Genomic DNA, 233597 nt, shown 5'->3' with positions numbered 1-233597 from the left:
GATGTCCACTGTTCATCTCGCATTGTGTCACGTCCCTGACCAAGCAGATGAGCAGATACTCCCATTGTACTACAGCCAAAAGTGTCATTGAAGTCCCGTTAGCACTGGTATGGCACCAGGTGTGGGCTGCATGTGTGTTCTACAATATTTGTTCCTGTGATTAGAACTTCTCTTCTAATCATGGCAAGCTTTAGCTGTAAAATTATACGAAGACGGCATCTATGGTAGGTCTAAGTCTGCAGAGACACATTGGACTGCTGCTGAAGCTCAGCAGAGCGGGAGATTTAAGCAAGTAGAACTGTTTCAGAACTAATTTGGAAACAGGTGCTACTCAACCACAGCAGGAGACTGATCTGCTGTTGTATGCACAATAGTATTTTTATTGCTGTGAATAATCTAATAAAAAATGTACCTTATGCAGCCTTTTCCTGGAAGTAAGCATATTTAAGAGTGGAATAGCTTGTAGGCTTTGTGTAACTTGAAGAATGCATACACAAAGAATGCTTGTAGTTTCGATTTTCCACTTGAATTTAAATGTCAGTAATCATTAGTTTAAAGATGTTATGAATGTGAAAATACAAAAGATTGTATTAAGCTTAATGTATACAAAATGTAAGTGTGAGCTGGGGTGCTTGCCCACACTAAGAGCCATTTAATAAAAATAATGTTGAAATGGAAGATAACGCATATAAGTTGAAAGCAACTAGTTGCATGCCATTTTGCACTTCTTGTCTGATAATCATGTCTTATCTGTCACGTCATTGTGTATGAATTATACATTCCTGCGAAAAGGGGTCGTGTTATGTCTGTAAACTACCAATGCACAACTGTGGCACTGTATAGCTGATAATATGTATTAGGCTTTTTTAAATGTTGACTTGAGTAATTAAGAGTGAATACAAGCCGTTATTTTCAGAACAACTTGCAGTGTCTGAACAGCCTAAGTTTCTTTGAGCTTTGAAAGCAACAGAATAAAAGGTAGCAGAATCTCTCATTAATTTTATTAACTATATTCTCTACTAAATACACAAAAAAGGCAGTTGACATAATCTGGAGATTAAACGCTAACTAAATACTTAAGCTGGCCTGACAGCTGGAGTAAATGTGTTGCCCTGTAGTATGTTGGTAGCCCTAGGTTATAAAATATCTGTATCTTACAATGGTTTTGGCATAAAATTTTGACTAGTCATTTAAAATAACATTAAATAATGTTGGAATAGCTTAATAGTCCCAGAAGTCTTGTAACACTCATGGTTTTTTTCATTAATTTGAGATCCAGATTTAGGGTCTCAGCCTTGTATAGAAAGAACATTAAACAGAGTCCTATAGTTTCCTATCTTGTTGGAGTGAGCTTTAATTTAGCAAAGGTAATACAGAGATCTGTTACAAAGATGTCGGAGGAGCTGCCTTGCTATTCCCCATACACCATGCAAGCAAAACAGTAACTTAAAGCCCAAGATAATGTATACCTACATTTGTAAAGTATGCATTTGCAATGTAATTAATCTATCACTTTTTCTTAAGTAAATAATACATCTTCCAAAACTGTGTGGAAAGATCTAGTATATCTGGTTGTCCACAGCTTGGGAAGAGGTAATTGTTCAGAAAATGGACTGCAACACACAATCAAAACAGAGTGTAAATTTATGGTAAGATTAAAGAAGACTGTAAGGGATAGCACAATCAGTGAGTTTAAACTGTTTTACTTAATCTGTTGGCAATTACTGGTTCATTGAAAATACTGAGGTGCCCTCACAGGTGACAGGAGAAACGCGCTGGTAGCAGCGTGCAGAGCGCTGGCAGGCGGCTGTTGCAGGGGAGAGAGGGCAGTTTGGAGAGATGTAATGCGAGCGGATAGCACTACAGCCTCCACAGACCAACAGCAGCTCTTTGATATAAAAAGCTGCATTTGTAACGTTTCTTCCTGATTCTGAAAGTATGAATGGCTAAAGGTATCAGGAGCGGAGCATGATCCCCTGTCTTGGCTCCCCAGAAGCCTGCAAGCCTTGGGCAAACAGCAAAGCTCTCTTCTTGGGCAGCAGCTGCACCACACCACATCTCCTTACTCAACAGGTCTTCCCTTGGACTCAATTTAATATTAAGTGTTACTGCCTTTTCCTTGTCAGAAAGGAAGTTTAATTATATTTCCTCTTAGTGTGCTAATCCGTGCTATTTCCAGCCAGTTACCTGTGCCTCCAGGTAATGGCTATGCATATGTATTTGAAATTACCTGTCACATCTGGTCCCTCATCCTCGTGGGTGTTTTATGGTGATGCAAGACAGGACCTGAAGGTTGGTTTTCTTTTCTTTTTTTTTTCTTTTTTTTTTTTGGTGGGGGCATGGTGGTGGTGTCCCTTGTTGAGTCTGGCACTTACCAAAATTTTTTTTGACCTGGAAAAGTCAAGTAGAAGAGGCTTAACTGATAGTAAATATCAAACTCTTTAGTGCCATTTATACACTAATAAATTTAAGAGTAGTATTGTAGGCTTAATTTGCAGAGGAATGTAGTCATGCATGGTCAGTAATTACTCCCTACTGTTTGACCAGGTTGGGGTAAGGGAAGACCGGGAAAGGAAGAATTGGGTTGGGGAATTTTTTTTTTTTGTTTGGTTTGGGGTTTTTTTGTGGGTGTTTTGGTGTTTGTTTGTTTTTCTTAGGTTTTCTCTTCTGTTTCAAAATTAAAAGAAAATTTGCTATGCAAGAAAAGAGATCACATTTCATAGCTTAATTTGTAGAAAGTGTCAAATTTTTAAATGGGTACCTTTTAATTTTTATAACGTAAAATTTAATTTTCATTGCTTGGAAAACGGCATATACTATAGAATAAAAATGTCAGCTTAAAAGAATCGCGATGAAACGGGAAGCTTTTGTGGTATCTTTCCTTCACGCCGTAATTAAAATTCTCCTTGGTGCTATACGGTACAACATTTGCCGTTATTCCGTGTAACAATGTGAACGGTTGCGCATCTTGTCTGTTATGCATGGAAATTATTTTCTTCGTTCCGCTGAGGAAAATCCTGTTTGTACCATTCTAGGGGTTAAAAACTTGAAGAGAACTGAGAAAATAAATCACTTTTTAAATCGCAGCAATGGTCCAGATGTCTGTTTTTATAAGCCTTCGCCTCGCCGCCGCCGCCATTTGCCACCGCCCTCACCCACAAGGGGCGCCGGCAGTCCCGTCCCCCCCCCGCCGTCCCGCGCCGCCGGGACGGCGGGGGGGACGGGGACGGGGCTACCGGAGCGAGGGACCGGTGCTGCTGAGCTGGGCCGCCGTGAGGCGGTGAGAGGAGCCGGCGGTGGGCGGGCGCCGGGGCGGTTGGGGATGATGAGGGGGGGGCCTAGGTGAGGTGATAGAAAATGGCGGGCGGGGAGCGTGCGCCCCGCTGGGGTCGGGGGTCGCTGCCTGCCCCGCAGCCGCGGGAGGTGGGGGGCGGTGGTACGCGGGGCAAGATGGCGGCGCTGGAGGCCGGCGGCTTGTGGCTGGGTCTTGGCGGGTGGTGGGGAGCAGCAGGCTCCGTTTTATCTCACAGCCGCCTTTTATTTTTTTTAGGGGGTGGGCGGGTGTCCGTGAATTAACAGGGGGTTAATTTTCACCAGCGAGGAGAGCCGCGGGTTTGCTGCGCATTGAATGTGTGACTGATGTGATGCCTGGTACTCTGAGGAAAAAAATTACATGTATTGGGTCATGGGCGTCATGAGTGAGATTATCTCAATTCATCGGCACCGCAGACTGCCATCACTGCCCCCTTCCCACCCAGCACTGAAACAACAGGCACCGCAAGGAAACTCATGAAAACAGCAGTAATTTAGCCTTCAGAGCAAGTTTCAAAGAGGGTGGCATGCAGGGGGCTGTGGAAAAGAGTGAGTGAACGGTCACGTTACGGACAGATCGATTCACAAAAGAGGGCGGAAATCAGGTTGCACAGGCCGCTGTGATTCTGGTATTTCCTAGCATTTGACGTAATGGGGGGTTTGGCAGTGAAGTGCTGGAAGCCCAGGCTTGGGGGTGTAATTACCAGGTCTTCAAACAAAAAGGGAAACTGAAAGGGGCGGGGCAGCTTTCATTACATGTTGCCTTAGTGACACGGACATATGTTGCCTTAGTGACACGGACATGTGTTGCCCCATGTGGGAGAGCCATGGGATCCGTCATGTACTGGATGTACCAGTGGTGAGGACGTGTGTATCTGTCCGATAAGCCCACATCATTGGCATTTCCAGGCGCCAGAGAGCAGTGGCACACTCTCTGCTCCAGCCTCTGATGGTGACAGACCTCCATGTCTTTCTCCTGACCATCCCTCCCCTTCCCTTGTCTCTGGATACACATCCTTCTCCCCTGGTCAGTCTCAGTCCTCATCCCTCACCCATTTGTCACCTGCATTTTTCACCCAATCTGTGAACCACAGCCCCCTGAGCCCTTCTGCAGCTCCCAGGCTCTGTGTCACAGATTAATGCCCACAGTTTCTTACCCATTTTTTTTAATGACTGCTCAGTCCCCAGCCTCCTTGTCCTTCATTCACTACACCTGTTGCTGAATCCACATTTTATCTGTTGCCTTTGGGTAGGATAGGCTAAGCAGGGAAGTCATTGAGCATCCTGGAGGACAGGCTTTCTGCTTTCAGGTCCTGCTATACAACTGCAGGTAGTGATAAGGTGCTAAGACCCATTTCTTCTCTCAACGTGGCTTTTTTACACAAAAAAAAAAGCTCTTGGGAGATTCCAGCTCAGTTTCATCAAATCCCAACTGAGTAGCTTCAACCTTCAAATTTTCAAGGTGTTTGGCAAGATTCCTCATATGAGTTACAAAAGCCACCACCTCAAACACCAATCTGAAGTCCTCCCTACCACCTAATTTTCAATTCCCTGCTTCAGACTTTGAGACTGTCAGAGATCTGCCACAATTTCCCATTAAGTGACTAAACTATCACAGAAGGAATCTTCCATAGTTACTCACTGCAGGCCACATGGCATGGTGTGTAAAGTTTGATAAGGTTCTTCACAATTGGAAACACATCTTATTAAAGGAAATACTAGGTGACCTGGTGGTGGTAGCAGCCTTCCTGTGTCAGGTGGGAGTTGAGGAGGAGGAAACATTTCCTTGCAGAGCTCTGTAACGTAAGGCTGACTTATCCTTGAACAGAAAGGATCCTGCACATTAGCTTTCCAAAAGTTTGTACTAATAGGCTGTACTAATAGACTCTCTAGTCTGGGGGAACTCTGTGTACATGTAGGTATGTGCAGGCACATGAGTGCTGGGGAAAGAAGAGTAATATGAGCCTTCATTACAGAGCAAAAGAAGAGAAATTGGTAACTCTAATTAACTGCATGTTTTGTACAGTGAATGAAGAACAGAATTACATAGCAATTACTGAATTGTCTGCCCCTTTCTTTGTTCTTTGCCATGCAGTGGGAGCTTCCTTTTCCCCTGAGTCAGGCTTACTGCTGGGTGTGAGCATCCCTGGGCTGCACCTGGCTGTGGTGGCTCACTAATACATCTGCTTGGAAGAGATACCTGGTTTGCACATTGAAAGGATAAACTGTTTATCCCGTTTTCTGTAATTCTGTCCCAGAGAGCAAAAGCTCATCTGACTGGTTTAACTTAAGGGTAAATACAAGGCAATGTGGTTGAAGGAGATAGAAAATGGAGAAGGAACTCTGAATCAGCTGATTTGTATTTAAAAGCTTTATTCTGCTGGCTCTCTCTTTCTAAAAATATTTTTTTTCTGGTTTGGAGAAATAAGATACAAATGATACCCTGGCAAGAAGTGCATAAAATCTGTCAGATTAATAAATTGTACTCTTCAGAGCTGTAAGCTTGGAAAGAACATTGCAGAGATAATGCGTGTTCTTGGCTTGAGAGAAGTCCTGTGCATTAGAAATATACCCCTCTGAAGATTGATCTGAACTTCTGAGCTTTCAATTGAATAATTGCTCTGTGAGATTTGAAATATTTTGAATTATTTAATTTCCCATTCACTGAAATTGAATAACATTGCAGTTGGTGATTTAAAATGTTGTTGAATTAATTATGACATTTTGTTAAATTCCCTTTTGTCTTTCCTGTGTCAGTTTTTTATTTCAAAGACCTCAGCTAATGCAGAAAGCATATTACCCCAATACAGAGGAGAAATGAGTCAGAGATTTGTCAGCTTGAATGGCCTCAGACCTACTTATGCCTGCTAACCACTGTGATGCAAGTCTGAAGTGATGTTACTTGCATATTAAAGAGCAAGACTCAGAAAGCTAAAGCTTCCTTGCTAAGCTCTGTTCTTCTGACCCTCCCTGCTGCAGACTTGCCCTACTCCTGCCCGACTCAGACATGCCCCAAGCAGAATGGGTGCTGCCAGCCCCTACCCCTTCCAGCAGCACCCACCACGTGAGCTCAAGCGCAGTATTTTTGGTCAAAGCTGCTTTAAATATTGATGCCTCAGACCACAGGCAGTATAAACGCCTATGATCTGCCTTGTCTCCAAACTGCAATCCAAACATGCTACCCACATTAAAAGAAGAAAGGCCTGCAGCCATGACTTAGAGAATATTTGATGGGAAAGGAAATTACACCCTTCCTGATGATAGGCCTGTCAAAGCCTTTTAGGATGCAGCACGTTGGTCTGTAACGTTTCAAATTTCAGCTGAAGGTAACTTTCTCCCTTGTCTATATATCCTATAGCTTATTTCTGTGTCATCCCTCCAACTTTATTTTTCTCTGGCATAACTTATAGCACGCTATTTATGGGACTAGAATAACTATCAGCTTGGAGAAGGGACACAGTTCCTCCTGTGTACAGTGTAGGTTAGAAGGTTCCCGTTCCAAAATGCATAGCAGTATACTTGTACGTGAAAGAAGAAAAGATTTGTTTCTTCCTCCAGTTTCTTGCCATCCCCTATCCTTGTAATGAATAGTCTAAGTTTAATTTCAGGATTGTATAGTCTCTTTCTGTTTTAGGTATGCCATGTTGTATACTAGCATCATCAATACACTAAACATGTTCTTTTTTACTTGGACTTCCTACGCCTAATGTTCTAGTTGATGATTATTTTTAGATTATGAGAGTTACTGCTGTTGTATAAATCCCTCTGAGACACTGGTTTTCATTTAAAAGGGCAAGTGCATTTGTTTTGTTGCTGCACTCTTGTCGGCACTTTACTGCATTGGAGCAAAATTTATTTCAGACAAATGTTTCTTGCATATTTTTATATATCCTTTTATATGCTGTTCATTAACTTGAAACATCTTTAAATGAGACAGCAAATCAACAAGCTAAACAGTAATTATCATCTCCCACAAATGACCTGTCCTTGATAGAATAAGGTATATGTACAATTTATTCACCAGTGTTTGGTGGCAACCACTTCAGGATAAAACAGAATTCTGGGTTTATGAGGTACAATCCAAAGATAAGATGTTATCTAGACAGCACTTCAAAAGCATGATATGAAAGTTTTAAACAAAAAGAAAAGTGAATTTATATTTTGGGCTTAGAAAAAAATGTGAAGGCTGGAACTGAGAACAATTACAAACCTCTACTGCAAAAAAAAGTGCATGCTCATCACCTTGATACTTGCAGGCAGATTCAAAAAAATCTCAGCTCAACAGCAGGTGCCCACAAGAGGGAAAAAAAGCAATCTTCCCCTAGGATTCAGTCCTCAGACTAACCACCACCTGCTGTTTTTTGAGAGAGGAGTTATCCCTGGAACACTGCATTTGCATTGTGTCTGCTAACGTCAAGGCTTAGCACAGGACAAAAACATCATGAATTTAGCAGAAGTATCAATTCAGATAAGTACAGGCTCAGCTGTTGCTAAATTGGCAATTATATCTAGATAGTCTCTGCTCCCCCACCATCATCATTGTCATCATCATTGTTGGCGCTGGAAGTTTTGTCCCAGTTCAGTGAGTATTCTGTTTTGTAAGCTCTCATTTGTCTTCTGTTTGACAGCTTACTGTGATTTTGTTTAGCTGTACTGATGAACTGCTGTCAATGGAAAAAGCTCCAACCACCAGAGGCATATGAGAAGGATTAGCCAAAATCTACAATTCCTACACAGTTGGAAAATGGGGAGATTAACTGTAAAAGGCCTGAACCAGAATATGAGATCAAATCATCTTCTCAAATGCTGCATGTGTTCAGGATTGCATATCCATACCCAACTATCTTTATCTCTGACCTTTAAAAGTAACTTTTCAGCACAACTGTAACTACTCTGGCAGGAGCAGCAGAAGCAGGAAAAAGAAAACAAAGCGCTGGCAAGTCCTAGCATTTTACCTGCTGGGAGCCTAGATCTGCTTTCAGATAATGCAGAATTTTAGAATTCCAGCATCTGCTCTAGGCTTACACTGCAACCACAGCTGTGATAGAGAGGGATGATCTTGTTCTAGACATGATATGAAATCTGTATCTCTTTTCTGCCAAGCAGTCAGTATGGTTCCAGAATCCTGCCACAATGCTCTCATTTGTATCTTCTGTTATTTTGCAGACTTATAGGCTAACCTGGCCCCTGTAAAGCTGTTTCATTGTGGTCTGTCTGCATGTTGGTGTCAGAGCCTTATAATGCACCACTAAAGATATAGGATTTTTAAGTAAAAATATTGTACCTACTAAGGAAAAAACACATGAAGCTTGTTCAATAGAATAGATTAGTTTCAACCCCATCCTTATGTGAAGCAAGTAACAGCTAACTCAGCTATCTGCGTTTAGGCAGTGCTTTCACCGTACAGTGATGGCAGAGGGCACCCTGTGCCCTTTATGCCTTTGACTGTACAACATGAATCATGGGCCTTTCCTATGTCCTAGGAGAACTGGACTTGGCTTCCCTCCCAGACAAAGAGGGAGGTACTATTCTGCCAGCCTGGCACCAGTACAAAGTAATGACCTTCAGGTGAGCCAAAAGCTCTATAGGTGCCTGGTGCCCCAAGAACAGACCCCTGGTGCAGGTATGCAATAAGCTGGCACCATCTCAGGTCTGCAGATCCCTTTCTTGTATGTGTCATTAAATAAGAGTAAGGTAAAGAGGGTTTCAGCCCAGCTCTGAGCTTTCTCCCAGCAGTCCTTATACCTATCCTGCTGCTTGAGCTGGGAGTAGGTTAACCCTGCTCCTTGCATGAGCTGTTAGCAACAAGTGGCGGTCAGGCCCCAGGACAGGGGCGTCTGCTGTGGACAGCAGGTGCTTCCTATGGAGGCAACTGAGCCTGAAGGCAGAAGCATCAGGGTCTCACCCAAAAGAATCCCATTAGCATCCAGAAGTCATGTGGAAAGCAGGAATGGGCAAGGTGCAGTACAATTTGAAGTATATCAGGTGGCATACCCATGGCTCATTCCATCCTAGTTGCTCTATATGCATTTGCTCATCCAGCAAAGACTATACCTGAGCCAACTGACATTTAATCTGCAAGAACATCCAGCTGTGACAAATTTGTCAAATATGCTTGAGAAACCCCACTCCTCCATTGGGACTGATAGTTTGTGTTGTCAAGTGGTCTCTTTGTTTCTACAGATGGAAAAGGAAATTTGTTTTTAGGACTTCTGGGACTGAAAAATCAGATTGTGCAGATAAAAGTGACCCTACAGTCACTGCCTGTAGCATCTCTCACACTTCAGTCACTAGCTCAAGACATAGCACCGAGCTTACCTGTTAATAGTACTAGAATTTAATTTCATTATACACTATCCCCATCCTTCTGCTTCCTTACTTATTGGACAGGGAATATTAAGTAAGTCTTGTTACTGTATTTCGATGGTGATACTGTTCAGTTCCTCCGGAAGTCAATTAGTAAAGAGAGAGACTTGACTTTCAAAAAAGGGTTGTTGTTACAGAAAAAAAGATATTTTGAGGCTATCTAATTATGTCTCAAAAATGCAGTAATAAGGAAAGAATCTGTTTTGGGAATACAGGAAATGTTAGGATGCAAAAATACACCATTCACTTTTGGAGTCTGCTTGCCATGTGCCATATAATTGTGGTGCATATTTGATTTATCCTAATTACATTTTAGTATATTTATTTGCTTTCTGACTGGAGCAGAACTGCCACATTCTGAATTCAGCCTGCTTATGCCTTTTGTGCCTTTCCTGTGGTATGCAGTATCAGAAACCTTGTTCTTTTAAAAACAGAATAGAACCAAAACAAAACTAAAACCCACCATCCAAGCTGCACATCATGGCTGATGTATAAATACTCAGTTTCTCTTGGTCCTGTTCATATGTATGCAAACATGTTTTAACACTGGCTCAGTAGCTGCCATTCATAAGAACATATTTTAGGTGCAAGAAAAGGATTACATAGCTTCCCAGATGATGATTATGCAGCTGCCAAAAGGGATGAATTCAAATCTTATGCACTGCTTTTAAAAAAACACTGTTAATTTGCTCCTGAGGAATATCCAGATGCAACTAATTACCCTGTAATGAGACTCCTAAAGCTGACCCGTCTAACAGGCTTTTGAAGGTGTCCAGCTTATTATACAGAATGATTTGGTTTGACTTTCTTTAAACTCTTCCTATGTGGATGTCATAAATGGTTGTATTCCTCAATGATGGAACACTCTAAGAGAGGTTTATGGGATGAATTAATGTGGTAACAAGGACAAATAGGGTAACTATGGAAGACGTGTTCTGCTTGTCAATTGCAGATTTGCAAATAGTTACTTATATAGCACCTGAATGCCACCTGCAATAAATAAGGACTTTGGCCACCATTCTGACAGTAAGAAGCTAGTAAAGTTAGTTAATACATGCATCTCACACAGTCTACAGTATTGTTTCCCATTCTAAAAACCTCCTGTAATTACAATATCTTCAATTACAGTTTTCCAGGCAGGGATTTTTCCCCTATCTCAGTACTTGGTTAAAAAGACTGAAGCACAGAGAGCTCAGTGCTACAAGCCACAGGGCATTGACCTTTGTAGATGTATTTGAGATTCATGCTTGATCAAGAAAGGCCTCACGATGCTCAGATTTTTGAGGAGACAAGATGATCCCTGACATCTGGGACAAATTCCATGGTGTGTTGCTGGAATCGTCTCTAAAATCTCTCCACTGATTCCACTAGTAAAGCTGTTTTATGTTTTTCTTGGTCCTAATCTGTAGATTACAACAAAATATTTCTGTGGGCTGCTAATGACTCTATTCTGAAGTGTTATATAAAGGGATTCCAACACATAGTGTATGTGATTTAGCTCAGCAAGAACTGAAATGCTTTGAGCGAGAGCTGCTGAGAGGAATGTGATGGACTGTCTATGATCACCCACTCTGATTCTATCCAAAATAGCTTAAGACCTGAAGGCTCAGGAAATACACATACATTTTCTGTTATTTGGCACGTAAGTAGCTACATGTAAATGTTATGAATGTATTTAAAAAAATAAAATAAACCTATGTAATGAGTCTCACCACCTATTAACCAGAAGAGCTTTCACTTGAGCCTCTTTAGAAAGGAAAATAAACCAACTCTGTTCATAAAGAATCTAAAGCTGAACAAAGTAATGCAAACACCCATACTTTGGAAATAATTTGTAAATTTACTGCTTAGGTTAGCTTGCATTTTCATTCATCTTTGAAATAAGATGGGAAAAAAAGCCTAGTTACCAGTAAGGTGGTACACAACTTAAATTCATAGCACAATTCTGTGTCTGTGACAGGAGACAGAGCTTGGTAATGTGGAAAGGTCAGTTGCATTGCATGGTATTTAATTTATGCTAAGTGGAAACCACTTTCATTTTTATAGTACCTTGAAATTTAACAACACTGTGGGGTAGAGAACCCTGCAGTTAAAAGATACGGTTGCTTTTTCAAAAGAAACCACTGACAGAACAAAAACCCATTGCTTTGCATTTAAAAGGTACCAAAGAATTTAAGAAAAAACTGAAACCTTTGTTTAATGAAGTTCAGAGTGAATTATCCTTACAGGTTAGCAACAATTTTCTATGCTTCTCTCAGCAGTCAAAAGAATTGCTATTGTGTTGGTTATGAGAAATCCCACTAGCCATTTGTAGCTCAGTACTGGAGGAATTTGGTTAAAGTCTCAGATTAAGTATGTCAAAATGGCATTTTTTTCTACCCCTGAAATGATCTTCAAGTAGGTTTTTATTCCTTCCATCATTCCTTAATCATGTAACTTTTGTTCTGTAAAGCTTCTACAATGCTTCTCATGCAGAAGGAGTTATTACAAGGTTATGTATATTTAACCAACATCTGTCTTGGATTTAAAAAAAAAAACCAAAAAAACCCAAACCTCTGAAGCTGGAGTGCAAATATATTGGAGAAGTAGGACTTTCCTCCTGCACTGTGGTCTTGCTGCTTGAAACAGAGTAATACTGTAAACTATCATTAGTAACAAACTGAGAATTACCCTGGGATCTCCAACTAGAACTATGCAAGGGAGGTACAGTGGTATTTTCTTCTGTAACATTAGTCAAACACTTCTGAACCAGCTCCCATTTTGCTGCAGAAAAACCAAAACCCACTCTTGAGTTTCATCAAAATAAAAACATTTTTGATTCTGTGCTATCTTATGTATTCTATCTTCTGTGCATGAGAAGTACCTGGAAGATTGGCAGGTACTCTTCTAGAGGTAGTGAGTAGGGGTATTGGCATCTCATAATGATTCATGGCAGAGAAATGACAGTTACTCACACAACAGACCTTAGACATACAGTAAATATTCAGATCAGTGTGTTCTTTTCTCAGCTCCTGTTAGCTGCAGCTAAGTGTTACTGAGTTGTAGTAAGAGTGGAAGAGCAATTGAAAAATACAAAACCACCCAAAACATCAAACTGTGAATGCTGTGTCACAGTGATCTGAAACTAGAAATAAGTTGCATAATTTTTTTTTTTTTTTTTTTAAATAAGCATCGTACTTCCTATGGAGGCCCACTGCTTAGGCAACTGCTTTTCCATGGCTTAGTCATCCAACATTAAATGAGGTACCTGCAAGGTATGTTTTGACAGGTGCTGCTGAGCTGTTTAGTTGAGGCAGTTTCAAGTCATATCTGCTATTTGTTTTTAGTGGTTCTGGAATGGAATTTTTCTACTGAACTACTACAACTAGAAATAACTGCTTTATCCTCACAATATTCAGAGGTGCAAAGGCAATTAAATATTCAAAGCATGTGAATAACTAACTGGCAAGAATGGACAAAGAGGCCACAGATCTTCAAGACTTCTTCAGGTACAGGGGCGGTGTCTAATGGAGGTAGTTCATCCCTGTTTACAGGATAGATTTCTTTTTTCACTTGCAGTAACATTCTCTTCGCACGTCTTGTGGTCTTGTGACTGTTGCCTTTCTGCAAAGTGAGCTATATTACTCAAGCTCTTGAATAAGGCCTACCCTGGACTTCTATAAATTAGTAAAGCAGAAAGAAGCTGAATGGTTGAAATGCTGGGGGAAATTTGGCACAAATACTTCTAGTTTTACAGCTCATTCCAATAGAGCAACCCGCTAAACAGCAATGAAGAATGAAGTCTTGGCCTCAGTGCCTACAAGAATTGAACCAACTCAATTGGTTGGTTAAGGAACACTGGATTTCCTCCGATTATGCTGGAATTTATTGAAACAGATTAAAGTGAGACTCTTTCCCCAAATCAGAGCAAGTGTGAGAAGATATGCCTTTTCAGTCAGCAGGGTTAGAAGATGGTAGTTAGGTACTGAGAGGCTGTGAGGATAAGGAGGATTATGTACTGCCAGATTCAGTGGTATATTCCGAGTACATATGAGAAGAGTACTTATTTACCTCATTAAGTGAAATATCAAAGACTATTTGTGGTTTCTTAAAGCATCTGAAGCTGCCCCCTCCCCAAAAAAATCCAGGCAGAAGCAGTAAGAATAAATTGTCAGTAAGTCATGGTAATTGGAGAGTCAAAGGTCTCAGTTTAGGGAAATGGAGCTAAAAGTAAGCAACATGGCGACAGCCGAGTTCCTTAAATGTTAAAGTGAAAAGAAATTAAGCTATTTAGATTAGTGAAGAAGAAAGTCGATAATTAACACTGCATAGCCTTCATGTGTTTAGGTCATCTGCCTGCATCAAATGCTGTTTAGTTGACAAAACTCTATTTAGAGTTGATCCTGACAGTATGTACTAGTCTGATGGATTAAACTGTTGCCTCAGTCCTAGCAAGAACCATTTTCCAATACATTGTCATTTACACGTACTTACATGTAGCCAAGAAAACTTTCGGTACAATTTTTTTCGTTTGTACACACAAACAAATATACTGGAATTAATTTAAACTTCTGAAAATTCAGGACAAAGGCTAGTTTCGGCAAACAGTTCTCCCAGGCTAATGTGCTAGTTAACTGTCAGCCTCCTTGAAGTTTCTTTCAATCTAACAAGTGCCATCCCAATCAATTAGTCCCATGTCTCCATTTTTTGAGAAAAAAATACAAAAATGAAGGTGATGAGTACCACTTACATGCCAAAACAGAATCAGTTCGATTTTAATAGCCCTTCAGACCCAAAATTTATTCTCAAACTGCACAAAAACTAACGAATACTTAAATACTTTTTGGATTTGGATAGTTCTGTTTCACACTATGTAGAACAGAGCAGTGACTTCGCAAGGGTGCCAAGGAAAGGGCCTGTTAGTGAGAGGACAACTGCTGAGACTATTATTCAGAATTTCTTTGCCCTTACCTATGCTATTTTCCAGACTATTTTCCAGAATTTCCTAGCTTTTACCTATGATCCTATCTCTTGCTTTCTTCTATCAACCCCCACCCCAGGATACTTAAAAAAAAAACAAACAAAACAAAACAAATAACCTCTCAAAACAAACAACAAAAGCACAAACCTAAACCAACAACTAAAATTCATATCAACACAAGTTTCAGCAGCAGCTGCCTACTAGAAAAGAATTTAAAAACCTGACTTATTAGTGAAACTAACATTTGTACTTTAAAATGGGAAGCAGGAAATGTTAGCACAGCATTTCTTATGAGAACGGATAACATGACTGTAGTCAGTGATGCATTAAACAAATTTGATCCTAGTTCTTCAAAAAAGAAAACCTGAATAGGAAGTGGCGTGGACACAGAACATTAAATATAGGGTTCCAAAAGCAAGATTACTGGTGCAACAGTAAATGGATCCATGACCTTTGTAGTTCTGCTTCCCTCCATCAGTAAAAACCACTAAGCAAACAAAGAAACATACTGGTCTGTGGTTAAAAACTTTTCTAAAAAGCAGCTAATATAAAGCTACTCAAAACAACCCTCAAACACCTACTCCATAAACTTGTACAAGTTTCACAGTATGTATTTAAAAAAGGGGAATCCTCACAGTTGCCATGATAAACATTATGCAGCTGGAATTCTAGTAAAAATAGTGTCATCAATTGAAATAGATAATTCTGACTGAAGTCACAATACCCAACCATATCTTTCCCTACAAGCACAGAACTACTGTAAATGCTGGAGTGGCCTTAAATAGCTACTTGGTTGGATCCTTCTCTGATAACCAAGGGAGACAGCTAACCTTTGAGAAACAACTCCAGATGAGGAGGGAATTAATAAACTTCAAAGCAGGCAACTCAAGCAAATTGTTACAAAGAAAAGCTTTTGCAGGGGAAAAAGAATGAAGGGAAGAACCACCATTCAAACAAAAAAGTAGTGAAAAGTATAGTAGGGCTCCATCTAAATCTAAGACTTTAAGACAGGAGGGGAGAAGCATCTCCTATGTATTTACATAATCAGAGCTTCTATAATTTGTGGCTTTATGTTGATGTAATGGAAGGCTAAGAGAAACAGAGTTACAGATAAGAAAGTACACTGAGATACGCTAGATAACATTTCATATTTCTTATTCTGTAAGTAACAGGATATAAATTAGCTGTTAACAAAAAAAAAATACTTCCTACAGCCAGTATTATCTGTCTCAATGAAGAAGGATAAGTGTATTCCCCAAATAAATGCTGCACGTCAGCACAACCCAGAGACATGTAGTAACTCCTAACCCCCATTGTATATTACCAGAAGTTGTTTGTGTTGCAACAGTTGTTTTGCTTTAAATGTTTGAGATATGCATTCCTCTACATCATTTATTGATCACTAGAGAGGGAAAAAATATAAGAAATGTAAATGTAAGTTTAAAGTCTTAGAGTAATTATTCTTTCACCCCAAGGTATTTCTTTAGGCTACCAACTTAAAATTGATTATATAAATCCTTAGATATGCATTAAAACAAAATACATTCTTCATTCAGAAGTTTTGCTATAGGCTTTTGTTCAACTGACAGAGTACACTAGGGAGTGTAAAAAATATTTATTCAACCTAATTCAACGTAACTATAATTTTCAATACTTAAAAACAAGATTTACAACAGAGTAATGACCTTCTGCCACTCAGGTGAAATAATTTTATAATCCATACAGTATTTTTATAATTGTATTTTTACAATAGCTTTAACTTCCAGAGGAGACCATGAGCTTTCCCATGGAACAAGTTTCAAACCCACTAATTTGCATCATTCAATTCTTCATGAAATCTTAAAAAACAGTAATAAATTGGTTGGAAATATATACAGTGAAGACCACTGAAAAGCTGTTCTCTCGAAATGAGGAATTCTGTAAGAAATACGTATTATATTGTTTCAAGACTATCTTACAGAAAGCAGCAACTGTCAGAGGTTGCTGCTCTAAATAGTTTTATATAAAAGTCAGCCCACTATGACAAATATAATCAGCACTTACAAGATTATAGCAATTCTTCAATTACAGCAAGAACCTCAAAAGTATTTGATATTGATTGAATGTATAATTTTCAATACCTGTATATTTTTTTGAATACTAGTTGGCCATTATATACACTTTCGTACACTTCTAAAATATTACATCTCAGTAATTAAGATAAACATACTATAGAAAAGGTACCATATTTTGAATTTCTCTAACATACATTATTGCAGTCAAATATGAAGTCCCTTCTGCATTTACATAATTTCTGGTGAAAAAAAAATACTTACTTATGAATACTTTCACTAAAAGATTTTTTAAGTCTTTCTCCATGCATTTGACATACTAATATGAATAAGGAAAAAAAAACCCAAACAACTTTGAGAAAAACAAATACATTGTTGTTAAGAAAAATCTTCAAGTACTAAATCTAGGTTACGTCTGGTATGAATATTAAATGGCCATATTATGCTTGTCAAAATTTAACTTCACAAAACAGTTAATTTCTGTTGAAATTAAGTTTATAAATGCATCAACTAACTGAAGTGTCAATGTCTCCCTCAGCTGGCTAATTTGAACATACTGTAACAGTAACGCTTACTGTATAAACAAACTTAGTTTATTACACATTTAAGATTTATCCTTTTGTCCTTTACAGAATGGAGCCAAGTTGTCTCAAGAGCGTCTAGCCTGCTGGTTTATACCATGCTCAGATTAGGTATCCAAAGTGTGGTGTCGCCTCCTTCCAGCCAATCCTTCCACTAGAATCCTTCCTGCCACTAGAGCTGCTGGTATGGGCAGAAGAGAGCCTAGACCTGGTACAGAGCTGAGTTATGCACCGAGGTCTGGAAGTTTAGAAGGATGCCCTAATCTTCAGTTTAAATACAGCTTTAGTGTCCAATGTTCCTTCCTCACACTTCTACTGCTCTTTGTACTTGTATGGATATTTACATAATCAAAAGGAACATGAAAACTAAACAAGTGCTCTAATACTTAACTATAAGCAACTGAAATTTACTTCCCACCATGTAATTAATTTACATGGAGAAAAAAAATGCTGTCCAGCGCCACGTACAAAACAGTGAGAGCCATGAGAAAATAACACTCAGCACTGCAGAAGATACAACAGGACAGTAAAAATTCCAGTCACCTGGAAGCCATGCTAATTTCAGCACCTAGTACTTAGGTGGTTAAAGCTGACATGAGTCCTGTAGAGTGATCTATCTTCTGCTTTCTCTGACCAGTCATTTGAGTGGTTTACACTCCCTGTTTGATACCAGCAAAAACTAAGGAAATCTTTATTGACTGATGCCACACAATTACTCCTTCTTCGCAATGACTCACATTTCCTTTCTAAAGAAAAAATTCCCTTCAGTGTATGAAATGCTGAACTGGATGATAGTGTGGGTATGAAAACACATACAGAAAAGGCATTTGGATATAGTCTACATTAAGTACACAATTTAAAATGTTCTTGTTCTGTAGTTGATGCTTTTTTTTCCCATTCATCATATTGGCCCAAAGGAAATAATTCAGAAGCCTGCTGTCCAACAGGAATACCCAAAAATAATGAAAGCCAAGTCACATTCTTAGGTTCAGTGGTTGCTGAAAGGATTTACCCTGCCACAAGACAGTGTTTTATTATATTTAAAGAAAAAAAAATAGGAGCAGCAACTTATCACAATTCTCCACTACTGTGCAATAATGATGGAACCAGTACAACATGGAAACCTGTTAGGTGAGACTGTATGACATCTGGAGATCACAGCTTTACGCTCCTTCTTGCTCAGGATAATTTAAAATTTTGCGGTGAGCTTGACGCAAATACTGCTGCTGTTTGAAGTAAACCTTAAAAGCTCCTTTTATAGCAACAAAAGCAATTCCACCCTGAAATAAAAAGATATTTTGAAAAACTGCACAGTTCAGCATCATATAATTGCAAATGTTATTTTTAAAAATTGCTGGTCAAAGAAGATGTATTTTCCGATCATATAGCCTTTTCTTTTGAAGTTTAACTAATTAGGACAATTCCCAATGAGTAGCTCAAAGTTTTCTGTCACAATGCAGTATTACAGAGGTTAATGTTACTTAAAGGGATTACATACTGGATCTATTAAACTTCTGAAAGCTTTTATTTGCTTGGAAGTCTGACAAATATTCTAAAAAAACCAACAAACAATCTTATTTAAAGAACAAAGTAAAACGCAGATATGTATCTGCTTTCCTCCCTTTTCTGAATATTATACTATCCATGGCACAAGGAATAATACTAATTACCATTCTGTCACACTGAAAAAGGCCACTTGCCAAAAGCAAGTGTGGAGTGACATGAAATCTGTTTTTTTGTAAAATAAACTTTTTTTTTCAGAAAGTTTTACAATAAGAAGAGACACTAAGAAGCCTTTAATCTGCATGAATGGTTCTAGTATCACTGTTTCTTCCACATGGAAGAGAGGGGTGCATAAATATGTTGGAATTGAAAACAGGGGCTGAAGTGACAGTCAGATGACCAGGGATACCACCTCATCAAACTCAGCATGCTTTCCCTTGAAAGGCCACAAGCCAGAGAGATTATCGACAAAGGAAGAGATTTTCTCCTCTCCTTGTCCTTCACCCTCCCTTCAACTTCTATGGAGAGTTATTTTTCTCTCCTTATTAAAATAAGCAACAAAGGGATTCTCTCAAAGAATTAGTAAACAGAGGCTAATATGAAAGGGTTGATAATATAAACCCCACTCTTCCCTTGCAGAGATTGTTCTTAGAAGAGGCTGGTTCCTCATCTTCATTATCACCCTTAATTACTGCTAACATCTGCCTAGTACATGACCAGATACAAGTTTCAGCCTTGTCTAGAATTGAGATTAGTTTCAGTCATAAGGACAAACTCTCACACACATGATCCTTGTCTGCTGCCAAGATAGGCAACCTTTAAAAAACAAAACACCCCTTCCCTTAATGCCACTCAAGTTCTAGATCAATTTATGTTCCTTTTTACTCCCCCCTCCCCCCCCCCCAACACTTCATATTCCCATATTATAATCATTTATAAAACACTACTGAATCTTACCAAGATTGTCCTTTGTAAATTTGAGTTAACACTGCTGAACATCAGCTTGCCAACTATCGTGGCTATAGTAGGGAAAACTAGAGCTCCACACAGAATACGTGTGGCAGAGACATGATCTGCCAAAGGGTTGGCCTCTGCTGGAATACGAGGAACAGGACATCCAATGCCTAAAGGGACGAGAGTGGGGGAAGAAAAGATTACACAGCCACTACCTCAAATAGAACATAGAAAGCACATTAGTGCCCATCCCAACTCCATTAGAAATCTATAGCCCAATTACTTTGAGAACTATCCCTCTTCTCAGATTCTTACTTTCAAATAAGACCCATGATTTTTAGTAGTTTGTTTTGTTACTAAGGTCTTAATTGAAACCATGCTCCTCCTCCTCTTGCCCCACCTTTCTCACTAGGTGCGATATAAAGACAACCTAAATAGGCTGAACATAAGATAGAGGGAAGGTATTATCCTTTACTTAAGAATGGCAAAAACTACTTGCCTATCCCCATTTCCTAAAGGCACAAATTCAAGGTTCGTATCCTTTTAAATTTGAACACGTTACCTGGAAATATGCTGTTCAAAATTTGTAGCTTATTAGAGTATTTGCGCCACAGCCTGAGCACATAGTCCTCCCAACGAATCATCTTGCCCAATATTAGCATGACTGGGATAGTGGGAAGTCCAATCAAAAGAAATAAAGGATCAGCTCTCTCCATGACGTCAAGACCTTCTTTGTGACCCACAACCTGGTAAATACGTATATAGTTGATAAACATAAAGACCACACCTGAACAAAGAATATAACTTATAAAAAACTGAGTTTGTTTGGGGCTGCCCACACATTTTAAGTTAAAGAAAAAAAAGAGAATAATACTGTTTTATCTAACATACTCAGTTTTCCCTTTGCATCCTTGGTTGCTTATCAAGAATAATGCAGATGAGCTACCAGCCCTAGTTTGCAAGCCATTAATCTTGCAGAGAGCTGTAACAGAATTCCTTACCATCTCAAGAAAAGTTTCATGTGTTTCTGTGTAAGAAAGCTTAAACATCTGAAACATCAAAATAGCATGCTTTCCAAAATGCATAGAAGGATTTACAATTTTAGAATGATTAATTCTACAATCAGAAATTGATTAGATACTACTCTAAAGGATAAATTGATAGCAAGTATCTCAGGATGTTTTAATCAAAAATTTCTGTTATTTAGAAATACCTTATGGAACAGAGATCACAGTATAAAGAAGTAGTGCTTTTCTAGACAATGAAGGAAGAGGTACATTATTTTCAACTGTAGTGGAAATAGCATATCTTCACTTGTACCTTATTTTTAAATGTGGTTAGTGCTACACTTTTAAGGGACAGTCATTACTGATGTGTCTAAACCTTTCTACTGGCTCATAAAAAATAATCAGACTTTGCAGTTTATAAAATGTAGGCATTAAAACTGTAGCAGAAGAGTGCCTTATGTTTCCCTAAAAAGTACATACTTTTTATTTTAAATAAGTAACTCTAGGGCTCTAGTAGGGCTGAGAACAAGAAAAAGAAATTGAAGTGGTAGATATCCTCAAGAGTTGTCTCAATTTAGGAATTACTAAATGCTAACAAAGTCCTTGAAGCGCTTCTAGAAAGAACAGGCTCTTTCATTACTTTTTCTGTAAGAAATCCAGGAAGACTAAAACCACTAAAATAATAATTATTACATTTGTCAGGCATTGGATTTCCCGATGTGTTTTCATTTACTTCTTGTTTTCCCCACAAATGTAAAAAGCTATCAAGTCTTCACTTGCACAGAACTTAGAATTAGGTGGTAAGAACACGCAGCAATAGCAAAATAGCTCCCTGGGGCACAGGTTAGGGACATCACAAAGACTCCCGAGCCTGGTGCAGCCTGGGACTACTACCCACTGCTCCTGTTCCATGTGGGGGGCAATGAATGTGCAGATTGGACTGCGAGGGTGATTAAGAGAGACATCAGGGCCTTGGGACAGTCACTAAAGGGATCTGGAGCACAGGTTATTTTTTCATCCCTACTTCCTGTTGTGAGCAATGACATTGAAAGGAACGGAAGAGCTCAGTCTGTTAATACGTGGCTCCGTGGCTGGTGTCATCGCCACAATTTTGGGTTTTTCAACAATGGAATGGCCTATGCAGCACCAGGCCTGCTGGCAGCAGATGGGGGCTGGCTCACTCAAAGAGGGAGAAGGGTTTTCACCCAAAATTTAGCAGGGCTCATTAACAGGGCTTTAAACTAGATTTGATGGGGGAAGGGGGTATTATCGGGTTTGCCCCTGACCAGCCAAGGGATGTTGTACCAAGGATAGAGGAATGGGGTGCTGGTGAGGGCCTGCAGCCATTAGCTCCAAAATGTGCTGGCTATGCTGCAGCATGCTCAAAGTCTTACGTAGATGAGCCAGGAGCTCCTGGACCAACAGGAGCCAATGGGGAGGCACCATTAATACACGGCACAGGAATGCCACCTGGAGAACAACACAAAGTAATTACAGCTGTTCCAGCCAAGTCAGCCTCAACAAAGACATGGCTGAAGTGCCTGTATGCAAATGCACATAGCATGGGGAACAAACAGGAGGAGCTAGAGATGTGTGCACACCTTCAAGGCTACAATCTCATTGGCACTGTAGAAACTTGGTGGGATGACTCCTACGACTGGAGTGTTAGCATGGAAGGCTACAGGCTCTTCAGGAGAGACAGGCAAGGGAAACGAGGAGGCGGTGTTGCCTTATATGTCAAGGAGCAGCTGGAATGCATGGAGCTCAGCCTAGGGATGGATAAAGAGCCAACTGAGAGCCTATGGGTCAGGATTAAAGGGAAATCGGGAGCAGGGGACATTACAGTGGGGGTCTGCTACAGGCCACCCGACCAAGACGACCGAGTGGATGAAGCCCTCTATAGACAGATAGGGGCAGCATCACATTCACAGACCTTGGTTCTCATGGGTGACTTCAACCACCTTGACATCTGTTGGAAGGGTAACACAGCCAGGCACAGGCAATCCAGGAGGTTCTTGGATTGCATTGAGGACAACTTCCTTCTCCAAGTGGTTGAGGAGCCAACGAGGAGAGGAGCTATGCTGGACCTTGTTCTTACCAACAAGGAAGGGCTGGTAGACAGTGTCAAACTCAAGGGCAGCCTCGGCTGTAGCGACCATGAAATGGTTGAGTTTGAGATCCTCAAGGCAGCGAGGAAGGTGTGCAGCAGACTGACCACCCTTGACTTAAGGAGAGCTGACTTTGGCCTCTTGAGGAATCTGCTTGGTATGGTGCCATGGGATGAAGCGCTGGAGGGAAGAGCGGTCCAAGAAAGTTAGTTAATATTCAAGGACCACATCCTCCAAGCTCAGGAGTGATGCATCCCTACAAAGAGGAAGGCAGGCAGAAGAGCCAGGAGGCCTGCATGGATGAACAAGGAGCTCCTGGATGTGACCAAAAGGAAAAAGGCGGCCTATAGGGAGTGGAAACAGGGGCGGGTAGCCTGGGAGGAATACAGAGGAATTGTTCGAGCAGCCAGGGATCAGGATAAAGCCCAGGTAGAACTAAATCTGGCTGGGGACATTAAGACAAACAAAAACTCCTCCTTTAAGTATGTCAGTGAGAAAAGACAGACTAGGGAAAACGTGGGCCCTCTCCGGAAGGAAACACAAGAACTGGTTACCCGGGACAGAGACAGCTGAGGTGCTCAATGACTTTTTTGCCTCAGTCTTCACTGTCAAGGACTGCAGCCACACTACCAATGACGTAGAATGCAAAGACAAGGATTGGGAAAATGGAGAACCACCCACTGTAGGTGAAGATCAAGTGCAAGACCAACTGAGGAATCTGAAGGTGCACAAGTCCATGGGACCTGATGAGATACATCTGCAGGTTCTGAGGGAACTGGCAGATGAGGTCGCTAAGCCACTGCCCATCATATTTGAGAAGTCGTGGAGGTCTGGCGAGGTTCCTGCCGATTGGAAAAGGGGAAACATAAGCCCTATTTTCAAAAAGGGAAACAAGGAAGACCCAGGGAACTACAGGCCAGTCAGTCTCACCTCTGTGCCCGGCAAGATCATGGAGCAGATCCTCCTGGAAACTCTGCTGAGGCACGTAGAAAACAAGGAGGTGATTCGCGACAGCCAGCATGGCTTCACCAAGGGCAAGTCATGCCTGACAAATTTGGTGGCCTTCTACGAAGGGGTTGCAGTGGCAGTGGAGAAGGGAAGACCAACTGATGTCATCTACTTGGACTTTTGCAGAGCGTTTGACACTGTCCCACACGATATCCTGGTCTCTAAATTGAAGAGACACGGATTTGACAAATGGACCACTTGGTGGATAAAGAACTGGCTGGACGGTCGCACTCAAAGAGTGGCTCGATGTCCAAGTGGAGAGCAGTGATGAGTGGCGTTCCTCAGGGGTGGGTACTGGGACCTGTACTGTTCAACATCTTTGTCGATGACATGGACAGTGGGGTCGAGCGCGCCCTTAGCAAATTTGCCGATGATACCAAGCTGTTTGGCGAGGCAGACACGCTGGAGGGGAGGGATGCCATCCAGAGGGACCTGGACAGGCTGGAGAGGTGGGCCCAAGCCAACCTCATGCAGTTCGACAAGGCCAAGTGCAAGGTCCTACATCTGGGTTGGGGCAATCCCAAGCACAAATACAGGCTCAGCAGGGAATGGCTGGAGAGCAGCCCTGAGGAGAAGGACCTGGGGGTGTTGATTGATGAGAAGCTCAACATGAGCCAGCAATGTGCAATCGCAGCCCAGAAGGCCAACCGTATCCTGGGCTGCATCAAAAGAAGCATGGCCAGCAGGTCAAAGGAGGTGATTCTGCCCCTCTACTCCACTGTCGTGAGACCCCACCTGGAGTACTGCATCCAGCTCTGGAGTCCCCAACATAAGAAGGACATGGACCTGCTGGAGCCTGTACAGAGAAGAGCCATGAGGACCATCCGAGGGCTAGAGCACCTCTCCTATGAGGAGAGGCTAAAAGAGTTGGGGCTGTTCAGCCTGGAGAAGAGAAGGCTCTGGGGAGATCTTATTGCGGCCTTCCAGTACCTAAAGGGGGCCTACAGGAGAGCTGGGGAAGGGCTTTTTACTAGGGCATGTAGCGACAGGACAAGGGGGAATGGCTTTAAACTGGAAGAGGGCAGGTTCCGATTAAACATTAGGAAGAAGTTTTTCACTTTAAGGGTGATAAGGCACTGGAACAGGTTGCCCAGAGAAGTTGTTGAGGCCCCATCCCTGGAGGTGTTCAAGGCCAGGCTGGACGTGGCCTTGGGCAACCTGGTCTAGTGGGAGGTGTCCCTGCCTATGGCAGGGGGGTTGGAACTCCATGATCTTCAAAGTCCTTTCCAACCTAAACCATTCTATGATTCTATGAAGTTAGAAAAAACAAACAAAACCCAGTACTTCTGGAATAGGTAGGACACAGAGAAGAAGCTAGAGTAATGTACCGCAGTACCTTCAAACTGCACTTTTTAGCCTTGCTTTGAAAACCATTCCATTTTATTCTTCAAGAACAGGAAGTTATGTTATATACCACAGCCTCTAAAAATAGGCATAACCAATATCATTGCTGCCAAAAAATTATCCCTTCAGAAAATATTCAGCATTTGTCTTCCAGCTTCTTCACTATCTTCCCCCCAAATTATAAGGTCTGATGCTATCTTTTTTTCTCCTTATAGTCCTTGTCAATCAAACAAGCCTCAGTGTCTTGTCTCTTCTGCTTTAGATTACTATTTCTCTCTGTTCTCAGTAACCCCATACAATTTGTTACTGACCTACCTACCACTGGAGTCACAATACCAATTCTGTATTTATTTTTTCTCCATATGAAGCTTAACCTTTAAAAATAGCTTTTGTGTTTCTCTCTGGCCCTTCAACTGAAGGAAAGCATTCTGAAATGCATCAGGAAACAAGTTGTATTAAACCTAGCATATTTGGGGTCACAAAAGGGATGGCACAGTTTCCTTCCACTTCTAGTTTAATCTCCTTCATTCTTCATTATAAGCAAAATTAAATTATTCTTTTACCCAGCGTGCCATCCATATGATCAAAACACATTAAGTCAGAGGAAAATAGCTAATTCTTCATACCTGGGATTTGACCAGCTGTCTAAACTAATGTTTAGACAGATCCTCATCTCAAAAGCAAAACAACTACTGTAAGGAACATTTATCTTTCCATTTAGTTATGTAGTTCTAGAGAAGCTAAAAAGGTCATGTAAGTTCCTACAGAAAAAGCCTCAGTGTAGCAGTGAGCAAGGAGATAAGGACTGATACATTTCACAAAGTCTAGTTGTAGTATTACAGATGCTTGCAATGTTCATGTAAGGGCCACAGCAAGAACAAAATATCAGACGAGGAAATTCCTAAGCGTACCACTGTGTAATATACAGCCTCATCCACTGGAATGGAGGAGGTATTCAAAGTCATTATACATCACTTAGGCTGCCACTTGACCCTGGCCACTCTGGTACCAGGGAGACGGCATCAACTCATTTGGGCTCCACTTCAAGTGGTTCTCATATACCTTTCTGCTATGAGATCATGTACCAACAGAACCAAAATAGCACACACTCTTGAGACTTGTAGAACTGCAACGCAGTACTGTACAATTAAAGAAAAAGTAATGTCATATGACTTACATGGATAAGGACTACATTGTGTTTTTGCAGTTAGAACTGTGTAGAGGAATACTTATTAGAATACAGATATGTTAATTCTATCTACAACTGAATTAGCATCAGAAATACTTTTATGCTTTCAGGCAACACACAGGTTATGGGTTTGATATAGGAATCAACTAAAATGGTAAAAAAAGTTCTTCTAGCTGTACAATCTTTGAAAACTCTTGTCTAGTTGAACTAGGAGAGCTGTGAACAAGTCTTTCCATAGTTAATAGTCTATCACCTGTCAACATTATTTTTATATTTAAATAGCAAGTTCTCAAGAATGGAAGTAGGAAAAAAGTTTTTTTTTCCCTTTCAACTAACCATACAGTCTGAAGTAATAAAAGAACATACTATTAACTTCTAGTGCTTTGCATTTGCTGTTTATAAATGAACTGCACCATTTGGAGCATGCATTTTCCTTTCTACAATAAAGAAGTGGTAGGACTGAAAAATTCACCATGTCTCAACCCTTTGAATGTCACCAGCAAAATTCTTCTACAGGTAGAAAAGATTGGTCTTATGTCTTTTCTGAAGAATTAGACTACCCATTATTAGGAGTTAGGTGGTAACAGCACCTCTTCTGTAAGACTAGAAGTGGGTTCACTAGCCTGCTATACAAAGGGCAGCCAGCTGCAGTAGTAGTGAATTTTGTTAGTTGCAGACTGAATCATATTTGAACAGGCTTTATACAGTATGATCAGTTAACAGTGAAAAGCTTTCCATCCACCCATCCTGAATTCACTTGTTAACTACACCGGAAGAGCTGAAAGCAGCTAAAGCATGTTTTAAGCCAGTAAAGAAGAGTCTTAATTGACTTTTTCTTTAGAAGACCTGCTTTTGAAGCTGGTAAGAAGAGGGAATGCATATGTACCTGCATCACTGTCACGGCTCCATACGTAACAGCTGTCCAGTATATGGAGCCCACCATTATTCCAGCTGCAGCAAATGGACATGCCTTAGAGATCAGTCGATCTGCAAGATCCAAAACGTAAACAACTGGACCTATGATAAAGGAAAAGTAAGGTTTCAAGATATATACATACACAAGCATACTGAAGAAAGCTCTCAGCATCTATCATGGATAAGAAAGAATGAACTTGGTAAAATGCAAGTCTGACATCCCACACATGCTGTTTAAATGAGAACTTATAATTAAAAAGCTACTAAGCTAAACTTGTAACTTATTTCTACCTACTGTTTCATTCACCACGACATCTTTCCAGGAGATTAATAAAAGTGGTTAGAGTACTGACTAATTTACCCACTAAAGTTGACTAGCTTCCTTTGTCTGTGTTGAATCAGAATCGTTCTGTTGTAGAAGCCATTTTAGCCTTAATTGCTTTTTTGTTAAGATACTTTAGTTTTCAAAAGGAAGAAATACTAATTAGTTGTAATGTACTTCATATGCTTATCTTTGACAGCTTCACCTGAGAATTCTGTCACTAAACTATCCCCCTCAACAGTAAAAAGGAGTACAGTCAATATGAAAGATTCCTTCCGCTAGCAGAGACTGCATTCAATATTTTTAGAGGATCACGTCTCAAATGTCAGAGGAAAAACCCCTCCTATTCAGGTTATTTAGTGCCTTTAACAATGCATTAATAGAGTTTCATTGTTCTGTCTGTGGACAACCATGCTTTCCAGACTTACACAGAGCAAGACAATACCCTGACCAGTGCATAAGGGCATGCTTGCATCTTTTCTTTGAGAAACTGCAAGAGCACCAGCAACGCAAAAGCCAGAAGCTGAAGTCTGAAATGTACACATGGAAGTGAAAAATGTCATCACCATGATCAGATTCCATATTACTTTTGTGTTTGTCAACAAATTCTACATACAGACTGTCTTCCTCCAGCTCATACATAGGAATAGTTCTTGTTAGCTCCCTCCTACTTTTTCCTACTAAAAATTAGCGAAAATAAAGTTATTCTAAAAATCAGCCTATAGGCATTCCTCAAGTAATTAATCCTCCATGCCTCTCATCATGGTTTACCCACTTTGGTCTGTAATTCTTTTACTACTTCCTTTTTTTTTTTTTTTTTTCTCCTTTTTTTTTTTATTTGGGGGGGTAGTAGGGGGTGGTGGTGTAGGGAAGGAGTGATCTCTTGAGCAATGGTGTTAAATGACTTCCTGAAGCCCTGATATACTAGATGTACAGGCCTTCTACTAGATGAATTGCCAGGCTAGTTGGCATGCTCTGTTTTGTACACCGATCCTGAGTTGTATGCCATTTTCCTCCTGATCTCAAATTAATCAAAACTTGTTCTGACCTTGCACAGAATTAAGAAGATTAGGTGCCAAGGATTTTTTTTTTTTACCTTTCTAAAGGTAAATGTATTATATTTGGCATTCTCCAAATATACCAGTTCAATTCTTGGCTTGAATACTCCTAGTACATAACAATTTTATATTCTTATTTTTTTTAGGGTGGTGATAACTTAGCACCCTGTTCCCCAAAAGAATGTCTCTGAACTATCATATTTACACCAAATGAATTAAAAGCTGTGCATTTAAACATACAATCAAGATTTGAAATTCACATAAAAAGACCCTTGCAGAAAATTTATTTCCGTCAGCCTCACTGAGAAAACTGTGACTCCTGTTTCATGACTTAGTTGATTCTTCTCTTATAAGAAAACAGCTCTAGTGTGAATGCTTTCAAAACAACCAGTTCTACTCAGCTCAAGTCAGCCAATGACAACAAGCAACAGGAACATCTACTTGAACTCATTCATTGTCATGTTTTATCAGCATTGGTATTCTTGCAAAGCACTTCCAAATGCATTTGTTTTGTGGGGTGGTGGGTTTTTTTGCAACTTTTTTGCCATACACAAGTATGTGTGTAAATACCATACTGAAGAGCTGCAATTTAAATACATTTAGCTTATATGCAGTCTCAACAGAAGTCATTGTAAATACTGCCAAGTTATGTATCAGACTAGCGGGCAGTCCTAAGCAACTGGGACAGAATATTGCTTAATGTACCCTCTATTCTAGCTCTGTTGGAGCTTCAAGTTCTTAACCTATTACTAAGGTACTTCAAATTGGTTACCTTTGCGTGTGTCTTCTAGTACAGCGTGCATTCTTTGTTTTAGTAATAAGCTGTAGTTTTAAGGGCAGGAAGCATCTTCCTATATGGCTTGTAAGACAGTAAACACCTCAAACACCCTGCTTCAAATATACCAACTGATGTAAATTAGTTCGTAAGTAGTTGACATATTGTAATTATAGAGTTAATTTATTCTCAAGTATCCTGTTATTGATTAGGTACCAAAATTAAAGGGTTTCTGAAGAAGGAACGCTCTACTCAAAATACTAAGAACTGGAACAAGCAGTTGAACTGTATTAACAGTTATGTTTAACTTTCCAGGACAGACTTAAGAAAGTGCTGAGATGTCTATCAATGTGCTGAAAGTAGCAACAAGGTCATAACTGCAAGTATTAAAATGCACAGTAATTTACACATCTTGACTGTTTCCCACAGGCACTGAGAAAGTTGTTTAATTGTACCATTTTGAAAACTTACATTTATTTGAAGAAGGTGAAGACAAGATACTAAATATGATGGGTTTTTTGAGTAAGTCCTAAAGGACGACACAAAACACTGAAGCTTGCCTTATACATCTTGGCAAGGTGATACAGCAACAGCAGAAATCTAACACTAAAGTACTTACAAATTACACCTACTGATACTAATCATTAAAAGAAGCAAGGTACAGAATTAGGTATAAATCTTGAGAAAAGACTAGAAGAACATTGTTTCAATAATATATTTTTAATTAGCTCTTTAGGAAAGAATTAGGGAGGAGGACAAATGTGACTGCTTCTTTTAAGTATTAAGGACGAAACAAGAAATTAAGTGTCACCAAAATAGAAATTAAGGAAATACAAAAGAAAAATATTTTTCATTTTGTAAAAAAATGTTATGCTTTCACAGAGCTTTTTCTGCCAAACTCTTTTCTATTTGTTAAACTGAAATAATTATCTAAAAGATACTTTGGTTACTTTCAAAGTGGCAATAATATTTTCCTATTTAATAAAAGAAGTTCTCGAAGACAGGAAAACAGCTAATAAGAACATAGTTACTACCAATCTCTAAAACTGATATGAACTATCAAATTTGAAATGGAATTATAATTTTAAGAAGATATGGTACTAGGGGGGTTGTTTTGAATTTGTAAATACCTAAAAAAGACACTCACTATTTACTTATAAAGATATTTGTTGATGTCTCATCAAGTTGCTATTACTTCAAAACTATAATCCTAAATAAAAGAAGTTGTATTAGGGACTGCCCTTTCACAGAAATTTGTTTTTAGGAAAAAGTTTCCAGCAGTACATTAGAGAAGTCTTAATATAAGTAAGTTTCTGGGCTATCCCTGCTCAAGTAATTTTAGTTTCTTGAATGGTATGACTAGTAATGTCTTCAGAAGATACCTGCTGCAGCAGACATGGGGCTACTGGCAAGACCGTTTGAGAACATCTTACTGTCTTAACGCTGCCTGCTGTGACCTTGACTGACTTATAGTTGAGTTGTAATGCAGCAGTTTTGGGTTACTAGAAAGAGCTACCAAAGGGCAAGTCTCGCTTGTTTAAGGCACTTAAAACTCATGATTGATGGACCCAAATTCATTTCCCTGCTCTATTATAGATGTCTTGTGAACTCCTACACAAGTCTGAATTTTTATGCCCTTCTCACTTTAAAAGTGGAAAAAGATAGTATTGTGAGGGAAAATACATCAGAATTGCAAGCCTCCATCAAGTTTTGTGGTACGTTCTAAGTGTCCAGATATAAAACCGTGTTTCTCCCCAAAGCCAATGCTAAATGTTATCATTTGATGCCTTCTTTAGGATGAGATTAAGATTCCTCTCTACCTTATCCTTATAGCAAAGCTGAATTGTGGTTGATACATTAATAACTTGGTAGTGAGTTTCATGCCGGTTTATGTTTTCTTGAATATCAACAATACACTAGTCCATATTTTCTTTCCCATTACTCTGTGTTCTATCACAGAAGTAAATGTCATCATCCATGTAAAATTCCCTTCACTCCTTAATTTTGTCAGCCCTTATACTAACAGAAAAGAGGTCCTGTCCCAAAACACTGACAGTGCAAGTTATTTTCAGCTGTTTCATTACAGAAATAAGACACCTAAAAAACCCCAACTTTAAAAATCCTCTAAATGCCTATACTCATGCTGTTTTTGAACAAGCAGTTTTTCTTCTAAATAAAATTTAGGTTTCCATGGCAACATTTAGTTTTCTTGCCCTACTTATATACCCCATAGAACGTGGGAAAACAAGGGCTGGAGTAACAGCAACCGCTGCCAATTTAAACATATACAACCTATTGTGCAGTGTCCTACTCGGCTCCTCAAGTAGACTCTGGAAGACCATCTCCGACTTTTTTTTTCACCTTGACAAACAGAGCTAGAGCTAAAGCAGCGCCCAGCCACCACAGATATGCTGCCGCTTGAATACAGGGCAATATAGACTCAGGAATACCTCCCAAACAAAGTAAAAATATGTTTTTCAGGTAACGCAACAAGTTGCTCAGTAAGGCTCTCTGAATTTCCTTTGATAACAGTTTCTCTGCAAGATGAGAAAAAAAAAAAAAAAAAAAAGGGATGTGTTTCTGTGGTATTATGTGACAATTGCTGAAAGAAGTTGCCCTCTGCTCAACAATAAAAGAAAAAAAAAAAAATCACATTAACCATAAATTAATTATAGGTCAATCACTTTTAAGGCTTATCAATACAGTTAAGTGGAACACATCCAAGATTTTCAGAAGGTATTTAACTAAACCACCAAATGGGACATGAGCAGAATATAAAGTTATTTCTCTCTGTCTGGAAAAGGGAATAGACAAGTTTTCAACAGAACTGATTATCTGAACACAAAAAAGGAAAAAAAAGTAGAACAATATAAAGGAACACACCATTATATTATTATAACATACATATACATATAATTATGACATTATTAAGTCATACATATCTTACCTAGCTTTGGAAATACTATTAAATATTCTGCATTGCACTGAGGACAAGCAACTCTAGCAGTACTGTTTCCTCTCTGCTTTTCATCCACCCAGCGCTGTAGACAAGTCTGATGAACCCATTTCGTAGACCCCCTGCACCTGCAAGGTCTCACCCACTCTGCCGTCCGATCATCCTCATCAGTAGCAAAACAAACCCAGCAGCTTCTGTAATTACAGGAAGGAAAAAAGAAGATTTTTATTTTTTTGTACTTTTACGTGCTTAAAATAAACTTTCACATGAAAAAGAATGTAGTTTAAGAAAATGTGCACCTAGAGGAGATGATGCTTGTTGCTTCATTTTTACTCACCAAAATATAAGTATTTTGTACCACAGTATTGTTCTGGTATTAACATAATATTACAGAGAGCTAAACAACTGCTTTTAATACACTTCAAATTACTAATTTAACTTTTACATAATTATGAATTAAAAAGCATCTAGATGGTAATTCAACCTCTGAATAATTCAACATATGAAAAATCCATGTTTTTTTAGATGTATCTCCTCTTACAGCAGACATTTATTAAGTTTTTAAAATTAAAAATAGAAGATCAATACAGTAGTCTGTTACTTGGGAGACTAACTCCACTTAAATGACAAAACAACACAAATGATACATTGTATCACAAAACAAACTGTAAATAATTCTATTCAATTCATTCCCTCTCTTTGAAAAGCAAAAGTACTTCATTCAGATAAATCTGTTTTGTATTATATAAATTAAGTTAAAAAGTACTTTAGGAATACTACTATACCACTAGAGGAGAAAATTTCTGCACTGAAAAACTACTGGATGTATGATTCAAACTTATTAATTCTATAAGGACAAACCACAAGACTGACAGTCTATGTGACCTGAAGAGAGCTCACATCCCAGCAATTCCCAGATATCTGACCTGATGATTAGGCCAGACCCTTGAACACCTTTCAGCTTGCAAAAGGAAGTAAAATATACATCTAAACTAGGAAAATATCAGATATCTTGACCCAATAATTTAGTTTTTACTGTGAAATAATTTGCTAATTCCAATACTGAAGATACTGAAGTTTAGATAATAAACCAGAACCTAACAAAATAAGGACCTTACTACAGAAATTAAAAAAAAAAAAAAATAATCGAACCAGATTAAGTATTTTACACAAGGTGTTGCAGTCATAGTTAAACCTTTATAAAAGCGTATGGCAACAGCATCCCTATAATTTAACTCTCTAGATACATTCTAATTAGACATTATGCACTAACTGAAGTTTTGCAGCATTATTTTCATGCTGAAGTTTTGTTCTCTTAACAATTTGAGTAACATCATTAAGATAAAACAGTAAAAGGCTTTTTATGTGTAACCACTAACAGACGGTAATTGAGATAGTAAGCTGAGAAATGCTCTGGCACTAAACAAAATAATGTAAAGATTCAAGAATCATGATTGTAGTTTCTGTGGGGATGTTACAGCAGTTCATGGTGCTTTTTCTCTCCCTCCCCTAGCATTTATTGTCAGTAATAAAACTTCTTCCTAGCCTTTTAAACTCTTCAATCAAATCTTTTTCCTTTTTTCAGCTTCTCAACTACTCCTCACCTCTATTCTCTCTCCCCCTCATATTTTTTGTTTGTCTGCCCCTTCTGCATCCCATCTCTAACCTTGGTTAGCATCTGGGAAGAGAAATTACAGTTTAAAAGTCCCTTCCAACTCCAGTCATTTTGCCAGATTGTCTTATTCTTTCTTATGGAAATCAGTGCTAAATAGTTGTCAGAAGAGTTACATATACATCCTGAAGGTCCTTCCCCTGCACCCCTTCCAAAAAAAAAAAAAAAAAAAGCAAAGAAACACTTGTAACTAACTAAAGCTCGTTAGACAAAAATTAGAAGGGAATTATATCCACAGCAAGGGCCAATCCCGCTGGAGCCACTTTCAAAGCAACAAAAATACAGTAATTCCGTTTAAAGATCACTATTTTCTCCCTAGCATGCCACTTGTAAACAGGTTGGGGGGTGGTGGCATGTTTTTGTTTCGTTTTTAACTCCTCTATAAGGAAAAAGATAGGAGGAAAATTTACAATGGGAAACTTGAATTTTGTCAGTCTCAAACTTGAAGTAATCAAAAATATTGTTATCTAACAGCTTCCTTTTATGAACTCACTATTTTGGATAGCATTCAATTTGTAAACCAAAAATGTTTCTCTACAGAAGGATAACCATCTTCTGTTTACAGGAATAACTGTGCCTATAAAATGTTTGCAAGAGATTATTTTAAAGCACAGAATCTTTTTCTGATTTATAGTGGTGGAAGTATACTGAAATTAAGTTGCGAGCATGTAAGAGCAGAACATAGCAACTTACTACTGGCATACTTCTGAAAAGGAACACAATCTGAGATGCAGATTCCAGGGAAGACAGCAGCAAAAGCAATTTAATATTGAATAACAGATAAAACAAACATAACTCATGTCCATGTGTCCAGATGTAAGTACCGAACATATTACAGTAGGTACAGATGTAAATTTTTAACATTGGTGCTCTAAAACTAGAGCTACATCAATTCTGATTCAAGAAGACTGTTCATTTGGAAGACTGACATCTGACTGACATCTTGAATCAGAACTGCAATTTCTTCCATTCATCCTAATGGGAAGGTAAGAAGCAAAGCCAGACTGCTTTTTCTGTCCTTCCCCACAAGATCTGTTTAAATCAGAATCGTCATGTTATGCGCTCCTGTAATACCATCCCTCATTTCACCTTCATGCTCCCGATATGCACCTACAGCAGTCCTAAATGAAAGGACACATTAACCTTCCTAAGCAGGAGCAAAGACGGCCAAGCCACAAGTTAGTAGGAATCTAGATGAAAATGCTGAGACGACCACAAAGATTTGAAAGTATTATGAAGCATGGCAGACATTTTGATTCATTGCACTTGATATCAAGGAGTTCTTAATGCAACTTTTTGCAATGTTTATTAATTTTCTATTTACACCAAGAACCCCTAAGTTTACTATAAGAACAAACAATACAACTCTACTGGTAATTGTTCCTCTGACATTTTTTTTTGCTGCATTAAAGATAAACACTCACTAATTCATTCCACATCCTATTTAGGTCTAAAACTGCTCTAAATTTGTAACTTAGATTTTTATTTTTAAATTAAAGGCTTCACAATAGATCAAGGTAGGTCTGTGTGTGCCAGTAAGGTCAGATGCCACCACACCACAGAAGTCTATAAAGTTTATTCAAATAATGACAGATTTAAGCCTGAACATAATCTTGTTACACTGTGATTTTAGCTAGCAAATTTGGCCATGAATACTCTGTAGATTAAATTCTCTTCAAGTTTTCTGTTAAGGTTAGTAAGTCAAGAAAAATATGCATATTTTCTTTAATTGCTTCATTCAATTTCTTGCCAGGCAATCATATCTGAAAACCTGGAAGACCCGTGAAAAGAATAACAAAATCCTTTACAGACTTAAACCTTTAGCAAGTCATGAATAATGAACAGTAAATTCCTTGTATTCTGTCATCAGCTTTATCTCTTTCCATTGACAGCAGCTGTAGCAGAAAGGGCTAAATAAAACCATTTCAAAACAAGTGTCTTGGCTCTTGCCAGATTTTCCATTTTCTTGTACTGAATAAAATATGACCTTGATTCTTACCACTGAATCAGGTTGCTACTCGGATAACCTGAAATAGAAAAGGCTGACAAGGTGGAACAAAGCATTGTTTCCGATAGAAACTCAAACCTTTTTCCTTGATGACTTTCTACAGAGCCAAATCAATAACACTAATGTATTTTTCCACACTTCCTTGGCTTAAAAAAAAATAATCAAAACAAAACATACACAAAAACCATGCCAATATCATTATTTCAGTTTTGAATATAGGGTTACAAACGCCTTTTAGATTCAGCTCCCCAGCATGTAAAGCTCTCCGGTCTCAAAACTTCTATTCTCTGAGAATATCTCATTTCTTGCATCTGCTTTTTTTTCTCTACCAAAGACAAACTCTTTTCAGGACATTGTGTATGATAAGAGCAAAGCGGATGGAGAGGAAGTTGTATTAAAGACTAGAGATCCTACACTCCAAATGCTGTATGACTAGTCTAGAAAGCCAAGGCCTGCCTAAGAACAGGTTTCTCCAAACAATGAGTTTCTAATTGGTAAGGATGCCACTGTCTCCTGTACGTGGCTGAAGTTACAGCTCCAACACACCAGTAAGATCCTCTGGCACCAACAGACATACCTAGAAGAAGACTGCTTTCTATTTTATTGAGTTATACTCTAAAGGTTACTTTTTTCCCAAACCAGTCTCAGATGGGACAGAGGACAGAATCTAATTCATGTTATTTAAAAATTAAATCTGCCTCAGTCTGTGGGAGCTGAATTAGTGGTGGTTTTGGCAGTGTTAAGGTTAATGGTTGGACTCAGTGATCTTAAAGGTCCCTTCCAACCTACACGATTCTATGATTTTATAATACAGCTTTGTTTTCAAGCAGGCAGGTGGAAATGCATAAGCATTTCAAGTGCATAAGCAATACAAAAAAGTAATTTAAAAGCAATATGTTAATTACATACACACTATAAAAAGTTTGCAGAAATCTTTAATGCCCCATAAGCCCAACAGATATCCTTGTGTCCCCAACACTTAATGGAAGATCACTTGTGAGCCTGGGACAGCACAGCTGCTTTATAGGCTGGTTTCAAATATTCAGTACTGCAAGACAGAATGTAAAAAGTCTTGGAATTTTTTTCCCCAATGCTCAGTGGCACACATGTATAAACAGCAAGCAAAACCAGAAAACTTTGGAGAAAAAGTTCTTGCAAGACTTTTAGCAGACCTAACCCTTACCATGGGAAATGCAAATTTCAACATACATGACATGCTCTAGAGCCATGAGCTTAAAAGCATTTTTCCTCTCATTACACATCCTCATAAAACATAAAAAAAAAAAATAAAAAAAAATCTCTTTAAGAAAACTTTTCTGCATTTCTCCCACATCCTGAAGCACACCGCTTCCCCTTAAAGGGGCAGGAATTTGATGGTATCTTGCTATCAGAGTAAAGCATCCTTGTTCTGCTAAGCAGTGACTGAGTGGCTTATCACAATTGAATTTCATACCCAAAAAGAAAGAGGCAAAAAGGCTGAAACATAGTTGATAGCAATGATAGCACAGAGAGCCAACGCAGTGAGGGGTGAAAACATATCTTGGAGAAAATGACTGAAAGCACTCCAATAACTGGCCATAAAAATGCACTGTTCCAAAGGATGACCCACAAATCTGCTGTTTGAAAAAGGCAATTTTTCATGAGCTTCTAAAACAAATTTTTATGCATAGTCTATACTGACAGGTAAAATATCTTTGATAAAGAATTGTGATAGACTTCAACTAAACCTGCCAACTACACTCTAAATACTATACGATCATAGTGGGAAGACTAGGATGTTGGAAAAATCAAGGGAGTTACCTAGCAGCACACATAACTGGCTGCTTTGGAGCTGCCTAGAATTTTAGTAGGGGAACATAGCAAACTATTCTCTCAAAAAGCAACAGAAACAATGCATTGCAAATGCTACTGCTAAACACTTCCTTTACCTAAGTTTGAAAGAACCAGCAGGAATAAAATTCTTGTACTAGAGGGCACAACCTGGTCACAAAAGAACACAAACCTAGTCTACCTATGTATCCCTGATAAAGGCTACAAAGAGGGGATTACCACTTAACCCAAGGAATGCTAACTTACATCATCCTTCATGGAAGAGATTAAGTGCTGGAGAGAACTCATCATGAAGACCTCAAGAGCAGAATACACACAGACCTGTCTACCACAATAGTGGAAGCCAGTTAGCAGAGGAAGACTGCAACAGGATTATAGATGGAGCACCGTTCTTTCCCCAATATTTTCCTGGCCATCACACACACCAGAAAATACTTTATCTTCAACCCAAGCTCTGTCTATCAAACTAAAATCCTTACACTATCCTAAGGGGAAAAACCCCCACACAAACAGAGTGAGGAACAGAGATACCAGTGCAAAAATAGTAGTCTTAGAAGCTCCATCATGACTTCTGTGGATCCTTTTTAAGGCAGCATGTGGCACAGCAGCCATATGCCAGCCTGGATCATTCAACTAGAAAACATGCTGTCACCTCGAAACAAAGTCTAAAATCTTGAAAGGAAGTTCCTGAAAGTCATCTGACCTAATACCCTATTCTGCTCTGCCTAGTCATCAAGGATAGGGTGTAATGCTGAGTAAATGAGAAGCTGATGATAATCTAGAAACGATAATAACTAACCTTTACTACAGAAGTAGTGCTTTGAAAACAGCAGGGAAAGGTTAAATAGAGAGTATCAAGCTAATGTTGGTGTGAACATATGGCCACACAAGGTAGGAGGCCATATAGGTTTTAACTTCCTCTAATCACAGCATAGCGTTGTTTAAATTAGATTTTAATAAACTTTTATTAAAAGCCCATGGATGTCTAAAAACCAATAAGCAAACACATAAAAACAAAACATAGAATAATTAACTAGAAAGTGCACAAGAAAGATCTAGTGATTACCAGAAGTTCAACTTAAACTTATTTTTATATTCTCAATTATAGCTCCAGTTAAGGAGAAATATTTTACACTTGAGTTAACCACACTATATAAAAGCAGAGATATGAGTAAAGGACAGTTCACAGAATCCTGCTGGCAACTTTCTAGCTTGTGGATAAAATTAAACCTTTCACTGCCAGCCACCGCCTATTGTGCTTGAATCGTGCCTTACAAGGTTTTTATGGCCTTTGCCTCTACCCAGCTTAGAATAAGAAATCTCCCACAGATTTAGTTATTTCATTAGGTTTTAGTCTCTAGTTTGTCAACCGGTTATTCAGGCATATCCCTTTTGAAAAGATTTCAAAATTCAGTTCTCTTAAAGGCTTTCTTTAATATTACCATACTCTCACTTTTTCAAAAGGAAAATTTGGTAAGTTTCCAAGGCTCAGCGGCCTTGCTGTGAGGCTCTAAATGTACAACAAACTTTGCTGTTACATTTGTTTTATTTCTTAAGGGAGGGAGGAAAAACAGGGCCCTCCTACAACTGTGCAAAGGATAAATCAGGTAAAATTATTACTCATACAATAAGCACCTTGTTAATAAAAATTACACATTTTTCTAATTAAACTGTTATTATTATACATTAGCAACATGGCATACAACTCTAACAATTTAAGCTACTGAGTGCCTGCTAGGAGGCAGTAACACTAATTCTTACCCTCATGTGTAGGAAGAAAAATAAAAGTGACTAAAACCATGTGGGGAAAAAAAAAAAAAAACAACAAACCACAAACCCACAAAAACACAACACCAAAACAAAGAATCCCATACACACACACAAAACTATTTACTTCCAAAGCTGAAATACACCTTGAACAACATGATTTGAAAAGAAATGCTGAACCCTCAGTCAAGTATGTACATACATAGGAAACACTGAAGAATACTAATAGCATTAAGGTAATGCCTTAGACATTTCATGGATTTTTTTTATAATGCAGATAGTATACCATATAGGGAAAACATTTTCTTAAGCACTGTTTGCAAAAGCTGTCAATAATCACAAGCATAGAAAATAACAGAGATATGAAGCAATTAGCAAATTATGTTTTAGAGGCTAAAGTTACTTCATTGAATGTTCCTTTAAACATCTTAATTATGTATTAATTGCCTGTTATAGTCACAAAATTGTACAGCAGTATGTCTGAAAGCTCCTCCTGATGAGGAAAATGAAAACCAGAAGAAATTCCTTTAAGTCTCAGCTTCTCTAAATGTCTAAGTGCAGAGCAGCATAATGTCAAGGTATAACTGAAGTAGTAAGAGGCTCAATGCTCGAATTCATATACTAATATTCATCCTGGCTGAAGAAAGAAAAGGTGTTAGCATGTTCAACACACTGCGAGAACTCTGGATAGCAAGAAGATCACATGCAGCCTTCTCTAACAGATAACATGACCTACTAGGAAGGTAGGACACCCAACTACTGACAAGCCGAACTGATTTATGTACAAATAAGATTATTTCAAGGAGGATGGATTATTTTTTGAGGCTAAAAAAAAAAAGTTGCCTTAGTTCTAGCAACACCAACAGATTTAGCAAAGGAAGACAGCTTCAGACCTCAAAGTACTCTTAAAAGCCATTCTTCTTGCAATTCATCTGCAATCTACTGTATTAAAGTCTTACAGCAGTCCTCACTCCCTAGGGATATGACACATTTCACCATGTGCTAAACTTTGGGGTTTGACTGTCTCCATGGTTTCCAATACATCAGAATTACTTGCCAGATAATGAAAGTGTAACAAGTAACCATATATCTGTCTAACTTCAATCATTTGAGGCCTCCTGGAAAAAAAGTATCTTCAACTGTGCCCTTAATCACAGTAATCATGAACGGAATTCTACTGTTTGAGAAGAAAAAAAGCACTTGCATAATTGTTTTCAGTAGCTCAGTCAATACCCTCTCTACAGTTAGACAATGACACTTAAACAAATGCATAGAAAAATTTGTGGGGGAAAAAAAACCCAACAGAACACAAACCTTTAATGGAGCAGTACGCAAAATTACTCACTTGGCTCTTCAACTCATTAATGCTAAATTATCAAAGTTAAATAGAGGATAGGGGAAAATTTGTGTGAAAAAATATCAATGCAGGCAGCAGAAATTTGATCTGAAGCTCTAGAACACAAGACGTTGTTTCTTAGTCAAGAGAGACTCAGAGTATGCTATGATGCTCTAAGATACTGCTATATTAATTACATATACAAAAGATTGCCACAGTCAATGTTCCCAGAAAACAACTTCCTAACATTTTGGAAGAATTAAAAATATTAGCATTGAGGCTAACCTTAATATCAAACCAATTCTGCTTACAGCATACTGCTTGCTTGAAAACACTGCCTATGGACCAAGCACTGCACAACTGCTTCTTTGCTTTGTCAGAATTCTGTAATTAGCTGTGCCATTCAATGAGCAAAACTATATCCATTTTTAGCTCTATTAGCTGAGACATAAGTTAAAGCAAGTGTTTGGTTGACTCAGAGGAATTTAACTTTAACCTTTATTCCTTCAAGTTCTGAGACAAGGGACAAGCATTAGTCCTTCGTAACTCCTGGAAGATTTACTTTTCCATAACAGAAAGTTAACATTTACTTATTAGCTTCCTTAATCAGGCACTAACCATATCTATGTTTTCAAAGGTTGGTATCAAGATGTTTTCCATCTGCTGTTTTAAACTGGAATGTTAAATACAATTCCCAGTCTCAAGAAGAAGATAAAAATATGTAGTTTCTATTCAACTAGCATTAAACAATGTTACTTTGCACTGGGGGAAAGGGGAAGAGAGTTGCATCAGAAAAATACCAATACTGGTATTTGTGGTACGCGCACAGAGTAGATGACAGATGTTACAAATCAGGAGCGACATACACACAGAATAGACCAACTCTGACATGTCTAAAACTGGAACCGTCTTGACATTCAGCTGTTGCTGTGACAAGCAAAAGATAAAGGACAAGAAATGCAAAGTTACATTCCATTCACAGTCTGCATATGTGAGCTCAATCTCTTGCAGCATTTTTCCAGTATCACACAAGTAACGCAAAAATACAAATTAATCTTTAGGCACAATATCTTTAGTTACAAAAGTAAACACATTAACATACACTTAATCTGTTACAAACCAAACTTATGGCTACTCACTTTACATTCCATTCTTAGGCAAGGTAACTGTGAAATAAAAGCACAATTTTTGTATGTGTGCCTACATAGTTTCATGGTTAAATCAACCATACAGGGTAAGCAATTTTTCTGTTATGTTCTTCCACAGAAAAGAGAAGAAAAATAGGAAGTCCTAAAGCTGTGAAAATTGGCAGGAAGCCTCCAAAGCAAGCAAATTGCTTTGAACTCAAGAATTTATATAACACACATTATTACTAAAGTTATTCTCAGTTTATAACTTCTATTTTTATTACAGAATTTACAGTATAAGAGAGCAAACCAAAAAGCTCTACTGAAGTCAGTCATCTTATATCTTGCTAGTATACATAATAAAAACTGAACAATTTGAGACCTAAAAATTACAAACAAGTTTTAAACACCAAGAAGAGATATTCTCGGGACATTAAAGAAAAACAAAACCAGCCACTCAAATGGGGCAGGCATTGAAAGTTTGTAAATGTCTCTGAATAAATGTGAACAAAACTCCAAGGTGTCTGACAATACCATGAAGCAACTCTCCTCGGCACTCTGTAGAATTGACTGCATGACTCACCGGCAGAACAGTCACAAGCACTCAGCACATGGCCTTCTGTAATTATATCCTTCACAGAGGGCTAAATTATGTTGGCACATTTTAGTCCAATATAAAATATCCACTTCTAAACAAAAGTATTCAGATTTCAAGAGGAGGCATTTATAACCGGAGAACAAATGAGGAGAGATCAGAAAGCTACATAAAAGAACATTACAGCTTTAAAATAGATGGTCTAATCTTTTTTCTAGAAAGGCTGTGAAGAAATTACTACTATATTAAAATGGCTTTAAAAAATAAATAAATCACTGAATGCCAGCCTCTCTTGTCCATAATGACTCTATTGTGTGTTAACACTTTATTTTAATACACATACCTTGAAGAGAAGTATGACCAAAGGGAGAAACAGGCATAGATACATAAACTGAGAACACCAAGTAATTAATAATGCTCATCAGCAATCAATCACCTAATAGCCTAGAAACACTAACTACACTTATCCAAAAAGTTTGTTTTTTCCAAACATAAGCATATACCAAGACTCCATGGTTGGCCCTTAAATCAATAGGCATTTACTTATTATAGGGAAGCTGTTATTAAATTGCAGACCAATTTAATTTTAATTTTATTGAATCTGTTAAGATTAATTAAATTAACTAATCTTAGTTAAGATTTAAAATTATAAACAAATAAACAGCTAGTCCCAGATTTAATACAACTTCAGTACAAACTTTATTTTTAAATCAGCATTTAAAAGTGGAGATTTTGATTGGAATTTTTCTTATCCTATATTAGTGTTAGGCAGGAAGGCTATAATCCTTCCCCCAGAATCATTGCCACAAAAATTCTGAGCCTAAACACTTTCATTGAATGGTAGAAAGCTATCAACTAAAAGCACCCATATTAGCATTTAAAATAACAGGACAGCAAAAAAACCCAACATCTTAGAGAAGAGGTAAAAAAACAAGACTCCAGTCCAACTAGACAAGAAGTTATCTTAACTTCTAGGTACAGATTTCAGAGCAGATGCTAAAAAAGGCTAAGTGCAGATTTGCCAGAAGCCATTAGCAGACTGTACCTCTAGTATTGGCACCTCCAGCACAGTATGCTCATGTCATGCAGTGCAAATAGAGCCCTAATATTGCGTGATCTGCCTGTTTAAATTGTGGTTGCATCTAGACCTGATATCATAGAATTATTTGGGATGGAAGGGACCACAGTAGATCTCTAGTCAGACCTTCTGCCCAAGGCAGAAGCAACACTGTATTCAGAACAGACTGTCAGCACTTTCTCCAGCTGGGTCTTGAAAAGCCCCATGGACAGAGATCCACAGATGCCCTGGGTAACCTCTTCCAAAGCTCAGCTGCATTGCTCCCCATCCCCATATGCTGAAACCTTCTCTGTTCAAATTTATAGTCATTGTTTTGCATCATCCTGCCAAGAACCTCCAAAAAGAGCCAAACTGTCCTCTTAACCACCTCCTCAGTAGGTATTAGGTTATTAGGTCTCCCCAAGCCATCTCTTCTTCAGGCTAAGCAGGCCCAGTTCCCTGTAGCTTTTTCTAGTAAGTCATGTGCTCCTGTCCCTTGACTATCTTGTGTAACCTTAATAACAGTTTCATTTAGAAACATTAACCAGAAGCAGTTTGCTTAAAAGAACTTAGCCACTTCCAATCGAGTCTTTTCACTCTTCTGCACTGAAGATGGATTTGCTAGTGGCGGTACAAGTACCAGTAAAAATGAACAAGTCATGCACTCTTTTGATAAAGATAGGTATTACGTTCTATAACAAGCTAGTACCCAAATCATTCTCTTGCTAAGAGGAGGAAAATAAGATGCATCAAAAAGCTGCAGTATAGCAGGACCATAAGCAGGTTAAGATGTCAGAAGCACCAAGCAAATAAGCCCTAAACAGCTGGAGTATTCATTACCACTTCAAGTATTACTTAAAAAGACATTTCAAAATTAATATCTGAACCTTTTAATTGGTCTTTCTCTGTAGTTATACATATATATACATATTTATTAAATACATTTGCATTAATTGTCAAAAGTTTTAACCCCAGTGAGCACTGTAAGACACCATGCCAAAGGAAACAAGCACAGTTAAGTACTGTTATAGAGGTCTGAGCACTTTTATGTGGAAGATATCAATAAACAGGTTTTTGTGTCGTTTTTTTAGATGAAGCAGATATTATGTATGAAAATATTATTTGAACGCCTTGATAATACATGGAATACAGAGACTTTCAGTACCAAAAATGATAACTAGTCTCTCAGGAGTTTCCCCACACTTAAATAGGAGGAATAATTGCCTTCTGTCTGCAAGTAGAAGTTAACAGTTAAGCAGCAATTAAAACATGTATGTTTGTTCCTAAGCATATCAAAGCAGACATCAAAGATCGAAATATAATGCACATGACAGTCAAAAGGTTAACATAGTTTATAAATTACATGCTGACACTTTTATACTACAGATGGGCAAAAGGCATTCTACAGGTCTGAATTAAGTTTTCCCTAATCATCTTTACTGATAAGACACAGGAAAAACTCAATCTATGCAGAACCTTCAGCATAAATAGAACTGGAATAGCAAGGGATGTACCTGGGATGAAGCAATAATGAAAAAGTAAAGCTATTAGAAAGTTATTACTGTTTCAAACTTTCATTCTTCAAACCCAGTCTAAGATAATACAGGAAGGAAAAAGCAAAATTATGTTTAACATCAGCTTCCAATCCGTTGGGGTAAAGACAGGGAAGAACACCTTGCTTCCTTTCTGGTAGGAGATTACTCCAGCACAGCCCATTCTTTGTTCTTATACTCTTTTTTCCAAGCATGCATAACCTACTCTAACGTGCTTTGGTTAATTCAGTGCCTGTACTTCCAAAGAGGGAAGAAAGATTCATATCAACACAAACACCACACATGCTAACTGGAATGAAAGAAGCAACTGAAAATGATGTACAAAAACATTGCCTATGTTTTTTTTTCTTAAAAAAGAAAATTACAGTGGAATCAGATGACCGTTCAGAAAATTGAAATAGAAGAACCATGAATTTGCTATTTTACAACTTTTGAACCTCAACTGCTAGCCTTTTTCTGACAAATCAGTGCTCAGGCAAAGAGAAAATTTAGTTGCAAACAGCATTTCTCTCTTGATAGTATAAGTAATTTCTTAAGCCAACTACAATTCTGCATTTTATCTTTTAATTGCTTGTAAAGTCTACCTGCAATTTCAACTCTATTGTCTCCTTTAAATAAGGAATGGCAAAAGTAGAAGACAAAACAGTCCTATGATGTTGCGCTAGTTTCTATCAAGGAGGCCTACATATCAATCACAGTTGAACCAACTACTATCCATTCAGAAAATAAAGCATGCCAATTTAAAAGTTAAACCATGCTAAAATTACCACTATACTAATTCTTCAACACGTACGTGCACAAGCCTTCAACCCATTATTCATCACGTTTTGACTAACATATCTGAATACTGAAAAAACAGAAGGCAAAAGTGACCATGTTCCAGCCAGCTGGCAAATATATGGGAAGGAGGGAGCAGGAGTTGTCTTTAATTTACATAGTATAAGGAGTACCACAAATCACTACCACAGAATACGCTTTAAAAGAAAATCTACAAAAATAAAACCCAGCTTTCTGAACTCTTGGTATAACCAATTGCAAGAGCAATCCACACATAATGCAACTGAAGTCAAGAGAATAAAGCTTAAAAATATGAGTACATTTCAGCATTACGGCTTGCAATAAGGTAGATATAGGGAATGACATAGCTAGGAAAAAGCTGGTGTGTGGCTAAGCATTTGATTGTTCTGTTTTGCTTTTTTTTTTTAAGACAACAGATTGACCAGATTATCTTCAGAAACAAATAAATCAGAAACAATTTGATGATACATTTATCATAAAAGATCATAAAAGTAACATTTTTAAAAAAAAATTTCACCACATTGAAGGGTTTTTTTTATCAAGTAAATATTTACAGTCTAGGTTTTCTATCAACATGGGCTTGCCACTGACTTTATTATGGCAAGTACATGCTTAATACATATTTTTCAATTCTTGTCTCTTCAGAAACTGACTGCTCGACCAACACAGTAAAAAGACTGCATAGTAAGATAAATAGATATTAGTTTTATTTTCTCATATTTATTCTAACAGCAACTCTGGTAAGACCCAGTCAAGTGTTCTGTAGGAAAGTTAAGTAGTACAGGATCATAGCCACCTGATGTCCTGGGAATAACATGCAAGCTATTACAGAAAGCTATAAAATAGCAAACTGACAAGATGTAGCTATAGACATAACTTAGAAACAAACTGAATTTACACATTAGTTCTGCTTAAATACATAACTATAAAAAAATAGGAGAGGTAAAGTCAAATTGCATTTGACAAGCAAATGACACAGGAAAATTACTAAGTATTTAAAGGATTCAGTTTTAATCAAATACAGCACCAAAATCTGCCAGAAAGTTCAATATATTATCTTCAAAGTTACTCAGAAGAATGAAATGTTTGAAAAATGCATTAAGAAGCCAGAATACCTGTTACAACAGATGCTACACAGGGCAGCTAGAAGAAATAATTAAAAGTGTTCAATTGGAAGAACATAATATTTCTAGGTATTTCCTTAAAAAAATGCTTTTACATTAAAAATACATATAGCATATCAAATGACCTCTGCCTGTTAAAATTTAACAAATGTATTAGGATTGACTTTCAAGTAAAGTTTGCCCTGTGCACTCACTAGAGTAATAGCTATAATTTTGAGGACATTTTCATGTAATCTAGCAATTTTATTTAAATAAATCTTGAAAAAACATTTTTACATTGATTAAGAGCATATAAAAAAACACTGCCACATAATTTCATTTTTTTAATGGAAATTCCTACCATTCTGAAATTTATGCATTAAACCAACATGAATAACAGTATTGAAAACAATAAAGCCTCACAGTTGAGACAGAGCACTAACCACTGCCTTCAAGTGCACACATTAGTCCAGGAACATGGCCCTTTACTATAGATTGCAAAGAATTCTGCGTACACAGAAGGATGGTATTTTAAGACTATTATCTAGGCCTGTTATTTAAACATGAGCTAGAAAAAAAAAGTGATATACAGGGATGGAAATTCCAATTTTGAGGCCAGAAAGGATCATGATAATCATTCAGATTAGTTTCCTAAATGCTGCAGACGAGGAAACTCCAGAATGTAGTGTTACTTCATGGTCACAACTACTTCTCACGCTTCTTGTATCTCTGCTGTAGCCAATCCTTCAGGCAGTATAAAATCCTTAGCTAGAAATTTCAAGTAACAAACTCCTTACACCTTAACAGCTATTTATCTTCTTTGTTACAAATGTGTGGTTTGCTTCCAGACTGAAGTTATGCAGGGACAATAAAGGAGGATGGAGCATGAAATACATAAAAGAAAGATGAATCCCAGGCAATAACAATGAGATACTATCAAGACTCTCCTTACACTGGAGAAATCCAAATTGCTTTATTAAGGAAAAAAAAAAAGACCTGTAAGTCATACACACATATAATCTAAGAGTCAAGAGAAGCAGCCAACCATTATCTCTCACAAATACATAATAAAGAACTTGCTTTAAGAGCTCTGACCCTTGTATACAAACCAGTGCATACACTCAGATCTGCAGTAATACCTTACTCCTGATACAATAGTACATCACAACTCTCAGTGTGACCACCTAGGTATTGGAAACAAAAGAAAACCCTATTTATTCCCTCCTAATGACTTAACTATTAGAATCAAATTAAAGTTGGATTCACTGAAAAGCTATTTTCTGCATCCTTCACTAAGAGATCTGAATATGATTTAAAAGTGTGCGCTTTGTGTTAAGTTATAATCCATTAACAGTTACTCTTAAGCTTCTGCATATGTACTTTTTCTTTTTACCCAGGAAAACAACTGTCTGTCACTAGCAATAAAGATAACAGGATAGTAAAGGCATTCCAACCCCTTAGTATCCCTACAGACGATTCACCCATGGGTTACATCCCCTAATGTGAAATATTGAAGGTTTATCTTGATCATCACTACATACAACATGGAAAAAGTTATGGATGACCTTCAGAAATAAGAGATGAATGAAAAGCGGTTTCTTCCAATGTAACTCCGCGCCGTAAATCCAATATGTAACCAAAAAAATTTACACTGACTGCATTTTGAGGTCTCGGTTATTCCAAAATCCTTATATTGGTATCGTACTACACTCTGAATTAAATTCATATCCTAAATACTTGGCTCCTTCTTACAAATCCATTCACCACTCACACTACTTTTCCTAAAGTTTCCTATACTGACCCCAATAAATTCTTAGATGCAAGCTGCAGTCTTTCTTCATATATCCTTTTATGCTACCTAGGCACTTAATTTTTTTTCCCCTCACTGTTCTTATTGAGGAAGTCAGGGACACTTCCAATTGTTTTAGATTATATCAACCCTGCTACTCCAAGTTTATTGGAAAAAGTCTTCGAAAGGGGACAGAGATACAAATTACAATTTCACAAAGCTGAAAGGATACAAGAATATTAAACGTACATCAAACCCCACATATCCATTACACATAACAATTGAAGAACAGTAAACTGGTTTGGCCACTAGTTAATTCAAAAAACGGAAATTGGTTAACCATTTAATTTAACAGTTGTTCACAACACAGATTATAAACACCACCTTACAGCCATTTCCCAAAAGGGTGAACTGTGACTTCATGGTATGATATAACAGCCATAGACAGTAGGGAACCCACTAAGAATATCATGGTTTCCTAGAACTCAAAACCATAAAATATTATATATTATTGGACTATAAACTCCAGGGTGAAGATGAGATTTTTTTAGTTTCACAGAAGTTTCACAGATTCTGCAACACTTTTCATGATCTTCTCCTCTTCTCCCTCCACCCCCTGCACAATAGTTTTATCATCCCCCTCCCAATTCTTTTTGTCTTCCTTAACTCTTTCCTTTTATTGTCTACATTCACAGGAAGTTATATCAAACTGAACACTTTCCTGATAGTAATTTTAAAAATCTACCTCCTTCCTGTTAGTTCCTGGAAATGCACTTATGGTTCCTGACTGCTAGCCTCCTTGACAGGCATTGTTCTAATTTACAGCCTAAATCATCCCATTGTCATCTCTCACTTCTTCAGTTTTTCTAAAACACAGACAACCAACTTTCCCTCCCTCCCTCCCTCCCTCCCTAGCTCGCTTTTATCCTCTTTCTACATCAAGCTGAAACTTCTCATCCTCACCTTCCAGCCTGAACAAGTTCTGCCCCTGCCTCACATAATTTATATCTCCATCACTTGCCTGATAGCAGCCTGTATTTCGCTAAATCCTCTTTCCTTAGAGGTGACCTGGAAAGGAGAAAAACACCTTTTTTTTTTCCTGCCTTATGATGAGAGCTTGACAGGTTCATCAATAGAAGCCTGATTCCTTTTGGGTCCCCACCTTCTGAGATACCAGGCTATCTCAATTCCTGCAATTACAGGCTATCAATGTGTTTTTGTTTATAGGCACAGGTCTTAAGGGCTTCCTGGATGACTCAAAATTATACATAAGGAATCTTAAACCCTCAGCGGAACAGGGTGAAAGTGCTACATATTCAAATAAAAGTCTTTCCTCACCTACGTTTAAGTCAAAGTACTTTTTAGGTTGTACTTCTTAACAGCACTCCAAAAAGCAATTGCAGGCTTTCTTCAAAGATCATAAACCCAGCAACAAAACACACAAGGCCACATAAAGCCTTGGTTGTCTTTTGGTGCCTTATTTTACATACAAGTCAACGCTTTCCATACCTACAGCTTCTCCTAGACCCCCAGAAAGCGGACAGCCTTCTGCAGACCCCCACCGCTCTCCCCAGAGCCCGCGTCAGCCCAGACACACCTCCTCCTGCCCAAACGCTGCCGAAGCGACTCTTCCGCACACCGCCGCACAGACTACACACAGACCGCTTCCTCGGCTTCGCCCGAACTACCAACGTTTCCAGAAGCCAAAAAGTGAAACCGAACCCGCGCCACCGGCCAGGCCCTGCCCCGCCCCTACCAACAGGCCTGAGGGGGGACCCCGCGCCGCAGCGGCCCACCGCAACTCGCCCCGCGGCCCGAAACACACCAGAAGCAGCGCGGACCACTCCCCACCCCCCACCCGCCGCGGGCAGCCCGGGAGACGCGGAATTGCTCACACGCCCACCTCGGGGGTTCCCCCCCGCTGTGCCCCAGCACTGGGCCCATCCCGTACCTGTCCATGGTCTGCGGCAGGGCCAAGCCCGTCTGCTCGGACATGGCTCCCGGGAGGAGGAGCGGGCCTAGCCGAAGGCCCGGAGCCTGACAAAGGTGGCCCCAGCGCCGACGAAGCGGCGCGTCAGGCGTGCGGTAGCAGCGAAGGCAGGAAAGGGAGCGGAAAGGCAACGAGGCAGCCGGGACGGCCCCTCCTTCAACAGGCGGGGACGAGGTGGACGGCCGCTCGCTGAGGCCAGACGGAGCCGCAGGCAGAAGCTGCGCGGCCCGGGTCGCCGCGCTGCAGGGGTGAGACGCGGCGGCGACAACGACGCCTCTGTGAGGTCACTGCTGAGCACGGCCGCGGCGCCCGTCACCACCGCCCAGTGGCCGCAGCGCGCCTGCGCCAGGGAACAGGCGGCGGCCCCGCGGCACACTGGGAAACGTAGTCCTGCCGCCGCCGGGAGTTTAAAGGTCCGGCGGGGCGCGCCCCTTTCCCTCTCCCCTCCCTGCAGGGCCGCTCCCTCCCTACGCTTCTCCTCGCTACCGTCGCGTAGTCACTGCCCGGCACCGCGCGGGGGCAGGTAGGGGAGCGCGGTGGCGTAGGGGGCGGGCGGGTAAGGTCAGCCGCGGGCCCAGTCCCGCGCCCTCCGCAGCGGCTGCTGCCTCGCCCGCTGCCCGCCGCCGCCCGGGTTCCCCTGAGGGCCTGGAAGGGTGGGGGTGGGGGAGCGGGACGGGCCGTCGCAACACCGCCCTCCACCTCGCGGAGCGGCCGTTGCCCTGCGCGGCGCGTGAGGAAGCGGCGCAGCCCCACTCCCGCTGCCGGCCGTCCCCCCCCTCAGGGAGGGAAGGAGGGAGGAGCCCCCTCCTGCGCGCCCCCGCCATCCCCTCGCCTGCCGAACAGGTGCAGGCGGCTCCCGCCCCCTGCTCGGCCGGCCGACTCCCCCCCGGGACCTGCCCTTGGGGCGGAGGGGACCTTGCCAGGTGCCTGCCCCGGCTCGGCTGACGGGGAGGGCGGCGGCTGGCACGGCGGAAGGGAAATTAATCCGTCTCTGTGGGCTTGTTGGCAATGACAAGGACAAGCATCCGGCGCCCTTGTAAGTGGCCCTTCGTGCTCGATGGAGGCCTGGTGGCCGCTAGCTTCTGTGCGCAAAGTGGGGTGAGGCGTGGGACAGCCGGTGGTAAGAGCAAGGGTCTCGTTGCAGTTTGTAGGCACGCTTCCTGAAGGGAAAAAATCCTTCTAAAGTGCTTTTAAGCTCTGTTGTGTGTTCTGAAGTCAGTACAGAGCATCGCAGTCTGTGAAACTGGAAATTCAGAGGCTGAAAAGCCTTTATTGAACAGAGGTGGATATACCTGGAGAGAGGTTGCCTTCCTGTTTCTCTCTACCATGGGTGTCTGTCTCCTGCTCATACTTCTCAGTCCAAGTGTATGTGTATTTGCATGCATACAATGGTTCTGCTTAGCGTCATGTTCCCTAAGCAAAGGGTGAGATCCTACTTTTCAGAGGCAGTTGTGACATTCCAGATTCTTGTGAAGGTTGGTTAGTAAAGATCAACTTTGAATTTTCCTTTTCAGGTTATGTATAAATATATACCTGAGTGTATTTTTAATAAACAACTTTTGTAATAAGTTTTGTTACATGTAACTAGTCCCTGGTACCTTGTGTAAATTACAACTTTGTTATAAACTGCAGTTGCTGCACAAGGTACTAATTTATGGGGCCAACTCCACAACTATACAGCTGCTTCTACCTCGGCCTGTTCTTGGTTGAGACAAGTAGCGTTTGCATGGTGGATATACATGACTATAGAGATCAGGTAGAATAGGAAGGAGACTTTACTGAATATACTAGATTATTTGACCATGCTTCCTTAGCTAGGGAAAAATCAGTCTGCTTTTTAGAGTCTTTGTTGAGAGAAAAGTGTTGTAAAAATATCCGGACTTGGACTTGTAAGCTGTGTTATGTGTATAGACTAGGGAAGGTGTTGTTTATTTTCTAATTGCTACAAATATCATAAACAGGAATGATAAAGTAGTTACAGTGATGTAAATGTTCTTTACAGGAAGTATGTATAGAAGCAAGTAGGAAGAAAGCATCATGCTGACATCCTGTCCCAGAAAATTTATTTTGTACTTATTCTTGGGAGAGTAAAATTCAGTTTTTCTTGCACTGCTGAGAAGTCTTGCACGTACAGTGGCCTGAAGAAACCATATGGACATGACTTCCTGGAAGAGAACCTAATACACACTGTCCCAATTACAGCTGTTCATGTAATGTAAGAGCAATATTAGATATCAGAGTTTCTGTTTCCTAATCTTGTTCTGGAATAAGTGCATTGTCTATTGACCAGAGGACTGATCAGCTAGACTAGCCAAATGCTTAGGTTTTATATATTTACTCCCAAACATTACAAATGGAAATAGGGAAGTTTTATTATTCTATTTATTAAATGGAAATAGGGAGGTTTTATTCCAAGATTACGTGATTTGTGCAATTTCTGTATTTCACTTTGGAATGGAAAGGATGTGCTAGTTGCTTGCCATTTAGGATAAAGCTATGAAGTCATGACGAGTAATAATGGCTGTGAACAATACTTACCAGAAGAAATGTAACCAGAACCCAGGATGACTTGGCTACCATTTGAGGCTGAAGAACAGTCTGTGACATAGGTGGCTGCTTTGCTCTCCCACTGGCACAGGGAGGGATGACAGAACTGGACAAAACTTGAATATCAGGTCAAGTAGTGAACACTTGGTAGGTTTGGACCCCCCCTATATATAATATAAAAATATAATAGGATGCATTAAAACGTGATAGGACAAGGGGAATTTTAAACTGAAAGAGGGTAGATTTAAAATGGACATAAGGAAGAAATGTTTTACGATGAGGGCAGTGAAACCCTGGAACAGGTTGCCCAGAGAGGTGGTAGATGGCCTATCCCTGGAAACATTCAAGGTCAGGTTGGACAGGGCTCTGAGCAACCTGATCTATTTGAAGATGTCCCTGCTTATTGCAAGAGGGTTGGACTAGATGACCTTTTAAGGTCCCTTCCAACCCAAACTATTCTATGATTCTATAATGGCAGACCTGTTAACATCCCATAAATAGGTTAAAGATCCTGAAATTTAAAAACTGATGTGTCCCTTTTTATTTCTCAAGAGTTTGTTGGACAGCTTGGGGTATGTGTTCTCCATTTGTCTGCTTTTCTCAGAATTAAAGTGTGATCCTAAAATACATATATAATGAACTCTTTCTAAATTTGAGAAAAAACTCCTCATTCCCTGACAGAGCAGGAGTTGTCATTCCATCCTCATCTCTTCCCCTTAACAAGACCGGATATGCAGCTGCTCTATTCAAATGCTTGCTTTATTCTCCCCAACAATCTCCTCCTTCAATTCACTCTCCCTCATCCCCTTTTCCACTTCATTTTCTTTCCACTTTTTATTCTTTATGCTTCCTTCACTGCATTGGCAATTTCCACTATAAATCTCAGGTTGTCTCTTGCAGTTTTTTCATTTTTTAAACTATTGCTTCCCATAGCCTCCCTTAGTAGATTCTTTGTTCCTTCGTCCTGTCTCCATGACGTTCATTGCACTGTCTCACTCTGTCCGCTCTTACCTTCACCTAGTAGTAGCTGCATTTCAGCCCAGAGAGAACACTCCTGGGAATAGACTCTCTTTCACCAGTGCAAAGTGAGAGAAAATGATTGCTGCTAATTGAGATTCACTGACACTAACTGGAGATGGCAGCCATTTTGAATTAAATAAAACTGCTCATTTCCAGGCAAGTACAGAACTTAATGAAAATCACCAAAACCAATCTAGGCTATTTAGGACTTAAAATTGAACCCTAAATTTGGCTGTCAGATTTAAGTCAAAAGATCAACTTTGAAAATATTAAGTTGTTTGATAACAAATTTATACAGATTTAAGCTTAATAGAGAAGTTGACAAAAAATTACTGTAATTACTGTGAGAATAATATGGAGGTATATTAAATATTTATCTGACCATTTCAGCAAAGCCTGAAAAAGAGGCCAAATAATGAAGGAGCGGTACCTTAATACAGTTCTTTTGATCTGACAACATTAAGACTGTTGGAATTATTCACTATTTTCAACAAAGCTAAGTAACCTGGCAAGATGAAAGTATTCTATTTTGGCAAAACTGCATTTTAACTGCTATGATAGTAATATGTAAAATTAAATTACAAGATCAGTTAGGCATTTTTTATCTACTTGATTCCATCTTTAAAAAGACAAGGAGCCCTCGATTAAGCTAAAATGAAACAAATCTAAACTGAGAAAAATGCTTCTACAATAAAACTCATTTTTTTTCAGTAACATAGTATTTCATTTTAACCTTCAAGCAAGTTGGAGTGTTCACTTTCTGAAAAAAAGACTAGTATGGTTTATTAGTCATAGTAGGCTTAGATTGCTTCATAATGAATTTCATAAAAATATACTCAATACAATGTTAATTGATTTAGGTAGGGTTATTTGGGCCTTTCTTACATTTGTTTCTTTGGAACTGGCCCAGGTCAAGTAATTCAGATACCAGATTGAAGTAAGGTGTTGTGTTCTGATACAGCTGTTGTTATTATCCTTGAACTTCCAGTTATGAAAGAGTTGGCTGGTAGAAACAAAATATTCTTCTTCTAGTGGCTAGTTGATCAAAAACTGTCTTTATGTCTTGATTCTCTTTGGTTCTGGAGTGCTTCTCCATTTGTGAATATTGTAATGAGCACTCTCCTTGTCTTAATAATTGATCTACAAAGTGAAGGTGTCTCCTGGGAAGAACTGACAGCAAGGGTGCGGTCCCTTCCACATGAATCCTCAAACATCTGAAAAGCAATAACACAGAAGTAAACAGGGACATAAAGGAGGGGTGTAGAATGCCCAGAGCCAGCCTTGTGCTAGCTGGGGTATTTCAACAAATGAGGTATTTTCAGCTGCTGTAAGAAAGCAGTTTTCCTGCTCTTAATGATTCAGAGTAGCACAAACAGGTTAGAGCAAGTGTTGAGAAACTCTTAATTACAGCATTGATTTAAGGCAGGCAGACCATGCAGTCCAACATAAACAGACTGTAGAAAGCAGGACCTAAGTATTTTAACAACCCATTTTCAACTGCCCTAATTTATCTTTCTCAGCTTTAGTCATCTTTCACCCATAAAGCTATGCATATTTCATCTTTTGAAAAATCGGCCTGTAATTTTATTAAACACTGATATTTTCACACTTCTGATTTCAACTATGTAATTTCCATACAAGCATTAGTATTTCGTCCTGAATAATTAGTAGTGTGAATAATTACCCAGAATAATTAATGGACCAGTACAAGACAGAACACAAGTGCTGGTAAAAGAAATTTTGAAAACTTTACCTGACCTACATTAATCATCAAAACACAAATATTTTATGAGAGGAACTCCTGTCAGGCTGTATATTGATGTGGACATTGGAGATATGTGGATAGTGGGTAGTGGAAGGGAGGTGGCTGAAATGTGGAACCACAGTGTGCAGAGTAGATGGAATATTAAATAGTAAAATTTGCACCTTCCTTTTTTTTTTTTTTTCTGATTAGCTTTTTTTCAGTGTGGTAACTAACTCAGTTATGAAAAAGTGGTAACTTGGAAATTGGAAACTATTCAAACAGTACAACTTTTTGCCTATATGCTGATTTTGATTTGTTTTAAATTTTCATATTCAACCTATTTGTGTTTGAGTTTCAGTATGTTTTTAGAAATTATATTATGACAAGTGATTATTTCATATTTTCTTCACCTGAGCAACATGATACAGCCTCTTTTGTAACAGCTGTATATCTTACAGCAGGTATTAGCTTGTAATTAATTTCTTATATTAGAAGTCTGGAGGTTGGAAGTAAGTTTGGAAGTATTAGAACAATTTCTTTGTCTAGTGATTGTTGTTCTTAATGGGTAGCTATTTGATCTGGGTTTATAAATTAAACTGTTAAAAGCTCTTACTTAATTATTCACTTTCAGTCAATCTGACAGATATTTATTTTCTCAGAGCTGGTGATTCAGATTGTAGAAACTTTCCCTGGAAAGAGGCAGTGTGCAAGTATTTTTTTTCCTTTTGAGCCCTGTTCCTTTCAGGGTAGGCAGCAGTAAAATGCCACCTATAGATAAGACTTCAAACCCCATGATTCTTTGGGAGAGCATGCGCTGAAAGCTCCCAGTTGTCAAAGTGCTCTTGCCAGAGTGGTCGACTATTTGTCATATACCAAACCTGAAAGAAGAAAATAAATATACTGTCATTTTGTTGATCTTTAAATACAGAAAATCCAAAGGTAACTGTTCCTTAAAAATTTCTGTGTTGACTGCGTGGGTTACTGCATGCAAATGAAGCTGGTATTGCTATGGGGATATAGATTTCCTGTACTGGGTTGTAAATTTGTACAAATACTTACACCAGCAAATGATCAAGAGGTACTGCATATTAGTCCAACATTAGACATTGGCTGGCCTGTCTTTCAAAGTCATTTATTATCCAGTGTTTTTCCATTCAGACTGGCTTCATTCATTAAAGGTAGGTCTTGACCTTGACAAGAGGGTTGAATTGTGCAGTGATTTTTACCTTTAAGAAGCAATATGAAAATGAATGTGGATTACAGTCCTTAGGATAAAGTTCAAAAACAACTAGTGAAGTCAAGGTACATATTTGAAGCAACTGCTATGCTAGCCACTAAAGATAACCTGGTGACTAACTGATTTAAGTATATTTTATTGATGACAGATTTTTAACATTTCAGCTGCTATGTTTTTCTCTCTAAATATATTTTTGTACTGATAGCTCAGAACCAGGGGAGGGGTAAATATAATCTTTTTCCCTCTCTAATGTGGAATCATCAGTAATTTTATGTAGCCTTAGGAGTAATAGTGATTTTGATAGAAATGAAGCTAATGGAAAGCTACACAGAGCTTGGTATATTATCGCTTACTGCAGTATTGCTTTAAACTGCCTTGCAAGGTTTTCTGCAGCCCCAGCAGCAGCAGAGCTGCCTGTTATGGATGCGATAGTTTACTCCATTCTTCTTAGGCACTTGCCTTAATATTGTCTCACTGCGTAGTCTGTTCATGAACCCTTGCTGTTCTGTTTATATATTGAACAGGTAAATTATATAGAGCATTAGCAGTAACTTAATCAATAGCAGTAACCTGTCCTGACATTCATTTTAGCTAAAAAGTGTGTGTATGGCTCAGAAGAGATTTAAAAGAAAGGAACAAAAAATATTGAAAATACACATGGGCCATCTGAAAACTCTTGATGTCAGAAAGGAGAGGGTCGTTGATTTCACTCTTTGCTACCTTTCTTTAACTGTTAATTGATTTGGCTTTACTTTGTTACGTTAAAACAACAGTCCTAAAAAATGCAATCTTAGGAATGTACATGTCATATTATTAACTCAATAGAAATGCAATTAAGTATTCAGTGATGACCATCTTTGACATAGTTACTCAATTAAAGTGAGTGATTCTTGGCTCATTTAAAATACTTTTGAGATTTAGAATGATCTCCTCAATTGACTAAAAGTCTGCAAAATGTGGAAGTTCCTGTTCTAGTTTCTTACAATTGCTGTTTGTTGATGTCTGTATATGCATTAGTGCTATTGTGTTTGAAAATAATAATGAAATCACACGATCTGTCCTATTTCATATGAAGCACCATTACTTCCAGATATAAGACTCAACCATTCTACATACATTTACTTTTTCAAGTTTAAACTTATGTATTGATTTAGCAAATATTTTGCATCATTAGTCTTTGTCTTGTGCATATAAAGATGGCTTTTAAAATGTGGCGTGTCTAGATTGTAGATGTTTCAATTTGCCCCATTTTTATTTTTCCTTGTGAAAGCATCCGGAACATCATAGTCTAATAATACCTCCCAGATCTGCTCATTTTGACCTTATTTTTTTTTCCAGTGAACAAATTACCGATGATTTCATATCCAGAGAAATGTAGCGAGCAGAAATACCTTTAAGGGAAGGGCTGCTTTGATGTGAAATAGCGTTTTACACGCAAAGATCGTAAGGTCACAGAAGGCAAATCTTAACACCCATCGGTGGCTTTGTAGATGGAGTGTCTCCACGTCCCCCCCGCTCCCCGGCCCTCCCCCGAGCATTGCGATCGCTTCCCATGCCCGCAGCCAGCGCCGAGCCGGGCGGCAGAAAAAGGGCCAGAAAACGCCGGTGCAGCGGAGAACTGCTCCCGTTTCCCTGCGAGATTTCGTGTGCGCTTTCTCTCGGGTACACTGAAATAATTGAAAGCTTGATTGTTAATTAAGGAAAATCAGTACCCGGCTCCTTTAAAGGTCCCCTAATAGAAAAGGGGGTGGAGAAGAGCGAAGACTGGTGTCTTTTTAACCTTGCTGAAGGACGCAGCAGTATTTATTGACGTATGCAAATAACCAGGGGGAGGAGGTGGAGGAGGAGGAGGGTGCTTGGAAAAACAGGAACCAGAATCAGTTTCTCATTGCAGGGTGAGAGCTCTGAGTTCCGGTGTAAGAGAAAAGAGACGTGGCGAAATTGCTGTATATCTCTGCCCTATAAGCACATCTCTCATTTAGACTGAAGGGAAACAAGGCATCAAAAAGGGTGAAGCATCTTAAAAAATATTTTCAAGGCAATCTATCTCGATCAAAGCTTACATATTCCTAAATGGGGGAGGGGGAAGATTACGGGTTTGCCTTGCAGCTTGCTGTAGCGTAGCACTAGCAATAGGACGAGATTTTTGGCCGGCAAATGATTAAAACAGCCTGGTTTGTGGTACGAATGACAATGTTAATAATCTGTCTTTGTGGTTTTTTCCCCTACTGTTTCAGCTGCGCAAACCATGCAGGATGATTTACTGATGGACAAAAGCAAAGCCCAGCCCCAGCAGCAGCGGCAGCAGCAGCAGCAAGATCCAAACTCAGCAGAAGCCCCCTCTACGCCCATCTCGTCGGAGACACCCAAACCAGAAGACAACAGTTCAGTGACTAGTATCGGCACATCGGCTCCTTCCCAAAATAGCAAGGAGAAGATGCAGATGGAGTCTCCCATTTTGCCTGGCTTGAGCTTTCACCAGCCTCAACAAGAACCTGCAGCCGGCACCTCCTTGTCTCCTTCCTTTGGCAGCACCTGGTCTACAGGGACCACAAACACAGTGGATGATAGCTTTTTCCAAGGGATTACTCCAGTCAATGGGACAATGCTTTTCCAGAATTTTCCACACCATGTCAACCCTGTATTTGGTGGCACTTTCTCACCTCAGATTGGCCTAGCTCAGACTCAACACCACCAACATCAACAGCAGCAGCAGCAGCAAGCGCAGCAGCAGCAGCAGCGGAGGTCACCTGTAAGCCCTAATCAGGCACCTTTCGCCCAGAGAAATGCTGCTTACAGTCATCAGCCCATCATGACCAGCAAACCGTCTTCCTCCTCTGCCTCCTCTTCTTCTTCCTCCAGCTGGAATAACCATCAAAACGCGGCTTGGAGTACGCCTTCCAACCCTTGGGGTGGTCTGCAGGCTGGTAGGGACCCTCGAAGGGCAGTTGGAGTGGGGGTTGGCGTGGGAGTGGGGGTCGGCGTACCCTCCCCCCTCAATCCCATTTCACCCCTTAAGAAACCGTTCTCCAGCAATGTCATTGCCCCTCCGAAGTTCCCACGGGCTGCACCCTTAACCCCCAAATCCTGGATGGAAGACAACGCGTTCAGGACGGACAATGGCAACAATCTGTTGCCTTTTCAGGTAAATGACTACATGCACCTTCTACATGGTGACAGCTATCACAAAGTTTTATTTTTTGAAGGGGTGTATTTCATGTTACTGTTTTATCTGAGGCGTCTCCATAAGTCCTATTTGCATTGAATAGTCACCTTACGTGAAAGAGTGGGGTTGATCCTAGGGAATGCATACACAAAGATTCCAAATTCTGGCTTAAGGTTTATGGTCTTATTTTTCTTGTAACTTACTTTTAAATGAGACAGGGCTTTTTGGTTGTTTTTGTTGTTGTTGTTGGTGGTGGGTTTTTAGCATCTGAAAGGTAGTAGCCTTCTTTCATGAAAAACAGGTTTGGCAGACTACATTCTGTTGGTGCTGTGTGTGTGATAATTTTTTTTTCGTATTCTTCCATACGTGAGAAACAGAAGACGTTAAAATTGCTGGCTTCAGTTTTCTAATTGGCATGTTAATTTTAACCAAAGATGCTTCTTGACCCGAAATCCAGTTAATTATTTTATCACCATTGAAATAACTAATTGTCCTTATGTTGTGGTGGGATTTAACGGGGAGTCTGTTCGCATAAAGTATACATTTCAAAAGCTGTATACATCTAATACGTACACCCTGCTGTTATATTCACAGTGGACGTTTTGAATACATCTAGAAGCAGCGTGGGTGTGTATGGAAAGAGTGGCGTATCTGTCTTTTCCAGTAAGGAAATGCCTAATACAATTGACATGATTTAGAAATGGCAGGGAGGTATTGTATAAAATAAATCATTTTATGCTGTTCAGAATATTTGCAGAAAAAAGAGACAATAGGACACGACCTTCAGAGCCATATTGCAATGGAGTCTATTTACTAGCTACATAGCTCTGAAATATTTAAAGCTGCAGTGCCCTTCACTGTTTTTTTTTATCTATGACGACAAAGCAGATCAATTGCAGCTGAAACTGGGACACATAGAAGATTTGCAATTTTAATGCAGAATGAAACCTGTCATGGTGTGAAATCCATTTTAAGTTGAAAAAAGCAGAGCGTACACTTGCGGCTATATCTATACAAGGTGAAGTGAATCTCAATTTTTTTCTAGGTGAGCTTTTTTTGTCTTGGACAAACTGAAATTTTCTGTTTTGAAATGCCATGAAATCATTCATATATGCTTTCTCTTTAGGTAGTGGCTTTCTTAATAAAGTCTCAAACATTTTTAACTTATCAGTATGTTAAGAATAGCATCTAGATTGACACTTAGTATTAGAAACAAAGTAAAAAAAAAAAAAATCAAACAATCCCCCATCCCCGACTTTAAGAGATTGTTGAAGTAAAATATATACATTCCTGTGCACTTTCCAGTCCCATTCAAAGAGGGCACCTTATAGTCAGCCCTGAAATTTCATTTTGCTGCTTCATTCTGTTTAAAGGGAGAGTTGCTAATTTTTTATTGGCTACCCTCAATGAAGGCGGAGTGGCTTCTGGTGAACTGCTGGTCAATGTCTTTGTAGTACTGAACTCTGGAGAAGGATTATTCTTTAGACACAATATGCCTGGTGAATATTGCACAAGCACAGCAACACAAAAGCTAGTGAATATAGCTCCCAGTCATTTTTTAGGAGTGGGAAATGTGTTTCAATTTACAGTTATTTTATTTAAATTGTCTACATGTAAGACATTACAAATTCTGGTAAATTTGAATTAGTAGGGAAAACAACAGTAAATGGTCCTATTTCTGTGGTTTAGTTGGTAGGATACATCTTTAATGAATACACAACTTTATTTTCACAAATTAAACTAGCAGGTATTTTAGTCATCACTAGAAGGAACAGTAGATAAATATTTTAAAATAAAAGTTCCTTTTATTTTAAAATTAGGTTTTGGAAAGCTAAGATATTAGCCAATATGTAAATTTGGAGCCTTGTTGTTTTTTCTCTGTGAATTTAATCTGGTATTTTCCTGTTCAACTGAAAGCAAATACTTAGACTGCTCTCAGCACCAGCTGGAATAACAGTCTGATTTCAGAGACTCGGAAAACTTGTTTTTTTTTTTTTTTTCCTATTAGGCTCTTTTTAATACAAGCTGCTGAATTTTGCATACAAGATTGTAATCTGGGTTAATGTTGATTGCTATACTTAAAAAATTTGCAAAGAACTCTTGAAACCATACTATCGATAGGAGGCAAGTGTTTAGTTACATTGATAAAAATGAAATTCAAATTCATATGAGAGTTTAATATTTGCTACTTGGGTTCTGGTTGCTTTTTTCTTCTTCTTTTTCTCCTTCTCCTCCCCCTACCCTCCCCACCCCCCTCCCAAATTGGGCAATATGTTGACACGGTTGACACAATAAGTTCTGCTTGTCAGCACTATCAAGTAATTCTGGCAGGTTTATCCATGTACATCTGCCACCCTTCATAACTGAGCGTTTTTGATCTGCTGCAGAAATGCCTTTCAGTAAACTTGCTAGCAGCATGTTAATGTACATTAGCAAGTTATTTGTGCTAACCTAACCTATTCTTTTCTCTTATGTTGAGATGATAAGACTTTTTAAAATTTGTGGTTTACGTTTAAATAATTCCTTAATAAGATATGAAGCTCAAGATGTTCTAAGTAAAAAAAATAAATGTGTTCACTGGTTGAATTAACATTAGTGATACCCATTTTTTAATTCAGGTCTTTGCAGTGATCAAAAATTTTAAGCAGAAAACTTATATAATCAAGGTTTGTGTTCTGAATCTGTAGTATTTGAAGACAGCTGATACTGAGCTACTGATACATCTGGTTCTAGGAAAAAATGTTGAATTTGAAAGTGTTTCTCTTAAGAACATGTATATAAAGCAATATGCTAGATGTCTTCACCCTCAAATTTGAGTAATACATTAGCACACCTTGTACGTCAAAACCAATTGACATCTGTCCCAAGGATTGTGCTGCAGAACATATCAGAACATTTAAAATATCAATTGGTAGGAATTCTGTTGGTGTCTGCCTTGTGATTGGTGTCGAAAGGCAACTAAAAATGCTTTGGAGGAGACTGTTTCCATATACTTACTGAGGAAAATTGATGGCATTCTGTAAAAAAAAAAAATTGAAGATCCAAAGCTGATGGTTGAAAGGGAAAAGAAGCAGTCAGTCTGGAATGAAATGTAATGTAGAAAATAAGAGTTGAAGATAAGATCACAGGAATAAATGCGTAACAACAGAAGATAGGAAATACAGGAATGTGGCAGGTTTGTTCTTTTGAATATTCTTTGGCTGCTGAGTGGTTCAGGCAAAGGTCCTCTGTTATGATTGTCATATGACAAGCAATAGCGTTGTGCCATTGTGCTAGGTGATCCTCATTTCTGGCATTTGAGGCTGACATTAACTGTCCCTGGGACCTGGGCAACGGTTCAGTTCCTTTTTACAGCAGAGTCGTGGGGCTTGAAGAGAGCTATTGTCATCTCGTGCTTCTGAGCTCCTCCCACAATTCTCTTTTCCTCCACTTATCTCAGGTAAACAGTGTATTTCTTCTGGCCATAGGAAGATATTGGGACACAGCTTGTGGGGTTAGGAGGATTGGTACTGCCTGAAATAGATCCTTGGAAGTATGGATAAGACATTCTCTTTAGAGTGGAAAGATAGGGAATTAAATGATTGGACACCAGTATGCTAATTAAGGCAGTCTACCCTGTGGATTTTTAATAATAACACTAAAACAGTACTTCAAGTTCTGCGGCTTTCTGAGTGATGTTCTTTAGAAATGATAAAAAAATGCACAATTGCAAGTTTTAGACTTAAAAAATGCATAGCAATTTGGTGCTTTGAAGATTCTGGCATATATCAAGTCATGCTCGTCAGCTTTACTGATAAATACTTCTCTAGCGGAGATAAATAAAGTGGTATTTATTGTGGATAAAGGTAGGTTTTACATGCTACCTTTTGCAGGGAGGTTGAGAAAGGTTTTGGGGGCCAGGTGTTTTGGTGTTTGTTTTTTTCCTCATTGATTTCAACAGGAATTAGACTGAACCCAGATAAAATTATAGACTAAATTTAGAAGTTATATATAACTTCCATATTTCATACTTCAACAAAATGCAAATCCAAACGTGCAGTAAACTTGTGTATAAATATAAGTATATATGCATAAATATATGTTAGTATGAATGGATATATGTTTATACTTTCAGATATAGATACACTAATTAGTAATACATTAGCACGCAAAATTAGCTTGTCATGTGTTGTACTAAACACACTGTAGTTGTTTGTTGAGTGAAATGAAGGACAAGGGAATGGCCACTGCATAATATTTATAATTCCAGTGTGAGTTTTGGTTGATGATTGATAGACCGCTCCTTAAGAAGCAGCTTTCTTTAAACATTTGAAGTTCTTCAGGCCAGTGATGTTAGCCCATACTTAGCCTTCTCCATGCCAATACAGATTGATACTCAAAATAAATTATGTGAATACACACACATATAGATATGCACACATATGCAGTAAAGTAATGCAGAGCAGTTTTTGTCTTCAAGTCCTAGGACAAAGCATATTAAATACACTATTAAGTTAAATTTTATTATGTCTGTGCTAACTTCTTCACAGGCAATGAGTTTGCTGTAGCTTATTTGTCATAGTTCTGTTTCTTAACACAACAATCTGAAATGCATATTAGGATATCTCATCTGTGTGTGTATGTATATTAAAAATGATGACTGAATTAAAATGAGTTCAAGTATTGGAACATTTGTGAGTGTAACATACAGTTTTATATTTATGAGTAAAGGAGTTTTACTGACTAATACACTCCGGTGATTGTCATTTTAAAGTCTTTGTTAAAATCAAGATTTTTTTTTTTTTTTTCCAAGCAGAAGTAGTTGTATGCAATAAGTCTACTTGAAGACTGATTTTTAAAGCACTGTATTTCTTCATTCTAAATTTTATATTCTGGGCTCTGGCTTCTTGACAGTTTAATAGGTAACCATTCTTAGTGTTACTGGTCTATTGAAAACTATTTGTAAACATGTAGGAAAAAGAAAACCATCTAATCTTAATGTTTTTTACCTGATGACACACAAGTACTGACTGGCATCCTGCAGCTTTATGAACAAGAAAAAAGAAAGAGGAAAAAAAAGAAAAGGACCTAGTTGTTGTGGAAGTAACTTAGTCTACTTTTATTTTTATTTATTTTTTCCCTCCTCCTTGCATACATGCTTCTGTTGTTACTATTAATTAGCACAATAAGTAGCCTCATTCTGAATCTTAAAACGTGAGAACACAGGTCACGGTATCTTAGTAGTCTTCCAGTGTAACAGATATAAGCAATACATGATGTTTTAGCCTTAGTAGTTGTGAAGTATTTTACTATTTTTGTTAGATTTTAAATGAGTTCTAAATTCCTGCATTTTCAAATTAATTAAAATACAATAAAAGTACAGAAGAAAAAGCACGCCTATTTTGTATTTAAAGTACGATGATTTGATCGCTAATTACTTATTGGTTGTTGTCTTGATTTTAAGTAACCAATTGAATCATAGATAAGCCTTCAAAGTCAGTGAAGGTAGAGCAAAAGTGTGAGTTCAGTATGCAGCTGATATTCTGAGCAACTCCATTTATAGGCAGGACTTCCTTAGAAATATTAAAGGTAGAACATGAAGAACAATGAATCAATAATTTTGTTTTAAAGATTTGATAAACGAATTATCAGACTTTCCTTTGGGAGGTAAGGTAGAAGGGAAGGTAAAGGGCATGGTTATTTATTTTGCTATTTCCCTTCTTGGATCATCCCCACTTTTCATTTTTTTTTGCCTAGAGGCTGCTCTTGTGAATTGAATGTAAGAGGAAGAGGGACCTGGAAAAGTAATGTTTTCCTGTTCCAGGTGATTTTTCAAGAAGAAAATAAGAGTTCGCCAAGTGGATGATGAACATTTTCATTTCTTAGCAGTTGGTGAAATAGCTCTCCTTTCATTAAGGTTACTCATGAGTGATTCTTGGCTGAAGCGTACTGAAAGGAAGCTAAAAGATAGCACTGCTTAGTTTCAGGTTATATGGTGATCTTAAACTGTATATATCTGAATTTTGCTTGGACTGAGTAGACTACTATGCTTTCAAAAACTTTTAAATTAGGCTGAAGAGAAAAACATCATACCAGAACTGTCCAGTGATGACCTTTCAGAGAAGCTGTAAGGCTCTCTGGCCTTTATTTGTTTTTCTTTTTCAAACTGATCACTTGAGATAGTGTTACAAGTTTGAAAATACTATTCATAAACAAAAGATGCTTGTCCTAGAAATTTAATCAAAACGTTATTCCAAATTGTGGCATAAACTCCCACAGGAAATAGAGGCCTTTACAAACTTCACTTTTTCCCCCCCCCAAATAAGCATGCTGCTTTGTTTTTGCTTTTGCTTTTATCATAGTAACATGTAATAAGTTATTTAAGGAAAAGGTTAGCATAACGGCAGTTAGCAGACTTTAGATAGAAAAAATAATCTCTTTTCTCTTTCTTTTTCCTATTTTCCCCCACTCTGTCTTCTCAGCTCCCAGAAATCAATATTGAAAGCTTTTGATCTGTAATTGTCGGTTGCAATTAGCTGCTAAAAATGGAGCACAATATTCTTTAGGCATGAAAGAGGATTGTTTACTTGCATTCCATGTCTTAAAAAAAAAATCAGGTTTTTATTGTCAGAACATATCAAAAGCTAGGTAAAGAAATTCTGTATAATCTTCAAATGGGAGAAACAGTAGAAGTAGGTGGAAGTTACTGCCTTTCAGGGGTAATGAGACTTGTGCCCTTCTAGCCTATTGCAAGCCCAGTTAAGTCCTTAGTTTTGCAAGATGCTGCCTGAAGTAGTTCTTACCATTTCTTATCTTAACCTACTTGTTTGGTATGGTGGGGTAGAAATAAAATTTCAGAAAGGTCAGGAAACAGAGTTTTCTGATTTCTGTTTGCTCAGCAAAGGTCAGCTAAATTTCCCTTTGGACTCTTCCTGGTGCTGTGTGTGCTAATAACTTTCCTCATATAGGGAAACTTCCTAAATGTCCTCATGTGTTGAGATTTGTTTTTTTCCTTCTAGACAGCAACAAGAGTAAGTGGAACACGTAGCATGAGAGAAATAAACTATGCATACAGGCTGCCCAGAGAGGTTGTGGAGTCTTCCACACTGGAGACATTCAAAACGTACCTGGATGCTGTCCTGTGCAACCTACTCTATGTGACCCTGCTCTGGCAGGGGGGGTGGACTAGATGATCTCCAGAGGTTCCTTCCAACCCTGACCATTCTGTGATACTTCAAAGCTCTAGGCAAATTTTCCATTCCCAGTAATATCAGCATTTTGTGTACAAATACATGCAAAGTACATCTATATATCTGCGTATGTATAAGCAGTTAATTTTCTCCAGAAAACAGTTGTAATTAATTTTCAGTAACACCTGCTTTAGAACTACACTGACAAAATATGTTTTGGTGTTATTGAGATAATTTGCCTCTTTTTCATACTTAAGCGAAATCTATTTTTTCAGCGACTATGCAAGCTGAAATGTAATAGTTTTCCACTCTCATTTTCTAACAAGTGTGTCAGAGCAATGTTTAGACTTCTCAGTTTTTAGGCTGTTGTGACATTTTATACATTCTGTAACTACACTTAGGATACCATTACCGTGTTTTGTTTCATTATTTATTCTTTTTTTTTTTCCTGTTTCATTGAGTAGAAATTTACAAGAAGTGCAAAAGCATTACTTTTAAGCAATTATTAGAATATTGTACATACTGATTATAAGCAGGTGTCTCAAAGTAGTTAGATTAATATACTCTTTTTGTATCTATAAATAGATCTTCATTTGTGTAATCTTTTTATTCTTACTCGTAAATTTTAGAATTTTAAAAAGGCGAGTTGTGAAATGCCACAGAAACTTTGTTTGCGCGTCTTCAAACTTGGTTAACATTTTCATTTTCATAAGCTTCAATTACATGATTCTGTCTTTTCCTGTAAGTTCCCAGTAGCATTTGTAAAACACAGCTTTTTGATGCCTTCCTTTTCTTCATTGTTTAATCACGGAATCACAGAATGGTCAGGGTTGGAAGGGACCTCTGGAGATCATCTAGTCCAACCCCCCTGCCAGAGCAGGGTCACATAGAGCAAGTCGCACAGGACAGCGTTCAGGCCAGTTTTGAATGTCTCCAGAGTGGGAGAATGGCTCTGTATCTTTGTTACATGTTTTTCAAACTCATCCCAGAGATAAAATTGTCAATTTTTCTAAGATCTTATAGAAAAGAAGTACTGTGCTGATCAGGACAGCTACTGATCTACTTTGTCACACCAGTGTTAGGAGAAGGGGTGGTGTGTTCTCCATTCTACAGATGTAAGTAAGAGACACAGAGCCTCGAGAAATCATTTTCTTCTCAATGTTCAATCTGAGAAGACTAAAAAGTTGAGGTTTTTTGCTTAAATATTTAGTGCATTTGGCTTTTTGAAAGCTGAACATCCATTCACTGTCTCAAAGTTTGCTTCTTGTGTGAATCTCAAATTAGGCACTAAAAAGTGAAGGAAACAAATTGTCACCTGTGAAAAGTTTTAGTTTAAGTTACATAGCAATTATTCAGGAATTAAGAACTTTTCATCAGTGAAGAGAAAAGAAGCAAAATATTTAATTTCCTTAATTGTGAGACCCACTTTTCCTTCAGCTGTCTATGTCATTCTCTCTACATCTTCCAGATTCTGCAAGAAACAACACAGAACTTCTGTAAACAAACAACCTCTTAATTATTCATAAACATCACTGGTGAGCACTGGATGAGATAGGTTTTTATCAGAAAAATGGTTTTGAAACTTCGACAGCTGTAGTTTATTCATGCAAAATGGTAGAATTTAAATTGCACAGGCAGTCTTACTCCTGTACCTCCTAACTTTTTGTGTGTGTGTATGGCTTTGCAAAATTTGTAACAATTGCAGTTTTCTTTTAAATTTCCTAGGAGCTTAAGTAAAATACTTAAGCAAACCCACAGATTCTGTTACGTGTTAGGATGATGAGCTTCACATGATTCATCAGCCAAGTTGGAGTCTCTTGATCAACTCTACAGATTGTTCTTGGTTTAACAAAGTTAATGAAAATAAAGTATACAGAGCACATACTGTCAATGGGTTTCAGTTTTGGGTGAAGTGTGATTTTGTGGACATGGCCACTTTTTTTGTTTCATCCAGTCTTGAACTGTTCAACTCCACTCCTTTCAAACTTCCCTTCTACTTTCTGTTCCTGCTTTTTGATCCCCTTTTTTACGGAGGCTTCCCATTTGAGTTGGCCTTCCCTATTTGGCTTGGTTACAGGGGACGGCCCAATAAACCCCTGTAGAATTGTGTTCAATTACTTTGTGGGAATTACTCCTGTGCAAACTTTATAGCATGAGGGGTTTTATGTAGTTTTAAACATTCAGGGAGAAAAGAGTTTTCAGAATATTAGAAGTTCTACATTTTAGAAATTTAGAAATTTTAACCAAGTAACTTAGTCTGAACATACTGAACTGATCTTCTTTCCCCATCCCCACACCCTGCTTCCAGAATGTGTGACTTGGGATGGATTTTCACACAGATTGACAGAAGAAACACTTCTGACATAAAATGAGAAAAGCATTATGTCTTTAACATGGACATTTTTTATATAGCTAATTTTCTTTTATGTCATAATTGTAAGTGGATGTTCCAGTGAAATTCATCTTTCCTACATGGAAGAATTATTGTGAGAGGTGCTCATTTTAAAACAATTCACCGTAAAAAAGTTACATTGGGCAACAGTGTGAGCAACTTAAAGCTGACCTTTTAATGAGAAATGTCAGGCAACTTTAGAAAGTGATGCTATCTACAATGTATTATCTTTCTGAATTAATCTCTTCTATGTGTAAGAATGGCTCTTCAAAACAAAGAAAATCACCCACTGAAGCTTCCTTGGTTTTGTTCGCAGAGTGGCAAAGGCTTTTTTTTTTGCAAGTAAGATTTATTTCCTAAAGGAAGTCTTTGGTATTATGGCTTCTTATGAAAATTGCTAAAAATGAAATGTTTTCTTTTAAAACACTTGAATGGTAAAATATTCTTTTGGATTAAATAAAAATTCATAATTCCTCCTTGGAAGTTGCTGCTTCATTCTGCTTGAAGCAATAGAAATGTTTTAGGCTTTTACTGCTGTTGCTTGTTAGTTATAAGCAAGGGAAAAAAAAATAAAAGGAAGAAGTTGCCTTATTGTCTTGAATGATTAAGCAGTTCCTACCTGATAAGAATTAAAAAGGCCAGCCCAGTGATTTTGACTTGATTTTGAAGAATAAAGTTTAAATTGTCACTATGCTACCAGTACTACTGCATTATCGCTACTGTCTAGTTTCTTTACAATATATGTGTAAATAAACTAAATTTAGGAACAGGAACTAGAACCACCAAACTAATTATATTTTTCTTCATTTTTTAAAATATTTTTTCTTACCCTGAAAGCATTTAGACTGTTAAACTAAAAAAGGGCACAGAATGGGTGGATTGTTTTGGAACTTGTGCCAAGTACTGTTGGACCATCTTCTCAGCTCAGCTATGTTGAGTGTTATCCTTTATACATACATTTTTACTTTCACCTGGCATGGTGCTCTTTCATGGAATTTTACTTTTTTTTTATGCCATATTTGTACAATTGCTTTTTCTGATTATATTTAAAATAGTATTTTTTAAAAAGTATGTATGTTTAGTTTGGCTTACAAACTTGCTCTCTTAAATTAGAATATCTAAAAACAGTGCAGTGCAAAATACTCCGTTAAATGTTAGATCATCTGTTTTCCAACCCTGCCTTCTCCTGACATGACCATGATCATCCAGTCATTCTTTTTCTCTTTTCTATTTTCTATTTCTCTCTTTCAAATTTTTCTATTTCTTGCCTGTTAACCTAAATAAAGATTTAAAAAATCAATCTTTCCAGACCATCCAATTAAGTATTGAAAAGACAGTGTTAAGTTGAACAAATTTGACTGGAAAATTTAACCCTTATTTAAGAAAGTACTTGTGCTTTAGTTCAAGTAATGTGTTTTTTCTCATGTTCAGTAATTAAAAATCTCATATGCAGGTATGACAAGCTCTTCTTGAATTGCTCTGAGCAGTTTTTGTTTGTATATTACTGGTAGTACATTGATACAGGTCCAAGAGAGCTTGTATCTGCTTAATTTATTAGGCAGACACCTAGAATGTAAAAGACAAATTTAAACTTCTTTGTAAAGTTTATCACGTGTTGAGCAGCCAGAAATAAGGTAGAGAATTAGCAGCATATTATAGACAACCATGAAATTTTATATGAACTTACAGCAGTCAACATATCATACTTAAATTATGAGAAACCTTAAATCTAATGTATTAAACTCTGATGTTTCCTGTGGTCTCACAAGGAGTCTGTTTTCCAGACTACTACTCGGAGCTTTTTCAGGCAGATCCTTTAATGGATTATTTTACTTTGTGAAGGAGGTTTGTTAAAAGCATTCATGAGTTAACATGTAGGTAGCTAGCGTTACTACCGTTTACTACATGACCTTTACAGTAACTGTACATTTGTAAAGGGTTAATAAATGATTAATGTATTCACTGATTGTTAGGGTCCAGCATATTAACAGATGGCTTGTAACCAAATCTAATACCATCTCTTGATGTGCGTAGTAACCTTTAAGATGCATAATAACCAAGTCTGTCAAATGTTTATAACATACTTCATGGTTTTGAATTTTCTTTAAACTGCGTATAAAGATACCTTTTACATTTCAATCGATTACTGTAACACTCTAACCTAATACTTCGTCTTGTTAAATAATTATTACTCATGCATTTTTTTCTAGGATCATATTGTTTCTTCCTGCATCATTTAAAAAAACAAACAAACAAACAAACAAACTGAAAACACTGAGACCTCTCACAGTAACAGAAAGGGTTTTTCTTAAAACTCACAAAGCCTTAAGTAGCAGCTAACTGTGCAGTAGGAAGACTAAGGCGGAACAAGAAGGTGGAGGAAACAAAAGTCAGGAATAAGAAAAAGTAGGATTTTTATAATGCAAAATAAAAGTGAAGTTGTGGTATTGTGATCTTGGATTACCATATATGAAAATATACCTATTCACTTTCTGTAGATGAGAATTTCTGTAAAAAATCTTGCTAAGTTTAGGCTGGGGTTGACATTTCAGTGGTAAGGGTCCTCAGATTGGTGGCTCCTGCTACATTTGGCTGCTAACAAATGAAGCTGTACCTGCGTACTCCAAAGTAATAAAATCAGCCATAATTGTCAGCAGAGTTTACAAGTAATGTTTTGATGTAAGCTTCTGCTGACAGTCTTACCTCCCTTGTCTAAACAGGAACATGCTCTTCTGACATGGTTTCATAAAGTAGAAAGAGTAGATTACTTCTATAACAATTTTTTCTTGTTAGGCAAGGGAGAAGTAACTGACATCGTGTGCGCCATTTAAAACTGCTTGAAAATGGATCATAGTAAATTTTACGGCTTGTTTGGAAGGCTTCACTTTCTAGAGAAACTGGAAACTTTTCTTGCTATTTCGCTTACATAGTATCCTTGTTTGAATATAAACTTGAACGGGTAACTGTTTCAAAATATGGCTCAGTCCTTGGCACCATTGGGCGTGTACAGGAAGGAGAACAATTTAAAAGAACAAATACAATGAAAATAGCTTTTTTAATGAATACAAATGTGGACAGATGCAAAAAACAACCCTACTAGAAGTATCATTTTTCATACAGCCTGCAATTTTGTTTACCTTTTCACACTTAACATTTATACTCGTGGTTTATAATTGTCCAGCAATTAACTAATAAACTCTTGTCTTTCTCTTTTCTGTGTCCTCCTCTCTGGTTGATGAGGTCCCAGTTTATAGTGAAAATTGAGTCCTTGAGGTCGTAACCTTGTAGTTAGTGCTATTAAATATCATCCTGCTGCAGTTATTCAAATGAATTAAATTATTCCTGTATGATGAGCTGATCTCTGTACTAGTGATCTTATAAATATTATTAGCATGTTCCTACTTCAATAACCAACATTATTGATAAAATTGGTCTCAAGATTTGTCTTTGATAATCTCCATTAGTAACTTTTCTTTAGCAGATTTCTCTATTTGGCACTGTCACTTCTTACCGTTTTTGTAGTTTTCTTTCTTATCTCAGATGCACCAATTACCATTTTTTCCCACTTATGTAGTTACTTTGTTTGTAGTATCATATATGAAATACTGTCTTGAAGTCCTTGTTAGATCAGCCATATCCTATTCTTTCAAGAACCGGAAATCATACTTTCCAGGATATTGCATCATTAGCGTACATTATCTCTGCATTTTAGTTCTTAAAGAGAAGTTCTTAAAGAGAAGACATCCTTGAATTTCAGTCATAAAAACTACAAACAGTGTTTGTCATCTATAGTTCAGTATCCTGCTTCAGTTATTGCAGTTCTCTCATTTTTATTTTGCTGTTCAGATACACACGGTACTGAATTTCTTACTTGGAGTAGCTGTAGTTGTTCTGCTAACTGTGCGTTACTGACTGATCACAGTGTTCATGTGCACCTGATGTCTATTATTGAATTGGATAGATGATATTGCTTTGTCTGTTACTGTTTACCCTTGTTTACCTGATTTTCCCCTCTGTATGTGACAACCAATTATGGAGGCAACATTACTTGCTCCTGACTTCTTCTGATATGTTTTTGTTTAATTCTTTTATCATTCTTGCTAAACCTTTTTGGACATTTGTTGTCCAAGGTATTCATACTGAACTTGTTACTCTTTCCCTGAATGTACTTAAGTGGCTGAACATCCTGGTTCTTTTAGCAACATTTCTTAAGGTGCCTGTCAATCTTTATTACCTTGTACAAAAAAGGAAAATTCTGTTACAAATCAGTTAGGCTTTTATCTCAAGACATTTTCCCTGTCTGGAGCAATCCTTACTATATTTGCCCTGTGCTAAATCAGTTTAGCTCTTATAGTGTAAATGGAAAGCATTTTTCTTGCTCCTACGAGTATCCTTTCCAAGTTCTGTAAGGAGTTAACATAAAGGTTTCCTTTTGGTTAATTGCCTATTCATAAATACACTTGTATATCTTGTATGTGATTTCTGAATTATTTTAATCAAATCCAAATGTGCAGCAGTAATTTGAATGCGTGACCCCTAACAATGCAAAAATGCTTATGGTTTCTTCTCTTCTAAGAGGAAGAAATACCTATTCTGGTTATTTTTCAGGGTTTTAATATAAGTATTCAGGCACCTTGTACATGAGACAGTTGTTCCTTTCCTTATATCCTGTTTGCTTATAAGCCCCTTAGGTAATAAAAGATGCAAGTATGCATAGTTTGATTCAGTTACTGTTTTAATATATTTATTATATGAAATAATATATTTAATATCTTAATTTTGAATTAGCTGTTAAACTGAAATTTTTCATACACGGGATGATTCAGTACTTGCAACTGGAAAAAAAATCCTGCTTTGTTTACAAAATATGATCTGAAATGGAATTGCTTGCATATAATTGATTTGAAGTGTTGCTTCTAATTGAAACATAATTTGGGGCTGTGTTTTTTTTTTTTCCTCCCCCTCTGCCCTTCCTCTAAGTGGAGCTTGATGCTATGAGTGGTCTTTGGATTGATACTCTTTGCTGTTTCCTACCTGTTCCGTTGCATATATGCAGCCTTCGGTAACTTTGAAGCTGAACAAATAGTTAATAGCAAATGTTCTCAAATTATAATTTCTGACATAATGACACTTTTCCAAAAGTACTACCTGGTATCCCAGTGGCTATACAGGAGTCCTCAACTCTTGTTTAGAAGTAGATGCACAGCCTGGGAGAGCCTGTAGTCCTCTTTCCCTTATAAGAAGGTGGCTGTGACAGCTTGGGATTCTATGATAGATTATGTCCTCGCTAAAGTCTCAGGATGGAGAACATTTGCTGCCTAACTATTCTCAATCCCTATTAGGAAGAAGGTGGCAGAATGGCTTTTTGTGTATACCTCTTTAAAGAAGGTTTTAAATTATTGTGTCACTATTTGTCATGTGTACTAATCATGGTGTAATAATGTAAAATTTGGATTTGGACAATTTACATGAGTATTTTAGTAATTAAAAGTATATGGCAGCTAATAGGTTAAATATTTTCTTTAAATCCTACTGCATGCCAAGTGACATCACGCTGAAAAGGTGACCTTCTTGTCTTCTCTGGGAACTGTTTCTCATTGAGAGTGTTTGGGGTCTGGTTTAGGCCTGCAGGTAAATAATGGTAAATGACCCCAGTTCCCCCCCTGCCTCTTACTGAACACTATTCCCACTATACCTAACATTTTCTTGGCTTCCTTTTAGAAGTAAAGGGCTATATTGGCATTGAAATGGTAAAATTACTGTCCTCTCTAAGGGTAGTTGAAGTAGGTGAAGATCTTGTCCTACATGAACAGATGAAATGTTTTACCCCTTTTTTTGTTGAACTATCTATCTGGAGTTCTGGCACCTACAAGGCTTTTTGCTCAGGAGACACTATTTCCTGAACACAACAGAAATGGAACAGAAGCCTGACTTGAAATATGCCAGATATTATTTTAGTCACATTGTTCTTAAAAGCACAATGGGTTTGGGTGAGACACAATATTTTGTTTGCCATAAGGTTTAAACATTTCAGTGACATTTTTTTTTTTAGCCTTACCAATATATCCCACATCACTGATGATCTGTAACCATACACAAAACCACTGTTTCTATTTCAGAGAAATCTTTGAGATTCCTTTACTGTGGTGGCCACAGTAAATGCAGGTGCTGGGCAGTGGTGCTCGGACATCTGTTTGACAGTTATTAGCTGTATACTTTTCTCTCTCCCATTTTGTCTTATTATCTTATAATATCATGAGACAGACTGCTCTTATTGTAAATCTTTGAGACAATAGCTTCCTTATACAATATGTCTCTACTGTCTTTTACATTATGTGGTCCAGACTGTGTGATCATTCAGATCCTTTCAGCTGTAGCATCCCCAACATTCTCTTCTCTTCTGTTTGCAGTCTTTGCATCTTTGTAGTGCTTTCATCTTGTGAGTTGAGGTTTGCACCTAACTTGTGCTGATTTAGCTGGCAAGGTGTTCTTAGGTCAATGTTAGTTCTTCCTTGCTATGGGACACAGGCATCATTCTACTGAACAGAGTGGTAGAAGCCCAAAGGTAACTTAGCAGAGTTGAACTATTGCACACCAGGCCAATGAACCAGTTAAATTATGTCATTTTAATACCTCAAGGGTATAATGAATGGCCTTATAAATTCTACTGCTGACATCTTTTTTTTTTCCACTTGCTTGTTTTTGTGAATTGATGATCATCTTGGGTGTAACTACTTTAATCCCATATTTTACAAGTGTTAGAACCATTTGTTACTGGAATCAGTAACTATAATAGAAAGTGAATACATCAGCTTTTTGAGATGCATTCAGCAGCAGGACTGATGAGCAGATTTTTATCTAAAGCATCACGTTGAACAAAATATGACTACATGTAAATCCTGCCAGTGAGTGCTCAGTCAGTTGTAGTGTCTGCAGATCATTTCCTACAGTAGTGTAATTGGTGTAAGAATAATAGCTGTTTTGTAGATTCTTTTGATTTTTTGTTGTTGTGGGGTTTTTGTTTGTTTGGGTTTTTTAAACACATTGTCTAATTGTTTTCATGGCAAAAGGAAGATGTTTGAAATATTAAGCGTGTTATATTTCTGTTTGCTGTTCATAAACAGTGTTCCCTATTGGAGCATTAGGTTAGGTGATTTAAGTGTTTGACTAGGTGCTTTACTACCTTTGAATCTGAGGTGGAGAAATAACACTAGTGATCATGTAAGTAGTATGTCTGTAGTAGTCTGTATTGGAAGAATAGCTAGGGATGCTTCAAAGAACTCAGTAAGTAAGCTATTGCTTAGTAAGGCTCTGATGAAAGAAATGAACAATATGATATAGAACAAGGAGGAAAAAAAAAATAGTTTGTATCCAGTAGGGCTATATGGTGGTTTGTTCCCTGCAACTCCAAAACATGATTGCCTAAACCAGGGAAACAGTTAATATATTCCCCTGCCCTGTGGCTATGACCTCTATTGAGGAAAAGGCAGGATAAATTCTGTTACTTTCTTCCCAGCAGTTTGCAAGCAAATTGTGAATATTCAGTAACTTGTCAGGGTATACTGGTTAAGTGATTATGATGCCAAGGCTTGTGGCTATAAACCCTGAACATTTTTATATATATTTTGAGCATGTATTAAGTGTGTACAAAAAGGCAATCTCATCTTAACTGCAAAGTAAAATGACCTTTAAGCTGAATAAGATAATGTATATTAGTTTTTGTAATTCTATATAATGCCTGTTGTATCTATTCCTATTTCTGTGCTTTGTAGTTCATTTGGAAATAAAAATTGCAAACATTTTACAGAAAGATTTTGGTTTTCCTGTAACATTTTAGAACTCGGAATTTATAAGGGGGTAAGGTTTGAATACAACATTTACCTTTGAAAAAAATTGCTTGAATAGGTCAAGTTTTCAAGGCTTTTGGATTCAATCTGAGTTCTTGCATGTTAGCTATAAAAGTTTATATAACACAGATAAGATCATTAAATATCGTTAACTAGAGTTCTGAAATGTTATTTTTTAAATTGTATGGAAATGTTTCCTTAAGCTGTATACAGTTAGATATTGTTTTATATTTGTATTAAACTTCCTTATTTTTCTTAGAAGCTTTTTGAACAAGCTCAAAAAAAAAAAATAATCACCTTTTGCCCAGTGAACTTCTGAACATCTATGAAAGTAAAATGTGCTATAGTTGGTAGTGAGAAAAGACAAATGTATAAAAAGTCAACGTGTTTCATCTCTGGGCATACCAAGAGCAATAATAAAATAAGAAAACATTCCCCTTTTTGTTCCAGTAAAGGAACATAATAAATCCAGCTTAGTTTAATACTATCCAAAATTAACTGGAAAGATCAAAAAAGAAAGTGGAATTAAAATAAAATTCCATTAAGACTTAGTACTAGTAGCTCTGCTGTAATGTTCTTTATCATAGGCATAGACAATTCTACCATATTTTTCCCTCCTACCTACATTTTATGCCTTCTTATTTGTTTTGTTCTACTTTATATTTTTATGAAATCCAATATAAGGAAAAAATTACTGAAATTTCTGGTTATTCTAGTTCTGCATGCGTGTTGTCAGTCATGTTATTGGCAGCATTCCAGCATCAAGCTGCAAAGGAAGTAACACTTGCTATTTACAGATTTTTGATTCTTTTGCAAAGTTGTTATTTTACTTTACCATGTGACCGAATTCCTCAGATTTCCTATCTTTTGAAAGTTTGTTTGGTTATTTTTTGTTGTTTTTTTTTTAAACTTTACTGAGAATGCAAGTGGGATAGCATCGCAGCTGAAGCGGCTAGGAGCTAAAGGCTGCTCAGTGCATATTTAAAGCTTGCTGTATGTGATCATTCATCTGCACCATCATGGCAGATTGAGCATGTCCAAAGCCAAACTTCCGGAATACTTTTTTTGCAGTTGCTGTTTTTGCTGCATTGGATTGGGATACTGGAGCAAGACAAACTTGTTTTCCTTGTGTTCTTAGTAATAACCCCTGCTGCAGGTGCTAGAACAGAGTAAGCGAGCCCAGTTTAAAACAGTGCTGGCATTTTACCCTGTATTTATTCAAAGGTGTGCTTCCATTGACTTCAGCTTTAGTTGGCAATGCTTAGCAATCCTGTGCAGCCAATCCAGGCTTATGTCAGGCACAGAAGAATGAAACACAGCAGTGACCGCAGTGAAGAAGTTTGCATCGATAGGAAAGTTGTTTAAGCCATAAGAATTTTAGCCGTTCCCCAGGATCTCATCTCTTCCTTCTGATCGAAATACTACGTGTAATGTCCCAGAATCTAGTAAGTAAGAAATATTGAGACTTCTGTGAGGCTAACTGGAGTTTTGGTGTTCTTCTGGAAACAGTTAATAGTTTTGTGAGTGGAGGCCATCTTGTTGCTTGGCAGAGTTGGGCTGCGTTGTGCCACATACTGGTGCAGGAAGCTTGAAAATCTAAGGTAGCATGAAAATTAAGAACGCTGAAATAAATTACTGAAACTAAGATACTGTTCAGAATATAGGAAGCTTGGAAGCTTAATAGGAAGTCAGTTAGCAGATGGACTGAAATACATAGGCACAGGGAAATGTATCTTTGGAAGGGCCTAGGCAGATGAGGTGCATCTCTCAGCTCAATGTGTATTTTATGCTACAGATGCAGATCACAGAATCCCCTAGATTGGAAAAGACCTCTAAGATCATCTAGTCCAATCATTAAGCTAACACTGACAAGCCCACCACTAAACCATGTCCCTAAGCACTATATCTACACAACCCTTAAATACCTCCAGGGATGGGGACTTCACCACTGTCCTGGGTAACGTGTTCCCATGCCTGATGACCCTTTCAGTAAAGAAATTCTTCCTAATATCCAATCTAAACTTCCCTTGGTGCAACTTGAAGCCATTTCCTCTTGTTCTATCACCTGTTACTTGACAGAACAGGTTGACTCCCACCTCTCTGCAACCTCCTTTCAGATAGTTGTAGAGGGTAAGTAAGATGGTTAAGGATTTTGCGTATGGATGGTAGCTATAGGCTTGGGCAACGTGTTAGATTCCTGGCATGCCTTCTCAGGGTAAAACTTTTCACTTTTTGACTGAAGTTTAATCAATTAATGGACAAGTTTCTCTGCTGTATAATCCTGTGCAGTTACAGAAGAAAAAGACACAGCTTCAGTTTCTGGAGCAAGGTGCATGTTCTCCATGTCTCTGCCATGGGATATGTTGGTCATTTCCTTTTTTCAATTCATTAGTTCCAATTACTTTGGGCCACCTGTTCAAGCCGAAAGAAGTAGTGAGGAAGCCAGACTGGGCATCATGTTTGCCAAAAAATGCTCAATAGATGAAATAAATGTGTGAAGAAAATAATGCTAGCCCACTTATAGAAAATTAGCATGTTGGAGAAGAGAGGTTGATCTTCAGTGTAGAGTAGGCAGACTGTGGGAACACAACATTTTTGACAGTAAGAAGATCTGTATTTCAGAGCTTTCTGTAGTGGGGAAGCCAGACTGTATTAAGGTCGACTTAACACCTATTATGGCCCCAGCTCTAAATCTGGTCTTGACTTTGTCATCCATAATGTAGTCATATATTCTTTTCTCATTCTTTATGTTTCCCTCTTACCAGTAAAGACATGGTTTGTGTTTCTATTGGGAGGGAACTGAAGTAGTGCTAGGTATGCCTTGCCCTTACATGCCCATGCTCTGAGTCTGAAGGGGGCAGGACAAAGCACACCACATTAAATGGTATGACAAAGGGAAAAAGTTATTGTGATTTCAAATGATACATACACGTCAATTACATACTTCAGGCACTGCTAAGTAATCTTTGTTTCATAATTAAGATAACCCTTAAGAATGTCTTTTCCACTCCTGGAATTTGCTGACACACTGATTACACCTCAGCCATCTCCTGGAATAAGCAACACAGGCATCTGTCCTAGAGATAGACAGACCTCTTCAAAGCACTGTTTTAATTCATTCTTGGAACTGGTTCATTATGCATATTGGATGGAGACTGGAGACCTCTGAAAAATTATTATGATTGTGTAATTAAAGACTAGTATAATACATATGCACAAAAGTGTAAAATGCAGGTAAAATGCAAATTATTGTATTTTCTCATTTTATTTTAGTGTCTTGACTCTGCAGTTATTTTTTGGCAAAGTTACTGTTTGTTTGGGTTTTTTTAAATTGACAGATTATAGACACTGTATTTTGTGACATTTTTAATCAGTCTTACAAGTAAGATATTTAAAGGTAGAACGTTGATATCCAACTTCAACTGGAGGTCTACTTCACTTTGTGATCCTTCAAAAATCTGATCCTCCGTATGCATTTGTAATTTTTCCCAATGCTAAACATATACAGCTTGAGGAAGTCTAAGTCAGGGATGAATGTGTAGATAACAACCAACGGCTGGGATTTAAAGATCTGGGATGCGTATCTTCTCTAAGAGTTGTTATTACTAAGCTCTTTTTTTCTCTCTTTCAAGACTAGAGTATTGTAAGAACTGATATATGCTGCCATGTACACTAGAACCTAACAAGGAAGGAGCTGCTGTTTGTACACAGCAAAAGTACAATCCAACATGGGCAGGCTAGACTCAATCTTTTGCTAACCTAATGATTGCTATGCAGCCAAAGGCAGTGCCTTGTAGCTGGAGATTTCTCTTTTATCCATAATGTACTTTATCTAAGTAGGTCTTAGGATCTTTGTCTTCTCTAGAAGATCCCGGCAGATTTTCCAGACTTGCAGGATTTTCAAACTGCTTTTCCAAGTTTTTTATTCTGCTTTATCATTCTGTACTTTATATTTTTATTTCCATTCATGGTCCTAGTCCCAGAACTTCCTTGCAAAGTTCTCGTGTGCTGCTAAGGACCTTTATGAATTGTTTCTGTTGTTGGGATTGTTTGGCAGTAGATTGGTTGCCTGAGGAAAGAATGCAAAAGGCAAATCCGGGAGATGGAACAGTATCAGTTCACAAAACCTGGAGAACCTGTTCATACTGAGAAATAAGTAAACATCATCCTGTGTGTGTGCAGAAGCACCACTATTTTTGGAAGAAATTGCTGAATTTAGGAAACAATCTTCAAATCTGCTGAGTACAAATGAGTTACTACTGAAATGGAAGCTACTAAGAAAAATGGTAGTAGCCCTTTTACTTAGGAGCTAGAATGTTAGCTGTGGCTTGTTTGTTTTATCACCCACACTAAAAAATCTGTAGTCAGCATGTGTTATACTTATGCACATGCCACAACATACTCATAAAAATCTGTTGTGTCTAAATTTCCTTTACTTGATTTAGCTTGCTCAAGTACTACAGTGTGAAGAGTGTTATAATTGCTTAGGTAAAGGGGTTTGATGAGATTGATCTTCCTCTGTACAATGTAGGTCTAATTTCATCTTGAAAATATATTGCAGGTTTCTATGCCCCTTAAAAGGTTAGAAAGATCCTGCATTCGAGCAAACCTGCCCTGTATAGCCTTGCCTTTGATGCTATGATTTTTTTTCTCCCCTTTTTTTCACATGCATCCATGAGCACAGCTCTAAACCAGGAAGTTTTAGAACAAAGTAGGACCTCCCTACTTAAAATATAACATATTTGTGTTAATAAAGGACCATTAAATTCAATTTGTAGGCTGTGTCCTTTTCTGAACTCACTCCTTCGGGCCTCTAAGACTGTAATCTTAGGAATGTTTAAAGCTGGAATAAACTATCATTGTGGCAAAAGCAGCAGTCCTGCCCTTTTGCTCTCCAGCTGGTGTTGGTTTTGCCAGCTCAGCTCTGCTACAGCTGTATAGTAAACCAGATCAGGAGACTGATCTCACTGAAAAATACTTCCCCAGCCCTATTTAGGATATAAGCTGTATGTTTGCTTTCATATTGTCTCTTCAAAAGGATGACCCAGTTCAGTGCTGTAACGCCTGACCTCCTTACATATTCATGTTACATATAAAATGTTTTTTAAAGAAACAAATAGAAAAAGATGACTAAAATTCTTGCTTTGAAGCAATAATATAGAACCTGTTTAATCAAGTTACTAATATATCACAAGAATGGATTTTTTTTTTATTTTTTACATCCAAGTTACACTTTTTCTTTTCAATCTAGCCTTGCATTTCTTTTAAGAAAGTCAATATGAAATAAAACAAACTCTTCTCTCCTACTACATGCTACCAAGCAGTGGTTTGTTTTAACCAAAATAAAGTTTCCTGTTAGGGAAAAAATTATCTCAGGGTTTTGGGTTTTTGGTGTTTTTATTTTTGCTTGGTTGGTTTGTGTTTTTTTTTCCCCCAAGATCTATTTTAGATTTCCTGGGTATAAATTTTATTTTATAGTCCACATGTATTCATCCACTTGGACAGGTGAAAAAGTACTCTTTTAAATACAGTATACAAAAGCTGGCATTTTAAGCAGCTGTAGAAGACATAAAAGCCATCAACAATGAAAACTGAAAATCAGTGAGCTCATTTGAACTTTAGTGTTTAGTATAGCTTCTGACAGAAATCAAGTATTACTTGTTGGACATCATGTTTGCCAAAAAATGCTCAATAGATGAAATAAATGCGTGAAGAAAATAATGCTAGCCCACTTATAGAAAATTAGCATGTTGGAGAAGAGAAGTTGATCTTCAGTGTAGAGTAGGCAGACTGTGGGAACATGACATTTTTGACAGTAAGAAGATCTGTATTTCAGAGCTTTCTGTAACACCAAACTTTTTATAGAATATGTATTTGTTTGAATTCCAGAACAGTAATATTAAATGAGAGCTTAATTATACCAGTGAATGCATTCTCTCCTTTAGTCTTATTTAAAGACAACCTAAGAAAAAGAGGGTTCAAGAGAAATAATACTTATTAAGATAAAACTTGTGTTACATTTTCTGTGGATACTGCTGCTTCTTGTCTGAGGATTTTAAATTTTATTCTTTCAAGCAAGAGGATTATCTTGTAGTAACCAGCATGTGGAAGACAGTGTTCCAGGAATTTTGGAGGCATATTACAATGAAGGTTTCAGTTTGCACAGTAGAATGTTATACCACTCTTTAACTGTAGCATAATACATTATACAAAGAAAACCTGCTATCTTTTACATACTTATGCTTTATCTTTTTTTAATGATACTGATGAGATAAAGAAAACTAATGTTTTTTAGAAACTGTCTGACTACAACAAGGGGACCATTCTGTTATGCTGTCCCATTGCATACAGTACTCTAGATACATGGGCATGGGTAGATTGTTCTCTCCATAAGAATATTCCTGAACTTTGAAACTGTTTATTTTAATAGGCCTGCCAAAGGTTGTTTGTGGGTTGTTTTTTTTTTCTTTTCTTTTCTTTTTCCCTTTTACTTAAAAAACAGAAGCTGAACTACAGTAAATTGAAAATTAGAGATTCAAACAATACAAAGCAACATTTGCTCAGGTTTTTTGAGTGCCCTAGTCTGAAAGTGTTGCATATCCTATCTTGCTTTTTGTTTTGTCTTGCATCTATTGTATGGTCCTTAAACCTGTGAGATTCATGTTAGGTGTTTGAAGAATTACTTGGTACTTTCTGGAACAAATATGCCTGCTGGCATCTCGAGCATTGCCTGCTTCTGCTCTAAAGTTAAGGTAGTACTGTGACAGGAGGCAGATGATGAAGCTGAAAATCTCTGAATTCTGAAACAATTTCACTTCTTCAGGGTGAATATTAATATTGCTTTATTTCTAAGTTCTTATTTAAATGATAATTTTAGATTTAACTATTGTTTGTATATATGTTTTTAGGAGTATTAAAAAACCTCTCTGCATAGCTATACCAGTGAAAGCAACAGTAGCAAAATGAAGGGTATCATTTTAACAACTGTAGGCTTATATTGATTTTTTTTTTGTAGTATAAAAAGCTACATCAAGAAGAAATGTAGAATTGGATGCTGGAGTTATTTTATAAAATAAGAAATGAGCCTGTGTTAGAAAATTATTTTTTCTATAACAGTCTGTCTTTCCTTTTTTTTTTTTTTTTTTTTCCTTCTAGGACCGGAATAGGCCCTATGACACTTTTAACTTGCACTCTTTGGAAAATTCCTTAATGGATATGATAAGGACTGATCATGAGCCTCTGAAAGGTAAACACTACCCTCCCAGTGGCCCACCAATGAGTTTCGCTGATATAATGTGGAGGAATCATTTTACAGGTTAGGAATATTCATATGTCCATGCTTGCTTGGTGTTTAAACAAAAATCAGCTTTTCAGTATTGCTATAATCTTTTTGCTAATGAATGAGTTGTCAGTTATGTAACTTTGGTTTTCCCATCTTAAGATAAGCATCTCTACTGTAGAAAGATAAGGTAAAATGTGTATAGATTTATTATAAGTGCACAATCATAATATTATATAACTGGCATTTCCAAAACTTGGTTTTGAGTATCAGCAGATTGCACAGTTGGGTCTCCTGCTGCAGTCACTCAAATGTGCACTCAAAATATGTAGTGCAACTACATGATTATGTTCAGCATCTTATTCAAAGTTAATACTATTCTTATTTTTGGATCATCAGCTAGTGTACAGGGTTCTAAAACAACCACTGTATCAAGCTTAGTCTCTACAGTTACTTCAGGTTTCTTAAAAACAAAAAAAGTATCTTAATTTGGATTTCAAATTGGTAGGAGGAGTCAAAAGCTATTAGATGTTGTTAAGTGCTGGGGAAGTTTTGATTATTTATGATACTAAACTGTGTTTGTTCTACCAGGTGTAGCATTGGAGATGAAACTATTTCTAATACTTAGCTGATAGTGAAATAGTGGCACTGAATAGTGAAAGGTTGTGGCAGCGTTTCAATGAATAAATATTCCTGATAGATGTGCACACTCCTCTGTCTTAATCTTTCATTGGTTAAGTTTAAAAATAGGTACGTATTCTTGCTCACATACATTCTTGCTGACTTTGAAGACTGAAGCTAACAGTAAGCCATATACAAAGGAAGTATTGAGCTAGAAATTATTCCCAGACTCTAAGAAGTCAGGACACTGGAACTGATAGAGAAGAAATTTAGTTGTGTATGGCACTTCCTATGCTAATGCTTATATACATACTTTTCTGATGTCATGACTCCCTCGCTTGCTCCCCTTCCCATTTATAATTACCTATGGAATTTTTTTTTTCTTCGTCTAAGGTCTTGTGCCTTTTTCATCATCTTTCTGAGTACAGAGGTTTTTACAACCACACCAAACTCCGTTCTGTACTCTCAGCTCTTTTAACCTGTCCTTTGCACTATTATCTTGAAATTTGCTGTGCTGTAGCTTTCATGTGTCTTTAAATGTTATTCAGCTGACTAAAATGGCAAGAAATACTGTCTCATATCTCTTCTGATCATAGTCCTCCACAATAAGTGTTAACCTGAAATTTACAAAAATCAAGCTCAACAAAATTGAGACTTCTGCTGGATATACATTTCATACGGCTGGTATTTAAAATAAAAAATCTAGATTGTTAGTAAGTAGATTTAAGTATTATTGCATCTTATTAAATGTATTATAATCTAGCTAAAACTCCATATTTTAAAAATCAGTATGTATGTTTAAATATACAAGTTGAGACTAATTTTTTAAAGACTGAATTTTGATATGAACCTGAGCATGGAAAAAATGAGAAAGTTGGATTAAAAATTGTAGTACTCTAGAAAAAGACTTTAACATCATATAAGTGCAATTTTGCGTAAAGTTTTATTATTGTCTCTTTATAACCATTTGAAAATGTATTTTGGTCAGAATATTAGCACATAAAATAATAATGGGTACAAATCTTTAATTCTTTTTCTGTTGTTGGGTCATTCTATTGAGAATAGTTACCAATACTCAGCTGAGCTAGTCTATGTAAGTGTTGCAAGTGACATATTCTGCAACTGCACCTGAGTGTCATAACACGTGTTTTGCATGAGGTAGAAATGAAATTCTTGGTTTCATTAAGCATATTCATGTTTTTCAAGAAAAGTATCCCTTCCAAAACAAACTTAATATTCTCATCTATACTAGGTTATCAATTCATGTAGGAGAATGACTCGTTTAAATGTACATTTGAAAGCAGTAGGAACTCTTTCCTTCTGCTCAAAAAGTAAAATCAAAGAGTTGGGTATTAATTGTAAAATTTGAGTTCAGCTTTTCCATTTGCCAGTGAGACTTAGCTTTACTTTTTCTCTAACAAACATTTCTGTCACTTACTGGATGTGCTTGTTCTAAGGATCTCATTTTCTCACTCACTGCTGTTTGTCTGTTTTGGCCTTCCTGCGTCGTTACTTAGCTCTCTTCCAGCTTCCAATCCAGTACCTGTTGGAGAAGTCTTGTTTACTATTAGTTATCTCTGTTTCTGCCCAGCTGTTTTTTTCCCCAGTGATACAGTTAATTCCCTGTCTTGCTTTCTTTTCCTCCTCCCTCTAACTGCAGGGCTTACTTTGCTAACCTCCAGCCTTGGCTTGACCTAGCGTGCACTTTCCTCTACTCCTGTTTTCACACTATGCAGCATGACTGGCAGTATTCATAGGAGTGGCTGTTTCAGGACATGTTCATTCTCCCTTCCAAGAAGTGTAGTCTTCATCTGTGTTAAACAGATCTATGTTACTATTTTAACTGAATCCTTTTCATAAAAAACTATTTTTCTGCGAACATTGATCCACTCCTCAAATCACTTTCCTATTGCATTTTCGTTGTTGCGTTTTCCATGCAAATTGGTCTTGACTCTTCTCCTGTACCTCCAACTTTCTGCTTTTCCTCTACCAAAGATGCAGAAGGTTTTCAACTGCAGTCCTTCTCTGCACCTCAGATTTCACTTAATCTTGTCTTCTAAACACGGTTGCTTTTTTTCTTCTTTATTCCACTCTTCTCTGGCTCTCCCCCTTAAAGTAGCAGCACTTTTTATTCTGTAATCATCTTGAGAAAGTAAGTGATTGACTCTGCTTGCTTTTGCTTGTTTCTTTAATTATTGTTACATTTCTGTTTATTTTCACCTTGAAGCTTTTTGAATACACCGGTTATGTACTTCAGCTTGATTTTTCAGTTCCTTATAGACATTCCTACGTGAATGCCTCTTGTGCAAAATTTCAAGTGCTCTTTCAGGAATATTATTAGCTTAACCAAATCCCAGAGCTACTTCTCTTCATTTTACCTTCTTTATCTTTCATAGTAAACTGGGTGTATTTTTTTCCCTTTAAACCTTCGCTTCCTCTGGCATCTGTGATTGTCCTCTGTTAGGTTTTGTGCAGCTTTTTCTTGTGTAGACAGAAAGTAAAACAACCACACAAATCCTGGTTTAAAAAACAGACAAACAAAGAAAATAAATGAGATGGCTTTCAAATGATTTAAAATTGTTCACCTTTTGGTAAATGAGCCTTTTTTTCTCAAACAATTTTAGCTAACAGCGCTTACATGTCAGTTGGCCTTATAGTTACCATCCGAATTTTTAAATGGAAGGGGTGAAAAGCCTCTGATTTTGAAAACACAGAAAGATTTAATTCTGGAAAAGCTATACATGTCTTGGAGCCTCCAATGCGTGTTACAAAGCTGGTGCAGCTCTTTCAGGATCATTTCAGCATGCTGCTGGCAACAAAGTCTTCAGCAAACGCTTATTTTTAGAAGCACTGTCTTTGTATGTATTAATTAGTAAAATATTGCAGGTGGTTTGTCTAAAGTTTGAAACTTTGCTTGGAACATAGCCTCACTTGCCATATGTCCCCCCTTGCATCCCAGCAGATACTTGAAACAAAAAATGATTGTCTTGGATGTAGAACAAGGGCTCTAGGTTAGAATATGGATGGGAGGGTTAACCATAAAAGATTTTCATGGGAAGACCAAATTGAAATGGTTCTGGGATATTTTCTTCTCATTTTCGGATGTAAGTTCCTCATGCTCTGTATTGTTCAGTGGAGGTAGTGGAGAAGCTCAGGGGTGAGAAAGAGTGAGTCTGTCCTCTTGTTTTGTAGTAGCTGAAGCTTCATATCTTCTCTGAATATGAGATATGATCAGACTTTGTCCTGCAGACCAGGGAAACTGAGTTTATTTCAAGGTCATCAAAGCAGGTCACTTTTTCTAAAGCATGATTCACTTGACCTTGAAAGGGCATGTGATTAAGTGACTTTTGGGGGGAAGTGTTGCTTTCAAGTGTGGAACAAGAGAAAGGCTGAAGGATTGTTAGTGCAGCAGGAACTAACTGATCCTCAGTCTTGCAATATTGAATTACTTATGTTAAGCGTGTGCTAACTCAGTCTGATTGGCAGGCTGGCTTGGTGCTCTCCAGCTAGGAGAGCTAGGGTCACTTAACTCTTTTTGGGTGTTTCTTGCTGTAAGAGAGATTTGATACCTAGCTCTGAGGTTCCTGGACTTAGATAAATTACCAGCTTATCCATCTGTGTTGCATTTTATCTTGAGCCCAGTCTTCGGAGAAGGTTCAGTGTCAGCTCTTACTCTGTTTCTGTCTAAAACTGATTTCTTTTTCTCAGCTTTTCCTACCAGATAGGCGTACCCTGCTATAGGCTCCTGTCTTTCTCTCCTCATAGGCTGGGAACTGTGTAGCTTCACAAATTGTTTGCCATCTTTATGCTTTGAGATCTAGAAAATGTAAATTCATTAAAAAGGAAGTCTTATTTTCTTTTATCTCAAGACAGTTAGGCAGACTTCCTTACCTGCTTTCTCTGCCATCAAAACCAGCTTCAACGTTTTTCTTCTGTTTCAGTTGATACTCATAAATCCTTTTCTCCTCTCAAAAAAGAGGAAAATAAAGAGGAAAAAAAATACCGTAAAGGAATTGTTAAGTTGCTTCTAGTTAAAGATGAGTTACTGTATATGGCCAAGGGTATATGGTTGTTCCCTGTGTCAGTCATAACCAGGCATATATCACAGAAGTGTGCAATATTTTCTAAGATGTTTTTCCTGAGCTGTCTTATTTATTCTCTGAGTTGCCAATAAATTATATTATACAGTACAAAAAATAGGGAGAGAGTTTTGCTTTTACGAGGAAGGGATATATTTGCAGTATTTTATAACCTGTTGGTATTTATGTACTGCTTCTACCTAATGCTGTAGGGCAAAACTGAATTATCAGAATAGCTATGGGTAGATGCCACTTATTACTGACTAAAACATTTCTTTCCAACATCAAAGTGTCTCCTGTCTATGGTGTAATATGTCGCTGTTGCAATGTTTATCTGGGTGAAACTATTGCATTACAACACAAACAGAGGCATTCTGATCTATAAAAAAATATTTTGATGAGTAGTAACTAGCAGCTGCTTTTGTTCTATTTTTAAATAAATAAAATATTTCAGCTGTGTTAGATCATATGCTATGCACATGTGCTACTAACAGGTCATGATACAATCAAAATATAAAATTGAGGAGAGAAATCATGTCCCTTTAAAATATTTATTTTAAATTTCCTGTTACTGTAGATAACTAATATTTGGGGTTTATTCTAAATCAGAATGGAAACAAACTGTAATGTGCAAATCCTTAACTAACTTGATCTTCAGTTAACTTCAATACATGCCACTAGATTTTGTTCAGTTCTAATTGTTCATAAGTTTTTTGTAAGCAAAGCAGTAAGTTTGCCACATGACCTGAGAAAAGTGAAGGTGAATGGATCATATTTGTGTTTGCAGTCAGCAGCTGAACACAAAGGTCATGCAAATAGAACAAATGTTGTCATCCCAGTCCTAGAAATGGTGTCACCCAGTTAGAGCTTTTTGCAACACTTTTTGTTAGAAAAAAGTGCACTGTAACAGCATTTCTCAAAATCTGGATGCTCATCAGACACCTTTCTGCAAATGCACATGAAAACCAGCATGAGCAGACAGATGTGTTTGCACATTTGTGTGTAAAATTAGGCCACTCAAGCTAATCCTTTTAAAGGAAACATACTCTGTTTCCTTTCCATTTGAAACTCTACTTATTTAAGAAAATACTTTTTAATATTTTTTTTTTCATTACAGAATATGACCATTAAATGGTTCATATTTCTTAAAATAAGTGCTTTCTTCAATGATCCTGTAGTGTGATTATACTTCCCAATTTGCTGCTGGCATCCAATGCGTCCTTGTCTTTGATCTGCTGAATCTGTTTTGGGCAGTATTGGTGGGGTGTTTTTTGTTTGCTTTGTTTAGTTTAAGGAGAGGTCATACAGATATCAGTTTTTCCTTCTCTTTATTTCCATTTTTTCATTCTACTATTGAAGACTGGCTTTACAGAGACCTAAAGCTCTTTTTCTTTTTGTCTTTTTTCTTCCTCGCTTCTCTACCCGTTTGAGGGTTTTTATATTTAGCATAGATTGCTAATGAAAAAGTCTGCTTTCATGTTGATTTACTTTATTCCTCCCCAACTCTCCAATAAGAATACCAATAAATATAAGAATAATTGCTCTTTTGAGTACAGTTCAAGAACTACATGTAGGCTATATGTGTACATATACTTGTCTGCCCCTTGCAAGTAAAGGCAAATTTCATTTTATGTTCATCAGGTCTTGCTTTTTGAGTACTAATGTTTTATTCAAGCTAAAAATGTTTGCACTACTTCCAATATATGCAAGACCTTTGTGTTTTATTGGAGCAATGTAATTTACTTATGAAGACGCAATGTACTTACAAAGAGTGCATTTTGTTGTAATATGTATATCACGGAATCACGGAGTTTTCAGAGTTGGAAGGGACCTCTAGAGATCATCTAGTCCAACTCCCCTGCTAAAGCAGGATTGCCCAGAGCACATTACTCAGGACTGCATCCAGGCGGGTCTTGAAAATCTCCAGAGAAGGGGACTCCACAACCTCCCTGGGCAGCCTGTTCCAGCGTTCTGTCACCCTCACCGTAAAGAAGTGTTTCCGTGTATTTGAACGGAACTTCCTGTGTTCTAACTTGTGCCCATTACCCCTCGTCCTGTCACTTAGAACCATTGAAAAGAGCCTGGCTCCAGCCTCCTTCAACCCACCCTTTAGATACTTGTACGCCATAATAAGGTCTCCCCTCAGCCTTCTCTTCTCCAGGCTAAAGAGTCCCAGCTCTCTCAGCCTTTCCTCATAAGGGAGATGCTCCAAGCCCTTAATCATCTTAGTTGCTCTTCGCTGGACTCGCTCCAGCAGTTCCCTGTCCCTCTTGAACTGGGGAGCCCAAAACTGGACACAGTATTCCAGTTGTGGCCTCACCAGTGCAGAGTAGAGGGGGAGAATGACCTCCCTCGACCTACTGGCCACACTCTTCCCTATTCAGCCCAGGATTCCATTGGCCTTTTTGGCAACAAGGGCACATTGCTGGGCCATGGATAATTTACTGTCTACCACGATCCCCAGATCCTTCTCCTCAGAGCTACTTCCCAGCAGGTCCGCCCCTAACCTGTACTGGTGCCTAGCATTCTTCCTCCCCAGGTGCAAGACCTTGCACTTGGTTTTGTTGAACCTCGTTAGGTTCTTCTTTGCCCAGCTCTCCAGCCTGTCCAGGTCACGCTGGATGGCAGCACGGCCCTCTGGGGTGTCAGCCACCCCACCCAGTTTGGTATCATCAGCAAACTTGCTGAGGATACACTCTGTCCCCTCATCCAGGCCATTAATGAATATATTAAACAAAATTGGACCAAGTATTGACCCCTGGGGGACACCACTGGTTACAGGCCTCCAACTAGACTCTGTGCCGCTGATCACAACCCTCTGAGTTCTGTCCCGCAGCCAACTCTCAATCCACCTCACTGTCACCTCATATGCTGTTACGTTTTCTAGGTTGCTTTCTGTACTGATGGCATATATTTGTTTAGTCAGTGATAGGAAGAAGTTAGTATCAGCAAGCTTTATTACTGATATTCATAGCTGATAATTATACACTTCTGCATATACTGTATTTGCACAGTAAAAATATATACATGTAAACATAGTAATAGTTCTTCATATTTCCCTTCTGGCAAACAACAGTATTTTTGTTCTTCTGAGTATGTTAATGCGTAAAAGATACGCAAGTCCCAGGTAGGTGTTTAAATTATGGGTGTTAACAAATGGCAAATAGACTTAAAAAAAGGAGGGGGCGGAGGAGAAAGAAAAAAGAAAAAAACCCAACAAACTTCTTCAGGGATTCACATTTCATTTTTATAATTCTTTATGGAGACCTTTACTTACACAGTTCTTGCCTTTGAAATTGTTGAGTTAGTGTAGCATCAGTTTCAGGTGTCTGTATTTTTGGGGGAAGAGGAGAGAGAACAGTCTGAGGTCTAATCAGGTAATGATAATTAAAATTATTATACATACATACACATGCTTCGTGCTTTTTGGCCATTTGTGAATAATGGAGCAAAGACTCATGGGTGAGCTGAGGTATGGGGGCTTGTGTGAATGTTAGGTTGTGCTGTAAACTAGACCCGTGAATACATATGGGTCAAAATAATCTTGTTTCATATGTTTGAGGGAATCCTAGTCTTGCCTTGATTTTTGCACTTCTCTGTGTCTAAACTTTGCTCTCCCACTTTCTACCTGTCCATCCAAATAACTATTGCTGTTTTGTAATGCCTATTGTTGGCACCACCTTTGAAATAATTTGATAGAAGAGATAAGAATGATAAAGGAGGTATTATTACTAAGGAAGTATAGCAGACCTAGTCCTGTTGCCACTGCGGTCTCTAGTCATAACTTGTAATTGATATCAACAATGATCTTAATAACTACGTGAAAGGAAGTTCTCATTCCCAGTAAGTTCAGGACAGGTCAAAAGAAGGCCAGCCTTGCTATTTTCTTGCAAATCTTATGCCAAATACCAATTGCTGAATTAGTACAAGTGGCCAATATTGGTGAAAGCCATGAGGTATAACAGTGCAAGAAGTTTTACTCAACGTATAACAAATGAACATTGTCTCTTGGAATGTTAATTGTAACATGAAAATGATGAGAATAGGTAACTATAATCTTAAAAACCCATCACTGAATGAGTGTTCATGTCCAGGGGCTGATTAGGCTTTCACAAGTTCAAAAAGCCATAGAGTGCTTAGGAAGAGAAATTGAATAAAAAGAAAATTAATTCAGAAAAAAATAGTAGTTATAGATCTGGAACTGGTTAGTCACTGGTGTTTGTTTCAGACATGGGGAGATAATGGTAACACCAGCACATATATACGAAGATGAAATCAAAGATCAGTTTTACACTTAGTTGTAAACAGGTTGTCCTCATAAGCTTGAATATCTGCTAAAAATTGTGGATTTTCAAGTTGAGATTAAGGGGACCGGCAAGCCCGGTATTAGACACTGTCAAAAAACTGCAATAGTGATAAAACTGTGCCTGATATCCAGGTTTTTAATTTCTGGAACAACATTCTTTCTCAAAACTGTTCATGTAACTTCAAATTATCTAGACAATTAAAAAAAAAAATCAGATTATCTATTTGTGAAAGGTTTAATAAAGAGATTAATATGTGGCAAGGGTATACTTCCTAAAGTTATTGGAAAGATTTCAGAGCTGTTTCAAAATCATAACTCTCTTCTACAAATAATTAAATTCCATTTAGCATCTTCTTATTTCCAATAAAATACATAAGAGAAGATGCACGTAATTGAGATATGGTCTAAGGAGGAATTGGGCTTTCTGCCATGACAAGCATGATATTGGACATGCAGCAAGAGCACTTTGGCAGTCCAGCCAGAAAAGTCTCTCTAAATGCTGTTAGGAGAGAGAATTTAAGGAATTTAATGACATATGATATGCAAAAGAGCAGCCTGGGCTATACGAGAATCATTAAGTCCTCGTTTATGCTCTGAAATGTTTAAAAAGGAAAAAGTATATAACTGGATTTTTTTTTTTTTAATAGGTATTGAAAAGACTTCTGTAAAAGAGTGATTATTGTTGCAGCCTAACTGCAGTAATATGTGTGTGTTATAAAAGCACATAATTGAAAATATACTCAGTAGATAGTTATGAAACCAAGACAGACAAACTGAAAATGGCAGATGTACACAGTGAATACAAGTACTGGGGACACTGTTACTGGAAGGGTTCCTATTTATGACTCCAGTGAACTGCTGGAGTCCATAACTTCTGTACTCTAACTTCTCTGTGTTTCCGCTTATTGTGCTTAAGATTCTTGAAAAGTAGAAATTTTATCCAGTGATTTCAGTTTAAAACTATAATTAGAATTTATTTATTATTTATTTATTAGAATTATTATTAGTATTTAACCCAAATATGTCCTTGAAAGTACATATTCTTAATTGTATTTCACAGTTTTACATTGCACCTTTAAATGAATAAATTTTTAATTTCGTTTTTGTGCTCTCTTCTTGTTCCTTAGATAATTATGCAGTTTTGTAATCTGCATATGGCCCCTTTTTTCAATTGAATAATTTGCTCCAAACAGCAAGATATTAAAATGTTGTAGCTAATATGAAAAGCTATGTAATTATTGGTAACTAATTGGCTGGTGATTGTTGCATTACTAGTCTGTTTTGAATGCTTTTAATACAGGTGTGTTTTGAAAGTATTCCATTAATTGGTTTCTATAGAATTGCATTAGGGGACCTCTGAAGATGCACAGAATTATCCCATACTGTTGCTTAGCTCAGTGTGAGAACATGTCCTTCTGCTTGTGTTGCTCTGTATTTTCTGCTCCTCTTAAAAGCTAGCTGACAAGAACAGTTTAAAAATAGCAGGCCAAGGGCAGGTGACAAAATGTCACGCAAGCAGCACCTGGTCCAGTGACAGCCTGGAGGGAGGAAAAAAACAAACCCAGATGTCACAGATACGGTTCTATTTCTGAAGCTGGTCAAACAGCAGAATTTCAGCTTCAGCAAAGGAAGAGAAGGGCCCATCTGAGCCTTGTACATTCAAATTTTATTCTAGTTTTCATAGCAATTCCCTTTTTTTTTTTCTATTACAAGTATTAGTTTACACGTGTAGATTATTATATACACCTTTTTCTCTTTGCAAGTAATACCTGTAACCTCATGCTCATTAATATGCACTTAAGGAAAAGGGAATTAATGTAAATCTGGCAAGATTTCTGAAATATTATAGCACAAGCTTATACTACCTGAAATAATAGCAGCCTTAATGTTTCTGCAGTGTGAGATTAACGTGAAAGTAGGTATAGGAGAATTATGTCTGTAATTAGGAAATCTGAAGTAGTTAATGAAGATCTCTTTAAGAAGCTTTGCTCAAGGAGTTGGAAAGTAAAAATGGAAATTTTATTTACCTTCCTTCTGCCCCCACTTCTTTCTGGAGGTGCTGTTTGCTTCATAATATTATTGTGGTAGCACTTTTTTCTAGAAGAATGGGAAAATTATGATGTGAAGAAAATATATATAGTTTCTTATATTGCTTGTGACTTAGTTTCAGAAGTGTACTGAAACTTCATATTGCATCTGTTCAGAAAGAATATTAATTACAGCACAGCAGTCTCGGTGAGTGGAAATAGAAGGCTTTAACTTAATGATAGAAACTAAAAGCGTTGGAGAAGATAGGCTTTGGTTCTGCTTTGCAAAGCTTAATTGTTAAAACTTGGTTTAGCAGAAGTACACGAATTTAACAGTTGTATTGGTTCTTCAGTATAGTGAATGGGTTTTGAGCTCCCAGATTTGAGTGCCAATGTAGCAAAGAAGAGTGAACTGCCTCCTTAGCTCCCAAACTTAACCACAGATCTAGAGCTATGGAGAGCGTAAGCATTACTTACATTACTTCATTGAAATAAATTTTTATGTGGCTGTAATGATCCTTTTATATCTCTTTCCAAACAAAGACTAATATCAGTTACAGCTTTCAGATTGTTTCAGGGGGTGGAGTGGTTAATTAAGAAAGTCCTGTTACAAGGTTTCTTCAGGGTAAGTTTTTAATACTTAAGCTGAGTTAAATAGTACCTAAAACTAATCTGAACAGTAGTACAGTTGGCTCATTTCTTGATTTGAAGGTAAAAGTAGAGTTCAGTGGACTGTCTCCTTTGAAACAAAGTAACTGTATGTGAATTTTTTCCTGCTTCTATTCCTGAAGTCATCAGAGATCTTCTTAAGCCAATCTTTCAATTGTTAAATGTCACCTGAGGAAATTGGTACTATTTTGCATTTCTAGCTTCCTGGAAACTGGCACCAGCAGAGTTGATTTGAATTTCACAGTCAAGCTTTGGTATATGATGGTCCCATATTATGGGTCAAGAATAAATATTTTTTCAAAGTACATATGAATGTTCTCCATGAGAACAACTCTGCCTTCAACCCAGTATCTTATCTCAAATATTAAGTGATAGCAAATTCTTAGGGAAGAATATAAAAACAGGGTAAGCACTCTGTCTCCAATGATCTGTTAACTCAAGAGCTTCTGGTCTCACAGGTAGTATGGAAAATAGTGATTTATTTTTACCAATTAAGTGGAGTTTTTGTAATGCTGTACTTGTTATTTGAACCCTACTATAAATGTCATAACTGCAACAAGGTTGAACTTTGAGGCCTTATTTTGGAAGGGTAAACGTAATACTTTCCTAGTGCAAAGCAAAGGGATATATTAAAAAATAATTATTTCATTGTTTATTTTGTGATTTTCAATATTTTAAGTACATAACACTAAAGGTAGTACAGTGTTAAATATCTTAAATGTGTATTCTTGGGAAGTTGTCTTCAGTAGATGGAAGATTCAGCTAGCCTGACTGTTCATCCCCTTTAGCAATTTTTCATATTAATGAATTCAGTTTTGAAATAAAACCATTAAAAATAGCTTTTATTTACATTGCAGGTCGTATGGGAATAAACTTCCATCATCCAGGAACAGACAATATTATGGCTCTTAATAGTAAGTAGTTAATATCTCATGACTAATATCATGTTGAATATTATTTCTTACATTTACTGTGTTACATAGCTGTACAGTCAGACATTAATATGTGTAATAACATTTGCATAGAAGTTTATGTACTATCTTAAAATAATTTTCAAAAATCAACTATCTCTGATTTTATTGGTAGATTTGGTGATTCTTAATATTAGCTTTATAATAGCTTTATGTTTTCCGCTGGAAGCTTCATAATGCCTGCCATAGCATATATTATAAAACAATATCTGTTGTTCTCTCTTTTGTGGGGGTGTGTGTTAAATCTAACTTTAATTTCTGATATCTCTCCAGACGTATTTCTTGTGTTGGGATGAGTTGTTACAAGTTTTGCGTACAATTACATTGACTGATGGAGTTTACTTTGTTGGTTTCCCTAGAACATTATGTAGACAGGACTGTAGAGAATGTTCAGACATCTAAATGATGAGGAAAAAGTGGGGCTGAACTTCACTGAAAGATTATTGCTTTTGTTTGTGTTGGAAAATAAAAATAAATAGAAAAATCCCGTCATGAACACATGCATTAAAAAAACCTGCCAAAATGCACCTGGGAAGCTCTAGAGACAGCCTCGCATCACATAGTGTGTGTGTGGGGGGGTGTCAGGCACCACCAGCATAATGTAGAACTGAACTATGCAAATCAAAGCATAGTTTGTGTCCATTTAATCCTAAAGAACACTACCTATTTTGAAGTGTTTGGTTTTGCTTACAGTGTTGTATTAGAGGTGTTAAGGTTAATTTCCTAATGTCTCTAAAATTTTTTGCCTTTGCACTGTTTATATAAGTTAGACTCTATAGTTGAAAACTGCAGGGTTTTGTGTAGTACCAAGCAGAATTAAAAAATAATTTATAAATGTGAAGAACTGAAAATTTGTAATAGACAAGATGCAAGGCTTTTAACATTTGGCTTTAAATACCAGCTTTTGGAACCTGTAAGACTTTGCTTGTGCTTCTTTTCTTAGTTTTACACTGTTAATGGTGAGGTGATGCTTAGCAGAGTTTCTGTTGTCGTAGTTAGCATATATGCCCCATTTTCTTATGGGCACATGAAATAATGGGAAATAAAATGATTAACTGGGAGAAATGCTCCATTTAATTCAGGATTTTATTAAGAGAGGAAGCTGTTCGTGTGTGTGTGTGTAAATAGGTTGTACACAGTAGATTCTGCTGCTGTTTGTGAATTCTGGTCTCAGAATGTATTTGTTGTTCGAACATGGGCATTTCAATAAGCTGATTGCAATAGTAATATAATTGTAAAGATGGGAGATTATGTTTGAATTTTGAGTTATTTAAAAAAAAAAAAGACAGTTCCTATGGAATATAGGGACCTAAGCAAAATATGTTTATGCATTTCCAGTATTTTAAATATTATGGGTTTATTGAAATACTGTTTACAGACTTACATAAATCTGGAATCATAAATATGCAATTTATGCAAAATAGTAAGGAATGTTCTTTTGAATGAAAATCGGTGCAAATCAAAAGTCTCGATAACTTTCCATATATTTTTTTCCCTCTCCGGCATCTTCTCCCTCCCATTCTTTGCTAGGCAAGGTCACACCATTTTTGGCCATTACTAAGAGCCCAGAAGCCAGAACTATTGTACTGTGAATCCTGTTGGGTTTTGCTCTGAAATCTTTGAATAGTTGAGAATAAAAGCAAATATTTGCATACAAAAGCTTAAAAATTACTTTCTGTGATTTAAATCCTCTTTTGTATGCAGCTAAAACTGAGAAATTTAGAACTATGCAATTCCCATGTGATCCATTACCTTTCCCATGGGGAAATATACTAAGGAAAGTTAGTCCAAGAACTACTCTTTCCTGTACTGGAATGGTTGTGGTTTGGGTTTAAAAAAAGAAAAGACGTAAAATAAAATAAAAATTCCCAAAAGAGATATCATCCCAGTAATTTTTGTGAACAATTTGGAGAACTTCTGTAACTTCTTCTGTAACTTCTTCTTCTTAAGGAGAGATTCTTTCAGTACATCAATAGAAAAAGGAAGACTAGGGAAAGGCCCACTGGTGAATGAGACAGGTGCCCTAGTGGTGGAAGACACAGAGAAGGCAGAGTTACTGAATGCCTTCTTTTCTTCGGTCTTCACTGCTAAAGCTGTCCCTCATGAATCCCATACTCTGAAGGCAAAGGGGAAGGTCTGGAGAGAGGAAGATTTTCCCTCAGTTGAGGAGGACCGTGTCAGAGACCACTTGGCCAAGCTGGACATTCTTAAGTCCATGGGCCCTGATGGCATGCACCCGCGAGTGCTGAGAGAGCTGGTGGATGTTATTACTAGACCACTCTCCATCGCCTTTGAACGGTCATGGAGAACAGGAGAGGTGCCTGAGGACTGGAGGAAGGCTGACATCACTCCGATCTTCAAAAAAGGCAAGAACGAGGGCCCAGGGAACTACAGACCGGTTAGTCTCACCTTTGTCCCAGGGAAGGTAATGGAGCGACTCATTCTGGATGTCATCTCCAAACACGTTGAGGAACAGGAAGTTATTGGAAGTGGTCAACATGGATTTACCTAGGGTAAATCGTGCTTGACCAATCTGATAGCTCTCTATGATGTTATAACTGGTTGGCTGGATGAGGGGAGAGTCGTAGATGTCATCTACGTTGACTTTAACAAGGCTTTTGACACTGTTAATATGTTGATACTTTTAAATGCATAATTTTTATGGATCTCTTCTTGCCATGAATGGCATTTTGCTTGTGTACATACACAAACTGTTGCACATGTGTATAAGCACATTTGTAATGTAGAGGTGCTTGAAGTTCTCTATGAGAATTAGGCTTTTATTGAGGAATGCAGTATTCAGATTCAAAGAAATGAGCATAATCCTGAAGACCATTTAAACAAAAGGAAGATGAAAGTACTCAAATTTGAAGCATTGTGCAAAGGGGAAAAAACTAATAGCTTTTGTCTATACTCTATAGCTCTAATTGAAATTTCTCTAATTGAAATACATTTTTAATCAAGTAGTGACATGTTTGTTAAATTTTTAATAGTCATTCATACTAAGCTAAACAGAACAATTTTTATAAACTTTCATTTACAGCACCTTGTTAAATACAATTGATACTGTAATTTCTAGGGGAAATGTGGCATAAATTGAATTACTGATTATTTATGTAAATTCATGTATGAACTTGAAGAGAAACCATCTATTGATACTTTTAGTAGATGTTTGCAATACTAATTAAAAGTTATGTTTACAATACTAATCAAAACCTGAAAAAAAGTTAAATTGCTTCACCAAAATTAACTCAAAGGTGTCCTCTATCCCCTTCTTTTCACTCCCATTCTGCAGCCATTGCTTCTGTTTGGGTGACACTGGACGTTCCCTTGAGTTAATAAGTGCTCCTTTTTAATTAGCTGTATAAATAGGACTAAATGATTAGCATGAATACACAGTCACCTACATGCGAGGTAGTGAGCTATCTTTAATGTTTGTGAGCTCCAGAAAGCTAACAATAAACTTTAGTGGGAGAGGAGCTGGGGAATAAACAAGGGTATGCAACCGTTCTAATGAACCACTGAATTGTGCTGCTGGAATCCCAAATGAACTTCTGTAAAAAGAGTTTAGACTGAAGGTAGACCAGCAAATGAGAAAAATCCCTTTGTGAAATGCTGGAATTTTGTTTTTCCTAAAGCTCCTCTGTACAGTGACTTTTCACTGCTGTTGGGCTTCAAATGTTCCATCTGCTTCCAATGTTCATTCTTGTCTCATATGAAAATGTGTCAACTGTGAGGTCTGGTACTGTTTGCTCTCCATCTGACTGTCTTGTCGTCTTTTCATTAGTGCAATTTGGTTCTGCTTGTTCTGAATAAAATAATTTGAAAAATACATTAAGGCAAGGGTTTGAGGCACCTTTTTAGATGTTTGTGTAGAGATATAGGTTTGTTTCATTAATATAGATAATAATTATATGTGGAAGTCATCATGCCATGACAGAAAATGTAATGGCAACAAAACAATTTCATTTTTTATTTTTTATGCTTCTATGGGTTTTAAAATTGCCATGTCTCTTCAAGAGCTATTATACTTGGCTCTTCCTATATTCTGATGTATTGTTTCCAAACACATATAGTATTTAGATCTAACCAAGTTGCTGAAATAGCATTTTATAGTTAAATCTTTTGCCAATGCTATTGGTATACCTTGAAATCACCAGCTCCAAATAGAATGTTTATTGAATTATTTTTGTCTTGCAAAATCTTGGCTTGGCAGTTTAATAGCTAATAAAAGCTTGGGTTTTGTAGTGATGATATTCTGGGAAAATGTGCGGCTAAATTTTGAGAGGCATCAATCTCTTCTAATAATTTGGTACCTGCCTATAGCAATTTGCTGAGCTCTTTAGCCCAACTGCCGAGTCGGGTTACTAATATGTTACTATCTAATTAACATATAAGGAAAAATTATAAAGGAATAAAGGAGAGCTAATAAGGTTTGCAAAACTAGACCCCGTTTAAATATGAAGAGATCAGAGTTTATTTAACCAGAGGGGAAAAAAAGTATGATGTGAAATGTGACATAGCAAAGGCAGCAGGGTTCGTAAGAGTCCCAGAGTGTGTGAACTGTCACTTGATACATAACCTTGTTAAGTTTTTCAGAACAATCTGTACAAACAGTATTGATGCTGCCTTGGGCGCTGTGAAGCAGGCTAGCTGATATCTTAAAGTCCCTTCTATACCTGTTTAATTAAAAAAAAAAAAAAAAGGCAGGGGGAAGGCAGGGGAGCAATAAAGCGTGCTTTTTCTTCTTTCTTCCCTTCAAGTTTTTATATTAGCATCTGCACTTTGAGATCTGATTTTGCTGTTACTGAAGGCAGTCTCTTTTATCAGTGACTGCTGAAGTCTTTTTCTAGCAGAGGAAAATTTCTTAAATTTTCTTCCTTTTAATCCAACTTTGTAGCTCTTTACTACCTTCTTGTTTGGTTGTTGGTTTTTTTTTTCCCCGCACCACTTTTCCTGCCTCATAACCTCACCAATGTGCTTTCGTTTCATCTATGTGATCCTCTCTATTGTGGGTGAGTGCCATCTGTTTCTGCAGAATTTTAAGAACAAGATTTGCCAGGCTATTCCACAAGCATCATATATGATGTTAGAAGAGATGAGATTGCAGTCCAGAATTAGGTTTGGTAGATTGGAAGCAATATGAAGGAAGTTCCTATAAGCCTAGCTGTTAGAAATGTGACTTTTGTCATTAATCTATTTTTTTAAAACTAAAACAAAGAAATGAAAATAGATAAGCCTTCCCTCCTGCACAGATGCTTGGCTGTTCAATATGACTAAGGAAGGAAGACCTAAGCTATTTTAACCATAATTTCGAGACTCAAATGCAGTTCACGTGTTTGATCAAGTGTTTGAGGTCCAATGTGTGAGCCATAGCTGCATACGGCTTGCACGGAGATTGTATTTTACTTATGAATGGGATTCAGTTGTACATGTATGTCAGCATATGTTATCAGGGAGATTGTTGTAACGCTTGCATTGCCAGCACTGGAAAAAAGCGAACCAGAAGGGACTACTGAGGCTAATGTCACCAAATTATTGCAGCGCCCATCTGCACATCCAGCCCATCTGTCAGTGGAAATTGAGAACCACCTTTTGAACCACTCTTAGATGAGCAGTAATGCATCCCAATCCCAAAACCCAAATTATTTGGATTATATGTTTTCTTTTAAAGACCTCTTTAAAAAGACTGGAGGATTGAAGTCTTGTTCTTTGTGAACAGCTTTTCTAGCCATAGAAAAGGGGGAAAAAGAGCATTATTAAACAAGCTGTTCTGTTGTATTGCTCATCATGAAAAATAACCCCTCAAATCTCAAATGCTGAAACATGCTGAAGTACAAATAATTGCAAATGCTAACCCTGAAAAAATGTAACAAGTGTTCTGCAAGTAACAGATTAATATATAGAAAGCTTTCTTTGGAAGCAAATAGATTTCTGTGCACATAAAGCTCAGTACAAACATACTATGGCAAGGAACCCAGAAGTTAATATAGTGAACCAAGTTTAATTCTTTATTCTCCCAAATGTAATTCTTCTTTTCCCCCATACTTTTATGCACATGATTTACTGAGTTTTATCATGTCATGTTCATTTATCAGCTTGCTTCTTATCTAGATAAAATCTATCAATTGTTATTCAAGAAATAGCATACGAATAGTAAATTCATGCTGGTTCAAGCATCGGCCTCATCTTTGTATGCAAAGTGTTCTAAACAACCTTGACTCCTATTTTAGTTAGCAAAGATGTTGAATGTATTCTAAAGTACATTTATGTGCATATAATTTTCTTACATGGATTGCTACAAATTGGTACTCAAACTGCTTCCACTTTAGCTACCGCCTTTCATATACCTCCAATTGTACGAAAATCCCCCTTTTAGCTAAAATGTTCCTTACCTAGCTCTTACTCAGTGTTTTTTATTTTTTTTTCGTTTTGACAGTTTATTAGATAACCTTGACCGTTCAGACAGAGTAGCATGGACTGACAGAGTGATCAAAGGCAAAACTTTTCATTTGTCTTGCTGGAATTGCAACTATGATTTCTCCACATAGGTAATTTGAGATAGGTTGGTGAATGGTAGATACTTTTAAAATCACAAAAAAGTAAATAAACTTTTTCTATGTTCATTTCAGTCAATTCATTTACTATAACATACAAAGTCAAGAATGTTTCCCAAAGGAACTTTGAAAATGTGGCCCAAAGTTTAAAAGAAGTCTAGTACTTTCCAAAGATACAATATTCATATGTCTCATCTCAGAATTTTATTATGACCCAAAGGAAGTCTTCAACTGAGTTGATAGAAATTCTGACTATGTTGCATGCACTTCTTTCATCTACATTTCTTATTATATGCACACAAATGCTTGATCTCAGTCTATGTATTTTAATAACATAAAAATAGAGTTCCTAGATTATTCTGTTCATTTGCTTTTTGATACTTTAGCAAAACAAGTTCTCCAGTGAGTTCAAGATGCGTGCTACAGGGATATTGTTATAGCAAAGATACAATGCATAATTATACTTGATTCTATCACCTCCTCTCCTTCATTAATTAATTTTCACTGGCATTGTAATTCATTTGTAAACTTCCAGATCTCTAAGAACTTCAGAGACCCACTATTCAAAAGAAAGCTTGACATATTTTCCTTTCTGATCTTAGAAAATTACGGGACAACTCATAGTGTCCTAAAGCAAGTATTGTTCTGAACTGCTGACTGCTTCAAGATTACAAATTAGTTTTCCAAGTTAGAAATAAGATTCTGGTACTTATAAATCAAGGAGGTTCCTAGTCTTGTCAAATAAACTTTCTGTTACACCTTCTAGCTCTAAAATTTTGAATCTGAAAATTTTGCCTTTTTTTTTCATAGAGATAATGCTATTTTAAGTCAATTTATTAAGTATCTTTAAGATTTCCTTGAAATGTGTATCTTTGATATTGTAGACACATTATTGCATGAACAATATAAGTGAAGAAAGAATGTTTTAAAAAAACCATCAAAATACTTTCTAGTACATCTTCCGTAAAATGTGATAATACAAATAAATGGTGTTGATTCTGTATTTGAAATTACCTGATCAGATTCACTTTTAGCTATGATATGGAAAGAGTGTAGATCTCGTTCGTTGGAGTTAATATTTTATGGATTCACAAACCTATTAGTTCCTTGAAATGCTAACTATTTGATCCATATGCAATGTGCAGATCCAATCCCATATTATAATAAAGCAATGAAAAAAAAAAAATCAGAAAAGAAGTCTCACAGAGATCACATGTCAGTAACTTGTAAGTCACTATCTTATTTGGCATGTAAGATCACACGGCTTAGATATTTTAGTTCATCTAAAGTAAAGAAAAAATTTTAAGAGGTGCGCCTGACCAGTGAAGATTATTTTCATGGTCCAGCATAATTTAATAACATTACAATAAATGCATTTTCAGTTTCATAATTTTACAGAGTTCTTCCAGTAAGGAGTATTGTGCAGTTTTCAGGCTCTAGCACAAATTAATCCTGTCTATACCTCTGCTGACATCTGTGAAGAGGGTCTTTCACAGATTGTCATTTTTATGTTGCTGTTAGAATCTGATTTAAAAGACAAATCAACAAATTAATTTTGCAAAAATTACCTCCTATACGGACATACTGGAAGTACATCAGCTTGTCTATAGACTTAAGTTATCAGATTTTTAATAAGGTTTATTAATTTGAAAAGATTCTCCAGAAAGTTCTGTCTTGCAAGTTATTAATTAAGACGTAATGAAGCTGCTGAAAGCTTTTGATCTGCTTGATGTGGGTGAACCATACTCAAGTTTCTATACTGAACATTTTCTTGATGGTAGTGATAGTAACGTGTTGAATAAATATCAGCATGTAATTGATTGGCTTCATTAAAAAATATGTTTTAAGAAGATGATTGTGTTTCAGTCAAGCTTGTTAATTGTTCTACCAACTTTCTCCCTTGTGTAGCTAGCTGTCTTCCCAGGGGAACTTTTCCCCACAGTTTCTGATCCATAAAAATTGAACCCTTAACTAGAGATTAAGCTGTTAGAGTGGATACTCCTTGTTTCACGTGACTAACATCTGTTGTCTCTAGGAGATGAAGGAAGGTGGTTTTTGTTTTTGCAAGTGTTTCCTAACTTCAAAGGTTTGGTTCACAGGGGTATTGAACTATAAGTTATTATTACGCCTTCTTATGTATTGTGTCAACATTTCATTGAATCGTGTCAGAAGATACACATTTCTAGGTCGAGGTTTTGTGTAGTCATCATTGATACCTGTATTTCCAAAATGCCACTGATTTTTATTTTCTGTTGTCTTGTAACTGAAGTGTACTGTGAACAGTGCATACTACAAGCCTTGTATGAGTATAGCCAGCCCAATTACAGGTGTGATTTCAGACCAGAGTAGTAAACCAGTACAAGCCCTAAAACATGCATAGGTTTTTATGGAAAGGCATTCTCATGGCCTTCCTATGAAACAATCCTATTCCGTAGGAATAAATTAAACCAGTGACAGCACATAACTCTGGGTTTTTAAACTTTTACTCTTTGCAAGCCTTGGGTAAAGCTGATGAGGCTGATAATGAACATCAGTTTCACTGTTCTTTTTCAATTTTCGCTATCCCCTTTGGAAGCTTAATTTTTTTTTTTTCCAGTTAGCTATGCTTTTTACTTATTTTGTGTTATCAAAATAGCTAACTACTAGAATACAATTTTCTTTGGATCTTATAATTGTTCTTTTTTATAGTCTGTCTCTACTGTGACTATAACTGAGTTACCAAGAGATTAAAGAAGATGAAATGCTTCAGTTTGGGGAGGAGAAGACTGAAGGTGAATGAGATGGAGGCTTAGAAAGATCACAGGGGAATGCAGCACTGCTGTTCAGCATGTTCCACAGAGCTAGAACTAACCGGGCAATTGGTGAACCTTCTGGTAGATCCATTTAAGACCTGCAAAAGGAAGTGCTTCTGTAGTTTACTTTTGGAACTTGCTGCCACAGGAACTTGTGGAAGCAGATAGCATCAGCAGGTTCAAAAAACCATTAGACAAATTCTTAACAAAAGACCTTTAAGCAGGTATTAGAAGTAGGTGAGAGTGTGCCTCCTAACATGTTACATCCAGTGACTATGAAAGCTAAGGTAATACAAGAGAAACATACCACTGACAGTGGCCAGTCTAACATGACCTTTCTGGTGTCACTACTGAAGACTGACTACTTGTCTGGATGGTTCATTGGTCTCACCCAGCATGGCATTGCATATGAGCTGTCACAGGTATTCTAGCTGAGCTAGATGGTTCATGTCTACGTTTTAAAACATAATAAGAATAAGTTTATAAGAATATGTTTTAGTCAAAGTCCTTTTTTTTTCCTGTAGGTTTTCACTTGGTTTCATCTCTTTCAAATAAATTGCAGACCACCTGTCTTACTAATAATAATTCTCAGAAATTGTTTGTGCAATTCTGGTATTTATTTACACGGTTTGCTTTCATCACACAAATTACACAATGTCCCTTTTTGTGTTGGAACCTTCCAACACAAACAACAGGGCAAACCCAAACTTATTCCCAGCCTAAGTAGTGAGCTGAAGAATGAAGTTGGTTTACTTGTTGATACACAATAAGCAACGTTCTGTTGCTTGATTGTGTTCTTGGTTTTCAGGATGTATATGAACTGAGCAAGAGTAACTTTAAACAGCAGAGTAACTTCCCTCATCCACATAACTTTTTTTTTTTTTTTTTCTTGCCAACTTTGTCACACTGGATGTTCTGGCCCCCTGCGTCTCCAGGACCATAGGCAAGGGTTGTTAGGTCACCCCTTCCTTCTGAATCTTTGAAGGCTGTCTTCTGTGGATGTGTGCTTCTGTGTGTCATACAGCTATGCTCATCTCATAAACCACGTTATCTCAAGAGTTTTGTGGCTCTTCATAAAATTTGCAAGTGTGTTCTTATGCCATCATTCTCCTTTAACTGCTAGATAGATGTTTGGAAAATGCAAGCCTTAAAAGTTCTTTTTCATCAGTTTCATATAGCTTTCTTTGAGATGCAATTAAAATTTGAGCATTTCAGCTGTTTTGATTTATTGCAACAATGGGTAATCTTAGCTGCAGGCTTTGGGGAATTCTAATAGCATTAGCACTAAATTTACTTAATTGCTTTGCAAGATTTGGGGTTTGGGGAGTTTGTTTTGCTTCTTTGTTAAAAGCTTGGACTTCTGTTCTTCAACATACCGTTTCATGTTTGTAAAAATACGCTCAGCTTCTGGGATGAGGTGAGTTAATATTTTCAGGAGAGTTATCAGGAGATAAAAGAATGTATTGTTCCTTTGTATTTGAGTACATGTAATTTGGGACACAGCAGTTATGTAACTGTCAGCCTGTCAGTTAAAGAAAGTTGCAAAGGGATGGAGAAACACGAACCCGGCGGTGATTCTTCTGGGAGTTGCACAACTGATTGGTGCCTGCTTGCAACAATTTCATGTTACATGGAAAAATGTGCTTATCACTTCTTAAAGCAGCTATGTTTTCATTAATAGTGTAATGTTCTATAACGTACCTAGGAAACAATCACTTTTGTGTTGAATTTTGAAACCTTTCAGGAGATGGTTTTCTGTGCAAAATGACGTTCATATTTGGCACCAAAACCAGTATATGGGAGTGACTTCATCGGTGGTGGGTACAGTTTGGGGAACGCCTAGTTTCTTTTCTTTTGTCTTCTGCTGTAATTGTCCAAGAGAGAAAGTTACTTCAGATATATAACACTGGCATTTTAATAGTAATCTAATAGTACAATAATTTTCTTACTGGCTCCAAAATGTCTTCATTGAAGAATAATTTCTAAATTGTTTATTTTCTAAAATATTTACTCAAACTGGAGGTGTTATGAAATTTACCTGATGAACCTTCCATTAAATCTGTTGTGCTCTGAGCTTTACCTTATGAACAAGATGGGTATTTTTTATTAACTTGTCTCAAATTACACATTCTTATTTTGCATCCCATGTAAACAACATAATAAAGTGTGTGTTGATATTTTTAAGTTGCCGTGCTGAATGCTGTCAGCGTCTTGGGAAAAGTAACATTTTAATGTAAACGCTGGATAAAATTAAGTTCATTTTCAAATTATTTGTGTGTATATGTATATAAAATATAATCAACAAAGGTGAAACTTTACCTTCTTTGAGTGTTTAAGTGTGATGCAATGTTTTTAAATCAGCAAAAGCTGACTAGGCTGACTGTCTTCCTGTTTAAGTGGCTTGCACTATTTTCCCCCTAGAATTTACAGGCAATTGTAAATATACCTTCAGTAAAACTTTTTTATGGACATAAAGATTATGTGTGTGAGTGCATATATAAGATAAAAGTAATATTATGCAGTGCAGTATAACATAGAAGTGTTATAATACATGAATGGCAATAGGTTATTCTAAAATTTACAGAAGTCCGTGGTAGATTTTTGCCATCATGTACTGCTACCTGTTCAGAGCCTAAATGTTTATGTTAAGCATATAAAACTTTATTTTCTTAGAAGGAAACACAGAAGCCTTTTTCATTTCATACTAAAGTAATGCTTCTTTATTTAATTTTTAGATTGGTAGGCATTCTGTTTGAGAAACCTCTTTCGTATAAATTACTCTCAAAATGTGTTGCTAGCTATACCTTGATACATGGCTATGTTTTGGTGTATGGGTATTCAGCAAGACAAGGACTTACTACATGAGGTCTGACAGCGATCCTTTGCTATCATAATAAGTAATGAAATAAGGCTTTAGCAGTAACTAGAAAGGAGGAGTATTAATTTTATTTTTGCTGCAAAGCCAACTCTAATATTAATTCTCCCTATCACTTGCTGTGCAAGGGGCAGATTCTGTTTTGGGGCTTAGCAGCTACATCGCTGTGGCTGAATAGTTGTTCACACAAACAGCTTCTACTGTCTTTATGTTAAACATAAATTGTGAAACAGTTCTTGAAATTTTTTAATCCCTCTAATGTAACACTTATGTAGGTGCTCTTCTGTGGCCTCAGAGATGGCAGGAGAAAAGACATAGGTGTATAGTGTCTGAGACCGTGTTTCTTTCAGGTCTTGAGGTAGAAGAGAGGTTACTAGTGCCTGTGCTGAAGGAGGTTCAGCCTTGCTTTGGGTAGCCCCTGGGGCCACTCAGAGGTGACAGCCAGAGGACCAGTCAGCAGATGAGTAATTCTCAATGAGCCACAACTGATCTGTTATTAATTGCTGGCCAAAGAAAAGTAGGTAGGGAAAGCTGAGGGGTATGGTGAGACACCTCAGAACGTGCATTTGAAGATAGAAATAGAAAAATGGGAAGAATGGAAAGGTTTTATGGTGGAGCACACCTGGCATATAGAAGGAGGGAGTGAGCAGATGAAGTAGCTTAAGGGAGATTGTAGGGAGAGCTAAAGGAATCACACCTAAAACATAGGCCTGTAGGGCAGGACCAGAAGGCACTGTGTTAGTTTTGGAAATAAGAAATGGGGTTGGCAAGGAGGAGGAACACAAATAGTATTGCAATGAAGAGAGAAAAACACAAAACAAGGCTCTGTTACCTATTGCCTAAGCTCACTTTCTGTTGAAAAACTACCTGATCCATAGCCTTCCACATTTGATTACTTTGGAAGACCATAGATGTCTTTTGTGACAGACTGAAGTCACTGTATAGAAGACACTGTTTTCCAGATTATTTTCTGGTATTCTAAAATTTCAGATCAAAAAATGATGCTTTTTGCATTTCCCATTATATCGCAAAATATGCTTCTGCGCTTGTACAACATTGTGGATTTTGCCATTGATGCATGTCTCATTGAAATGCTGTATTAATTCTGGTAGTTATAAAGGCATTTTGTCAATCTGTTTTTATTTGTCTGAACATACTGGCTATTAGGTTCATATTGTTTTGGTAGGATTTTAGTATTTACAGATGGTTAATTATTTACATTGAAACATAACTGGAAAATATGTTTTCCACAACTAATTAATAAAATGCAAAATGAATTATTTTAATTAGGATTACTGTTGATGATGTTTATTGCCTCTTAAAACCATAATCCTAAACTATTTTATAGTACTTTAAGTCTGATATGCCTGATTTTTTTTTTAATACCTTTTCTATGTAGAAAACTTGCATAGCAGGTATGTTCCTTGTTTTTTCTTGGGTGGGTTTCGCCCCTCCTCCCCCGCCCCTCCCCCCCGGCTGTGTCATCTTCAAACTTCTTCTCTTGTCTTGGGTTATTTGAATTTCATCTTGCACTTTTTGAATGTCTTTTCCGTCTTTACGGTGGGAGGGGAAAAAGAAGAGGTAGAAGCTACGTTTTCTTTGCTTTTGGAGCTAAATCTAATGACAGCTGTACCGACAATTTTCTTCTGTGTTTACATGCAGCCAGGAGCTATGGGCGGAGAAGAGGTAAAAGTATTTACTAAATGTTTTGTTTGCTGAATAGTGGGAGAAATAAATATTTAGTTCTCTCATGATAAGATGATGTTACCAATTTTAACATTATTTGGTTGATCAATTACTTTGTATAAATCAATCTCATATTCTGCGTTTGCAAAACGTCTCCCTTTCAATAGCAGATTAAAGCAATGATGGTCTTGAGCTGATAACTTCAAGTGTGTTGCTATTACCAGTGAAGTGGAGGATAACTGAATGTAAAACATCTTTCATGACACATATTTATGACTTTAAATGCGTAGTGTTCAAAAAAAAAAGATTGTCTTCAGGTTTGGGGTGTTTTTTTTGGTAGATCTGCAATGTTTAACTAGTACATTGAACATTTCAAAAATAATTTTTTCTTAGATGAAATGTCTTTCATTGAATCCAATGTATTACATTGGATTGCCTTAGGTAGAACATTGTGAATATGAATACTAATAACTGTCCTCAACAGTTGCAATTATTATTTATAATAATAATTAAAAAATATACAACATTTGAGCACATTTTAACTTAATTTCATCATAGGCAACCCTATGATGAAACCCAAAATAAAAGTGGACTGAAAACGTTTCACAAATGTACAGTGCTGCATATAAGTTTATTCTGAGAGATTAACAAACATAGACGTTGGCAAGCTTGCTGACCACCCAGAAAGACACTAATGTAGCTAACATTTATGTACTGTGCTGTAGCTTACACAGACTGTTTTTTCTTGAGAAAATAACAGTAAAGATTGCAGCTTTTAACAATTAGAGTTGGGCAGTGTCATCTGGTTGGGGTACTTTGGCATTAAACTTCATTTTATCTTCTTTTTCATGTATGTTCTGTGACAGCCGTGCATGTGACATCACTTTCTTTTCAAAATGTAGAATTTGCATCATGTTTGTGAAGAAGCTTGTAGACAAACCTAGCCATACAAGCAAGCTGATAGCATATAAGTAACTTGTAGTTTGCACATATGTATGGATTGAGGCAGTGGGCTATACAGGCTGTACTAACAGAATTTATAATATAGAATTTGAGCTGATTTTGTTCAAAGCCGACTGGATTTAGTGTTTATTTGGTAGTTAAAAAAAAAAATAAATTAAGTTTTCCCCACAAACTTACCTTCCTATTTTTCCCTGCTTCCAGAAAACACACTATTGTTAACAGATGTTGAAAGCATCCTGATACTTACACTTTTTCAGTGCTCTCATGGTACTGAAAAAAATTGGAAAGTATGCAGAGTATATAATATTGTATATTCTCTGTGCATGTGAACAGTGTTTAATTTCATTTTAAGATTGTGGAAGTGTTTCCAGGTTGATCAAATGGCACCAAAGCAGGGAAGGACGGGGAAATCAGTTGGTCACTGTTAACTTCTTGCAACTCATATTTACTTGTAGAAGTGAAATACAGTAATGTGGCAGTAATTGTGATGAATACAGTGTTGGCTGTTTTATACAAATTGTAGTTATGACAAAACTGGGCAAACAAGTTCTGAATGTGCTGGATTTTCAGAATTTATTTTTTACTCTAACAAAAAGCATGTGTCACTCCATAATAATTGTTTCCTATGTGAAAATCAGTCTCTTCTATAGTAATAAGTAGATTTGTGTGTGCGTGTGTCTTGTCATTAATGTTAGGGATTTTGTGACTTGCCTCATTCATACAATACTAAAGTTTGTGATATTCATGCTTTTTCATTACTTTGATTTTTATAATATTGTTTTGATCTTTCTTAACCTTAAAAAACATGAAATTCTACAACAGTCTGTTAAAAAAATGATGTGGTGTTTATCAAATGTTCTCGTATATCCTTCTCTATTGTTTTTGCCATTTGTATTGTGGTAATATGCAAAGCACCCAGAGGCGAATCTGTGCAGGGACTTATTTCATGTTTTTTATACTTGGATATTTTAATTAGCGTTTGATTCTGTCACTGTGACTAAGCATCTTCAGTGAGAAGAGGTTTTGTCAGAAATTTCTTGGGGCTTGCCATAACCTATCAGTTCTCTACTTGATCCTCTGTTTTCTTTGAGTAAAGAGGCGAGCGTTTCTCTGTAGGTATCATGCTTAAAGCTGTTGAATCATGTTCTCTTAGGTACCTTGTTTTTAACTTTTACAACCAGTTTTTCAGGTACAGATGTAAGCACAGCTATGGGAAATCAGCCCAAAATCTATTCTGCTACACTGACAACTCAAAGGTGCCGGGGAGGGGCGCAGGAGTATAAAAATAGGGCATTTAGCGATGCTTTCCCATAATACTCTCCCAGAGATTTGCCTCTGGGGGGTTCTTGAGGTGATGTCTCAATATTTATTGCTTCAGAATGGGGTTTTCTCCTGTTCTGCTCATTCCCTCTTCTGAAACTACATAAACTTTTCAGCATCCTATAAAGCCTGTGGCAAGGGGTTCCACAGTTTGATTTGCTTTCAGCTGTGCCATGTACGGATTGTGTTCAATGCACTTTAGTTTCCCCTTACTGGAAAAGGCAGTGAACAATCATTCCCCATTCCCTTGTCTGTATGCTTTCCGTTATTTTAAATGTATACTTCATACATTTAACTTTATACTTAAGTATAGTATTAGATCATGTTTTGCATTTACTTAAAACGAGTACAATGCTTGCAGACTGTCAAGCATTTGGTATAAGAGGTGATATCTTGCTTTTTAAGCCGCTGTGCGTTTTTATTATCTCCTTCAGAACTCAGCACTTGTTCAGCCTCCTCTATAGACCTGTATTTTAGTTGAACACCTTGTTCTAATATCTATTAATTTGACATGTTAGCTTCCACTAATGACTCATATTTGTTGTTTGTTTTAATTTTTACAAGAAGGTAGGTTGGTGGGTGGGAATTAAAAGATTATTTAGCTTCTTAGTAATGTCAATCTCTTATGGATATTTCCAAATTTCCTACTTTTCAATGGGTTTTCTGATTTGATACTTTTACACAATTTTAGCCTTTTTTATTATTTCTCTCATGCATGTGTTCTCTTTTATGCTGAAATGCATATGTTTATATATGTGCATGACCTGTTTGTCCATTAAGAGAATATTCATCAATGGTCTTTCCTGTTTTATGCTCTAAACCCACTATTTCTGACAACCAGTTATTCTAGACTTTGAAGAGTAGCATCTCTAAATCCCGCTCTGATTGTGGCATTTACCCTGTTTTTGATGTTTGTGCTTAAGAGCACAGCAGGATTTTTGCTTCAGTGGATTTTTGTATCTGTGATCTCTGCCAATGTTGTGCATTCAATATATTCTTTCTACTCAAGACACTGCCAGTGCCTGGTGTTCATAAAAAAATCAGGATGGTGTTCTGTGGCAGTCAGACCATCTTTCCTGGATTTTGTTTGTTAGCTTGTTTTGCAGATACAGGATAGCTGCTTTTTGTAATCTGTCCTTTACTACTGGAGATTTTTACTGATATTTTCAGTGCATATGTTTTTCTCACTAGTGTCCCTCTGCATGTCTTGATTTTTCTCCTTGCCTCTGTTTGTATTTCCTGTACTTCCCTGTGCTGTTAATACCAGTATGGTATTAATTCTTCGTTAGGTCTTGCCAGAAGTCAGTTTCATGTAATCCATTACCTTTGAAATTAATTATGTGCCCTGCTATTTATATTTCTAATTAGCCCCCCTATAAACTTTCTGTATCAATTCTAATTCCATGCCTGGGAGCAATCCCTCCTTGATATGAGGGGACAATTAGCCTTTTTGAAGTAGAGATTATACATCTCTCTACACTGCAGGAATTATTAAATTCTAAAGGTGGCGTGTTCTACAGTGTTGCTTACATACAGACTTTGAATATTGCTTTATCTTCTGGGTTAATAAACCTGTTCTTAAGATAATGTGTGTATACTTTGGTAGTAATAGCAACAAGTTAATTGCACCAGATGATCACAAATAAATTCTTCGCTTTTCATTAACAAACTGAGTAGCAGCCATTTATGTTGCTTTTTGTTAATTCATTACTGAAAGGGTGTTTTAACACTGAGTAACAGCTTGACAGGCTGTCCTAGCTAACAACTTTTTTCTTCAACTGCAATTTTTTTGTGGTTTATTTAACAAGATTTTAAAGATTTTTTTTTTTTTCTTGTTAGCTAAGCTTCTTGCTTCACCTACATGTTTAATATCCACAATACAAAGCATTTCTATGTTTATTTTGCTGTTTGCCCCCTACTCAGACTGGTCCTCTGTTCACTCGAGGAGGAAGTGATGCAGCCCTTGTGGTTAGGACCCTGTAAAGCACTCTGAAGGAGACTGTCCTGCTCTGCAGTGCAATGGCTTGAGGGATCTGCTCTTTAAGATCATTCCTTCAAGATCTATTATGGAAGATTCTAAGATTCTCTAAGAATCGGTTTGAAATGCAAATCTTACAAAGGTTCTTTCTATAGCTATGACAGAATTTCATCAGATAGCTCATCGTTTTTCATTGCTAGCCATTTGCAAGGGTTTGGTTTAAAGTTAAATTAAGTTTATTGTCTTGTAAGGATAATATAATATAGTCTTGGCAAAATAGAAGCAATACTAATGAACATCATTTGTATAACTGGACCACTTAGCAGGGCCCTTTAATGCAAATTCTGTTAAAGCAAAACTGTAAAAGGAAAATCTAACATTTTTACTGAAATATTTAATTCTCCAGGAAATAGCGTTAACTATAGATACTACAAAATCTGTTACAGGTCGGTCTTCACTCTTTCCTTTTGAAGATGGCTTCCTAGACGACAGTCATGGTGATCAGTCTTTATCATCGGGTCTCAGCTCTCCAACACGCTGTCAGAATGGTGAAAGAGTGGAACGCTATTCTAGAAAGGTGTTTGTTGGAGGTCTTCCTCCTGACATTGATGAAGGTACTGTGACTAAGTTACATTGGTGAGATGTGGGAATTGGCTTTCATATAATTATTTTAAAAAGGTCAGATTTTCATAAAAACAAATGTATTTTCCCAGGTGTGTCACTTGTAGTGCTTATGGTGTTATTGTTAAACCAAACACCACCACCCCCTGCAACACCTGAGAATTTACTTGACATTCTTTTGTACTGTACATCAGAAGAGATGGAGGCAGGAGTGCCTGCATAGCAGGTCTTCTAATCTGCAATAGCAGCATGTGTTCCCATGTATGTAAAGTGAGAAAGCTGAAAAAGGTAACTTAGTAGGTACTGTCACTCCTCCGTAGTCTTTCCCTGTTCTTTTTAAAAGATGTGGTTGACTTTAAGGGCTTTGTTAATACGGTCTTTACCAAAATAAATCAGGCTTTAATTAATCAGCTCTTATATCCAGCATATACGCAGCGTTCAGTTGACAAATGTAGGGCAGTTAATGTGGTTACAAAATAATAACCAGCTTAATAGGGATGGTCATTTATTTTCCTCAATCTCAATCAATATCTGCTCTGCTTGTGTGTGCCCCCATACACCCTGACTCCCAAACCAAAATCATGACAGGTTTTGGTGTATTTTTCATATTATAGATGGCATACACTGTTATCTACCTTCAGTTGGTATACACAGGGAATTTCAGGATGCCTTATAATGAAAAGAGAGGGATCTCTGAATCTGATCTACTAAATTGAAGCCTAAACCACGTGCAATTTTGATAAAGAAATAGGGTGAATTGCCAATCTATGGTTTACAAACAGCTCAAACGCAGTTCCCATGTCACATCATGAGTTGCAAGACTGTCGATATAGGGACTGCTGGGTAATCTGAATCCCCAACTCTGAGAAGAAGCAGGCCAACAGGTACAACTGATGTGCGCGATGCTGGGTCACTCAGAATCAAAATACACGCCCCGCCTATTCTGCGAGGAAGTAACATGGCCACTTGGGAGCTGTCACTATCTTCCCTGAGAGATCTACTCCAGTAACAACTTTTTCCTTCAGACCCTGAGTTATGCAATATGTGTTTTGTGGCTCTAGTCGCTTGAAAAATCTGACGTGCAGCTCATGGGGTCAGTTAAACTGGACATACATCAAACAACAATCATAAAACTGGAAAACCACTGCCTATGTCTTCAAACTTTTCTCCTGATGGATTGTTGCTCTGATCTATCTAGCATCCCATTAGACACAATTTTAAACTAATTCTGTCTTTAAAGTGCACAAATAAATACATTGAGAAAAAAAGATTTTAAAAAAATAAAATACTTTTTTTCTGAAGCATTGGCATGTAAACCAAAACTGTCCTATAGGATAGTTTGAGATGTGTCTTCCACGGCATTTCTAAATTGATGCTTAAAAAGCAAAGAAATAACTTGATAATTCAAGGCAGATTTCCAGAGGGGACTGAGGCAGGTGAAATTCCCACAGTCTCATGACCTGATGCAGCCTGCTTTCTAGGGAATGCCACAAGGAATGGCCATGCTGACATGTAGCTCCTCTGTCATTCCCATGTGGCTGCATCTGACCTGGCTTTGTGGCTATAATTAGAACTAGACCACAGCTGAAGCATATTCACTTTTGATGGATCATGTTTGCATTTAATCCTGCTGCAAACTTGCATTAGTGGAATGTAAAATTACTTTTTTAAGCAGCCATGTATAGCACAGAGGTGAAAGAATATTTAGGCATCTTCTATGTACATTATTGCAGTTTTCACTGTTCTTAATAGATGTAGACAATAGTCTGGTTTTGTTTTGGGTTTGTTTTTATTTTTTAAATTAAGAATTTTTATCTTGCCACTGTCAGTCTTCAGATTCTCTCTAAGGTGCCTCGTTTGTTTTTTGTAGATGAGATCACTGCCAGCTTTCGTAGGTTTGGACCTCTTGTGGTGGACTGGCCTCACAAAGCTGAAAGCAAGTCATATTTCCCACCAAAAGGTAATTAGTTTAAAATACATTTATGCAGGCTATTCTGGTAAAAGAAAACTACGTCTGCAATGTGGCAATCCATTACAAAGAAAAGATTTGATTCTTTATGATGAATTTTCTCTCAACACGCATGTTTTCAGCAGCTGTCATGACAGAAAAAACACAATTCAGTGACTGAAATATGGTCCTGTGTGTGTACTTTTTCAGCAAGCCTGGAGTCCTTGAATCATGCCTTAATTTATACTAGGCTTACTTTAGAAGGCAAGTTGCAGAAATTTCTTAGTGCTGATTCTGTTGCAGTTTGCATATTGTAGAAACTATAGGAATAATAGCTGGAAGTCACTGGTGGATTTGGCACATGGTATTTTGTAGAGAAGCGTAAGTCTGCTTTGTGTGTGTTCTGCCCCAAGAGGCTGTGATCCTGCCCAGAACCACGAGGTCTGCGTCAGGGCTCACTGGCTGCTGAACGGCAGCAACAAGGTCTGCTAAGAGATGGCAGGCTGGCATCATGCACCACAGTGATGGAGTTTCTGGGTTGGAGCTGATTTGGTTCAGGGTGGCATGCAGGTGGGGCAATTTCACATCTGTCAGTGAAACACTATGCAGACCTGTTCTGGTTGAGAAAGAATAGTTTATGGGAAGCCTGTTTGAGAGAGTTACTTGGCTAAATCGAATTGCTCTTACTGTATCCGTGTCTCTCCTATGATTTGGAGTTCACTCATGATCTGAAAGAGTAACATGAAATTATACACAGAATTTCTGATCTATATGTTAAGATTTTCTCTTCTCACTGACCCTGAAAGCTCTTAATTGCTCATTAAGGCCACTGATAATTTTGGCAGAACAACGGGCTGTTTAGTTGGTGAACCAGCTAATCCTACAATATTTTGATTGATATATGTTGACTGTAAAAGACACACAAATAAAAGCCAGCTTAATCTATTTGGAAGCTTAAGTGCTGGAGGCGAGAGAACTCTGTGACAAATGCTTGCCCTGTAAACAGTATTTGGGGCACTTAAAAACAGAACAAAACCCCATACATGTTCCATCTTTCCTGTTCCATTCTCACAACTCAGCCTTGCTGTCAGTAGTTATTATGCAACATCTGTTCTTGAATTTAAAAAGAAACCAAAACAAACAAAAAACCCTAAAACCAGCAACAAAACACCCCAAACATCAAAAAACCTCCATATATTCCTCAGGACAGTTGGTAAAATATATGATTATCCCTTTTTTATTTTATTTTTAAAGGTGTTAAGGGTCTTTCTGGCTAGTGAATTCTGATTGTACCGTCATAAGTTTTAAAAAAATACAGTAAAACCAGCTTCTCCTTGTCCCTAATATCTCCTAGTACTCTCCACTTTTTTTTCTTTTTTTTTTTTTTTTTTTTGTTCTGAATTCAGTTTGTAAGTATTCATGGTAGATCAACATGGGAATTCCAATTATGATTTTGTTCTGTATCCGACAATGGACTAGTTATGCCTCGCCAAACTTGTAAAAATGTTTTTAAGAAAGATATATTTTAGCAGAAGACAAGGGCATGCAGCCTCACTTCTATTTTTGTCATGATTCTAATATAGGAAACAGCTTTCAAAGTCCCTGCCAGTTGCCCTGAATGTCTGTCTAAAAGTGCTAAACAACAGTCAATCCCAACTGTTCCAGATTTATTTATAACTGACTTCTTAGTTATCAATCAGGGCTGCAGCATCATAGGTCCTGCATTCCTGTCTTTGGGATTCACTTACAGTCATGTTAAGCTTGGTAGGGCAAATGTACTTGCCTTACTATGATCCCATACAGGCTGAATCTCCATAGAAGACCAAAATATATTATCAGGAGTTGAAGGATAAAGTTTGAATGGGTTTTATAATTTTTTTCACAGCTTTTTGGTCTATTTTATATTTATAAAGAGTACTTGTTTTCCAAAGTTATTATGGAATCATTGACAGAAGTACCACAATAAAATATCTCAAAGGCTGGTTTTCATTAGAAATTCCTTTAGAACTAAATTTAAGTAATTTTTTTTTACTTTTTTATTTTAAGCTGTTTTGATGCACTATCAGGCATTTCTTTAAAAAATACAGTGAAATGAAAAGAGAGATTTGAAATTACGCTTGATACAAAATTCAGTGATGTGACTTATTCAGCCGTCAATTACTCATGAATTCAAATGTTTTCTCCCTTCCCTTTTCAAGATATCTCCTCTTCCATGTTGCATTGCTAGTCTGTAAATTCTCTGACATTTTGAATATGATTCTTTCAAATGGAAAATATGTCCAAAAAAATGACAAATTATAGCGGAGAGAACGAGTTGTTTTTTGTGTGCTAGCACTCTCAAAGGAAAACAAGAAAAATGGATTGTTGGAATGCAGTGGGGATGACGTGGAGACTAATCTTTGTTCACACATTAATAAAGCCTGACCTCCAAGGCTTCTCCCACCTACTCAAACGCGCCCTGGCAGTAAAACGGAACCCTGCTCTTTCTGAAAATATGCCATCACCTCCAGACAGACTTCAGTGTCCTTTTGATGGATAGCCTCTTTCATTACTCCTTCGTGTCTGTAGGGTCAGACCAGTGGGCAGTGTCTGGACTTAATTTTTTGTTTGTTTGCTTTGATAAGCATTCAGTTTAGAGGTTTGGAGCAGACAACATCAGTAGCTGATGCCATGGGTCAGCACAGTCAGCTGAGTTTTACCCAAGGGCAGTTTTATATCATGGTTTTCTGTCTTCATAGTTACATCCAGGTGATGACATGCCTCACAGTCCTGAGTGTATTAATACAGACTTCCAATATCTGCTTATTGGTATCATTTATTGAATTTGTGGAATGCTTACTATGTTGGTGCAATATATGACTTCCCTATAGTTGCACTATATTAGGAAGCACTTTGTTGATATTCTTAGGACTAGCAAAAAAAGGCTGCAGGAACTATTCACCATGGGTAATCTGATCAAGCATAAAATCTGAAAGATTAAAATAAAATGTTGCTTATAGTCTAGTGACCTTCACCACCATCCTGCACCTGCCCAAGGGCTTTATCTGGTTAGTTTAGTGGGCAAGTCAGGCCATAGGTGCATAGTCAGTTCCAGCAAGCCTTATTAGCTGATTTATTAGTTGGTGTGGTTGACTAGCTTAGGTGCAGTGGCATGTAAGCTGTTTTCAGGAGTAACTGGGGTCCAAAAACATTCCTGCAGCGTTGAGCTTGAACAAAGGTTTTACTGGATTTGGCATTCTGAGCAGGATGGTGTCACCACAGGTCCGCTTAGGCACATTACCTCAAGTTTATTGCCAAACCAGACCTGATGGACATAAACTGGTTGTGTGTGAAATATGCTGAACTGTAATCTCCAGCATGGTGAGTTACTGACCTGGTTCCGGCAAGGATGGCGTTAATTTCCCCAAGGAGCCGGCAGGGGAGGCAATTATTCCATCCCACGTGACCCATGCCCAGCTATAAGAGGCGCTAGCCGGGGCGAGGGAGGCAGTCGCCACGCGGGGGCGGGCTGCGGCGGTGCGGGTCCGGTCGGTGCGCTGCGCAGTGGTACTGTAATCGCGTTCTTATATTCTTTTACCGGTGTTATTGTTTTTCTTTCTTCTTCCCTTTGTCTGTTTTGTTAAGTTACACTCTTTCAACTCACGAGTTTTGCCTTTTTCTGTCGATTTTTCCCACGGCTGTGGGAGTCGAGCGAGCGGCTGCGTGGTTCTTTGTTGCTGGCTGAGGCCAAACCACGACAGTTACATAAAGCTTATTTCAGTGCAGTGCCAACATTATGAGTTTGGACCTTGGGGGATCACAGGTCAACATAGATATGTCTGCACCATACTCTTCAACCACATCTATACTAACGATATTATCCAGGTTTTCCTGTTTTACCAGATATTCTAGGTTTTCCTTACCCTTATTGAGTCTTGCCCAACATCACAGAATATGCTGTGAGCATCTGTTTGGGAAAGCTCTCTGGCCTGGTCAATGGTTGAGTGTTGGTTATTATAATAACAAAAGCAAAATAATCTGATAGATCAAACAGCCCTTACAGGATGCAGTGGTTGCCAGTGAGTTCAATATTTATGTTGCTGAGAGAAGAGGGACTGGTGCATCCAGCTGTTTTGTCACTGAAAGTGTGTATTATGTACTTGGGCAAGAGAAGCTGATAACAGCTGACAATGTGTATAAGACGTTCCTGTTTCTAGTTCTGAGCATCTGCATTATTGCCTTAACGTTTCTTTTTACCTCTCCTATGCTTTGTAAAGCTTAGCACCATGTTTTTATGTTGGTGTCATCCATTAGGCCATTTTATTGCTTTGCTTCTGAATAAGGCTAATTCATTCCCACTGCCTGAAAAGCCTTTGGATTACTTCCTTTGGCATCTGTTTGGGTATGTTAGTAACGGAACTGGCAAAATTATAAATGCCATGTGTTGGTCTTGGGTAAGCAGATGCCCAGTTCATAATGTGTTTACTTGGCTTTCACCACAGAGTATTGGGAATTAAATGTGGTTTTTGGCTAAGTATTTTTTGAGTACCTGTGAGATGTTGAAATATGCGCTAAAGAATGTTATCAAATGTAGTTACACATTACCGTGACACAGTCTATTTCTCTCTGGCAAAATCCAGATAATTCATATTTTATTGAAATACAAGTTGATGGGTTTTTTACTTTTCTGCTGAGTTAAGCAATGCTTATGCTAACTACAGTAATTTTTTTCCTTTTTTTTATTAAACAGATGGTGCCAACTGTTTCAAAAACATTCTTTTAGGTTTCTTTAACAGATTGCTAGCTTTAAAACAACTTTTTTAAAAGTCTTTACTGATTTTTTCTTTTTTTTCTTTGTGATAACTATGATTTTTCTAGCAATCACTGAAAACTGCACAATGTATTTTAAAATTACAAAAATTATTCAGAAGTCTTCCTCTGTTCCTTTCCATTTAGGAGGGCTGATACTTGGATAAAGATGAGATTTAGAGTGAGAAAATGAAGCATGTCAGAGCTAGGGGATAGGATGGGTTTGGAACAGGAGGAATGCTTTGGCTTTACAGTTGATTTAGATGTGTGGTGCAGCCGTCTGATCCTCTTGTATTTGCTCTGTTCTTCAGTTAATTATTCTGTTATTTGATAAAAATAAGCACACTTGTCCCTACTGCTCCACAGGGTGAACAAGATCTCATGAAGAAGAAAATAGTGTATGCAAAGTTGCACAAAGTAACATTATGAAGTGATTCTCATGCTTTAATTTAAAACAACTGGTGGGACAGACTGTATGAGCCTTCCTGATGGTAACGTTAGATGGGAACACTGTTTTTTGTAGTCTTCTGACTGATCTCGATTTCATGGATGAGGACCATTTGCATGGTTAACTGCAGTGGCAATGGTAGCTTTTGCCAGAGGAGCAAGAATGAACGGTTGCAAGGAGAAAGTATGGAGTCATAATTTTAATTTCATCAGCCATATTCGTAAGAAGGTATCTGGTTTGTCTGAACACAGCAATATGTTATACTGAAACTAATTGCTGTGGCTGAACTGATCTAATACCATACCACCAAAGTCCAGTTTATGTCTGTTCCAACACACACGTGCGCAATATCACTGACCCACTGACACCTGAGGCCATGTACATAATTCATAGTCCCTGTGTCTTCCCACAGCAGGGCAGCAAAATCCCAAATCAATGTAATTCACAAAATATGTGGTGGCAAAATGCAGTAGATACACAGCTACAGAAGAGCAGATTAGTAACTTAGGGTTGTTTTTTGTATAGAGTTTTCTTTCAGGTTTTCAATTACTTTTGTTTAAGCCTCCCTTTGTAAAGCTCTTGGTACTATTTCCCATCTTGTCCTAATTGTTTGAGGATTCTTCATGTTGTACTGGTAATGATGATTTTAAAATGTCTGTCTTTGAGACTGCTGTGCTAGTCATCAAAGAGCATTCAAGGAGCTTGCTCCATATAAGAAAATCTGTGTCCCTAAAACTATGCCATTTGCAATTTCTTTTTCTAGGGGAAAACAAGAATCTGATGAGGCAAAATGTATTTTTTAGCAATCAAGCCTAGGCAGAACAAGTCTGATTCTGAAGTAGTGTTGCAGAATTATTCTCTCCCAGCTTTCATGTTGTTTTCAACAAATGGTATTTATTTCGGAATTGCTAGGTTGCTATTGAATTTATTTTTTTTTTATCCTGAAGAAACCACAATTTTTTAGCAATCGTTTGTTGATCCTTCTTCAATCAGCAACTAGGGAATGACCAGGTCTCTTCAGAAGGGGCTCAGCATCCATAGTCTCCACAGGATTTGGTAGTAAAGGTGTTTCTATCTATCAGTCTTATGTTATCAGTCTTCCTGTTGCTTATGACTACAGTAACCAAGTAAATAAATAAAGGCTATTTATTATGAGAATATAATGATCGTAGCCAAATATACCTAAGGTAATTCAGGTTATTACTGAAAACCTTATTTTGAGAGCCAGGAGTGTGCAAGTTTAGAAAGGATGGGTGGTATAGAATTCAAGAATTAAATTTGGGGTTCTGGGTTCTAGTACAAAGCCATAAAGGTGAAGTAAACCCAACCTCAGCAGCTTCTGTCTTCCTCATTGGTGTAAACCAAATGTTCCTATTAGAAAAAATCTTATTTTTCAAAAACCAATTTCTCCCTTTCTACCTACTTCCCTCTTCTCTTCATTCTCCTTATCTGGTGTCAGAGAGCTTTTTCCTGTCAAGACACGACAAATTTGATGTAATACTGGATCGGCTCCTTTTCAGGAGTGTTTTTGAAGTGCGGCAGTGGGCTTGGGAGGGGCAGATGCTGGGCTGCAATTACTGATAGTGGCTCTCAATTATTATTCTATAAGAATTGATCTTGCAACACCACGTGCTTGATAACGCTCTAAGACATTCTTCTAAGTGGGGTGGTCTCTTATGAGATTTCTGTAATGGGACCAAATCAAATTATTTTCTGCCTATAACACAAAAGAAGGCTGTTGTCCAAAGTTAGATCTCTATCCTATCAATAAATTTCTCCCTCATTTATGTTAGGGTTTAGGGTTTTTTTATCCTCAAGAAATTGTGGTTGACTTTTAGTCTACAGGACCCTTGTCTATGTGTAGACTTTTTTAATCTTTTTTTTTTTCTTCCTCCAAAGACTTCAAAGTTCTTAAGATATCTCTGATAGGCTGGAGTACATCCTCAACAGATTCTTCGTTACCCACCAGTGTCCTGGCACTTTTCGTAGTTCTGTTGTTCAGATGAATAACATTTTTAGGCTCAACGGTCGAAGCATGTTGGATAATATGATGTCTATGTACTGTAATATGTTGCATGTGTACAACAGGCAAATAAAGGACTAACTTTTCTGTTTTTTGAAGAAGTAATATGGATTTGGGGCTAATGTGTCATACAGGAAATAAATTCAGTAGTTCTCCATCACCTAGGTTCCTCTTTATTGCTCAAGCAGGAAAAGTTCTGTTGCTGCAGAAGTGAGAGTTCAAGGGCTGTGATAGACCTAGAGTAGCTTTTCCAGTGCATGTTGCTAATATGATAAATTTTACTGTCAGACTTACTTGTTATCTACATGAAAATGGAGATTTTAGTATTTGGTATCTGGAGATGAATACAAGTCTACAGTTTCTCATGGCTGCACTTCTAATTTGCTAGAGAAACAACTTGTTTTTATACTCTTCCTCACTAATGTGCTAGTCCCCAGACTTTCCAGAAAAAAGTTGTAAGGACAATCCCGTGTGATGTTTACAGTTTTAGCCTGGATGTGCATCTGTCAACCAGCCACTTTCATATCTGAATCTATTGGGAAGTGTTTTATATAAACAGGGGGTTGACTCCAATTAACCATGTAACTTCGTCTTACAGCATTAGTCATGAATTGCTAGAAGAGTTTTGTAGTGATAACGGTTCAGAATTTTTTTTCTAAAGGCAAAATACCTTTTTTACAACACAGAAGTCAAAGTGGAAGGTTGCTTTGCTGAACTCAAAACTGCATTAAATTCTAGACTTCTTCCATTGGACTATGATATTATTATATATATGGGATGCCTCATAACTTGGTCAGTGGTCTCATCAAAAGGCCTTGAATTTCCCACAGAAAAAAATCAGGTTTCTATGAGACCTAATTGATTTGTTGGTAGCAATTAAAAGAGGTGTACTTTGGGAGCCCTTATCATGGCCTGCAGTCTATGTCACTTTTCTATTAAATTGTATCTAACACCTCTCAGTTTTGCTTTGACTGATGAGCTAGGTAGCACGTTACATGAAGAGAGATACTTAGGCCACATGCATTGTTTCCAGCAAAGCCAGTCTGGAAATTCATATGCATCTGCACCTGCCGATAGGCGCGCTTCTTTTTTTTTTTTTTTTTTTTTTTTTTTTCTCTCCATAAGCCTCCTGACTCTTTAGGGAAAACTAAAGGTCACATGTTGGAGTTGCATAATATTCTCTTTCCAGAACAGTCTTGCCATAAATCATCTAGATGCTTTTCTGTTGGTCATGTGCCAAAGTGGTAGGCTGCTCACTCACTCACTGCCTGGAAGGGTTAAGATTGCAATAGGATTTCTTATACTTTACACGAACTATTTTATGAGAGTACATTGAGCTAAGTCACAGTTGATATTTAAGGCTTGCCTCAAGGGGATTGCTGCTTTCAAAGTCCAAACAGCAGCTGATTGCAGTCTGGTTCATGCATCTACTAATCACTACTCATCATCACAAGCTTTCAATCAAATGCCCAGTTCAGTGGGTTCTGTTTAAATAGCAATTCCAAGCATCCACTTTCTGGACTAATTGTTGCAGTAAATTTGTTTGGGCAGATGCTGAAATAATTGACTAGAATTTTTGAGTAAGACTTACCTGTGTATAGTGTCCACATTTTTTTTTCTTCATTGTTGTGCTGCTGTTACCTGTAGTAAAACTTCTTAAAATTCTGACTTATTTAGCCTAAATATACCTCTGACTTAAATGGAAAATAGACAAGTATTTGGTTAAATGATGCAGTAATCTGAAGAACTGATGGTGCCCAAAAGAAAATACCAAATTTCAGACAAGTTTAGCAATGTCTGTTTTGTACAGAAACAGGAAATCTTAAAGATAGTCCTTATTAAAGAATGCATTCTTTTATGAGTTTTATGAATATTGTATGAACTCTTAGATTTTTCAGGAGTATGGCTTGGGTATTCAGTATTCTGTAGTATGGAGGTAACTGACACCAACTTACATGCAAACTAAATATTTTTTTAATTTATTGGGCAATTAATTTTAAGAAAGCTAGACTTGGTTGTGATCACAGGTTCTAAATCTTAATGTTCTTTAAGATGATCTCAAACAGAAAGGAGGAGCCCTATGAATATCTTCTAATAATCAAAGATGAATCTTACAAATAATCAGCTATCCAAATCAGGGACAGGGTTAAGTTCAAACTTTTTACTGTGTTAGCTCTTACTTTGGAAGATGCAGATCCTCTTTTAAAGAAAGCTTTGTATATAGTGAAAGAGAAGCACCTAGAGCTTGATGACTGACTAAAAGACATCTCCTAAATAAGAGCACCGAATCATGCATTTTTAGGAGTGTGCATCTCTGTCATTTTTGTGGATGATAAATAAATATATTAGACTGTGATATATGGTATACTAATTGAGTGTACATGTATATTATAGTGCTTATATCAAATTGAGTCATTGAGTAGCTTGCACATCACACATGGCCTACTCAGGAGGTAAAAATACAGTCTGGCTTAGATTCCCACTGGATTTGTAGTTACTATGAAATGTCAGTATGGGGAAGAAAATATGAACTCTGATTGAGAAGGCTCTTATTGATGATATATTTAAATAGTGAATGGATATTTAAGCTAAAATAAAGTCTATTAAATAATTCTATATAGCTACTGTTTATACTGAAATTTTGCATAGGATAATGTCTAAAAGGCTCCTAAGCAGACTGAAAATACGTTCCTTCTTCGCTACTGTCACTTCATAGTATACATATGAAAGAAAATGCTGCTAATTCTGATTTGAATGACTCTAAGTTCACAACATCTAGATAAATTTTCTTTCAAAACCCACTAATGCCTAAGACACACACATTAAAAAAAAAATGGTTTAAGGGAGCAACAGCAGAGTGGAGAAGTGAAAGCATTACCTGGAATTTCAACATATCTAAGTACAGAAAAAGCTTTCCATCACTTGTCTGGTTACTTTCTATAGATCACTTTTGTCAAATGGAAGCAGTTAAATGTTTGTCTGATTCTCATTAACCACTTCTAAAGCCAAGCAGATTTTACTGTGGTTTGTGCGTCCCCCCAATACTATTTTTATTAAATATTGCCTTTTCTTTTGTTTTGTAAATGGAAATATATGAATTGTTCTATAAGTATTATGGGCTTCAGCATAAAAGCAGTCCTTTGTATAGTGATATTGAGGACTTGATAATATTTAGTGCTGTGTCTTGTTTTGCTAATAATCTATGAAGCACCAAATTCTTTCAAATCATTGAAATAAGTTCAAGGGGATGATTGGGGGTGGTGGTGAAGAGAGAGGTTCTGTACTAGCACTGCAGCATATTCACTGTTTCTGAGGGTCATCTAAAAATATAAGTTGTTACCTACTCCCGACCCCTGATCAGTTGTAACCACTTCATGCATTACAAGCTTGTGTTCTCTTCATAAATTCCTATAAGCATTATACTTATAATATTCTGTTTTCCATTCCTAGAATCACTGCAGTGATGCACACACTTCTACCCCTAAGATAATGATATTGTAGTATAAAATTAGTGCAATATAATCTGAATATATAAATCGGCAATTTATCAAAGGTAATATCCCAAATTATACTTCTGTTTTCTCAAATCAGAGGATAGGACTGGTAATGGGAATGCATCAGGTGCTGGAATGAAAGATGCTGAGGATGTCTCTGCCCAAGGCAGCATATATGCCTCTCTCTGATTTCAAAAGCTAGGAGCAGCTGAGAACTGGTGTCTCTCTCAAATGTCTCAGTGCTGTGGTTTGCAGTTTTTATTTTACACCATGCAAATTCTACCTTGTTTTGGGAGCTATGATGTTTGACTACTGATTATACTATCTTAGTGTTACCAGTAGTTTGTTGTATACCAATGCAGCTTTCATGTAATAAAGTGAAAAACTTAATTTTTTAGAGGATTTGATAAGCCAAATATTTTTTTTGGTAAAATGTACCATTCTGATCTCCCAGTAAAATCCATACTGTCACTAACCAGAAACTTTTTTTTTTGAGATAAATTTGTTCTGCAACTATGAGTAATCAAGTTTTGGAAAAACCTTCTGTTATTAAGCAAGGTTTTTCAAGCTGCATCTTTTCTATATAGTCAACAAATACAAGAAACTTCAGCTACTAGAACCTGAAAACAATCCACATGTGAATGAACATTCAAACCAGTTATTAACCAGCCACTCACCACAGCAGCAACTGACAAATTGACTACTTGAGTAAAAGAAGAAAAGTCAAAACCTAGTACTGAAGCTCTGCATTCTGTCTTAAGAAATGTCTTACAGCTTCAGTTCCTCTCTAAGCACAAGTCACTCACTCTGAGTGCAGATTGTCTCTGCTTACAGGAGAGTTAGCATCATAAATAATCAGGAAATATGTTGCTGATTTAGTCTATGTAAGTGACATTGGGTATCTTCTCTTTTTGATTGAAGTTCTTTACATTGAATGAAGCTCTTGACAATAGTGCCGAGTGTTTTGTTGTATCACAGCTCTAGTAAGTGCTGTTTCCTTTCTTCTTTGAAAATAGATCTTACAAAAAACATATAATTTGAAATGAAAGCCACTTACATGGTAAACCCCAATATCAAATTTTATTAATTAAAACCACCTGACTTCAGCCTGGATATTTGGACCTTTGATTTCTTCCCCTGAGAATCCTTGTGTTGAATTTATTTTACCTCATGCTGACGCTATGCATGACACGGAAGCTAAAATCAAGCAGACGATTTATATTTATCTAGAATTTTTCTATGTTAAAGTTGCTTGGACTAGAATTGGAAATTGGCTTATTTGCAAAGAGTAACAGGTTTTATTCAAACTTGGAAAATGATCTCTTTTCAACCATCTGTTCAGAGTAAAAGCAGCAGCAGCAGACCTGACCCCCTCCAGATGATGACAATGAGCTGCTCTGCCCAAAGCAGTCACCATTTCATATTGCCCTTGAAAACCAAAATTGAAAAATTCACTTCTGAATTTAGTTGCTTTTTTGAATTTCATGCATCCATTTTACGAATGCAAATGCATGTTTTTTCATGCTGCTGACCCAGTAAACTTCACAAAGATAGCTCTTGCCTCATCAAAAATTTAGTCTTTGTCATATGATTAATTCATGTGACTACTCTCATAACTTCAATAAACCAAATTGTATGTTATAGCCTTTCTTTTATGTTTTTATACCCTTTAATTCTGATTTATAGCTGCTATAGATCATGTGGCAGTCTGAAGTTTTAAAATGGCTGTGACCTTTGAAAGGAGAGACAACCCTATAAATTTGCTGTTGCAATGTTTTACACTAGTGTAGGAGTAAAATGCCAGATAAAAAGAGAGGCTTTAGTACGCTTGTAGAATATTCTTTTAGGTGTTTTTTTAAAAAAAAAAAATCAATAAATATGTTTTAGTTTAGTTTTGTTTTGTTTTACTTTCAATGTTGTCTCTTTCAATACAGGTGGGTAGGAGTAATTTTACTACATGACAAACTGAGATGGCATATGTATACTGGGGTTTTTCCCCATAAGCGGTGAAAGTCTTGAAGTAGTGATGACTAGCAAATTCCTTCTGCTTCTTCACATGTTTTGGAATTGAAAAGACTTTATAAATCTTTAGCTGTATATATTTGCTATAGCACTACTGAAATGTCGTCCTTTCTATTCAGCACAGAAGTGCAGAGGACTCATTGGGGCACCTCTCCCATGTCCCACAAATAATGTATGTCCTCATGGAGCAAGTAAACATTCTGTGGGTGGGTTGTTTTTTTTTTTTCTCCATTTAAACTGAATATGTGGGAAAAACTCTCCATAATATTTATGACAACATAGAAGATTTCTAGTTTCTCTGTTATTTGTGATACGGTAAGATCATTTGTAGTAATAGTTAAATGTTAGTTTCCATTCTTTTGATAATCTCATCGATGTAAGCTATTTAATGGAAAAACTGGAATTATGAAGACATGCGATTTATTTTACAGAACCTACTGATACAAAGCCTCAGTTTTTAGCTCTTCCATATGATCTGCATGCTTGCTGACTTTTCTTGATATGCATCCTGGCTTCCATTTAACTATGTGCATTTCACTTAAGTGCTGTTGAGATTCAGGACCCAATTATTCTTCAATGGAGCTGAGGATATGGAGTACATACCTTTAATTAAAACCAAACAAAACCTACCCCAAAACCTGTCTTTAATGTGGCATGTGGGGAATTTCTTACATATCATGCTACTCAGACTTAGTCTGGTACTCATGAAAAACACGTAAAAATGAATAGGAATCTCGCTGTAAGATGCTAAACTGTTCACGTTTCTTCTACACCTTTTCTTTTTTAGAGAAAGGAATCAGCTGACAGGGTCATCCACTGCCATTTAGAATTAGACTGACTAAAAGAAATTCATCTTTGCAGCCCTGACTAATACATAATTTCACTCTTCTGCAGTAGCTAAGTAAGATTACAGCCCTTTCTATTTTGAGGTTTCTTAAGTATTTAAAGCCTTTGATGTTTTTTGAAAATCCAGTCATGTCACTGCAATGTTTAAAAGAAAGTCTGCATTTTTTTAACACCTCAGATTTTTATTTTTCAAAAATGAGTTTCATTTTTAATAGTTGTTTCATCTTTGGATTTACAAATGTGTTTTATTCATGTTCAAAGCATCTTCTAATAAGATTACTAAGGGTGACATTGAGCAATGACCCTTTGCCATCACATTGACTGATTTATAAATTTGGTTCACACTGTTTCTAAATGTTCCTTTGTGGTGGGCTTTTAAAACAAGTTTATTCTAAAAGTTCTAGTAAAAACCACCATAATTCAATTCAAAACTATTTTTAAAAATCCAGAAAAAAAAAAAGTGCTATTTGTATTTCATGAAAAAATTAAGTCTATTTCAGTCTACTTTTTTGAGGTAGTCATCTCAACCATCTAAAAATAAACCCAAAGATGTGAGACTAGAACATTAATTTTCTATGCCAATTTAACTCCATCTTATTTTTTGCATAATAATATGCGGTAGATATATATAGAAAAATATTTTTATAAGATATCTTAGGGGGATGGTAGATTTTATTGTAATTTTGGAGCCTATAAATCATCAGAAAAGACACTGTCTAAACTTTAAAGACAAAATTAAAGAAAATGTGCTTCAAAGGTAGTTTAACTTTTTTTCAAGTGTAAGTAGTCTTTCCATTTTGCATACGAAATGAATACATGTGACTACCCAAAGATTTTTCTGACTTGCTATGCAGTATGTAAAGAGAAGAGAAAGTCCTTCTCTTCATTGTCTTAGTTCTGCCACACAACATCAGTGTTATGAAACTGAAACACATGACCCTTAGAATATGATTTCTATATCTGATTTTGTAAGTGGACTGAATTTTGGAATTGCGGATTCAAGGTCAATTACATAGGAAATCAATAGATGATATACAGACCTCTGACATGGATATTCAAATAATTTTTGACCTTACATATAATTCTTCATTACAATTTGAAAAGGAGCCCTGACTCTAAGAGCCAGAAATAGGTTAATCTTTCCCTATTGGTTATGTAACATTTGAATGCCAAAATGTTGGCTTTGTACCGGAAGATGAAGCTCATGGTCAGTGCATTTGAACAGCAATATATAAATTGCTGTTCTCAAATGCAAGAACTTAAAGAACTTATTAATTATTTTTAGTATTCACAAATTAAGCATAAAATGGTAAACTTCAGTTAATATAAAGAGATGGAACTAATTCACGAATAACTGAAATTTCTGTGAAAAACTTCTGATTTAATTCAATCCACTCTAGACTTCATTACATGAGATCTGCACAGCTACCTCATTAGCACCTTTCTGAAATATTCCTGCATCACCAAGTAACTGGAGACTGTTTAGACAACCTCATAACATTAGTAATTAAACACTTAAACTGAAAGCAGTGTAAAAATTCTAGTATACCAAACTTCTTTTCTACCTTCTCCCATGGGTTACAAAACAGAGTCAATGATTTCATTTAGTCCACTAACCTTTGCGCCTAATGATGGAGCTGTACAAGGAAGGTGTTACTAGGTTTAGAAGAATAAAAGAAAGGTTTTGTTTGTTTGTTTTTTAATATCTTTTATTCATGGATGCTCTGAAATGCAGTCAGTCTTTTCCTGGTGAGTTATGAATGGCATGAAGTGGTATCATCTTTAACTCTGAAAAAAAATTTGGTCTAGACTAGAAGATAGTCGTCTCTGATAAAACTCTACCAGCTATGGCTTGCCAAGTCAAATAGCGTCTACAAGGCCCGTAAGTTTATTTGCTCCCTTGCCTGATATACTTCATACACATTCTGCCCTAATGAAGGTTCACGAGTAGTTCTTTTCACTTTAATTACATTGAGGAAGGATGGGCAGAACATGTGTATGATGCATTTCTAGCTAAAACTGCAATATGATTGCTTGTAATTTGTATCAATGTGTCAGTTTTTAAAAAGTATGAATATCAAGATTCTGCTATTATGAGAAAGGCAGAATAAGCACCTTAATAAGCTTTCCATCTAGCCTGTTATTTGAAGAGATTGCTGAAGCCTTATAACAAAATGTGCTTTCAGTAATACAGAAAGGTTCTCATCATTAGAGAATGTATGCCTATGTTGATATTAACTGAAATAGAGATTTTCCAGACTGTCTAGGCTGGCAAGAAATGCATTTTCCAGATTATAGCAACATTATATGGTAGTTCCAAGTCTGTCTTGCATTTCAAGTGACAACTTTGCTTCAAGCTCGTGGGACACAGCATATATGCCAGCTTTTCCAGTTTGTTCTTAGCGAGTTTAAGTGAAATTAGACCAACTGGGCTAAATTATCCTTTTGTATGGAAATTGTGTCCCTGTTCAGATGTCAGAATGGGACATGTACAAAGGAGCTTACTTCTTTTACTGCTTTCCATCAAATAATGAATCCTTGAGCTCAAGGCAGAGGAGCCCCTAGGCTGTGCTTCAGAATCTGGGGAAAATAATCTCCTTATCTTCCCTCTGCTGTACCCCTTTAAAGGTTGTAGTGACTTTTCTTACAGCAAAATACGTTTTTGCCTTTTTCCAGCAAATTGCAAAGTGCAACGTTTATTGTCAGCACTACAGTGATGTGTTGTACCAACAGCTAAGAAGGAGCTGGATTGTTTCTGCTCTGCGACAAATCCATATATCTGTGTATATAGAATATTCAGCTGTTTTCAGGTACCTTGCTGTTTTCTGGGGCTTCAAATATGTCCCCTGTTTTACTTGCGGATTCTGAGTCAGGAGCTGTCCCTTGAGCCCTCAAACCTTTGTAACATTTGGTCAGGTAAGAAAGGATGACTGCTGAAGTTTGTCTGCAACGTACTACCACAGCATGCTACCAAGATTAGAGGATTAAAATTTTGAAACTCATCAAATCTCTTACTTCTTGAAAAAAAACCCCAAAGCTTTGTCATACGATACCCTTGATGCACAGAGAGAAGAATGTACTGAAGCACGCAATGCTGAAGACTTTGAAGCACCTTTCAGCAATTGCTGAAAAATTCAAGTAAATTCAAGTTATTTAGATTAATACTTTTTTTTTTTTTTTTTTGGAAACTGATCGTCTCATTAATTCTACTTCACCTACTGTCTTTAAACATTAATTAAGTTTCTTTTAAACCTAGAAACCCCTATAATTGACCAATCTAAATGTTAGAAGTCAACTGGCCACACACTAGTCTTTTGGGGATGAGGCTCATCTCTCAATGTGTGTAGTAGAAATAGGAATAGAAATATGCAGTACAACAGGATGTAATGCCTGAAGTAGACGTTTTCAAGAATTCCTTCAGGAAGGAATACTCTTAGAGTTTTATAAAGTTATAGCCAAACTTAGCATTTAAACACAGAAGACAGGGGAAAAAAATAATTACTGTTAATTTACAGATTGGCGTGCTGTTTTTTCTTTAAATTGTAGATGAAGTTATTAAAAAACAGTGGTTTGTACCTGTGCAAAAAGGTTATTTTGTTATTAAATTGCATCTTGTGTGAGACAATTCTTTATGCAATGTCAATTTTGGCATGTGTATTTTCCAATACTGGAATCTGAGTTCAGAGTGCATCTCCTGCTACAGAGTTCTAATCAAATGCAAAGCATCTATGGAAGCAGATATTTGCTTGTACGAACAAGCAAACGCATCTCTCAACAGTGGTACTGTGAGCAAGAGGGTAAGCCTCCAGTAACAGCAATGCCTAGCACTTCCCACTGCTCGCAGGAAGGAGCTGCACCTTTCTGAATTTCAGGTTTTTGCATCCCTATGCACTTCTAGAAAATGAGTATAAATACCTCTAACTTTGGCAGGTATCTTTCTTGTCCATACCAGCTTCTACATGGTCTTTATATTATCTGAACTTCTGTTATTTTGTTATTTTTCACTTCAGTGTAATCCTTGTTAATCTTGAGTATGAAAAGTCCTGGAATAATTGGAATAGATGTGCAGTCACCAGGTTTTGAAGTAATGCTGGACAACATGTCAAGCTAGTCCAGCCTACTTGTTTTTCTAGATTAACAGAAGGCTTGCTGCTGTAAACTGCTTACCTGCCTTTCATCAGGGGCCCCATACAGACTCCGTAGCAGGCAGAAGAATGTGCTACAGTCACAGAGGTCTAGAGAAATGAGGTGTTAACTTAACTAAACTTCATGGCAGATGCTAGGTTAGAAAACTGAATTCTTACTAACTTGGACTGCTCTTGTAATCTAGCAGCCAGAGAGAATTAACAATTATCTGTTTGGTTAATTTTAACTGGTTTGGGAAATTACGATCATACCATTTACTGTACCCCCATAATGGCTGTAAACTCCCAACTACGACAGATGTATCATCTTACTATGACCCAGAAAAACCTGAAAAAGCTTCATAGAACAAAGAAGCATCCCAAGCTGTTGCCCAGATTTTTGTTAAGTAATGAAGCCACAATAAACATTTCCCTATTTTCATTTTCACTTTATGCTAAAGAAATTTCCAATATTTTGCTGGTTTAAGATTATAAAAGCCTGAAATAGACCAAATTCTGTTTTTTAGTATTCTTATTTGGATTTCATAGTATTGGAATGATCTGCACTGCATCTTCTGTGAATTTGTCTCACTAGGCATTCATATAAGGCAAGGATTGGGCTGAACCATGAAGTGTGATCAGTTGGCTTTGGAGGTGTAGTTGCCATGGTAGTCTTTTCCAAGTATCTAGTTTTCTGACTGGGGCATTTTGTAAGGCTGAAAGAACTGCTAAACTAAAGATGCTTTCATTTGTATAAAATTTTTACACTGATTATTGAATATCATCAGAAGGGACGGTATGGAGTGAAGAAGTCGATGGAAAATGAAGCTAAAAGTGATAGTGATTGCAAGCTAATTATTTTCATATTCAGTTAATGTAATCAGTTTTATAAAGTCTAAAACTAAAATATCTTTAGGGGACTGTTTTAAGAGAATTACATTTGCAAGAGAGGAAACTGATGTTTTTACTCAAGAAGTATTTCACTTTTTATTGGCACTGGTATCTTTAATCTACTTTAATCTACAGCTCTAGGTACGCATGCTCCTTGTTTGCTAGCAAGAATGATGATCAAACTATTGTTTTCTTGGGAAAGTCAGTATTTCTAGATGCATTCTGGGCTATAACTATGTTGTTAACAGCTGCACAGAATTTCATACTCTTTGAGAAGTCACACAGGACTAGAAATAGTAGGGTAAGAGGTAATTTGGTAGATAATAACTCTACAGAGGAAAACACTTTTTCAGTGCCTATCTTAATTTTTTTTCGTTATAGATCAGTCATGTAGTATTTATCTAAAAGGACATGCCAAATAGCATTCACTGAATAGTCAGTGCAAAATTACAGTGCGTCACTACTATATTAATAGCAAATATAAAGTGTAAAGCTATATCAAAGGTTGTCATAGTTTAAATATGGTGTATCATCATGTAGGCGCTTAGTTTGTGTCAAGACTCTTAGGCAGAGAAAATCTAGCAATCCCTGCTTAACTCTAGCTGCCTCTAATTGCTGCAGGTTTTCTGAAAAGAGGTAGCCTGTAAGACACACAAGTGCCAAATTATAAAATTCAAAGCCAACATGTTCACATTCAGTGAGAAAACTGAGTTGTACTGATTACAGAGCAAAAGAGCAACGCGTGCTCGATAGAAAGTTCTCTTAACTGAGTAGCTGTATTCAAGTCTAGCAGCCAGTCTTTAGATGGTTTTGCTTAGCGTAGAGTGCATTGTGTCAGTTTCACTTCTGAGGCAGCAAAAGCATGGACTGCTTGCCTCAAATCTTCCTTTAAATATAACAACATTAAGTAAAACTGAAGAATCCTTTCTTGCCAGCTGCATTCAGAAGAGCACTGAATGCCACACACGCTTAGTTTTACTGGCTGATTTAAAGTCCTAAATCACTTGGAGCAATTTTTATTGCACTTTATTCTTTCTTTCTTTCTTTTAAACTGCTTTATTTAAATATAAATAACAACAGCAGGTCTTTGACTCATACTAAAACACAACGCATGCCATTCTTTTTTGCTCATGCTTATTGTTTTTAGGTGAGCATTTTTCTCATATTTAAGTATGTGAGCATAGAAGTCTATTTATCTGTCTACCTGTCCACTTCTTTGAGCCTTTCTTCTAATATTTATTCATTGTATACAGTAACTAGAAACTTGGTGCCTGTCACATCAGCAGATACCAGTGATAAATAGCTCAGATACAATTGTTGGATAAGAAGAAACGCTTATTCACCAGCTTATATTCTCACTGCTAAAAATCATTAATTAATCAAATACACATACTCATATGCAGCAAAACACTGTCGCCTCCATTCCAAAAATCAATACTGTATGAGGGTATGATCCATTCAGCGAATTTAATTTATGAAAACACAAACATTTATTAAATTTATGTTAGTTTAACAGCCATAACAGTTATTTGTAATTTGTGTATCTTATTCACTTCTTGGGTTTGTTTTCTTTATTAAAAAAATGCTTCATAAATTAATCCATTCTTTTTCTTTCTTGTGCCTTTATCCTTTCCAAGGTTATGCCTTTCTGCTGTTCCAGGAAGAAAGCTCTGTACAAGCTCTGATAGATGCCTGTCTGGAAGAAGATGGGAAACTTTACTTGTGTGTGTCAAGTCCCACAATCAAGGATAAACCAGTAAGTAGCTTATGCCATGACACTTATGCTGGTTGCTAAGCCATTTGCTGTTAGTCTTTTCAGTTAAAAAATAAATAAAGAAATACAGTTGATTGACTTATCCATTTCCTGTTGCTGTCCTTGCTGTTACATTGATTTGACTTTCTCTATCAACATAACATGGTTTTAACATTTGCTTCTTTTTGATAAATGTCATGTTCAATTAACTTTTATATTTGGTACTTTTGGTGTCTCACAGGAGTATGCATCCTTTTACAATGTTAGCTGTAAACCAATCAGATTATAATTTTTCCTCTGTTTTTTTTTCCTCCTTTCCTTTTTGAAAGAAAAGAAAGCCTTATGTAATGAAATGAAGAAACTTAACCACCACCCCACCCCCCCCAATTAAAATCCAGGTAGCTTGAAATATCCCCTGTATTTTATTAGGCTTCTTATTTATTATTTTTTTCTGCATGCAATAGCTAATCAATTTATAATTTAAGTCTCATTTACCTTATGTAGACTGCAGGGTAAAAACAAGTAATGCAGACAGCTATAGCAAAATAGAAGACATACACTCTTAACCTGTTTCTATTGTTCACATCTCTAACATTTTTGAATGTTAGTCTCTTTTGTGGCTATGGATACATACAGATTAGATGAAAACTACAGACAAATCTGATTAGATAAAAAGTGTGCTGCCTTTTAAAAACCCTGTTAAAAAGCTTGCACAGCTAGATAAACAGCCCAAATATTACAGCACAGTGAGCATGCTTATGTGATTTCTAGGATCAAGAAATGAACAGCTTTATCCAAATAACTTCTGAGCACTTTTTTTTTTTGTGTAATTTAAAGATTTCTTATCAACTGTGTTGCTTGCTGCTTAACAGAAGTGAGCATTCACACGTTATAAAAGCTCTTTTTGTATCCAAGCACAGAAATTAATTTCATCTCCACTCCTCTCAGTGCTTTAAAATTTGTGGATCACTGTATGTGATTTCAGGAAAGTCAGAAGCCCAAACTGCAACTGTAATTGCACATACATGGTAAAATGTTCTGAAAGTCCTTTCACAGATTTCTTATTATAATGGCAACCAGGGGCAGGGAATTAATAAGGAAGGAGTTTGCTATGATGAAATTTAACTCAAGCCTGGCCTCTAGAGGTGATAAACTAATGGTCCACTTTCTTTCAAACACTTAGATAAGCTACGTTCTCAAATCGTTTTGGTGCTTATACAACCGATTTACTGCTTTTGCTATGTTAAAATTATATTTTTGACTATAGAAAGATTTGGCAGTTTTTTCTTAATTTTAATTGAATTGTCAAGTTCCTCTACTAAAAACAATCCTTAATACAGGTCCAAATTCGACCTTGGAACCTAAGTGACAGCGACTTTGTAATGGATGGGTCTCAGCCTTTGGATCCAAGAAAAACTATTTTTGTTGGAGGAGTTCCACGGCCCCTCCGAGCTGGTGAGTAGAAGGAAAATGTGGGTCATGTAGTAGGGGGTTCCAGATTGAGCAGAAAAAATGAGAAAATATATACAGTAAAAGAGCAGAAAATATACCCTGTTTTTTCCAAAGATCATAGCTCCCTTTCTAAGTGTCTTCCTGTCTACAAAATACAAACTGTGAACATTTTTTATCTTTTAAATAGGTTAATTAGGATTTTCAGTAGAAACAGTTTTTTGCAAGTTTGCATAATATCCTAGAACTTGGCTGATTTTTTGTAATTATATACCATCCTAATCTTAACTCTGATTTGCTTGCTGTGATGCAAACAAGTTCCCCTTTGCTTTGACTAGAAGACAAACCTTCTCCCAGCCCCTTTCCAAACCAATTCCAACTGCAGCTCTATGATTTCTCTTTCCCTTTTTCCCATCCCTAACCCTAATTTTCCCATGGAGCTATAGAAAAATTTCTCCCGACCCAGGTCTCTTGGTGGCCCCCCTCTGTATTGAGGATCACTTTCCAGACCTACTCCTAATGTAGCTCTTTTTCTTGATCTTTTTTCTTCACTCGTAACTCTCTTCACTTTCATTTGCAGAGCCATAGACAAGACTCCTTAGCCTTTGGCCAGAGGAAAGATTTATCCCAGCCCAGATCTCCTGGCAGCCCCCACTTTGTTTTGAAGGCCCCTTTTCAGCACCACTCCCAACTGTAGCTCGACACTCTTTTCTATCTTCCTAACACTTATATTCGGTGAGCCAATGACAAGGTCACGAAGCAAGTTGAAACATTTCTCCTAGCTAGGTCTTTTGGCAGCCCTCACTTTGTTTAGTAGACCCTCTCCATCCTCACTCCAAGTCAGCTGCGTGGTTTCTCTTTTTCATCTTCTCAACCCTAATCCCAGTTTTCCAGGGTGGTGGTAGACAAGGCCCCTCAGTCATTGTCTCAAAGAAAGACTTCTGGATCAGGTTTCCTGGTAGCCCTCACTTTCCAACCCACTAGAACTTCAGCTCCTCACTTTATCTTTCTCCTAATCCTAATTCTTTTGGGAGGCTGTACACAAGGTCCCCCAGCCATTGCTGACAGTAAGATTTCTCCCAGCCCAGGTTTCTTGGGAGCTTTCGCTTTCCTCACCATTTTAAAATAAGGCATAATTGTAAGACGGTAATTATGTAAATAGTAACAATTAAACATTACCTCATTTCTAATTCTAGCCTTTATAAACTGTATGTCATTTGGCCTGTCACAGATTACATTGGAAATGCATTATATTTGAAAACTGATGCCTTTAAAGAGTTAATTTTTCAAAGCAGGCAAAGAGTGTCCAGTTTTTATTGTTTGCAACGTTAAAGATCTGATACAGAAGTTTTCCTAAGATGTCTGAACACTGCATGGTTTCCTTGGAGTCCAATATATTCTTTGTCTATTGGCAAGAGTAACTTCCTGGAACTACTATTGTAAATGTTTTTAAGCACCGCTGATGTTTACTCTCTACTGTCACTTTCTGAGATCGTTACCCAAATGATGATTCCAAACCATTAGAAAGCAGAAGAATCTACTAGTTGCTACATTATGCTGACAGTTTTCCCTTACTGTTTGGAGCAAGAGTATTATCTTATTTGGTAGAATGAGTGAGACATTGGTTTGCTTGCTGCAAATGGACAAGTTAGCATATGGTCAGGGGTTAACAAATACACATACACAATTTAAAAATTGTCTCTATTCTATAGATAATTAACTAGTGAGAATTTCATGAGAACTACAAGGATTTAAATATTTAGTATATCTTTTTCATTTTATCTTGGATAGCTAAATTTTAACTTGCTACTGAAAGTGTTTTCAGACATTAGCATAAAAAATGATTGACTTGTCAGAGCCTGTACGGTCCCAGTATCTTGCTCTGTGAGGATCTGTCCCTCATCCATCTGACAAATTCATTTGCCTGTCGACTTTTACAGAGAACTTGGCTCAGTGACCATACACCTTTGCACAGTCTCCCAGCCTCTTCTCCACTTCCTTCAGCCTCTTCTCCACTTCCTTCAGCCTCTTCTCCACTTCCTTCAGCCTCTTCTCCACTTCCTTCAGCCTCTTCTCCACTTCCTTCAGCCTCTTCTCCACTTCCTTCAGCCTCTTCTCCACTTCCTTCAGCCTCTTCTCCACTTCCTTCAGTCATGCGCTCAGCCTGTCTTATTTTATGAATGATATTTATAACTTCTTTAGAATTATTCTTAGTGTCAGAAAAAGCAACAAACCATTTAAAAAGATTCACAATCAAGTTAATGTTCAACAAAAATACTAAGCTATGGTATACCCAAAATGTAGGCTTTAATTCATTTTGGGTATACCCAAAAATGTAATTACATACATAATGCTTTAAGTGTAATGACTTCTGATGTTTCACAAAATTTTGTTTCAAATGTAAAACACTTCCTTAACGTCTTTTCAAACTTAGTACTTAGGGCAAAATATCAGGTTCTAAATAACAGGCATATCTTTAAGTGATCTTATATGTGAATTAGCATTAACAAGCCTGGCTGGAGTTTAGAGTGATCCCGAATACCTAATTCCAAACACCACAGTTTTAATTTACAATATGATATATTCTAAAACAGTTGACCTGATTATCTTTAGTCATACCAAGTTTCTTTTTACGGATTCTGGTTTTTGCCCTTATATTTTACTATAATTCATGTACGGTTGATTCAATCTGTTAAAACCAATGTTTGGGTCTGCTATTTCAGACTTTGGAAGACAAGTACGCTAAGGTAAATAGTGCTTTGTTAAATGCAACAAACGAAATGCAACACTATTATTTCTGTTAAGTCTATATTATTTAACTATTGACTTCTTGCAGTTGAATTGGCAATGATTATGGACCGTTTATATGGAGGTGTCTGCTATGCTGGCATTGATACAGACCCAGAGTTGAAGTATCCGAAAGGGGCTGGCAGAGTGGCTTTCTCCAATCAGCAGAGCTATATTGCTGCTATCAGTGCTCGCTTTGTCCAGCTCCAACATAACGACATTGATAAACGGGTAAGTCAAATAGCATGGGCCAGGATGGTTGTTACTCACAAAACTGTACAGCAATTAAGAACAACCTCATATTAATATTATGTTGGAGAACACTGTAACCTCTGTTCTTCACATGACATTTGTTAATTATTTAAAAGTGTATTTAAGCAGCTAAAGCAGAGTGGAAAAAATATCTTAAGCATCTTAAATAACTGTTTAGCACTAAAACCAGAAAATAGTTGGTTGTAAGCTCGTTTGGTTTTGGTTTTGTTTTGAGTTCAACTTGAGGTCAAATACCGTAGAATTTCCCAGCTTCTTTCTCCTCCTTTAGATGTTTGCTCATTGTGCATCAACAGCTTTTAGGTAGTAGCTACGAATATAGCTTCTGGCATTTCTGGTATTATTAGGCAACATTTTCTCTTGGCAATGTACTTCTAGACTTGAGGTTCCTAAAACACAGGCTTATCCTAAGTATAATAGGTGATGCTGACTTCAAAAGTCTTGAGAATTATTTAACCCAAACCAAATGCCAATAGATGCTTGATAGGCAAAAGGGGGGAAAATGAGATGGTTTTATTCAGTCCGTATGAAATCCTGGTTTCCAAAGGGCTCTTCAAGTATAGACTGAAGTTAAAGTATTTGCTGAAATCCAGGTTGAATACATTAAAAGAAAACATTACTTAATTTCCAAGATTTTTTTTCCCTTTAGACCTCTTCACCTCTTGATTACATATACAAATAATACCTTCTTTTGATGACTTGGCATTTAGGATTATTGAAAAGAACATACAGCATGCGCTGCTGCTATGTATTTTTACAATAGGGATGGCTTGTTTTCTACTTAATCTAATATCAATTGTTTCTTAAGAAGTCAGCTTGACAGGTATTGGGTGTGTCTGCTGTGCAGTATACATATAAAACCACACAGCTGCAAAGTCCAAGCTATTTTTAGTTTCTCTTTAAAAATCTGAATTGAACTTTATGTCAGATTAGATGAGGTCATGGAATTGTAAGTCCTCAAACTATTTTTCTATGGTGCTGCTATATACCTCATGATTTTAACTAAGACAAGGCTGTTAAATGTTTCTTGTCCATTGAATTCTGAAAAATTTTACAGAGACTAAGATTATTAGTTTTTGACTCTTAATCACAGTGTTGAACCCTTTGAGATTTATATATCACCCATGCTTAAAAACTTGGGGTTTTTTCTAAGCTTTAGGATAGAGCCACAAATGATGCTAGCTGGTAGTTTTTTCCATCAATCAGTAATTTTCACAGTTGGTCGACTGATAATTTAAATTTAATTATCTGTTTTTCAATTATCTGTTTTTCAAATAAGTTTATCTGTGAGTTCGAAGAAGTATGAAGTTTCTTAATTAGTCCTTAAATATTAGTTTTTAAATCTAATAGATTGAAATCCCTGAATTGTACAGCATACATTCTTAAAATTATTTCACTAGTAAGCAAAACAAGAAAAGGAGTCAAAGAATCTATTTCAGACCTTCACAATACATGCTTTGGAAATGTGAGTAGGTAGGGATCTAGAGGGATCTAGGGATCTAGACATTGGACCTGCTTTCTTCCAATTTCTTTTGAGACAATACTGTTTTATTTCACATGATGCTTCTAATTTTAGGGCATGTGATATGCAAAATGGCAGTTATTCAGACTTGTTCCATGCAATACTAGTAGTACAGTGTAATTTTAAAAAAAATTAAATTGGCAGTTCTAGCTGTTCCACAGGCAAGAAGTATAATTCACTACATAAGCTTTACTTCAAATGAGTAACAATTGCTAAAATGTGATCAGGATAAGCTGAAGTAAATTCAGCATAAAGCTTTTTGGTATAATATGTTTCTTGATTTTCAACTTAATATTTCATTCTGTCTTTCTTTAATACTATATGTATTTAAGCGTAGTTACTGGAGTCAAGTTTTCCTTGCAATATACAAATTTTGCCAGACTAGCACTTGTTCAGTTATAGCAAAATTATTTATAGAAAAAATTTGAAATATACATAATTTTATTATCTCTTTTAATGCAGTGTACTGTGTAGACTTAACAGGCACAGGAGCAAACTTGCATGTTGTCGACTTCTGTAATGGTGTTATTGCAAGTGCCTAGTCATGCATCAAAATACTGCTCCGTTTGGCACAAGTGCTTTAAAAACAAAAAGAATTCGAGTCCCAAGATGTTTACAACTGAGTGTAGGACAAAAGTCAGCAGCTCTCCAGCCTATTTGTGATGGCAAGGCAATAGTTGGAACAAGAGTGAAATCTTACTACATTTCTAGAGCTAAAAATATTTGGATAGTGATTTTTGCCAGCATAAGGCAGAGCATTTAATACAAGTGCATTTAGTCTTGTTTAATTTAAATCTCCTCTTCATTTATTAGTCTGGCCCCGCATTTTGCAGTTCATGAAAAACAAAGAAACAAACAAACAAAAAAAACTGTCTGGAAAAAAACCTCTGCAACTCACCAGACCTCTGAAGTTTAGAAATATAAGTTTAGTCTTTACAATTTTTCTCCCTAAATGCTGCTCTCATGCCCTGCCCCCGTAAAAACTGTATTCAGAGTTGGAGGTTTCTTAGACAGCAGCAAAATCCTTGGGGATGCTATTTTTACTGCACTTCCATCTTAGTACTTTCACATACCTAACTTTTCCAAGAAATGTTGAATAGTTACCAAAGCACAGCTTGCTTTCTTGAGATTTTTCTGACAGGTAAAGTGGTTGGTAGGAAAATTTGGCTACCAACCGCTTTGGGTTAATCCAACGTCAGATGAAAATCTTCAGTAGAGTCAAAAGAATTAAAATACTATTCCTTCTGTTTGTACTTAGCAAAACTACGTAGTCTTCTTACAGTTATTTCTTTTCTTCCTGGTGCAGGTGGAAGTGAAGCCATATGTGCTGGATGATCAGATGTGTGATGAATGCCAGGGCACTCGCTGTGGTGGAAAATTTGCTCCATTCTTTTGTGCCAATGTTACCTGTTTGCAGTATTACTGTGAATACTGCTGGGCAAGCATACATTCTCGTGCTGGGCGAGAGTTCCACAAACCACTGGTAAAGGAGGGAGGTGACCGGCCCCGCCACGTCCCATTCCGCTGGAGCTGAACCCCAGGCCTCACCCAGCAACAAGTACTGGAGTAGATAAAATTGAGTGAAAAGAGAGCGCTGCCTCAGGGCCTAGTGTTCTGGAAATCTGTGCATTCGTCCTCGACTTTAATGAAGATATGGGTCTTTTTATTACTATTATTATTATTTACAGTCACATTACTGAACTCAGTGTCCAGTATAATACAAACCGGCAGAGTGTAACTGTACTGATTTTGCACTTTGATTCACACAAACATCTGCTTGGTACCTTAATTTCCTACACAAGACTTGTCACTAGTGACATTATGTAGACTGCCATTCTCATCAGCCTTCACTGGGTTGATGTGTATGTGATGAAGATTTTTTTATTATAATTATTTTTATTTTTAAACTGGAGCATGCACTTATTTTCAGAAATTTAGACTTGCCCCTAGCAGATGACTTACCAAAGGTAATATTCACAAGTAGGTGGCAGATGTAGCAAAAACTTAAACAGATATTCAGCAATCGTTACTTTGGGTCATTTAGAGTAGTAATAACCCTTAAAGAAAATAAGCCTTTAGTTGCTCACCATTTTGACTTGTAAGGATGATACCTCATAAGCTGGATCAGACTTTTTCCTTTTGTTTTGCTGAGGGTTTTTTGTTTGTTTGTTTTGGTTTTGGTTTTTCTGTTTTGTTTTGTTGGTTTGTTTGGGTTTTGTTTTTTTTTTTTTTTTGTTAGGTCTCTTAGTGTTATGTAAATGTATGCTGCAATAGCTTTTGCTGCTATTAAAATGGTATTACTAATACCATAATACTCTATTCAGGCTAGGGTATCAATTAAAAAATGAATATGTGATTAAAATAGTGATGGCTGCTGAAAGGAGATCAGTATAGCATACAGAAAAGCTTCCAAGGAAGGTCAATATTTTTGACTGCATGTTTACTTAATCAGGTTGCTGCATGCAATAAATTTTATATGTCTAATATAAAACCTGCCCACAATGCACAAATTATGAATCTATGTAGGCTACAAAATACTCAGTAACAAAAAAAATTGATTACTGACTGGAGGAAGGCATGCCTCTAAATGTAATGCTTCTGAAATTAGGATCAGCCCATTACAGAATGACCTATATTACAACAAATATAAAAACTAGCTGTAGGATATTCTTAAAACAAATTTGTGGATGGTAGATGAAGTACTTTGCGGTGCTCTGTTATATATCGTGCAATTTATTTTATATAGTAAAGTGATTATGTCTAGTACTGTGATCAAACTTAACTGTTAAAGCCTCTGTATCCAACATTAACACATTTTTGACAGTTCATAACAGGTACATAAACAGAAATGAGCTCTTAGTTACAATCTCTCTCTTAATGCTTGCATCATTTACGTAGCTGCAGACCTTGTCCAGAAAACCAAAGAGCTCATGCTAGCATACATACACTACCGATTAGATAGTCTGTCAAACTAATAAACTAGGCACATTTAAAAAAGGTAGGAAAAAAAGTGGTGCTAAAGAAATGTCTGCGCATAAAAGTAATGTGAGATGTCTGCTCTGTGGATGTGGCGTTATCTCTCTAATCCCTGGATGTATCCTGTGAAGCTTGAATCCAATTAAGACCTGCTAACACAGTGGACATTTTTTTAGCATGAACTATGGGGCTGCAGATAGCATATAACTATAAACACACTTGGTATACTAATGATTGTGAGAATGTGTACACTATTTTTTTCTTTTTCCTCCTTTGTTTTTGCAGTTCTGGGGACAATCTGACTGGATATGACACCGCATAGTAGATTTTAAGTGTTCTGGGTTTTGTTTGTTGTGATGTCCTTGTTTGTGTCTAATTTAGTAAGTTGTTTTTCCCAATGTTTAGTTGCGAGTATTGGCTCTGAAAGGATTTTTTCTGTTTTTGGAAAAAAAAAAAAGAAAAAATAGTTTTTTACTGGTTTAAAACGCTTATTATAATTATCCCTTTTGAAGTCACTTCTGGGCATTTTTGTGATATTGCTTTTCCCAGCCCAGGTGTCTTTTCTGTTTTTTTTTCATCTGTACAAGACATTTTGTTATGCACTACTTTTTGTATCTAGACAGTTTTCAACAGTCGGCTGATGATTTTTTTTAAAGAAAAAGGCATGCTTTCTGACTGACATGATCTTTTGCAATACCTCAATTTTGAAATATAGGAAAGAAAATGATATTTTCTAAGTAAGTTTATTCAGAAAAATATATATTAATTTAATTCTGCAAGAAAAATGATTTAACAGATGGGTAACTTTATTTTTTTCATGCTTATTTGAGTTTTTTTGAAAATGAAGAAGTTAGAGCTTTATAACTGTAATATTAAAGATCATAGCTAACCTACAGAAATCTACCTAATTATGTGAAAGAAGTAAACCTTTTTAAAGAAATACCCCTCTTTCATGTAGAAAAATACCCCCAGAGAGAAAGAGAGAGAGAGAGAGAGAAGCTGGAAAACGTACAACACAGCATAATGTTGGATTAAATCTAAAACAATCATCATAAAGAACAGGTGTAAACACAAACTCCATTTGGTGCTGAAAGTTGTGAACAGAAGGAGAAAAAATATTTTCCCTTAATTTGTATATTTATAATCAAGTGTGATTATGCACGACTGACCAGAATTGTGAGAGTTCTTCTGTTTGTATTTTTTTAAAGAGAACTTTTTTTAGTTTATTAAATTATGACATGCTCCCTTTTGTTTTGTAAATGAATGTGCCCCAAGTTGTTAATATGTTATATTAAAAGAGGGTCCTTCAAAAAAAGTTATTTTTTAAAATATGGAGTTCTGAACTGCAACTTGACTAAGAAGCCCCTGGGTACAACAGGTCCTATTGTGGCCTTTTCTGATGTGAGACTTGAACTAGTCGATTTTTTTGAAGGCTAACCTAACCTCGACTATTTGTTGTTATGTGCAATACTGTTTGTACTGTTTGTATAAAAAAAAAGAAAAATGAAAAGAAAAAAGGCATAAATCTTTATTGCAGATTTATTTTCATTGCAGACTTTAGACATTGTGATTCACTAAAATCATTTTTCTACTGTCAAATATGTACCTTTTCTTCATGCTGGTATTTTTTCAATAGTAATGTAGCCTTTGTACTGAGACAAATTTTCATTGTTATTTTTAGAAAGATTTTTTGCTAAGAAAAAAATTAAACATATTTACATATTTTTCATTTTTATTTCGTATTTTCTTTAAGGAGTGCTTTCTCAACCATTAATATAGTTGTTTCTGGGAGAGACTTTCATATCTGGTCAATGTCATTAATATTATTTTGTATTTTTACTTGGAATAAATTAATTTTATGATGCTAATTCTTTAAAAGTTTATTTTTTTCATTTTCAGTTATTTTTGAAGCTAAATCTTTGTAATATTGTTACTAAAGTGTCTAGTTTTTTGAAATGCAAAGCTTTATGTATTAACTTGCTGATGTGGTTTACAATAGTGTGGCAATGATGAAAATGGTTGGTTATGTAAAGTGATTGGAAAATTGTAACAAAGAATTGGGCAATAAAATGACAGAATGAAGCAGAAAAAATGTGATATTTTGAAAAGCCTTTTCCTTTATCAAAATGATTTAGGGAGATAATAGGGATGTCACAGTACCAGTTCGCTGTCTAGATTTATACACCACCAGTGTTGATGAAATACTATTGCCGTTATAAGGAACTAAATCTATTGAAATGATGGGGTTTTGACCCTGCCCATTCAGCATAATGCTCCATTACTTTTCTCATCATGAACTCGATAAACTCTTTTCAATAGGCTTAGATTGAACCTCCTAATATATATATTCTTCATTGTATTTTGCCACAGTGTTATTTATTTAATTAAAGTGACCCTTTCCTACACAACTTCCTTCCTGCATACATTTATCAGTGGCAGCATGGAGCAGACTGTAGGTACCCACGTCATTTTCTAACGAAGTTACCACATAGTGTTGGTAGCTGCCTAGCTAATGCAAAAATAATGTATGTCCATTTCCTGGTAGCAATGCAGTTGTAACCCATATTGCCACCACGGCTGAACATTTGTTCAGCTTCTTTGTCTTTCTCGGTTCTTCTCTGCCTCTCTTGTGTCTTTGTCCTTTTTTTCTTTTGTATTGGCATTACCAAGTGCCAGTATCAAAACACCTTTCACATCACCTCCATTTACATCACCTTTGTTTCCCTATGCAGCCAGAAGAAACCCCTTCCTGAAGCCAGGGACTCTCTGGTCTGGCACCTGAAACAATCCAGACTAAAACTGGTGTTGCGTAAACAGGGCATACAATGACTTTCTCTAGACAAAACAATTACTTCAACAAGTTATTGATGACCTTTTAGACTAATTTATGACAGAGCATTAGAATGGCTCATCTGTAACTTGCGGAAAGAAAAATGTCCAGAGTTGGTCTATTGTGTATCCTCTGTGTGTTCAGTTCTGTAAGTAATGTATAGACTAGATCAAATAGTGAAGTAAAATTTAGACTCAAATTAGGTACTACTGGTTGGAATGTACACAAATTGCAAACAAAGGAGATTAAGGAATGACGAGGGAATAAAAAAATTCCTGCTAAGTGGTACAAAGTTTATGCTTATATTTCTGCCTACGTGCTTGTATTTTATAGCCTGCTAGCAAGGCATGGGCTAAAACAAATTGTATTGCAAAAATGCAGTTAGCAAATAACTTTACTGATTTCACTGTTAGAGTAGTAAAAAAAAGAAAAAAAAAAGAAAAAAAAAAAGGCGCTTAACTGGGAAAAGCTCCCATGTTAATATTTCAGTATTGTGACATCTCTACTTGCAAGGTATGAGTGAAAGATTAGTCACAGATTTGTAGAAATGTCTCTTTTGTTTAATCTGGCTTGTATGTAGTTGCTTTTATGCTAGTTTGTATGATGTCAGCTAAACCCTTTTTCTTTTCCTTCCTTCCTTCCTTTTTTTTTTTTTTTTTAAACCAGACAAATTTCTTAATCTCTGCTGCTATAGTGTTCTATCATACCACAGAGTATTTTATATTCATGTTAGTGACTACTCTATACCCCAAATGGGTAGCTGGTCAGAAATCACATTGGTCACATAATTCTGACACACTCAAATTTACATGAGAAAAAGTTTAGCAGTAAGTAGAAAACCAGGGTGCTAATAAGAGATCATTTTGGCTCTTTATTTTTTTTCCTGGACGTAGTTCTGTTGGGGTATAAAGTATTAGATAATTGTAATTTTACTGTCAAAATAATGAACATAACTTTTAGAGCATTCACAGCTAAGATCTCTGTACTTGTTTTTCAACTAATTTTAAATGTACTGTATCTTTTATTACATGTTCTCTTAGATTGTTTTTGCTAGTAATTCTAACAAGGCTTCTTCCTTTTTGGCTTGGACTAATGCTTGTATGGAACTGCAGTACTGTGACTAAACATGGAGCTCAATGCTGCTATTGCTTACAACTGCTTAAACTTTGTAGTTTGGACTTTATTTTTTTCTGTAATAACTTATTAAATATAGTTGTATGAAGTACTGCTATTTGTCATCCTTTGCACATGCTAAGGAATTCCTGGGATATGCATTATGGGAGTGTAAACTAGCTACAACCCCCCCAAATCTTGTACTGGAAAACTGTTTACACTAGATAAGGTTAAGCAAATACATACCTTACTTGCATGCACACAAACTATCTTTTCTAGTTATTTTACAATACAAGTATATGGTCCACTTATGTTTTCTCTCTAAAATGGAAAAGCCACCCTTGATAAGGCATTTATTATACTAAGCCAAAGGTAATTACAAAAATATATACTGTGGAAATATTTCTGAGAATGTAGTTTTCCCCACCAAATGCAGTATCAAGTGCCTTGAAAAAAGGAACTGTTGAATTACTTTCTCTGAATTTAACAAAAATTGTACCTTTTTCTCAGCAGTTTAACAATGGCTGCAAGCTAGAGATTAGACTGATCAGTTAAAAAAGAAAAAAACAATACTAGTTTCTAATAGTTTCTGTTTTAAGAATAGGAGACAATTAAAGCTCAGCAATATAGCTGTTTGGAACTCTACAGAATACTTCCTTCTGCAATGTCAGGGCAAGTGAAGACCACAAGAATAGTGCATGGTTTATGTCACTGCTTCCTTTCAGTGTCTAAATAATAGCAGCTCAACAACCCTGATGGAACTATCAGCACTAGAAATTACAGGCTGACTTCAATGTATGTGTTCTACTTAAAGAGGAACTGCCTATGATTACACTAGAAATTAAATGCCTTTTGAGAACTATATGAAAAGCTGATGAGGTTATGTGTGCCAACTATGTATTGTGCATGCTCCTTTAGTGTGCAGAGCCTTGTGAGTTGTGCTGCTATTTTATCCTAACGATACCATATGCAATAGCTCATACACATGAAAGAAGACTTAGATCCCAGAAAACAAACAGAATGCTCAGGCATGGACTTGTTTTCAAACTGGTGGTGAATAACCGTAACTCTCAGGGGAACGGTCTACTGACTGTTCTTCCACAAGAAGTGGTTTTACAAGACGGTGATCTGTAATTCTAGGAGTAAATAAATGCATGAGAGCTTGTAGGCTTCTGGTTACTTCAGAGTTAAATTTGAGAAGGGAGTTCTTACAAACACCTTACAATTAATGAATGTTAAACTGCTTATTGTAGACTCTTCTGTACAATGTTCTGAGTCCATCTGGACAAAATTAGTCTGGGTTTACCCCCAACCTCTATTGCAGAGAACAATTGTGGGAGGAAGCACAGCCTTTCTGGAGCTTCTAATCCCCAATCCTTCCATTACTGATAAAGCAAGCCATGCCACTTGTAAGGTTCTGATACTGACAATTTTCCTTCTCCAGCTGATAGCAGCATTTAACTCAGCCATTGCTTGCATTAAAAATAAGCTTGCACTAATTTAATTTAAACCAACGCACTTAAATAAGTACAAAAGGCTGCATGGCCTCTTTTGCTTCTGGTTTGTATGTGTTATTTTTGTTAGGCTTAAACTGAACGAAAATAGCTACCTATATGACTACTGAAGCTTGTGTATTAAACCTATTTAGGCACACTTCTAAGCTAAACATTTTTTGTACTCAAGGCACCAAAGCAACATGTCACCTCCACACAGACCTGCAGAAAAGCCAAAGCTTAGCTCTTAAAAGCCATAATCTGCTTTCTTTATGTTTAGTGAAAACTAAACAGCATGAGCACCCAGGGAGAATTGCTGCACTCTCTCCTAGGGATCAACTAGAGAAATAGGTTAAATATGTTGCTTGTTTTAAAACCGTTTTCATAAAAATGTTACTACCACACAACTCTATTATGAACACAGGACGAAGTTGCATACACCAGATGCACACACAAACTATGCCTGTTCAAATAAATTCTCTCTCTCCCCAGTGGCAAGCAAGGTTTTGCAAAGTTTATCTTTGCATCACAAACTGTACCTGGAGCAATTTGAGAAGGAAATATGATAAAAGTCCAGAAACCTCCCCCTTTTCCTGTTTTGGAAGGAGAAATAAAATATCAGCCAGTATAAAGTCATATGGCAGGCCCTTGACAATAGTTAGGACAGAACTCATACTGCCTTGCTCATAGCACAGTAGTTTCCCAGTGTGGCCATGCCAACCATTACTTGACTACCATGGTAGGCACTTGGGGCTAAATCACAAAAAAAATTGTATACCTTTGCCACTTTTAGGTGCCTGAGTGGTATTTATTTGCTACCAACTTCCTGAAGTCCACTTTGAGCTGCTGCCTAGCATTGCTTGGGCCTATGTTTTTGTGAACAGGAATATGTAAAACTGCTTGTGTCTTAATACTTCTGAATTGTTCAGTAACCCAAGATCTACTTAGATTCTCAGGGCATCTCCCTGTATTTTTTTTTTCACCTGCAGGCCTAAACACAGAAAGCACTTGCAAACAAATTTATCAGACCAAGTTCACATAAAGGAGAACAGAGGTGTGTGTCTCCTTCTCTATCCAATAGTCTGAGTGCTTAAAACACTTGGGGATTTTTTTATTTTTATTATTTTCATTTTCCAAATTTCTTGCACTATGGAGCAAGGACTAAATCTTTTTGTTCATGGTTGTAGCAACTACTGTAACTATTTTGTGACACATACTTTGGTCTCTACCAAGTGAAGAAAAATGTTCTCTGGAACAGCATCAGTATCACCACTAAGGTAAATAATCAAAATGGTTGTTCATAAAATTACATGTAACAAGATAGTGGCCTCTGATACACCTTCTTGACTTCCTTCCCAGCTTTAACAAGTACTACAGATCCATTGAGATAAAAGTTTGAAAGACAGATAGAGCTGGTACAATTCATATGCAAAATAATTCTGCAAAATACTGCCATCATGGCAAAGATACAACTCATGATCTCATCTCATCTTTCCTCCAAGATCTTTGCCTTTCAAAGTTACAAAACCGCTCCTAATCTCATTGTCAGACTACAGAGCATGGTCTCAGACAAATAAAAAACACATGAAATTCTAAGAGATGGGCAAAATCTTGTTCATAATGTTACTAATCCCTCCAACCATGCCTTGTGCATATTGTTGTAGTCAGAGCCCACATTGCAGAAACACAGCATACACGCACGTGCCAGAAACGTCCTGCTACACATTCTGCCTCTACTTTTCTTATTTCTGACTAGACTTGCATGCTATCATTTCGGCTTTCCTCCAATTTCATAAATTGTCACCAGTTTATGAATGGGTGAAAGGTAATGGTAACATTTCTTCACTCCATTTTCACAAGGTTTATCCTGTCACAGAGCACCAAAGTAATATTGGAATGTTAGTAAGATGATGTTGCACAATGGGGAGGATTCTACCTAAAGTGATCATTTGTAAGGGGTAAAACTCAGAGTAGTTATAGATTCTCACTTAAAAGACAGTGCTAACACAACATATTCTAGGTTGTGGGTTGCTTGTTGTTTTTTTTTTTTTCCCTGATCACTAACTGTTGAATAATTTGTCACAACTCAGAACTCGACAGTTTTACTACTGAACATGTACATTTGCATCCCTTCATCTGCTGCTTGCAATGACAAAAGGAAAATATCAACCATGAATGAACATAAACAAAAGCATTTCCCCCCTTAAGAACTTGCTACATGTTTACAAAATGTAAATACCTTTAGACAGCAGGCAACCAATATGTTACCTCTAAATAACAAGCTCCTTATATGCTGAACACATTGATGTGAAATCACTTGCTAATCAATATGGTATGCAATATCAAAAGTCAAAAGAATGCATAAAAGGGATAGAATATTATTCCCACTAATCCAAAGACAGGATTCTGTTTTACAGACTTCAATGGGATAACACTTAACCAGAAAATGTTTCACCTTTCACCCAGTTCTCATGGCTCCAGCTTTAGACAAAATATTAATATTACTCTGGTTACTTTCTGATGTTACAGTCTATCTAAACATGTTCTAGCTTACAAAATGCCTTATCATAGCTTTCTGCCCACTGATGAACTTACTTAACTGAACCTAATGTCCTGCAAGTGAACACTAGTAAAGGTGAGGTGAGGTGGTGTGAGGAGAGGAAGAATGGGGAATGGTTAAGCAGTCCATTTTATCTCCATTTTAATTAATGTTTTATCTAGAAAAATTTCAGTCACCCTGGCAGAAATAAGTGGGAGTATTTGATACCCATTATAACATAAATTCAGAAATAGCGCAGAAACCAGAACCAAGAGCTCCTCCCTCCCAAGTGGATGACCAAGCCTTTCAATTAGTAAGTCATTCCCTTGTTCTTACCGTCTTAAACCAGAGATCCTTGATTTGTTTTCTATGATGTGGAAAAACAGAAAGCAAAAGCCTTCCTTCAGCTTCAGGCAGCATATCGCAAGCTAACTCTACTGTCATGAGCATGAAATGTTCTGTGTGATAATCCACCCTCAAAAACAACTAAATTAGCCGATGCTAAAGCACCTTGGGTATCTCTACACCACATTTACTGTATGGGTGCCTAACTCAAGGATACGGATCATGCTCTGGCCACCACAGTGATGCTCAACTTCACACCACCTACATAACTTTGTAGATTCAGCTTTGTGACCTTTACCCTTTTTTTCTCTTCTCATTTGAGGTTTTTTTTTATTTGCTGAAATGTTTACATTAGGTGCTGATGTTGCTCTATTCAAAGCTGCTAAATATTGATGCTTGACCACAGCATAAATAACATACTCCAACAAGCACTGAAAAAAAGACCTGCCACACAGGGGAAATGATAGTAAAGCCTCAAAGTGCTGAAGAACCTGCATCCTATGAGGTAAAATATGAAATGTGATAATACCACACACACAATCCTAAAAAGGACAAAAAAGCAAATCCAGAGCTAGAATGTTCTAGCACTTTTCTATCAAGAGTGTTTAAAGGCAAAGAATTACCATTACTTTACAGCCATGTAATGAAAGCACTACCCCCACAGCACATAGGATATAAACATGACAAACTTTAACGGTCTCTCCCTCTGATTAAAACAAAGCGAAACTCCACAGTTCTCCACAAAGTGAAACTTTCACAGTTCTGCGACACATTTTCCCAATGATCAGCCAGCAATTTGGTAATGTTTTGTTCTGGAAAAATCCCTAAGGTACCAGGAAATTTCAGTGCTAAAATTCCTTCAGTAATACTACTTTAATCTCTGCCCTGAAAAAAGTTTAATATAGAATATATAGCCAGAGGCCAAAAAAACCACCCTAGTCATGAGGAGCTATGACTTACTGAGTCTGCAAATCTTTATACCATTATATAACTCAGTAACTCTTGTACCTAACTCACTGCTGGGTAATGGCTGTTGATAGCTAATCCTCAGTGAAGCTAGGTGTTGTATGAGACAAAGAAAAAGGAAAACAAATGTTAAGATATGTGGAATCCTCTGCATTTGTCAGACTATTCACACAGAATATATAAAAAACCCCAAACAAAATCACATCCATCCTATGAGTCTGGGCTCCACTGTACAGAATATATGGAGCATATAGTAAGTATACAATGTAAAAGAAAGGCAGCAAAATGTGAGAGAAGAAGAATCTCTCTTGCAGTTAGCCTTTTGTTGACACTATCTGAAACATAAAAAAAGGACTGCTCACAGAAAACATAGTTCAGTATGCCTTTGACACAGCGACTGCAGCCCTGAACCAAAGATGACTGCCACTGCTCTAAAATAGGACAACAATTTCTGTTTGAAAAAGGATTTTAAGGAACACCATTTCTGTCTTGTTCTTGATTTCTTGTTTCTAAATGACATATGAGGCCAGACAGGTGACAATGGCCTTTCCACTGAAGAGCGATGCCAGAAATAGGACAACAGTACATGAGATTCTCCTTTTGCTCTATTAAATACTATTCAAACTCATGCTCTCCTAACCAAATTTGAGTAGGATTTAGAACTATATTTAGAGCAGCTTTTCCTCTCTGGAAACTGCCTTCACTTGCAGAAATTGTGTTCTCTAATAATTGAGTTGTATATTATAAGCTGCAGTATTGCCTCCGAGCAAAACAGTTTGGGCTAAGCCTGCCTGCTTTTGATCCCAATTTCCTAATTATTATGGATCAACCTCTTTATTTGTGTTTCTGCCAAGTGTGAAGAGTTCGTGGGGATTGGTTGTGTCAGTCCTTTTCACAGGGGAATTAAGCTGCATTCAAAATGCTGCAGGAGCTAAGGCAGAGTCAGCAAGTGGCAGTGCCTTTCTATCAGAGAGTCCTCTTAAATCATGCTCTGAAGGAGGGATGTAACAGAAATAGCATTAGCCAGAAATGAACACTTTGTATCAAATACTCAAACCAAATCTTTGCCCAGTTCCTGAGCCAATTCCAAATACACTGTCAGATTAGAAATTCTGAGGGGGACATTGTCCTCTGTTTTGTGATCCTTGCAGAAACAGGGCTGTGAGAACAATCTGTTGGCCCCAGGAAAGGGAATCACTCAGCTGCAATATGCAAGTTCTGAAAACTTTGCCCTCTCAGCTTCCTAAAGCTCAGGCTGTACAGCTGAGCCAGGGCCCATGTGACTGTGAGTCTGCCCAGCTCCTGCTAAAATGAGTTCTCCCTGGCTATCTCCAGCACACATACTGTTCCCACAGACTGAGCCTGTCATCACCAGCTGTACCACCTGCTTGGACTCCTGGGGCCCTTCTGCAACTCCTCCTATTACCAAACCATTTACTTGTTATAGCCTCATCCTGGCAGTGGAACAAGGCAATCAGTGTAGACACTACTTCTCTCTGGATCTGAAGAACACGATATCCCTTCTGAGGCATCAGAAGGTGACTGGTATCACCTTTCTGTCAGTTCCACCCCTCCCCATGACCACAGTCCCAGCCATGCTTTAGACCCTTACACACGCTTCTCCTCAGATCATCCTCACTCTTAAGTATGAACAGAAGCCTTACTGGAGGACTGCACAGCTGAGGAAAGGAGAGAGCAGTATCAGGCTGTGGTGTCTGATCCAAACCACAGAGCTACATGCTCCTTATATATACTATTATATAGAAGCCATGAAAACCTGTCGTAACTGCACCCCACTTCTTGCTGCTTCGCTTGGCAATATTTGGGCTGCACCTGGGAACAGCTATGGATTTTCTGACAGAGAAGACACTAGCTACAGCTGACAGAAGTCCCCACCTACTTGTGGCTTTTCCCACTGACCGGAGGAAGAGCTGAAGATGTGAAAATCAGCTAGGATGTAGTGAGGAGGGCAGTGCCCAAGGCTACAAGGTGCTCATCTAGCCAGACCACCTCTGATGTGAAGTTGCCTTCTGTAGTTACAGACAACTGAAAGGCCCAGGCAGTACTGCAGGAGCTTAGCAATCAGCCAATGACCCTTGTAATTCCACATCCCATCTCAGAGTTGCTAGTCTCAAATGCTTAAGCAGGAGACAAAAGAAATCTTATTTTGGCAACTGTGGAACAACTTGTCAGAAGTCCCAGGAGATGAGAAAGGGTTTGATGTGCGCGTACAGCAGTGGCATGTATGGTCCATGGTTTGAAAAAACCTAGCACTGAACAAGACTCTTGTAAAAAAGGGCTCATGTTCCAAAACCTCAATGGAAACCTTTCCTGAAAACAGGAAAGAGTTAAATACATATTCAATGAAATAGCAAGTAAGTTTACCTGATATACGTGGCTGGTAAACAGCAAAAGTGCAGCCTCACAGGCAAAGCAATTCTGTTGTTGCTTTTACCATTCTCCCATTTTGACCTGGGCCAGACTGGACAGTCTGCTTTTCAAGGGAAGGATGTGGTTAAAAAGGAAGGGAATGGCCTGCACTATAAGGCAGTACTGTCTCCCTATTATAGGGCGATTCTTCCATAGCCAGGGTTGGAGTGGCAGATGGCCTGGAGACATTTCCTAGTACGAGTAAAAAAAATAAAAACCTGACGAATCACTGCCCAGAGGAAAGGAAAAACTCCCTCATTCATCTAGGTTAGGGTGCAGTGAAATGAAGGATCCATTTTTAAAAAAAAATGAGACAAGGAATAGCACCGTAGATTTAAATACAATTCCCTTACCTACAAATGTCCTACCTCTCCCTGAAGAGTTAAGCTGCCGTATCTTCTCCTTCACAGCCCTGAAAAATATTGATCTCATGTATAGCATGGAGCTGATGTAGCTTCATGTTCTAGTTCAACTAGTTCAAAGGAGCTTACACATTTCTTTCGAAATCCCGGTACAAAAGCAATTCCATTTCTAACATGTCTCTTGGTTCTTATTCTGCACTGCCCTATTTAGGCTCTGTAAACTTCTGAACTTTGTAGAATAAGTGCCCAACTTTATAAAAGCTTGTGTAAAATTTTTGCCAATTAGCTAGCTTGCACTTTCATGCAATGTAGCTAATGAATATCAGCTTTAGCAGTACATATTGCTTAGCCTCTCAAAGTTAACCATAGGGTGTTTATTCCCATCAAGTTATCTGTCCAATGCATACATGATAGATCCTCACAGGATGGTAGCTAAAGCACATTTGCTGTCTGTGCTGACAGAGCAAAGCAGGCTACCACTTTTCAAGCCCAAGAGAGTAAAGCAGAAATGCTATTAAATTTGGAAGAAGACTCCTGGGAGCCAAGATCTGCACAGCTATAGGAGCCAGAAATACCCCAGTCAGCAATGCACTTAAACACAAGCCTGACTGACTGGAATTACTTATGTGCTTAAAATTACACGCACACTGAAGTAATTGCCAAACTGGGGCCATTGGTTACATCTGAGATGCTGAGCCAAACTATTCCCTACCCCAATGTTTCTGCTGTTGAACCTGCACAAAGACCTGTACCATTAATACGTAACTGAAGCCCTTGACTGAAAGGTTATTGTTGTGGTTTAACCCCAGCCAGCAGCTAGGACCATGCAGCCACTCACACAGCTCTCCCCCTTTCCCCAGAATGGCTGGGAGAAGTGGAAAGGAAAAGAAAAAAACCCTTGTGGGCCGAGATAAAGACAGTTTAATAGAACAATAACAGAAAAGGAAAAAAATAAAATAATAACAGTAATAATGATGACACAAGTCACCCTCACCACCTGGTGAATCAGTACCTTCCTAAGCAGTGATCGTGGGTTCCCCCTGCCAGCCAACCCCCATATACTGAGTATGACTTCTGTGGTACAGAATATTCCATTGGCCATTCCATTTTTCTATCTATGCTCCTTCTCAGCTTCTATGGGAAGGTGAAAAGAGTCCTTGAAAAGTATTAACATCACTTAGCAACAATTGCTAGAAAGAATTAACTCTTTTCCAGCTGAAACCGGACAGCTGTGAAGGACCTACTACTAAGCATTAAACTAAACATTTTTTGACCTGAACATAGATCATATAGGTGTGTTTGTAGCACATCAAAGCGAGATGTAACCTGTAAAAATAGGAGCTGGCCAGCAATCCTTTCAGATTTTCTGGACAACTGTGTCCATGCTTTCAAAACATATTCTGATGACACCCAGGACAAGCAGGAGGACACGATCCTCAGACTAAAGGGAATTCCTCTGGCTTGTAATCTATTGAGCTATTCATCTGCATTTGCTCCTGGCTGACGTAGTGACACCCCATCAAAAAGGTTTCTAAGAACATCTAAGAACGTCATATGTATCACTTACGAGTGCCTGCCACATAATTCAGGGCTGAGCAACATGGCACAGGGAATTAGGCCTTCATTTTCATTTGTGGCCCTCAGAAAACAGAGTTGTTAATTCAGCAGTTCATTTCAGAGAAAAATCTAATATCTGCCCCTTTTCATATCAGGCGAGTAGGTGAAAATTCAGGGTTGGCAGATCAAGCAGACAAACTGCAGGCAGAAGGACTGCACATAGAGTCAGGATGTACTCTGGCATGATCCTTTTTATGAACAAGGAACATGAATTCCTCCTTCTGTCAGTGGAGGAGAAATAAGTGAAACACAGAGACAGCGTCTGAGGTCACAGCTGCAAATGCCTTTGAAGGTGAACTTGTTGGTGTGGAAAACCTTTAGTACTGCCTTAATCATATTTCACTGTAGGGGCAAACTGAAAAAATAAAAAAAGGTTGTAATTAAAAATTAAAGTCCAAAACTGTTCCTGAAAACTCTTACTCAGCTGCTGCATAACCTTGAAGCTGTCTGAAGTCTCTGGCTGACTGAAGTTGCCTAGAGCTGCCTCTGCACAGACCCAGAATTGCCTGTCCTGGCAAAGCAGAGTAGGTCAGTATATAGTACCTGCCTGAACAGTACCAAAATCCAAAGAGCAAGTGCTCTTGTAGATCTCCCTGGTACACTTTCATTTCATACCACCAAGCCAGAAGCTGCACCCTCCACCTTTTCTCGTAATTCATCAGAAGAGTTTCAGTTATATTGACATGTTTAGGTAGAAAGATAAAAAAATTAGATTACTGCAAGAACATACAGATGTGAATTCAAAGTGACATACCCACATGCTAAAGAAGGGCAAGATCTCAGATGTGCTGCTGTCCACACCACTTTCTGTTAGTTAGCTCTAGTATGAAAGCAGCTAACTGCCCTTGACACTGTGCAGGTTCAAGATTCTTCAACTGTCCAACACATATCTAACAGTCTGTACAGATACAGCTAACTTACTGGATTTATGAGATATTACCTCCGCCATCTATATACACTGTAGGCAAGTGATCAATGAGTCTGCCTTGAAGATTGGGAGCTCTAATGACTTGGTACTATTTCTCAAATAATTTCAGTGACTAGGAATGCATGTTAGTGAACTAGAAGGTGAATTAGAACAGTCCACCGTGATGATACCAACCGACTATCCAAACCCAGGCCACTCCCACGACAGACATATTTTCTCTGATTATAGAGGACATTTTGGCAGCCACAAATCTTCTGAGTGAAAACACACACCCCACAACTTCCATGTTGCATCTGTGGAATAATTAGTGACACCACGTATGTTAAAAGCTCCTTGTACACCAGAAGTGGGGTGAAGCAAACTGTATATACTCTACCTGTATTTCAATGTGTCCTTCTATAACTGCATTAGTCACCCTGTTAATTAAAATAATTTTGGTGGGGCTTCCTTTAGCTTTTAAAACAAAGAAATTAAAGGCCAGAGTAATTTCAACAGTGACTGCCTTTGCGGATGCTCCTCATCACAGCCTGGCACCAAATCAGTGAGAATTAATTTCTGACTGCACTTATTTTCCACATCTGTGAGATCGGGGCTGCCTTACATCAGTGTACGTTCAGTTGCTGTGTCTTCTGCTGCTAATCACGGTTAAGAGGTTTCCACTCCCTGGATACTTAACTCTGCCAGAGTTCCACCCATCTCGGCTCTTCATCTAATTACTACAGAATGCTGTCTGACTCTACAAAAAAAAAAAAATCTAGCTTAAAGAAAAAAAAAAAAAAAGATTAAAAAAGTAGATCAACTGGCAGAACTGAGATGACAGGAATTTCTGGAGAGAAAAAGGTTATAAAATGTAGTCAGACCAGGCATCTCAGACAATTTGCTCCTCTCACTGTGCCCTGAGACCAACTACTCTTTGGGGGAACAACAGCCTTTTTGTGGCAGGGTTTGTACACTGCCTTGCTCTTTATACTGACTGGGACTCTCAGGTGCTATTGCGATAAAAATAATAAAAAACCAAATAAAGGAAGGAATGGAAGAATTATATCATTCTTCAAAGTAAAGCCTATTTCTGTTTGTTTGTTTGTTTTACAGCCTAAATATTACCACATTGTCAAGTTCCTCTCTCTCAAGGAACTTGATGGTTAAATTTTACAGGTAATCATGAGCTGCTGCTTAGGGCATAGGAGTTCTTTAATTTTTACTAAGCCTCTGCTGGGCTTTGGATGCTATTGCAGCATACAGGTATCAATAAAGCTATTTTGATTTTGAGGTAAATCAGGACCCAGCCATATGCAATCTAACCCCTCATGATCCACCTCTTTCAGTCTGCCACAACTGCGCAAGTATTTTGAACGTTTATAATATTTGCAAAAATTCCCAGTCTCCTCCTTTCCAAGACAGTATTAATCAGCAGATAGGGAAGAGTAGTAAAAATTCCTCCTCCTCAGGCCAGGCTATGACTTCCCATTCGAAGCCAGTGTTGCTAATTGTCTTTGAAAATATTTATGTTGCATCAGTATCTAAAGGCCTCAAAGTAAAGCAGAGCTTTGTTGGGCCTGGCATTCATAGAGGAGAGAGACAGATTCGGTCCTGAAATGCTTTCAGTCTAAGCAGGCAAAACAAACAGCACATAAAAGAAACACAAGAACCAAAAATAAGTCACTTGCCTGAGACCATATGAGGAATGCACTGGTCTCACTAGTAATAATCAATAAACGCAGCCCTTTCTTCAAAAGAAAAAACTAATCAGTGTGATGATCTGTTTCTGCCTCTGTCTCTACTGTAGAAAACATTTATTAGTGACTATTAATTTTGACACTTGACAACTACATGAATTTAAGAAGCTTTAATTGGTGGTTCTTTCCCACTGTGTAAAGAACAAAGGTTGAAAGTCCGATCTCTGTTTGGAGGGACTGGGTTTGTTGGAGAAGTTATACTTGTTTCACATTTAACAGGCTCCCTACCCCCCACACTAGATTTTATTAGGTCAACGCTTCAAAGACGTGGCTATGATGTCCAGTAAAGACTATGGCAGCATTCAAACAAACCTTGTTTAGAAGCACAATACAAGAGGCTTCTTCTCAGAAATATCCCATTACATACACAGCCATTTTCAACTGAGACTGAATTAGTCAAAACCTATTCAATGTACTTATGTTAACACTACAAACCCCTTTGGATTGCAAATCAGATTGGCAGAAGCAGCAAGAAAAGGCTCGCTCAGACATTAGGAACAATTCAGGCATCCAAGCTCACAACGGTTATGACTCAATCTGGCTTGATTTCTGGTAGGCAGATTAAAATGCATTGTTTGTACCAAATAAAGCATGAATAATAGTATCGCCTTTGTCTGCCTCTTGCACTGCACTGCTGCTAGAGCTGTAGGAGACAATCCCCCCTACTGGTGATACTCATAAAAAGACTGTACCTTCAGCTTTCCACTCATAAGAGACTTTACGGTGGGGCAAGGCTGGTTTCAGCAATGCAGAAGACTGTTCAAGCAGCTCTCGGTTTCTCTTTATCCTGCCGAGTCCTCGGGTCAATGTGGTGAGGTCACTGCTGGATTGTTCCTATTCTTCAAGTTGCTCTGATCCAACCACTCTATTCAAGAAATGATAACAAAGCGTTCTTATTAGCGCATTTGATGAATTACATTCTAAAGGATGCAACTCTGACCCCTGCATTAACTTTTTTGGTTTTCTTTATTCTGATTCTGAAGGCTGATTTCCTTACTGCAGGGCAAATGGCTGTAAGAGTACATTATCATTTCTTTGGCTCACTGGGCAGGATGCTGTTCTCTTTTTGAAACAAGAAGGATATTTTTAATTCACACTGAAAAGAAGCTCAATAGAAATTCAAGTGATGTAATTGGAGGGAAAAAAAATCCCTTCTATTTGTTTTGTTTCTGTACCCACTAGACAGTCAAGAGAAGATTTTTGAAGTAACTGTAGGTAAGTAGCATTCACATTACCAGGACTTTTTTAGCATTTTAGCCAAAGGAAGGTTTGCTTAACATGCATAAACTGAGCAGTTCGTGATGCAGAGACACAACTATAGTCTCTCCCATAGAGAAGCATATAAAATGCCAGACTACAGAGAGCAGACAGATGTCCTTACACATTCTCACACTCTGCTCCTTATGATACTTCAATTTGTTCTGCATTGTGGCACAGTTTCAGGGTAGAAAGCAGTCCCACACAGATCCACTCATAGGCTGGTGGGTTCCATGTCTTTAACTTTGCTGAACAAGCACTGTAGTCAGTAAAAGAAAAACAGAAGGACCGGCACTACCATTTCCCCCTGGTGCTCCAGCTGTGCTCTAAACGAAAAGGACAGCAGCTGTTATCAGGTATTCATGGCCTGTTTTGCAACCAGTAAAAGGAGCACTTAATTCTGCATGCAGCTTTCCTTTAGGTGAGACAAAAATACTGCTCAGAAAGGAAAAGTTACAGGCCACAAGAAAGCAGGAATTAAATGCCTAGAAACACCAAAGCTGGAGTAACGAGGGGCCTCTGCCAGCATTTCCTAGCTGAGGTTAGCTCACAGGTTTGGACCTCTGTCCTGATCTCTAGTCAAAGGCCAAGATGCAGGGTTGTGAGTGTTGCTGTTTCTGACTATCTGTTCTCACTATCACACTTCATCTAGCTGTATCTTGAATTAGAACTGAGTAATTTGGTTACCCAACTGAACTCCCAATGAACTCCACAAAGTCCCACTGCCAAGTTTTCTACTATTATTCTTTTCATTTTAATGAGCTGTGGACTACATAAACCAAGGTGCTACTACATTGTAGTAGCCAGTGTATTTGTTCCTGGGACCAAACTAGCTAACTGTACTGTTACTGTATTCATCTTTGTAGAGACCTGCTTTTCCCAAGCCTTGGATCCCTCTGCCCTCCATTTCCCCCCAACATAGGAAGCTGACAATTGTACCATCTATCAATACTTAAAACTACATTGCCTCACCACACCTCCTCCTGGGACATAAAGTCTTAGCCTTCCTAGCTTCTGAAGTTTTATTTTAACTGGATCCACCTACTTCATTTTTTTTTCCTACTTACATTTCAGAAACTCAGGCAGCAAGAACACATCATTTAGGCAACGCAGAATGTCTCCAGCAGCAACGCAGCACAAATGGACTACTTTGGAAAATGTAATTACTGGGTTGGAGTTTTCAATACATCTCTGAAAATATAATCTCTTATAATTTGAGTCCTGACTATGCTACCACCTACTAACACATAGAAAGAGTCACCGAAGTGGAACTGCTCTTTAGTTTCACCATGATTAACACCTGTCACAGGAGACGTAAATTCCCTAGCAGCTGTGAGTTAGCATTAGAACAAGGTTGAGGTTGTTTGTGGTTTTGGATTTTTTTTCTTCCAGTGATGAAGAAAAATAAAAAGCCACAGGAGACATGGGAGGCAACATTTTCTTCTACTTTTCTTTTCCTCTTATCCTATTCTCAAACACAAGAGATTAATATTTTTTTCTTTCAGATTTGCTTTAGAAATTTTAAATGCTGATGGGGAAATTTGTTGCAACAATATTTGGAGCAACCTCCCTTCCTGTACTTCCTGCGCTCTATCAAATTTATACTACCTTAACTACAAACTACACCCTGCATCACGAGATACTTCCTAAAATACACAGTTCATAAAGCATTTGCTGTAAGTCTGCAGAGAACTGGCTGATTACATGATCCCAACACCTTTTTGCAATTCAGTAACTAACCTGGATAAATATATGAAAATACCTTCTTTCTTGATGTCACGTTTCTGAGCAGGCAATGGCAATTCCACAAGAATTTTTATCACTCATCCCCAGGAAGCAATGAGGTAGGACTCAGCACTGCCAGCTCCCAAATGTTTCTTGCTCCCCTCCCCTACAGTTAAGCGCTCTGCTAGAAGCAACAAGTTTACACAAGATCCTTGAATTTCCAGCTATAACTATAGTCCTCATATGGCCAGATAAAAGTTTGAAAACATGATGCCTAACATTTTTGTTATTTTGTGAACTGCTTTAGTTTAAAACTAACATCTGATTCTGGTGAAGGTATGAGTTGGGGTATGTAGATATAGCAAAACTTTGTGTGCACGCTGTAAAAAACCGTGTATCCATGCCACAAAACATTACTCTAGTGGATATCTTAAGGTATTGAGTTGTTCTAGTCATAGACAGATCTTGATGCTTTTCAGCTCCTTTGAATTTCTGTAAGTGCTGATGCACAAAAAGTCATGATATATATAAAGCAAATATGCATCTGAAATCATTCAGTATGCAAGAGACCTACTTCTGTTATTGTGTCCTCAGCTTCAAATACTCCTAATTAGCAGCTGTCTCCAATCTTTTAATGAGTCTGTAACATCATTTAGTTCTGAAGCCACAGGCTGCTCAGATTGCCCTTCTGATTTTAATGTGAGTTAAATTGGGGTTTAACTTTTACTCATCTCCCAGGTTTCTCAGCTGTGAATAATCCTCACAGCTCAGTGATTTGGCTGGTATTTGTTACCTGTGCCATGCTGCTAAATTGCTACTACCTGTCCTAACAACTCTCTGACTGGGCCAGCTGACAACTGTTTAAAAACAAAATGAAAGGGAAAACAGCAACAAACTCTCCTAAGCTTAACTGGGTGGTGTGAAAAACAGGTTACCTCATCAGACTTTGTAATTTTCAGGGATTAATTAAAGGATGTTTGCTGCAGAGGAGTTTATGAGGCAATAAATAGCTTTTGTGGCTGATTAAATGCCAAAGAAAAGCTGATAAAGGCATCTAATAATTGCAAAAGCCATTTAGTGCCTTGAACACATCTCTGCCACAGATGCAAGTCTCGCTATATGACAGACCAGCAGCAGACTAATGAAACTGACAGGAAGTCTCCTTGCCTCTAGAGACCTTGAACAGATAAACAGATAAATTCATAAGGCAAGCAACTCAGCCCCAAGTCCAGGTTGATCTTCCCTTGTCAGCAAACAAAACAAAACGCAGATGAAGATGATGATTTTGCTGCTCTACAAACACTTCAACACCACACAAGCCTCCTCCTTGGGCTGAGCACCATCGTTTTACCTGTGGTGCTGCAAAAACCCTAAACGCCCCCCAACAGAGCACTCAGTGCTCCCCGGCTTTTCTAGCAGCAACCGAGCAGTATTGGTGCTGCTGCTGGGGCCTTGGCTGTGAGGTGGTTCATTCTTTGGTGGGGTCCCCAACGGCAAGCCCCGGGGTGGGATGCAACGGGGGGGCGCTTCGGTGGCGGTGACCGTTGGTGCCTCACAGAGAGGCAGGGGCTGCCGGGGTGGGGGAAGACGGCCCCGTCCCTCCGCAGTCCCAAAGAACCGTTACGTTACCTGGGCTATGCGGCCGCAGGGGCGCCGCCGCCTTCTGGAAGGCTCGACGGGTGGGGCGGGCTCCGCGTGCTGCCCAACGGAAACTAACGGCCGCGCGGGTGCTGCCGGCTCTCTCTTGTGAGCGCCGCGGGGTGCGCGGGCGAGAACGCTGAGCTCCGAGGAGACGTGAGGGGACGCGTGATTTTGAGGCCTTTTCTTCTGTTGTTTTTATTTTATTTTATTTTGAGCGTGAGGGATGGTGAAGGTACGAAGGCAGCCCTGGCTGCTGCATCCTCGCAGCCCGTGTCGGGCCTTGGAGTGCGTGTATGAGGGTTGTGTTTTCTGTGGGTTTCTCTGCAGATGGGAGATGCTGGGGGGGGTCTTTGTAGCCGTCTGCCATTTAAGCTTACCCAGGCTGCTGGTTTGTTTTCTCCTCCAGGTGGCACACCAGGCTCCTGTTGGTGTTTGGAGCTACTTTTCCCACTCAAGTGGGAAGAGGACACAGCTGCACGCTAGGCATCCAGGGGTAAGGGCTTTAAATCTCTTCCCAGCGATGCTGTAGTGGCTTTGGGAAGTGTGACCGCATCTATATTGGAGGCAAAAATGCCGCACAGGGGGAACTTGGGAGAAATAAACCAAAATGAGCCAGGGAGAATGGGCTGATGGCCAGTGCATCTCACGTCCCTTCCTCCTCCTTCACTTTCCCTGACCCCACACAGCCCATGTAAACTGTCATGGTATTATTATTTTTTTTCCCCACTCTTCTTGCTTTGTTTGTTGCCTTGCTCTTCAGCTGATAAATAATAGGCACAGCCAAAGAGTGATGTAACTTGTAACTGCAAGAACACATAGTTCTGCATTTTATAAACAATAATTAACTACTGCTGACTGTGCCAGCCATGAGAAACCTGAAATGCTGATCACATCTTGCAGCTCTTACCAGGACAGCAAAGAAAGCAGAAGTATCAACTTTGCATTCTGCCACTTTGTCCTTTCCATCTTGAAAATGAACTGATAGTTTAACTGATACAATGCCTAAGTGAGTGAGCGTTAAATTAATCAAAGACAAATACTGATGGGCTGGCATTGACTGTTGGTTTGGTTAGTGTGCATGATGCTTTTCTCTGTAGTCTCTTGAAAAGACATTCTTCTGAACGTAAATACAGGCAGTATTTTGACTTTATGCACAAATATGAACTTTGCCTATGTTTATATAGGTATCCAAAGTTTCCAAATGAACGGGAAGTAGCACCTTACTACTTTCAGCTTGGTTGACAGGATTGTTGTGTTTTGTGAGTGTTGATACTTGCAAGATAGAAGCACCAAGGGTGAATAGTTGCAAGTGCCCCAGAAGTGTTTGTAGTCTAGACTGAGTGGAGATGTGGGCAGAGTAGAGAAATAGATCAAAATACATTGCAGCATTTTCCTAAAGCCACGCTTGTTTTGGTAGCACAGAGTCAGAAGTCTATTTTGCTCCTAAGTGAAGTAGCTCTGATTCAGAATAGAGGCAGGAATCAAGGTGCGTCGCTTTCTGGGAGTTGATGTCTTTTTAATGTCTTCCTTCTCTGGCTATGGCAGAGATCATATACAATTCAATTGACTTTTTCAAGCTCTGTTTACTAACTTGCAAAAGCAGTTAGATTTGAACATCTGCATTAGCTCTTCCCTGGGCTTATCATTACAGATTTCTACTTGAAGTCTTTATTTCTAGGATGCTATGTTGTGATTGATAATTAAATAGCTGTAAGTGCAGCATGAGTCATGTCAAACAGGGTCAGAATACATAAATGTGTATCTGGAGAGAACAATATTTATTCAAAGAGAAATAACACAGAAGCAGTAGCAAAAAGCATACCACAGCTAACCAGTCAATTCACTTGCTGCCGGTATACTGATAAGTGTTCCTGTTTTCTCGATGGAGTATCTAAGCAGCCAGCCTGCATAAACTATGAAATGTAATTACTCTGACATATGGGAAATCTCTGGCAGGCACAGACTTGGCATGGGCAGTGCAGCATCACCCTGCAAAGGCCCCTGGAACCAGAGTGTATTGGAGACATGGCCAGCATGTTCCGATAGCTCAGCTATTTCCGAGCCTCTGACTGAACAGCAAATTAGTTCAATTTGCTGCATTCCTGGAACCGTCCTTTGGCAGGATGCAGCATATTACTCTTCCTCTCTCCCCATTTTTGTGCTTTATTGTTCCCTACTTCTGCAGTTTTTGTACCTGAGTCCAAATTTACGGGTTTGAAGTTGCTGCTCCCTGGATCGACTTCCTTCCCTCATCTAAAAAGGGAAATTGAGCAGTAAACGTTTTCCTTTAGTATGTGGAATCTTCTTCTTACAACTTAGCAAATCGTGGTCTGAATTCTACTTTAAAAGAAAATACTGCAGGTCATCATCTTTAAGAGCATATGTTTGTTGATTACTTGCTAAATTAACAACAGACACCCAACATTGAGTTAGCTATCCACATGATAGAGTTCAGAAAATAGCACAAGTTTTGAGCATGTGACTTAAGGTTTATGGGAGGGAAAGATAACAGAGGTCATAAATCCGTGTCTGAGTTCCCTAGTGTTGTCTGGTGTGAAGTACTTTGTTTCTTCAGCTATTCCTTTCTTCCATTTAAAGTATTCAAGATTTGGCATAGATTAGTGTTGTGGAATTTGTATGGTCTTTCACATACTTATATCCCAAAATGGCTTTGAGCGGCAACTTTTTAGTCAATGTAAATTCAGCCTTAGCCCTGTTTGTGTAAGCAGCAGATCTGCGAATTTTTTCATAGTGTCTGAGACTGTTCATTGATGCAGAAGCTTAGGATTCTGAAAACCAACCTCTCGTCCCATTCAGCTGTACATTCCTCCAGTTTATTTTCATGAGAGATCAGTGGTACACCAGCCTTGAGAATTATAGTAGTGTGTGAGGAATGACACATTCAAAGAGATGATGGTGGAGGTGGCACCTCGCCAGTTGGCATGGCAATGTTAGCACTTGGAGAGGCAATTGGAGTCGCTGAACTAGATGGGCTGTAGTTGATAAGAGAAAAATCTATCAGAATCAATAGAAGTTACAGTCCTTGCCATGTTGCAGCTTAAATCTTTGTCTTGAAAGCTCCAACAGTAGTATTTGAAATGGATCTTTTTTTATAGTTGTCTCCCTTTTTCTAGGAAGTAAGTGTAATTTTCAAACCTGAACGTGGTGGCTGGTATACTTGTTGGGTAATCAGGATGTAAGCATCATTCCTGACTTTATGAAGGACTGAGCAAGTAGCCTTATTGTATGATAGTGGGTGTTCTTCCATGGGCATAGTGAAAGCAGCCTGCCCTTATCTGTCGTGTTATGGCGTCTGTGCCTGAAAAGCTCTAGGTAAAAGTTGAACCTAATGTGTCTCCTTTGTGCAAGCACCTCATGACCACATGCAGTCCCTCCTTAACCTTGTTTGTTTAATAAGAAGAGTATTTCATTTTCTTATTTTGCACAGTACGATCCTATGCCTTTACCACACCTGTTACTGCTCAGAGTTCAAACCTTCCTCTGAAGATGGCTTTTTTCCCTGCCACTGAGTGCTTCTGGTGCTAGTCATTGTAGTATCTGCATATCTCACTGTCTCAGTTTATAATTATAAATTCCTTGTGAGATGAAGAGGTGATATTTCTCCTTAAGCCTTGGCCCTCCTCTAAAAAGTAGTAAAAAGACAAATCTACTAAACTTGGATTCCTGACATAAGGTACCTGAGACCTATTTTTTACTGACTACTCTGAGAATTAACAAATCGTTGTTCCAAAAGACTTCAGTTTTAAGTGATGGGCCTTCTGGTCTTAACTTCTTCCAACCAGTGCCAATAGCGACCTTAATTTTACTGAAATTGCATTTCATGAGATGTACTGTACTTTCTTGAAAACTCATTTAAAATGAAAAAGAAAATACTGAATCTATTTAATACTTTTGGACAGCTCTGCTGGTAGGTGAAACAGAAGATTTTTAAGTGTTTGAAATGTTGATGTTCTTATGTGCTGGTTTGTGCAGATGCAATGCTGACTGGGTACAGCTTAAATGGAGGTGTAAAGTTGCAAGTTTGGATCCCCATGTCTACAAGAAGTTCATAAAAATGGCTTAACCTTAGCAAAGGACAACCATTAAGAGTTATTCTGTTGTCTTCTTGTGTATCTATTGCAGTTTAGCATTAAAAAAAAAAACACAACAAAACAAGATCCCAATGGGAAAAAACAAAAATCAAACTTCTAAGCCAATAAACCAGGGTTTTTCAATAGAAATAAAAGCTAAATATGAGATGTCTTAGGTCACCCAGTCTAGCTCTTGTCAATACAGGGTTGTTCCCTAGAATGGATAGCTCTTGTTCTTGGTTGTGGGGTGGTTGTTTTTAATTAAAAAAAGAAATGACAAGGCACATACTGTCTTTTACCTGAAAATATGTTCCAGAGCACAGCATATCTTGGCAGCAAGAACATTTTCTGGTCAGTCAGCAAGTCTTTTTAAGGTTGGCTACATACCCTTAGCCCATGTAACTTCATTTTTCTTTTTGAGCTTGTATGCCTTGGTAATCTTTGTTCAGCTTCACCCGTATTTAACTCTTCTTTAGTATTTCTGTAGGAAGTAAATTCCTTTTTAAACCCTTTGTTGTGCATTTATTGTGGAAGCAATATGTGAAGACATGCCATTTCAAGGTTCCAGTAGTATGCCTTGCAAATAAATGCACAGTTGTGTGTAATTAAAAAAAAAAACCAACACAAAACAGTTCTCCGCAGTAAAAGCTGGAAGCATGTGTATTTGTGGAATTCATTATCGATAATCAGGCACAAGGTTTTGGCATAAAAGTTAGTTTATAGAAACATTTGTGTTGTAGAAGCACCTTTTTCTCACCCTGAACAAGGATAAATACAGTTCATAATTTCCTCTTTGCATAGGGCTACCATGACTGAACAGTTATAAACATCCAAAGTTGAACAACTTGCTTTACTAAGATTTTGATTGCTTTAGGCCCATGCAGTTGCTATTCCCAAGACACTAAGAGGGTAACCAAGCTCTTATTAACTGCTACATTAAGAAAAGGGAGAGTGCTACAGAAATGGAGATTCTTCCCTACTTCAAGAAGCTAGTGAAGGAAGGTCTTTTACAAAATATCTGGTTCCATGTAGTATATTTAGCCGTTGACCAAGAAAAAATGATACATAGGAGCTTGGCACAGACCTTCTACTCTCTATTTTAAATTAAAGATTACGCCAGGGGAGGTTTAGGATGGATATTAGGAAAAACTTCCTCACTGAAAGGGTTATCAGACATTGGAACAGACTGCCCAGAGAAGTGGTTGAGTGACCATCCCTGGAGGTATTTAAAAGATGTGTAGATGTAGCGCTGAGGGACATGGTTTAGTGGTAACTTGGCAGTGTTAGGTTAACGATTGGACTTGATGGTCTTAAAGGTCTCTTCCAACCAAAACTATTCTATGAGTCTATGAAAATTAAGTTTTTGTTGTTTATTGCATAAGGCTTATCAATGGAGAGGACTGAAAACCTACTCTAAATCTGTGGATTGCCATTTTGTTTTTTGCAATGTGCTCACTTGTTTATTACCTTCCCTCCCCCAGTGCACCATCATGCCAGCAGAAAGCTTCGCTTGTGCATGCACACTGCAGAAGGAAGAAATGCATCTTCCCCTTAGGTTGCACCCAAGATCACTGTGAGTTATGTCAGTGTGAAGTTAGAGCTCTGTTACCCTGCTGCTGTATGGTCCTCACAGGAGCACCTCCCAGGAGTGGCATCCCTGTACTGGAGAGGGTAGTTTTGTCAGTCTCACACCAGTGGAGGCTTTGCTTTGTTGGGCAGAATTCCCCATTTCCGCTAGGGTTTGATTCCAGTTTTGGCCATCAGAGTAGCAAGTAAAGCTTGATTCCTGAACAGTGAGTTAGCCTTAAAAATAAACAATGTAACTTAACAGATATCTCCAAACCTGCTGTAGAGGAGAATATTGAAGAACTAGTAAAGCCACTAGAAGATACGGAACCAATTAATACAGTTTCTGACACAAATTCAGAGGTCATGTCTTTTACTAGGGTACTGAAAGATTCAGATGAACAATCATCTAAGAATGCTTATACTCAGAGAGCTGCCCTTGAAGTAACTCGCTTAAATGTAATTTAAAAGGTGAATTAATTTTTACTATAAAGCATCTCCCTGCTTAGCTTAAAGAAGAAACTGCAGCTTCCAAGCTTTTGATTACAAAGCAACTTATCACCACCTGCAAGTCAGTTATTGCTGTGGTCCTTGAAAGATTTAAAGCTTGACCTATGCCAAAGCTCTATTTAACACTGCATGCCTAGCTATATTTAACACTACATTATTAACTTGCTTACAAATGGCAAATAATATCTTATATACGTGAATACATTTTCATCTTGGAAGTTTTCCAGAGCTCCTAACATGGCTTAAGTTGCCCTACTTCTGCTTCAGTTAAGACTTAATTAGCAAGATGTGCTCATTTGCCTCAGTAACCTGTAGAACCATGGGAGAGTAGTAAAGTTGGGGATACCACTAATGGTAAGTCTAAGCATTTGTCTTTAAATCTGATAATTTTATGGTAAAATGCAACTTTTCTAGAGATGATGGTCATCTAGTACAAAGGACTAAAGAAAGAGACTAGACTTGAACTATTTTGAGTTAAACTAAATCATGAGTATGCAGACCTTGGATCTTCAATGTTATTTTAATTTCAGCAAGCTTAGAAAAAAAACCCACCATGATAAAAAAAATCCCCTGCAATAATCATAACTACTGTTTGCAGAAAGCAACCAGCTTCTTGCTTAAATGGATTCCAAAGATGACATGCATGAAGACAGACTTGTCAGATTGAATTCTTAGTTTAAAGTATAATAGACATTTCAGAAGGAATGTTTATGCAGAGCTGGTGCATGTTTGCAGAAGATAGTTTTCCATTTAGTTTCAAGTAGAATTTCAAGCAGTCTTAAAAGTTTGGTTGAAAAGCACCATTATGCATACAGTTGTTTCAAAGCAGTTCTTCCAGCCCAGAATGTGGTCACCAGTAAGAGGTACTTAATTTTCACAGATTAGCAAGCTTTGAATCTGGGACTACATCATTAATTTGGAGGTCTGGCATTGGTGACTATTGGTGTTCTTTTGATGCCATTAAATAACAGATATAGACTAGTAATTCAGTGCAAGTCACATACAATGCATCAAGCCTTGGGCACGTGTGGTTCTACTCACAGGTCATGTTTTTTGGGGCCTGCAATGACTGAACTTGCAGTCAATTCAAGGTTTAGGCTATGTCTGTTAGCAAGTAATACACCACAGTAGAGGCAGAGCCAAATGGTTTGTGCTGAGAACCAGACATCCCTGCACTATCTTTGAAGTTTTTATGTCAGCCTAGAAACAAAACACTTTTCTATTTCAGCCCAGACCTTGGTCCAGTCCAGCTAGATATTCATTGAACAGGTCAAATGTGCAGTTAGAGGCATTCCAAGAGCACATTTCTCACTTGTGTTTTGCTGTAAGTGAATACAGTTTGTGCACTGAGAACACTGCACTAAGAAGGCCAGATCATGGTAAATAGTCTCCTAGTTCAGAAAGCATAGAAAAACTCTCAGTTTAGTATTAAGGTAATTAATTTTTTTTTTATGTGCTTAGTGCAGTCTTCCTGCTGTTTTCCATTTTGAAAGTGTTAATTCACAGAACACTTAAGATCAGTCAGTACGTATAATAAATCTTGAAATAATTATTCTAGGTTCTGTGTCCTCCCCCCACCCCATTTTCCAGGTGCAGGACTCTTTTTGAGGTCATATCCAAGAGAGCCATCACTAAGAGTATTATGGTTGCATAGCAACCTCAATGTGATGAATAACTGGTTTAAAGCACTCCTTTGCTGTGTATTTATTTTCTAATAGGAGCCAAACAGTTTCCTACCACTGCAACTAATAAAACTATTGAAGAAAAACACATGCAGTGTTTTATGACTAAAATGAGAGGCCTCTTTATTCAAATATCTTGTTATTTCTGGGCACTACCACCCAATTACCACACCAAGTTATCTTAAAGTACCCAGTATTCCAGGATTATAATTTCTGTGCAAACAGAATACCAAAGCCCATCTTGTCTTTCCCCCTACTTGGATTATCAGTTGAAAGCACAACAGAAATATTCTATGTATGAAGGTAGAAATGAACTAATATAATACTAGTAATCCAATTGAAATTTCCAGAAACTTTAGTTTTTTTAAATAGTCAGCTACAGTGAAAGTCTTCTCTACAGAAAAAACCTAAACATGGACATACACCACATACAAGTTATATATATTCCCAGTTTTGTTTATTTTCATGGAATGCTAATTTAGTTACAATATGGCAGTTCATAACTACTGAAATGTGACATTAATTCATCTCCAATGCTGTAGAACAGTCTTGATTTATATATATTGTTTTAAAACAATCTTATTTTACATAGTTGAGGTCTCTGGTGGTTTTTAAGCTCCGATGCTTAAGCACACAGCAAGCTACAAACCTTAGGTTTTATATTTATACATATATTCTATGTATTCAGACAACTGCTGTAAGTTATCTATAATTTAATATTTATAAAAGTGCATATACTGGTACATATGCACACCTAGAAACACACTTTTACTACTGCCTCCCTTTTATAAAAAGCTGCGTAACATACAGCCATGTTATTCTCACTCACTGCTATTGAAGTCCTTTACTATCTTTGTTACACATTTTCAACTATTCAATTCCCTCAAACTGAATGTAGGTATTTCTATGTATATTTTCTCCTAAAGAAAAAAAAGTCCTCCCTCTTCCTTTAAGAAGCTTTACATCATGCATCAGTTTAGTAAACAGTCACTTTAGCACGGATTTTAGAATCCTAGACAGTGTAAAATCTACTTTTGGAAAATGTCTGTCTGTATATTTAATTTCTTCTTTTAGTTACAAAAAATATATAGGATTGAAACATACTGAATACATGCATCTCTCAAAGAGGCTATATTCTAGCCTTATAGATAAATTAAAAAAGTACACCCCTGCTAATGGGATGCAAACATGGCCTCAAATAGGCCATTACCTGTATTTAATATAGCTCATAACATTAAAAAGTTCAAGTCAGCTGTTCTCTCAAGATGGTGTCAAAAGACTGAAGAGCATAATATATTTATACTCCATATACAAAGGTGGGTGCACATATCTAGTGCCCTTTAGTTTTTCAATACTTTCAAGGCTTCTAGGCTTTGCCTCTGGTGATACAAGTCCTGAAATGATCTGAATGAAAGTTTAAGTTGAAAACAGTTTTTTAATACACCATAAAAGCAAGTTGTGTTTAAAAGAAAAATGTACACAGAACCACCTGAACTCACTGAAACAACTGTACAAAACTATTATAGATACAGGGTAAATCATGGTGGGCTTAACTTCAAACAGAAGTAACACTTGTTAACATATGTAAAAACTTGCTTTGTTTTATTCTTCTACCAAGAATTTGAAGCCGTTCAGAACAAGTAAAATTCAAACCACCTCACAATGTTTACATTTAAAGTTCTTTTATACAGTGCAAACGTTTAAGACAGAGTAACTCCTCAGTGAAACAGGTGACACTACTTAGTGCCAGTCCTTTGAAGATTCTTCTTTCAATAAGTCTATTTACACATTAAGCTAAAGGTTCACTATATACGCTTTGAAGTTTGCTGAATATCAGCAGGAAAATACGTGAACTAGCAGCAGTTGTATTACGAATATATGATGGTTACTTTAATGAATGCATAAAGTTTTCAAGACTGTATTCAGTGTCGTACTGTTCTTGATCCCATAGTTCTCCAAGGTTTTCGAGTACTGATTTCATTGATGCTTTCCCAGAAGAGGTAGAGGTATCTGCTTTTTCAGTTTTTCCATCCTTCAAAGAAAAAGAAAAAAAAAAATCAGTTAATATACAGAATAACTTTTTCAGGAGTATACTAAGTTCTTCGAGTCCGATGATTCTTTGGGGGAAATATTACTTCCTCCTTTCAGAGAGCTCTATACTATTAATTATTCCAACTTCAAGGGTTAGATTAAATTTTACATTTCAAAGCAAAGCTTCTCCTTAAGATTTCTCTATTTTTGGTAGGTATTTGTAAAAATGGTTCTTTACCTTGTCAAGAGTGAACAGATCAAGAAGCTGTTCTGTTCCCATGCTCTGTAGGCTTGCATTTTCTTGGCTGATCACTGTATTTGCAATATTCATTTTGAACTTTTGAAGACCCATGATCTTCTCCTCCAGAGTTCCCCTGGTTATCAGGCGATATACATTAACAACACGTTTCTGAAAGAAAAAAAAAAGCACACTTAGATAAAAAAAATACCATCTTACATATTCAAGAAAGCATAACCTTTTAGTATTAATTGTGGACAGCTTGGAAGCAGTAGACTTGGAGTTACCCTTCAGTAACTGTACTTATTAAGCCTGATTGATGTTACGTGAAAAGAATGAGACTACAGTAGAAGCAACTGCAATTGCATCTGTACGCAGGAAGTTAAGAATTCACTGCTTTTTACCGCTGTAGAGGGAGACTTAACAGCAGTCACTCTTTCCCTGTCCAGGCATCAGATAAGGAAAACCCTTGGGGCTTCCATTCAGTTCCTTCTCTCAGTTGCATCTCTTTCTCCCCTGAAGGGTGATTCTTCCCTGGCTTCTCCTCAGCAGGTCAGGAAGTACAGAAGAGAAGGCATATCAAGTTTGGGATAGGATAACAAAGTACACACTTCAACATCTGGCATATTTGCAAGAATGCAGTATGAGCAGAAGCTTAGTGGAAAGCCCCAGATGTCACTTTTATTGTATACTACCACCTTATCCAAATTCAAAGAAACAGGAGTTCAGCAAGGGGAAAAAAAACTTATGAGAAATTAAGAGTTTTTCACCTGCCCAATGCGATGTGCCCGATCCATGGCTTGCAGGTCTCTCATTGGGTTCCAGTCATGTTCCACAAATACTACTGTATCAGCCCCTGTTAAGTTAAGTCCCAATCCACCAACATGAGTGGTGAGCAAAAGAACATCTATAGATGGGTCATTATTAAACCTGCATACAAAAAAAAAGTTAAGCATGGTAATATTAATTTAAATAATGAATTATTGAACCTCAACAGCTTTTGAGGCAGACAAAAGAACAATTTTGTACCGTATAAATAATATGGTTCATTACAGTTGGCCTCATATTGGTTATGAAGGGATATGCTTACCGTGAAACAATGGAATGCCTCTGCCCAGCAGGTATGCTGCCATCTAGTCGTAAATACGTAACTGAAGGTAACTGAGGTCTGAGAAGGTCATGCTCCACTATATCCAGCATACTTTTAAGTTGACAGAAGATAAGTACTCTGTGCTGGGCCACAACAGCTTCTGTACCGCTTTCTGACGATCCACCGTTCCCCAAACCACAGTCTAGCAGCAGCTTAAAGTAAAAGTGTGTTAAGTGTATCATCAAAATGACAGTAGATCTCATTGAAATATTGACATTGATTGACTATCAAAAGTAGAAATAAGAGAAATAATAACTACAGAAGGAAGTCTGTAAATGACAATCACATAAATGACAATGCAAAGTTTGGCTTCACTGTCAAACTATGAAAAATTTAAGTGTTGACAGAATAGTAATTCTCTTCATTTTGCTTTACTTACAATAGAATTTAAGTATGTAATGCAATCTAACTTTATCAAGCTAATAGTCTGTATAATAAATGGAAGAAAATTTTTTCTGTAACAAGAGGGACAGGAGTAAAAAACAAAATGAAATTAAGGTTTTTGACAAGGCAGCAAAAATTATGTAAGCATCACTTTGAAGCAAGCTCATGCTTCCCCTCCCCATTGAATTAACAGGAAAAATAGGGCGTATGCCTAAAACCTCCTTATACTCTATTTTGTTTGCTGCTTAACCAGCATTTTAAGATCAGTTTTCACATTGATGAAGTCTAAACCAAAACCTTCTAAATTGTAACAGCAGTAGAGACATTTATGAAATTTAAGGCACAAGATGCAAGCCTACTTACTTGTTTTAAAGCAGACAGCTTAGGTGCATGTTGGATATCTCGAAGGGATGAATTATGAGCTGCAAGTTGTTCTGTAATTCTTTTATATTCAGGATGTTGGGTTGTTAACACTAACGCTGGATGGTTGCATAGCTTTCGTAAGTACTGCAAAGCCTTTAATTTAGGAAATGAAGTGCAAAGGAATGGTTAGCAACAACGTAGTTACAGAAGAAGGATGAACAAAACCGATTACGTATAGGGGCTACTCAGCCACATTCTGCAATTTAGACTTTCGTTAAATTTTCATTAAAATAAAGTTCCACATTTATATTAAGAAAACCTATATTGCAAAAAGTATCCAATAACTGTTAGGAGTATAGTGATCTTGGTTCCTGTTTCAGGAACAGTGCAAAGACTACTATTTCCCACACCTTTGTGTGTGTGATGTAGTAGATGTGTTTGAGAGCTGTGCAGAGGCTTTGAGAATTATTGTTTCCACATAGCCAAGACTTAAACTACAATTCTGTAAGACCATGAACCTTCATAAATTCAGACCTTAGTTTCAGGAAAATTTTTTGCTTATGTTTTAGAATCTTAATTTTGTAGTGTAACAACTGATGAGATCAAAATTACTTCCCTCCTGTTTTGAGGGTCTGCACTTTTGGTAATCAGTTTCTAATTGAGAGTAGTATCCAAGATCCACAAAATAGCTGAAAACCAGTTGAGCAAAACACAGTAAAACATTTAAGACAGTTTTATATGACATAAGATGTAAAACCAGAATTTAAGCATAATAGCTATGCATCACATTCCAGGCAATCTGATCCAGAAATCTAAGTATTTTACTGAGATCACATGGCCACAAATATGTAAGTTAACTATTTTGATTTTCATTTTTTATTAAACCCAGAAATACAGTTACCAGAAATAAATGAACTAGGTAGTAAAAATTACTGAAGAAATCTGTACCTGAAATACATGGCCTGTAGCTTTAAGCTTCGGTTTTTCAGTTTCTTCATTCAGTGAGATTGAAGAAACTGTTTCATCAATATCACATTTGGCACGAGACTTGGCAAAATCTTCATACAGCTGAACCTGTAAACCAGGCCCCAGACAAGAGAATGTCTTCCCCAGTTCCGAGTTAAAGTTCTGAATTATCATAAATCAAGAAAGCTATTTTATATGTAGCGCAAGATCAGCATTAACAGTGGAATCTCTTGTAGTTTCTTTCAGCTTGGTAAGTATTCTTTAAAAAAAAATCTGCAGATGCTTAGATGTTGTTCTTGTAGAATGATGCCAGAAATTAAGCTAAAGAAATACTCTCTTGCAACTGGACTGAAATTAATTTTTAAACATGTACGAGAAAAACTTTTAATTCCTGTGGTCCCAGAGAATGTCAGAGCTGACATCAGATTGACCCAGGAATACAGAAGTGATTCCTTTGTGGTCTTCACTCTGCTGAAAATACTAAGTTTCCAGTCACTTTTTAAGCATACCTGTAGAGGACTGAGAATACAGTAATAATCTTGAATAATTTTGGGTGGAAGATCTTGCAGTACATCCTCTTTCATTCTCCTTAGCAGGAATGGCAAAACTTGACGGTGCAGTGCTTCCATTGCAAGAACCCCTTAGTGAAGGCAACAGAAGCAGTATTTTAGGGGAAAAAAAAACAACTAGAAACATTCATCCCCTCCCCAATCTCTTATGTTAGAACTGACCACACTTTCTCCTTTCATTATCAGACTTAAAGGAAGAAACCAAGATGACCAAGACTTAAGTTTGATCCTTACCAGCCTCTTGTTCTCGACTGGAGCTTCGGGCATCTCTACTTGCCAGTATTGGTTTGCCATAACGAGCTGCAAATTGGCGTTCAGTACCCAAAAATCCTGGCATAAGGAAGTCAAATAACGACCACAACTCTAAGACATTGTTCTAAACATAAAAGAAACATTTGTTGAATTATTTTCCAAAGTAATGAATTGTTACAAGTTATGAGAAACATTTCCATACACATTTAACCCTGTCTATAAAACACTACAAACATAACACTTCAACATACTTTTGAACTCCTGGAACTTGGTGGCTTTCACCAACTAAAGTAACAGGAAGACCTGTACATGCACATTAACATATAAATGGACTTTTTACTGTGTCTGATGTCTTAAGCCACACCCCGAGTTCTTCCGGACAAGAAAACCCAGGAGATGCCAGTGGTCTCAGTCATGGATGAGATACACTCCACAGACAGGTAGTTTTGGACGGTTCTCAGAGTGGAGTTCCTTGCTAATTTCACTAGAGGCATAAGGAAACGTTCTCTCCCCTTCCCTGCCTGCTACTTGAAGAACAAGCGGTAGAAAAAGTTGTCAATTTCTGAGCTCTATTAGTACCACAGATCCTGCACCCATTCCCCTATATGTGGGTATACTGGGAAAGGAAAAAAAAAAAAAATGTAGTTTCAAGCATTTAGCAATGACAGGCTTTATTTTTTTACCATGTATACTTTGAACAAGACAACTCTGATAAAAAGCACAATAAAATGGACTGCAAAGTAGATCCCTCTCACTTGTTTTCTACTCCTTAGGAAAAAAGAAAAGCAGTTACCTGGATCGGTGTCCCAGAAAGAATTATCCTGTAATTGGCCGTCAGCTGTTTTACTGCTTTTGACAGCTTCGTTTTTCCATTTTTTATTACGTGGCCTTCATCAAGAATGCAGTAATTAAACTTAATATTTCTAGAAAAGAAGAACATAGACTTAAGTAGCATTTAAAATTCTAAGCTATTAAAAATCTCAGAAAACAAACCAATCCTTACCTGAAGAAGTCAATGTCGTTTCTCACAACATCATATGAAGCCACTATGAGATTGTGTCTTTTCACCTGGTGTTGTAATCTTAAGGAAAAAAAGAGGCGATGATAACTGAAGTGTTCCTTACATATGTTATTATTTCAGCCTTCAAAGGTATCGTTACAAGTTTTAGCATGTCCACAAACTATGCTTTGGTAGTAAAGTGAACCACAAAATTCTGTGTGTGGTATTTTACTCTACCCACATCATCAATGCAAAGTGCCTTACCTTGCTCGCTCAGTAGGAGGTCCTGTGTAGTGCAAAGGATTAAGATATTCTTTTGAGCAAAATTTGCCCACTTCGTCCACCCAGTGTCCTGTGAGTGTAGGAGGGCACACCACCAAGGAGGGAAGAGGAACACTGTCCACCAGTTTTGTTCTTGCATATTCCTGAGCCCTTTAAGAATATCAAAACAATTTCAAAAAAATTGTTTTTTATTTAATAGTTGAGGTTGGAAGGGGCCTCTGGAGGGCATCTGATACAACCCCCCTGCTCAAGCAAAGCTACCTACAGCCAGTTGTCCAGGACTTGTCCAAAGTCATTATGATAGATAAAGCCTATCATTAAAGTCTTTAAGATAGAATGTTATTTGTTTAAGCCTACCTGAGGCAATGATCACCAGCGAGAATGCAAATGGATTGTAAAGTTTTTCCTAAGCCCATGTCATCACAAAGAATTCCATGAAGTTTGTATTTATTGAGAAATGCCAGCCAGTTCACTCCATCCTGAAATCAGAAAATAAAGAGTGCCTCAGAAGTAAAAACTGGCTTTTAGCTAGTTAAGGTTCAGTTCAAACATCTGTATGTTCTATCATCCATTATCCATTCTACCTATCCATCACTGCCTAACTATGGCAGTGTTTCCCACCATAAATGCATCCGCTACAGCCCATTCATTCAAAATCCCCCAAAACCCACAAGCAAAAAAACCAAGCACCTGAATAACTCCCACCCTTCCATAAAATCCTACCAGACTGGAACTTACTGCTCTTTTACAATAGAAGTATAAGCTGTTACCTGCTGATATTTTCTGAGCTCTGCTTTGATTGGTACTGGAATTTTATAGTTTTCCAGTTTTTTTCCATCCAATAATTGTTCCAGAAAGTGACGTTCTTTAGCTTTCATTCGGATTAATTCTTCAGACATGTTTGGTGGATCGGGTATACCAGCCTAGGATAGGATTTTTAAAACAGTAATGTAAGGGCTACAGAACTTAATTCTCACACAGACAATAAGAAATAAAACCTCATACTAGCTTAGACATTCTGAACATACAGGTGGCACAGATCTGCAATCTCCTCAATTGTACAAATCCAAACATTCCAGGTGAAGCTGGACGAGGCTCTGAGCAACCTGATCTAGTTGAAGATGTCCCTGCTCGTTGCAGAGGAGGTTGGACTAGATGACCTTTAAGAGGTCCCTTCCAGCCCAAACTATCCTATGATTCAAAAAAGGATTCCTTAATGAAGTATTTGCCCATAAAAACATCTATTTCCCTATAGTCCCTATCAACCTACCCCTACTCTTTCTACTGAGATGACTCCAACCCCTCTACACTCAATTTGAATGTCGTGTTTGGCCTAACATTTAAAATTGCTAGCATTCACAAGATTGTCCCACAGCATTACTGGTATTTTCTCTCATTATTAATCTACTTTAAGTTTGCATATTTACTATAGTTCAATATCCGATACTGAACTTCCTTAAGTGGAAAGGGAAGTGAGTTCTTGAGTAACTATGGAAAAGAAATATGAACTGATTATGCATATGTATGCAATTAATAAAACAAGTAGTCTACATTTAAGAGATGCTCACTAAATCCTATTAAAATAGCTTTCAAGAAAAAAAATTTAAGCTACATGTATTCCATAGGACTGTATTTAGATGCACAGGAAGGGTGGCACTGGTGCAAAAGGCAATGGAATGAACAGCAACGTGCCAGAAATTCATTTCTATTTTGCTAACTTTCAACTTTTTCAACATTTCAGTGTAAGCATAAAGAAAGTGCTCCATTTAAGGCAGATTGCTAGTTATTAGATTCTACGGTTCTATTATGCTAAATTAAAAGTTGAGATAATAGATACTAAACCCATTAAACTAACAATTTTTTTTTCATTAGAAAGATGCAAACAAATTCTGAACTGCCTTCTATTACCATCTGGTGGTGAAAATAAGTTACTTAGAAGCCTTGTAGTCTTTGAAGTGCAGTATCAGAAAGTGTCTGAGGTATGCAACTTGTAGTAGGAGTGAAAGACTGAAGCAAATCTGTACTGTACTACTGGATCATAATACAGGTATTATTTTGCCCAAAGCTGTAGAGTGGGGCTTTTTGATTTTAAGAACTGGGAATAAGTAGCTGTACTTATCTCCATGCTCTTTTTATTACTGCTTTTTTTTATGCAGTTCTCTTCACCACATACACACCACCACACATACCTAGGGAGAGCATATGTATAACTCCTAAGATTTTTGAGCCAAAACCAGCAAAAGCAGAATTATATGCAAAATTAATATACACTTTAACTTCATGTACACAGTTGAAATGAGAAATTTTACTGTAACATTAATTTAGAAAATTACTAACAGAGTCCAATTTTCCTCATTTTCCATTATAAAATACATCTTCAATTATCTAATATGGTCTCAACATCTATTCAGGGTTTAATAAGCCAGAAACTTGGACTTCATGGCTGGTGAAAAAGTGGATATAGGACAGTTCACATACTCAGTATACTTACAACTTGAGCTTACCTCAAGAGGCATTAGTCTAATTAGTGTTGCAAAGCACTGTGTTGCCATAAAACGTACACTATCCGTCTGGTCACTCATTCTACCAAGAACTGGAACCACTAGAAGAACAATGTATGGAACAATACCAACATCCAGCTGCTCCATGACACCTGGATCAGTTGTTAAGGAAATAGTTTTTACCAGTTCAGGACTGTCTGACATCCATATATACCTGGCAGATTTCACACTCGATAGGTAAGAAGTCATGAATACATTACATTCAGATGAAAAAGATTTATACTAACAAAGCAATAGAAATAAAAGAAGTCATCTGATCTACCCAGTTAAATTTAGCCCCGTGAATTTCATCATTTGAGAAACCGAATTACCTCCACCAATACTTCATCTGATAGATAAAATAAAGGCAATATAAAAGAAAGTTTCTTCTGTTTCTTGTCTACAGCAGGAAAATAGGTTAACTATTTCATTCCTCCTCCAACAGTTTTTGTTCCCACAAATTATGCGACTGCAAAGAGGTTTCTGCATTTTTGAATACTCAAGCAAGGATACATGCAAGTGCTTCAATTGCACCTTCTTGTTTGGTGTTATCATCTATTGCGCCCAGCCATGGTAGAACTTTCTCTAGAAAGATATTCATCGTTTCCATGGTAGCTATTTTGCTCATAACACCTACACAACGAGCAGCCATGTGTCTCACTGCAGTGCTGGGATGTTGAAGGCACATATAAAGATGAGACAAATGCTGTATTAACTGAATAGAAGAAGAGGGTGGGGTGGAAAAAGGTTAATATGAATTATAAACAAAATACTGAATTATTTTGAAGTAAACAGTCTTTTAAAGTCACTGTTGTCTCCCAAAGAATGCTTGAAATGGCTCCTTCACAAGATCTAATTGTTTCAAACCAAAAGATTGTTTTGAACCAAAAAATTGTTTTGGAACAGAAAGAAAATTGATCTTTGAACAAATATTGCACCCCGATACAGTTAAAGTTAAGTGTAATAAAGTGTTTAGGGTTCTAGTCAAAATGCAAATTAAAGCAGCCCTTGATAATTATGGAAGTGTTTCACACTGGAAAAAATACAGTACTAAGTACTCGACTTTAAAAAAAAAAAAAAAAATTATTGCTTAAATACAGATACATAGATTAAAGAATTCCTTCCAGCTAGCAAGTTTGTCCTAGACTCATCCCATTTGTGTTTAGGCAGATGAATTATCCATGTTGGGATTCTTATTAACTCTGTGTGACAAGACACCCAGAAGGAAATTCACATCTTCCCAAGGGGTCACATGTATACATACACGCCTTTTCCATCAGCAAATACCTTTTTTTTGTGTCAGATATTAGATGGCCATGTTTTTCCTAGTGTGGAAGTCCCTAAATGTCAGCTTTGATGAACCAGTTACACCCTCTTTGGTTTTCTATGATTTTTCTATTCTTTTGAAACCTGTATACACTACTAGCACCCCCAAAACTACACATCAACTATACATTATATCTCTCTATATAATGTACACATATATAAAAGTCTTTCTGTGTTGTATGCTAAATTCAGGCAAAAATCACTTCAGTATTTTATTAAAATAGATAAGAAAATTCTGTATGTTCCGTATGAGTCTTCTCCATCTGCTCAGAATTCTACAGCCGTTCCTTATACCCATCCTTTCCAGACAGAGTTCTGGCCTACTTATTCCTTGCATGGGAGCCTTTTTGTATACATCTTGAGTCCCTTCTCTATGCCTCTTCCAGTGCTACTATATTTATTCTGAACTATAGTACTGGAGATAGGCTAGTACTGAAAAATGTATTCAGATGCAGGCATAATGGCGACTTTGTTGTGTTTCTTAACTTTTTTTTTTTTAACCAGTATTTTACATTCAGCTCATACTTTCACAGAACTATAGTAACTTCAGGATCTCTATGTTAAGTAGAAATAGTTCAGAGCTTACTATTGCATATAAGATGTTAAATCTTTTACATTGAGTGGTGAGTAAAAAGCAATAATTAAAAAAAATGAATGAAATCCAGTCTACTTGGGGGTAACTCAAGTCTCCCATAATTTCTGCATTCCCTGCACGAGTAGCCTGTTCTCCAGGTTTAGGAAATCTAGAATTAGAATAAAGCAGACTTGAGATGCTGATTTCAGTGTAACACAATAGCATAAATACTGTCATAACTCAAAGTTTGGACACAATCTTGTTGGGGCATCTCATCCAGAAAAGGGTAGGCCAAGTCTAAACTGTAGATAGATGTTTGCTTTTGTGGTTTATTCTACAACCTGCTTAAACAAATACAGAATTTAACATCCTATAGGACACAGGGAAGACATAGCTTTGAAGAGTAACAGCTTAACTGCTGAAGCTAGAAAGCTATGTCTTCATCAGTTTATCACAAATAGGATACAGGACTTGGAGAACAGGCAGGCTAGCAAGTGCAATAAAAACATCATTTGAGCAAAATTAGAAAAACACCTAGAAAGAAGCCTTACAAAAAGATTTAAAACAGTGGTAGTGAACAGACTTAAATGCTTCATACAAAGCTGGTTTGGAAAATGATTACCAGAGGATGTAGCTGAGTGTCCATTGAAGCTGCCGTTGTTTCAAAAACCTGTAAAGAATTTACTAGCTCCTGGGCAGGAGCATCTCCTTTTTCCAGTAAAAACTTTCGGTCTGTTAAAAACAGAAAAGGTGTTCACAGTTTAAGACTGACATAGTGCAACAAGCCTACCAGCCCTACCCCCTTCCCAAGCTTAAATCAGAAGTGTAATTACCAAAATTATTTATGTGAATGTTGTTCCTTAATGAACCAACCATAGCATCCCAGAGATGTGGCAATCCCGTTGCCATTTCAGCACCAAAATGTTTAGCTATAGTAGATAAGGCAAATTCAGCTCCTCTTCTCTGTACAACGTAAGGTTTCTGAGCCTAGAATTAAATGATTTAACAAAGTAGTGAGGACAGATACATTTATGAAGAATTATTTTCAAGGTGGCTCCCATTGTTATACAGACATTCAATTCTGATTGTGTTTATAGCTATCTATGACACATTTGATGATAGATTTTTTTTTCCTAAGTTAGTTATTTTTTATACAGGTAAAGAAATGAAAATCTATTACAGCAGATGTTTTAAATCCTATAAACTTGGGGATATGGCTTTTGCCGATACAGGCCCACTTCAGCAAGAGGTTTTCCAACTGATTCCAGTTCCAGAACCTCAGATATTGCCAATACAGGGGTCACCAAGAGCAGTAACAGGCTAAAAAGACTTCCCAAAAGCAATACTTGATTTGTTATTCAGCCTCTTCTCTTGCTCCAACCCTCTTCAGAAAGCAGCACTGAAAAAAATCACTTTAACTAAGAACAAGATCCACAACACTGTTTAGGAATCAAACATGCTGAAGTTTTATAGGAATAAAACAGTAACAAAAAAATTTAGCCTATCAAGTGTGTAAGTCACACATATAGCCTAAATTCAGTCAAATTTAAAATGCAGTTTGTAATGCTTCAGAGCTTCTATTGTGCATCAAGATGACCAACGCTAAAATGGGTAACAGGACATAATCATAGCACAATTTGTGGAAATCCATTTGCATGGATTTATATTGAGATAGTTATACCCCATACTAAATGTAAAATGTTTCAGGAGTATTAATTTTCTTAATGACACACTGAAGATTTAAAGCATCGTATAATCATCAACTAACATATGCTGCTTGCATCACAAAATTTTTTGTTAACCCAGTTCTCTCATGAAAAGATCCTGGACATCCCTATTATAATGCTATCAACTCCAGTGAATTCAAACTAGTGGAAGGGAGGGGTGGATGTGCAAGTTGCAAATGCAAGTTTTTGAAGTTTACCTCATCAAGTTCTGTAGGAATGCTTCCACTACTGCCAGTAGGGAGATCTGCAATTGGGGCTTTTGGAGCTTTTGGAGTAGGACCTCGACGACTTGTGATGGCAAAAGCAGCTTTCTGATGTCTGTACAGTGTAATTATTCCCCTGTGCTTCGTAACTGTATGATGCATCCCATCTTTATCAGAGTTGGGCCCTAAAGGAAAAGAGAGAATAGCTGACAATGATTTAAGCTGCAGTTTAAAATGTAGGAAGTGATAGCTACCTACAAGTCATCTGCAGATCTCAACGTGCTTAAAAAAACAAACCCCGTGTCATCATCCTCTAGGATGGAAAAATTTAAGTACAGAGTGGAGTTACTCTTTTAAGAGCACATTACAGACTTGTCAAGAAAATTTAAGTGTGCAAACTGCCACATACATTCTTACTCAGCAAGAAATACAGGTAACAAAACTTCAGTCAAATATAAAAAGTTTGCACAACTACTTTTTATGCATAACAACATTTTCTAAAGTTTAAACAAACTTACATTCTGTGTCCTTTACAAACAGTTCAGACTTCTATCATGATACAATAGCAGATGCCATCAATATCTTTGGATTTGTTGATGTTTCTATTTATGCTAATTACCTTAATTTTCAGACATGAAAACTGTTATTCTACTCTGTGTATAAAGCAGTACATATTCATTAACTAGAATGTATAATGGTCACACCTTAAAGCAGGTTAGAATCTTTTGAGAGTATCAAGGCTTAATTTGTGTTGTTCATTCAATCCATACATTTTTAGCAAGGGACAGTCTTTTAAAGAAAATCCACAGAGTCAGAATGGTTTAGATTGGAAGGGACCTTAAAGATAATCCAGTTCCAATCCCCCTGCCATGGGCAGGGACACCTCCCGCTAGACCAGGTTGCTCAGAGCCTCATCCAGCCTGGCCTTGATTTGTTCCTTTCCAACACTGTCCTCATCTTGTGTTATCTTAATATTAGCCTACAGAATGTAACACAAGTCAGATTTTTTCTAACAGGCTACTCTAATTTCCATACCAATTAAATTTTGATTAAAAGCTTCAAAACACATGTAGATGAAATGTGATCAAGTGGATAATAATTGAACAACAGTAAATAACTGAAAATTGGAACAAAGTTCTTTTATACATAAAGTTTCTGAAAACTATACACGTAAGTAGTTGCACAGAGTGTGTAATTTAAGATACCTAAATGAAATAATTACTAATAAATGAAGACTGGCATTTTAAAAACACTAAAAACAAGACTCACTCACATACTCATATTAACAGTTCAGAGACAAGCAGACTTATTTTAAGAATCCTGGCAGTCTTAGATATCATACCTTTTGAGTTTTCATGGCTACTCTGAGGTTGTGCAGGACATGCTGCTAGTGGGGTAAGATGTGGATCCACGCAGAGGGAGTTGCAGAGATTTTTTATGATCTTTGAGTTGGGACAAGGAGACCTTGTTGTACACTGCTGAAGTAACTTTGCTATACATGAAGCCACATAGTTTTGTACAAGTGTATTCTCCTCTTTTTTGATAGCTTCCATTAAGGGTTTTATAACAGGATTTAGTTTTTCTGGAAGTTGCTGCAAGTTCACAACTGCACATGCAGCAAATGTATGGACCCGCAGATGCAACACTTGCCATTCTTGATTTGTTTCTGTAACAGTCATTTGGACTTGTTGTCGTTTACTGTCCAACTGCTGTAGAATTTTAGGATTCAAAGTAAAGGATGATGTCACTTCATTGAAAACAGAAGTAACCTAATAAAAAGGAAGAAGGAGTTACAAATCTGTTTCATTTACTGTAAAATGGGTTATCCTCTGGAAGCCATGGTTTTCACGGCAGAACATGAGCCACTTCACCAGGTATCATCATCTACATTTTCTCCAGCAAATAGCAGGAAATTGTAGTTTCTGTAGTTTCTGCAGCTCAAGGGGAAAATCAGGCATATAATGAACATGTCAAGTCTAGATTCCCAAAGCTAAAAGAGGAGTTTACATACTCCTCCAAATCTAGATTATCCTGTATCCGCCAGATATATCCAGATATTCTGGCACATGACAGATAAGCAAAGGAGAATATGCTATGAATAAAAGAGGTGAGAAAGGATGTGCAAGGTCCCATGCATGAAGAAGTTGTTTCTAAGCTGATTTTCTTTTGAGAAAAGAGACTAGGATAAAACTCTAAGTAAAAAAAGTCAGCACAACACAGTAGTTGCAGGACTTGCCATATCCTCCCCCACTCACAATTGGCTGTCTACTGTTGCTTAAATCTTTCATAGGAAAGAAAACAAAAGCAACATGGAATCATGGAAATGCTGAACTTAGTCTACTGGTAGGCTCCTAAGTAAAGGAAAGATGACAGCTGTTGAGAGGGCTAGTCTGAGGATTTGGGTTTGGGTTTTTGTTCTTTGTCTTTTATTTTTAAATGTTCAGGTCAAGTTTTTCAACTATCAGACTTGTACTACTTCATTCTGTAGGTACCTCAAGTTCTACTCCACATAAACTCTATGACTGGAATGATCAAAAGATGCAAGAAATATATATAGCAAGGAGGAGCACAGGGTTTTTACATCTAATGCTGGAGACCTATATTATAATGCGGAGTACATTTGGTGTCTGTATTACTAGATTTAAGAGGGACCAGTTGCGGTATATGAAAACTCCTGTACTTCACAGACTATGAGCTCACATGATTCTGTCTAGCTTTACCTTAGGAATTTATTCATTTTAGATGGTAGCCATAATCAGATCGGCTGCCAAAATCCCCTCAGCCCATATACACAACTATCTATAACTTGGAAATCTTGTCGTATCTTTGTAGTTAAGCCACTGCATATTACTACATAAATACTACCGTCTGAGAGTTTCAAGATCCATCATGCTACAGTCATCATGGCCATAACTGTACAAACTTAAACCTTCTTTTATTCTTATCCTCAGCAGCTCAGTTGCATACACAAACACATCCAGGATCCTAATCCCCCTCTCCTCCTCTGCCCCAAGCTGCACCACATCCATCACCATTCCTTCATCCCCCAGAAATACACACTCCTCCCACCCCAGTCCTGTTTTAATTTGCAGGCTTTCAAATCCACAAGCTTCTCATTTATACCCTACCTTATCTGTCCATACTCATATCTTTCTCTCTGATTAAAAGGCCAGTTTGGAGTTGGAAGAAAAACCATTTTATTTGTTGCCCCACCATTATCAGGTCTATTTTTACTTACAGAGCTTTTCATGTCAAAAGCTACCTTTTATTAGCACATCTAACATTGACATTTTCAGATTTAAAGAGACTGAACAATTGAACAGCCAGGAAAAAAACACTTTAAAACACATGCTTGGGGGGTGGAGGTGGGCAGTGAAGGTCCTAGAATTTACAGTTTATTTACTAGCCTTTTCACAGTGGTTTTGTAAGAGTTTCAGCCTGCTTTGGTTTATTCTGTGTAGATTTCAGTAGTGAATCTACACCTGGGATCAGAACACTGCCCTTTTTTTTTTTCTCCTGTTAAGTTTGGCATAGTCTGCAAACACCACAGGGGAATTGGTAAGTATCTATTACATATTTCACACACATATGGTGACTTTAACACACATTAAAGGATGTGTAAAGTCACCATATTATTTCTGAAAGTTACTGTCTGTGTAATAATTATGCCGAAGATGTACTTCAAGACAAGAATAGATTGGAAGGAAGGCAGGCATGCCTCTACTTACCAGCTCATTAGCTTGATCTATCGTAAATACACTGCAGTTTACTCTGTTTCCAATGTCAATGTGTGCATCAGCTAACAGTGAGATGAGTTGTTTACATTCATTCTGCATTCGTGTAAAAGGAACAGCAATTTCATCATAATAAAGATGTTCAGAAAGGACCCCAAGTAAACGAGGCTGCACACAAATGGCCACAGTTCTACACTCCTATAACAGGAAGAGACATGATTTGTATTTCTGAGTAATCACAATTTCTTTTGTTTGGTTTTGGGCAGTAAACAGCACAATCTAGCTACAAAAAAATCCAGTTTCCAGAGGGACCCTTAACATTTGTAACCCAAAATACTAAAGATTATGAACAAAACCTTCTAGTCTGCCACTAGAAGTGAAGTGATGGTGACTACAGGGAAGATAGCCATGTTAAAAGGAAGCACTGACCTTAGATAACATGCATCTTGAACAGATTCATTTGTAGAAGAAATGTGAACATATTTACTGATTCATAGTTCTGACAGTTGGCATTTAGCTAGAGTAATGTATTCCTCCATTGTCTAACAATCAAGCTTTTAGTATTTAGATGTATAAATACCATTTTAGCTTATCAACTGAAATTTTATTTCAAACTAAGAAGACGACAAGCTGTGGATTAAAATAGTAAGCAAAATTTATTTTTGCTGCAGAAACATCCTACCTTTTGCAAGGCTGCCCACTCACAGATTACTAATGCAACACTAATCCTCTGCAAGGCAGATTTAGAATTCAAGTGGAAGAGCAGTAGCTGAGCTAATGATTCAGCTGGCTTTATTTCTTGAGTAACAGTATTTACACCTGGGTCACAAATGCAACAACAAAGTGCTCCCAGCAACCTGACAAAAGGAGAAAGAACAGTCACTTCAATGTTACAATTACCCTGCATTTAATGATTCAAAATGAAGATGCCAAAAAAGTCTACATAATTAGATTTTGGCAAAAACATTATATAATGAAAGAGATAAATTGCTTTTAAATTTTTTTTTCAGATTTCCAATAAACTGACTTTGCTGCCATCATCCGAGCTCGCATGACAACATAATCCCTGGTTGCTGGATCTTCTGCAATGCTGTCTGCCCCAGCAATATATTCCTGAATCACTTCCTTATTCTGGGTTTGACCTTGCCGCAGTTTAGTGCCTGCCTTCTCCTATGGAATAAAGTTGGGAGAGGTTGAAAGTAAGTGTGCTTGTAATAGAAAAGATGAATTCATATTCCATAACATATACAATAACAATTATACCCTGCAAGAGTTGGACTAAGCCAGAACATTTCTTGGATAACAGACTTCTTTAAGTAGTTAATCACTGCAAATCATCCCTCTGCTAATAGTATTCTATGGTCCTCTTTCAGCATGTTTTCAGAAATAACACAATGCTTTAGACTTAACTCAGTCCTGCAAACAGATGGTTTTGGAACCATGATGGTTATGGAACCATGTAAATAAAGACTTTATAAAGTATTCACAGGGAGCATGCTACATGACAGAACTTTGCATTTTCATGCAACCTGACAAGAACTATTTCGCTGTACAGACTTGAGGCTTGTAAGACAGAGTTGTAGAAAGGCACCACCACTCCCCTCTAACACCTTGAGAACATGTCTTTATATACAGCTAATGAATTTCCTATTTTCCCCAGAACAGTTAGTGAGGTTATATTTCACTTACTTTTGATCTGGTTTTTACTTCTAGCAACATGTTTAAGTCAATGGGCAAATGAGATGGCTGCATCATTAAGCAGAGCCAGGCTCCCATCCATGGACAAGCAGCTGCAACCACATACTGTACAGATGCCTTGTTTAACAGTTCCAGCCATACCTGGGGAAAGAAACAGTGGAAGTCATGACAAATTTGTACATGGTCTACGTAAGATCATATGTATGCTGAAAGTGTAGGAACCATCCTATTCTCCTTCACTCTATAATAAAGCATCAAATAGGCTATCTACAAAATAATTAACATGAACAAACTATTCTTTATCTGCACAGAAGTATAGAGGATATGAAAGAGCAGGATACACAGACACTATATATCTAGGTCATAAGTCATGCAAATACCTTGTGAATAAGATCCAAAATTTCTTGGTTGCTTTCTAAGATACAAAATTGAAATATGTGCCTCAACATGTCTTGCAGAATTGGAGTCAGCCATGTTGAAGAGCTCTGAAACAATGGTATCATATGATTAAACAGATTCCAATATGTATCATAATAAAACACTAATACCTCTAATTCTTACCTGGTCTTGGGTAGATAGCAGTGTGAATAATGTTTCCAGTGCTGCTTTTCGCACAGAAGATATAGTATGATGCAAGAATGGCCACACACGCGGGACCAAAACTGTCAGCGATTGCTGAATACTAGTACATGAAGGGAAGACGTAGAGGCAATGATAGGGAAAAAAAAAAACAAACATACACACAGAGCTAAGTTAATTTTGTTTATCCTCAGTTAACATTTTATCCAAAAGAAAGCTTTGTTTTTTAAAAAGAGAAGCATTATTGTATATGCTTGGTGATTTTAAGTGAAGGATCAGCTTAAAAATTTAAAATAGTTTGAGTTGTTATCTTTTTTCCAGGAAAATGCTGTTTTTTCTTACTGGTATAAAGAACTAGTTGATTCAAGCATGTATTTTTACTATATTGTTTCCCAGATTATACTTTGGGCTTTGTTCAACTGTTTAGAAAACAAAGGTGTTTTCTTTTTGTTTTGAATTTATTATTAGGCATTTATGAGTTTAGAAATAATTTTAAACAAGCTTCGATCTTTTGTGCATGAACTTGCACATCAGCTGATGCATGTAGTACATGCTGAATTAAGATGGCATTAGTGACAAAACTTCTTTTTTAGTTTTGGATTTGGGCAAAAACCATTTTCAGCAGTGACAGTCATATAGGATGAGAAATATAAGATGTGGAAAACATCTATCTTAAGTGCAGATGCTGAGAGTTACCATGTGTATTATGAAAAATGTTAACATACTAGCATGCAATTCCTTTAATTTGACAGAGTCCTAAACAGAGAGGAACTAGGCACGGTCTTCAACCAGTCACACAGAATTACTGGTTGTACTATTGACGCGAATTTTGAAGTTTGTAGCTTTCCTTAGAACTGTTTCAATAGTAAAGTTCTACAGGTACACACACGAGTTTTAATGTACATAGTTTGCTCTCTTGTTTGGAGTTTGTCAACACGGGGCAGACAAACAAGCAGTTTGTGGGCAGGACCACCATATGAATGGAACCAATACCCTTTACTAAATAGCCAAGATGAACCGGGGGGGGGGGGGGGGGGGGGGGAAACCCTCACATATGAACGATGTCTAGTACCTTTTAATTATTTTGTTGCCTTTTACTAATGTAATGAAAATAGCAGCATTGTCCTAATCTTCACTTTAAGGAAAAGCAAGAGTAAAATCTGCAATACTGAAGCAATACTAATTAAAAAGTTACCTGCATTTGCGGACCTGAGGGTAAGTCAGAAGGGAAGAAAGAAGGATCATGATACTGTTTGTGGAAGCTGTCAAGTCATCCAACTCCAGAAGTGCATCCCACAAGGTATTAAGAATAAAAGGCACCTACACAAATAAGAGGTTATTGTACAAAAAACCAGAAAAATCTAACTGCTGACTATAAGTGTTATTTTATTCACGCAGACCAAAAGTGAACTTTTAATCAGAACTGATGGAAAACAATTCAGTCACCTTCTGAGACTGAAGTTGGACCAGGCTTTCCACTACCGGTACTAAAGATGCTGCAGCAACAGCTCGGACATCATCATCCAGATCTTGGAGACCTTCAATTATTGCAGGCAACACTTTAGGCAATAAAGTGTTGATCATGTCCTGCCAAAAAGATCACAAGCGTTTTTAAACTTAAAAAGTAATGCCCCAAACAACCAAGATGTACTATTGAGTGTGTGAATAAAACTTATACAAAACAGAAGCTACAGGTCCAAGACTATAATCTAAATATTGTAAGTTGCCATTCACGAAGCAAAACCTAGGTTATGAACTTGAATGAACTGTAACTCAGCTCAGAGTTGGCTTGGTTGGGTTTGGTTTTTTTTTTTTTGGTGTAAACAAAGCTCAGTGTTTGCAGAATAACACCATGAATAGACTGAACTCTTGTAGCACTCAGGTCTGTTATCCTGGCACATGAAAGTATACAAGCTTAGTCTCTATCATGTTTTATGCAAGTAACTTATCAAGTTACAACAGTACAACTTCGCTGTGTACTTGCAGATTCCTGCAGCCTGGATACAAAAATGCAGTGACACATTTAAAACCATGTGAGGCTGCAGCACAAGAAAGCTTGCTTTATCATACCTATCTAATGTTCAGCCACATTCCCAACTTTGAGCAGATCTTTTTGTTCCAGAGCTCTCTGCAATTTGTCATGAGGGTTATTACCTGACGCACTGCCAAAGCGTACTTTATTCCTAGGAGACCACCATGTCTCACTTCCCACTGTTCCTGTGTAAGCAGCTTCAGGAGAACATCCACAGTTTTATGAACTCCAGTCTCATTCATATGTTTCAATACTACTCCCAAAGTCTGAGCACAAGTCTCACGTACCGGTGCTACCACCTAGGATAAAGTAAATGATAAACAGGTATTTCTGTATGAAATTTGACTTAGAAAGAAACCAATATGAGTAGAGTCAGATGACCAAAACTGCTACATAAACAAGGCAAATTGTATGTATCGGCTTATGTAATAAGCATCTGTGAACAATTACAACAGGCACACGCACTAGCACTATACAAATTATGACTTATCTGCTGCAGTATCTCCTACAGAAGCCTGCTGATCTACCTGTTCACTTAGAAATAACTTACTTCATCTGAAACAAAGTCTCCAAATCTGTCTAATGCAAACACACAAAGGAGTCTAATAACCAAGTCTTCTAGCCACTCCTGATGCTGCTGAATCATCTGTAAAAAGAGAAAAATTGAACAACTTGACTATATTTATTCATAAAGGATTTCTGATATGCTTGTTTTAGCTAAAATTTATATAAAAGATATGACAACGTATGTTTAAATTGACTGAATATAGTCATCTTGCACAGATAGTCAAGGCAAAATAGTCAGCACTAATTCAGCTTATCTGGCTTATTACAAACACCATAATGTTTTGGGTTTTTTTTAAAAAAAACACATAGTATCTTTATCAAAAGGCTAGAGAGAACCTTGTAAGGTAGACAGATAATTTTGTCCCTACATGGCACATAAAGGTAAGGTCATTCAGATAATCTATACTGATTAATAGCAACATGTCCTAGGCAAATCAATTCATAGGTGTTTGAAGAATACTTACAAGTAAACAAACTATGAAGCAGTACTTCTCCACTGTGGGAGACCCAGTGAAAGAAACTTGCTTTTCAGCCAAGTCTCCTCCAGATTCAAAGCAATTTAGACCAAGCCTGTCTTGAAGCTCTGGCCTCTGTTAATTAGAGACCCAATAGCTCTGTAACTCAATCTCAGAGCAGAAGCCTCATAAAAGCAAGAGCTCAGGCATCATCTTTCCACTGTTTGCCTACTAGATCACCACTTCCCTTGAAAACTATCATTTTTATGAATACTTTAATCATATTATGGATTTTATATTCCCATACACATCAAAGAATTATAGCCTGCACATAGCATGCACAGCAGTCTTTGAAGCTAGCCTGGAGTAAACACTCTTTCCATAAATAGTTAAGAAACTGCCTAAAGTATCTTATCATTGCAGTATGTATTATAACTACCCTGCAATCTCCATGGAACAAATACTACTCCCCATGGAAGCAAGGAGAGAGAGCAGCTTTTACTTTCCTTATATAAAAAATATGCTGAAGTAGCTTGATTTGTATTTGATAAACGTATCTCCTCATTCTTCAACACTCTCTAAACCACAAGCTCTCCCAGTTGCTTTTACAACAGGGAAGACAGTATGAATCAGGATGAGATGCACTGTTAGTAATCAAGTTATTATTGTTAGGATATTTTTTAAAAGTGTTTTCCTTTTAAATAGACTATTTAAATACTTTTTCTCATAATAACAAAGCAAGCAGATCAATAGAGTCACCTTACTATTTAAATGAATAGAATTAGATGGTCTGAGACGCTTCACTAGAGTTGTAAATTTTGTTTCAGCATACCTTTAGCACGACCTGAAAACTATATTTTCTAGTATGGAAGCTAGTGTTTAATAACTTTACACACAGTCTGCATACAAATGGCTGCTTATACAGTAGTACTGTTTTTTGCACAGGCTTTTTAAAAGAACACAAACATTTCAGGGGTACATAAAATGATTTTTGAGCAGACAAATCTCATGGTTTATATTACCCTAAGTCATCCAACTCCTGCAAAGGTTAAGTATTTTAAGAAGTCAGTTTTCTAAACTTCATTTAAGAAATATGTTAAGTCTACATGACTGGAAACTTACTTCTTCTAAAGAGCTGTCTCCCATTTTACCACCACTTTTACCATGAGCTTTGAGTATCTCCCTCAGTCCAGTACCTGCACCATGTCGAACCTAGAAAAGTGGAATAAAAAGTCAGTTTTTAAATATTTAGGAACAGAACATAAAACCACACTGGATAACTGAAACACTACTTGTTTGTCTTTAATAAAGATATTTCAAGTGCTGCAGTTAGTGGTACTTAGACTTGTAGGAAAAGGTAGTATTTTATTAGATCAAACCATATACTTAATCTGTCCAAAACAATCCTGTTTTTCCCTATTTGTCAGCTTATGGACAGAAGCAATTACGAATTGCTTCTATTTTCTAACACAGAAAATATTGTTACTGTATTATGTTACAAACCACTAGTTTTCAGAGAAAGATCAACTAGAAGATATAACTGGTTTTAATAAGTTTATAAGAATATTGCTTTTCTTCAGCTTATATTTCTTAAGCTCTGTATCTTTATAGTATGTTTTTCTCTAAAACTCTGTATTTCTTAAACAGAGTTTGGATCCCCACCAAATATTTTGGGGACTGCAAAACAATATTTCTGAGAATTACTATTCAGCATAGCTTACAAACCTGCCCTGCTTGGCTAAATATTAAAAAAGTAAGTGAACAAGCTATATGGGAAAGCAAGTTACAGTCACTTGTATGTTCCCACCAAACAAGAACAGTTGAACACACTAGGAAGTGTTTTGGAAATTACAGAAGACCAGTAGAAAGATGTGTTACAGATGCACCCATTTCTGGTATTTTTGATACCTAACTCGACTAGTAATCGGCTAATCAAGAAAAGTCCACTCAATAGATACACACAAAGTTGCAAAAGCAAAGTTTTGAACTGGGTTTTCATTGAGAGGCCTTTACATATGTTAGAGCAGAACTTAGTGTTCTTCTTATTGTATTTCATCTTGTGACGGTAACAAATAGAACTGAGTAGTTGGTAGGTCCTCCCTTAATCAGAATATGTTAGATGAAATGCAAGCATATGTGCTCCCATATGTACAGCTCAGCGGCTGTTGGTAAAAGCTATAAGCAAGCCACCAAAAACCTGCCAGAGAGCCTAGTCTTAAAATCCTAATTGCTCATAATACACCAATCGTTTGTTTATTTGGTCCAAGATTGCTTATGAGCTAGTTTTTACAAGCCAAAAGAGGAAGACTTTGCTAATTAACTGCTCAGCTTCTGCAAACAGAAAGCAACAGCAAGACAGACAAATAGATAAAGGAAATGCCAGCAGCAGGATTCATCTCGCCCGACTTCAGCTGCCTATAAGCTAGGTAAGCAGTCATCCAGACTGCCTCCAGGCATTGCAAGAAGAGGCCATTTTATAAACATGTATTTTGAGGCAGTTTAGCCTGTTTTTCATCCAGAACATACCGTAATAATGATTCTTTATTGATCTACATCCTTAATTAAGATGTGTGTACGATGTATCAAACATACCAAGAAAGCTATGAAAATGTCTGCATTCCAGACAACAAGTGGACTTTGGCTACAACTGCAAACAGGCTGCTTTCAAGTAAAGTGAGGCTTATTAGCTCAGATGCAGTGATGTGCCACATGAATATAATTATCTTTTTCTGGGTCCAAAATAATTGCACTGGCTGTGTTTTCAAGTTTGAGGTCAGTATGGGCAGAGCTAACTTGCTATCACTGAAACTGTGCTAGATGCACCTAAGTGTTAAAGTTGGTGTTAACATTTAATCTTTAAAAAGATCAACTTGTTGATTAAAAAAACTGAAGTTAGTTGACAACAGTTACTTCCATTGCCTGCTCAAGGAAGAAAGATCATTGTCAGCTACTTGACATTTTTGGTTGGAACTGATATCAAAGTTTGTGGAAAACAGTATAAGGATTGAATAAGAGTGAGCAAAACAGGTTTTGAATCTTGAAATTAAGTTGTCCAGGCAACCAAATATATAGTTTTTGTAGCTGGTATTTACTAAAGCTCTAAAAAAAGTTAGAGGTTCCTTTTTATAAATGAAGAGAACAACTAATAATTTGTAGCCTATCCCCTATTACCAAAGGAGTAATTTTTCACTCCCTTTTCTACTAGCTTAGCATTAGACAAACGCGCCAGTGCTGTCAGCAACACTTGCACAACATTCCTCAAACTTTTGATGAATCCAAACCTGTTTTAATTGCATAATCTTTTTGAGCATAGATTCATGTGCTTTTATTTTACTTTAATTTCAATACTTCTAAAATTCTCACTTATAATGACTGCTTTCTGTATCTTTCCTGCTCTCAAGTATGTTACACATCTGTTTTCATTTCCCCTTTAAACGAGTCTTAAAAACCACTTAAATTCTCTACAAAGCACATTTGTCTTGGCTAATCTGTATTTATGATTGATGTAATTTTTGATATCTTGCAAAACGCTTTTAAGTCCTGTGCATACAATTTTTATGCTTCTGTTGAAGCCTTTTTGTAATCTATATTATACACCTTAGATACTGCACACGTCTTACCTCCCAAGAAGGGTTAAAGAGATCATTGCACACCTCCTCACAAAAGCTTTCCAGAGGCCATTCATTTGTCTAAATTCATAAAAAAAATTAAGTACAAGATTAAAAGAGAAAGGGATCAGGTGAACACTTCTCATGTTGTACACCACTTAGATATGTGAAGATAACAAAGACCTCCAAAAGCTTAAGTATTTCTCTTTGTTACTGGACAGAATTGAAAAAAAAACCACAACCTTCTTCCACACTTCAGAAACTTTGCCGATGGGCACTGGATCTTTTAAAAAGCTTATGAAGTTTGTCTGTTACTAGTAACATCTTCTCTATGGTAATTAACTCAGCCTCCCTTTAGAAACCATGGTAAGGCAGAAAATTAAGCAAAGTTTCTTACCCTCCCCAGTGATTCTTTAAATTTATGAACTTTGCCTTTAAAGAACACAATAGGCAAGTTTCAGTTTGAAATTACACTACATAATCAAATTGGGCCAATTAATCCAGTAATAAACACCACTGTTTTCAAAACACATTCTGCACTTTTGATAACCAGAAAAATAGCCACTATCCCAAAACTTCCTACCAGGAAACTGACATGGCTGTGGAAAGGAAATTATGATACTAACACCAGTAAGTTCACACCATCACAAACACAAAGCATTTGAAAGGCTAGCAACCAGCAGCTATTCAGCTTGCAGGTATTATTAATCACAAATTAATTTTCCAATCATCATTTCACAAATATGAATTTAATTACTAAGCTATGTCTATAAAAGTCTTTTTTTTAGAATACTGACTAATCAAGGTAAAGTGTCTTCAAATAAACTTCCATATACCATTTGTATTCTGGTGTAGCATTTCTTAGAATTTTTCATCTTTTTGCTCTATTGAAACAAATGCAAGTTTTTCTAAGACCAAGGTAATTGTTCAAGTCTTCAACTACTAAAGATAGAACTTAATTCTAAAATAAGCCTAATTAAAGTAAGGCGAAGATTAAATAAAGCGTACACGAACATTTAGATCAAATTATTTATGGCTCAGTGTAATCCTATCATTTAAGCGTTTAGCACAGTTTTACATTTTAATACCCAGGTCTGACACCTGTAATCCACCTACTCAGGTTCATTTGGGTCACAAACTGCTACCAGTGGATTAAATTTGCTTTCTTCCTCAGTGCTATAGACAGTTTGAAGCTCATTTTCTTCATTACATACAGGAGTAAGCTGGCAAAGACGTGCTTTACTCCATTTCTCTTAATGCTAAAATGACTAAAGAATTTGGGAGCATAAAGGAGTTTTGGTTTACATTACTCTGCCAAAAAACTGAATGATCATTGCTGCTAACAGCAGAACAATACATAATACCTCTTCTGGAGCATTTTCTACCAGAGCTTTTGAGTCTGCGGCAGGCTGGCTGATGACAACATTTGCAACTTTTCTTCTCTTTTCTTCTGGTTCTCCATCTGTGCTATCATTGCTGAGAAGGAACAAGTATAAGTTTATGAACTGAAAGTATGCTTTAGGGGAAGTAATTACTTCTACAGCTGAATTCTTAAGATAAAATAAAGTGTGACAAGAATAAAAAAAAAAAAAAGATTTAACACTGTGAAATATGCAAAATAGGTAAGTTTACATGTAAAAAAAAAAAAAAAAAAATAAATCAGTGAAGAGACAGCAGAATACTGTCCCAAATTGGCAGTGCTTCTCAGCCTTTTCCAAGAAATACAGAAATTCTTAAATAAAGTCAAGGAAAGATAATTTTGTTTACTGCTTGTTGTAAACACAGTAGGTACAATAATACGTCACTATAAACAGTGAGGAACACAGCATACATCAGAAAGTTGTATCTTAAATTTTTAGTTGTTGTTTATCTTCTTAAATCACTCATTTTCATTCATTATTCTTAAGCCATATTTAATAACAGGGACAAACCACAAATTTTAACTGTAGCATCCCATTATTTCAAGATCACTCTGAAGCTAGGTCCTTAATGAAGCTACACTGGGAATAAGTACGGCACATCAGCTTTTTACCATCAGCACAATTAGCACATAAAAGATTAAGATGCAAAGACTGTAGGAAGTTTTTCAACAGATAAGTCAAATCACAATCCCAGCTTAACTGAAATAAAAGCTGTTATACCTCTTCTCATTAGCTTCCACTGCATCTCTGGATCTTTGCTTTGCAAATAACTTAGCCATTCTTTTGGCTTTATTCTTTTGTCTACTGCTCATACCAGCTCGAAATTCTGAGTCAATTAACTCAGCAGCCTGAAGAGTCTGAAAGAGAAGTCATTCATTGTCAATTCTTCTTACAATGAAGGTCCTGAAAAATTCTCAAACACACATTGCTCTCAACTTCCCCAACCCTCCATTTCAAACTCAGAACAGTAGTTTGACATCAAATACTAACATGCAACTATGATGTGTAAGAATTCAGGAAGCCAAAGCATACCATATTAGATGTTGATCATTGTACTTAAGATATAGAGATTATAATCACAGAAGCACAAATAAAGCAAACCCACTGTATTATTCCTTGCAGTAAAACAGCCCGAGGTTTTACCTACAGGTTGTTTGTTTACTAGTGAAACTGAAGAAGGAGAATAGTCCAGATCTTCATCATTGAACAGATCTTCGGTATTCATCCCAATTGCAGCACCCATATCTAAGCCAAGTTTCTTTTGTAAGAGTTTCCTCTGCCGTGCTATCCTCTCTTTAGGATCAATTTCACCTTAAAAGAAAGTTTTTTTAAAAAAGGAAGATGTGTCAGATTTCCAACCAGATGTATTAATGAAGATTTGCTCAATGAAATAACATAAGAAACCCAAAAGGTACAGAATGAAATTGTACTTGGCTAATACATCAACAGAATTATTATAAACTGAGTGACAATGATTCCTAGGAAGACCTTTTCTGCTGCTGAAGCTATACTAGTACTTAAACTGCGATCAATTTTTAAGCAGAAAATAACTCCCCCGAAATTCATTAAATTACACTTGGTCTACAGAAGTAAAAACTTTCCCCCAAATTTTTAGGAAAGTGCACTTTGAAAGGAGTGAATTAACACACTAAAAAATAAATCCAGCAACTGGTTCAAGAACTAGCGCTTTTTTATTGAGCACACACATCCCTGGGGGATCTGTTAACTTTGGCAGTTTTGATTTTGGATTTGTTTTTTTGTTAATTTTAAGGTTTCTTTTCCTCCTAAATTTTATCTTCTGTTGGGAAGCATAGACCTAAGAAACAACAACCACCAATACAACCCCTCAAATCATATTCAACCCAGCATCCTGCATTAAGCTAGGTTGAATCTGAACCCGTTTTCTTCAGAATCATTCTTCCTTGTACAATACACTAGACCCAGGTGTCTCCTTCCCTTCTGCCCAAACTAACTCCTGACAGCAATATAGACTAAAGCATAAGTATGATTTTCCCAAGGTGCTAGAGTCTGTTAACACTCCTATCCTCAATCTTCATGCATCAAGCAAGGCTCATTTAGGAAGTTAATAGAAGCTACCTCAATAATGTTGTGAAGCTTCAGCCCTAATTACTGAACACCTGGACTTTGGGAGCACCCACATTTACATAAAAAAAAGATGTAGTGCCCAAGTAAAATCAACCCTCCAAGTAAACCACAAGTTGTAGATTGTATGGCTGTCAGACTTTGCTCTCTTTTTACATGTGCAGTATGGAAATCAGTGAGGAGACTGGGTGGGGGTTTTTTTTGACCAATAGCTGCACATAAAATTGTAAGTAACCAATACTGGCAGAATTTTGGGGTATACGCCAGGTTGAGTAGTAATTAGTAGTTAATAAGGAAGTTAATAAACATCAATAAGCTTTTTTTTTATTGCATTTAACTGGAGAGCAGAGAAATACAAACAACTTCTATTCTCAAGAAAATATTTTTCCTTTCACAAGTTCATCTTAGGAAAAAGTGTCAAAGATTGCTAATTCTAAAGATTACTTAACTTGCTTTACATCCATTCACGTTAGCTGCTTATTTGAAAAGGAAAGCTGCTACGAAATGCAGAACAGAAAGTAGCCTTTGTACATTTTCCCACCAGTTAAAAAAGCAGCAACAAAAACTATTTTTAGTTTTATTTTTTTATTTTTTGATATTTATTTATTTTTTTACTTATTTTCATTCATAAAGTTATTTACATGATATCATATGACACTGGGACAAATATCAGTCTTCTATGAGCTATAGTGCCCTATTCCATCTATTTGATTTCTGAAGAGGTACAGTTTCATTAGAAGAGATACAACTTGTACAACACCTTATTAACCTAGCATAAAAGATGGCAAGCAACAAAACAGCAGCCAGGCTTAACAGACAGGATACTGCTTAAGTGTCAGCAGCCGTAGATTCTGTTCCTTGCTGAGCTAGTGATCTTCTGTGTACACTGCACAGAACGCATCACACAGGGAACAACAGAATCAGGGCTGTGCCGTCAGAACAGATTCTTATCTATAGCATTATTTCATTTGGTGAAGAAACTGGAAGATGGAGTAGAATTAGAGCAGGAAAGCACAGTAATAGCAAAAAAACCAAGCTTAGATTACAATAATTTAATGTCATTACACTGATATAAACCAACTCTCAGCTACAAAGTTACAGAAAGATATCAGACAAGTCACTTGAAACAAGACATCAAAGAGGCACTGATATTTGACCTTTCCACTTTGACAGTTTTATCACAGTATTTTTCACACAATCTTTCTATATTTGAAACCTTCAAGCTTTTAAATAAGACACATCCTACTACTATATTTGGGAACACTTTTAATGAAGAAATGCGGTGATGGTTCCTGCACCTCTTAAAAAGTCTACAGAGGTTCTACAGGAGTCTTTAACATTGCTTTTTCTGCTTCCTCCTTCAGGTTTCCACGTTCCTCTTCCCCCCTGTACACATACTAATTCTGATAAATAAAAGTAAAACCAAACAATACCCACCCACCCCACCCCACCCCCCCCAAAAATCATTTTACTTGAGAAAGATAATACAAACCGGTTTTGTTGGGGAATATTTTTTCCATTATTTCCTAGCATTCTGAGAAACCATGGATGACTAGACTCATAATACAGCCGCAACAAACTTTTGCAAATCAGTAAGTTTACTTGTTTGCAAGTAAGATATAAAGATATACCTGATTTATCATCTTGGACTTCAAATTCTGCACCAGCAGATCCAAGAAGAGATGCACCATGTTTTAACAACCGACATATATCAAATCCGTCAAAACGCAAGCGATCTGTTGAAGGTGAATCTTCCATGGGACTTTCTGAGCCTGGTTCTACATAGGACATTGAAAATAACATTAAGGACAACGTGATGAAATTTTTGTTTAAAGTTCTGGCAGAAAATTAAGCAAGAAATAATTTCTCTCCTCCAAAGGAATCATCAGACACACATCATTTTGATTCACAAAGAGTAAAGGCTCCATTTCACAAAAGCAGCCTGAAAGAGCTCACTCAACACAGGATTTTTTTTTTTTTAAATGTTCTTCCCTTGACAAATTTAGCTTTTTAAAATCTTGGACAGACACACCACTAGGTCTTCTCTGTACACATACAGCAAACTTGTTGTTTGAACTGCATATGGCTCACAAGTAGTTCAAACAATTATCATGCCTACACTGTATCGTATCACCAACAGCCAAGCATCCTTGATATGGAAGCTGGAAAGTGGTCTTAACAGGTGTGGGAGAAAGTCAGCTACCAAGGGCTGCTGGAGAGTAAGTACTCAAATCTAGACTCTTAAATCCAGCTGCAGGTACAGCGTGGTTTGATACTGACACAGAAGAGGTTTGTTCCTCACAAGGGGTCTTATTATTTCCTTGTTATGAATTAACTTCCAACGTATTCCCTCCCCTCGACACTCAGATTAGCGTTTCATGGCTCCTAGTCACGTGCCACTTAAGTATCCAAAAAGATTGGCTATTCCTACATAATCCAGCATGCTCACATCCTGAATTACAACCAGCAATATAAATACAATTGTTGCCTACAAGAAACACAGCATTTAGTTCGGTCTGTTTCAACCCACACTCACGTTTATTTATGAAGGCGTGTTCGTTTACAGTAGAATGAGTCTAAGTGCACAAAACACTGTAAAACATAAACACCACCTACATTTCTTCAGACCTGAAGTTAACATTTCATAGAATCATAGAATTGCTGAGGTTGGAAGAGGCCTTTAAGATCATCAAGTCCAACCACTAACCTACCCTGACAAAAACCACTTCTAAACCATATCCCTAAGTACCTCGTCTACCCTTTTTTTTTAAACACCTCCAGTGATGGTGAATCCACCACCTCCCTGCGCAGCCTATTCCAATGTTTAATAACCCTTTCAGTAAAAAAGGGTTTCCTAATATTCAATCTAAACCTCCCCTGACATAACTTAAACCCATTTCCTCTCATCCTATCACTTGAGAAGAGGCCAGCCCCCACCTCTAAGGTCTCCCCTCAGCCACCTCTTCTCCAAGCTAAACAACCCCAGTTCCCTCAGTCATTCCTCAAAAGATTTGTCCTCCAGACCCCTCACCAGCTTTGTAGCCCTTCTCTGGACATGCTCCAACACTTCAATGTCCTTCTTGTAGTGAGGGGCCCAAAACTGAACGTAGTACTCGAGGTGGGGCCTCACCAGTGCCGAGTACAGGGGGTTGATCACTTCCCTAGCCCTGCTCACCACACCATTCCTGATACAGGCCAAGATGCTGTTGGCTTTCTTGGCCACCTGGGCATACTGCTGGCTCATATTCAGTCAGCTGTCCAACAACACCACCAGGTCCTTTTATACCAGGCAGCTTTCAAGCCACTCCGCCCCAATCCTGGAGTGCTGCATGGGGTTGTTGTGACCCAAGTGCAGGACCTGGCACTTGGCCTTGTTGAACCTCATACCATTGGCCTTGGCCCATCGGTCCAGTCTGTCCAGATCCCTCTGCAGAGCCAACCTACCCTCAAGCAGATCAACATGCCCGCCTAGCTTAGTGCCATCTGCAAACTTACTGAGGGTGCATTCGATGCCCTCATCCAGGTCATTGATAAAGATATTAAAGAGAACCGGCCCCAGCACAGAGCCCTGGGGGACACCACTTGTGACTGGACACCAACTGGATTTAACTCCACTCACCACCACTCGCTGGGCACGGCCATCCAGACAGTTTTTTACCCAGCGAAGAGTACACCTGTCCAGGCCATGAGCAGCCAGTTTCTCCAGGAGAACGCTGTGGGAAATGGTGTCAAAAGTTTTGCAAAAATCCAGGTAGGTAACATCCACAGCTTTTCCCTCATCCACTAAGCGGGTCACCTTATCATAGAAGGAGATCAGGTTTGTCAGGCATGACCTGCCTTTCACAAACCCATGCTGACTGGGCCTGATCACCCTATTCTCCTGCATGTGCCGTGTAATGGCACTGATGATGATCTGTTCCATGACCTTCCCAGGCACCGAGGTCAGACTGACTGGCCGGTAGTTCCCTGGACACTCCTTCCTTTCATTACATATATGCAAAAAGAGAAGTGATTTATAGCAAGCCTAAGAACGTAAATGCAACCAGACCACTGTAAAATGTGTATTTGACTACTACCTCACACAACCAAAATAGAAGAAGCAAATGTCTGCATAGCCAGTTAGCCCTGTTAAACGGTACCTTCTTCTCAAACACACATAATTACCTTTTCAATTGCATATCTGATAGGCAGATATGCAAGACCTGGACAATGCATTCCAAAGAGCTGCTGTACTTGAAGACTGACAGGTTCCCCGGTTTCCATGTACAAAAGGAGTGCTGTAAGTAATTCTTGGAACTATGCTACCAAAATTGACTTCTATCCTTGGTAAGACAGTAGAGTCTAAAAAGTATATGGACAAATATGATTTACTGGGAAAGTCAGAATGGCTCCTGAAAAAACAACCCCTCTCGTTAACTTGATTATCAATGTCCTTAAAGAACTCTAACAACTGGATAGAGGAGATCCAGTGGACATAATATATTCAAAAGCTTTTGGCAAGGTTTTGCATTAGAAAAAAAATAATCTAAGGAACTAATTTACCACAGAATTGGGGAAACATTCTCATAAAGACTGAAAGGTGGTGAAAGACAGATAAAAGTTAGGTTTGGAGTTGTTTGGGGATCACTGTTGGGAGCCAATTCTATCAGTCTTTAGCAATGGGAAGGAGATTTCATTACACACTCCCCTCCAAGATGTAGATCCATGTAGATAACACTAAGCTCTTTTGGGTAACCAAAAGTCACAGTGGCACGAAGGAACCTGAGGAGGACTCTTGGAACAGACTGATGGGCAAAGAGGCAGATAAGGTGCAAAATTAATAACCTAAACCATGCCTACACAACACTGAATTCAGAACTGGCAGTTAGTATTCAACAAAGATCTTGGAGGCACTTCTGACAGTTTTCTGTATTCATCAGCTTATTAGGCAGTGACAGACAAAACAGCCAACTAAGTCCTGAGCATCATCAGGAAGGACACTGAAAACATGATTAAAGTACGTTATTTTGTCACTATGTATAAATATCAGTACTCTAGAGATGTAGGTACACTGTGTGCAGTTCTGTGCATCTTAAGGAAGACACAAGTAAGAAAAAGGACAGCGAAGGACAAATAAAATTATCTAAAAAACAAAGCAGCTGTCTTGTGAGGAAAGATTGAAGAGACCACACCTTTTCAATCTGGAGAGAAGTTGCTGGAGATCAAATACAATGGTTTACAAAAGTCATAAAGATAGTGGATAAGGCAAATGCAGAACTTGCTTGTCAAATTCTACAGCAACAGAACCAGGAGGCACTGAATGAAACAAATACAAATGTCAGATGAAAGTCTGTTGTTTGTTTTGGGTTTTTTTTTTAAACACTTAAATTTCTGGAATCCATACCACATAAGATTATGAACACAGTGCCAACAGGTTTAGACAAAATCACTGACAATAGATCTGTAAGTTGACAATAAAAGCAACTCTAACGTCCCTAACATGATAATTTCAGATGCAAAGTGAGTACAAACAGAATAGACTTCAGCAAGCTGCCATTTCCCCTCCCTCAGAAAGGTGCATTGAGCAAGGGAACAGAGAAGAAAATGTCTGCAAAATACCAAGACAAAGTTCATTGGCTAAGTTTTGCCATTTTACTAGTTATTATTCCTTTTATTTATAAAAGCTTTATGAGGGTACAGAGTACAAGCACAGGAATCTCAGAAGAAACATAAGTCAGACACATCATCGTAACTAAATATGAACATCTAAAGTCAAAGAGGTTTACTACAGTCCATGCATATAAAAAGTCTATGCTCATAAAAACACAGAATGACACAGTTGCCTTGAAAACTCATATCACAGTCCGTTTGCATCAGATAAACCATGAATTCCACATAATTAATTTAAGAAGCACCTTGTTTTGATCTTGGAGTTGGATTCCACTCAGGTACGTTTTTCACTATTGCTTCAACAGCCTGGCCAGCTGCAATACGAGTATCCCAATTCGTACTTCTTAAATATACCAACACCTTCAAGAAGAGATTAATAAATAAATACTTGCTTAAAATGTACTTTTCAGAAAACCCATCAGCTGTTATGCTCTATTAAAAAACACTTTTAATGCTATAGATTAAGACAACATTCAAAACAACAAAAAAAAGGACAAGAAAATAAACCAAAGAAATGCAAGCAGCCTTCTCTATATTGCTCACTGCTTAGCAGAACTCTAGATAAGCCATACATTCAGAATTTGTAAGATATATTTAGTCCCATGAGTCAAACTCAACCTTGATTTCCTCCAGGTACTGAACAAGGCTTAAGACTTTTGTTTTTCACTTTCTAAAAGGAAGTGTTCAAAAGAGATTAAATAGACCTTAAAACTCTGAAGTCATTTAACCCAAGAAGAGGGTTGACGTGGGTCACTTGAAGCAACATATGCTCTTCTAAACTGATTTACTACTATGTCTCAAATCTGGAAAAACTATTTCTTTCTCTGAAAGTGGTTTGATATTCATGATTCCTTGGCCACTGTGTTGATACCATCAATTGTGGTGAGGGCACCTGTTCAATAAAAGCAGAATTGAGGTCACTCAGCCATCTCCAGCTGTCAGATACAGACTATTTTTGGTGTTTTTACTAGACTTGGCCAGATTGAAGTCTCAAACTAATGGAAATCTCTTTCCATTTTCCAGCCCTTTTAAAGACACACAGCTTCCTATATTTTTAATGCTGTATCACACAAGTAACAGTCTTTGAAGGCAGGAGCAGAAGTTTTTATAAGGCAGTAGAGCTTCTCTTTATAGAAGAAAATATGAACTTGCAGCAAACACTGAATATCAATACTGAATGAAAAGGGAAACCTCATTTATATAATAATTTCAGAGGCTGACAAAACAGCAGGCTTAACAGGAGTAATCTAATTTTCTTCAGTCTACTATTTTCAGAGAGTACAAGACAACTATGCTTTTTCTTCTTCCCACAGAACCCGCGCTCCTTTATGCTAGTTTTATTCTCACCATTAAAGTACTGAAAAAAAAAAAGATTCTTACTTTAGATAAGAGATTATTCAGTTCATGAGGATGTAGTTTCACTACTTCCCCAAGTTGCTGTGCAGCTGCTTTTCTTGTTACTGGTGTTGTACCGGTGTCCAGTAAAATAAAGAGACGATCAAGCCTAAATATGATGACAAAAAATGAAAATGTTATTCTATTCATAGTTCAGCTGCCCATCTCTATTAATATTCCCCCACGTTTTTCAGTCTGTCTAATGCAAACAGAAGAAATGTTTGCCTGAAGACTATCAATTGACTGGATGACAAACGTACTTTTTTCCTAAAAGTAAGCATGGTTCTAAAAGCACATTTAATTTTGTAAGCAAAAAAATTAAAGAAATTGTTAGAAACATTAGTTTAAAAAACAAACAACCCTGCGGTTACAAGAAAAAATTAAATCATTTCCTTTGTTCTGTGACAGATTTTCAATCTTGAAAAATAAATACTGTTAAATTGTATATGACCTTCATCAAATTCTGTCCGATAGAGAAAGCAAGGGGCTCAACTGCTTGTATTGCGCATTATCATTTCTTTTGAAGACATAGCCTGTGATCTATAATATCAAACTCTGCTTTTCCAGGATACCAATCTTACTTTTCACACATTTTTCCCCTAACTACCTGGAATATTTTAGACAAAACCTGCTGTTGTATTTACAGCTTTGAAATAATCTGATACCTCTGGTCTTCCCATGAAATACAGGAGTTTAACCAGAAGACCTGTTTTCACGGTAACTCTGTATTTAATGAAAGAGACCCTGATCATCTATTTTCAGAATACTTGGCTTATTTCTTTTCTAGAGTTACTGTATGAGAAAGTCATATGAAAAACTGACTACCTAATCAAATAAATGATGGAAGTAACAAATGTTCATTATTCCCTCTACTGTTAAGTGGGACAGTTAGAATTCTCCTGACAGGGTGCCTAGTTTATCCATGAGTTATTGGGCAGTATGAGGTTATTACCGACTAAATGTGAGTCTAGAATCCGTCCACATAGTGCAATCAGAACTGTCCCTTCTAGCCTTAATCATAAAAATACTCCTCCAACTATTGCAACAATATGAAGCTGGATTTTACACAGCAGTGAAGCTCACCTAGATCAGCCTAACAAAGTAAGGATACAGGTACCCTGAACAACTCCCTCTCCTCATGAACACATACCCTAGGTTTGAGCAAATAAAGGAAAGGCCAAATGTTTTGCCTGTTAGTCTGTTGCTACTAATTACGTTTCATCAAAATTGCTTTTAACATTAGTTGCAATCATTTAAAAACCAAAAAAAAAGCCTTCCAACATCACTGGATTTTGTATTTTCTCTGACACGATTAAACCACACTTACTCCTGAGAATTATCTTATAATGTGTCAGAACACATCAGAAACAGAAGTGCTACAGAGCCAAGGCAGTAATGTCACACAAATAAAGTTCCAAAACCCAAATACTCTCACAACTGGAGATACTAGATGAAATACCCATTAGACTAAAAAAAAAAATTCTAACTGAAAGTATTTCAAATCATTCTAGTATTTCAGACACACGCATCTGGTATTTGCCAGCTTTGAAATAATTCTCTTCCTACTACCAAAATAGGCAAGCCCATGTCAATTTCTGTAGATAAAACTGGAGTTTCAATTGCTATGATTTACTAGTTAGAAACCCAAACATATCTAAACCAGTAGTTTTATGCGATTAGACAGTCAAGGAGGAAAGGAAAAGCTTTATAGATCCAACTCTTCCAAATTAGTGATAGTGGACTAGTCAGGAGGAACATGTCAGATGCTTAGTTATTTACCAGTATTTTTTCCTTAGTACATTTGATGCTAATAACCCAACCTGATTTGCAGCACTCAGTATTATTCAGTACAAAATACATTAGCTTGCAGAGCAACCACAGCTTGCTCTAACTGGCTTGTTCTCTCATGCTTAAACTCACCCCTTTCATTCTTCATCTCTCTGTGAAACGTCAGTGTGCCATACTCAGGAAGTTTGCCATTTAGCACCACCCACTCCTTTAACTATCAAAGTATCTTTTTTTTCATCTCCAAAGTCAAGCAGAACGCGCAACTTAGACCACTTCCTCAGCTAGAACCCTTCATGTGTCAAAACAGGAGGAAACCACTATGACAGCCTACCCTCAAAAACACTCAAGTTTTATTCCAATCAAAGTTACACCAGATATTCACTCCTAAAACCCACAACTTTTTGAAGCTGTACTACCTACAAAATACAATTGTTTGTTGGTTTTGGTTGTTTTTTCACTGTTTTTGTTGTTGTTTTTTTTTTTTTTTATCCTGCAGTATGCTTGGTTTGTAATCTGTGCTTTTAAATTGCAATATGCTTAACCTACACACAAATGCAAAATAACCCAAAAAATCTTTCTATTGTCTCACATCACTATAGGAAGGTCTCTGCATTCAACCCCAGCAAAATAAATAGAATAGAATTAGCAAATACAGCTAACAGTATCTGACTAACAGTACTCCTAGTCACGCTAATCATTCTCCCTTTCCCTCCCCCAGACATCTCTGGTGTACAATTCCCAAACAGTTAATATTTTGGAGGTATTAAGATTATTAAATCAAGTTTCAGTGTTGCTGCAGCAGCATATGGCAGAGCTTGAATTCTCCTGCTCTAGTCAGAAGGGCAGCATTGAGAAAGTTGCCACTGATCAGCAGTGCTACTTTTTTTAAAAAATTAAGTTTTCATTCTTAGTTTCATTAAGAATAAAAAAAAATAAACAGTAAAACTTCTAAGCAAATTAATTTTCATGAGCTGCAGTTTGGAAAGAAATTTCCAAAGTTCCCACAAGGTTTTCATTCTCAGAACGAACTAACAGTCTCTAAACCAATTCTTAAAGGCAAAGAGAACTAAGTTTTCTAATAGCATGTGGTTCTGCCTCTCATGCTAGACAGTGCTGTAAGCAAAGCACTGCATAACTCACATCATTCACAAATGTAACACAGAAGTCCGGATCAGCGTGGTAGACTGAAAGGCTCTACAATGCAGATAAGATTTTTAATTATTTTATGAGAGTTCAACAAAGGCTGTCAGAAAAGTTGTTCTAAGCATATGGAAAGCACAAATAAACAAGAGAAATATAGGGAGCCCCTAGGGGAAGAAAAAAAAAAAACTTAAAAAGAAAACCAAGATATTTATTATTGTTATGCTAAAAATGAAATCTATCTCTAAAACTACTTCTCCTGCATGTTAACTGCTGTAATCAGAGCTTAAAAATACAAAGTCCTTCACTTGTAACTCATAAGCAATGGTTTGGACAAGCCTTCTGACTGTCATCTTCCAATCTTGAGACAACTACATCTCATTAATAGGACAGCAACCATATATCACTTCTATGTGAACTCATGCCACATGAGCTCATTACAAAGCACTAACTTGTTCAAAGAGGTAAAGATACCTTCTTCCTCTTACGTGAGAAATTTGAGATTTTCTAATCACTGCTGAAATATATCAGCAAGACAGAACTTGGAGAAGCAATTTCAAGTTCTTATGAACAGCATTACATTCAAATTAAATATTTTTTTTCCTCTAAGAAATACCACATGAGCTTTTACACTGACACAGAGTTCATTAGAAATGTTTCTGACACAAAGACATCAATTCAGGTGCTTAAGAACAGACATCCAGTAGCATCTGAGACACCTCAGAATGAGTCATGCAACATGGGGTCAGCAGACATGACATAGGATGCAGGAGATCCTTGTCATTCTGAAGTGGCAAGGACATGTTTATACCATCTCAGCTGGCACCAGACCTAGATTAGGCAAGTGAATACTCCCCACATAAGTATTCCAAGTCAAACCCAGAGCATTTCATTAAAGCACACTAGTTTTGAAAGACTAAATCCTGAAGTTTTACTTCCAGAATAGAACCACCTGAGGAGATACTCAAGAATAATCAGTAGGTCTCTGATGAGGATATCAACCGGAATAGCTATCTTAAATTGGACTAGACTCTTCAACCACTAGACTACTACCACTCAAACAATTTTATCTAACAAATACAAAAAATAATTCTTAGAGAAAGATTGCAGGCAAGAAGAATTCTAACAGTAAACAATTTCATTTGCATTGCTATTAATCAGAATAGCAAGGTTGGCTGTCATAAGGGGGAACATCATCCCTCTAATCAACACTTACGTAGAATGATTACGCATACAGGCTGAGTTCAGTTAACTGAAGCGGGTTTTGTGAATAAAAGTACATAGAAACTATTATTGACCCCCCTGTCACTAAACATGACAAGCCTTTTGCTCTTCCAGTGCATTATCACGGCAAAGACTACAAATAAAAAACAATTACAAAGGACAAACATGAGAGCAAGTACTTTCAAAAGAGCCACCACAACTAACTCAGTAGCGCTCTCCAGGTAGCTAGGTGATTTCATGTCCTAGTCACTGCTTTCCATTCAGTTTTGCATATTCAGCATTAAACTAAGTTAAGACATGACTGTGCCCAGGCACAGTAGGCAAATATTGCCACAAATGACCTGCTCTGTTCTTCATGCTAATCTGCAGCTCTTTTCTGCCTAAAGGTATGTCTCCAAACAGATGACTGATCTCCATTTGAAGGGACAGTTATCATAATATTTAAAGTGAGCCTTATGACACTCCTGTGGAAACTGGATAATGTAAATTTGAAAGCCCTGCAACTATAGAGGCATTAGAAAGCTAGTAGCGGGATAGTTAATGACCAGGTCAAGATACAGAGGTTATCAACAGTATCTCCAAAGTGTTTCCAAAAGAAGACATATGCAGCTGAATTGTATACAGATCCTGATCATCCCAGTGTAAGCATCCTGGTTGGACTGGGTCCCCAGAGGACTTCAGATGGGGAAACTTCCAATTTGTCGATTTCAGTGTGTTGTTTTGAACAGGACAGTGAACTGATCACTGCTGCCACTAAAACAATCTGTTTGGACTCTATATCTCTGTGTGCACCAGTGTGTTTAACTGGCCAGGGAGCGGTCTGACAGAACAGGCCAACTGGGACAGAAGAGCTGATAACTATCCTAGCAGATCCTCCAATCCATTAAAATTGTGTGACTGTACAAAAAAACCTTAGTGGCATAGTCCCTGGAACACTCAGATGTCAAACTCTGCCTAGAGCCCTTTGGAAAACTGCTAGCTAGAGCCCATCAGAAGGCAAGGGAACACTCTGAGGAGTTAAAAGTATAAATCATATTTCAACACCCAGGAGCTTCCTCCAGGGCACTATTTCCTAGTAAAGAAATAGCCAAGAAACCTAGAAAACATCACTAAACTAAAATTTAGACTTGACAAGGGTTGACACTCACTGTGAAATTCACCCTAAATTCTAACAGAGATGCCTTTCCTTTTCTTTGTTGCTTTGCTGGTGTTTCATCATTTGGTCAATCCCAGCTTGGTCAGCTCCACAGCTCAAAAAACTCAAGCCCCTAATAAACCACACAAACTGTTAAATAATCAAGTTTCCAATGTACAATCTGCAAGCAAGAGGAAAAAGAAATATCACTGAACAGAATTCAGAACAAAAAAAGTATGATGATACACAAAGAATGGACTGTGATTTTACTTCTCCTAAATTGGAGACTGTGGAGTAAATGGTTATGAAGGTGGGGGGCAGCAAACAGAGAAGTCTTCTTGTTTCCTATAGATCAGCAGAAGGGACACCTTGAATGAAACAAGAGCTCCATGACCACACTGGTCACAGTATTATATACTGCATATGGAAGCCAACTGAATGCTACAATTAATATAATTAATGCCATATGGAACACATATTTCATATAATATGTGATCTGTAGCATTAGGCTGTACAAGTTTTATTTGTAAACTATTACATATGTATCTACATCCAACAATACAGCCCCAAAACGTATGACCAATTACATTACAAAAACTGTGAGGAAGAATAGGAAACTAAACCAGCTGCAAAGACATACTAATACAAGAAGTGAATCAACATGTTATATAGGGAATGCCTCGGTGAGAACTCCAGTTGTAGCTGTTGGAGCAGGTTAGAATTCTTGTCAGAGCGCAATCTTTACTTTCAACCTTCATTTCAGTCTGTTAGGTGTCTGAGAAATTTCACAGCCCTATCTCATTTGGGCAGTAGTGCACACTGTATGTCTGCCTCCCCCCTCCTTATGACTGTGCCCACACTCCCTCTCACAAACAGCAACAGGGAAGGCTGTCTACTGTTCTGGTCTTCCAGTTAATCTCCATCAATGAGAGAAGAGTTACAGTGTTTCCCACCACCCTCTTTGTGTCAAAACTCCTGTAATCACAGGGGTTACAGAGGGTCTACCTATTCTGATGGTACAGGCATATGCCTTTAAGTAGTAGTGAAAACATACTTTTTCAGTTTAACTCTTGCTTTTCATGCAAGAGTAGCCATGAAGTAATAGGTTCCAAACAAGCTAGAAGCTGAATTCTTTCTTTCGAAAGTTTGTGATAACCCCAAAAGAACATTTCTAAAAGGTACATAGGGCCCATAAGAAAGATTTTGGATAATTTTGATATCTTGCAAGAACTTCAACCTCCCAACAATGCAGCGTTAAACTTGAAATCTTATCTAAGTAATGATGCCAGCCAGTGCAGCCATTTGTTCTTGCGAAGTCATAGCTCTACACTTCAAAAGCCAAGAGCAATATACAAGGCCCGCTTATTTTCCAGGAGCTTTACCATCATAGCCTTCCAACACTATTATTTATTTCAAAATAAAAACTAGGTTCCTAACATACATATTACCAGTTATACACAAATCCAAGTAAACAAAAACACTGAAAACTCTAGAAACTAGTATTAAACTTACATGGACCAAATCAAGAATGGCTTGCAAGAGCAACAAGTTGTTATGCTCTCCCATATTTGCTTCAGGAATTGTCTTGAAAATACCCTGAAGAGGTTGTCTTTAAGGTATTTCAGGGTGAACTTAAAGATATACCTATTAAAATCAAATTGTTCATTCTTAATGCATCTTGTCAGCTTCATGACTTTAATCACATTTTTAAAGTGTATTTGTTCTCCTTTGTACTGTGAAGACCCTCAAAAATAGAAGAAAGCCATTAACAGCCTTGGTGGTGGAATAATGATACACGAGATGCCTTTGAACACATTAAAGAAATTGGAAAAAAATTTTATTAGATACTGAAGATACTATCAACACTCATTTACTGAAGCTCAATCACCCTGAGTAATGTATGAACATCGTCATTTTCTGTAAACTGGCAGGATTGCTTTTTCAACTAAAGTATCTCAAAAGATCGCTAGTGAGCCACTGTATTTATTCACTTGGATCATATATTTTGTAGGAATGAAGCTGAAGTAAAACTTTTCACTTCCTTTTTTCCTCCTCAGTTCCACTATCAAGAATTATTTTTATTTTTCTATTAGTTATGCAAACATTATAGTACTTCATATATACTTTGAAGACCAGAGACAGGAGATAAAGCCTACCAAATTAACTTCCACATTCACAGAAAGAACATTAGCCTTTCCACCCACCTATACATACTGCTGGAGGATGGTGTTCATTAGTCTTTTCAGCATAAAACTACCAAAAAGATAAGCATACACAAAGTAACTATTCTGCAATATCTTTTGGTATGAGGTATATACTGCTCTGCTTTTAGGTCTGTTTTCTAGTGTACCATCACAGAAGTGTTATACAGAAACAGGTCTTCAGTCTAGGTAACAGCAGAATCTTCTAAAACAAGCATGTATACATGTAATGCAGAATAAAATATCAAAATCTCTTCCGTCAACAGATAACAACTAAGTGACCATTATTTTTAAGATGACCTTAATAGCTAAGCTACAAATTCTCAATCTAATTTTGAGGTATTTCAAAGCATTCCCTGTATTTGTTTAGATTTTCCTGAACAGACCAGGGTTTTGAGAAAGGTTTTCAATTGGCCAAACAGCAGGAACTAAACTGTCCTGGGAACACAACCACTTGATAATTTATTGTTTTGAGAATGTAAAAGTAACCCTCGCCCCACCTCCAAAAATGGTGATTTTTTTAAATACGGTTCCAATACAGAACAAACCCTAATGAAGTTTTTTGTTAATATCAATGTTTGGCATGCACTCAGCAAAGACTATGGGTCCTTGAAGAAAGATTAATTTGAATCAACATCTCCCTCACTCTCCAGAATTGGATAGGTAGAATCATTCAACAATGAAGTATTATGTTGGTCCTTCAAAAATATAAAATGTAACTGTAACTACCTAGAGGAAAATTGCAGATCTCTACAATTAAATGGAGCTGGTACAGAAGCTGGAAAAGTGACACCCATTACAGAAACACAGTTATGTGGTATAAAAGCATACAAAACAATTATTTGTAACATATCTGAAAGGACATTAGAAATGAAACATTCTGAAATAAAAGGTGAAGACAAGATTTCTTTTATTTACAAAGGCAACACTAACATTATATCATCAGTATTCCTATGGTCCAGCAGCCAAAAGGTTTATTTGTGAAGAGCTGCTGTGTAACTTCAAAGGGATACGGACAGGTTTTTCTGTATCTATTAAAAAACATGTGTGAGGCCAAATTTACATAGTATCACTTCTTACAATTATAGGAACATTGGAGTTCACCAGGAATAACCAAGACATTTCAGCACTTAAAAACATGTCATTCTTTTACCTACTTTACATATGGAATTGAAACAATTCTATATCCATTCACAAGTATTACAGCACCTCTATTAAAGTTCTATACCTTATGTTCAACTTGTGTAACATTTTGATCTTAAAACTGCCCTCTGAAGCAATGTATCACATGTGACATTATTAACACACCTTTTTTAGTGCTCCACACACAAGCTCAGAATAAGCCTTGCCCAAAACAGATTTTTTTCCTGTCAGTTACTAGACCAAACAGGTGTTAACTAAACCTTTGCATAGAGCACTACTGTTTTTCACTAAAGCCAAGTGGTTTCACAGAAATACAGAAACACTGGTAACTGAATATGAAACCAATCTTTACAGTAGACACACCCTCAGCATACAGCTGAAAAGCTGTATCTTGATATTCCAGTTAGCCCTCATATCACATGTACATTAGCACAGTTATTTAAGCAGACTGCCCCAGACCAAATGTAATTAGAATACTACTCTATTTTACATGATGGTTTACAATAGTATTTTAATGTACATAATAGTGTCGTTACAGCAATCCTTACTACTTCCAGATTCTTATGGACAGCTTTGGAAAAAAAAAAAAAAAATCAAGATTAATATATTACAAGTTGATAAAAAAGTGAGTAGAATAAGTTAAAGGGATGCTTTGTTGAAACCAAAAACCCTCAAACTAAGCCACCTGCTACTAGAAATCTCACAAGGTGCATTGCTGCTATAAATTTTGATTAATAATGATTTCCATTATAAATGTGCACACCTTTACTTTGCTATATAGAATTGTAAACTTATTCATACACAGCTTCAGAAACAGAATTTACTTTTGTTATAGGACTTCAGAAGTACAGAGATACTACCAACATGTGACTTGAGCCTAATCTATCACAAGGTTAATTTGGATTTATGGTTTCCTTTCAACTGTCCTGTTAGGAAGCTTAACAAGTCCATTTCACACACGCACAAAAAAAAAAAAAAAAAAAAGATGGCAGGAATTTGTGCTCAGCATTTTCTATAAAACAGCTCTATTAAGTCATACCTCTGTGTCTGTGAATACTTTAAACGCTGGCACACCCCAGCGCACATGTGTGTAAGCAGATACTACCCAACATCTTGAGACAGAGCCAGAACGCACTAATCACTTTTCGCCATGGAAGCCTGTTTTATTTCGGTTACTTTACAACTAAGGGCTCTAAAAGGCAAAACGGTTTGTTGCCAGTTTTTGAGGCGCAGTATCATTATTCCCTACTCCCTAGCGCTTTAACCCGAGGAAGGACAGGCCAAGAGAACGAAGGTGTCGAATTCAGGAGGAAGCCCAAGGCGCCCCAGGCAGGGCTCCTGCTCCTGCGACCGAAGGACGGGAGGGCTTCCCTGCACCCGGGCACGGGAGTTACCCCGGGCCAGCAAGCAAACCCAAGCGCCGGGACAGGCAGCCACCCCCAAACCCCACCGAGCCGGGCCATGCCGCCGAGCAGCGTGGAGGCCCCGACGAGGCCTCCGCAGGCTCCCGAGGCGAGAAGGAGTAGAAACCTGCCCCCCCTCTCCACCCCTGCACCTCCTCGAAGCCAGGCCACACGGAGGGCCGGGGACTCCGGGCCGCCGCTGCCGGCCCTCCTTCCCCCACCCTTCCCGGCTCCTACCGACCTGGAAACAGCCATAGCCGCCCGGAGCTGGGCCTCGCTGGAAGCGAGCGGCGGGACAGCAGGCGCGGGGGGGTCGGCGCCGCTCTGCCAGGGAGGAGGGCGCAGGGCCTAGCTCGGGCCTCTCGGGCGCCGCACCCAGCCTCGGCCCCGCCGGTGATCCGCGGGGAGCGGCTGAGCGCAGCTGTGGCCGGCAACAGTCAGAGTCTCACTCCCCCCGGGGGGGCAGCAGCGGCGCGGGCCGGAGCGGTGCACAACCCTCGGAGCGCGAGTTAAAGCTTCTATTCCCCCATCGCCGGGGCGAAGCCCAATGCCTGGTTTTATATGAGCAGCCATCTTGTATTTATTCCCTTCCTCCATGATAGCCGCTTCCTGATTGGCAAGAGCGCCCGGCCGCAGCCAATGGAGAGCGCGCTTCTAAGAGCAAGGAGGGCGGGCGCACGCAGCACCCGGACTGAGCAGGACCGGCCATGGAGCCTGCCGAGCCGGTGGGGGCGGGGGGGGAGGCGGCAGCCTCCGGCGGGGCCGTACCACCTGCACGAGTGGAGGGGGGAGGCTCAAAGGAGAGCGCCCCAGTCCCTCACCCCGAGGGGAGAAAAGGGGCGCCGGAACGCGAACTGCACGTGTTTCCTTGCTAGTCCACCGGGCGGTGGCGCTTCTTCCCCGCCAGCATGGCGGGAGAGAGCGACCGGGGATCCGGCGAGCTCACGTCGCACTCCCCAATCGCACAGGTGCGCTGCCCCTCGGCTGACGCCCGGTGCTGCGGCGCGGCCGCTGGTCCCGCGGAGACTACGGCTCCCGGCGTGCAGCGCGCCCAGCGCCGCGCCCCCTGCGCAGGGACGCAGCCCCGGCGCTGCCGGGGGCCTGGCCTGGCCGAGCGGGCGGCCGCACCCGTCCTCCGGCCCTGCCCGTGGGGAGGTGGGCACTCGGGGACGGTGGCGGCCTCACAGCGCTTCCGTTCGGTTACTCGCGAGGGTTTGTTAACCGGCACCGCCCCTCTTTCCCCCCCCCGGCAGCAGGAGGGTATCTGGGCCGCGCCGCGGGGAGCGGCCCAGTCACGGCGGCCTTCCGCTTCCTGCTGTCTCTGAGGCAGTCAGCTCGTCCTCCCGGCCCGGCCTCGCTCCGGGCGGCCTGCAAAGCAGAACGGGCCTTGGGGAGCCCCAGGATCCCACCCGGAATCGTCTCCTCCGGCAGGCGAGCGCCCTGGGCAGCCGGCTGCAATCTGCCTTAAGTCTTGGGAAAGAAGACAGAGCTTTCCGAGGGCGCGCTATTGGTCTCCGTCAGATCGAGAGAAATACAAATTGAAAAATTAGCCTTTGACTAATCATTCAAAGTAATGAACCCAGACAGGGACGTAAATTTAGCTGACGTACGTAACCTTTCATCTGATAAGTTGAAAACACAATGATAGATTTTTCTTTCCTATAAGTGATGCATAAACTTGCATAAATACATGAATTTGCATATAACTGTATGATAAAAGTTTTCCTCTGAAACCCATTGTGGTGTGTGTTTCATACTAAACCTTTCTAGAGGGATTTCTGCTTGCCCCCAGCCTTTATACTGGTTTCCCTTCCCCTGTAGTGGTTAACGCTTCATGTGTGGGTTTGCTCATTCATTCCCCCATTCCCCACTTACACAGGTGTATTCCAAATAGACATACTAATGTAATCTGTGTTCACTGTCTTTTTATAGTTCCATGAACAAGACAGTGGTACATAGTAACTCAATCTATTATTATCCATGCAGGTCCAGCCTATACTTGAGTCCTCTATAAGGTCTGCCCCGGGTGCCTCTTTCCATTCTGTTCCCTCTCCTGTCCTTTGGTGGGAGCTCTGTGGTGACTAGGAACTGGTGTTAAAGCGGCAACTTTAGGAACACTAAATACCAGTGATATGAGTCAGCCCAAGGCCTCTATATGTGGCCAGAGCAGACCACAGACTTAATTTTCGGTGACAGAGATGGTTTTTGTCACAGTGCTACACTCAATGACCCAGATAATCCATTTTCTCTGCCCTGTCATGGCTCTGATGTAGTAACTGCCTTTAGATAGCTCAATGTGCTTCCTGTAGCAGAATACACAAAAAATACAGTGGGTTTAGTTGGAGGCCAAGAGCCTCTTACTGAAGTACTCCAAAACTACGCGCACCATCCTTTCTGCCATCGTATGCCATCACGTGTTGCAGGTGCATCTGCCTGGGTCCCTGACACACGATCCAAGGCACATTTCTGCTCCTGTCCCATGTGTGTACTTGTTTTCACATGATGGGCTGCCTGCTATGCAGCCATGTGATGGGGAGGAACAGTAGGGAGTTGGGGTGGGGAGCGGCAAGGAGCAGGCTGAGGGTGGATATATTTTTCTTACATGTTCGATGCTATTGACACGGATGTATAGCAAACATCCTTGATAATATTTCTGCATTTGTTTAGCCAGGAATCAGCAGCCATCCTGTCCTGCTGCGGGTGTTATTGAAATGACCCTCAGGTGCTATTTCCAGTTCTAGCACTCTGTTTCCTCTTAGGTTTCTTAAAAACATTTTGTGCATTGTTTTAATAGCAGTCAAGGCAGAAGGCACGTCAAACGTGCAATAAAATTTGTTTTGAACAGCTCCATAGGGGTTATCCTACCTGATAAAATAAGTGCAGGGAAAATATTGGTGGTGGGTCTTATGCTCTGAGTACTTGTGGAAATGATAAACTGCAGTCCAAGCAAAACAATCTGCAAATGACAGAAAGAACGATCTGCTCTTTACCTAATAGCGGGCATTCTGGACTGAAATACAATTCATTTAAGTTTCACACCATATATTTTTGTGTTTTGATGTGACATTTATGTAAAGCACATTGTTACTTAACTATTCACCTGTATCTTCTGCTCAATCCTTTTCCTACACCCTATGAAAACCAGTTCATCTTTGTCCACCCATCTGTTCACCTGCTCCATAAGTCATACCAATCCTTTTTGCGCATTTGTTTCCTTTTGACCCATTTTTCAAGGAGTAGCCATACGTTTTGCCCTGTTTCTTTTCGCATACGTTAAAAGAATCCCCCCCTGTAAATGTGCTGCGTGCCAGTTTACTCTCTCAAACCTGTTCCTAAATTAGATAAAACTCAGTAATTTCCAGTCAGTTGGTATGTTATGATGATTACTTCCTGCATTGATCTCAATTATTTTTATTTTGTTTTCCTCCTCCTGCCAACTGTGTCCACCTGTGAGCTCTTACTGCTTAGTCTGCAGATTCATAGCAACTGCAGCTTTCTTACTCGCTATGTGTGCTATAGAGCCGAGGGGAAAAACGGTGCAGTCTCCAAGTGCTACAGCTGTGCAAATAGAGGATGACAGAGGCACAGTTTTCCTGGTGGAATCCCTCCTGATTAGACCTGACATACCATAATCTTCTACGTCTTCTAGTTTTATTTTTCCAGTTAGTTTTTCATGTCCGGAAGGTTTGTAGATCTGTATTGCTTGGGATCACACCAGCCTCTCTGTAACTGTAGATGCAGCATTTGATAGCTCCTAGTCTGGTAAAAAAGATTATTTTCATAATAGTTTGCATGTATTTTAATGGCTGTCTTACTCGATTTCTAAATTCCCTTGGAAATCTTGTCCAAAGAGAAGCTAGTCTTAGAAGCTTGTCCCTGCCTAGCAGTTTGTTCAGACATCTTCTCTGCTGGTGTCTTAATCACTGTCATTATTTTGATTATCTGGGGAAAATTGCTTTGAGATAAATTTATGTATTATGATCTTATGCAGGTAAATTATGCAAGTTTTTTGCGACATGTATTTCTTCATGATGCTTTCTGTTCTGAGGTCTGCAAACTAACCAGTTGTCTTGTAGGCTATTTCTAACATACTTTAAAATTCATATTTATTTTTATATATTTAACTGTCTCTTCTTCAAGTATTATTTAACCTTCCTAGTTTTTTATTTTACATTTTATCTCTGTAGCTTAGGCCCTTTTTTACTGGTGTCACTAAAATCAGATTTCTGATTGCTGAAGGATATCTTTTTTCTTGAATAATCTCATTTCTTGCTAATTAATACTTTTTATTGCTATTCTGCTATTTTTTTTTTATTTAAAGGTGTATTTTTTTTATCATCTAAACTTCACTAGTTTCCGTGCCAACTGTCATGCTTTTAATTGTCTCATTTTTACTCCAAGTAAATTTTTGACTAGCTGTGTAATCTTGAAAGCCTCCTTAAAAAGTGGCAACTTGTACGCGGTCTTCCTTTTAAGTTCTTCACTATAAGCAGTGGTGGCTGGAGGCTGGATGCTGACTGATAGCTCTTGTAGTCCAAATAGCACCTCAGAGATACCAATGAAATGCTGTATTCTGAGACACAAATTAGGGTGAAGTCGCTGCCACCCACAACACAGATTAGCAAAATTTGAGAAAAGAGTTTGATGGGCTCCAATTTCTAAACATCAAACAGGATTGTAATAACAATCAGTTAGTGAAAATCACCAACATCTAAAAGGTTCCAAATATCACCAATGCTGTATAATTATTTCATTACATTTCATTACCTCTGATCATATTTAACGTTATACATTCAGGACAATTTTCCTGAATGAGAGGCTCCTAATGTGACAAACAGAGAGAGAAAACATGTGATTCTCTTTTGTGGTCTTCTGTTCCCAGGGATTTTATCTCATGAGATTGCATGGACTTGTTCAGAAGTGGTGCTCCTTGCCCATCCCATTTTCTCCATTATAAACAGATATTCTGTACAACCAATCAACCTTGTTGTACAAGGCTGTACAACCTTGTTTTTGTTAACCATGGTCTGTAATTTCTCCAGCATCTAGTTCCGTGATCTCAGACTTCTAATTTCCTAACTCGGCTCTACTTTCCACCCTATTTTATAACAGATGAAGACTTAAATTAGCGATATTATTTGGACACACTTTCTGTATGAAAACTGGAAGTTCTTAGTTTTGTCTAGCTATTATCCATGCTCCCAATTTAAATAAATATTTAATAATTTGGGTAGTCTATTGTTCCTGCAGCATGTTTTGTAGGAAGTGGTATAATCTATCAGTTTAATATCGTCGTTCTTTTTTCCAAACAAACTTTTATGTTTACATTTAAATCCTCCCTCTTTTCACCCCTCTCTGCAGGGTGTTATTAGTAACTACACCAATTCCTATATCAAGAAAGTGACTAAAGTATATGTACATTCACTAAATCTAGTTTATGAACTCTGAAGTATTAGGAGATTAACAATAGTAACTCACATGGACAATTGCATCTTTGTACCTGATCTCTCAGTGACATTTAGGAGAGCAGAGATCTCCATTTTGGTACAGAAATTTATATATATGTTTATAATGCACATATACATACATTTATGCATAGGTACATGTACATATATTAAAATGAATTTAATATTTCATATCCAGAAAGACGACTGAAAGGGAGAAAAGCTGCTGTCAAGTATATTAGTGAGCTTTTTTGGATCAAGGTAACAGGCAAAAATGAGCCACAGTTAGAGACAAAGATAAATGGAAATAATGAGGTCAAACTCTTCCTATAAATCTGCAGGTCTTTCTGCATAAGCCTGTGGAAAAACGCAACATGAAAATAACATGAGAGAAACAAGTAGAGACCTTTTATTAAGTTCTTTTCTTATTTAAGCCTTTGTGGGTGTAAGTTTTATTTTATTTATTTAATTTCAGTAGTCAGATTGTTCTCTTTTTGTGAGCTAAGGCAAGAGGGACATTAGCCTATGCAGTAAAAAAAAAAAAAAAAAAAGAGTGCATATAATTCCAGTGTGCACAAACTGAATACAAAGAGCATAAATAGAAAAGCACCTCTGTCATCAGGGACATAAGGATTCAGAAACACACTATAATGCTGAATAAACAGGGCCAGAGGTTTCACATCTAGTCCAGCTCTTTCCAAAAGCTGTTGCTTTTCAAAGATAGAAAAGAAGGCTAATCTGTGGCCATCATCACAAGTTCTGCTACAGTTAATGAGTTTAAATTTGATTTAAAAACAAGTTGGGTGAATATATCCTTTGCTCTCTATATACGTTATTATAACTAGCATATTAAATGACAGAAAACAAAGTTTTTCTTTTAATTAGTAAACACCGCTTTTCAGAATATATTTTAGGCCTATTAAAGACTTCTGGTGCGTAACTTTTGAAAATCAGAATTTACCATTCACCATGTGCCAGAATGGCTATTAAATAGCTCCAACATAATGTAGATACCAGGATATGGTGGTCCCATTTTTAATCTGGGGTGTGCAGACAAGGCTGAATCAGCTGTAGCATTCACTTTGCAATGCTAGGTTATACTTTCTTTCTTCTCTTTACTATGTGCATCCCAAAGATAGATTGAGAGGTGATTAACAGATATCAACAATAGCTTGTATTCTCTTAATTTCTCCTTAATGGGTTAATTTTGCTGTATAGACTTCTGTTTGGTATTATAAGGTGCAAGGTAAAAACTTCTCTCTGTTTATGTTGAAGAGGTCCTTTGAAGAACTGCATGAGGATCATCCTCATCTGTGTCAACTTTTAAGTTTATCCATCTTGGTGGCTCTTTCATCTTTGTGGAACATTCAGTCCTGAATGTTAACATTCAGTCCTGAATGTTCCTCATAAAGGAAGAAAATGCTTTCAGTATGACTCTGCTTTGACTTGCTTGTTGTACTTCTTATAGAGGCAGTTACTTCAGATTTGTTTGCTACACTTCAATTCATAACTGTATATTTTGTGTGATGGGTAGGGTAAAAGCAACATTTTAGTGTGTTTTCATACTGTCCTGAAAGTCTGCAATAAGACAGGTATGTATTTGTAATGAACAAATTGGCTTTGATTCTCAGATTCCTCAAATTATGAGATTCCTGATACCCAGTAAAAACCTAGCTTGTTTTCAACGGGTGAAACAGATTTGTGGAGCAGTTTCTTACTTGATTGTCTGAAATTCTCACTGGATTCCGGAGGGAATATCTTCAGGATATTATACTACACATAGACTAGATTTAAAGCTTAAAGGGAAGCCTTAATTAGTTTTAAGCTCCCACATGACTTTATGGCAGGATTAGAGGTCTGAGTGCTCCTGTATTTTTTTGATAACTGTTATTTACATCAGCATGGCGCTCACACAGAGCCACAGGCACAGCTTCGGAGACCCAGATAAGAAGTTGCCAGGAACTCCTCCTCCAGCATGTGCCCTCTTTTTATAGCCACCCAGTAATCTTTCACCAGCGTTTTACACATACATCCCTTGCACAGTTCTTCCCTCATGCTGATGACTTTCTCCCCCTGACATTTTCATTTGCATTTTCCCTCCTCTCTTTTTTTCATTTTTCACATTTTTTTTTTCCTGTCCCCCCACTCCTTCCATTGTCTTCTCACCTGAGGAGGAAGGAGAACCGGGTTGCCTCCTCACCTGCTTCCTTTTTGTCATCTGTTTTTTCTGACTCCCCACCAGAAGAAGAAAAGGATCTGCAGATTTGGTAGTTGCTGTCCACTGGAACCAGCAAAGCACGGTCTGCTGACAACTGGAGCAAGTAAGTCAGCCTGGAGGGAAAGCAAACACCAGTGGTTATTAACAGCATAGAAGCTATTGCTTTTTGTTTGCACACATGTTTTAAATAAACCGCTTTTCACAGCAGCCAGGGATTCATATCCGTTTGCTGAAACCAGACAGGGAATACATTCTAAACCACAAACGAGCTTTGAGTGGCTGCATTTCTGGATGCCTCCTGTGAGACACCTTAAGAAGGAACTGATCTTCAGAAGCTGGTGCTCAGGTCATTTAACCACTGGTCCTGGCCCACTGGTTGTAGTAGTGCACCCCAAATTTGAATCGTAACACATCACTGATAACTTTTGCACGTGAAAAAAAGCCTGCAGCTTGCTAGCAGTTACTTTAGATGCAAATAAACAGGAAAGGATCCTAATTTTATTTGTGGCTCCTTGTAGGTCATTCACCTTTTGCCCCAGCTGAGAGAGAGAGAGTCACATGCAAACCTTTCTAGCCCTTTTTTAGATAACTTTATTCTTCACACGCAAAACTAAATTAGCTGTACACGTAATGCAGATTTCTACGCATAAATTTAGTCATATCCCCTACATATAAATTTAGTTGTTCTAGTTTTCCGCTGGTGCTAATCTCTCCTTTTCCCAAGCCCTTCCTGGGAGTCAGCCTTCTGCACAGAGCTCATCCGAACTTTCTCCCAGCACTTTCTAGGAACCACCTGAACCTTTCCTAACTCAGTGTGATCATACCTCAGGGTGAGCTGGCCTCACGGCTTCACCACCTGATAAAAATCACCCTGCAATTAAATCATAACTTCAGGACAGCAACAGAAAAAGATGTTTTCTGTGAGTTCAGAGTTCAATAGTTACAAATATTAAAACTCTTACAACTCCTTCAAATAATTTTATGCTACCTCTGGATTTTCTGTATGTGTTCTTCTTCACGATGTCACACTCAGGCCAGCGGGAAAACAACACTGTCCATCCAAGTCTTGCTTTTTATTGCTCTGTGATAGAACAGCAGCTATTTCTATGCTTGCTGAGAACATACACAAAAGAGGCCAGTGAGATTTTATGACACTTTTGTAGAACTGTAAAATAAATAAAAGTGTTGAGGGTTTTTTTGTGTGATTTTTTTTGAGTGTCACTGTAATACGATATTCAGTTAAAAAACAAAAAGCATTTAATTTCATTTAATTTCATTCTCCACCACATGGATCAATTAGGAATTGAATACTACAGATGCGAATATGCAGTGATGACTCAGCTGTGGAATTTGAGATAAATGTCAGTAACAGTTTGTAATGTATTACGTAGGCTTAGCTCTGCCTAATTCCACTAGGAACAATAGGCCGGAAAGCCTTATCCTAAATTCTAAAAGAAATAAAATATATACAGACCCAACTTGGGTTATTTTCGTATATTCATCTCAAAGCCATTTGTGGAAACATTGTGTCTATTAATTTTGTTTAAAAAGAGAAATCCAACATATTTATGAAAGTGATGTTTATTTTGCCAGATAACAGGAATTATACCATCTCTGACTGTTTGTATCTAAACCCGCAGGAGCGGCCCGAGGACTGGTAACAACTAGTGCTGACCCTAAGTCCTTATGCCCCGTTTCTCTTTGCACTGAACTTTCCAGTACACCACCTTTTCAGCTCTCCGTGGAGTCCTAGCACCCCCAGTCTGAACTAACGAAGGATTGACTGTAGGCTCACTTCAATCATAAAAATCATAAAAAACATAATTCAAACCCCAAAACAAAAATATGAAGGGAAAATGTTTGCTCTTTATTCCCTTTATGAATACTGCAGACATAGTATGAAAAACCTACCCCAAATGCTTGCAATACCAGTCCCCAGTTCTCAGCTCCCTGCTGGAGAATACCAGCAAGGGTTTTTTTGTT

General features: G+C 37.7%; 3 protein-coding genes across 4 annotated transcripts; 1 reads left to right on the top strand and 2 right to left on the bottom strand.

The window, feature by feature from the left end:
• Positions 1-16238: 16238 nt before the first annotated feature.
• On the bottom strand, positions 16239-51335 carry MARCHF5 (membrane associated ring-CH-type finger 5). 2 transcript variants are annotated; one of them, XM_082486790.1, is made up of 6 exons: positions 50996-51335; positions 32401-32603; positions 27270-27400; positions 20290-20473; positions 19731-19897; positions 16239-18550 (listed from the first exon to the last, which is right to left on the bottom strand). In XM_082486790.1, exons 1-6 carry the CDS (start codon positions 51037-51039, stop codon positions 18434-18436), a joined length of 846 nt encoding a protein of 281 aa, XP_082342916.1. In that variant the 5' UTR covers positions 51040-51335; the 3' UTR covers positions 16239-18433. The 2 variants fall into 2 exon arrangements, with proteins under 2 accessions (XP_082342916.1, XP_082342917.1); XM_082486791.1 differs by having other exon boundaries at positions 27270-27370.
• A 701-nt stretch (positions 51336-52036) lies between these two features.
• CPEB3 (cytoplasmic polyadenylation element binding protein 3) lies at positions 52037-150327 on the top strand. The gene is made up of 11 exons (XM_082486675.1): positions 52037-52070; positions 59820-60727; positions 85312-85471; positions 97995-98051; positions 111995-112018; positions 116726-116893; positions 118771-118860; positions 139122-139240; positions 140578-140692; positions 143523-143704; positions 146572-150327. Exons 1-11 carry the CDS (start codon positions 52043-52045, stop codon positions 146797-146799), a joined length of 2079 nt encoding a protein of 692 aa, XP_082342801.1. The 5' UTR covers positions 52037-52042; the 3' UTR covers positions 146800-150327.
• A 27099-nt stretch (positions 150328-177426) lies between these two features.
• On the bottom strand, positions 177427-224296 carry BTAF1 (B-TFIID TATA-box binding protein associated factor 1). Its single transcript, XM_082486789.1, has 38 exons — positions 224194-224296; positions 213904-214027; positions 212769-212883; positions 208506-208652; positions 205919-206082; positions 205492-205628; positions 204715-204826; positions 203363-203431; positions 200865-200954; positions 199271-199366; positions 198843-199019; positions 198135-198275; positions 197884-198008; positions 196671-196791; positions 196490-196594; positions 196101-196250; positions 195439-195581; positions 195094-195268; positions 194406-194609; positions 192020-192446; positions 190672-190862; positions 189581-189734; positions 189370-189479; positions 187361-187562; positions 186812-186960; positions 185078-185230; positions 184665-184786; positions 184290-184457; positions 184029-184106; positions 183819-183948; positions 183008-183149; positions 182714-182844; positions 182187-182312; positions 181239-181391; positions 180432-180643; positions 180112-180271; positions 179342-179512; positions 177427-179104 (listed from the first exon to the last, which is right to left on the bottom strand). Exons 1-38 carry the CDS (start codon positions 224205-224207, stop codon positions 178958-178960), a joined length of 5535 nt encoding a protein of 1844 aa, XP_082342915.1. The 5' UTR covers positions 224208-224296; the 3' UTR covers positions 177427-178957.
• Between the last annotated feature and the right edge of the window lie 9301 nt (positions 224297-233597).

Source organism: Vanellus vanellus (genome assembly GCF_965231255.1).
Source record: "Vanellus vanellus genome assembly, chromosome: 7".
NCBI lineage: Eukaryota > Metazoa > Chordata > Aves > Charadriiformes > Charadriidae > Vanellus > Vanellus vanellus.
Note: the sequence above shows the minus strand (reverse complement) of the source record. Positions and strands in the feature narration are given on the sequence as shown.

Coding starts and splice junctions, on each gene's coding strand:
- BTAF1 (XM_082486789.1), bottom strand. Junction 196,595..196,670: donor TGCTATCTACCCAAGACCAG/GTAAGAATTAGA, acceptor CCATTGTTTCAG/AGCTCTTCAACATGGCTGAC. Junction 189,735..190,671: donor TTCCTACAGAACTTGATGAG/GTAAACTTCAAA, acceptor ATTTAATTCTAG/GCTCAGAAACCTTACGTTGT.
- CPEB3 (XM_082486675.1), top strand. CDS start 52,043: ATGACAAGGACAAGCATCCGGCGCCCTT. Junction 112,019..116,725: donor GAGCTATGGGCGGAGAAGAG/GTAAAAGTATTT, acceptor AATCTGTTACAG/GTCGGTCTTCACTCTTTCCT. Junction 140,693..143,522: donor TCCACGGCCCCTCCGAGCTG/GTGAGTAGAAGG, acceptor GACTTCTTGCAG/TTGAATTGGCAATGATTATG.
- MARCHF5 (XM_082486790.1), bottom strand. CDS start 51,039: ATGTCCGAGCAGACGGGCTTGGCCCTGCCGCAGACCATGGACAG. Junction 20,474..27,269: donor GAGCCGTGACAGTGATGCAG/GTACATATGCAT, acceptor CGTATTTACCAG/GTTGTGGGTCACAAAGAAGG. Junction 19,898..20,289: donor TTTGAACAGCATATTTCCAG/GTAACGTGTTCA, acceptor TCGTCCCTTTAG/GCATTGGATGTCCTGTTCCT.